General features: G+C 37.2%; 11 protein-coding genes across 24 annotated transcripts; 6 read left to right on the forward strand and 5 right to left on the reverse strand.

Annotated features, from left to right (window-relative positions):
• Positions 1-7,030: 7,030 nt before the first annotated feature.
• On the forward strand, positions 7,031-23,078 carry LOC121737294 (UDP-glucose 4-epimerase-like). Of its 2 annotated transcripts, none has more exons than XM_042128927.1 (8): positions 7,031-7,106; positions 14,576-14,821; positions 15,569-15,682; positions 16,624-16,800; positions 20,401-20,581; positions 21,044-21,132; positions 22,057-22,249; positions 22,958-23,078. In XM_042128927.1, exons 1-8 carry the CDS (start codon positions 7,089-7,091, stop codon positions 23,047-23,049), a joined length of 1,110 nt encoding a protein of 369 aa, XP_041984861.1. In that variant the 5' UTR covers positions 7,031-7,088; the 3' UTR covers positions 23,050-23,078. The 2 variants fall into 2 exon arrangements, with proteins under 2 accessions (XP_041984861.1, XP_041984862.1); XM_042128928.1 differs by having other exon boundaries at positions 7,054-7,114.
• Positions 23,079-23,226: 148 nt separating this feature from the next.
• Positions 23,227-26,947, reverse strand: LOC121737089 (N(6)-adenine-specific methyltransferase METTL4). Of its 2 annotated transcripts, XM_042128634.1 has the most exons (5): positions 26,681-26,947; positions 26,291-26,520; positions 25,676-25,804; positions 23,652-23,992; positions 23,227-23,365 (listed from the first exon to the last, which is right to left on the reverse strand). In XM_042128634.1, exons 1-5 carry the CDS (start codon positions 26,873-26,875, stop codon positions 23,229-23,231), a joined length of 1,032 nt encoding a protein of 343 aa, XP_041984568.1. In that variant the 5' UTR covers positions 26,876-26,947; the 3' UTR covers positions 23,227-23,228. The 2 variants fall into 2 exon arrangements, with proteins under 2 accessions (XP_041984568.1, XP_041984569.1); XM_042128635.1 differs by lacking the exon at positions 23,652-23,992.
• A 1,134-nt stretch (positions 26,948-28,081) lies between these two features.
• On the forward strand, positions 28,082-60,227 carry LOC121737152 (protein disabled). 7 transcript variants are annotated; one of them, XM_042128722.1, is made up of 19 exons: positions 28,082-28,287; positions 31,556-31,637; positions 37,957-38,192; positions 40,731-40,874; positions 43,533-43,676; positions 45,269-45,439; positions 46,058-46,201; positions 49,215-49,757; positions 50,471-50,641; positions 51,172-51,326; positions 52,355-52,448; positions 52,724-53,609; positions 53,910-54,041; positions 54,669-54,747; positions 55,231-55,587; positions 55,956-56,029; positions 56,594-56,672; positions 58,807-59,253; positions 59,567-60,227. In XM_042128722.1, exons 2-19 carry the CDS (start codon positions 31,568-31,570, stop codon positions 59,919-59,921), a joined length of 4,281 nt encoding a protein of 1,426 aa, XP_041984656.1. In that variant the 5' UTR covers positions 28,082-28,287; positions 31,556-31,567; the 3' UTR covers positions 59,922-60,227. The 7 variants fall into 7 exon arrangements, with proteins under 7 accessions (XP_041984656.1, XP_041984659.1, XP_041984655.1 ...); XM_042128724.1 differs by lacking the exon at positions 28,082-28,287 and adding an exon at positions 31,792-31,860 and having other exon boundaries at positions 31,570-31,637; positions 37,978-38,192; XM_042128725.1 differs by lacking the exon at positions 31,556-31,637 and having other exon boundaries at positions 28,083-28,287; positions 37,978-38,192.
• A 5,874-nt stretch (positions 60,228-66,101) lies between these two features.
• On the forward strand, positions 66,102-67,670 carry LOC121737014 (lysM and putative peptidoglycan-binding domain-containing protein 3). Of its 2 annotated transcripts, none has more exons than XM_042128525.1 (3): positions 66,102-66,210; positions 66,359-66,539; positions 66,993-67,670. In XM_042128525.1, exons 2-3 carry the CDS (start codon positions 66,399-66,401, stop codon positions 67,533-67,535), a joined length of 684 nt encoding a protein of 227 aa, XP_041984459.1. In that variant the 5' UTR covers positions 66,102-66,210; positions 66,359-66,398; the 3' UTR covers positions 67,536-67,670. The 2 variants fall into 2 exon arrangements, with proteins under 2 accessions (XP_041984459.1, XP_041984458.1); XM_042128524.1 differs by having other exon boundaries at positions 66,104-66,282.
• A 6,074-nt stretch (positions 67,671-73,744) lies between these two features.
• LOC121737012 (heterogeneous nuclear ribonucleoprotein K) lies at positions 73,745-133,070 on the reverse strand. 4 transcript variants are annotated; one of them, XM_042128523.1, is made up of 11 exons: positions 108,322-108,325; positions 104,640-104,646; positions 99,794-99,889; positions 95,428-95,484; positions 94,429-94,472; positions 94,057-94,132; positions 93,641-93,751; positions 78,284-78,412; positions 77,535-77,930; positions 76,960-77,129; positions 73,745-74,006 (listed from the first exon to the last, which is right to left on the reverse strand). In XM_042128523.1, the coding sequence occupies exons 3-11, from the start codon at positions 99,881-99,883 to the stop codon at positions 73,964-73,966; spliced, it is 1,116 nt and encodes a 371-aa protein (XP_041984457.1). In that variant the 5' UTR covers positions 99,884-99,889; positions 104,640-104,646; positions 108,322-108,325; the 3' UTR covers positions 73,745-73,963. The 4 variants fall into 4 exon arrangements, with proteins under 4 accessions (XP_041984457.1, XP_041984454.1, XP_041984456.1 ...); XM_042128520.1 differs by lacking the exons at positions 104,640-104,646; positions 108,322-108,325 and adding an exon at positions 133,004-133,069; XM_042128522.1 differs by lacking the exons at positions 104,640-104,646; positions 108,322-108,325 and adding an exon at positions 112,345-112,464.
• Positions 133,071-135,522: 2,452 nt separating this feature from the next.
• LOC121737090 (store-operated calcium entry regulator STIMATE-like) lies at positions 135,523-143,787 on the forward strand. Its single transcript, XM_042128637.1, has 6 exons — positions 135,523-135,782; positions 136,134-136,278; positions 137,045-137,166; positions 141,136-141,335; positions 142,835-142,909; positions 143,055-143,787. The coding sequence occupies exons 1-6, from the start codon at positions 135,659-135,661 to the stop codon at positions 143,142-143,144; spliced, it is 756 nt and encodes a 251-aa protein (XP_041984571.1). The 5' UTR covers positions 135,523-135,658; the 3' UTR covers positions 143,145-143,787.
• Positions 143,788-153,354: 9,567 nt separating this feature from the next.
• LOC121737149 (dynein axonemal heavy chain 12) lies at positions 153,355-165,671 on the forward strand. Its single transcript, XM_042128718.1, has 3 exons — positions 153,355-153,551; positions 153,706-165,369; positions 165,509-165,671. Exons 1-2 carry the CDS (start codon positions 153,417-153,419, stop codon positions 165,367-165,369), a joined length of 11,799 nt encoding a protein of 3,932 aa, XP_041984652.1. The 5' UTR covers positions 153,355-153,416; the 3' UTR covers positions 165,509-165,671.
• On the reverse strand, positions 165,632-167,985 carry LOC121737424. The gene is made up of 5 exons (XM_042129101.1): positions 167,982-167,985; positions 167,171-167,292; positions 166,963-167,104; positions 166,243-166,418; positions 165,632-165,766 (listed from the first exon to the last, which is right to left on the reverse strand). Exons 1-5 carry the CDS (start codon positions 167,983-167,985, stop codon positions 165,656-165,658), a joined length of 555 nt encoding a protein of 184 aa, XP_041985035.1. The 3' UTR covers positions 165,632-165,655.
• Positions 167,986-168,641: 656 nt separating this feature from the next.
• Positions 168,642-173,162, forward strand: LOC121736921 (probable splicing factor, arginine/serine-rich 7). Of its 2 annotated transcripts, none has more exons than XM_042128389.1 (4): positions 168,642-169,493; positions 169,705-169,865; positions 171,800-171,934; positions 172,205-173,162. In XM_042128389.1, exons 1-4 carry the CDS (start codon positions 168,777-168,779, stop codon positions 173,070-173,072), a joined length of 1,881 nt encoding a protein of 626 aa, XP_041984323.1. In that variant the 5' UTR covers positions 168,642-168,776; the 3' UTR covers positions 173,073-173,162. The 2 variants fall into 2 exon arrangements, with proteins under 2 accessions (XP_041984323.1, XP_041984324.1); XM_042128390.1 differs by having other exon boundaries at positions 172,208-173,162.
• Positions 173,163-175,394: 2,232 nt separating this feature from the next.
• LOC121736922 lies at positions 175,395-185,751 on the reverse strand. The gene is made up of 8 exons (XM_042128391.1): positions 185,571-185,751; positions 185,260-185,496; positions 184,786-185,041; positions 183,811-183,986; positions 183,046-183,168; positions 177,412-177,554; positions 176,636-176,807; positions 175,395-176,207 (listed from the first exon to the last, which is right to left on the reverse strand). The coding sequence occupies exons 1-8, from the start codon at positions 185,679-185,681 to the stop codon at positions 176,094-176,096; spliced, it is 1,332 nt and encodes a 443-aa protein (XP_041984325.1). The 5' UTR covers positions 185,682-185,751; the 3' UTR covers positions 175,395-176,093.
• A 9,905-nt stretch (positions 185,752-195,656) lies between these two features.
• Positions 195,657-201,318, reverse strand: LOC121736923 (polyadenylate-binding protein 2). The gene is made up of 7 exons (XM_042128392.1): positions 201,137-201,318; positions 200,891-201,050; positions 200,317-200,461; positions 199,487-199,619; positions 198,864-198,993; positions 197,932-198,068; positions 195,657-195,814 (listed from the first exon to the last, which is right to left on the reverse strand). Exons 2-7 carry the CDS (start codon positions 200,981-200,983, stop codon positions 195,778-195,780), a joined length of 675 nt encoding a protein of 224 aa, XP_041984326.1. The 5' UTR covers positions 200,984-201,050; positions 201,137-201,318; the 3' UTR covers positions 195,657-195,777.
• Between the last annotated feature and the right edge of the window lie 1,743 nt (positions 201,319-203,061).

Consider the following 203,061-nt stretch of genomic DNA (forward strand, 5'->3'; position numbering starts at 1 on the left):
AACCATTTCATACCACTCAAGGTATCCAGAGTGTCGTCGATTCGAGGTAATGGATAACTGTCCTTCTTGGTGACATCATTGAGACGTCTGTATTCCACACAAAATCTTGTGCTGCCATCTTTCTTCTTCACTAGCACACAACAGGTGAGCACCACGGACTTGCAGACGGTTCAATTATCTTATGCCGTCTCATGTCCTCCAAAAGGTCTTCAACTTCTTTCTCCTTTGCGATGGGTATCCGTCTTGCTCGTTGGCGAGTTGGGTTCTCGCTTCCGGTATCTATCCTGTGCTGAACCATCGACGTTCTTCCAAGGTCGCCTTCCTGACTGGAGAAGATATTCGCGTGGCGTTGTAAAAACTTCTTAGCCTTCATGCTCTGCGAATAACTCAGATTACTCTTGCAGTCATCGAGTAGCTCAGTCACTATTCCATAGTTGCTGTTTGCTGAGTCTGAGCCTGTGATCGAACTACACTTTCTCATCCAGACAACTTCCTCGCACTTTCCAATGACGTCACCTTTGTTCAAGCAGATCTCGCGATCACCAAGATTCAAAACTCTGACCACAGCGTTACTGCTTCCACTAACAAGCTAGGGTTCTCGCCGTCATCAGTTTTTGCGCTGATGTCTTGGTAGGTGTGTCTTCGATCAACACGCATCTGTTTGACTTCTTCTTTCCAGCTGGCGGTAGTTTCACCAGTGCCCGAGCTTCCGCACGTCCAGGTATTATGACTTTCTTTACACATTCAACTTTCCCGCAGGCGCCTCCAAGGATGAAAATTTCTTCTTCACCACACTTGAAAACTCCGTCAGCGACATTAATTCTGCAGTTGTGCTTCTTCATGAAATCCAAACCCAAGATGCAATCATCCATAATCTCAGCCACGATAACGTCATGAATGGAATCTCCAAATCCCACTTCTGACACCAGTTGTTACGTGCTAGGGTTCGATGATTTGGAGAGAAAGACCTGGTGACTCTCTTGAAGACTTTATTAACACTGCACTAAACACTAAGCCACAACACTTAGCACTAAGTCCAAGTACTAATCACTAGGTCCAATCACTAAGCACTATTACTGTCCTAGGTCGTAGCCAAGTCGCAGGTTTCACTGGTTCACTCACTATTGATCACTTGTTGTCATTCCGAAATCGCCATGATGATAGCTCGAACGGAACTGAATTCGCCGGGCCTGCCTGCGGCTTTTTATATGGCGAGACGAATTCCAGAAAGTTCCCGATTCACGTAAACAAGTAAACAACCGTGGGAACATTCTAGGAGGCTCGAGCATGTACCACAATAAAACTGCCGTCCGTACGATAAGTGCAGAAGGTTGAATTTTTGGCAAATTTAATTTAGACCTTATGAACTCAGTCATAAGGTCTAAATTAAAACACGTAAACACGCAAACAAATAAACAGTAAACACGTAAACAAACATTGGACCTTTCTAGAAGGTTCGAGTATGTACTTGCGCACCTCATGCCATCTAGTATTGAGTAGGGGATTTATGTTGCCTGTGCTCCCTCGGTAAGCTTCGCTGGTTTGTCGCTATATGGCACCACGTGTCCGTATACCATGTACCGTAGCACTATTATCTGTCCTTATCACGCTTCAGTAGTCGTCCGTATTTTCTATCCTTTTTTTAGTTTAATTTTTTGTATTGAATAATTTGTCGATAATTTTGGAAAATATCCAAATAAAAATTAATTACTAGATGTTTTCATGTACTTACTTGTGGTACGTAATTTTTTCATCCTTTTTTACATTATAAGTATAATTTTTGCATTTCCTAAAAACGCAGCTTGGCATTTTAAATCAAAAACTTGACACAATGGCCGTGTTCGTCGGCATAATTTTTAGCGCATTCGCTGCAAAACCTAGTTATTGCGCATGTCCAAATCATGTCATGCCATGGCAACGACAACTGTTTACGACTTGACATTTAACCCAATTGCAATTTGTTGGTGGCGTTGCAATGAACAAACCAGTGGGAGAGCCATGCTTCGGCACGAATGGGCCGGCTCGACCGGAGAAATACCACGCTCTCACAGAAAACCGGCGTGAAACAGCGCTTGCGCTGTGTTTCACCGAGTGAGTGAGTTTACCGGAGGCCCAATCCCCTACCCTATTCCCTTCCCTTCCCATCTCTACCCTCCCCTGTTACCCTATTCCCTCTTAAAAGGCCGGCAACGCACCTGCATCTCTTCTGATGCTACGAGCGTCCATGGGTGACGGAAGTTGCTTTCCATCAGGTGACTCGTTTGCTCGTTTGCCCTCTTATTTCATAAAAAAAAACAATTAAATTTTTAAACTTTTCCAAGTGATCCATATCCATATTTTCCAAAATAAAATAATCAAACACTATCATAGTGTTAAGTGGTATAAACAATTAAAACGTTGTTTACGACTTGACCAGCAACTTGTTATGGCGTTGCCATGACATCTTTTGGACATGCGCAATAAAAGGTTTGTCCAAAAATACGCCGACGAACACGGCCAATGATATTCTAACGTGACATCTCGTCGCTCACTCGCTGCCAACATGCAACTAATTCAAAAGAAGGGACTTAGCTTCATTTGGCCGTATCAGACTGTACGCGCTAGTGCGATATCTACCTTTTTTTTATAATAGAATATCATAGATATGGAAGGCGAAATTTTGCACGTAAGTTTTGAATACATTTATTTGATTTTTTGTAATTTCTATTAATTTCATTGGATTAATGGTCATGTTGTTTACACTAATTTATGTTTATTTATGATTTTTTATCCATTTTCCCTAACATATAAAGGGTGTCTACTATTAGTTCTTGAAAATGTTAAAAAACCTAATAGATGACATGGAACTCATATCATCATTTTGCAATACATACTAAAGTTAATTTGTAGTTTATTCTACTGCAAATATCATAAATATTCTCTGAAAATATAATTATACTAACAAGCTAACAAATTAGAACTACTGTACCTGAAAATTGACATATTAGACCAATGAGTTTCTAAAATACGTTAGTAACATAGAATATCATTGTATTAGACCTTGTCTGATCTAAAAATCGATTGCTTTAGTTTTTTAGCAGTAAAAAGAAAAAAAAGGAGAGCTGAGAAAATAAAGAAGAAAAAAGAAGAGGCAAGAGAAGCATGGAGACTAAAGACTGAAGAAAAAATTGCTAGGAAAAAATATATGAAAAATAAAAATATAAAAGGAAAGATAGTTTCAGCATGGAAGAAGAATGGATAGAATCTGAAGACAACGTGGATAATATTTCATATACATGTAGTTACTATGATGAAGTAAATGAAATCTTTTGAAAAAACGGCAAATAAAGACCTAATAATAGGCCTCTTGGATATCGTTGATAAGCTAAGGCAACGCCGCGGGTCGGTTGACGGCGGAAAGTCACGGGCGCTTTTCCCATATGATTCTCATACAAGTCACTGCACTTTTTTGGTAATTGTTTATATTTTTAGCTCAATAAAAAGTAATGAGCCAAATTATTATTGATTGTGGACTTCATAATATTTCCGCAGACTTTTTCCGCGGAAAATCAGTACTTATCGAAAGCTATATTTCTAATATTCTTTCAAATTCATTGAATATGATTTTTTACTTTGTATTTATTTATTCGTAAGATCATCTTCTTAGTTATTACTTATTACTAAAAACAGGTTGTTTACCTAATTAAAAATTATACTTAGAGCACAAACTAATTCCAAAGCAATCATGTTCATGAAGTCTTCGAAATCCATGATAATGGAGAACGAATCATCCGTGTAAAAGTAATACCCCGGATCTTATAGTTACGCCACTGTCTATGTCCTTTTTCGGGACTCTTAAGAATATATTATGCAGTTATCCATGCCAAATTTCAGCAAAATCTGTTCAGCAGTTTAGGCGTTAAGAGGTAACAGACACTTTCGCACTTATAATATTATTAGTAAATTAGTAATATCAGTAATTAGTATATTAGTATGATAATATTATAAATGCGAAAGTGAATATTGAAGGAATTAGTAATAAATATTAAACTGACAATAATTTTATTTATATCGTTTTTTCAATTACAATATATTATTATACATAAAACAATGATATTAAAAATAACTTGCACGTGATATTTTAGAAATATTCATGCGAGATTTAGATTTAAGCATGATTCATAATCGGCATGTTGATTTCGATACGTTTCCCAATTACGTCTCAGAAACGAATAAAACGTTAATTCACGAATCTAACATTGGGAATTTTTGCACCCTACAACACAACAGTACCTCGTACCGCCCATATTTTCCTTATTCAGAGCACTTTTTAACGTTTTCAACGTGTTTTCATTTTTAACTAGTAAACCGTATTTTACAGCTGATCGCACTCTGACACCCACGTGTTGCCTGAATCTGCCACTCGCCGCGCCACTAGAGATATCCAAGAGGCCTATAGGAAAAATGTTAAATGTAATGTAATGTTCTATGTCAACTATTAGTTCATTTGGTGTCTACTGATGTTCGTTTTCTGTGATGTCATCTATTAGTTGTTATGACTAAGTTTACAAAAAGACCAATAATTTATTTTTTAATTGATTTGTCAGTGAAAATCATAATAGTTTTATTTTGTAAGAGTTACTGAAGACATGGAAGAATTTATCAATCCTTTATTTTAATAAATATATATTTTACAACATTCAAATGTTCCATGTTTCCTTACCTAAAGCGTCTGCCATTAGTGCTTTTACCTTATATAGTAGAAGTAAACCTCCTGCACCGATTGACACCAAAAAATCAATACCTTACCGGCAAGTTATGTAAAATAATTCATTTTATAATTTCAATTTATTACTTATACGTAATTTTTGCCGGAAGTGTTACAATTTTTTTAGAATTCATCAGAATTGGGAACTTTGTATCAAAGATAAACGACTAAAAAGACTGCTTATCAATTTCTTTGTACGATTTGCGATTTTTTAAGCCCAAAAAAAAGTGGGTTCACCGGTAATTCTGAGGAAATATTTCAAATTGAAATTGATGAAAACTTTCCTTCGAAGGGTACGACAAAGCTATAAATGGATGTGAGCGAGGCGCTGCTGGTAAACAAGAGCTGTCAAAAATGTCGTTTTTGTATTATGACAGCGTTAGTTCCTTTTTTCACCACGTTTGTAAAGTTGTGTCTTGCTGTCTTGCAGAGCTCTAGGCCGCCATTTGCGGTAGTCAAATTACATCATTTTTTTCAATAATAATTAAATATCGAATAGTTCTTTAAAAATCTATTATAAAAAATCATTATAATTAATAATAAGTGGCTGGGTGTCCAATTTTTTACAGATTTAGTACTTTCGTAATTTCATTATTGGATGTACTACGGAATTTGACCTTATATATATTATGTCTATGCTTATATACATCCAAACTCTGTGATTGGTCCAAATTTTGACAGCCAACCAATCACAGAGCCTGAACCGTGTCTTGAGACCGAGATGCATCTTGAATAGGTACTGACTATTTATACCGGCCTGAGACAGTCAACGTAGAAGACGTTTACAGTCATAATTATATCATAATGGTAGTACCTATCGTTAGCAAAATAATTAAAACTTACTCATACTTTTAAGTTTTAACATTTCAGAAAGATAAATAATTGAAATCTATTAAGTAGGACATCTCGCCTACATTTTCCTTCTAAAACCCCTTTTTTTGTAATAAAACCCATATTATAATATTATAAATGCGAAAGTGTGTCTGTCTGTCTGCTACCTCTTCACGCTCAAACCGCTGAACCGATTTTGCTGGGTATGGAGATAGGTACTTTGAGTCCCTAGAAAGGACATAGGATACTTAGAATCCCGAAAAAATGTACGGTTCCCGCGCGATTAACTTATTTTGGCGCAACGGAGTTGCGGATGTCATATAGTAGGTAGGTAGTTTTATATATATAATAAATATTTTTAATGTTGATAGTTGATACCAACTCAAATTTTCGTACTCGTACAACATAATATTAATCTTGAGCACAGAACAGGGTCAAGTTGTCTTAACAAATGAATGGTTTTAAATGTGAGGCGATCGACGAAGTTACGGTACTCTGAGGTGGACCGCGGAGGTCACTGTCAAGAGTCTGCGTTCACTGGCAACCTGTTACACCGTGTTGTATGGCTAAATAACTTTAAAATATGAGCCCATTCCCATTCAAAAACAATAATGCCCTTTTGCGATACCGTTTTTTCTAGGGCCCAATTGCACAAATCTGGGTTTGAGTTAACCGTAGTTTAAATTTTAAATATTATTGCCAACGAGAATAAAAGATACATAACAATACTAAAGCTACCTACGTAAGGCTGACTTGAGATGAAATAAACATTTTTTTCGGAAATATAGTCTGGCAAAAAAGAGTAGATATTAAAAACTCGTGACACTCTCTTCGTTTAAATCTAGATTCTAAATAATTGATCTTGTCCTCATTTTACATCTATAGTCTGGCAAAAAAGAGTAGAAATTCAAAAGTGGCAACATCGTAGTGATATCGATATGAAAGGGATGACCCTTTCATATCGATCTAAGAAAAAGGGATGACACTACGAAGTTGCCACTTTAGAATTTCTACTCTTTTTTTGTCAGACTATAGATGTAAAAATGAGGACAAGATCAATTTAGAATCTAGATTTAAAACAAAGAGAATGTCACGACTCACGGCCCACGGGACTTCATAGAAAGAGTGAGCTAGTGACAATATGAAATTGGTGATTCGTTAGTTACGGTTGTGATTATTATTGGAGATTAAAATATATCAAAATAACAAAAATCACGCAATTAGTTAATGATATCATAACGGCACATTCCTTTCGTAATCGCATAGGAAAAAGCGCGTGCGTTACCCTTAGAGGCCTTAGATATTGTGAAATCACTAATCTCTAATTGCTTGGACACTGATTTTCGTGATAATGATAAGATATTAATTGAAATATCCGCTCGCATCGGTGTGATAGTTTTTTCCGATTGCAATGTGTACGACGACCGGATGACACGTCGCGAAGGCTGAACTTGTCAGATGCGCATTGCGCGCGCGCATCCGTCCGCGCTAGACGTGTGTTGTGCCGTGTATGGGAATTAGCCACCGGGTGAGTAGGTACACGTGAAATTTATTTTGTGTAGAAATTCTTAATTTAAATACTGCAACCATTAAGTTTTAAACCTAAACCTAAGTTTACGTAACTTTTTTTCTAAATTTGAATTTCCATCAGACTTGTTCTTTTTAATTTATTTTTATTGTGCCATAGATGGCTGTGAGTTATGGTTATTGCTTGAACTAAAAAGGATTTGAAGATAAACTTAGTCTTAGAATTTAGATGATAGGTTACAACCTATTCATGATTATTACCTATTCACATAAAAGATTATATAGCATATAACAATATATTGTTATGTGCTATATAATCTTTTATGTGGAAGATTTCTAAGAAATCCCTTTCAATGAACAGCTTAGGAATCATGAAGCCTGACAAGAAATATTTATAATAAGTTATAAGACGAATCAAATGTTGTAAAAAATATAATAAGGATCCTAAATTAATTTAATTTGTGCATAGCTAACAATAAAAATAATGTTATTGTTTGTTGGCTAAGTAAAAGAAATAAAAAATAAAATACCTTCGTAACGAAACGGGATTTTTATTTTTAATCTTTTGAAGACCAAAGCGGCAAAACTGGTAAGTAACGTTGCTAATACCAGGGTGAGTGACCTTAGATCCTCGCTCCTCAGTATTCCAGTAATTACCTATGTTTATATCCCTGTTGCTGCTTGGTCACTCATAAAACCTGATTGTTAACTTCGAACATACACAACAAATGCTTAGCAAAATTAGAAAATAAGTAAGTACCTACTTATGTGAAATTTTTAAGCCTAATACAATATCCAATTTCTGGCGAAAGACGAAACTCTGACATTTTTAGTTCTAAAGATCTACAAAGAATATACAGAACCTTAATGTTAAAATAAAGTCTCTAATTTATTTAACTAAGTATAGAAATAAGTTTATTTTTTATAATAAATATCAAAATTAGACTAAAATGATTGGTTTGTCACCTAGCGAGTCTTTTACTCTTCAGGTGACAAACCATATTTTGTAAATTTTAATAATATGATATTTTAAGTTTGAATTATTTTGCTACACTATAATCTGTTTGTCCATATATACTGTATACACTATACATGCATTTGAAGTTAGAAAATACCAGAAAATAAAATAATTATCTCATGTTGTAAATTTTAAATCATCACAACACCATTAAGTTAAACACAACTAAAGGGCACAGATTTAAAGTCAAAATGACAAATTACCTTCTAACTTAACATCGCTAAAAATTAACCAAGGTTAGTTTCATAATAAAACCTTCTCTAGGTTGTTTTGTGGTTACTACGTTTATGTTAACACCTTTATATTTCAAAGCAACCACTTTGAAATTTTGATTTCTTTTGAATAACTAAACATTTCACAAGTAATTATTAGGGAAAGCGTATTTCTCACGCATAAAATTCAAAGCTGAACTACATTGTCTCTAATTAAGTAATTACTAACTAGACGGAAACATCTGTCACTTTATTGCCAATCGCGGTTTGTAAAGAAAACAATGAAATATGGAAGGAAATATGACAAGTTTTTTGACAGGGTGAGGGGGTCAATGACCGTTACGGACAAAATTCGGCAATTTGAGAATAGTATGTATTTATGAAGTAGGGTAGTAACTAGTACCTAGGTATGCAATTTTTGCCGGAGTAAATTATGTAATATTTTTAAATATTGCTTATAAAAATAAACTACGTTGTTCAACTCAATTTAAGTGGCACCTCACACTATCTTAAGATTCCACTTTTGCCACTTATAGATAAAAAGTACGCTTTAATGTTTAGGCGGCAGGTTTGAGAATTGATTTCAATCCTTATCAGTATTAGTTATCAAGTCAAAAGTATGTATTTATTAGAAGACGAAAACTTACCGGTTAACTCCGTTAAAGTTACAGTTAGTAGTAAAACAGAGCTACCCAGCTCTGTTTTTTTATGCATTTTTTATGCGATTTATTTTCGTGATTATAAATCACGTGACTCGGGAAACGAATATTTTGCTGAAATAATAGAACAACCACCCAAATTTTGTCGTTCCCTTGTAAAACCGACACATTTACATGTAGGAAAGTAATTTATTTCTTTGCGGCTATATATTGCAAGGTAAAATGTCAACCGTCATTAGTCATCAGTCATCACTCATCAAGAATCTTACCTAAGAACTTACTTATATCACGTCTTATTATCATTTATTAAATTATAGTCAATAGGTAACATTAGAAAATAGAAATGGAAAAGACTGATTAATATTATGAGAGGTCATACGTTAACCGCCAACCGATGTTTTACAGTCGAAGGTGAAATTGGGCTTTTTAAATGCATTATGCAGTACGGGAATTAGTAATAAACGAAAATAAATTATAATAATTTGAAATATAAAAATCTAAATTAATCACTTGTATAATTTTAAAAGACATCATTCATCAAAAGTTTTTGTAAAAACACGTCATAAAAGTTAAACCAGTGGAAAGTACTAAACGAAAACATAGTGGTGACAAACTGAGTGTTCTAATGGATTTCGTTTCGATTAATTAATTAATCAATAGCCAAAAAAATACGCATACGGCATACCTAACGCATAAATCATATTGCTCATAAATCATGTTGCTAACTGCAATGCCAAAAATTAATTAAAAAAAATATTTATAAACTTCCTGTGGTCGTGCAGATGGGCCATGATCGCGTGCAGTCGTGAGATTCTTTTTCCTTGTTCTTGAGAAACATTTGTTATTAATGAGCAGAGGAAGTCAGGTGATATCATTCGCTGAATGTCCGCTTTAATGTTTTAAGGGAAAACCTTTTTATAAAAAAAATTAAGTGGCTGCATATAGTCTTGTTTAACATTTTAGCCTAATGGTTAATTAGGTCCAACACTTACATAGTAATAGTTTAGTAATTACGTCATTAGTCAGTACATCGATTTGTCGAAAACTTTATATCAGGTCTTAGTTTACGAGCTAACAGCAGAATGGTCTCCCTCACTTCCATAACCAAGTCACCTTTAAAAATAATTGGAGGTCAATTTTATGGTTTTGCAAAGCTACAAACGGCATTGTCAAAACCACAGACATAGATCATGATAGATACAGCATGTGTATGTACTTCCGCGCGTGCCATATCGCGCTCCCAAACGACGAGCAATGCTCGTCTTTCGAAAGACGTCAATCGGAATTTTAAAAATGCCTAAAAGTGCCGTATTGAGCTGTAGAAATTCAAATAGAAACGTTGGCCTAGATAATGGGCACTTTTCTTATCATCGGTACGTCACAGTAGCTTTAAAAAAGTGGCACGCTCGTTTTCATACAAATGGAGCGACATGCGGTATCTATCTTGATCTATATCTGCGGTCAAAACAAACGCACCAAGATGCGCCTAAAATACGAAGGCAGATTTTAAACGTTTCCTCTTCCATGTCGTAGACGTGACTAAAAAGCCGCAGTCACGGTCACGCAAACTCCTGCTTAGAATTTTATTGCACATTGTTTTCTTGCTCACCACATAAGCGGTTCCAAGTATTCGCTTCTTTGTTTTATAAGATCCTGGTAGTGCATACCGTCTGAAAGTATTACATTGCCGCGTCGCAGACCAGAAATTATACAGGGTGTCAAAAGACCGCTTCCGATAACTTCGTGGGGTTATTATAGGGCATGAGATATATCCATTGGTGCAAGAAATTTTCATGTAATCGCCAGTTTTTAAAATAGTCAAAATTTTCAACACGCAATGTATAATGCGTGCAGTTAATGCGCGATAATATCGCCCGCCGCCGATGAATGAAACCCCGGGCCGAGCCGGCCCCCCCGCGCCGCCCGCGCCGATTACCGCGCGCGCGGCTCTGCGCTAGTCATGAGTTAAGACAAAACAGCTGATCGTGGTGTGCCCTATACCCTAGCCCGTAGGTACCTAGTGAATAAACCACCAATATTGTAATGATAAATTACAATAGTTTACACGATTTAACAAAATGTTACAATTTATTAATTACCGTTTCTCAGGTTTTTACTCAAAAATACTCAGTTTTTACTTCCGGCCAAAAAGGAAAAGAAATCATAATTCACATCCGATCATCATACGATTTACACATCTGTAAAAATACATACACAGTTACCTACTGCACCTATCAATACCTATCAATGGAAAACATACGTGATAACATGTTCACTGACCTGTGATCAGCTGTCTGCTTTTATGAAATGCAGTTCGAACTGTGCTCCATGATCCATCTAACTCGATGTAGATTGCAGAGTTATTCAACACTTAACAAAAGTAATTACAGGAGACATTCCAATTCTTTAAACACTTTTTATTCCACTGTTTAAACCGCACTATCGTCTATCGACGACGATGTTCACCTGTTCCTTAAAGCATCGCACATTCATCGGACGTATCTTGTCACGGCCCGTTATTAATTACAAACATAAAAAAAAATAGTTAACAATACACAAAACAAGCAATAATATGACAACATCTAAACGTAAAATTACAAAACTTAAACAAAAACGTCACAGTACCTACACCAGCACGGCGCGTGTTAGACAGCCGACTGAACAAAATTGAAGAAAAAACTTTGTAAAATAATAGGGATGTATCCCTGTGCAATGTGAATATTTTGAGTAATCGATAATTTTTTTATCGATAAATCGTATTAATTGTTTTACATACGAGTACGTATTGATTACTGTCAAACTAAAAATAAACAAATACCTACTCAATATTAAGAAAAGCGACAATAATTAAAAGTTATTTAATTAATTAGGTATTAAAGTATTTTAGACGCGCATAACGCGTACCACGGTATAACAATCACTTTATCACGGTAATGTAGGTATCGAATTTAAAAAAATGAGATGAGATCTACTAAATAATAGTTATAATTTTTATTATTTAATGGTAATTTAAATATCGACTACATAGTATTGAATTTATAGGGTACAACACTTAGATTGTCCTTGAAATGGATTAGCGACACGTGCGTCGGGCACCTGCACAGCGGCGCGCTTTGTCGGCGCCGCGATCAAAGCAAGCCGCCGGTCGGTGTCCTTTGACTACTTCCGAAAGTCGATACACGACGAACATTATTTCAAAAATTAAAATAGATTTTTTAATTTAGTAGCCATTTGAGCATTGAGGTAATAGGTTGTTAGAGTTGTTAGGAGATAAGTTTGATTTTTTAACAATTACTTCAAGTATCAAAACGTGGTAGTATTGTGTAAAGTGTTAATAATTGATTATTATTTCAGTTGTAATAAAATACTTTGTGGTGTGATACATTTCGTTAACGAGAAGTTTTTTTGACGTTCTTGGTAGTGACTGGTCTTATTGCTTGGTGTTAAGGACTATTTTCAAAATGCATAAAGAAGTAAGAACACTTGAACTCAACATTTTTCACGTAAGTTAATTGCCAGTTTTATGTATGAGGTTTTTTCGTGTATCATCTGTTATTTCGATTGATAAGTAACGATTGCGGATAAACAGTTCATCCGCATAGGTTTCGTTACTTACGATGAACTTTTTAACTAGTCTAATAATCTTAGAAGTTTGCCATACTGTCGTAAGTTGTTACACATGCACAGACAGTTACTTACAGTTTTCTACATGAGCTACCATTAAACTCTTAACACTGCAAGTAGCTTAGATGAGAGGTCAGAGGTCAGAGTTCTAAGTTCCACGTCATGGTGACCTTCATGGCTTTGAAATTGAAAAGACATACATTAGGGTTTCTGTGTGTTCTGTCGTAAGTCGTAACTCGTAGTGTATCGTCATTCGTCGCATACGACCTTTCGACTTAGCGTGCGTAGGGCGGAGCTAACAGCTGATTAACGCGGTCAACGTTCTCGGGTATATAGATGCTGGCGGGAAAGATTCCGAATTATTCCCGTCGAATACTTCGGAAGTATTCCGAAATATTCCGAAACTTTGGGAATATTTCAACTGTCAAAAATAACGAGGAAAATTGCGCTTGGAAGTTGTAAACTATTTATCTTTAGTTGTGTATCTAAGAATATGTGATGCCGGTTACTAACATTATTAGCCAAGCGGCGAGAAACGGCTTTTTTGGCTTATTATCATTACTAGCGATAAATAGCGGCTGGTAACGGCTTGTTACTTTTCTTTGATAATACCTAATCATATAAGTTCGTTTATTGTTTATGGTTTTTATTCTGATTTACCTACTTACAATAGGATAAATTAGTATGGATACACGGACGTAAAAAAAATTTTGTGTATGGATATAAGTAAGTAATAAGGTGGTAATAAGTAGGTAAGTATAGATTAATCAATCCCATTGGCCATTACTAATTTATGATAAAACTAGATGACGCCCGCAACTCCGTTGCGCCAAAATTCGTTTATCGCGCCGGAACCGTACATTTATCCGGGATAAAAACTATTCTATGTCCTTTCACGGAACTCAAAGTATTTCCATGTCAATTTTCAGCCAAATCGGTTCAGCGGTTCGAGCGTGAAGAGGTAACAGACAGACAGGCAAACAGACGCACTTTCGCATTTATAATATTAAACCTAGAAGTAGGTATAGATAAACAATTTATATTTTAAATGTGCCACTGAACAAAATATAATTCACTCAACCACCACAAACCACAAACAAACACGTATATTTCCATTGAATTATTCCGGCGAAATATTCGACGGAAACATTCGAATGCGGGGTACGAATCTTTCCGCGGGGTGAGGGAAAACTTCTCCGGGGAGCATCTCCCTTCCGCGCCGCCGTCGCCCGCTCACACGACTCGCTCGCCCGTACGAGCGGGCGACGGCGGTGCGGAAGGGAGATGCTCCCCGGAGAAGTTTTCCCTCACCCCGCGGAAAGATTCGTACCCCGCAATCGAATGTTTCCGTCGAATATTTCGCCGTGGCAGTCGGCGCGTGCGAAGCGGTGATAGCGGCCGGCGGGCGACGCTCTATGCGCGGCGGCGATCGATGATTGATGCAAAATACGATTTTTCAGCATAAATAAAAATTCATATTTTTTTTTATTAAATTCATTTTGAATAATTCAAATTTAAAGAAACTTTCCCAGAAGTATTCCGGAATTATTCGGAATTTTTCAGAAGTTTTGCAACTATACTCGGGTATGTACTCGGAACACGAGAACGTTGACCGCGCGCTTGCAAATGCTTATTGGGGTAAAAATAATAAAATTTAAAAAAATATTTTAAAATATTTTTTTATGTGGTTTATTATCATGTTTAAAGGGTTTTAATTATAAAAAAATAAAGAATAAAAAATTAAAAAAATAAAAAAAAAAATTAAAAAAAAATACATATTCGTAATCAGAAAATGTAGTATAATCATACCCCAAAGTTATCGGAAGTGGTCTTATTACACCCTGTATTATACTCGTAGTCTATCGAACAGTTTAATACGTACGAGTATAAACAGAGGACGATCTTTGATTGGTCAATTTAAAGGGGATTTCTTACAACAGCAGTTATTTGTTCACAGATTAAAATGCCGAAGTTCAAGTCAGTGCTGGTAACTGGAGGCGCGGGGTACATCGGAAGCCACTGTGTGGTAGACCTCCTGAACGCGGGATATGACGTCATAGCGATAGATAACTTCGCCAACGCGGTCTGCGACGACGAAGGATCCCCAGCGCTGCGACGAGCGGAACAGATCACCGGCAAGAAGATCGCATTCTACAAAGCTGACTTACTCGACAAACCACAGATCAACGACATATTTGATAAGGTAAAGATTGATATTGTTATATAAAATATTGTGGTAGTTACTTTTTGGTGGCAGCGGTGGGATTTTATATTCTTATCTAAGTACCATCGAGGAAATTGATTCTATACGTGGGAGAGCCATGCTTCGGCACGAATGGGCCGGCTCGACCGGATAAATACCACGTTCTCACAGAAAACCGGCGTGAAACAGCGCTTGCGCTGTGTTTCGCCGAGTGAGTGAGTTTACCGGAGGCCCAATCCCCTACCCTATTCCCATTCCTACCCTCCCCTATTCCCTTCCCTTCCCTACCATCCCCTATTACCCTATTCCCTCTTAAAAGGCCGGCAACGCACATGCAGCTCTTCTGATGCTGCGAGTGTCCATGGGCGACGGAAGTTGCTTTCCATCAGGTGACCCGTTTGCTCGTTTGCCCCCTTATTTCATAAAAAAAAAAAAAGGCAGTTGACGGATCTACGTCATTACTCATTTGGTCGGATTATGTCAATTCAATGTAAGTAGCAAAGTGTCGGCTGGTTTTGACATAACCCGACCAAACTAGGTAGGTCCGCCATCTGCCTATGAATCAACTTCTCTGACAGTACAACACATAATTACTTTAATCCACAGTATTTCGACGTAATCTATAATGCTTATAATAGTAACTCTAAACTTGGAGTGGGCTCTTCCATCATTCCTACAATTTAAAACTCTAAAAACGTAAAAATATTATTTTTATCATAAAATAATTTCTTTATTTTCGATTTCCAGCACGATGTGGACTGCGTTATACATTTCGCCGCATTGAAGGCCGTTGGGGAGTCCATGCAACAACCATTACTTTACTACCAAAATAACCTACTGGGCATGCTCAATTTATTAGAGGTAAGTGGAGTTCTTCGTTGAATAGACGATAAAGAAACTTTGTGTGTAAATTCCAATTTTCTAAAATCAGGAAGAATTTTTAAGCCATACTTAGATAGCCAAGTTTGAAATTTAAACAAGACCAAGCTTCTGTTTTTTCTCAAAATCAAGGAAGTTTAAAATACCCACATCAATTCAATTAAGCTATCGACAAGTATGCAAATATTTAATTACCTGCATAATGAACCATGAAAAAATGGAACGACCGACCTTATAGAGCTCGTCAAATGTTAATTGGCTTATTAATTAGCAATCAATTTATAGACAATCATAAAGGTGATCTTGACATTGAGCCTCATTGAGGATCATCCTGCTAGCATGGGCGTAGCGAGGTACGTGGAGCGGGGATTGTGGGATGAGAGGGAAGGCATTCAAACCCAGTTCGCTCACATTCAATACTATTGTGAGATACTCATAATATGTTAAAAATCACGAATTCGAAATTTAGGATTATCTTAATTTGCCCCCCCCCCCTATGGCGCTATGGCCCCCTCCCCTACGATATCTCGATATCCTACTATACATCTAGAATCCTGGCTACGCCCATACCTGCTAGTCTAATATTTTTAATGCTAAGAGGCTACTTACGTCTAACAGCTAACCGAATACCTGACGAGCCTTTGGATGAATAAGACTTACCTATCGAAGATCACGAATACGTTATTGCACATAATATTCCACGAGCTGATATCATTTGCTATTACTTCCTATCAGATGTTAGAAAATCCCCCTTGTGTTATGGTATCTTGCGAATTGCTGTTCAAACATCTCTCACTGTTTCAAACTTTAGCAGCTTTTTGAACCTTCACTGCCATCTTCCATGGCTCTTTGATCTGAGGTGACCTTAGGCCTATTTGTTGCTAAACTTTCACACTGTCAATTCCATCAATCCCTTTTTTCAGGTAATGCGCTCCCATAACTGCTACCAAATGGTGTTCTCGTCATCGTGTACGGTGTACGGCGAACCAGAGAAACTCCCCATCACAGAAGCCCACCCTACTGGCAGCATCACCAATGTGTACGGCAGAACGAAGTACTTCATAGAGGAAATGCTGAAGGATCTGAGCGCTGCTGATGAGGTAAGGACGAGGGGAAGTCAGGAGTTAAAAGTATTTGATGTGAGATTTTGTGTCGGTGCGAAGCTATTGAGATGGCAAGTAAAGTCTCAGACCAAATAAAAAGTCGCATAAAAAGAGCCAAATTGAATACTTTGGGACCTTTTCCGTGCACCTTAAACTTTAGAGTATTATGGGCCTTCCGAATAAGGACTCAATTTTCGTTTGCAACGTTTACTGCAGTTGTCAGCAGAAGTTCTATCAAATAATTCGTTTGCAATAATTTTATTTTGTGGTATAGCAATAATTTTATTTTGTGATATTTTACAAAATCACTACGTCCATTTCTTTTATCCAATCTAAACTGGCTAGTTCAATCGCTAAATCCCTCGACACTTGCCAAAGGTCTCAGCTGCTGCAGCCGATTAACTGTCATCTATAAGTGGTCGACATAAAGGTACTGTCAGGGGTAAATTATTTCTGAACGGCCTGTAGAAAGTCGAGCCATACTCAACCGACGTGACCGATTAGAAAACCAGTTCTACACGTTATTGAAGAAGATCAAGGCCGTCGCACATTTTTTATTTCCTATTCGTAAGACACGTCATGGATGCTTCACATTCTCGCTGAAAGCCGCGAAAAACGCACGCAATACTCTCATTTTCGGATTGGGTGTTAATTCTATTATGTATAACGAGCTTTTGCCCGCGGCTTCGCTCGCGTTAAGGATTATTATATACAAACTTTCATCCCCTATTTTAACCCCTTGGAGTTGAAATTGATCAAAATCCTTTCTTAGCGGATGCCTACGTCATAACATCTACCTGCATGCCAAATTTCAGCCCGATCCGTCCAGTGGTTTGGGCTGTGCGTTGATAGATCACTATGTCAATCAGTCAGTCATATATATATATATATAAAGATTGCCCTAGAAAACTTTGGAATTCCATCAACAAAATTTCTCACCGCTGCTCAAACGACTTTTCCCGGTCTCAACCTGAATTAACAAAAATTAAAAATTCTGTAAGAGAATCCCTAAATGAATGCAACGCTTATTTTGCTTCAATAGGTCAGACACTTGCACACTCTATATCTACAAAAACAAGCAGAACATCAGCTATACCACAAAATAGAATATTTGCAACGACTAACTCGTTCTTTATCTCACCGACAAACCAAATTGAGGTTAAGAGCTTAATCCGAAATCTAAATAACTCTAGCTCCCATGGACTTGACGGCATAAATAACAGAGTATTAAAAAGTTTAGTGGACATCATAGCTCCACCAATCACATTAATTATTAATGAGAGCATAGAAACTGGAGTTTTTCCCAAATCTTGGAAAACCGCCGTTGTCACTCCTATCCACAAAAGCGGACCTAGGGATGACCCCAGTAACTACCGACCAATTTCTCTTTTAAGTACACTGTCCAAACTTCTTGAACGGATCATACACCGGAGATTAATTTCATTTCTAGACTCAAATCAGATAATTAACAGCCAACAGTTTGGATTTCAAAGGGAAAAATCCACGGAAGACGCTGTTTCTTCTCTCGTAAATAAAGTCGTTTCCCACCTCGACGAGGGTCGGTGCTGTGTTGGTGTATTTCTTGATCTGGCTAAGGCATTCGACACAGTTTCAATACCCATACTCTTGGGAAAACTAGAATCTTGTGGCGTTAGGGGTATTGCCTTAAAATGGTTTACCAGCTATTTATCAGACAGACTTCAACGAGTTAAACTAGGTAATGACTTAAGTGATGCTAAACCAATTACTTACGGTGTCCCTCAGGGCAGCATATTAGGCCCATCACTTTTCTTACTCTACATAAACGAAATTGCCTCCTTACCCTTAGCCTCTGCAGACATCTACTGCTACGCGGATGATACTGCTCTCATTTTCCACGCTAAAACTGTAAGTGATGTCCGTCGAATTGCTGAAGAAGGATTAGCGCTTGTCTCAAATTGGCTTATAACCAATTTGTTAACAATAAATACCTCGAAAACAAAATTTGTGTTTTTTCATAAAACAGCTGCATCAAATTGCAAACCTTTACTTTATTTGAGTATACATAGCTGTTCTACCAATGAGCGAGAGTCCTGTAACTGTCCCCAAATTCAAAGAGTACCAAACTTGAAATATCTTGGCATAATTTTAGATGAGAAGCTGTCCTTTAGGGAACATATTTGCCTACTAACCTCCCGTATTCGAAAACTAATACCAGTTCTGAGAAATCTACGCAACGCAGCGGACCCTCACTTACTAAGAACCATATACCTAGCACTCTGTCAGTCTATCATAAACTACTGCATACCAGTGTGGGGAGGTGCAGCGTCTACCACCCTTATCGCTGCCGAAAGAGCTCAGCGTGCTTTACTTAAAGTTGCTCTGAACAAGAGGAGAAGATATCCCACCTCTGCTCTGTATCAAGAATTTCGTGTATTAAGTGTTAGGAAACTCTACATACTAAGAGCAGGAATGGCTATGCACAAGCATATCCTTAGCTCCTCCCATTACATAACACTAATGAAACAACGGTCTTTTAGAGTTCCCGCAGTCGCTGTCAAAACTTCGTTCGCTCAAAATCTTGGAATTTCTTATGAGGAAGCTGAAAATATGATCAAAATTACCGAATAAAGTCATGCTCACATAAACACACACACACACACACACACACACACACACACACACACACACACACACACACACACACACACACACACACACACACAATCACGCTCACACACGCACGCACACGCGCACATACCCACGCACACACATACACACACACAACACACGCACACGCACTCGCGCATACACACACTCACACTAATAACATCAATAATATAACTTTTAATTTAGTGTAATTATATTAGTAATTATTTTAAAAACATAAAATTATGTAATTATCGTAACTTCGTCTCGTCCCCACAGGACAGGCATCGCCTAGTGTGGGGATCCATTATCGCATATTATGTTAATTTTTGTTTTTTGGCCAATAAATATTTGTATTTGTATATATATATATATATATATATATATATATATATATATATATATATATATATATATATATATATATATATATATATATATATATAATATATATATACAGGGTGTAACAAAAACAAGTGATAATACTTTAGGGTGTGTACGTGTTCCTTGTAGAGAGTTCACTGTGAAAGTAGCAGCGCTGAAAGACCAAAAAATTTTTTCACTTTTGTATGGGCAAGGGTCCGAGCGTCACGAGTTTCCCCATACAAAAGTGAAAAAAATTTTTGGTCTTTCAGCGCTGCTACTTTCACAGTGAACTCTCTACAAGGAACACGTACACACCCTAAAGTATTATCACTAGTTTTTGTTACACCCTGTATATATATATATATATATATATATATATATATATATATATATATATATATATATATATATATATATATATATATAGCATTTTGCTGAACACCTTATCACTATTTCTCGCAGATAATATGTGCAAATCCAAAAGTTAACATAACCAGATTAAATCATATCCGCCATCTTCCTATGAATTTCCCTGATAGAGCAAAGCAATGTATTATTTTCCTTTATGGAGCAAAGTCCCTAAGCAATCTTTCATATTTTCAGAAATGGAACATCATCTCCTTGCGATACTTCAACCCAGTGGGTGCTCATCCCTCGGGCCTGATCGGCGAAGACCCCACCAAGGAGTTCAGCAACCTCATGCCGTATATGTCCCAGGTCGCGCTCGGCAAGAAACCCGTGCTGACCATATTCGGAAACGATTATAACACACCCGATGGCACAGGTACGAGTTACGATACGTAATGTTTTTTTGACTTCTATTACTGATTTACATAGTCACAGTGGACACTGGATATTGGATGTTGAACTTGAAACATGGCAGAAATTCGGTCATTGACATATCGCTTGTCTCTTTCATTTACATGCGAAACTATCGCTATCGCGCTTCCGTCTCATATTGAAATGAGATAGCTTCATATTAATACGCGTATGAAAAAGACAAGTATTCAATTATATATAGACGAATTCAGTGATGGTGGTGAACCTGCATCGATGTAAATCAGCATTTATGTTTACGAGAATACATGTCTTTATTTTTTTTTAATATTGCTTATTAAAACAATTACTTAAACAAATTAAGGGAATGCAAATATTATAAAACGACTTTTACTTTTGATGGAAGGAAATTCCATAGTGGTGTATTAAGATTTAAGACGTAATGTTATTTTAATTGTTATTTGTTCAGGTATAAGAGACTACATTCACGTAATGGACCTAGCGAGCGGTCACGTCGCTGCACTGAAAGTGTTGAGCGACGCACACGGTAGACTAAAGGTAATAATGATGCACTTAGAAATCATTTTCAAGCCACTTTCCTATATAGAGCGACTAACGGGTCGATTTTAGTCACCCGGCAAGTCACCAGTCGAAAGTAGTATTCGCAGCAAGCGATCGCTTGCGACTGAGCGTTTGCACGGTCGATTTTAGTCACCAGCCGCATGCGGCCATTGGCCGCACGACTTTGGGGCATGCGACTTTAGCCGCATGCGGCGTAGCCATTTCGACGGTCGATTTTCGCCGTGAGGCGTAAATCGTGCGGCTTTAGTCACCCGTGTTAATCGGCCATAATGCTCACGAGTTTCATACCTAAACGTGGAGCGGAGAGAGTTGCGGGTGAGCTAGGGGAGGCATTCAATCCCAGTTCGCTCGCTCATATTTTGTTATTTTCGAAGTCTAGTATTTTCTAAATCTATAGAATCCTGGCTAAACCCATGACCCTTGCAAACAAGATATCTATACTGGTCATGTGTTTTTTGTTTGCAAAGGCATTGGGCTCGTTACTAGTACACTAAAGTAACCAACACTAGACGCCTCCGTGGTCTTATGGTACAGAGCGCGGCTCTTGACTCGGAGATCGTGGGTTCGATTCCCGCGTTGGAAACATGTTATTTCCAAGTTTGGTTAGGACAATGCAGGCTGATCACCTGATTGTCTGACAAGTAAGATGATCCATGCGTCGGATGGGCTTGTAAAAAGTCGGTCCTGCGCCTGATCTCTCGCCGGTCGTGTCGGTCTTCCGTCCCACTGGGTTATGAGAGTAAAGGAATAGAGAGTGCTCTTGTGTACTACGCACACACTTGGGCACTATAAAAGTACTCCTGCGTAGCTGGCCTGGTTTCAATGAAACCGGCCACCGTCACCGAAATCGGTGTGGGAGCTATTATTATTATTAAACTAACCAAAGCCATTTTTTTTCAGGTATACAACTTAGGAACGGGCCGAGGAGTGTCAGTAAAGGAGCTAGTAGACGTATTCCAAAGGGTCACCAACACCAACATTCCCATAAAATACGTGGAGAGGAGACTTGGGGATATCACGGCTATGTGGGCTGATGCAACACTGGCGAAGGAGGAGCTAGGGTGGACCGCTCAACACACTATTGAAGAGATGTGTAAGTATATTCAATTACTATGCTGATCTTTTGTTAGGGATATTGTGTCGATTAATTAATATTCGTTACTCCCTTTCAGACTGCGACAGCACCTAGTGGCGAAAAATGGAACTAAATTCTTACTGTACGATATTGTGAATGTTGCAAATTGTTGTTGTAAACAAAATATATTAATGCAGCTAATTCTACTTCATGCAAAATTACCAGTCAGTCACGTCGTGAAAGACTTAGAAATTCATACATTGACTCCGAATACTACATATTTTTTTATGAAATAGGGGGGCAAACGAGCAAACGGGTCACGTGATGGAAAGCAACTTCCGTCGCCCATGGACACTCGCAGCATCAGAAGAGCTGCAGGTGCGTTGCCGGCCTTTTAAGAGGGAATAGGGTAATGGGGGAGGATAGGGAAGGGAATAGGGGAGGGTAGGAAGGAAATAGGGGAGGATAGGGAAGGGAAAAGGATAGGGGATTGGGCCTCCGGTAAACTCACTCACTCGGCGAAACACAACACAGAAAACCGGCGCTCACGCCGGTTTTCTGTGAGCCCGTGGTATTTCTCCGGTCCAGCCGGCCCATTCGTGCCGAAGCATGGCTCTCCTACGTCACATGTCTTTTTTCTTCGCACATAAATATACTTAATGTTAAGTCATTTCACAGTAATTTCTTGTTGCAGAGGTGTAAATTACTTTTGATTTCCACTTTCAGGTACCGACTTTTGGAGATGGCAGACAATGAACCCAGACGGATATGCGAAAAAGCAGAAAACAACATTCATAGCTGTTAATGGAAAAAGTTAATTTAAATATTTATTAATATAAGTACTTTTTATAAATTTGATTTTTTATATTTCCTAGTTAGCTAAAAATATTTTTAATTTTACTTGAGCTACCTGCAAAATGATATGTATTAGAAAAATTCTTACCTATTTTCTGTCTTCATTATCGGTCTTAAAGTATATAAAATAAAACACAAAATGCTATAACTTCTCATATAATGAAATGTGTTGCCATTTCAAAGGTTCATATCCCACACTGGTAGTATTTGGCAGTAGATATCGGGCAAATAGTTCCAACACTGCAGGCTCCTTGTTGTCAGTAAACTTTTGCAGTAAGTCTAAAAAACATTTTTATATGAGACAAGATCTAGAAGTTTTTCCTGTTTTGCTCAGTAATCAGTAATAAGTAAGCAGTGACAATTTCATAATAAGCTATTTATCACTGTATGGAGTCTTTAGACTTTGGTAAAATCGTAAAGGTGGCAGAAGGCTAAATTTCATAGCAGACTTTTTATTTTGATGGTCCACATTGCATAAATACGCGTCAAAATGTGTTACTGCACACCAACAAATTTTTTGATGCTTAATATTAGAGCACAATCCATAAATAAATAAATAAATTACCAAGTAAAGGAGGCTTGTGTGAATGTAAAGCACTTGGTACGCTCGCAAACAAAATATTATCTGGTATCTCCTTCATTTCCCCTACACACCCAATGATGACTCTTTCATATGGCTGCTTCTTACAACCCGATCCAAAACTACATATCGGTTCCAAATCCACTGCTAATTTCAACCAGTACCAAGTAGCCATGTACTTCACACCCCATTGTGGAAAAATCAGGTTTTTCACTGCATCTATATTGCTTGCGGCATTAGTACACCATACTACTACAAGGCACTTGTCTGCAAAAAGCTCTTTCACAGGTATAGATGCTATGTCTTCATTGTACATCATTGAGTAACTGAAATAGAACAAAATTTATTTTTAACTAGCTGTTACCCGCGACTTCGTCCGTGTCAACATAATGTAAAATTCATAGGTAAAAAATAAAAAAGTAAAAAAATATCCTCCTCCTTTTTTTAAGTCGGTTAAAAAGTAGCCTAAGTTACTCCTTATTGCATCAGCTATCTGCCAATAAAAGTCCCGTCAAAATCGGTCCAGCCATTTCGGAGATTAGCCGGAACAAACAGACAGACGAGACGTGGGAGAGCCATGCTTCGGCACGAATGGGTCGGCTCGACCGGATAAATACCACGTCCTCACAGAAAACCGGCGTGAAACAGCGCTTGCGCTGTGTTTCGCCGAGTGAGTGAGTTTACCGGAGGCCCAATCCCCTACCCTATTCCCTTCCCTATCCTCCCTTATTCCGTTCCCTTTCCATCCCTACCTTCCCCAATTTCCCTATTCCCTCTTAAAAGGCCGGCAACGCACCTGCAGCTCTTCTGATGCTTCATAAAAAAAAAAAAATCTAAAAATTGTTATTTTGGTGTAAGTAACGTCTAAATATTCATAATATGCATGTAGTAAAAAACGGTTATTTTATTTTTATATTACAAACATACACTCCAATTTTATTTATATGTATGTAGTATGTATGTATGTATAGATGTACAGAAATAGATGGAAATGTTTGAAAAGAGTTAGGTAAGTATTTACAAAATATAATTTTCATCATGTACCTACATAATGGAAACCTAGACTTCAGAAATATTTTAATACTAAAATAATACTAAAAGTAGCCAAATCAGTTCAGTTCTCGAGTTTTAGTGGGACTAACAAATTTAAAATTTATTTTAATTTATACCTAATATTATATCTAAGATAGAAAACTAAACGGTGTAAAATCCTAGGGACACTGGCTCACTAACACACCCAGTACCACTGTGGAGCGCACGTCTATCCACTGTCACTGTCACTATGCAACTCTCACTCTAGACTCGTGGGATGTCTCTCATTTCCCCTGGGGGGAAGAAATGGGAAGTCGGTTTCGGGGCTAAGCGCCCTACCCGAGGGGTCTGCCGCACCTCATAGAGATGAGCCGGTATTTGGGGTGGGACGAGTCCCTAAGTTGGGTGAAAGATAGAGTCACCTCTACTACCAGTGTGGCCTCCCTTCTAAACCCACCTGAATCACCCCTGGCGGTCCACCCCACTAGGTGAGATCCCCGGTAACCCAGGGGAAGGCCTAGCGGAGGCTGCCAGCGACAAGAGGCGAGGTCACAGGCAGGTAGAGTCGGGGGTACACTATCTGGTTTTGATGCGTGTGGAATGCGATATCTCTCGGTGTTCCGGAGGCTGTGTTGTGGCGAAATTTGAATATTATTTTGGTATGTTTTGGGGGGAAATATTGGAAGAGTGAAAATGTTGAAAAAGTGGGGGAGAAGTTGAAATTCAAAATGGGGGAAAAATTTCAAAAGCTAGAGCCCTAATTGAAAGCAACTGAAACTCTAGACTACTTGACAATGACTTATATAGATTGCATCCCCACTACTGGTGTTTATGAGACAATGTTAAGTATCTACTATGTAGATACACTGCACAATGCACATATACACTACAAACGGTATCAGTGCTGATGAGGAAAACTTATTTTTTATTTATTTCCACAAGGGATAGGAGCTAATGTTTTTGTGAGAAGTTCATACCTCATCTTATTATTGGCACTCTTCAGTCTTCTGATGTATTTGTTCCACCAGGGTGGATCAGCAATCACAATGTCATATTTATTTCCAGCCAGCCCTTTAGATTGCTCCTTCACACACCCGCACAGAAACCTGAAAAATTTTGTCAAATATTTTTACCACAATAATTATGATTCAACTAGATTTATGTTGTAGACAAACTGCAGATACTTGTTATTTGTAGTTATTAACTCCCCATCCACTCCCAAGCTGTCGAATTCAACCACGATAACAATAGAATAACAATAAATTTCCAAGAATCTGCGATTGAGGGATTAAATACATAATAAACCTCTTCTTTTTAAATATCACATTGTAATAGCAAATCTGGTAATAGGTCTTACCTTTAAACTTTTTAATCGGGACTTAACGCGACTTATGTAGTAATGCTACTACGAGTGCATACTTTTTCTTGACGTTTCGGCCGTGTTGCAACGGCCGTGGTCACGAGGGGACTGCAGGAGCGCGACGTCTTCATTTGCACCGGGCGGTCTGTTCTACGACTACCCTTGAGTTGTCCAATATTAAGTCCCGATTAAGTTTAATTATAATGCAACGCGAAAGTTCAATAGGTCGTACCTTGATTTTGGTGGTATCAAAAAATATTCATCTTTAATGAGGCACTTAAGAGCATCATCAGAATTGTTGCCTCCCTTCAAGCCGTTATAATCAAATTGAGTAAGTTCAAAAAGCCTTTTAGAGTGTTCTCTTACTTCGGCTGTTTCATAATCATCTTGAAATATGTTTTCTCTCATACCCTCTGGTATCTTTGTGAGGAAAGTCTGGTACAGTTCTCTTATTATTCCAGTCTGTAAATGATGGTTAGTTTTAAATATCCATAATATAAGTATGAATACAGTCAATTCAGGGGTATTCTTTACCAATCTTTAAGTGTTAGTTACACTGCCATACTTAAGCATCTCTTTTTAGAATCTCGAAGGTAATCAATAAACCTCGAATCATACTTACTTCTTTTAATACTTCATCACATTTCCGTGGCCTTTTGTTATTTATTTCATGCATTTTATTTTTGATAGCAAATATTTTTGGTGATAACAAATAGTGATGAGATTCATTCTCTACTTTAACAGATTTAAATATTTGGGATATGTATTCACTGTGACTTATAAGAAAAGCACTACTGGTATTAAACAACAAAGTCATGATTCTCTTAGTTCAGATTTACACCCAAACTGAAAATTTACATTTTGTAGTTTGTACACTTTGATAATTTTGAAAGACTTGTGTAATATTATTAATAAATTTTTATGGCATATATTATTGCCAAATATTTTTTAAATTGAGCAATCTGCACTGGAACAAAAAATTATAATCAAAACGTTGAAAAATGAAAACAAAATTGTTTACCAAAGAGAATATAATCACTACCTACGTTTTAATTGTTTACCGTCGATCAGCTGATACACAAAATGAGTTAACTCCTTCTTCTTCTCGGACAGATACTTTTACTAAAGTGTTCGACAAGCTGTACTCTGTAGGCCTCAAGCCTGTGCTGTGCATAATTCGAATCTTCTGGGGTCTGGGAGTTTCTGTGGGGAGATTTGCCGGGAATGTGACAGAGTGATGTTGTGTTTTTGTATTTATTTTCCTAAAATTGTGTTAAAAATATGACTGTTATGAACTTATGAACTTATGACTTATGAGTTTTAAATGTATAATATAATTGGTGAGATAATAATATTAACCATTAGATATTCGTTATCGTGCACAAGTCTCCATTCCAAAACTCCATCGAAAGTTTCAGTAAAGCTTCTACCCATAGAGTATACATTATAGCAAGCTATAGAGTGCTTCTAACAAGGTATATATGAACTGTAAGCACGAGTGTGAACATATTTTCCTAAGCGTTCCCTAAGCGTCTTACGATGGCACATGGAATATCACTAGACTTGCGTTATACGTTTGACAAGTATCTATAGAACTTCTGCTTAAGATCGGCATAACGAGGAACGAGCGATGCGCGCGCTCTATAGCTTGCTAATGTATACTCTAAGCTTCTACCACTTTATTGAATCGACCAACTTGACTTCTTGACTGTATTGACTTTTACTTAGACTTTGATTAGACTTTAGACCTGACAATATAGAAAAAAGATGCTGAAAATTGTATTATCATAAATTTGTGTATTATAGAAATTAGAATATAGTTTTCCCGCCATAATGTTCTCGACACTAGCCATGGTTAAATAGCCGAAGTGTCACAATAAGAAGAAAAAACAATCAAAGCTGTCAATGTCAAAGTGACACTGGCTGGCAGAAATGAGAAATGATGGATTAGGTACGGAATTGAGGAATGAGGAATCCAATATTTACACTTTAATTTTTTGTTAAAATCAATGAGTAGAGAGATTTGAATCAATAAAATTATTAACTATATTATCAATGTCTTTAATAAATGACTGTTGATCAAAATATAAACAAATAAAAGAGTGTTTGTGTCATGTTTATTCGGGCAAACATGATCACATACAGCATACAATTTTGAATTAGTTCTTATTGCAAGTTAAAACTGATATCTGTTTACAAAAAAGTGTTGAATTATGGCTTCGAGTTCATGTAAGTATATTCATTAAACAGTTCATACTGTAAGCATTAATTATATCTTTAAACTTTCATACTTTGCAGCTTCCTTCTTATTGTCTTATATTTTCAGTAAGAAAATTATGTAAACATTCTATACCATGATTACTTATTGACTTACGCGTTACGTCTATGTCTATTTATTTTATTATATTATATTTATTTGTTATAACTTCTCATTATTGTGTTTTATTATTTAGATAAATTGAATATACCTTATGTCCATTTAACTTTATTAAAACACCATTCTAAACCATAATTTGGATGAAGTCTTTGAAAACAAGTTTTTATTCAGGTAAATTAAAAATCACCTTGAGTAAATCACTAAAGATTCATTTGAAAAAACATAACATTAGACTGCAGACATTTTAGTACATTCTGGCAGCAATGATACTTCTTGAAAATTGTAAGTAAAATGTTTTGTACCCATAACACCTTTGCTATTTTTATGGAAATATCAATATGTATTTAAGATTTTATTAATGTGTCTTTGTTAATTGTGTCTTATATTATTAGTTGCATCATTTGTCATTTCATTATTATTTAATTACATTATTTATTCATCTATCCTTTTTTCCTAGTTGTTCTATTATTCCATAGTTTGTTTTTAAAACAATTTAAATAACATTCAATTCAAGATTCAATGTTAAATAGCATTGAATCTCTTATTTGAATCTCCCACAGGTTGGGAAAGAAATTTAAATTAAATTATATATTTTTTAAATTAAAAGAATAATGTTTTTACTAGATGACACCCGTTGCGCCAAAATTAGGATATCGCGAGTAACTGTACAATTTTCTGGTTATAAAAACTATTCCATGTCCTTTCTTGGGACTTAAAGTATATCCATGCCAAATTTCAGCTAAATTCGTTCAGCGGTTTCAACGTGAAGAGGTAACAGACAGACAGACAGACTTTCGCATTTATAATATTAGTATGAATTAGTATGAATATGAAAGTATAGATTAGAGACTAGATAATATTGTGTTCCCTTCTACTTACTAATGTTCTTACCCGTGGTTTATGTCTGTATCAAATTTCATAAATATTAGTCCAGAAATTTCAAAGGTAAACAATCATACAAACAATATTTTCCCTTTGTAATTATACATATATTAATACTCTTTCTTATTATTATTATAAATCACAATACCTATCATCATTTAATTATTTTTTACGTTTATTTTTAAATCAACTTTTTTTATTTTTTATGTTGTAACATGCAGTAGCTTCTTATGCCATTATTAGCATAATATTTGAAATACTTGCATTTGTAATACTTGCATTTGCACAATGTTTCAAAATAGTTATTGTTCAATAAATTCTACTTTAAGGATGTATAGTTATATATATATTTTTTAAGCGTATTTGAAGTATCATAGGATAAGAATCTGGTATTAACTGTGAAGTCTGAATGATGATACATAATAATTATTATATTCTGCTATAATGTTGCTAAGCAATACTGGAGTGTTTAATATCATGAGTCTAGACCAGAGGTTCCCAAACTCCTTTTATTTCGTGGCCCACTTTACAGGTACGAACCCCCTGTAACAAAAACCCCCTACAATACTAATCCATGAAACTTGCTATTATTTGAAGTAACTGTCGCTGTGTTGTTTTTCAACAAAATTATCAGCCTATGCTGGCGAACCAAGGCGAACCAATTCCACGCGACATGAAATTTTGGGCATGTCAATGATCATAAAATTATTATAGTGATTATTCTACAAAAGTGCCAAGTTAGGGGCATAACATTTTTAAATATTCGCGTCAGGATTACAAAGAAATCGTTTCCACGTTTCCACGATATAGCTTTGAGTTCTAGCACGTAGTTCCCGCGTAGCTAGCAAGGCTAATAGGTGGAGTTCAGACACGATTTTAGGTAGGCGGGCGGGCAGCGCGGTATCGGCGAGTCTTGAAGTCAAGTCGGGTAATCAAATACATTTTATAGGCCCCCGTTAACGACTTGTGGACCCCCATTTTTTCCACGCAAGCGTAGACCCCTGTCGGGCTCCCGTGGACCCCTGGGGGTCCACCTGGGTCCTGAACCACTTTGGGAATCAATCGTCTAGACTCTAGACTTATGTAAGTAATTATCATTTAATCATATATTATATAGGCACAGTGGTGACTGGTGCTCCACTATTGAACCTCATTGTGAATGTAATAATGTTTCAAATGTGCTGGCCTGCTCTATATTGGTTCCTGACTGTACAAAATATAAATTTATTTATATTTTCAAAAATATCTTTTAGAATAATGATTACCTATATAATACTTATAAGTATTTAACTAAGCTAATATTCGCGTTTAGAACAGTGGTCCCCAACCTTTTTTCATACAGGGAACAACCATGTTTTGGTCTTTGAGTCGCGGCCGCATCAAAAAAAATTTAGGGTGAAAAAATAACGTTTTTCAAAATTAACGATTTAGGACGTTCGCTGCGTTAAGCGTACGCCCGCGGCGAGGCCACCCGCAACTCGCGAGGCGTGCTTGTTTCATATTGTCATCCCATATCCCATCGGTTCAGCCGTCGCACGCGGCGCGTGCAGCGGTGCCCGCGGCGCGTGCAGCGGTGCCCGCTCCGCAGGCGACGGGTCAACAATCTAGACGTGACAAATGGGCTGATTGGCTGACGCCTTTGTACACGTCGGCATCGTCGTCTGTTGGCTAGCTAATATATCAATAAAAAATCCATAGGTATCGACTGTTATACACCCGCGCTATCGAAATTATACTGACCGCTGCGAGAGACAGGTGACTGTCAGGCGGGCGCACGGCGAGGGCTCAACGCAGCGAACGCCCTTAGAAGTGAAAACAATTTACGACTTTCACGACGACTACATTATTTTGCCGGTGGGCGTTTATCAGACGTTGTGACGCGTTACGTCGCCACGTCTGACGCCGCATTAGGATTTAGGTGTTTATCCCAGGTGTGACCCAATTGCATTTACTGAAACTAATCAATAATATTGGCAAAGTCATTAAACATTTAACCCTAACGTGCTCGCTGCAAAAAATTGACCCCTTAAATATAAACATAGGGGTAACAGCGAAATCATAAAAGTTGTAGTATCAGGGTGTTATCGATCAGGGGTCGCGGGGCGCATGCGCCGCCGCGCGCAGGCCAGTGCGTGCCATGTGCCCGGCCCGGCAGCAGGACAAACAGACGGACGGGTCGACGAACCAAAATCGATAGACCCACCATGCAGCTGTAAAACCCTCGTGTTTACGTTTCAGTAACGCGAGGAGATGTTCAATCACAAGTTACCGAGTGACTTTCCAATGCAAACCCTCCGTAAGAAAAGCAGCCCTTGCAAATGTGAGTGCCACACGGCGGCCGTTAGCTAGCTAAATGTCACCAAACGCATCCTAGCTTGTATGTTTTGCATTTTTATTTTGTTTTATGCATGGTCCGAACCGTGCCACGCTAGAGCCCCTCGTAATCAGTGCTCCTTGTAACAGAGGTGTAACAGAGGCGTCCGGTGCCGTGAAGACTAGAATAATGCAGGTGTGTCACTTTCAGCACCTTCTGGGTCATTTCGGTAAGTTGCATCACGCTTTTTACGTAGGCGACGAAGGGTTAACAGACAACCATGATTCGCCGCTAGTGCTAACCTTTTTTGAAATGCTACTAACATTTTTATATCTTTGCGTAATCCCAATGTCAGCACGAGATGTACGTGATGATAAAAAAATATTTAAAAAAAACGCGACCTTGTGCACTAAGTGCTGACCTTTGACATTTCTTTATAAACTGTACTTTTGAAACTCTTTGTAAGCGGCCATTGGTCCACCATCTCAATTCTCAACTGCAATAATATTTTATTATTATTTTAAATAACTATCTTTAACTTGACTTAAAGGACATTGGCAAGTCGCCGTACATTCAATGCCTTGGCCCTTGCCACGGTCGCGCTACCTAAAAATACTACAAACTTTTTTGAAAGCCAAAGTTTAAGTTTAACAGTACAGTATCTGCAGCTGTTTAAAGTAATAGATGATTCGTTTATCCCGCGGGAATTTTTCTGGGACAAAAAGTATAATGTATCCTTTCCCAGGACTCAAAGTATCTCCATACCAAATTTCAGCAGAATCGGTTCAGTGGTTTGGGCGTAAAGAGGTAACAGACAGACAGATAGACAGACAGACACACTTTTGCATTCCATAAAATATATCTAAACACTTACATCCACATGTTAAGTATACAGTTTATTATAAGAACCTTTGACGCTCTTGACGGATAATAAGGTTAGAATTCGCCAACCTCCTTTATTACTAACAATATGGTAGTATATTAATTATTTAGGTGGTATCATAGTGTCTCTATTCCGATGGGCTAAATTGTCATAGCAACGAGCTTAGTTCTGCAGTCGAATGTGTCGAAATAAAGTGCCCAGTTGACCTAAATTCTCTTTATTGCTTTTAAATTTTTAACTTCCACATAATAATTATATGAAAATTAGTACACACATGATACGTATAACCAGAGACCAGCCATACACTTATTCCTCTATGGTAGAACATAATATTACAGTACTTATAGTATTTCTTGGTAGGAAACTGAATAGGAATCGGAAAATATCATAAATATAACATTATGTAGTTTTTAGGGTTCCGTACCCAAAAAGGGTAAAAACAAGACCCTATTACTGAGACTTCGATGTCTGTCCGTCAGTCTGTCTGTCTCCAGGCTGTATCGTAAAAACCGCGATAGCTAAACTTCTGAAATTTTCACAGATTGTGTATTTCTATTGCCGCTATAACAACAAATACTAAAAATAAAATAAATATTTAAGGCAATAATTGCAACTGCTAGGCACTTGTCACAGCATCCATAATTATATTTGTACTTTAATAATGAATAATAATATTAAAATAAAGTAAATATTTAAGGTCCCTTACAAAAACACAATTTTTGCTTACTTTCGCTCTATAACGGTACGGAACCCTTCGTGTGCGAGTCCGACTCGCGCTTGGCTGATTTTTAAATATATGCAAGGTTGAAACATTCCTAGGTCAAACAAAAAATTGAAGGCTGCTTTATGAAAACAACCTATAAATTCGTAAACTCTTGTACTAAACAGAGCGCAAACTCATTTAAATAGAAACCTCGCGTTATCGTTAATGTTTCTTTGTTATTTGTTCATATTATCACATCTCAAGGCTCGTCCCTACAACAAATAAACTGCAAAAATATCCGTACACGGAGTAAGAGAGTTGAATCATGTTTTTTTTCTATTTATACAATATGTTAATAATGTACAGTATGTACAATGTCTGGGCCAGTGAATTAAACACAGAAATAACGTACTCGTATAACTGAACACTAGTACTCTGGTGACGGCTGGTGTAGAAGTGATCATCAGACCGAAGTCGAGCGACCACTCCAAGCACCCCCACTACCTAAGTACCTAAGCGGCCATCTTTATTTATACACTACAAATAACATACATTTTTGTATAATATTTTATACAGCGGTAGAGGTATACGTGTATGTTTTTCGACCTAAATGTAAGCAAAACACATGTGGTCTCTTAAACGCGCAATAAACGAATATAATAGTGTGTTTAATTGGTCTAGTTACACTTAATTTTAACTATTAAAACTACTTAAATTTTAACTACTAAATAAATAAACGAACTACTTAAACAGAATAAAAGAGATGGACCCAACTCAATACAAGCTTGGGCCATAAGTCAAGAAACTGGCTAGCGAAAAATAATGCTTTACAAGCATTATTAATATGTAGTGCATATTAGAAATCTTCTCTCAGGTTCTGAATTAAAATGGAGTAAGAACTTGGTACCATCAATTATGAGAAAAATAGGAGTTCAAAGGCTCTCTGTGAAGCATGTTATAATGTTGTAAGTCCATATGTTACAATGATACCCAGTAAACGATATGAAACCACATAAGTTTGTAATTAGAGGGTTAACGAACGCATAATATACCATGTACGCCATTGTACGCATGTAAATAGTTCTATGAAACATATTAAACTGCTTTATCATGACTGCAAATTATGCTATAAGTTATAACGTAGCTCAATGAGTTTCTAAAATACTAGAGTAGCAATGTCTTACAAAAGATTCTCAGAAATGCGTAACCACTTTTTTGTTCAAAAGACAATGTCAAGTCATATATTCGTTATGTCATTATGTATGTGAGATATGCCTGCAGGCATCTTCGAAGTGGCAACGCGTTGCTACCGTAAACTTCCAATCTAGTTACGTTAGTAACATAGAATATCATTGACGTAGCTCGACATAGCCGTGATATTATATTTGGTACTAGATGACGCCGTTGCGCCAAAACTCGTTTATCGCGCGGGTACCGTACATTTTTCCGGGATAAAAAGTATCCTATGTCCTTTCTCGGGACTCAAAGTATCTCCATACCAAATTTCAGCGAAATCAGTTCAGCGGTTTGGCCGTGAAGAGGTAACAGACAGACAGACAGACCAATAGACAGACAGACACACTTTCGCATTTATAATATTAGTACGGATTCTCTGTGATACTGGTTTTTGCATGGCCGCGCAGAAATTCGTATTTAGCTAACAAACAGTACATTTTGAACTTCGCACAAAGATTTGTTTTTTTTTTATGAAATAAGCAAACGGGTCACCTGATGGAAAGCAACTTACGTCGCCCATGGACACTCGCAGCATCAGAAGAGCTGCAGGTGCGTTGCCGGCCTTTTAAGGGGTAATAGGGGAGGGTATTTTATTTAGACACTGTTATTTTATAATATATTTTTTGTAATTTTCCATCTTTTTAGAAAAAGATGGCCCCGTGCGAGTTTCTTCTCGCCGGTTTAGTTCCCGAACCGGTGGTAGGCATCTGTGTAGCCCCGACGTTCAGAGAATATTTGAAAAAAATTACTTCTGAATAAAAATTTTTGAGTTTGAGTGAGTTTGAGGTAGGAAAGGAATAGAGGAGGGTACGGAAGGGAATAGGGGAGGGTACGGAAGGAAATAGGGGAGGGTGGGGAAGGGAAAAGGGTAGGGGATTGGGCCTCCGGTAAACTCACTCATTCGGCGAAACACAGCAGGAGCGCTGTTTCACGCCGGTTTTCTGTGAAGACGTGGTATTTCTCCGGTCGAGCCGGCCCATTCGTGCCGAAGCATGGCTCTCCCACGTCAAAATTGTGTGGAAACCATTTTTTCTTTGATATGAACTATCCCATATTCCAGAGATTCGTGTATCTCCACACAAATTTTATATGAATTGGTTTAGCGTTGTAAGAGTGGAGAGGTATTTAGTACAGAAAGTATCGCTGGCTTTGAACATGAATGTTGATTCTATAACCAAAATCCAAAAAAAGAAATGTCCTTTCAAAAACTATCGCCTGATGTTAAGCGATTGATGCCACACATGGACATTGAAGCATGCTTTTGCTCACTTGATTTCTTTACTCGTACATCCTCAAACGCCTTGGTTGTTCGGTAACCCCACGCAAGCGCTACTTTACGTCATTTTTCTATGAGACCATGGCATTTATCATACCCATGCCAGGAATATTTCATGGGGCTCATCTTCCGGTAGCGTCAGGTCGGGGTCAGGCGTTCTAAATTTAAAAACAGGAAGTTCAATTGAACCGCTAGTGATGCAGTTAATAGACAGAAATACGCTCACTCTCATTTCGCACTCCATGGAAATGACGTTAAAAAAAGTGGACCTAAAATCCCTGTTGGCAAAAGGTGATTGTGTTGTGTTCGATTTGGTGGTATTATAATTTGGTAGAGTGTGTAGGACTCCTAATCTTGAGAATGTATTGAGGTAACTTTTCTCACTGCTATGCTAGGCTGAGCCTAAAATCAATAGCGCGCTCTAGATGTTTGTGTGAAAATTAAAAGTGCAAAGTCTACTTTGCACTTTTAATTTTCACACAAACATTTAAAAAAAAACGTTATTGTGTACTCTAGTACACAATAACGTTTTTTTTTAAATTACGTGTTCTAAAACTAACAGTATATTAAGCTTAATTCTTCAAAATTCCATATTGGGATGATACACATCAAACATTACAATCCCTCAAACTAGTTACTAGGCGCAGCCTGTGCTAGGGGGGTAAATATTGGTACTTCTCTTGTCACTATTTATAATGTAAGCAAGTACGTCTTACATGCAGTGTTAATTTAGTCTTCTACTATAAATTATAATACTTATCACATAATTTATGATATTTGTGAAATGATCAAGTTTTATTATCAATGGTTCAACAAACTCTTATTAAGAGATTCCCAAGCGTTCATTGCCAAATCACCACATAAATGTATTTCAATTGTAATACTGCCAAATATTAAGTTCTTCATATTTGCTCTTCTATATGGGGTGCTCTATAAAAATATTTTTGTTGTTTCCTCAATTCATGTGTTTATTCGGTACTAATGCAATGTTTTAACACGTGTAGTGATAAACAATATTCTTTTCTTGTGTTTTTGTTTATTTTAACTTTTACTTCAACTTTTGCTTCCTATTCATTACATTTTGTCATCATGTTTTTTCGCCCCATATCATACCTACTTTGTGTGGCTTCCTCTATGCTACTTTTATTATCTCTATGTAGTTATTTTTAGCATGTAAGATTGTCGTTAAAAAATTGTGAAATTTAGGCTTTTACTCCTCACAATTTTGATTAATGCCGCGGCCGCACATGCGTAGTTCTTCGATCTTGAAACGATACCATTGGACGATCTGCGTGTATCGTCCAATGATTTGGTATCGTCTCATAGCACGAAGCTTCGTACGATAGACGCATGTGCTGCCGCGGCATTAGAACATTAAATCATAATATTCGTTTAAAAATATATACAACAACAAATAGTCATATTACAAGTAAAACAAAATTTCATTTTCTCAAATTCAAAGTTTGGAATTGGAACGCTCTCTGTTTGTATACAGGGTGTTTCCGAACTCAATACAAGTGACAAAAGGTATGAGACACTTGAGATAAGTGTTGAGTTGACAACACTTGAGCATCCGTGTCGAGAGTCGATCTGTCCGAGTATTAAACGGTATTGTCGAAGTTAATAGTTGTAACTTGGAAATTCTTTTTCAATACTTAAGATATTGCCAGTAATTACAGTTAAACTGTTCTTGTTAGTTGTTAGATATTCGTATAATATTATATTCATAAAAAATCGACCATGTAAAATATTTTTTTCCTATTTATCAAATCTTTCCCCTTTTGTTTTTGAAGATTGTGTGTTGGTATATACTAGGAATTTTTACCATAAAAGCAATAAGCCATACCAACAGATAGTTCCACCTGATATTTTATAAATGTTTCACACCAATAACATTAAAATAAAGTGTGTTCAGATTTATCTAAATCTATTCGATTCTTGCTTATGGTTATAGTCCACTTGCTCCAATTTGAGAGTCCAAAGTCGACCCACAGGTTGAAAAACACTGAATTAAGGAATATACATAGGGTTAACTTCAACTTGGATTGACACAAAATGGACCAAAGGTCGTTGACGGGTCAGAAGTTAAACACTTGAACTCATGACCGTTCAAGAGCTTACATCTGACAGAATCTTTTCATAGAAAAGAAAGTAGAATAACTCTGGACACAATCCCATTAGGTAGTACCTGTCAATGTGTGAAAGGACATGCTCACCATGTGTATAGATGTGTACGAACCTCTCGCAGACAAGAACGAGCCGGGCAGGTTCCTCGGCGAAGGAGTGTCGTTCCGGGCCAAGCTGATAGGGGTTCTTGAGGTCCCGGAGGCCCGGGGCGACAGGATGTGTCAGGAGGCGCTCGCTGACCTCAAAATGGCGATCAGAGCGGCGGGGGAGCATAAGCAGAGGATCCAAGTGCATGTTGCCATCGATGGGCTGAGGCTACGGGATGATAAGACTGGGGTGAGTGGCTTTACAGGTGATTTAGATTCTCCTAAAGCAGATTAGTGCTGGCTGATATGAAAATTGTAGTCACAATCGACTATGCGGTGAATAGATTATCCAGAAGTTTTATCTCTCGCTCGTTATTTTAGTAAGTTTTAGTAAACATTTGACGAGCACAGATACTAAATTTCATTAAATTTAGTAGGACATTTCCCATTGGAATAAAGTTTTCATGTCAAATTAAGGCAGAATCGACAATTTCCATACAAAAAATACAGCTGCCATGCAATCAAGTCCATAACTGCTAAAAAATGTAAAACCAAATTTTGTGAAATGTGGTTTGGAATAATGTGGTTTCGGTTTTTGATGATATAAACACGAACTTTTATGACTTACCTCCTCATATTTTGGACAATCACAAAGTGTATTAACTAGTATCAGGAGCCGTACCACGAAACCGTTTTGAGACTCAAACAATCGTACGAGAATGCCGCGTCCTACTCTAAGTGTCTAAACACACTAGGCTGAATTACGCCGCGTTTTAAATGCATACAAAATAGTAAACACGGACGGAACGCGATGGATGACACACTATGCCGAAATTCCGTCGCGAGCCGAATTTTCGTCGAGCCGAGTCGAGCGTAAAGTTCGGCAGCGATTCGGCGGTAAATGGTAATGTTTTGTATAGCAACACACTATACGCGACGGAATTATCAAAACCGAACACGTATGTCTATACAGACGGACCGCATTTCAACTCCAAATCCAACCGCAAATTGCAGTTCAAGTGCAGTTTGATTGCAGTTGATAATGGTTTGCAGTTCTGTTGCAGTCGTGTCAACTGCATTCAAACTGCACTTGAACTGCAATTTGCGGTTGGATTGCAGTTCATCTGTATATACCCTAACTCCAAAGGGTCTATACAGACGGACCGCATTTCAACTGCAATCCAACTGCGAATTGCAGTTCAAGTGCAGTTTGAATGCAGTTGACAATGGTTTGCAGTTCTATTGCAGTCGTGTCAACTGCATTCAAACTGCACTTGAACTGCAGTTTGCGGTTGGATTGCAGTTCGTCTGTATAGACCCAAAGCGTTAACGCACACATTAGGGTCTATACAGACGATCTGCAATCCAACCGCAAATTGCAGTTCAAGTGCACTTTGAATGCAGTTGACCCGACTGCAATATGCAAACCAAACGCGCAGTCGGAATGCAGTTCTGTCTGTAAAGACCCTTAGTTCTAACGCGTATCTGTGAATTTTAAATACTTACGCGCGCGTTCCACAACGGAAATTACGCCGCGAAATTTCGGCTCTTCGCGTAATTTATAGTGTGTCGCATCCAGCGTTGCCAGATTTTTTTTGTACCAAGTCGGGACTTTGGAACTTTTTGAAAAAAAAAAGCGGGATTCTTCAGTCAAAAGCGGGACAATGTAAAAAAGGGTATAAAATCAAAAGTTTTTTTAATTTTTTTTTTTATTTGCATTAGAATAACGTTTACGTGGCAAAAGATAGCTAAAGTAGCCAAAGAAAATCCACCCCATCTACCTCCCGTACTTTTATCTTCATTACGCACCTTTCTTTCTCAGCGCGCTGCACGTACGTTCGGGCTTTACCCGAAAAGCAACAGAACTGCAAACCATTATCAACTGCATTCAAACTGCACTTGAACTGCAGTTTGCGGTTGGATTGCAGTTCGTCTGTATAGACCCAAAGCGTTAACGCACACATTAGGGTCTATACAGACGATCTGCAATCCAACCGCAAATTGCAGTTCAAGTGCACTTTGAATGCAGTTGACCCGACTGCAATATGCAAACCAAACGCGCAGTCGGAATGCAGTTCTGTCTGTAAAGACCCTTAGTTCTAACGCGTATCTGTGAATTTTAAATACTCACTTACGCGCGCGTTCCACAACGGAAATTACGCCGCGAAATTTCGGCTCTTCGCGTAATTTATAGTGTGTCGCATCCAGCGTTGCCAGATTTTTTTTGTACCAAGTCGGGACTTTGGAACTTTTTGAAAAAAAAAGCGGGATTCTTCAGTCAAAAGCGGGACAATGTAAAAAAGGGTATAAAATCAAAAGTTTTTTGAATTTTTTTTTTTATTTGCATTAGAATAACGTTTACGTGGAAAAAGATAGCTAAAGTAGCCAAAGAAAATCCACCCCATCTACCTCCCGCACTTTTATCTTCATTACGCACCTTTCTTTCTCAGCGCGCTGCACGTACGTTCGGGCTTTACCCGAAAAGCGGGACTGAGCCTGTCCCGCGCGGGACATTTAATTTTGATGAAAAAATCGGGACGTCCCGCCAAAATCGGGGTATCTGGCAACGCTGACTCGCATCAGACGTAAGCGGCTGAACGTAATTTCGGCCACGTAAATTACGCCGGCGTAATTCAGCCTAGTGTGTTTAGACCCTAACAAACGTTAAATGACGTTGTAGTAGGACGCGGCATTCTCATTCGATTGTTTGAGTCTCAAAACGGTTTCGTAGTAGGCCTACTGATTACACACCTTGTAGCCTTAAGTCATCATCATCACTCCCCCCCAGGACTCACTGTACCACCACCCGGTGCACAAGATATCGTTCATCGCGCAGGACATGACGGACTCGCGCGCGTTCGGCTACATATTCGGCGCGCCCGACACGGGACACCGCTTCTTCGGGATCAAGACTGATAAGGCTGCTAGTCAAGTAAGTAGAGACTTTTGTTAGAAGAGAATAGACAATAGAGTTTGATAGAAAGACAGTGAATCGAGGCCAATATAGTAGGTGGCAACTAATGAAGTCGCGAAGCTTCGATCAAAGTCCCGAAGCCCTATCCTTATTTTCTATCTTGAAATGAGCTCATTTTTATTTATTGTTTTATTTCATTTATATTATAAGTATATAAGCTGTTGGTTTTCACAATAAGTAAATAAAAATATTTTTTTTTTTTAATTGAAAGACAAAAAACTTTAAGCCTTTCAGTATTTATAATAAGAGCCCAAGATGATCTTCCGAAGATATCTTCAACTACTAGCCTTTTGCCAGTTTTCATTTGTTTGTCTGTTGCTTCCGAAAATTTACTTGTATTAAAGACAATTTATTTATGCAATAAAAACATGTAATTCCAGCTAGTACACTTAAAACTAACGGCGTCTTTTTTTATTAAATAAGGAGGCAAACGAGCAAACGGGTCATCTGATGGAAAGCAACTTCCGTCGCCCATGGACACTCGCAGCATCAGAAGAGCTGCAGGTGCGTTGCCGGCCTTTTAAGAGGGAATAGGTTAATAGGGAGGGAAGTGATGGGAAGGGAAGAGACTACGGGAGGTAGTGAAGGGAAAAGGGTAGGGGATTGGGCCTCCGGTAAACTCACTCACTCGGCGAAACACAGCGCAAGCGCTGTTTCACGCCGGTTTTCTGCGAGAACGTGGTATTTCCCTGGTCGAGCCGACCCATTCGTACCGAAGCATGGCTCGCCCACGTATAAAATTCTCTTCACCAATTATGTTATTATTAAGTAGAGAATAGAGAGTAAAGAAAGATGTTTTCAGTTTGGTTGAGAAAGGCGATATCTTTTAAAAACATGCTGTATTTAATTGGCATCATCAATGTGATTCATTGTTTCGTTTGATACGTCTACCAAATTGAAGATTTCCTTTTTAAGATCTTAAAAGATTTGATTAAATCTGGCCAGTGTTAAACGGTACAATGACCGAGTGTTAAGATCATTTCACTTACAGCTAAGATAAAATATATTTTATTGTAGCATAAATAAATACGGATATTTTAGTTACTAATGATCTACTGTGCATGTTATGAATCTACTGTGCAAGTTTAGGAGTCAAAAGTAACTCTTTTAGCGCTTCTTTCACAGTGAAATCTACAGGGTGTAACAGAACTAAGTGATAAATGATAATACTTTAGGGTGTGTATGGGTCCCCAATATAAATTTCGCTGTGAAAGTAGCAGCGCTCAAAGAGTAACTTTGTTTTTCACCTTTGTATGGAAAAAATCATGACGCAGGAGCGCTTGCCCATACAAATAACATTTCTTTTTAATTTTGCTATTTCAGCGCTGCGACTTTCACAGTGAAGTCTATGGAAGGAACACATCCTAAAGTATTATCACTTAGTTTTGTATAAAAGTGTTATTATTATTAGTTAACGTTGTATTTTGTGCGTTGAAATACATGTATACAAATTACTTCAAGAGCTCTGCGGATTTTGCAAGGCCGTAGCATCTTGATAGTGCATAATAATGCAATGCTAACGACCGACCATGGAAACGGGTAAAGGCACAACGAATAACGATCCTCGGCCTTCAGATAAAAATAATAATTGTTTAATCATTAGGTAACTGACCAACCATGACCCGTGGAATCTGATCGATCAAATATAGTTATAAACAGATGTATTAGCACGCAATGTATTGATTAAACCTTGTTGAATTGAACCTAGGACCTTTGATTCTTTTGTCGTGCATGCAATGGTAACTAAGTTGAGGAAATTTCTAAAACCTTGAACCTACAATGCGAACCAAACCGTTAATGGTCACAAAATTGTATAAGTAGGACATAATAAGAAGTTTTGATTGACTTGTTTTGCAGTATGGATTACAAAATAATATCTAAGACAAAATGTTTACATATTCAAGATTTAAAGGATAAGATGTGGATTCTGAAATGTCAAAGAAAACCTAATTAAAGCATTGTAAAAACATTAAACTCTTAGATTAAATTAAACTCTTGATATTCAGCTCTATTAAATCTATAATATAAAAATGAGTCGCTGAATGTGTTGCTAAGCGCAAAACTCGGGAACGGCTGAACGGATTGGGCTAATTTTAGTCTTAAAATATTCGTAGAAGTCCAGGGAAGGTTTTTAAGTGACACGAAGTTCACCGGGACAGCTAGTACTGTATATTAATAACCAAAATGTTTACATATTAAAGATTTAAAGGTTATAAGATGTGGATTCTGAAATGCCAAAGAAAACCTAAAGCATTGTAAAAACATTGGACTCTTTGATATTCAGCTGTATTATATACCGTATATTAATAACCGGAAATACACTTACAAAATATTTCTATTCCATTCACAAAAATGCCATTTGAAATATGAAATCTTCATTACTTGCTTGACATTGTATGTACTATTATAAAAATTGATTCATAGACGATAAGCGAACCTACGTAATTTAGTCGCGTTATGACAAGCCCAAATACACAAACCCAAAAACAAACAACAGTCAGTCCACAAAATATCACAACTAATATTGTCTTGACAAAATCCAACCAAATTACATAGGTTCATCAATTTCCTTGATGGTACCTTCATTTATCATTCAATATCTTTATGCTTTTGCAGGTAGTTATAGCAATGAGAGACTTATTTCAAGTTGTGTTCGAGCTGAAGAAGAAGGAGGTGGAGATGGCCAAACAGAACCTGGAGGGGAAGCCCACCACCAGCCTCGTCAGGCACACCACTACCTCCGCAGAGGCTAAAGCTAAGGTAACATCCATATTATCCATATTCCATACTAATATTACTATTTTTTTAAACGGGCTTTGCCCACCACACATTCCCACCACTGTATCTCCTGTGTCGCCAGGATCGACAGCGGTATCCAACCACGAAAACTCTTTGATATGATCTCAGGGAGCCCGAGGAACATGCTATAGCTGTCTTGGGACCCGCAACGAATTTAATCAGAAGAAGATAGGAGGAGTAGGAAGTAGATATTACTAGCTAAACGCCGAGCTTTGAGACGGCTCGCGTCGTTTTTCTGCGTGGTAATAATCTTTAAGGCAGTTTTTTTTATATTTTAATAGTAACTAAACCTTGACTGACCGATGATAACACATCTACATATTATAAATAAAAATTACTATGTTAAAGCACAAATCAATAGGCGTGATAGTTTTCCCGTAAAGTGTACCACAAAAGTGCTCGAGTTGTGAGATAGACTAGGGCTCGCTTCGCTCGTCCTGATGAATGCCAAAGTGTCTGTCTGTCTGTTTGTCTATTACCTCTTCACGCCCAAACCACTGTACCAATTTTCCTAGTTATGTGGATACTTTGAGTCCTGGGAAAGGGCACAGGATACTTTTATCCTGAAAAAATGCGCGGTTCTACCGCGATTCGCGAATAAATAAATTACTGAATGTGCTGTGAAATTTCATATTATGCAAAAAGTGTTAAATCTGTGATCTGTCTATTACCCCTTTACGCTCTTACCCTATTTGAAAGACTGAGTTTCGTGGAAGAGCCAACGGCTACCGTTGTTACTTATTTAGTTTAGTTGTTACTTGTTGAGATCTATCGGAAATTGGAAACAACGTAAAACTGTAGAAACTAAGGAAATGTTCTAAGATTGGCTCCCGCCTCCCGTCGAAAGCCATTAACAATATGAATAGAGTTTGCATAATAGATTTTTTTAATGAAATAAGGGGGCAAACGGGTCACCTGATGGAAAGCAACTTACGCCGCTCATGGACACTCGCAGCATCAGAAGAGCTGCAGGGTACGCAGGTGCGATGCCGGCCTTTTAAGAGGAAATAGGGTAATAGGGTAGGGTAGGAAAGGGAATAGGGGAGGGTAGGGAAGGAATTAGGGGAGAGAAGGGAAGGGAAAATGGTAGGGGATTGGGCCTCCGGTAAACTCACTCACTAGGCGAAACACAGCGCAAGCGCTGTTTCACGCAGGTTTTCTGTAAGACCGTGGTATTTCTCCAGTCGAGCCGGCCCATTCGTGCCGAAGCATGGCTCTCCCACGTCAATAATGTTGCTTGCATTGATTTGCCGGTATAAGCGTAAAGAGTTAACGAAAACACAGAAAGATAGAAACAATTTCACATTTACCATAGAAGTATGGTTACCATCTACAGATATTTAAGAATAAGAATATGTTTATTTTGTCACCACACAACACATGTAAATTAAACAATAATACAGCTGAAGTGCTTATTTCTACAATACCTACTACAATACATATATTATTGTGTGATGTCAAAATTGGCCCAGGCTCAGCTATACGCAGCAAGCTAGCTCGCTGCACTGGTATTCTGCCAGGGCCAATTTTCAACTTATATCCTTACCTTTCAGATACCAATAACGAGTGAAGCCAGTACCTCAAAGCCGCCAGAGTCAGAAGGTGTGGCTGAGCTGGTTGACCTTGAACAGGAGCTGAGTTCTCTGAGGAGGGGACTTACCCAGGTTGAGGGCCTCACACCCTCTACCGATCCCTTCGGCGACTCCTTCACTGTGTCCTCACAGGTGAGCTATGGATCTTTTGCAATCATTTAAGAGAAGTTATTCCTGCGCAAGTAAAACAGCAAACTGTACCTAATTTAGTTTTCCGTAAAGCAAGTAGATATTAGTAGATATATCTGTAAGTTAATATTGCTACGACTCGCCAAAATTTGTAACACAGATATGACTGGGGAGTCCCATATTATATTTGCAAAGGGAATTAGTCTAGGGCTGGTATAAATAGTATTTAAGATGCGACCCGGTCTCAAGACGCGATTCGGCTCTGTGATTGGTCCAAATTTTGACAGCCAACCAATCACAGAGCCTGAACCGTGTCTTGAGACCGAGATGCATCTTGAGTACTGACTATTTATACCAGCCTAAGTCTGCGAAATATTTTGTCGGTTGTGTAATATCGGTTTCATTTTATTTGGACTCAACTCTATAATTTGTATTTATAAGGAGTTGTTTGAATAAACTTTCACAAACATACAGTGAACATGATATATTACAAATCCGGCCAAAATTCGTTTTTCCGGGATAAAACTATTCTAGGATTTCATCGATCTCCCCTTACCGGTATTGGGTGAAAAGACAATAATCATAGGCACTCATAATTTTCGCCTTTATTACAATGCACAGAAGGGCCTCCTCCCACCGCCGCCGACCGCTCGCTCGCGGCCGACCCGCACGGCGAGCCCGCACAAGCCCGCGCTGTTCGACCTCGCCGCCGTCGCCGCGGACTTCGAGCCGCAGCCCGCTCCGCTCGATACGCTACCAGAACCGGTAAGATGCGGCTAAAACCGGTTTTTACTGCGTTCTGCGAACCGGTTATAACACACCGGTTATTAACGCTGTCTGAATAGACCGTCATCTTGTGGCATACTAATCATGTTAACAATACACAAAATTGATATCAAAATACATAATAATATTTATAACTAAATTATACAATATTTGTGAATACTTTGTGCTGTTGTAGTCAATCATCGATAGTATTTTCATGGTTGAAGTATATAGGCATGACGTCATAGTTCTGTATTCCATTACAGTGCTCCCAAAGTGATAATGCGTATAGAAATTTTCGTAATTTTTCGGCAACAGTCGTATTTCCCGAGCGTCAAAAGACGTCGCTGCAAGCGCTGTTTCAAACTTAACTTTAAGAAAAACAGCGCTTTGCAGCGACGTAGAGGCAGGCTGACGTTGCTTGGACGTTACCATGGTAACGCTGCGATGGCTTCCCGGCACAGAAATAAATCAAGATAGAACGGCTAAGCGGGTGGAGTACGCGTGTTTCAATCTTGCTCTGTCGTGCAAGATTCATTGAACGTTCATTCAGTCGCGCGCACGTCTCGACTTGATTACACCGGAGCGGTTGTGCAAAAATGCCTCATTGTGCAGTGTCTAATTGTAAAAACAGAAGTACGAAAGTGAATCGGTCAAAAAAAGGTATTTCTTGCCACGGGTAAGTTATATGTTTTAACTAAAAGCAAAGCAAAAATTGACACGAGCGATTCCTTAGCAACGCATGCGCGTCGCCGTTCTATTTTGATTTATTTCTGTGCTTCCCGGTGAGTTAGCGACAGCGGACAGCAACCGGCTATATGATATTTACTTCTATTCCCTTTGAATAAGGTGCAAAATGCAAGTTTCATAGATTCGGGTGTTTTCGTGATTACGACAATTAGCGAAGATTTCCATGCGCATTATTGATTTGGAAGTACTGTATACCTGTCTTATTTATAGCTTTCATAGTAAATCTGTACATTATTTTGTCTTTACTCAGAAAAGCGTATACCCAGCGTTTGATGGTTGACTACGGCGTGTGAATTTTTCTACAGCGCTTCAAGGATTTTTTCCACTTAGATGAAATGTATTGCATTCTGGAAGCTAACAATTGTCACTAAAATAACAACATTATAACAACAATTCTAATTATACTATAATTAGAATTGTTGTTATAATTTATAGTCGCATATAAAATGATACTTGGACGATATTGACAGAAAGGTGTGGCTAAAACTTTACTGTCAAAATACACTTTGCAAGGTGGCGTCGTCCATGGAAAAAATCCTTATAGCACTATATATATTTTGTTGTTTTTGTCTATTTTAGATTCCAATAACAGCACGAGAAGCGTGTGATTATGAAGATTTAGTTTTTCCGGTAGTCTGTTTATGGTTTCGTTCCCTTCTAGCTATGTTTACGCTGACTGAGGTAACTAACTTTAACTTTGAGCCCTGAATAGGTAAATGAACCCAAATTAAGAATCAATTTTGTCAATCGCCAACGTTACTTAAAATCCCTGATAAACCGATAAAAATTATCCCTCAAAATTCCTGATAACCTAAATTATTAGGTTTTCCTGTGCTGACCTCTCGTCCTGTATTTCGACTAAGTTCAACCTTTGGGTTGGGTGTGGTTGGGTTAAAGGGTGTGATCATGGGCGTACCGAGGGGAGGGCCCTGGATCATGTTGACGTCATCAATTAATATATACTATACGTAGTATATATTAATTCCATAGTTGACGTCCCTACTAAGTATTTTATCTATAAAAATTAAAAATTAAGAAAACGAATTTTTGCCATTTGTTTGCAATACAATATTTTTAAAACTAAAAATTATTAATTTTTTATTCTTTATAAACACCTAGCTTATGAAAAATCTGATTTGCCTCTCCCTGGCCCAGAACCTGGGTAATTTGCCCCCCCCCCTGGCACCAGAACCTGGGTAAATGTTCGTTCTTAACGTCTATATTCGTACTGACAGATATCGAACTGCTAATTTTAGGGCGGGAGCAGCTACCTTAAATCCAACATCGCACATTCCCCTTCCATCTATCCCAAAGATTAGCACACCTCCACCTCCATTTTATGTAATCCTAGTGGGACTTTAGTCTTTACCTAATTTATCTGAAATATTTTTCTTTCTACTTACCGAAGTAATACTCCTACTTTGAGAATATTTTTGTCTATTCAGGGCTGTATCATTTAGTTTTTCTCTTCTTCATTCATCATGCGCTCCTCATGCTATAATCATCTCTAAATATTAACATTTTCAAATTCCATTAACCATACTGTTTTTAGCTTTACAAAATTACTTATAATAATGATGCTTGGTATCTATCGTCGTCAAACAAACATTTATGAATCTAGATCTTTCTAAATACCATACAGACACAAAGTAGTAACCACTAACCAGTAACCATCTTAAGTTTTTGTATTCATCTTTTTGAGTTATTAACTGTATGTTAACTAAAAGCATTCACAAGGATAGACAATAGTATATGCTTGTAAATGCTTTTAGTTAAACTACTTTTAAAAGTTAGAGCTGATAATAAACCAATCTATTTTCGGAGTCCGGTTTCAATGTAGTGGGCATTCTAACTCTCTTCTGTTTCAAACGTCTTTGAACCGTCCAAAAACTTCTGCTCATTTTTCCATAGTACTCAATTCATTAATTTACATCCAAGCACGCGAATATAAACTTCATCCTGCTCAACTCACGGTTCAATTTTGTTTGAAATATTACCAGCCGATACCGGCTATACAATTACCACTCCACGATGGGCCATGATGGATAAAGGCTATGATTGCAAAGCTGTCTATAGCATACACAATCGACCTCGATTAGAAACTATCAAAGACAAATATTATGCCCCATATCTACAAAATTGCCACCGTTTGAGTCCACAATCCACATGGTCCAACGTGGCGCCATCATATTTCATCCTCTCAAATGTGGTTAAATTCTTTTGGGCTTTTCTTACCCTGGCTATAACCTGGTGGTGGTTGCAGGCGGGCGGCGGCGGCGCGGCGGGCGGCTACGACGTGTTCACCGAGCTAGACCCCCTCGGCACCGGCCGCAGTAGACCATACGTTGACAAAAAACTCTTCTTTCAGGAGCTCAAAAACCCACCCAAGAAGGTCCTGAAAGACCTCGTCCCGGCGACGCAAATGTTGACAGATCTCGCGCCGGAACCCAAGCCGGAGAGCTACGGTCCGACGACGATTATGACGTCATTATCTCGCCAGTCCGGAGGCACGGTATCCGTAGCGAAGCCGGCGTACGGCGGACTCTTTTCGTCTGATCCGTTCGCTGAGACGGATCCGTTCGATAACACGGATCCGTTTTCTGACACGTTCAAGGACGATCCGTTTACGAGTATGCAGGAGTTCCCGAAATTGAGCTCGCTGAGGACGGAGGAGTTTAAGAGTAAATTGACGAGTTTGAGCATGGAGCAGTCTAAACCTGAGAGTGGGGAGAATGTGTTTAACGGACCTCTGCAGGTGACACTGCCTCCGGAGCCCGTGCCAAAGTCGCCGAGACTACAGAGACAGGTATTTACATCCTTAAGGCACAACTTGGAAGCCGGCTACATGAAGTTGCAGCAGACGACGTGTCGTCGCGACAATACTGGTTTCTATGTATTTCTATGAATAAGGGTCTACACAGACGGACCGCATTTCAACTGCAATCCAACCGCAAATTGCAGTTCAAGTGCAGTTTGAATGCAGTTGACACGACTGCAATACGACTGCAATAGAACTGCAAACCAAACAGTTCACACGACTGCACGCCGACTGCAACTGAACTGCAATCCGACTGCGCGTTTGGTTTTCAGTTCTATTGCAGTCGTGTCAACTGCATTCAAACTGCACTTGAACTGAAATTTGCAGTTGGCCTGCAGTTGAAATGGGGTCCGTCTGTGTAGACCCTTAGTGTCAGTAGCTTCGTGTGGCTAGCTGTGCAGGGTATGTAATAGAAATACATAGAAACCAGTAGTGTCGCGACAGCACGTCGTCTGCGGTTGTTTCATGTCGCCCGCTGGCTACCAGCACTTTTTATGCACACATCTTATAAATAGGAAAGTGCGTCTATCTGCCCCTTTGTCTGTGAGCTCTCCACGCTAAGATGACTAAAGCGATTTAGATCATAGATGAATATAGTATTAACACACAATGATGGACGGGGAAGCCTATAAAGTTTTAGTCAAGTGCTAAATATATAAATAAACCTTTGCCGATCGGACTATAAAGATAATCCTCATCAGGCCACAGACACAAGCACCATCCGTCAGCGGCCGCAACCCAGCAACAAGGCGGATAACGCGTCGCCGCCGCCTCCGTTACCGCCCAAGAAGCCCGTGGAGCCACCCCCGCGCCCGCCCCACGACGATGACGCCCCGCCCCTTCCCAAACCCGTCAGGAAGAAGGAGCCCTACGTAAGTATTACGACCTGGCTGGCCGCCAGGTAGGTGTAGCGAAAAGGGCAGCCCTAGCCTCTAGGACGGTAGGAAGCCCCGCCCCTCCTCAAACCCGTCAGGAATATGGAGCCGTATGTGAGTATTTTGGCACGGGGTTCACTCTGCAAATGAACGATGAGACTGTTTTAACTTAGAATTCTTAGTTGTTTTTGTGTAGGTGAATATTGTTTTTAATGCACAATTATTAACTAGAATAAAATTATATTATGCTCTTAATAATGGCATAATGGCAGCTACATAATGTATAAAACTCGAGATTAGAACTGCCATTATGCAGATGAATTATCGGGTTCATATTGTGGGTGTAGGCTTTTTTAAGGCGGACCTTGCTGCGTTGCGCGTTTTTACTGAAAGTGTTGTGTTGCTTCGACGAGAACCATTCCTATCGTCAATTGGCAACTGCGTTTGGATATGGATTTGTTATAGTAGACATGACTGTGACGCGTTGGGGTAATGACCATTGTTATAACACCTACTATAAATTGCAGGCGGATCGCAGCATGAAACCTCGCGCCGCGTCTCTAGCGACGAGCAGCGAGGACGAGTACCTGGCGCCAGCGCCGCCGCCGCTGCCCGCCGCGCGCCGCCTCGACATCACGCTGAGCCAGCTGCTCACCGCATCCGTTGACGAGCTGGCCGCCAGGTAGGTGTAGCGAGGATAGCCCTAGCCTGTAGGACAGTAGGTGTAGTAGCAGCGAGGATGAGTACCTGGCGCCCGCGCCGCCGCCGCTGCCCGCCGCGCGCCGCCTCGACATCACGCTGAGCCAGCTGCTCACCGCATCCGTTGACGAGCTGGCCGCCAGGTAGGTGTAGCGAGGGTAGCCCTAGCCTGTAGGACAGTAGGTGTAGTAGCAGCGAGGATGAGTACCTGGCGCCCGCGCCGCCGCCGCTGCCCGCCGCGCGCCGCCTCGACATCACGCTGAGCCAGCTGCTCACCGCATCCGTTGACGAGCTGGCCGCCAGGTAGGTGTAGCGAGGGTAGCCCTAGCCTGTAGGACAGTAGGTGTAGTAGCAGCGAGGATGAGTACCTGGCGCCCGCGCCGCCGCCGCTGCCCGCCGCGCGCCGCCTCGAGATCACGCTGAGCCAGCTGCACACCGCGTCGGTTGACGAGCTGGCCGCCAGGTAGGTGTAGCGAGGGTAGCCCTAGCCTGTAGGACAGTAGGTGTAGTAGCAGCGAGGACGAGTACCTGGCGCCCGCGCCGCCGCCGCTGCCCGCCGCGCGCCGCGTCGACATCACGCTGAGCCAGCTGCTCACCGCGTCCGTTGACGAGCTGGCCGCCAGGTAGGTGTAGCGAAGGTAGCCCTAGCCTGTAGGACAGTAAGTGTAGTAGCAGCGAGGACGAGTACCTGGCGCCCGCGCCGCCGCCGCTGCTCGCCGCGCGCCGCCTCGACATCACGCGAAAAAAAAAAAAAAAAGTTAAGGGAACCCAACGCCGTTGATCTAAAGGAAAACAAAACGTTTAATAAATAACTAAACGATTTCAACAGTTTATAGTATACTAATTAAGACACAAAAACAATATAATATATACTTAAGTCATTACTTTATTATTGTATGTAAACTAAAAATATGCGTATGTATTGCGTACAGTACGCACGTGCGTACGTATTGCGTATACGTCAATCGGTATTCTATATTTTCTTCATCTTTTATTTCAAAATGTTAACAGACTGCGCGTACCGGCCGCAACACTGTCCAGCATGACGCTGCCGCAGCTTACCGAGTACCTGCGCTCGTATGTTGCTGCCGAGAACGAGAAAGCGGTATGTATTTGTCCCTTTTATCGCATGTTATTGTCATGTCAAGAAAGCGGCAAATTAAAATTATTGAGCATAATTATTATTGTGTTCAACATGTGTGTGTGAAATGAATGATGTGCAACGAAACACTTGGTTGTAAATATTTTTTTATGTTTAGATAATTAAAGTTAAATTCATTCTTATAAAGATGAAATTATAATTTGTGACTGGCACCACCCACTACTTGTATTTTTTAAATAAAATGGAAATGGATAGATTCTATTATAATATAATTTCAGCACATCCACGTCGAACAACCAGTGAGGCCGGAAAAGGAAAAAATCACGGCCGTGCCCATTACCGTGCCGGAAAAGCCGGCGCCGACAGTCCGACCAGCGGCCGACTTCAAGCCACAGTTCGAAGACAACTTCGCTCCGTCGGAAACAAACGACACATTCGTCGCTAACTTCGACGATTTCGACAAAAAAGTCAATCCCTCGTACGACAAGTATGCGGCCTTCAGAGAGATACAGGAGGAGCTGAAATCCATCACCATCATAGAACCCGATCCACCGGGAAAACAGGATAATGAGGATAACGAACTAGCCAGCATAGAGAGACTGATCCAAGCGGAGGAGAAAAAGATTGAGCAAAGAAAAGAAAACAAAAGTCCTCTTAAAACGCTCGACGAACTAACAATGGATACCTTCAACATGTTCCGAAATTCCATCAGCCCGAAACCGATAGACGAAAAGATAGAGGACATTAAAACGGTGATGAAGAATCTGCAGATAGAAAAAGAAAGAAGTAGCGTGTCGCCCCGAGACAACGGAGTTCTAGAACGGAAAGAGGAGAACGATAGATATGCAGCGTTACGGGAAATTACGATCACTGAACCGACCGATGAATTCGAGTCTATTCCTCCCGAAGCGCCGAAAGAACGGAAAAGATCTGACGAAAAATCCGACGGATTCGATAACTCCGATTTCTTCGACTGCATTGATAATAGTTCTTTGACTTTCTCGCATGTTGAGGACGCGTTCCGGAAGAGTCCTGTGGTGGTACCGGAAGAGAAGAAGGAGGAAAAGAAAAGCCCGGAAGTTCCGGTGAGGGAAACGCCCCCCGCGAGACTGTCTGCGGGCTCCGTCAGTGATGTTGTTAGCGGCTCCTCGCCTGATACTAAAGGTGAGCTAGAATATTATGTTGATCAAAATATAAAAATTGTTCAATTTAGAATAACGATATACGTAAAAAATAAGCCATATAGACTTCCCTTAATAAAACAAATATGTACTACGTTTTAGATTTCGTTAATGTTTTTAAATAAATAATTATTAAATTGAGGACATTACACAACATGTTTATTGTTAAAATAAATAATTATTATTTTCCAAGTGTAAATTAAGTAGTGTTACAGAATGTAATACCGAAGTTTGCTCATTGGCTACTGACTAGTCCATTTCATGAAACTCTTCTATATATCAGGCCCAGTGCTGGGGGTGGGAGTGGGCGTGGGCGTGGGTATGTCACGGCTGGGGTGGGCGGAGGGCTGGTCGTCCGATTCGCGGGACTCGGAACCGCGCGCGCGCCGTACACGCCCGCATCGCGGACATAATGGTACGTACAGTGTTTATACGCCTTAGGGCCAATTCTGGGCCCATACCACGAAACGGTTTTTAGACTCAAACAATCGTACGAGAATGTTGCGTCCTACTCTAACAAACGTGAAATGACGTTGATAGAGCAGGACGCGGCATTCCCTTCCGATTGTTTGAGTCTCAAAACGGCTTCGTAGTAGGCCTACAGACCGCAACGCGACGAGCAGATGCATTTCTAAATCACTATTAAATTGACAGACTTCAATTGCGTGAGACGTCACGCAAGTCTGTCATTTTAATACAAAAATACATCTACGCGTCTCGTTGCGGTGTGAATTGACCCCTATATGTATTATTAAGCATAAAGTTAATATACGTAGCGGAATTGAGCAACAATCTCGAGCTGTCAAACCAAAATGGATTTACATTTGTGCGTAAAAATATGTGTACGTACTACGTATACACGCAAGCACATTTCTATGAGATTAAATTGTCAACGTGCCGACTAGACGTAAAAAAAGCGTTCTGCTGTATCACACGTCCCTTTTTACCACGCAGTGTATATCTCGCTTGCTCAGACCTTTGTTTCTCTATTCCGCTAGGTAGTCGACTTAAATACTGATTATTATTTTATGTCTGTGTACAGTCCAAACATCGTCATCATCGCGCGACGTGTCACCGTGGGACGAGGAGCCCATGCCCCGCCCCGCGCACCACGCCTCCAGGTAAATGCGTTGTATAATTTGTCATTTAAGTCCTAAGTCCTAACACCACGTAAGTATGTAAATGAAACAAACAAAGGATATGGGTGGCTGGCCCATAGCGACCCTAATTATTATTGTAATAAAAAAAAACACCACGTAAGTAAGCCCACACTATGCAATTTCATCTTCAATTTCCGTCATCATCTTTTTATTCAACTTTCGTTTGGCATATTCAATAATCGAATGCGTCAAAATCCACCCGCGTTGGAAAGAAAAGTGTCATAGCGTCGCCGACATGCCTCACGTGCGATGTTGACTGCGCTATAACGCATGCCCTTAAACAAAAAAGGCACAGTGTGGACAAAGCTACTTTTGGCTATTTTGAAATTTTGATGCCATTCCTAAAATAATGAAATAGTAAACTAAGTACTACTACTAACTTGTCTATATCTTAAACCACAAATACACAGTCTTTTTGAAGTAATTAATAAACGTATATTTCAGACACAACTCTTCCGGTTCAAGAGAGTGTCTAGATTCCGGCAGTGGGAGGGAGAAGGAGAAGAAGAGAGACAAGAGTAGAGATATAAGTCGAGACGGAAGAGAGTCGGCGAGGGACAGACGAGATAGCGGCAGCGGACGTGATCGACGAGACAGCAAGGAGAGAGACATAAAGGACCATAGAGAAAGAGAGAGAAGGGACAGGAGAAGTAGAGAGAGGGACAAAGACACGTGGAGCACGGACAGAAATTACAGCAGAGACAGAGATTACAGGGATTCGAGGAGTAGAGAGAGACATACCAAAGACTATAGAGATATAGAGAGACATCGTGCGCCGCGACGATCTTATGACGAAGATGAGTAAGTTTAACGAGATAGAGCATTTATTTAAGACGTTATTGACTATTTAGAACGACAATTAGGTTCTTAGGAATATAGGTTTTGATATGATAATCGCTTTATTTATATTAATTGTTTTAAACAGATAGCTATAATAAAAAGTTTGAATTATGCTACAGCCCACAGCCCATAAAGTAAAAAGTATGGAGTTGTCTTTGTTTTATCTATTGGTTAAATTCAATCAAATTCAAATTCAATTTGAATTGAAAAAGTATGGAGATGTCTTTGTTTTATCTATGGTTAAAAGGTTTGAAATCCCTAATGCAATATAGTATGTGGTTAATCCATAGTTGACACCTTATATTACAATGTTCTGTGTATAATTTCAGCTATAGCGACGGTTGCGGTTCTGGTCGGTCATCACCTCGCGACCGCTGGCGGGACACGAGGTGGAGGAAAGAGGGTATGTGTACTGTTATTGGTGCATCATCATCTAAACTCTAAAGTAATTGGAGAACTTTCATGTGGATTGGATCCCCGGGATTTCTTGTAGTTGTCAGGGTTTTTAGTTTTTACATATTTTATACACACTAGTTTGTGTCGCCTGCACAAATGTAAATTAATGCTTAGTCAGATTGTACTTAACGATATGCATTTTTTTAAATGTCTTAATTGGCCCATAGGATAGAACAGGCTACGCCTAGTGTTGGGATTTGTCATCTGTTGTATGTATATAAATATCTGACTTAAGAATTTTATTTGTATCCTCGGCAACAACATTATGTTGTTTTCACGGACGTAAAAAAATACGGACGTAGCATTACACTATAAAGAGGTGAAGCATGCAAGGTACGACAATTTCGTTTATTGTACACGTGACCGACGGCACCAATGACACGCACAAATCCTACACGGGCGGCCATAACTATGCTTCACTCGTGATTAGACAAGGTTACGTCCATATTTTATTTACGTCCGTGGTTGTTTTAAAGTTTTGCTAAAGCTAGACTGTTGTCCATATTGCCAGACCGACACTACGGGTCGCTGGGCTGGCGGGACAGCCGGCGGAGACACGACATGAGACAGAGCGAAGACACCGAAAGGAGGTAAATAATGTTGCTAAATACTATTAAATATTACTAGCTATTTGACCGAGCTTTGCTCGGTATTCGATAAAACAGGAATAAAATGTCATTTTCTAAAAATGATTCCTAGCTAGATCGATTTATCGCCCCCGAAACCCCCTCTATACTAAATTTCATGAAAATCCGCTTCCGAGATTCCAATTATATATATAATATAAAAAATGATATTTATATTTTGTAAAAAATATTGACTATCATTTTTTTTTCAACTCTTGTCTCTGGGACTTAGCCGTGTAAGCATTGTCTAATAGTATCTTAGATTCAATAAAAAAACTATAATCCATTTTCAATTTCTCAACTTGTTGTCAACAGACTTCAACCATAAATAAAAGAGTATAATTCGTATGTATAGGCTTGTCACTCAAAAATCTGTCATTTCTCATGTGTGTGTTGTAGTGTGTGTAATGTTTTATTTGTTAAAAAAATGTATGATAAAAGCATAATTTCAAAATAATATTAGCTCGATGCACTCCTGCACCATATAAACTATAACTGTGCAAAATTTCATGCACCTACGTTTCCCCATTTTTCGTAAAAAGGGTTACAAAGTTTTTCGTTCGCGTATTAATATTATGATATAAGATATGACACTAGCTGTCCCGGCAAACCACTGATCTCCATTATACAAGACGTATGGAGGTCAGTGCGGCAAACTAAATAAATCTGTCACCATGGCAACCTCCATCGCTATTCCGTCACACAAACAATGGTCGCCGTTAGTCTCGAGTTTACTATTATTTATTCAACAAATGCACTTATCAATAAAAAAAGTAGATGTTGTACAATTCTCAACTCTAGCCGAAATGCTCGCTAAGATTCACGAAAATCGATCGAGACGTTTCAAAGGAGTTCAACAACGCAACCCGTGACACGAGAATTTTATACTTATATTAGAATTAGATTTTTTGTATGTCACGTTAGAATATCATTGTGTCACGTTTTTGATTTAAAATGCCAAGCTGCGTTTTTAGGAAATGCAAAAATTATACTTATAATGTAAAAAAGGATGAAAAAAATACGTACCACAAGTAAGTACATGAAAACATCTAGTAATTAATTTTTATTTGGATATTTTCCAAAATTATCGACAAATTATTCAATGCAAAAAGGATAGAAAATACGGACGACAACTGCAGCGTGATAAGGACAGATAATAGAATAATCAATTGAAATAATCAGAAGCGCTTGCGTAGGCACCAACACGTAGGCATCAACTAATTGCGTAATGTTGTAAACATCTTTTCGTTTTAATATTTTTTAATTTAAAACTACACACGCGTTTTCCCTTTTAACATTCAACCCAAACCATGTTAGATTAATTATTTTATAAATTAAAATATGGATAGGTAAGCTGTCTAGTACGCCATGCGCCGCTCGGTTTCCGGGGTGGGTCTATCGGTATTATATTATAAATCTATACATGTAGTATGGATTATAAAAGTATGGATTATAAAAGTACTTTAAGAGTTTAGCTCGGACGTATATCCGGACTAAACTCCTAAAGTAACTCTATATTATGTACCTATATACAGACAAAGAGAAAAAAAATTACACGTTAAACGCCCCATGTATTAGGATTTTTTAAAATATTATACATACATTGGGTACACTTTTGCTTTCCTACGAGTTACGGCCGACTTTATTATATTATAATATGTATAGAATAATAAAAAATTATCGAACAAACAATTTGTTTTATTAAATGTCTCTTCTGTTCAACAATAACAGTATTCTCTTGATCTATGTCGCGCATGCGCGCCGATGCGCCTGTCAAGTGCAACTCAAAATATATAGCAATCCTTTTCTATATCATTCGTTACGTATTATCCGTCGCATTCATTGTTGTAATTTATAGATATATACCAGAGGTAGGTATTTATGTCGTACAGGAACAAATTCTGAGGACCACTTTGTATGAGCATACGCCATCTTTATTAAAACATCATTGATTAAAAGTTAAAACTATAAAAAGCTATATCAACGATCAACTCAATCTCATAGCTCAACGTTATTACAATCTAAAATGAACCATACTGCTATAGATTTATGGCTTTTTATTACTGTGGACTTACACAAGTTTTCGTTGCAATTTCAGGTACGGCTCAACACTTGCGTGGCCGGGGCGACGTTCGACCGGCGGGTCGCGACGGGAGAGCGAGCGGGACCACCGGGATTCTCGGGACTCGGGCCGGGACTCACGGGACGCGCGGGATTCCGGCCGGGACTCAGGGCGGGACTCGCGCGGGCCGCGGGGCGAGCAGCGGGATTCGGGGCGGGAGTCGCGGGACGCGTCCGGCCGGGAATCGGGGCGGGACGCGAGGGATTCGGGCCGGGACTCCGGCCGGGATTCCCGGGATCGCGAGAGCCGGGACATGCGGCGCCGGCGCCGGGACGAGCGGCCGAGGCATCGTGATTACAGATTCTCGAATGATTTCTCGCCTCGCGAACGGGAACACGCCTCGCCCTTCGATAATGACTTCCAAGAGCCCCCGCCGCCTGTTACCAAAAAGAGGGCGCCCTACTCGAGCTTAGAAGGGACTAGGTAAGATTGTGTACTCTAGTCCTAGTGACTAGAATTACAAAACTTAAAAATATAATTTGAGCACGCAATACATGTCAGATTTTTGTTGGTAAAAATTAAAATGTAAGCCCAAAGACTATTTAATGGAGCGTGTCATGTTACGTATACGACGTAACACGCCCCATTGCGACAGTCCAACGCCATGCTATGCTGAATTTGTTTATTGCTTGCTCAATTGACATTATACTATTCATTTTTTTGCATGAACTTACTATGTAGAATGTTTACGTTACAATTGTTTTCAAATCACTTACTATATCTTCATAAATTACAGATTCGCGTTCGAAACGGAGGATACGGCGTCACCGGGGTCGGTGAACTCGCCCGCCGCGCGGTTCCGATTCGATTCTGACTCGCTCTCGCCTCGATCGATGTTCGAAGACGATTTCACTGTATCCACACCTCGCGCGAGAACCGCGTCCATAGCAGAGGAAGACGAGGACTTGCCTCCGTTACGCGCGAAGCCGCCGCAGCAACATAAGGACATCAAGAAGTCTGATTCGGTAAATATATTCACACGAGAATCCGACCCGTTCGAGGGAGATTCGTTCTTCGCGTGCACGGGGTCGGATCGAGTGGCGAGACGGGAGAATTGGCCGGGCGATTTCAAAGGTTTCGATAACGCGTGAGCCGTCCGATTCGTCACGCGAGTTGAGTGACTACTATAGACTATTGAGTGACCAGAATAACTTACAGAGATTGTATTTTGGAGTTAAACATAGATAATTATTATTATGTAGACTCATGCCAACTTACAGTTATTTTGCATCCAATTTTCATAGATCTTATGTAAACTCACACCTTCCCAACAAAGATATTGAGGCAGCGTATTTGAGTTGGCTATCATTGTCTTCATGTGACTTTTGTAATGTACCAGATAAGGATAGATCATAAAGTTAATGTACAGTTCGACAAGGCTTTATTTGAACGTGGCGAGAAAAGGAACTAAACGCTTCTATCATAGAAAAACGTCATTTTTGACATGTGTTTGACAGTTCTCCTTTACCAGCAGCGCTCCCGTCAATGTCACCCATGTTCAAATAAAGCCTTGTCGAACTGTATAATAACTTTATGAGACAGATAGACAATCTGTCATAGACTATTTGCTTTTTTATTAGGTTAGTCTTTGTAGGTTGTTGTGGTTGTCTCTGGTTATAATCAAAATCGTCAAACGTGGTTATTGCATAAAATTGGTTCTCAAAGTTCTATTTAGGATATTATAATAAGCAATATTTACAGCAATTGATATTAAATTGGATGAATATAGAAAGTAAATTTTCTATTTAAAATTCAGATAGGGTAAATGACTAGTGATTGGACAGTCATTGGACAAAGCACAAAAATACAAAATTTATTAAGGTTGCTTTAAAAACTGCCTGTTTTTAAAGTAAAAGAACGCCTGATTTTAAAGAAAAACAGGTAGTTTTTATAGCAACCTTTATAAATATAGTGTTTTTTTGCTCTGTCCAATGACTGGTATTGTCCAATCACTAGTCATGTTCACCCTATGTGCTCATAAACTTATTTAAATAGGTTTTAAAAAGAATTTAAAATGGTTCCATTCGTATAGTTTAAATTCTTTTTTATTCTTTTAAAATTAAAAAAACATAATATTGTATCGAAATATTCCTGGCGTCCTAAATTTGTTGTTGTCTGTAGAATGAACTGTTATTATATTATCCATTATAATATTATTATCATTCATTTGAAACTAGATATGCGGGTATTGCAAATCTTTTAAGTTGAAAGTAATTTGTGACATCTCCTATAAACAAACTAAGTATATTATAGTATTTGTGCCTTTCTGAAGTTTCACTATTTATTACGATTAGAGGTATCCGAAAATTGTTTTTTTTAATGTGCACAAATTAGGCTTGTCGGTAAAAATCAAAAGATTTTATAGAAAAAATAATTTCTAGTCAAAGCTACAAAAAAGAGTATAGCTTTTAGACCTGCTTTTTTAAAAGATGCAAGCAAAAACAGCTAACTTAGGGAGGCACATTTAGTGATATGTAAAATTGTTTATATGTAAAATTACCAGTTGAATCAAAGTCATTTTAGAAATACTCTTTATGTATTTTTTTTAATAATAATTGTATTATAAGGCACGTCTCCTACGCAACCGAATTATAATATGCAATCTCATTTTATATCCTTTTTTAGTATCGAAGATCTCATCAAATCATTAGTCATTAAAATAACTGCTGTTTATAAAGTGAGTTAACGGAATTTATGCCATATATTGTACTCATTTTAATATAGTTATAGGTTATTTACAGTATGTTTTGTGTGGATCCTGTAGTGAAATCACAATAGCGGCTATTAACAGCTAATAATGAATGATATGGATACCATTTTGTGTGATAAATTAGGCATCTTTAGTCGTATTACATCTTATTATTTAAAAAAATGGCCGTTCCTTATTGTTTTTACATCGACATGCGTCACTTTCGAGCATAGACATTTTTTTTTAATAAGCCTATAGGTTCTAGAGGCTTCATTTGATTAGATAGATATGTTTCTTAAATAATAAATCTAGTATGTATATGCATGTCATTGTAATTGTTCCATAAAACTTTGTAATTTTTTATTTATTGATTCTTTTAACTGAGTGCACTTAAAAATGCATTTAATATACGATTTCGTGTAGGTTTTTATACACTAGGTTTTACACCTAGGGTTAGTTTTCGAGGAAAGTTAAGCCAGAAAGCCTTATATATCGAGTATTGTTCATACTTAAATATACATTCAACTTTGAAGGGACTATTTTATACAACTTGGACTATTTAGGGAATGGTAGTAAATCAAAATGATCGTTAATCAAACCAAAGTGTATTTTAAACTTAATTGGAAAGTAGTCCAATTTAAGTAGTTATATGGTATATTACTTTTTTGTTGAGAGTCGTAATGTCTTCTTCTTACATAAAATCGAATCTATGAGTCTTGCCAATATAAAACTTTTTTGCGGTTAATATTATTTGATACCCTTGATTTTCCTTTAGTATCCTATAGTATGCCGATCAGATTAAAAAATATCTAAATAAGTGTAAATATTTGATTTAATTATCGCTTTGTAATTGATTTGTGATATATTTATTGTGATTTAATTGCTGAGTATGTTACCAGTTATTGTACATGATGTATGTCTGTGTTATATTTAGCGTTTGTGAATTATGTATAATTAGTCGTATTCGTTTCGAATTTTAATGCGCATGTGCAGCGCTTTGCGCATGCGCAATGGTAAAAATTAATGTCAGTGTCATGGGTTAAAAATTTAAATCTGACAGTAACTGATGTTAATTTCTACTGTTGCGCATGCGCGGAAGCTACATAAGCGCATTGAAAAACGAAAAGAATACGGCTAGAATTGTTGTTTACCATAGACAAAGAGAATGGTTTGGAGAAGAAAGTTAAAAGGAAAGAGACGATTCAGCAGAAAAAGCGACAAAGGATTGTTGTAAAGTTTGGGATCTTGTAAAAATAATGTTTTAATTCAATTCAAAATGAAATAATGAAGAGCCGCAGTATCGATAAAATTATTATTAGCTTGTAAAAAGCATCTGATTTACAAATTTTTACTCCATTTTCTTTGTCGATATTATGTATTTTGTAATTTTAACATGCGACAAAATAATACTCTGTAGGGAAACAGTTAAAAGGATAAAAAGGTGTTATAATTCTAATGTCCAATTCAGACCGCAACGCGACGCGTAGATGCATTTCTAACTTTGAATGGCTGGTTTTATCGCTAAGCGTTTCGGCAGCGCCGTTGGAGCGCGCGCGTTCGAAGACGTATGGGGGTAGTAGTAGCGTTTTACAGTCTAGCGCGCTGCTCAAGCACTGAGCAAAACAACTACAAAGGCGCTGCCGAAACGCTTAGCGATAAAACCAGCCTATGGATTTGATCATTTAACAAATTTCAATTGCTTAAGTCGTCGTGCAAATCTGTCAAATCGTAGATCAAATCCATACAAATTTAGAAATGCATCAACGCGTCTCGTTGTGGTTTCAATTGACCCTAAGATTGCTTAAATATAAAACTCTTACAGTACGTAATCGTTTATTGATCCAAAATTTAAATCTTTCTAATGTCCATACTGTGGTCCATACCAATTACTAGAATATAATGTTTCTCTATAATACCACTCTTTTAGAGTTGAGACACCGAAGAAAATTTGGATGTAGCGTAATATTTAATATTATATTGGACTATTCAATGCGTTGAGATTGTGATATATGTACGATGTATATCTGAATTAAGGAATTAAATTACCTTAACCCCAGTGTATTGTATAATTTTGTACATAGTGAATTATGTGCAATTATGTATATCTTGAATACCAGTATGTTTTCTGAATTTATGTTTTATTATGATCAATTTGACACCTACTTAATGTAACTGTTATTTTATTAAAATTTAATAATATCGTAAAAAAATTTTTACTCCCTTTTATGTAGGAATCCATAATAAAAGTTTAAGCTTATGTTATTGCCGATGACTACGCAGAAATACATTTTCCGACAGTGCAGCTAAAAAAAATCGGTCAAGTGCGAGTTGAACTCGCGCACGAAGGGTTCCGTACCATTATAGAGCAAAAATAGTAAAAAATTGTGATATTTTTATATGGGAGCCCCCCTAAATTTTATTAATAATCACTTAAGCATATATTATACAGCTGAGTATATTGTGAACATTTCAGGTGCCAATATGTTGTCATCATTGATACCGAGCAAAAAATGTTTGAAAAATCACGTTTGTTGTATGGGATCCTCCTTTAGATATTTAATTTATTTTGTTTTTAGTATTTGTTGTTATAGCGGCAACAGAAATACATAAGCTGTGAAAATTTCAACTCTCTAGATACGTAGTATCCCTAAGTAGTCTGTGCTCTCTAGCTATTACCGTTCTTGAGTTACAGCCTGGAGACATACAGTCAGACAGACAGACATCGAAGTCTTAGTAATAGGGTCCTGTTGTTACCCTTTGGGTACGGAACCCTAAAAAAATCACTTCACAGGAATGAGATAAAATCAAGTTTATATTTGGTCGCTGTTAAGCGTTTGTGTCCTAACCCACAAAATTGTTTGTTGTTAAATTTTGAGTGCAGTCCTGTTTTAAAATATCATCTAAAGAACATTATGCATTCATAAATTAACACGCAATTTTTTTGTGTGTCAGTACACGAATGCTTTACAGCGTCCATAGGCGGGGATTAATCTCAATCAAAAACGATAACCTTGCACACAACCAAAGACCAAGCGTATACGCATCGCAATAAGATTCATTTTAGCTTAGCATAAAACTATAGGTTCTCGGGCGAATCTTCTCTATTTTTCATGTTTTTTTAAAATATCTTTGGGAATAAATATTAAGAAACAAAATTGTTCGGTTAAAGAATTTTTAATATAGATTTACTAACAATTTATTCAAATAAAATGTACAATTATCCTAGTTAATACTTATATTTCGATGAAATAGAGTTTTTTCGGAGGTAAGTTTGTAAATTAATTACAGCCAAAGTATTACGTTTTATTAAAATGTTTATGGTTTAAGGTATTTTGAATATTGTGCTTTATATCTCATATTTTTTAACACTTCGTTATTATATTGGAACTAGGTAAACCGGGAGTCACGGAATAACAAATTGGGGTTTATCCTCGCCTTAATTATAAGGTAAATGACTATTGATTGGACAGTACCAGTCATTGGACAAAGCACAAAAACACAATACTTAAAATTTTAATGCAACCTTAATAAATATTGTGATTTTCTTTAAAAAAATTAAAATTTTAAAGAAAATCAGGTAGTTTATAAAGCAACCTTTAATAAATAGAGTGTTTTTATACTCTGTCCAATGACTAGTACTGTCCAATCACTAGTCATGTGCCCTGCCCTGCGGCCTGCCTGCCCTGCCCCGGGGGCGGGGCAGTTCTAGATTAAGACCATGCACGCACGGGCAACTTAGTTGCTCGGCGATTTATTTGTCTCTTTCGAAAAAATAATTGCCATGTCGCTGGGGTGCGCGCACGAGAGCGACAGCAACCCGACTTTTTTCAGTTTTTTTTTTTGACAGTCATCAACATGGATTTGGTAGAGACGGCTGTGGTCGTTGCACTATAAAAACCGAAGAAAGCGTCGAAAAATAGAATATTGGGTGCATCCACTATGGAGCGATCGGCTGACTCTCGGGAAATTTTATACTAGTTTTATGAAATTGAGATCATACCCAAAAAAAAATTTAGTTACTTTAGAATGAATGTCGAAAGTACTCTAGTATTTTAGAAACTCATTGCTGCAAGTACACACAAACTCACGCAGCGGCGGTCGAGTGGCAACTGGCCGGTCGGCAACTTTTTTGTTGCCTGTGCGCGCACTTGCATAGAAACCAATAGGGAAGGAGACAGTTGCGTCGCGGGCTCTGGGCAACGAAAACGTTCATTCTCTTCATTAAGAGACAAATAAATCGCCGAGCAACTAAGTTGCCCGTGCGCGCATACCCTAACTAGATTCGAAAACGCTACTGCTGCGGCCGCACATGCGTCTATCGTTATACGAAGCTTCGTGCTATGACTTATGAAACGACATCATTGGACGATAAACGCAGATCGTCCACGAAGCCATCACGAAGGCACAGTATAGCAATATTATAGGGATATGTCATATTGCTATACTGTGACGCAGGTGCGGCCCGCCGCCCGGGCATAAAATAAGAATAATATATTTAAAGACTACTATAATTTTTATCTGTGCTAAAATTCTTAACATTGGCAATGTGGCATCAAACGTCACTTTTCAATGTCCTGTCAAATAATTTCAGTGTCAAAGATGAGTCCTGTTGAATATTTCGACAGCTGTTTTAGAAATTATCCGTAAATAAATACTGTTTTAAACTGTTTATATTGAAGAAATACATCCAGGTATTAACATAATTATTCACATGGTCATGATAGCTGTTGCTATATTTAGTTTTTGTATAAAATGAAACAAAGGTAAGTTGTGTTGTTTTGACTGACTTTAGTTGACGATTGTTGTTTACGTAGTAAATATTCATAAATTTTTGCGTAGGAATCGACTTCTTCATAATGAGAATGATCTGATAACCAACATGAACGGCTATAGAGAAGACGGTAATGAGCTAAATCATAAGATACAGCTGTACAGGATAAAACCTAAGGAACATTTTATAGAGGCACAAATTCAGGATGGGGACACACTACAAGCTATCGCTCTCAGATTTCATTGTTCTGTAAGTATTTCGTATAATTATTTTGCTTCTGCACATTAACACTAAAACAAATACACTATACCTAATTCAAGGCAGTACATGGCATTGTTAAAATTATCCTCTCTTGAATGCTTATGAATTATAAGTTGTATGAGGAAAGTGTTAAAAATATTTTATAAACAGACTACATGTTGCTCTCAATACAAAACATACATTTTGCTGTGATCAAAAGTATCCTATGACTTTTCCCAGCACCTAGATCCATGTCAACTTTTCTAAATTGGTTAAGCTGTTTAGGTGTAACAGACAGACACACTATCCCATTTATAATATTTGTATCCAATAAATTTTCGGTCTCGGTTAAATAGAAACTAACATTACATGTGATAATGCTGATCATTGTAATGCAATAACAATATAATCATTTTAAAGTTAATATTTATTTGTTTTCTGATAAGACATTTTATCTTGTAGATTTCAGAATTGAAGAGGATAAATCAAATACATAAAGATAATGAAATTTTTGCAAAGAGAACCATAAAAGTTCCTGTCACTCCTTATTCAGTGCTGACAGAACTCATTCCTACACAGCCACCAGAACCTCAGCCGTCTACATCTAGTGACAATGCTACCAGCCTCAACATGCAAAGTCTTTTGCAGAACTCACAATCTATGCAAAATCAAAGCAACACACCAAAAGATGTGGATCTCGCTCTAGATTGTAATGCAATGATTTTAAATAGTACAATTGCTCCTTCTGTAATTCCGTTTACTGATTCAGAACAAACTGATTTTGTATCTGAGGACACTCAGCTTTTACCGAGTAAAGAGAAAGTCTCTGTTGAGACGGTCGTTGTGAAGGAGCTCACAGCCCATGGAGCAGATTTTGGATTGAAATGGTTCCATCTTCTATGTTTTGTGCTGCTACTAGGAGTTGTAGTGCCACTAGTGTATGTATTATTTTATTTAGACAAGCATGAGCATGCAGACCTGCCACCACTGTATGGAAGCCGGTGATTTTAGTATAAACTATGCGACGAAAAGCTTTAAGTTACGGAAGTTTTTATATAACATTTTATACTGTGAATATGTATTATACATGTAAAATTAAGGGAACATTATTGTGATTCAAAAATAAACATAATTAAGTTATTTGTTATTTTTATTGTCTTCAATATCTTTTGGTGCACCTTATCTTTGGTGAGAAAACATTTTGTAGTTTCATCTTTTTTTCTTTTCAGAATTTCAATATCTTATTCACACCATCTCACATGATAGAGCAGTCTTGTGAAATATTGTAAAATCTATAATAAACAATGCAATGTATCACAAAGATGTTAATATTAAGTAAAACATTCAGTAAGCTGATGAGTTGAGTTAGATAAGATTCAAACACTCCATTTAATATTTAATTATCTTTTAAATGTATATCATACTTTTTGTACGGGAGCCATAGAACATTTTTTATTATTATTATCAAGCTAACTTTTTGTTTTAAATATCAACCTATCAATATACAAAAAATCTGCTTGTTAGGGTTCCGTTTTAGGGTTCAGTAGTCAACCAAGTTTTGTTGATTACAGAACCCTATAACGGAACCCTAACGAACAGATTTTTTGTATATTGATAGATTAATATTTAATAGTCATATATATAGTTTAAAAGTAACATTGTCCTACAAATAGAACAATCCATATTTAAGGACCATCAATTAACAAAGTATGAAATCCTTTCTATCTCTGTTAGCTACCACTTTCAAGATTTTTCGCAGAAAAAAATGTTATTCGTCTTATCAAAATGAAGCTACTCACAAAAAATTAGCTTGATAGTAATAAAAAAAAAATTGTTTTTGCTCGCAACTTTGATCAGGTAAGTAGGGGGAGGACATTTTGCTAGGATTGAAAGTTGCCTGTCTTATTGTCTGTAATTGATAGTCCTGAATCCTCTAGAGCTGAGAGCAGCGGTACCCAACCTTTTTCTAATATGGGCCACATATACGTTGAAGTTTTGATGGCGCGGGCCACAACCAAAATTTAGGGTTTAAAAAATTACATACGTCTAAATTAGCGATTTTATAGTGGAAAACAAGTAGCTGCAGTGTTTTTATTAGTTTAGTTATTCTTTCATCATATTATAAGTAATGGATCGCATCGTTTAAATCATAGACTTAATATATACTGTCGTAAAGACCATCTGACAACCCGAAAATGCGTGACCATTTTCGATCTGTCAATGTGTGCGTGTGCTAGTGATGTATATTTTACTATCGATAGTATAGTATTTTGCTATCGATAGTATAGTCCGTTCGAGTTATTTTACCTGAGTTTCTATAAGAAATAAATAATATGCAACTTTGACAGATTTGTATTTCAAATTAGGTATCATAAATTTTAATTGGCAAAAAAAGGTGACGATTGAAAAGTAGATACACATTTTCTTTTCGAATGATTTTTCAATCGTCGGATATGTTATGACATGAGGTTCTTATAGGGGTAAATAACATACACATAACACATTATAAAGTTACTTATTTATTACTCAGGTAAAATCTATCTGGTAAATCAGTCCTTACATTGAAAGTAAACGTTGAAAGTAAACAACACACATAGTATAGTATATTTTATTCTTAAATTAAATACATATAATAAAATATCATAATATTTTTTATTATAATTATTTTTAACCGACTTCCAAACAGGAGGAGTCTAGACGTTCGGCTGTGGATATATTTTTTATGTATGTTCAACGATTACTCCGCCGTTTATGAACCGATTTTCAAATTTTTTCTTTTATTGTACATTGTATTGTTCCGAGTAGGTATCATGTTCACAAAAGTGGTGGTCTGGTGATGGAAACCATGAGAAATCGAGGTGACTCCTTGATATTCAAATGGGAACATATTATGGTCCCAGAAAACGTTCAAAATCTTTCGATTAATAAATTTAAAAAAGTAGTCAAAGAACGTTTTGTGCCAAAGCCTATTATAAGGTCAATGATTTCATAAGCGATGGCACATCTTGGGAATGCTGAATTACTGCTTGCAAGGCTACTTCTACATGACTTACAATTATTATGTATCTATCTATGTTTACATTGTATATTTTTTAGTTACAGCATTGTAAATTTTATTTTAAAAGATTATTTTTTTTTCTCACTTTTTTTGGTAAAAAGTGGGCCCCGTGCGAGTTTCTGGCGCCGGTTCTTCTCGTCGGCTTAGTTCCCGAACCGGTGGTAGGCTCCATGTATTCTGAAAATATATTTTATTTTAGATTTGTTCAGATATAAAGCAATTTTGATTTTGATTTTTTAAAACACCAACTGTAGGTATAGAAAACCTTAAGGACAGCTAAAAAGAGTAAAATTATCATTTTTTAAACAAAAAATTAAAACCGACTTCCAAGGTAATGGCAATTCTTATTCTGTACTCAGTATTAATTCTGTTCTGAATCTTCATTATTTTGCAATCGGTACCAGCTAACCTAATCGGCAGTTCTCTGACAGAATAGGTATAACTGCAACTTATATACTTAGGACTGGTACCGACTTCAAAATTATGAAGATTGAGTACAGAATAAGGATTATTTAATACTTTTTAGTTCATATAAGTATAATCTTAAATGAACTAAAAAGCAATAATTGCTTATAATTGCTTATTTTTAATAATTGCTTCAGTAACAAGTGCAACAGTATGTCAAACTTACTGGCACAAATAAAGTTGGGATAGCTCCTTTAACCAAAATAGTATTTATTCTACTTTTTCTTTAAAAATTTTCAATGAAATGTTTGCTACATATTGTTGAATTTTTCTTGGGATTCCAACCAACACGCCCAATTAATTTCAGCCATTTTCCTCTTATTAGAGGATCTTGAGGGAATCTGTAAAACAAATGATTATGATATATAAATATAAACCTTCCTCTAGTTTTAGAGTCACTCTTTATTATAGTAGTTATATTATATTAGCTATATTATAATATACTATTAGTTAAAATAAGATAATATGTCCTTTTTAGTCCGGCCGCACATTAGGTATCCGAATTTGTGATCACTAAAATTCGGACGCCTCGCCCCGCTCGTACATTTTGACACGTCAGAAATTCTTTTAGTATGATGGGTCTATAACAAAATGTATGAACAGAGTGCGTTCCGCCGGGCGTCCGAATTTTTCTGATCAGAAATTTCGGATAATGTGCGACCGGGCTTAAGGTGATAAATATAAAGGTAAATGATTTTTAATTTTAGTTTTATGTTATTGTAAAATATCGATAAGCATATCGATAAATTTGATTCAAGCACTAGCGTATATGTAAAAGATGTTGATGAAAAATTTTTCTTCAAAATTTGTGTAATATAAGAACAATAGTACCTTTAGTTACGCAAAATATGAAAGTAAAAGGGAGGATTCATAATATTTTATTTGAAATAGAGAACTAAAGACAGAATAGAGCGAAAATAAACACATCTTAGCAATTAGGACATGAAGATTAATTACCTGTGAAATGTATATTTTTCAGGATTATTCTTATGATTTACACTGCAAACAATTACAGCACAAGTCAACATTTTTAAATATAATAATATTTATTAAAAATAACAAACAAATTGAACAATATATTGGAAATACCGAAAGGGCATAAAAACGACTGACGACTTTTGACCAGGGTGTACAATCTTAGAATGTTTGACACGGTAACATAAGAATTTTAAACCTCCAAAATAAAGAAGACCAGCCAAGTACCTAATTATTGTATGAAATGCTTACTTTTTAATTTGGTAGGATAATAATAGTTAATAACTCCGTCGCAAAATAAGAGATGGCGCTTGTAAAGCTTTCGCATCAGATTTTATCATAAATTGTACTAGATGTCACTACTGAGTTATTTGCAACTAAAATACATAAGTAAATATACAAAATTTGAGAATCTTTTATGAAAATAGTATTTTAAACAAGTGTACGGTATACTACTTTTATAAAATGAGTCTGTTGAGAGAACCTAAAACAACACAAACATTTAGGGTTAGTAACTACTAACTAATTACAATTTTATTTTATTAGTATCAATAAATGTACATAACACTTTAATAAATGACGTATTTACAAAACATGACACAGATTTAAAATTGATAGGACGGGGAATGGTTGCGGGGAGAAGATCATATAGGGAACAATGGTTATTAGGACAAGAGAAAAATATATGATCGTGATGTACCTTCGTCTAGCCCACACTCACAAAGGGAACTATCCCTTACCCTAATTTTTGCAAGAAAGACAGGCGAGCAACAATGTCCGAGCCTGTAACTGTAACAACTCGACAAATTGTAGAGCACACTGTTAAGTTTATGGTTTTACATGCTTCGCACCACACTCGAAAGCAAAAAGTTTGATTGACTTTGACATCTTTGTTGGGATATTTTTATCGATGTTACCAGAAGGAAAAATAATATTATAGCTGTTATGTTACAAAAATACAACACAATACATACCTTTTATTGAAAATATTTTATTTTAAGCATTAGACCTTCTTCAGCACGGAGTCTTTGCCACTCACTCTGATATTGGCAAGTGGCAACTCACCAAGGAGCCATTATTAAAAAGAAGAAGAAGAAGAGTTTGGTGCTATCTGTCATAGATATGCGTCTACGCTTTTTTCTTGCGGCTTACGAATTACGGAGAAACATAGACTTAATATATAATGCAGAGAAATTTGTTTGTTTCTGTGCATATGTCCGTCGAGTAGAGCCTCCGTTCCTCCTGTTTGTGTGTTTGTAAATTGTAAGTGCTGTGAGATTGCTCCTGTGCAAGAACTGAGATAGGACTCTTTGTACTTTGTAGAAGTGTTGTGTTGCTTTAAAATGTTTTGAAATAAAATAATGTTCTTGTAATAAATAAAATGTATAAAATTCTGTTGTTTTATTTTAATTTTAAATGTACATCTAATATTCTATAAATATTTAGGTACATATAGTAATACTAGAATCTATAGTACCGCAATAAAGCGCCATCTGTAACTTTACGACGGTACTAGACCGTTGTAAAGTTACAGATGGCGCTTTATTGCGGTTTCCACAAAATAAAGGGAGTGAGGTCTCTATTCCAGTATATAATAAAGTACTCTGTGCTTTTGACGACCTGTCAAATAAAAGTGGTTACAATTTTCATTAGACTGCCTCTCTCTTTTTATCTTGTTATAATTCCATAAAGGATTTTCTTCTCTCTCGCACTCTTTGTTGGTCTTTAGCATTATAGGTTTATGGTTTAAATATTATTGTTTTGCTCGTAAGCGTGGTTGGTGAATTCGTGATACAAAATCGTGATTCGTTATACAATGCGGCCATGAATATTGATTGGAACACGAAAGTTTCACGGTTCTAATTCAATGACATAACTATTAAAGTTATATCATAACTCATAAGTTACAACTTACAACCCTCAGATTTAATTAAAGTATTTTTATTTGGTCTGAGGATATAACCATGGTGTGTAATAGCTTATTAGCTATTACTGCTATTTCACACCATGGTTATTACACACCAACGGAGTGCGTCGCCGCAGGGGTGTATGTCGCTTCATTTTTACATCCATACTTCCATACTAATATTATGAATGCGAAAGTGTGTCTATCTGTCTGTCTGTCTGTTACCTCTTCACGCCCAAACCGCTGAACCGATTTTGCTGAAATTTGGTATGGATTAAGTCCCGGGAAAGGACATAGGATACTTTTTATCCCAAAAAATGTACGGTTCCCGATAAACGATTTTTGATGCGTCTCAGACACAACGTTATTCTTGTGAAGCGACAAATTAATAGGGCTAGTTTTCATTTTTCCGATACGACGCCGCAACGCAGTGTTGTGGCCTGGCCCTTCTGTAGTATAATTGCATTGTACCATTTACGACACAACACGTCATAGTCACGTCACCTGATTTGTACCCGGAGCATATCGCAAATCTAGATGCTGCATTCAGTAGTTAGGGCTCTAAGGCGGAACAAGCAAACATACACAGTACATACAAAAAGAGAGCTGCCAAAATTTATATTAGCCTTATGGCTTTGGCTAAGAGCCATTATCGCACAAACTATGAATATTTTTAGGCGTATAGGCTCCAATAGGGAAACCAGATGGCGGGTGGACCTATATTAATATACCAAGACAACAGTCGGCTTAAGATATCACGACCTACTACTTTAAATTCATCCAATAGTAGGTAAATGAAACAATAAATAATACAAAATAAAACATTTATTTCGACTAATCACTTAAAATAGATCGATGTAACCATTATTAAATCATATTTGCGATTCCTTATTTATAAAATTAAACTTTATTAGGATAAATGCACTTCCACAATATCTTTAAAACTGAGGTTCGTTATCTCAATCTACATGCTTGTATATCATCAGGTAAGTGATAGCATCTTATATCTATACTATATCTCTATGTAAATCAGAAATTCCCGCGTCCCAAGTTTGGATTGCTCTCGTGCACACTGCAAATTAAAAAAATATCTGTTAGAAATGCAAAATACATACATAGAAAAAAAAACAACAATGTAACACACATAAATTATTGTTATTCGATTAGGTCATTAATTTAGTAATTACACACATTGTTATGGTGTCCACGTCAAACTTAATAAAAACTAAAAAGTAATAATAAATTATTTTTTTCATAGCAACTTTTTTCCCTTCAACTCATTCAAGTTAATTTTTAAGAAATCTAAAGTGGACACGATTACAAAACACAAAAAATGATTGAGCACAGATACGGTTAGTAAGTAGTCAGTCACAACGCGCCGCCGACGATAATGCAGTGCTTTGTAGGCAGATTAGTGATTTCTTGTTAGTTACACATAAAACAACAAAATCACTAGTCTTCCATACAACGCTCCTGCCGAGCCGCCCAGTTAGACACACCTAGATATGTTACCACACACAAGACAGATGAAAAACAATTAGTATTATCACAATATTATAATGATAGATTGTAGTATATTATTGGCGCTAAGAAGACAATCAAATATTGCGTATGTTCAACAAGACTTGTATTTCATAAGTTAATTTTGATTTTAGCTTTTCACTGTATTCTTAACGCTAATAAGAGTATTAACACAGTCCAAAATTAGTATACAGCACAAAATATTAGAAAGTACAACTAGTTTCTTAATATATCCAGATAATATCAAAATATGATGGAACCTTGATACAAGTCAGTGACCAACGATAGATATATTATCACATATAAAAAGATGTTGTAAACATAGTTGTACTGTACAGTATAGATAAGTTAGACACTATTAAGAAAGTAATATTATTTTTCAGAACTTTTCACAACAGCAGATAATAAAAGTTGTTAATTATAATATATCTTTTGACGACCGAAACTTATTTAGAACTCTATTTGAAGAAGCACCTAGTTATATGTAACCTGAAACTCTTGACTACGATAATGATATTATGATTTTGAATTCCTTTTACTTATCAAACTAGTCATTATTGTTTAATAATACAAATGAAAGGATGAACACAAATTTTAATGAAAACAACTAAATATATAGAAGATAAAGTATAAGAAATTGTATAATATGAATAGATATCTATTATCTACTACCCCTGCTACTAAATTCAACAACTAGGGCCTTGAGTCTAAACTCTAAAGGAATTCGATAATATCTAAAACAAGTTAATAAATTAATTAAAAAAATGTTTTGACTAAACACATCTATCTCTAAATGACATGGAGTTTGCAATGCGTTTCGTCCACAGACATAGATCGAGATAGATATCGCAATATGTCCCTCCATTTCTATGAAAACGAGCGTGCCACTTTTTCCTACCTACTGTGACGTACCGGTGATAAGAAACGTGTCCATTATCTAGGCCAACGTTTCTATTTGAATTTCTACAGTTCAATACGTCACAATTAGGAATTGAGGCATGTTTAAAATTCCGATTGACCACCGATTCCGATAGCAGACTAAAGAACAGACTTTCAAAAGACGAGCATTGCTCGTCGTTTGGAAACGCGATATGGCACGCGAAGTACATACACATGCGGTATCTATGGTTTAGTCAATACATTTTACTTTTACTTCACAGTTAAAATTATCGAATGCAGCTTGACTTAAGGCCCAGAATATATACTTTTCTAACAGCAGTCATAAATCAAGAAGAACTACTAGATTCAACTCAATAAGATAGATTCAAGGTGACCCAATAGAAATACTCAGTTATCATAATATTTTTTACCTGATATTTAAACTCTCAGTCATATGTGAGAGTTCTATTTATTTTTAGGGCTTTTTTTGAGCCATTTCGGGAAATTCTTCGAATACTCTAATACAAAACAATTAAAATTAGTTGTTGCATTTATATATAAATTTAAAACATTATGGCATACACTGTCTTTAAAATGTGTATAAATATAAAGTACTTTTTCTTCTTTTTCTTTTGTTTCTTAGGCGTGCGAGTGAGAGACAAGTAGCTATGTGTTCCGTTTCAATTCCATTAAATCAAATCGTAAACAAAGTATTAGTGGCGATGTCCTTTCCTTATCAATTAGGTAATAACATTTTCTAACGTTTCAAACAGGAATAAAACATTTAAGTAACAGTAAAGGAATATACGTTTTTTGTTTACATATTGACTGAAATGAAACATAGTATGTAAGCAAATTAGAAACGTACTATATAACAGGAGTTTATTAGTAATAGAGTATAATATAGAAGGTGTAACAAAACTAGGTGATAATACTTTAGGGCAGTGGTCCCTAACTATTTTTCATGCGGGCCACAAACATGTTTTGGTCTTATGGTGTCGCGTGACGCAACAAATCTTTTTTAGGGTTAAAAAATAACATTCTTCAAAATTAACGATTTAAAAGTGGAAAAATTTTTACGACTATCACGTAGACTACGTTATTTTGCCGGTGGGCGTGAATTTCAAAATGGTTTAACATCACGCGGGCCACAAATAAAGTCCCGGCGGGCCGCGGGTTGGGAATAGCGGCTTTAGGGTGTGTATGAGTTCCCTGCATTGGGTTCACTTTGAAGATTGAAAGTGACAACGCTGAAAGAGTAACTTTTTTTAACGTTTGTATGGGAAAAGTCCTGACTCTCGGGCCCTTGTCCATACAAATCACAATAAAAAATTTGGTCTTTAGGCGCTGCTACTTTCACAGTGAACTCAATATAAGAGACACTAAGACTGACAATAGACGGACAGCAAGTTGCAGTCGGGACCAACTGCTCTAGAGGTCCGTGTACTGCGAATATGAATTTAGTATGGAAACTGCAAATCGCCGTGCGGGAACCGCAACTTGCAGTCAGTCTCTCTCGACTGCAAGATTCGGTCCGTCTATGGCTAGCCTTACAATCCCTAAAGTATTATCACTTAGTTTTGTTAGACCTTATTTATCAAATTTATTAGTATGTAATATTGTACCTCTGCTGCAGCAGATACTGCGCCTTCTGTATGCGCTGCGGGCTGCCGGTGATGGTGATGATGCGGTCGTTGGCGCCGGGCAGCGGCTCCGCTATCTCTATGGACGCGCCGCTCTCCGCTCTGATCTTGCGGATGCGGGTACCCGCTTTGCCGATTATCGCGCCGGCCAGCTGAAAACGGCATAATGAAATATTGGTGTTACCGTAAAATTGTAATTAATGGCCCATTAGTTATTTTGTAAAAATTGTAAACACTTTTAGATTGCAATGTCACAACATTGATACAAATATTGTCATACATGCTAATGGCATTAAATACTAGATGTCGCTCGCAACATCGTTGCGCTGCAATTAATTTTGAATTAATATTGTTTAAGTAGTAACTTTATTTTGAGCAAGTACTCCACGCACATGTACAGAGGCTGAGGGAAGGTGCAGTGTATTCGACACTGACATAACCTCCTTTTTTGAAGTCGCTAAAAATACCCCGCACTCCCTTATATCGTAATATTCTTTATGATTCCTTGAAACTTGTACGTGGAGTAAAGATTTAAACATGGGAAACAATATACTAACATCTTTGGGTATAGTGACTTGCGTAGTGGTCTCGCCCTGGCCGCCCTGGTTGCCGTTGAAGCTGCCCCCGGGGCCGTTGCGGCCGAAGCCGCCTCCGCTGCCCCCACCACCGCTGTTACTGCCGAAGCTGCCGCGCGGGGGGCCGTTAAAGTTGCCCCCTCTGGGTCCGGGGCCCGGGAAGTCGTTGAAAGGTCTCGGCGGTGGGCCGTTCCGGCCTACGGGGGGCCGGGGGCCGCGGCTGGGCCCCATGGGCGGCATGCGGCCCGGAGGACCCCGGGACGGGCCCCCGCGCGAGCCCCGCCCGCCCTGGCCGTTGCCGAATCCGCCATACTCGTCGGAATAGTAGTCGTCGTAGTTATGAGGGTCGTACGCCTGGATCGCTCCTTTTATGGGCACCTGAAATTTACAGATAAAATACTATTATACACTGCTGAAAATTCTGGATAATATATTATTTTGTCATTATCATAATTCATATTTTTTAGAATTTTTAGCGGTCCTAAAAGTTTATATATGTATACGTGTACACGCATTGTGCGTACATACTCAACACACTCGCACGCCAGCTCGAGCGCGTATGTGATTTGTGAAATAGTAAAAGACATAGCTGTCACTGTTACAGCATTATCAACGCCAATGGGGTCTAACATATTATAGTCGGAGCATATCGGTGTGTAAGAAGCGCATTGCATCCGACTTGTAAGAGAGATAATTTTCAAATGTGTGTGTGAAAGAGACAGCAAGCTCACCTGTCGCACTAACTCCAGCACCTCTCTCACTCCCGCAGCGACCGCCTCGTCTCGGCCAACCAGCTGCACAACACGTTCGGTGCTCTGAGGCGCCGGGTTTGAGAAGATCTTAAGTCGCGCGCCAGTTTTCTGTCAATAGAGAATATACGGTGGTTAAATAACAATAATTTAGGAATAGAAAAGAAATGTTGTGATTGACAAAGGCAACGCAACTGACAAAAAGGTGGGTCTAATAAGGCATGACTGCGGCTGTGACCGGACCACAGACAATATTCTTTTTTTATTGTGTGCCGTGTCTCTTTTATGATCTGTATTATATTCATTAGTCGTGTTCGTTTCGTTTTTCAATCAGTGTCAGTGTGAGTGTCATGTTCTAAAATCTGACAGAAATTGATAATATTTTAGAACATGACACTCAATTATGAAGTTGATAGTCAGCTGCCAAACTGCGAAAAAAGCCGCGCATGCGTAGTTGAAAAATGAAACGAACACGGCTAATCTAGAGCACCGATTACTATCGAGTATAAACTCTGATACTGACTCCTAAAGTGTCACGATCATCCCTAAAGATACATCACAAGATTATCAACATTGTCCTTTCTAAATTATTTACACCGTAAACAAATTGAGTTTGACGTTAAATAATAAGGATGTAGGATCTATGTTTGCAGCATCTTAATTCTTATCCAAATAAGTTTGATTGTTATAGTGTTAAAAAGTTAGTTAAATCTTTTAGGTCTGAAACATAATATTAGATATAAATTCGCAAGTGTGTCCGTTTGTATGCCAGTCGGTTCATATTATGAACCGACTGGCATACAAACGGACACACTTGCGAATTTATATCTAATATTAGGTATGGACTATCATGGAGGTATGGTTAATAAATATAATTTATCTTGGACTGTCGTAAAAAAGGTATTACGGAAGCAAATATTTATGACAAATCAATACCCATCTAATATCAGTTATTAGCTTGAGGAAATAAAATATCATATCATTTCCTTCAGTCATAACTCCCATTTATTTTTGCGGAATTCATAATTAATATTATAAATGCGACAGTCTCTCTGCCTGTTACATATTAAGGCTTAAAGCGCTGGAGTGATTTAGATGAAAATTGGGTCCTGGGAAAGAACATAAAATAGTTTTCAAGAAAAAATGTAAGATTATCGTGGGATAAACTTGTATACAAATATTCTAATCTATATTTAAAGCTAAGTTACACTATCCTATTTTTAGCTTGATATAATGTAATTTATGACCCTGTCTGAAGTTGTTTCACTAATGTTTTGTCATTGCCCCACTAGAAAAGCGGCTTGACAGACAAGGATAAAACATTGACATTAGACATGGGAGAGCCATGCTTCGGCACGAATGGGCCGGCTCGACCGGAGAAATACCACGTTGATCACAGAAAACCGGCGTGAAACAGCGCTTGCGCTGTGTTTCGCCGAGTGAGTGAGTTTACCGGAGGCCCAATCCCCTACCCTATTCCCTTCCCTACCCTAATTCCCTACCCTACGCACCTGCAGCTCTTCTGATGCTGCAAGTGTCCATGGGCGTCGGAAGTGGCTTTCCATCAGGTGATCCGTTTGCTCGTTTGTCCCCTTTTTTTCATAAATAAAAAATTTAACTATAACATCTGTACACACAGTGCTTACAAAAAGCAAGAGTTTTTTTTTAAATATTCAAATACGGTACATACAAGCCAATTTCTGCCGTCAAACACATTACTTCCCTTATTGACTACTGTTCACGACAGAACGAGGGTAATTCGAGGTAAGGCTACCTAACCAGGTATATGAGTTATTCTACCTCTCCTTTGACCTTTATCTGTACGCCATAAGGCTCATTTTCCCAAACTCACAGGTAAAACACAGGTAAACCTGTCGGTACCCAACTCAACAGCTGTCATGTGACAACTGCTCAAACCAGCCGGCACATGCTAGAGGTTTTTGAACCTTACCGCTCAGGTAGTAAAGTCGAAAGTCACACCGGATATGTTCAAAGTAAAATCGTTCACTTTGTAGTCAAAAGCCAATATCCGCTGTATAAAGGAACGTCATTTATTATTGAATATAGCGACTTCGCATGTTTGAGACAAATTATAAGGCTATACGTTTAGCCAAGTTGAAAATCCATGATTGCTAAGCCATCTACAATCTACATCATGTGTAAGTGATGTATAACAGGGATGGCGAACCAAAGGCACGCGTGCCACCAGTGGCATATGACATAAAATTTGGAGCAGGCTGGTCACAAAACTAGTATCGAAATAATTATTCTACCAACAATGAAGATCTATAGATTCGCTTCTACATAAGTGTGTATCAAATTAGGCAAAATTTGAAATACGCATCACAAAAAAATATATTGAATGGCACGTTTATGACTTCTTTAGAAAGATTTCTTTAGTAAAGGGCACGTTGATACGAAAAGGTTCTCCATCCCTGTGTTAGTTCGCCATTCCTGTGTTAGTAGATCATATCGCGCGAACCTGGAGAGGCCGCATTATGTGAATTAAGAACCAAAATAATTATTATTATTAACAAGAAAGGTTAGTGACCTTTTGAAATAAGGTCATCCCTTGATTGTCACATTCGGAGTTTAATTTTTTGAAATTATTTTACAAATAGAAGGCTTTAGTAGTTTTTGAATGTCGTATTACGCTATAAATTTTAATATTAAACTATGAATTTTCAACGAATCACAAAGGCTTAAAAAATCCTAATTTTCCCTAAAGTTTTTATTATCTCTTCAGGAATATCATAACTTATGAAACTTGAAAATATAATAAAAAAGATCATAACAATATGATAAGACTCTACATTTGAAAAACGCTATCAAAATTCACTCAGCCCAAAATTTAATCGTGTAATTTCCTCCTAAGTTAATTCCATTAATGCATAAAAGTTCCACCGCGCCGGTAAAACCAACAAAAGCCTTTCGGTAACTCGTATTAAAACATCATTACCGCTTCGTGGAAAATAAAGTTATTATCGAAACTAGGTCGTGAAACACTAATCACAAGCGTAGATACTATTAATATATAAGTAAGGTAGAACCCCAATCGATACTATACAATCGAAACAATGCAACATTGTATTGTATTGTACTTACTGGGGTAGTATACAATAAAGTCAACCGTAATTTTGTTGCATCATTAAAAATTAATTATAATTGTAACAATCGTATTTGGCGGTTGACATTTGGCGAGCAGCGCGCACGCGCAAACCGATCGACCCGCGCACATGTGCCCAACGCACAAACACAGGACACTGACACCGATTAATACACTACTGGCTGGATACAAAAAAAAACGTTCACATAAAAAAACTAACCACTCAACACAAAGGATTCACCACTGTCGTAAACACGCGAGCTCAACGTGACGCGTCCGCGCGGCGCGGCGGTCTGCACAGAAGTGAGCTGAAGTGGCCAAGGTGGAGCGGTACACCTGACCGCCCCCTCCCCCGCGCTGCACTTGTACGGCCGCCCCGCGCCACGCCTACCCCCCCGAAACTTCCCAAAAAGCGATTCCGAAAACAAAAGTCGTCCGACAAATAGGCACCTCGGCGGAGGAATTTCCGCCCCGTTGTCAGCGGCGACTGCTGAACGCCGCTGAAATTGTTCGCGCGACTTCCGTCGTGTGAATACTCCTTTATAATACGTTTCCTAAAACTTCGTGCCACTTTCCGAAGTAATGAACTAATAATTACGGAGAGTTCAGACGTGTAGAGATTGAAAATGGCTTACCATTCCAGTATTAAATAGTGCGTAAGATAGACATAAATTGACAATAAAAAGATAACATTTAAGCTGCTTAATGTTAGCTACGTTTATAATACGTTTTACACTATTACGAGCTTACTGTCATTAAACGACTTAACAATATCAAAGCTTAGTGCTAACGTCCCCCTCAAGTTATCGTCCTCGCAATTACGGGGTTAAAGAAAAGCAAACAGCGTTTTAAATGCAGAAGCTATCGATTTTGCAATTATAAAGTTAAAAAGCGACGCTGACAGCAGCGGCAACTAATAAAAAGAAGCGTTTAAATATTGCTGGAGTTGAGACGCAAAAAAGAGCGTCCGTGGCCTAGTAAGTACACGTTTGATTCACTCTCAAGAGGGCGCTGGTTCGATCCGAGGTAGTAGAGAACGAATGCTCGTACAGCGAAGAAAATTATCATGAGGAAACTTACACGTGGTTTCTGCCAGACGTAATTGACTACCCTAGTCTAGTACAAACACACCAAGGTTTCGAATTCGGAGAAAATCTACGCTCGATGCGACATTTCAACCATAAAAAAATAATTTGAGCTACAAAAATTAGCGCCCTTTACATTTTACACGCATAACTCTAGACCAGAAAGTCAACAAATGAATACCAACTACGTTCTTTTTAATTCTGATTTGTGAACTTTAATATATCTATCATGCCCATCCCATATATTTTTCTAATCCTAACCCCCAAACACCGTCAACCCAGTAAACACTGGGTCTCGAATCTAGATCGATTGTGCGGCGAAGCCATACCGGCATGCGGTGTGATCGGAAACGGAAACAGCCCGTGTCACCGCGACTGTCATTACCGCATATGCTGCGTTCAAATTAGATCCATGAGGCCATGACATGACATGTGTACAGCCACGGAAGAGTGCCATGGCTCTTTTTACGTGCTTAAAACGTACACACATGATATTAATAAGGAGATACTTTATGACTCTCGATTTAACATAGATGTCTTTTGACTTCAGGCAGAAATTTCTGAAATGAAGAATAGTTATTTTGTTTTAAGATCTACCAGATGCATTTTTCATCTCTTGTTTTGGTTCGTCAAAAGTTATCTAAGCTCTGGTTTGACGAATTATGAGCAACAGTATAACTCTACATTTATAGAGCTAACTGTTTCGCAAATGTAACGCAAATGACACATAGTAACAAAATCATTTAGAATATTTACAAAATAACATAAAATTAGTAGGTATAATAGAGACCAGTCAGGCTACCTACAGACATAATATTAAGATGTTTCTAAAACAATGGAGGAACTTAGCAAGTCTAATATAACAGACTGCATTTGTTTAAGACATGTATTAACAAACACATTTCAAAATGCAGTCAGGCTACCTATGAACATAATAATTATAGCCCTGCATTTGTATCTATACTGTACTCGGCGAAACATGGCGGTAGCGGTCATTGACTCCCTGTCAAAAACTTGTCATTCTCTATATGTATAAACCGCGATTGACAATGAAGTGTCAGATGTTGTCAATCGCGGTTTTTATAGAAAATGACAAGTTTTTTGACAGGGAGTCAATGACCGCTACCGTCATGTTTCGCCGAGTACAGTATAGCTGATTCCACCAAAATCCAACCGTTCGGGTGCTTCATTACACATGACACATAGTAACAAATGACAGTATATTCGTGTCGCACGCCGATATTTCATCGTCTTATCGACGTACCACTTTTTGTTAATACTGGCATTTGTACACCGCGCTATTATAGTAATGGATCAGATAAAATACGTTCGACATACCGACATAATGGATGGAAAATACTGTCTGTGTTTGACGAGTTTTTCCGGTTATTTGCCGAAAAGAGCATTCCCTAAGCTTTCCGGGATCGATGGGACGTGTCGTCAGAGAAATGGTATCGGGAAATGTGAGTAAGAAATGAATAAAAATATACAGTTATACACCGTCTACGATGATACGACATTAAGGGTCTGTTTCACCACTTTCTGATAAAGTGCCTAATAGGCTATTCACAACTTTTTGTCAGATTCTCCATACTTGATCTCTCAAGTTATTATTAGTGGATAGCCTTATCAGAAAGTGGTGAAACAGGCTTAAAATTGTAATATTATAAACACGCGATAGTATGTTTGTCTGTCTTCTGTCTGTCTCTTACTTCAAGCTTGTGACGCTGAACCGATCTTGATGAAAATGGGCAAAGAATAGTTTGACCCTTAGGTTGGAAAATCTTAAAGCTTATTTGCGTACGGACGAACATAGTTGCAGTCAACATCTAGAGGTAGTGTTTTTATAGTTAGGTACCTATAAAGTCGAATTGTTAGCACTGTACGGAATTATTTAAACAAATACAACATTAAAATAGAGTGTACCAACATAATATTGAAAATGCCCACCCATAGCTTAGATTCGGCAAAAGTTATCGAATGAAATATCAAATAAACCTACAATTGTATAATTAAGACGAAACCTAGCGCAATTTACGAGCAATCGATGTTGGGGCCCAGAGGAATAGAACCCGAAATGTTTTGCCAACGCTCGCATTAAGTTCGAAATTAATTTCGGTAATGTGCTAATTGCATGCTTAAAATTCACCCCCAAATAAAAAGTAGGTCTTATTAAATTGAACCCTGCTATAGTACATTCAATTCTACAAATACATACTTACTATAATAAGGGCCTGTTTCACCACTTCCTGATAAGGGTAATAGGCTAGTCACAACTTTTTTGACAGATTCTCCATACTTCATCTGTCAAGTAATAAGTGGTGAATAGCCTATTCGGCACTTATCAGGAAGTGGTGACACAGGCCCTTAATAATATAAATGCGAAATTGTGTCCGTCTGTTATCTCTTCACACCCAATCCCAAACCGCTGAACCGTTTTTGGTAAAATTTGGTATGGAGATACTTTAGTCCCGGGAAAACTTTTATCACCTAAAATGTACAGTTCCCGCAAGATAATCGTTTTTTGGAGTTGCGGGTGTCATCTAGTAATGGTATAATTTTATTTGTGCCGTAACCAAGTGTTCAAGGGAACACATGAGCTTTTGTGCTCAAAAATGCACAGTTTTCGCTAGCCACATTTCAAATTGGGGTAGTAGCGTTTCATTCGAGGCAGCATCGCCTCATAAAAATTGGTCAATGGACAGTAAGACGTTTGCACTGATCACTATCGACGAATTAGGACGCCTTCACATTACTACTCACGCGCGGCAGCCGCGCGACTCTCTTTAGTATAGAAGTCGCGCGGCTGCCGCACTACTGGCGACTTAATGTGAAGGCGTCCTTAAGCGAAAGAACTATTGTAGAATGCAGAATGCAGGCTGCAAGTTTAGTGAAGCTAATAAAAGAACGACAGGTGTCAAACTCGGCGCGGGTTTTTATTCGACAGCTGCAAAGATTTCGTAGAGCAACCCAACAACTGATACCAGACTATATATAATCCGAAATAGAAATAGCAGTAATCATAATAAATTATGGATAACGTTATACTTTCGGACAGAAATGATCATTAGAAACTCAACTCAGTAAAACTAGTTTCTATAAGAAAATGGACCCAAAATAAGAAAGGCCTAAACGCCATGTGCGAACTTTCGGCAATTATACAGCTTCTTACTCTATAGTCTAGACTCTAGAGTTCTAGACTTTAGGACTATAATACCAAAGAAAGCAGATATTATTATAATAAAACATAGATTTGAGACGATACAAGTAGTTGTAGGGTTTTAAAACAAATCACAGGCCCCGCGACGGATTCTTTATTGAAAGCCAAGATGAGCAGCTAGGGTGGGTAAAGCTTTCGTTCGAAAAGCTTTTAGGGTTGTTTAGGGCAGTTTTGGCTCCACAAATTATATTGCTATCCCTATAACATTTACTAAGATGGTTTATTTTTTCTTGTGTCGCATAGCCCATCTTTACTTCGGAATCATCACGACATTTCTAGCACATAGACAGGTGCCGCGCTAGGCAGCTGCGTCGCCAACCTATGTACAGGATGTGCCGCCACGTGCGGTGTAACGTGAGCCCCGCCGCACAGTGGATCGAATCGACAATTTCGGGGACATAGGGACCAATTTTTGTTTTTCAAATTTTTTTTTGTGCCAATGGATAGAGCTAATTAATCTTAACAAATGTTATTCTTTGCAATTTTTTCTTAGGGTTATTATTTAAGTAGAAAAAAACATATTTTTAAATTTCTTGTATGGAAAAAAATATATAATCCCAAATTTTTGTCAAGTCCTGATAGATCCCGCGCTCAAACCTTTTTTTTTATATATTTTGGCTACATTGCTAGTATTATGTACCATAAATGTGTGCCTAAAGTTGCCACTCTGCCAGAAATAGCCGAAGAAAATTACAAAAGATTTAATTAGTAACTAATGACTTCTTAAAATTCCTTAAACTATTCTAGGCATATTTCATGCAAAATAATTATTATGCTAGTAAAACAATACTTATAATTACTTAAAATTAGAAAAAAAAAAACTAGAAATATCGATTCCCCATATGACCCTCAATTATTTCGACCTGAAGAATCTACATAACCTGGAAGAACAATTAATTCTACAGAACCCTGTCCAACTAAATCAAAATATATCTTCTTCACTGTACCATACAACGTTGCCCCTATACACGTTAGTATTTGGTATAGTTACAATTTCCCTTATTCTTATCATCCGACGTCGCCGCTTGCGTCGACAAAAGGACAGTGGTCTAAACGAGGGTGTCACTCCAACCAGCCAAGCTGATCAACCAGTCTACGCAGAAGATTTTTCAGGGACGCAGACACTGCAGCCCGTATTACTGGTATAAGCAAGGAATTAATAGAAAGGTTACATGTAATACTCCAGACTGTAGCATCTGGAGAGTGCGTCAACCTTTCTAAATTCTCCTTATTCTGTAGAGAGACTGCAGAACTCTACATAAATTTATATCCCTGGTATTATATGCCTTCTAGTTTACATAAGCTGCTTATACATGGCGCTGATATTATCCAGCATTTTGCTACCATACCTATCGGCAATCTGTCAGAAGAAGCAGCAGAAGCTCGTAACAAAGATTTCCGGAAATTCAGAGAGAGTTATTCCAGAAAATTAAGTAGAAAAGCCACAAATGAGGATATTTTACATAATCTTTTAATATAATCAGATCCAAATATCACAAGATTTAGACCAAGACTATCAAAGCATAACAAAATAGCTCTCTCTTCACGGGCTTAAGAGCTTCTGTTAAATTTGCCGACAGAATCTGAGATAGAGTTCATTGACGTTAATGAATTACAGGATAATCATTCTGATAGTGAGTAAGCTTTTTGAGTTTTGTAAATTAAATGCAATATTTATTTAGAAATAATTTTATTACTTTTATTATAGTATGTATGGTATCGTAATTTTTATGTATACTCACTATTTTTTATTTTTCAATTTTATTATTAATAGGGAATATGTATGTAACGCTTAAATGGAGAAAATATTATTATTTGTAATCTTTATTGTTAAAAAACCATATTAATGCTATTTTTTTATGTTTTTTTCGATACTTAATAATAAAATTTAAGTATCAAAAATTGGATTTTTTTTAAATTCCTTCGCAAATTTTTAAAACACTACGCTATTAGCAAAACAAAACGAGATAGTATTATATTCCATGCCACACTAATAATAGCTAATGAGGGTATAATTAAAAGCCCTTATGCAAGGCTACTTAAGCTATTTATTTTGAATGTTGTTCTGTTCATTGTCATTAAGCGATTGTTAGAAAATACACAATACAAAAGATTATTTACTATTGTCAAACGGATTAGTTACTTGAAGTTAATGACCGATCACAATATTTACATGGAATCGATTTTTCTTTTTTTTTTCTAATTTTAAGTAATTATAAGTATTGTTTTACTAGCATAATAATTATTTTGCATGAAATATGCCTAGAATAGTTTAAGGAATTTTAAGAAGTCATTAGTTACTAATTAAATCTTTTGTAATTTTCTTCGGCTATTTCTGGCAGAGTGGCAACTTTAGGCACACATTTATGGTACATAATACTAGCAATGTAGCCAAAATATATAAAAAAAAAGGTTTGAGCGCGGGATCTATCAGGACTTGACAAAAATTTGGGATTATATATTTTTTTCCATACAAGAAATTTAAAAATATGTTTTTTTCTACTTAAATAATAACCCTAAGAAAAAATTGCAAAGAATAACATTTGTTAAGATTAATTAGCTCTATCCATTGGCACAAAAAAAAATTTGAAAAACAAAAATTGGTCCCTATGTCCCCGAAATTGTCGATTCGATCCACTGTGCGCCGCCCGCTTCCGACGGAAGAAACCTCACGTTACCCCTTTGATAACGACCCCCTCGCCGCAATCGCGCACGAGTTTAAAGATTTAATGATTTAACGCATTAATAGGCTAGAGCAAATAAGGAATTACTCCGAAGAATGGAAGGTTCCATATCTTTAATACTATCCTAATCTGTTTCATTTTCAAGACCATTTCAAATGAACCTTTTATACAGACTAGGACTTCTCTCTGATGAAGTCAGAAGAACTACTACTCGCTTCAAGACATAAACAGTTTTGGTTTCCCTTAGAGACGATGGAAAGGCAATATTCCGTTGAAAACTCTCATCAATTTAGAAAGACATCCGACCGATGTTCATTACTCTAGAGTCTACTTTAGGAAGGATTCTTATTGATCTATTGATTGATGCTAATTTATTGGTCCGTCTTAGAAACCTTTAAAGTATGCCCGCAGTCCGCATCTAGTAATTTTATCGCTTCAGTCACAATCACTCTCAGAAACTCCAATAATAACATAGCATGCTCGCACACACGACGCAAAGGTGTCGGGCGAGCCCAGGTGCGCGTTTTTGTGCGGCCTTCCGGCGCGCCACCTGCGCACACATCTGCCGCCCGCGCAGCACGCGCCCGCCAATCGCGGGCGACATACGGCAGACGCCAGACCGCTGAGGGTTTTGCCCGGCTGGGGACGCCAAGACGCCAGATATAAACCGATCAAGTTATTTTCTGACAGGACTTAAACACTCAAAGCGAAGCAAAATAGATCGCTTCTGGCCGAATAACATTTGGTTGACGCAAACGCCAGACGCTTTGGAATGTTTTTGCGGCTACGTTAAAAGAAGCCTGATATGCCGCACAAAATATTATGATACTTAGGTCGGCTTAGGGCATGTACCAGATTGCTTTCAGGTGCATTGAGCTCTGCGTTAAAGTATACAAACGCGCAAATGCCAGATACCAAGCCGTCTTTTAGATTTTTTGGCAGTGAATGGAGGTATTTCACGAGTCTTTTCAAGAGCAATTTTTTAACTACATATTTTAGAGGCGTTTACGACAAATGTTATCTAGACTTCTGGTCTCTGGCGACCAATTCTGACTTAGTTTACGTGTCTAGACACAGAGTCCAACGATTCTGTAAGGATAAGTTTGGCTCTGACCTAGTAAACAAATACATTTTACATTTTACACATGGGCAGACGTCTGCTACTTATAATTTCGTTATAAGCATAATTGAAGACATGCCAAGCCTTCGAGCACGATACAAAGTTTAATTAACGTCCGACTTAAATTGTACAAATCCAAGTTGCGTGCCAAATACTGGATAACTCCTATGTCACAGAAAAATGGCACAAAAAAGTGAAAATTATAGAGCTCATTTTTGTAGGATGATTGGGTTATTACTTATTATAATTGTTAGTTTAGACTTTAGAAGATTTATCACAACTCAGTGGCTTTAAGAATAGAAAAACGTCAGTCGTATTATGGGATGTTACAAAAGTTACATGGTGTTTAAGAATATGTATGGGAATCGCTAGTGCTCTACAGACTACAACACAATAATATTCTTTATATAAAGCAGGTAGTGTGATTTCTTTGGAATTTGCGCAAAAACGTAATGTCTTTTAATACATCACGCTTCGACAAAGAACATTAACAATAGTGAAATGCATTGTAATAACACTACAGAATACAGATATACATAATATCACATTCTTTCCAGGTAAGAATTTTGTAAGATTTCGTGCCCTTTATTATGTTAAAGTTTGGAAGACTGCCTTACCCCTGAATATAAATATTACCATTTCAACTGCAAGCTGGCGTGATGGTTTTTTAGTCCGAGCATGGCCTATCCTAAGTTTTAAAAATATACCCAAAATCAGGAAATATCCCAATTGTCAGTCTGTTACTGCTTGGATACAAGAATAGCATATGAATTAAATGCTGCTTAAATATCGTCACTCGTCAGTATATGGTGTATGGCCTGATAATGTCCGTTTACAGTTACTTTGCCTATAGTTTCTCTGCGAATAATCTTTGTTGTTAGCGCTAGGAGAAGTGAACGCTACAGTGTAGTTAGTGAGGTCTAATCTCTAAGGCGAAACTGCACTAGGCTTAACTACACTGTAGCAGAGCAACGCAGCATGTCACGGTCTAAATATTATTCCGCACTTCTCGGCTTCGAAAAACGTCAGATTTATAAGTGGCTTTTGGTAAGAAAAACCACTTATAAATCTGACGAAAATTGAAATAACATGACATAGGCTACGGGTTTCGTTTGCTATCGACATTGGTTTAGCGACCCATGCCACCGCCGCTTGTGGCGTAAAAGCTAGTGACTTAGAGTAAAATAAAACCTATAGCTTTTGTCATAAAGTGGCATTTTATTCGATTTTTTTGTCGGTCGCGGTTACTCGCGGCAAAGATCAGAACGGTACCTTTCGAAAAGAAGTGTCGCGTCGCGGTCGCTCCGTTACAGCGTAGTTGCGCCTTGTGCGGCCTAACCTTTAGCTGGCAGACGTTATAAGTTGTAATTGATCGGCCGTCGGAGTTCACCCCTCGCGGTATTCGCTAATTGCCGGGGCTTTTAGCCGTGCTGTGGGAATTCTAAACTGTTTTCCGTTTTCCTCGGTTAGTTCTAGTTAGTCGAGTAAAATAAAGAATGTCAATATTTATTGGATAGCTTTTCAGTTCTGAATATAAAGAAGCTAGGCACTTGACGGGCTTAAAGTTGGCCATACACGAATCGGCCATTTGGAATGTTTGCATTATAAAACATTTCCATTCCATTCAGATTTTTGACTGCGAATAAGCCAGTATATTGTTGGCTAAGTTAACGCGTTGGTGCAGTCATCGCTCATTTGTTTACCTTATAACCTAACAGCCTGGAATCTCTAGCTCTATACTCAGAACTTAAATCATACGTTAGGAAACTCTACATCAGGGGTCACCAAATGGCGGACTGCGGTCCGTATCCGGACCGCGTCTAGCCATTGTATGGGGACCAAGTATTTTCGAAGATGAACTTCGTTAAAAATAAATTTCGGTCTCGACTTACTGATGAACATCTCCAAGTTTAATATCAATAGCTTGCACCAATTTCAATCCAGACAACAAAGAGATAATACCTTTGTAATTTGCGTAATTACCATATAAATATTTTTTATTTTTCATTTCTTAAAATGGACCCCGAGCGATATCAGTTTTGCTCGGGGTCCATTTTAAATTTGGAGACCCCTGCTCTACATTATACATTTGTGAAAGTGTTTTAATAGCAACTCCTTAGTAAGTAATCAAAAGTATTACGTATGAAGTATGATGACGGTGTTTACTAGCTCTGTGCTAGAAATTGTGACGGGATTTCCCGAGTCCCGTCATTCCCGTGGGAACGCCGGATACTCCCGCGCTACCTGACGACACGCACCACCCCGGTTTGTCGCCCTCATAGACTATACAGTATGTAACACCTATTTAAGGGTGTGTTCCTGTATTCTACCAGTATACTGGCTGGCGCAGTTTGAGGGTGTTTGATTGCCTACCGAAACGTCAGAAAGCACTGCCCAGCAGAATGTTTCAGGAACACATCTGATGCAGCAAATATAATCCCACCAAAACATGAAATGTAAAAGGAGCCAAGCAAAATACTGCAAAGCTATTCAATACTTCTGTCGTAAAAAGTTTTCAGATCACATTCAAGCCAAGCCTTCAACTTATTTTGTAATTTAAATCAACATTCAGTAAAGGTATCAATAGATTTCTTTATTTTATAATTATTATAGTGGCTTGGCAATGAGCACAAGTGAAAAAAATATAAGACTGCATATTTGGAGGAGTTCATTACGTCTTACACAGACGGCAAGCGTAAACTGTTTTAGTAATGTAACGACTAACGACGCATGTGGCCGATGGTACGAAATAAATCCAATTAGTCGCTGATTATTTCTTTAGTGCTCATTGCCAAGCCACTATAATAATTATAAAATGTACGCCAGTCCGACTCGCACTTGGCCGGTTTCATAATTTTTCCTTTCATTGTGAATAAAAACCTATCCAAGTACCAAATTTCAAGGTTCTCAGTCTGCTAGAAGTACCTTAGAATTTTGTTGATCTGTCAGTCAGTGAGTGACAAAACGTAGTAACTTTGACCATCCGTAACTTTTAAACTATTTATCGAAATTTCACGTAATTTGGAAGTTGAGCTAGTTTTAATACTTGCTTCTAGTGGCCAAAATTTTAAATCCCTAGCTTTGTTAACATCGAAGATAAAAGGGGTGTGAAATAGCCGCGAACCGCTTCGAGAAAAGTATGGTACGGCCGTGCCTTTGCTAAAAAGCTTGGCTGGGGCACGGCCGTGCCCCCAGATATTTTCATTGGGATTGGTGACTGTCAACAAGGAAAAATTTATCGTGTTCAAAACCAATAAAACCTCTTTTCGATAGGCAATAAAATATTGACCTCAATAAATTATAATTGTAAATGTCGATTAATTAAATGTCTAAATATAACGATAATTTAAAACTGAACTCAATGAATGTAATATCATACAAAACTTCAACAAAACCTTCAAATGCCCGACGGGGTAGTTTTTACCACGTCGCGCACAAAAACCCAAAAATCTTTTATATGGAGTAAAAAACTAGGTAAATTGTGTTGCATCCGTCGAATTGAGATAAGACGGGATGCGCGGCAGCTGTACTCGCATCTGCCCGGTAAAAACGCGACAGATGAACCCACCAGCTGTTCTATACCTGATCTTGGGCCCAAATTATACGTTTATTGCTTTATCAAATCGATTTCGATGTTTCGATTTTTAAATATTTTATAAAACATGTTGTTGTGATCATTAATTAATCTCCGTTTAGTATTTAAAAGAATTTTAGCTTTGAGTACGTGTCCCTTATCACTGTCATTTTTTAATCATTCACGTATTTTGACTTGACACAGTGACGAAGCCTAGGGTGTGCTAGGGTTCTCGATAGTATTTTACTAGTACTCTGATATAAAATTCCAATCAATGATTAACGCAATACAGTAAGTTAAAAAATTACTCTAACTTGTCTATAAAACATCTGAAAGACACCACATTTGAAATTATTTTACTAACCGATAATAATAAAAAGAGGATTCACACTGTGTCAACAAACGATATAATTATACGGAGTTATGTCCTTATCCGATACGTTGAAACAATGGTTTGACAGACAAGGACTATAACGATATTCACAGTAATGCACAGTGTGGATCTTTTTATTTGGAAGTATTTAAGGTAAGGGTTAATTTAAAAACTTACCTCTCTCAATTCCTTGATTTTGGCCCCAGCTTTTCCTATGACACAGCCGGCTCGACTCTGATGAATCAGTAGGCGGACGTCCAGATCTTCGTTACTGGATCTCGGCCCACCCTGTACAACACATTCGCTTCAATAACTCCAGGAAGAGTAATTACCGACCGGAAAACTGAAGACTGGTCGTCACAGGAAAAAGGTTCGTGTAGGATGTAGTATATTTCCGTAACTTCAGACCTATTTCAGGAAATTATGACATCAAAGAATTTCCACAAACATTTAAAAGGTTACTTCAATAAGTTTCAAATACTTTATCTCTACGTCCATTCTATAAATACCCTTAAATGGGAAAAACATCGCAACAGCCAACAGGAAAATTCGGGGGCTCGGGAGGTCGAAATATCATCTAAATATAGACTCACCTCAGCCAGGTTCGGGAGGATTTGCTTCACAATTTCCACCACGGTCTCCGTGTCCGGGGCGGTTATAGAGAGCACCCTGCAAACAGTCCCACCAGTCAAGCACACGCAAACACACGGACCGAAATCAAATAAAAATCACAGCACAACTGATAAGTTACATCATGATCAACGGTCAGGGATATGGAGGCTCAATGTTTCGTTATAGAGTGATAACAAAAAAGAAATAGTCGTAGAAGCAAACTTTAGCGGATCGTGACACTGAGGTCCAGAAATCGGAAAGCGTATCGTGCGTGGACTGGGTGAAGCGGCTACCGTGTACACCTGACTGTTGATTGCCGTGGGCTTAGAGAGTAGTTTGGTGGTATAGTTTACCGTTCGGGGCCTGGACAATCTGGGACTGTTATAGAGGCTTTGTACTGCGTGGCGGGGCGGCGGCGTCGGCGGCGGCGGGGCGGGACCGGCAACCAAAAACGTTGTAGCGGCGCACTGCGCGCCTCCGACGACCCTTAGGAGCTCCATCCACAATACACACGTCTAACTATCTGATGGGTATATCGTACCCCAATATTTTCAATGTCCAACGCCAACTTTTTTGGTTGGTCACATTTCTGACGTCAATTCTTCGCTGCGCTACTGCCTACTACGCTGAATTCTTTGTGATTTTATTGGCGTCTTTACACAAAAGACATTCCCAGTTTTCGTAAAGGTAAATTTATTTCTTTAGAATTCAATTATTATCAATTGCTCGATTTAATCGCAAACGGAATGTTCTTTTGTGAGTCGTCGAGCGTGGGGGATAATATTAAAAAACAAATACACAAATAGAACTGAAAAACAGACTGGCTTTAAAAAGCAAAAGTTAGTAGGTATATTACGTAAACCGCCCCAAAATAAAGCCTTAGCAATGAATACTCTTGGATTTAAAGGAAGGTTATTTTTTTATAGTGTGATCGTGGATGGTATTTGTGGTGTCGGAGGCGCGCGGTGCGTCCGCCTTTAGAGGCATCTCAGGGGCACTTTAGACCTGTAACTGGCTGCCGGGGGGTTATTGTCTATGGACTAGCCGCAACTGACCCAGAGGCATATTTACTTTTCTCTTCTAGCCGAGTGAGAACGAGACATGGGCCTTCTTAAACATAAGATTTGGTACCTGCTCTGAAAAATGTTAATCTATTAAATTGGACAAAATAAATTATACTTACAAACGATATCTGAAAACGGCTAATAATAAAATAAGAGTGTAGTGTCATAAAAAATACTGTCCTAGAAATTCGAAAGCGTTATTTTATTAGTCTCTTGGATGTTAAGTGTGTCCTTTAAATTTCTAGTTATTTTGCGGGTAGAAGGAGAAATGTTAGCTGTAATACTGACCTCACTCCTAAGCTTGGATATGTTAGAGCCGCCCTTCCCGATGATCGAGCCAGCCACCTGACAGACATCAAACTTTGTAAATAAGACATTCAAATTCAAATAAAACATTCATAAAAAACCTCTACTTGTTTTTCAGACGAAAAGTTTCATTGTTCAAAACTAACTCCTGAAAAGGAACACATTATAAAGGGGAGTAAGAATTTACTTTTTATAATTTCAAATTGGCCTCTAACAAGATCCGGTGCAGATCAAATTTCCGGCCCGATATTACGTCGAGCCCTTAGAAAATTAAAATTTTTGAACCTTTAAATGTATTTGAAGTTCCTCACAAAATAACTTTGAGAGGCAAGAGGCTTTTTGTAAATTGTATGGAACGTGGCATACTTAGTTTTAAGTACTTAGTTAAAATAGTATATTTTCGTGTACACCTATGAAACATACGTTAATCGACAGAGAAAATAATTACAAACAACAAATACTCTTTGACAAAATGTCGTAAATAAATAAAGGTATTTTCATAACATATCTAAAATGTTATTTATTTTACATTTTCAAACGGAAATAACTCAGAAAGTATATTTACGACATTTTGTCAAAAAGTATTTGTTGTTTATAAACATCTTCTCTATCGATTGGCGTATGTTTCATAGGTGTACACCAAAATACGACAGGTATGAGGTATGCCAACTAGGGGTCGCAATACCGGGTCATTTAAGCAAAACCGGTATTTTCGGTATTGGCTCCAGACCAATACCGGTATACCGGTATTTTCGATATTTCCGGGATTTAAGCTAAAATTGTTAAGATCTCACATATTATAGGTATCCAATAGGTAAAGCAAAGAACTAGAGTTTAATACTTGTTTATAATGTTATTTTATATATAATAATATATAATAATATCTATGGACGCTTCACACCACGTCAGTCTGGCCCCGTGGTAAGTACCTGAAGGACTTGTGTTACAGGTACCAGACATATTTAAGATTTTTTATTATATGATACACATATTTAATACACATCCATGACCCAGGAACTTTGAAAACTTTTTGTTCCGTCGGCGGGATTCGAACCCTTTTTATTTTATTTCTACAAATACATAATATTTCGATTTTTTATAGAACTTGGCACTCATTTAGGTCTCAATTCTTTTTGCAGCGAAGCCCACAGCCAGGCTTAATTTTTGTATTGAACTTGACTCCTTTTTAATTTTTTTTATATAAATTAAGGGGGCAAACGAGCAAACGGGTTACCTGGTAAAGCAACTACCGTCGCCCATGGACACTTGCAACATCAGAAGAGCTGAGGGTGCGTTGCCGACCGTTTAAGAGGGAATACGCTCTCTGCTTGAAGGTTTTTAAATCGTCTTGGCCCGGAAATACTGCTAGTGACCTTTCCCTTCAATAGCTTTGGCCAACGACCAGAATGCACGGGTTCCCGAGGGGAGGCACTCGAGTCTCTTACTAATTCTATTGACGTGCTGTTTCTTTGCCCGAGCGATCTCTCTCTTGAGAGATCTAGAGGCAAGGTTGTAATCCATTTTATATGTGCTGGTATTTAAATCCCGAGCAGACACTGCATTGGCCCAGGATTGGTAAGTCTCCTGCTCGGGGAGCTTTTTTAGGAGGATGAACCAAACCATGGACGGTATCTGCCACCGGTTGGCACTACAGAGGACGGAATGAAAAGCTCCATCATCATTGGCAACAGAATTGGCAGTGTTGTCGGGATCATTAGGATGCAAAAAATGACCGCATCCCATCCCAGTCTGCTAACTTGCACACACGACGGTAATTAACAGTACGCTGTCGCAATACCGCCGTAAGTGGCACAGAACTCCTAATAAGGCAATGATCCGATGAACCTAGTGGTGCGGTCACGGATACTAGCCATCAGGATTCGAAGTCAGCAGAAGGTCCAACAGGGAAGGATTCTGACCGTCTACATCTGGGATTCGCGTAGGCGTAGCAAGCAGTTGTGTTAAGTCGTTCGCAAGAGCAAAGTCACAGACAGATCTCCCAGCATGATCAGTTTTCAGGAACTGGATCATTTGAGTTTTTGGTCGAATATCATTGCTTTTTCGATAGGCGTTTTGAAAAATTGAATCTTTGAAGATAAGCGTTATAAAAATGTTGGCGCTCCTCATATGTATAATAATTGCAAGCATTTGAATTTTATGAGTTCAAGAGGTGTTTAATGAATCCGAAGTTATGAACATAACTCTTGAGGCCTTCGAGATAGACACGAGAAAATTTCAGCATTTGGGGACGTAAAATATGGTGTTTGAAGTAGCTGTGGCTGATAAAAGATCCACTTAATATGAATATTTTTGAAACGTACTTAAGTATTAAGTGGGTACTTATTTAATAATTATGGTTACCTATCACTAAATCACTTGTTTTTCATTTATTTTACTAAAACCGAAAATACCGAATATCCCGGTTTTCGTAACATGAATACCGGTATTAAGAAGACCTAAATTTGGCCCGGTATCCCGGTATTTTCGAAATTCGGGATCCCGGTTTGCGACCCCTAATGCCAACAAGGTTCGTTGCTCTTTAAAGCAGATTTTAGTCGATCAATTTATTACAAATCATGTTTTCGATACGCGTGAGGTTAACAGGGTTAAAACAAGCGAGACGTATAAGTAATTTGATCAAACAAGATAGATACAGTTTTGGCAAACAATTTACACAAAAAATTAATTAAGTGGCACGTGCCACGTAGACTTAAATCCAATTTTCTTATTGAATCAATAGTTTAATTGGATTTTGACATTTAATTATTATTTTAAACAACAACAGCTGGACCAATTTTGATGAAAGGCCTAGGACCATGCGAAAAAGACCATAAGCTACTCTTAAAACAACAATATTGTTCTGCGAACTCATATTGCCCCAGTAAACAAACTGCGCTTATCAAATCGGGGATTCCCTCGAATATGGTTCAAGCTACGATTAATAATAAATAGTATGGAATAGTAACCTATCGAACAATGGTTCCACTAAATGCACACCTAGTTAGCATTTCGTGGAACTTTCGTACTTCGGTTGGTCAACCTGGGCCGGTCATACAATAGGGAATATTACGCAAAGGTCGACTAATTACTAATTAGCGCTGTAATTTAAGGTAGAGGGCGCTACTAGCACATACAGTAAATAATCCGACCAAAATCCGACATGTTGCACACGTCGTATCAGAATATTGACAGAAACGTTGTCAATAGTCGGACAAAACTATTTGTTTACCGTCGATGCTGGTGCTGCCGTCTAGAAAACATTGGAGTAATATATCCTATTTTTGTTGCCTACGTATTGTACACGTAACTGAAGCCATATTCGAGCACCAAACGTGTAAAGAGTTACCGTTCTATGATGTATTGTATTTCGATGGTTCAAACCGACGTGTACGACATTCGGTAAACACATTATTGACGATGTCATGTACAATTATGGTAATGACGTTCACAAACAACCTGAATCAATACAAAACACATTAGACGGTGACACGTAACATAACGTTATCTTGATGTGAATTTCTGTTTCAATTCGAGCTATATTTTATGGAAATTAATGAATTTTTAAAACTCTTGTAGGTAATGAGTAGACAGAGTAGGACATAAGTAGGATAATATTTTAGAGGTGGTCATACAAAATGCGACATTACATGTTTAAGGAGTGAGCACACTGAGACGGGCCGTGCCGTGGCCATGAGCCATTGGTATGAGCCCCGGCACGCTGAGCCTCGGCACGGCCCGTCTCAGTGTGCTCACTCCTTTAAGGCATTTTGAAAAAGCGTGACATAGGTGGAAAGGGTTCAAAATCTGTTTTGTATCACGTATAATGTGAATGGCCCTCTACTCATCTTAGGGAACGTACCCATACTACATAACTTATTTAGGAGGGGAGGGGGAGAGGTCTTAAATATACCCTTAATGACAGCTAACACATTAGGGAGACGTAAGGTAGAGGTTGGTAAAAAGTGACAAAAAGTATGTTAGCAACACGTGTCGTAGCGGTTGCTGTAGCCAGTGATTTAGGGTTTTTTATAAAATAAGGGGGCAAACGAGTCACATAATGGAAAGCAACTACCGTCGCCCATGGACACTCGCAGCATCAGAAGGACGCTGCAGGTGCGTTACCGGCCTTTTAAGAGGAAATACGCTCTTTTCTTGAAGGTTTGCAGGCAGCTCTGGATTTATGTATAGGCAGTATAGGCCACGGCCTAGGGGCGGCAGCGTCCTATGGCGTCCGGGCGCGGCAGAGTTCGTGCATAGGGGCGGCAAAATTAAAGTGGCCTATACTCATAAAAAATATAAATCCGACCCTTCCCAGGTAGTAAATGGTGAAGTAGTTGCTGTAACTTACCTTGCTCGGTATGAGGAAGGTGACTTCGTCGTCGTTGTGTCGGTTGCGCTTCTGCATGGGGCCGTCGTCGCCGTACGCGTCTCGCTTCATTGTGATCTGCCAACAATGAAGCGTTATGAGTTGTGACGTCACGTCAACACAACCGTTTCGGAGAAGTGCGATAGGATACCGCTGGTTATAACGATTGCACACTGGCATTTTTACGGCGCGATATAATATGAGTCGCAAGCGTCTAGACAAGGCACATCCCTGGTTCAGACGCGCTTATTGTCGTTGCTGTAAGGCAAGTAGGAATATTCAATAGCCTCGACAGTCGACAGCTTAGTGGTCGACAGTATCCTTTTCGATTTAAATGTAATTTTGATAATTAAATCTGTAGGGTGATTCACTAAGCGTTTCCGCGCGGAATTTTTCCGATGTAGGAATCTATTTCACTTTCAAGCAAATGACAAGTGAATACTTTCCGATTTTGCTGTCATTTTGACAGTAGTGACATTTCTTTTGTATGAGTGAAATAGTTTCCGCCACGGATTCGAGAAGATCTCACCGCGGATGGGAGTTTGACAACCGACGTCGGAAAATTATCCGAGGATTAGAGCCGTTTTTACGGAATCTTCCCGGCACCTCAGAGACTCGTGAAATCTTTTCACTTCGAGAACCGTGTCATGGGCCATGGCGGATATTGTTAGATGGAATTATTTAAGTAATGATAAGAATAAAACAAAGCAATTATTAATACTTAAGTCGTGTCTTGTATACCTTTTTACCATTTTGAATAAATGTCGTACTGTAATAATTATTATGTGTTTTAACACATTTCCTAAAGATTTATCTTTAGGAAGTGTTTATTGAACAATATTTTTTTTTTATGAAACAAGGGGGCAAACGAGCAAACCGGTCACCTGATGGAAAGCAACTTCCGTCGCCCATGGACACTCGCAGCATCAGAAGAGCTGCAAGTGCGTTGCCGGCCTTTTAAGAGGGAATAGGGTAATAGGGGAGGGTAGGGAAGGGAAGGGAATAGTTGAGGGTAGGGAAGGGAATAGGGTAGGGGTTAGGGGATTGGGCCTCCGGTAAACTCACTCACTCGGCGAAACACAGCGCAAGCGCTGTTTCACGCCGGTTTTCTGTGAGAACGTGGTATTTATCCGGTTACTAGTTTTTGTTATTCGTAGTACCTATCTAGTATTGTTTTTGCTTCGCTGCTGCCGTGCCGCGGCGCCCGGCACTTGTCGTTTCATACTAACTGTCTGAATCTTTTTTCGCGCCGCGCCGCGGTGTTGTGTGGTAAATAGTAGGCATTGGATTAACGATTAACAGACTACTCAAATTACCGGATTACTCAAATTTCTCAAGATATATAGGTAATTTTCCGTAGCTCGACTTGAGCTTGACAATAATAATTAATATCTTTGACAAGTCACAACTTACAGATAAGACAGATTGTCATTGTCGGCACATAGACAATATTTTTTGTTTTAATTCCACTCAACTCCTAAACGGCAGCCGGCAGCCGCGCTATTATATTTGTAATTTGTACTTTTGTAGTTTGTACTGCGTGGTGCGCCATTCAACCAACCCCAAGCGGCAGCCGGGTTACCGCGCTCTTTTATTCAATTATAATAAACTGTAACGTATTTCTTTTGTAATTAAAAGAAGTTTCATTAGGTAAGATCTTTGATGTATTGGCTACATTCTGAATAGTAAATAGTGTTTTGTATTAATTTTTTTAATGAGTAGCAAATTTTTAATATTCAATTAAATACTCAAAATCATTCGTTGATTAAAACTCAGCTGAAATATATATTTTTTGTATGGTAAGACTAGTCTTAGTCTTAAAAATTTTGTTCATTAAATTAAGAGGTGCAGGAAAGTTTGGAGGTACAATAATTATTTTCCCATCTTTGATCTTGATACTGACAGCGATGAAATAACCAAGGCTATATAATGTTATACCGTAGCACTTATTGCCAAAAAAAAAAGTGTCAATTATTCTCTTTGGTTTCGGATTCATTTCGGCAACGGAAAGTTTGTGAATCGCTGTGATACTGACAGATGAAATCTTTTCACGTGAGATCTTTCCGACGATCGTGCATCGGGGGGCTGATGTCATTGCGATTATGTAGCTGTCAGTATTATATATTTCAACTTTTATCTCAGGTCAAAGTGGCGTCTTAGCGGGCCCCTAGAGTCTAGACGATAAAAGTTAATGTGCAATATTATTGACCGTCTAGGGCTGATATTTTTGCCTTTCAATCTTATTGTCAAATAAGTTGTTCTATATTATTGTAGGTCTAGGCCTTACTTTTCCGCTTACGCAATAAAACTAATGCGAAAACTTAAGTGTTCATAATTTTCATACGCCGTATGCTTACGCAAAATGATGGCTTGCGGCTACGAATAATATATAGTTTTTATTATTCGTAGCCCTGCGGTTTTGCCACTGTCGCTATTCGTTAGTGCGTAAGCTCCTTAATAATGTTCATTGTTTATAATTTAATGCTTAACTGTAAGTGACTGCGAAGGTAGAGTTACTTATGAGACTGCTGAAAGCAGTACCACAATTCTACCATTTTAATACAGCTTCGCTCCTCCTTGTTCGATAATGTTTTTTGGTTAAGCCGCAAAATAGTTTTCTCATAATGTGAAATAAACATCAAACTAGTGAGTTTCAGAGTTTTGAACAATAAGAACGCGTTTGAGACTGATTGAAGGTTTAAAGGTACTAAAAAAGTACGTAGTAGCGAACAACTTGAAGCTGCAGCAAACAACTTGTCGCAGCAAACGACTAGCCGCTGCAACACTATCAGAGCGCCTTCACATTACGTCGCAAGCAGTGCGGCAGCAGCGCTGCAGCCGCGCGACTTCTATACAAAAGAGGTTCGTGCGGCTGCCGCGCGACTCTCTTTTGTACGCAGTACGCACTGCTTGCGACGTAATGTGAAGGCAGCCTCAACATAGATGCAGCTTCGATTTAGTCTATTTGCCATCAAACTACAATTATATAGCAGATGTCGCTGCGACAAGTCTGTTGCCGCAGCTTAATCTGCTAATCGTGGAAGGCATGAAGCAACAGCAGACGAAGTGTCCCAGCGACACTACTGGTTTCTATTTTTTTGTATGAAATTACCTTGGTAGTAAGGGAACATCCATAAAGTACGTCACACGATTTTCAGACCTCCCCAACGGTCCCTGGTCACATTTGTGAGACGACCCCCACTCTCTACCTAGTGTGACGTCACAAATTTAAAATGTTACAAAAAATAAAACTAGGTACCTCAATATTATAAATGTTGCTATTCATATTAGTAAATTTAAAATGTGCGTCACTAAACTTAGGAGTTAGGACCCCTATCACCTTGGACCTTGTCACACTTCGTTGACCCCCCCTTAGGTGCGACATACTATATGGGTGGTCCCTAAGCGACATGAATACTCATACATTTATAGGAACCGTGCAACCGCGACAAAGTCGTTCGCTGCAGCTTCAAATCTTCCACAACCAATTTGCACCTCCAGTATCGGTCTCAAAGCCATTTCAGGGAATGGGTCATAAAAATTGTATGCAGGACGCGGCGCCCGTCCGCCGGGTATCGATCCCACTGCCCGCCGGACAACTACTCACAACTAACAATTATACAAACACTACAATATTCACAAGTCACCTCTGACTTAAACCTTTAAGTCAACGACGTAAGGGTTACTCCCATAGAAATACACAGAAAAAAATACTGAACGGAGTGTAATGTGTATACAGCGCCTTTGAAGAACTTATTAAAACATAGTTTGAGAAAATGAATGCCGAGAAAACCTCTCTACTCATTAAATAGAAAATATCAGTTATCAGTCACAACTTATGAATAACCGCTTTCAATATATTTGTGACTGTATAGAATTACTGACTAGTAAAAGCACAGCTGAGATGGTAGCCTGTCATTCTAAAAAAAATATTGAAAATACGCCTCTGCCTCAAAGACATGGGACATGGTGCCAAGCACATAAAATTTTCAATGTTTTGTCATTAGCAGCCAATTTGCCAACATCCTGTAGCACTCCGAACGGTATCTGTAGCACTTCGTACGGTATAAGATAAACGTGTACTATAATGTAGCGCCGCTACGGCGTAGCGCTGCTACGAAAATGTATGTTTAATATTTTTGATATAATATAACATTTGTAATTTTTTATTTTTTCAAAATTTTTTTTCCTAAAGTGCTATATTTTGCGTTCTATCGATGCCAGGGGCTCTTCATCAAACCATAATATTATGTAGTATTTAAAACTCATTTCTTAAATTGTTAAGTTTGTTAGCAGGCTTCTTTACTATTTAGTATTTAACCGAAAGCCGACTTTAAAACGTTATCAAGAATTAACAATTTTACGATCACTTCCGTGGTAAAAGTACATATTACTCAAGTTTTTGTTTCTCTTTTTAAATCTACTTTGCTTAGGTAACTCTTTAGTCCTAGTTTACGCAACTAGCCAGAATGACCAAGAAACTTCGTGTTCTCAGTATCATAAGATTGCTGAGGCTTCACACAAGTTTCTCAACACGCTACGAATTAGCACTCGAGTTGGTAAACTTGATAACATACTGAGTACTTAGACATAACTTCGTGTGCATGTTTTCGTTAACTTTGAGATTACGCCCACGTGAGATAATATTATGTATCGTTAATTTTCGTAGAATTTTACGTTAATTGTTACAAATAATGTTTATAAAACACAAGGGCTTTAAACGTTAATAATTAATATAGAAATCAAAAATGTATAGAATTTGACATCAGTATTTCCGGATCAACTCTCGAATGAACTGTCGCTGGCAGTATTTATAGACCATTACGACCTGCAAACTTTCACGAAGAGAGCATAATATTTCCTCTTAAAATGCCGGCAACGCACTTGCGACTCCTCTGATGTTGCGAGTGTCGATGGGCGGGTAGTCGCTTCCCATCAGGGGATCGTCGTCAAAAATGACATGTCAATGTAACATATTTTTTTAAACTTTTCACGGAATCAGACAAACATGGTATGAAGCGACCATTTATGTTTTAAAATCTTAGATGTTTCCAAAGCTAACAAACCACGTTGGAGGTATAAAAGTTTAACCATCTCGGGTTAATTCAGTTGAAAGTCGTAAAGGAATGAGTGGATGAAGGAATTAGGTGTTTGACTTCAAATTTTACCGGTGTATTTAATGGTCTACGTACTAGCTCCAGCTTGGTATATAATATGGTTGGTATATAGAGCTAGCAATAAAATAAGCACTAACACAGGATTGGTCAAAATTTCATTCTTTATAAGGGGCTAAAATAGAGATAAACTTGTAACTCTGTGTGTACTGTTGGTGAGCTAAATAATAAATAAGAATGTCAAGTGCTAGAAGCCCTAATTCACGCGAGAGAAGCCGCGTGCGATTTACAAATCAATATTCTTTACAACAAATATCTTAACAATAAAAACAACTTTTCCGACAAAACCTTATTAGTTATTAATTATTATGTAACCACTAAGACTTTTATATTAGTCGAAACCCCCTGTTATCCAGTTTATGTCAGTTGGTCTTTTCTGGGGCCAACAATCCATACTAATATTATAAATGCGAAAGTATCTCTGTCTGTCTGTCTGTCTGTCTGTCTGTCTGTCTGTCTTGCTTTCACGCCAAAACTACTGAACCGATTGCAATGAAATTTTGTATACAGTTATTCTAGAGTCTGAGAAAGGACATAGGCTACATTTTGATGTGGGAAAATATCTTATTTCCATGAAAATTTCGATGAAAATGAATTCGCATTGCGCGTGGCCAGCGCTCATCCCGGGGGTCCTGGGTTCGAGTCCCGCAGGCGGAACAAAAAGTTTTCAATTTTCCTGGGTCTTGGATGAGTATTAAAATAAAATTTCAAAAATCTTAAACATATTTTATGTATAATATTATAAAAAATCCAGAAATATATCGATGGAATGAACATTTTAGTTCTAATACGATTCAACAGATGGCGTTTTATTTTTTACTTTATTGTAACATAGAACTAATCATACTTATTAGTTAGTATGTTTTTGTTTATAGTTTTTAATACGTTAGAATATGATGTTTAATCCATACTAATATTATAAATGCGAAAGTATCTCTGTCTGTCTGTCTGTCTGTCTCGCTTTCACGCCAAAACTACTGAACCGATAGTAATGAAATTTTGTACACAGATAGTCTAAAGCCTGAGAAAGGACATAGGCTACTTTTTAACTGGAAAAAGGGGTTGTAAGGGGGTGAAAATGCGTAAATTTGGTCAAATTAACTTAGTTCCAAAAACTTAAAACAGATGGCGCCAAGAGTCCCCTAGATCGCGCTATTGCTTGCTCATACGTATTTCTATAAGAGGTGGTACCATATTGAGCTAGATTTTCGATTCTTTCGATTGTTATACACGTTATTAACTAATAACTCACCTACCAACTTAGACATCAAATTCAAAAACAACAGCGCCAAAACTACTGAACCGATTGTAATGAAATTTTGTACACAGATAGTCTAAAGCTTGAGAAAGGACATAGGCTACTTTTTAACTGGAAAAAGGGGTTGTAAGGGGGTGAAAATGCGTAAATTTGGTTAAATTAACTTAGTTCCAAAAAACTCAAAACAGATGGCGCCAAGAGTCCCCTAGATCGCGCTATTGCTTGCTCAAGCGTATTTCTATAAGAGTTGGTACCATGTTGAGGTAGGTTTTACGATTCTTTCGATTGTTAAAACACGTTAATATTAACTAACTAGCTGTTGCCCGCGACTTCGTCCGCGTGGTCTTTAGTTTATAGCGCGCGGTGTCAACAAAATTTGTGTCAAATTTAAAAACTTTTTAAAACCCTGGTAAGTGGTACCCCTCTTAGGGCCGCGTTACACCGGAATGGCAGCGCTGAAAGTGCTCGCCTCGCCGCTGCCATTCCGGTGTAGCGCGGCCCTTAATTAATCAAAATACCCAAAAACAGCTGTGCAGTGTGCACATAATCTATACTAATATTATAAATGCGAAAGTATCTTTGTCTGTCTGTCTGTCTGTCAGTCTCGCTTTCACGCCAAACGCCAAAAGTATCTCTGTCTGTCTGTCTGTCTGTCAGTCTCGCTTTCACGCCAAACGCCAAAACTACCGAACCGATGGTAATGAAATTTTGTATACAGATAGTCTAAAGCCTGAGAAAGGACATAGGCTACTTTTTTACTGGAAAAAAGGGTTGTAAGGGGGTGAAAATGCGTAAATTTGTTCAAATTAAGTTAGTTCCAACAATTCATAATAGATGGCGCCGTGCGTCTTCTACATCGCGCTGACGCTTGCTCAAAAGTCTTCCTATAAGACGTGGTATCATCTTACATTTAAGTTTCGATTTTTTTCGATTGTTATATCTATTCTACGGTATTAAATAACTCAGTACTTTATCAGTGCAGTGACGTAACCTTAAATCTATCAATGATAAATAGTTTATGGGTAAAGTTGTGTAATCGGAGGGCTAAATAAGCTTTAAAATTTGGCATAAAATATAAAGTTTAATATAAAAAAATGAAATACTTATTGTGTGCACACTGCACAGCTGTATTGATTTAAGGGGTACCAGGGTTTTTTTATAAAAGCTTTTGACACCAATTTTGTTGACATCGCGCGCTATAAAGTACTATAAACTGAAGTCCACGCGGACGAAGTCGCGGGCAACAGCTAGTACAAAATAATATGTACCGAGTCGCTACATAAATTCATCCTTTTAAAATCAAAGTAACGACCGCGTATATAGAGACCATTCATAAAAAGCGAGGACTGCGGTAACTTTGCGGAACAAATTTTTCTTTATGTGAAAGGGGGTGAAAGATCTTTACATTATGTCTTTGATTAATGGTTATATAAATTTGCTACTTGGGAAATGTATTTAAAAAAAGCGAAAATAGAAAATTAAGTAAGACCATCTTAAGTGATTTGTAAAACATTTAAGTAAGTAATTGACAAGCGATTTATATGCCAAGGCCCAAGACACAATCCCACGGATATACCTATTATACGTATTTACCTAGCCAAGGTATAGGCTAAACAAGTCTTATCCAAATACTTTCAAAAGTTTTTGCGCGATAAGGGCACAAATAGATATTATATATTTAAAACTTTCACATTATTGCAATATCATCGATATAATTTTCTTAATCCTATACTGACTATTATTACTACGAGTACGGAGTTCTATCACCGCAGCGTGTTTTACCTGTTCCTGTGCCCTTTCAGAACTCGTTTCGTACTAGTCCTTTGACTATTGTATTCTGAATAGCTGACGAGTTGCATTTGTGTGAAAATAAAATTGTATAGTCGGCGAAGCGTTGCGCAAATCCATGATAATGCAAATGCTATAAATGTCTTGCATCTTCTAGCATAAACAGCTGAAGTGATTTGGATGTTTCGTATTGAATTAAAACTTGGAGCACAGAGAAAGGACATAGGACAGTTTTTATCGCGAAAATTTTACGGTCAATAAACGAGTTTTTGCGTTTATAAAGTTACAACTTACAAGCAAGATTTATACCCTGTTTCCATGATTTTTGACAGGAGTTCGTGTATCCAAAAGCGTTGTTGATGATTAATTGGTGCTTTAAGAGCCCACGCAGACTGCAGACTTTTAGTCGGCCAATAGTTTGATCGAAAGCTTAATCAGTACGAAGATGTATGAAGGTGCGCACACTAAACGATTTGAATCGGCCGATAATAATGTACTGAAACCCCAATTTGGTCAAACTATCGGCCGACTAAAAGTCTGCAGTCTACGGGGGCTCTAACGCTAGCTAATCAAAAGCGGTATTGAAAAGATAAACTTCTGTCTAAAAACGCCAGAAACCAGGCAATAGTCTTAGTACTTTCTGAAATAGGTTTGATTTGAAGCCAAGTAAATAAATTAAAGATCATTCACATCAAAAATGTTGAACCAACAGCAGCAGCAGATAGCTTTTTGTGCTAATTATACTAGTACAAAAAGCTGTCGAGTACAATCGTTGATAAACATGGCTCAGATCAGATCTAAATATGCAAATGTGGCAAACGTGGCATGTGAGGCGGGGTCATTGACACGTACAGGTGCATCACGCTGTACACACCTTTGCCCATTAATCTCCAAGAATGTGCAACCACCTGACTGTACAGGGTGTTTGGTGAATACTCTACATTAAAAATTACGTGGAATACTCGAGAGCGATATTATGATACATTCTACAGTTTGAATTCTATTCGAGGGATTCGTAAATCAGTATATTAGAGCGTGGCTCTTAGCTCAGAGGTGGTGGGTTCATTTCCTTCGTTGGAAAAAATATTGTTTTCAAGTCATGTGTTGCAGTTTTACAATCTTTTGATTGCCTGACAGGTAAGATGAGCAGGGTGCTACATGCCTATTCGATACTGTCAGTCCTTCACCAGCTGATCTCTCGCCAGTCAGTCAGTCGTTATCAGTGAGTTATTCCAGTAAAGAACTTTTTTTTGCAATGAATTTCTCCAGCTTCAATAATAAATCATTATTATTGCAATTTACAGGACGTTGGACTTCTAAATACTCTACAAAATATGAAATGACTGGGTATCCTTAGAAAAACGTTTAGAAGAAATTAAATATGCAAAATATTCAGGCGCCCTTTTATTTGTACAATATGCATATTATGACATTTAAACATACTGTACCTATACGAGCTGTTCTTTAAAGTACTCTACATAATTATAAAATTACCTGGTATTCTCGCAATGTATTATGATAAAACTAAAATAGATAATATAAGCCTGACACAAAAATACGTATGTAACATAAGATAATGGCGCCCGTACGCCATGAATCATGATATTATATTCAAATAGTACTATCATATCAGTGAAATATATTTATCGGCAGTTAGCGGAGCTACGTAATTTCGTCAGGTTATGTCAAGTCCAGCAGACGGACTACGACCGATGTTGATTTGACATAGCCCCACCAATTCAGCTAGGCCCTCCATCTGTCAATTTCTTTGATAGTACCACAGTATAGCAATATGACATATCCCTACAGTAGTGAAACGAATGTACTTGCGCAGAGCAACGGAGGGGTACCCGCGGGGAAGCGGGCGGCGCGGGCCCGCGTATACTAACTCGCGGAGTTTGTGTACCTGCGCCCACAGGGGTGACGTTGGCGCGTTGTCTACGAATTTTGTGTTGTAAAACGATAACTTATCTTATAAACAATGGGATATTATAATAAATGTTCAGTGTACGGATGTAAATCTGATTCAAAAAACAAAAAGGATTTAAATTTTCATAAATATCGGCTCACAGTTTACACTAATATTGTGTTGGCCTTGGCGGCATGTATATTTTGCATCTTTGTTTTATTGTTTACGTTGTAAGAAGTGTAACAAAGAGAGAAACAATATAGAATAAATTAAAATTCCGTCAAATACCCTGTTACATACTAATTAGTACCTACCTACCCAGGTACACATATCAAGTGTAACATACCGCGCCCTTACCGCGCACGTAATAAGTGTTTTGAAGTGCTTCTGTTACACCTGACGTGTGATTTATTATTGGATATTTTATATATTCGAAATTTCGAATGCGTCTTCATTATTTTAATCCTTCGATCGTGATTCGTGGATCCTTGGAAATCTATTGTTATTCTATTGTGTCTCGCTCACCGGTGAGCTTATGGGGCTTGATGGGTTAATTAATTTTTTAAATAGAGAACTAAAATCATCTAAAAATAAAGTTTCACGTAAATATCTGGCAGTACGACATAATATGTACGATTCATCTACCGGCTCAAAAATTTCCTTTCCACTCCGGTCAAGACCTTGCTGGTCCAGTCCCTTATCTTTCCTATAATTAACTATGGTGACGTGTGCTGTTTAGATCTTAATGCCGACAAACTCGATAAACTCGACAGATTGTTTAATAATTGCCTCCGATTCATATTCAACCTTCGAAAATACGACCATGTTTCTTCGTATCGCTCCAAGCTACACTGGTTACCAGTACGTCAGCGCCGCTCTGTGCAGGCACTGTGTGTGCTATATTCACTGCTGCATCATCCCCATACTCCCGAATACCTCGCCCCTCACATTCAATACCGTTGCAGCAGGCACGATAAAAACCTCCGATCCACTTTAAATCAGCTTTTAAGTTGCCCTTCTTACAAGTCAAGCTCCGTCCACTCTTCTTTTAATATCCAGGCTATTCTCCTCTGGAACGCTCTTCCTCCGGAAATCAGGATGTCAAAAACCAGAGATACTTTTAAGCGCAGGGTACGTGAGTTTTTCTTGAAACAGTTGGCAGACTCTTAGTTTTCATAATTTATGGCATAAATTAATATTTATAATATTTTTAGTATCATCATTGATCAACTATATTATTATAATATAGTTATTATATAATAATATATAACGTATGGTTATTGGTTTTATTTATATATAATTTTATGTGTGATAATATGTATATTATAAGTATACTTAGTATAATATATATTTATATATATATATATATATATATATATATATATATATATATATATATATATATATATATATATATATATATATATATATATATATATATATATATATATATATATATATATATATATTTCTGTCTTTTCCTCTTTCAACTCGACTGGCACCTATACAACTATGTCCTTGTATCGCCCAAAGGTTGACTGGTAGATAATGCCATACGGCATTAACCTTTGTACCTATATGTGCATAAAGTTTTTAAAATAAATAAATATGTAAATATAACACGCTGATTAAACAGATTAAATGATAACATTTGCATTACAAGCACAATATTTTATTTTTATTTTATTTCCCGTTTCGTGGCAACCCTGGCATATCTGCTCGGTACCTGTCATCGGTGGCGGCATCGTGCGACGTCAAAGGCGTTTCGTTACTGTAGGGACTAATATTGCTATACTGTGATAGTACTCATACCTAAACATAATTTACATTTGAAAAAATTCCATCTTCGGAACGTATTCAAACAAATAAAGTAATTAAATTTAGATTATACCTATTGAAAATCTCTAGCCTCTAGGCCAGCGATTTGCCTATCTCAAGCAAAGCATCACCGATCGCGCCGTCTGAACTTTCGTCGAGTTCGCAAATATTGACTAATGTCTTTATACCTTGGCCGTTCAACATTGTTTGAAATCGGAAGCTTTTAATGTACTTAACTCCTAAATTAAGTTAAATAATAAAACGATCGCGATTGATTTTGCTGAACGCGGCAACTGTAGCATTCGAGTTTTTTTTCAGTTACATTACGAGACATAATAGTAATATAATCACAATAGTTTATAAAAGCCCGAAGGAATTCTATAGCAGAGGTAACGGGCTCAAAGTGGCCGGCAGGTGTTCCCCACACAAAGACGAGGCCTCACGTGCAAAAAACAGCGCTCCAAATGTCGCCACCATCTGTCCCTCGAGCTCGGTAATAATAACTATGTTATGCAAACCAAAAAAACCTAGGTAGTTTGTACATTGGTCGCGTGATAGCGTCGACAGAAAAAGAGGGTAGACTCACCTAATTACTCAGTACTTAGGAGACCTAAAACAGTGCAACTCCGGTCCGCTCCGCATGGGGTGACCACGCTTCAGGTGTAGTACGGACGGTGCGGTGGGCGCGCGTGTCGGGTCCATATCGACCGGGCGTCCGACGCGTCGAGCGCGAGCGAGCGGACTGGTGGAGTCGGGGCTCCGCGCCGTCGTTTGTAAAGGCCCGCGAGACTCTGAGGCGCCAGGCCGCGCAGGCGCGCAGCCCCGACTACACCCGTCTTTGTGCCCCGGAAACGGGGACTCGACCACCGCTACACCCTGTTATATCTCAAAACGTCTTAAACAACGTTTATGGGATTATACATAATTGGGACACCAATAAAACTCGCAATCTTGTAGCGTCTTACGACCCATTCCGATAACCTCACCGTAAAAGTAAAGACAACCGACGCTGATTAAAATGTATCAATCGCTTATTATGAGCTTTTCGTTTTTTCTGACGTCGAGAATTACATATTATGTACTCTCTTGAAACAGCAATGGGACGTAGAGACCTTAATTCAGTACTTAGAGATCCGTTCGGTATCATTGTTATTACCAAACTTGAAAATTATCAACGCGAGAACCAAACGCATAACCTCTGAGTCAAGACCCAAGCCCCAACCACTGGGCCACCAATGACGTATTTTCTCAGAATTTTTATTATTTTTCCTACCTATAGGGAAAAACATCGGGCAATAAAGACTAAACGTTATCGACGGCAAGAGAAGCAAACTGAAAACATTATACACGTTACTTCTGTTTAAAAAATTCGATGCCTATTTTTTAAACAGAAGTAACGTGTATAATGTTTCCAGTTTGCTTCTTAAAATACACCTAAAAACAACCAATTACGAGAAATACAAATCCAAAAATCCCCTAAGCAATCCAATGGATATTTACTCATTTTACCTGACTATTCAAGTAATAAAATAGAAAATTAATACTGTATAAAGGGTCTTAATTTAGCAAGATACTAATCACTCTAAGGATTATGACTCCTTTTGATTCTGTCTGAATTAATATGCAGGATACACTTAACAAAAGGATTAAACAAAGCTAGCGCGGGTCTTTTGACATTGTGCTCTAGAATACTGTTTACAATTAAAGCTGCAATGTCCCACTTTTATTATTTACATAACAATTTCGTTCCTTGTAGTAGAAAAACATTTTCAAAAAGTCCGAGTTAATGCAGCATCATGGTCACATTAGCTATTTTAAATTTAAAACATGAGAGTAGTGTTTAAACACGAAGCTTAAAAGTTAAAAAGTTAAAATAATACCTCTGCAATTTTTGCGAATTGGGCGTAAAAACTATTTTCTTTCTCGTTTGTAAATAATTTGTAATTTTTATTAGATAACAATAAATTATCATAAAATTGTGTCCTGCTAAATATGAAATTTAACCAACGTCGGCGAAGCCAAATTAGTGAATAAATCGATATAGCTATCAAATGATAGATTCTTATTACAATTAACTTTTAGGCTCTAAATTTAAAAAAAAATACGAAATTTAACACATTGGAACTCACTTTACGGAGTGTGGACATTACCAATTAAAAAGTTCCTGTAATTTTCAGGAAATCCGTCTAATGTGCGAGGTTGCGAGCGTCATATTATCTATACTAATATTATAAAGCGGAAGAGTTTGTTAGTTTATTTGTTTGTTTGAACGCGCTAATCTCAGGAACTACTGGTCTGATTTGAAAAATTCTTTAGATAGTCCATTTATCGAGGAAGGCTATAGGCTATATTTTATCATGCTAAGACTAATATGAGCGAAAAAATAGAGGAAAGTGTGGAAAAAACGGGTGGAAATTATTTGAAAGGGCTTATTTGAACGCGCTAATCTCAGGAACTACTGCGTAGCTAGCACGGGGTTTCCCAGTCGATTCTTCGGAAGAAAGTAATGGCAGTTTCTTTCCCATGTCTACATATCTTATTCCCGAGCATGGCACCACCCATCGACTTGAGTTTCAGTGGACAAAGACAAGAAACTCTTTCCATAGCAACCATTAAAGCAACGGCAATTATTTTTTTTTGACATTTAGTTTCTTGGTTCTTTTTTTTTAATTATAGCACCTCGGCTATAAAACCATGGCCAGTGTCGAGTAAATGGCGGCAAATTCAAAAAATCGACGTGTAGCAACCTTGTCTATAGCCAGAATTATAGTTTTGATCTACGAAATACGAATAATAAAAACTAAGGAACTTTATTATTCGTAGTTTGTAGATCAAAACTATAATTCCGGCTATAGACAGGGTTGCTATACATCGATTTTTTGAATTTGCCGCCATTTACTCGACACTGGCCATGGTTTTATAGCCAAGTGCCATAATAAAAATAAAAACAGAATCAAGAAACTAAATGTCAAAAGCGGATCGTCATGCTTGACTTATAGATTTTCAAAAGCGAAAGATATCGAGATAGGAAAGAAACTTTTACTCCAATGTTTTTCCGGTAAAACTGTCAAAATTTAGTTTCTTTCGTTTGTCTACGTGCTTGTGCTAGCTATGCAGGTCCGATTTGAAAACTTCTTTCAATGTTAGATAGCCCATTTATTGAGGAAGGCTATATGTTATATTTTATCACGCTAAATCTTACAGAAGCGAAGAAATAGAGGAAAGTGTGGAAAAAACAGTGGAAATTATTTGAAAGGGCTTATATGAACGCGCTAATCTCAGGAACTACTGGTCTAATTTGAAAAATTCTTTCAATGTTAGATAGCACATTTATCGACAAAGACTATAGGTTATATTTTATCATGCTAAGACAAATAAAAGCGAAGAAATAGAAGAAAGTGTGAAAAACGGGGGAAATTATTTGAAAGGGCTTATTTGAACGCGCTAATCTCAGGAACTACTGGTCCGATTTGAAATATTCTTTCAGTGTTAGATATTCCATTTATCGAGGAAGGCTATAAGCTATATTTTATTACGCTAAGACTAATAAGAGCGAAGAAATAGAGGAAAGTGTGAAAAAAACGGGGAAAATATTTGAAAGGGCTTATCTCACGAACTACTGGAGCAATGTTTCTGTTATTTGGCACAGATAAGAAGTAGACCACGTGAAGGATCAAAGGCTATTTTTTTTGGATTAATTTGTCTATGAAATATCTAATTTACGCGGGCGAAGCCGCGCGGAACGTTATATTTCGCGTGGTCACGACATCACGCGTAAACGGCTGGACCCATTTTGCTGAAATTTGGTATAAAGATACTTTAAGTCCCGAAAAAGAACATAGGATACATCTTGTCCCGGAAAAATGTACGGTTACTGCACAATATACTTTTATGATTTGCGCGTAAACTATTCAATCTATTTTGATGGAATTTGGTAAGTACGAGGGCTGCTATTTATGTATCCGGAACTGGCCACTTACAAGAACAATATTTAAAAAGTAATAACAACATTTGAAAATAGAACTCTTTGGTTGAAGAATACATTTTGTTTCATGTGACTGTCAATTATTTTTCCATTGTGGCGTCATTTTGAAAATTGCGTGTCTTCATTTGCCATGGATTTAACGCGTGAACATTTTCGTACAATGATTTACTACGATTTTCGGCGTGGGCTAAATCAACAACAGTGCTTTATTCAACTCACCGCAACTTTTGGAGATGAAGCACCATCAAAAACCACTGTTTATCACTGGTACAGTGAGTTTAATCGTGGGCGGTCTATGCTCACGGATGAAAATAAAGAAGGTCGCCCAAAAACAGCTGTTGTCCCACAAAATATAGATGCTGTGCGGGAACTAATAATGCGCGATCGTCATGTTACATATCGCGAGATAGAGGCGTCCTTAGGCATAAGTATGACGAGCATACATAAGATATTACACGAACATTTGGCTGTAAAAAAAATATGTTCGCGTTGGATTCCGCACAACTTGACAATCGATCAAAAACGGGCTCGTGTCGATTGGTGCAAAAAAATGATAAAAAAATACAACCGTGGTACGTCAAAAGCCGTTTATAATATCTACACAGGTGATGAATCTTGGATCTATGCATATGACCCCGAAACTAAACAACAGTCAACGGTGTGGGTGTTCCAAGATGAGCCGAAACCAACAAAAGTTACTCGTGCAAAAAGTACTTTGAAGCAAATGGTCGCCTGTTTTTTTGGAATTAATGGACATGTGGCTACAGTGCCATTAGAGAATCGTAAAACGGTTAATTCTGAATGGTATACGACCATTTGTTTACCAGAAGTCTTTGAAGAAATAAGAAAGGACAACCGACAACGCAGAATCATATTACATCACGACAATGCTAGCTGTCACACCTCAGCTGAAACAACTCAACGAATTGACTGGTCATCCGCCGTACAGCCCTGATTTGGCACCTAACGATTTCTTTTCCATACGCGAAGAACAAATTACGTGGTCAACGTTTTTCGAGCCGCGAAGAGGCTGTTGATGCGTTCAAAATGCACGTTTTGGAGATACCTCAATCAGAATGGAAAAAGTGCTATGAAAATTGGTTCCAGCGTATGCAAAAGTGTGTCGATCATCGCGGCGAATATTTTGAAAAGCAATAAAACCATTTTAAATGATATATGTTTGTTTCTTTTTTTAATTCCGGATACATAAATAGCAGCCCTCGTATGGAGATACTTTGAGTCTCGGGAAAGGACAAGGAATACTAATTTTGTCCCGGAAAATGTACGGTCCCGCACAATAAAATTTTATGATTATCGCCTAAACCAGGGCTTCCCAAACTTATTTGTACTGTGACGCCCTTGGGACTACCAAGGGCGTCACAGTACAAATAAGTTTGGGCCAACCACCAACCGACCAAGAATACTTTCTAATTTTAGAACTAGCCTACCCAACATAGGTTATCATAAAACACTATTTGGACATTTATATTTTTATGAGGAAATAATGAACAAATCAAAACACAACCATAAGCCAGCAAGGCTGGATAAAGTGAAGGATGCGCTTGCTTTTCTGAGCATAGCTTCTGAAACCGGGGATAAAGACTACCCGGGATATATGAAAGACATAATGGTCGAGGCGTTTACTCGATTTGGTTGTGTTGACATGTGAAGCCTTTGGGACAATGTTGCGACGCCCCGGGGCGTCGCGACGCACAGTTAGGGAACCCCTGGCTAAACTATTTAATCTATTTTGATGAAATTTGGCATGGAGATTGGAGATACTAATTTGAATCTGGGACAAGGAATGTTGTGTCCCGGAAAAATGTGCGGTTCCCACACAATATACTTTTCTGATTTGCGCGTAAACGATTCAATCGATGTACGGAAACAACTATAAACTAAAGTCCACGCGGACGAAGTTGCGGGCAACAGCTAGTAACTCATAAGACTTAACGACTATTAACATAACATGCCCGCTATGTTATTTCATAAACCGCGTATAAATAGGAGACCACTATTTGTCAATAGCTAATAGCTCCGATGAGTACGTCAAAGACAAAATATGTTGCCCGGGCAACGGAGACACCAACAAAATCAACCAAATGCACTAATTGAGGGGTATAGATTCAAAAGCGCCTCTGTCCAGTTTTTTACCCAACACGTTTTTAGATTAATGGCAACACATTGCATGTTTGTCTGTGACCTCGCATAATTACATACGTGCAAAGCCGACTCTATCTCATACTAAATTCAATTTGAAATTCTCGGTGAGGTGCAAAAACGCCTCTATTATTTAATGTAGTAACAAAAGCGCTTGTATCCCGCCGCGACCAATCACAGAGCCGGGCTGTGTTAGTTAGCCTAATGGCGTCCGCGTGTTGTTTCTTGAACATTTCGTCCCGTTATTTTATTGATTTTTAATAGTAAAAGAACGCAAAATGGAAGTTAATATTGCCTCAGTGCAGCATAATAAAGGAAGAAAACGGATCCGCAATGAAAAACAATGGAAACGTAACGTACAAAAGCGTGCAAGGTAAGTTTCCCTGACCATGTTTTGTATGAGAAGATGGTTAATGGACGGGTCAATACCGTGATGACCAAGCAACAATATCGCGGCGAACGCACCTCTTGCAATAAGATTTATTATGATGATTGTTTAACTTTACGGAAAAATTTACTCTAGCTATTTAAATTATTTTATAGATTTAAAAAAATTTCACTGGCAAAAGAACTAAAAAATATTTTACTGTAATGAGTTACTTTTATTTAAAATATTAATATTAAATTAATGTAAAAACTCTAGATTTAACCTCAGTGTCGTGAGTTTGATTCGCACTTGACCGGTTTTTTTTTTTATATTACAGGTATTCTGCTAAAAGACCACCGGATATAACTGATATAAAAAATTGTGTACATAAAAAATTAGGTAAACTTAAATGCAACGATTTAAATCCTCAAGACATAAGAAAATTTCACCAAGCATTTTTTGCTAAGGCGGATAAAGTGTATCAAGACAATTTCATATTAAAATTCATAAAAGTCAGTACACCACAGAGACGAAGACGTAAAGTAAAGAACCGTGCTGAAGCTGATTTTTTTACGAAATATTATATTCGTACATATACAAAACCGTACAAATTAGTGAGAGTTTGTCAAAACGCTTTTAAAAAAATATTAGGCGTTGGTACCCATAGACTCCGAAACATAGCTAAGAAATTTTTAGTATCAGGCCAAATTCCCCAAGAGCGTCGAGGTGGAGATAGAGTATCTAAGAAAACTTTAGCTAAAAAAGAAAATGTGATGAAATTCATTGAAACATTTCAATGTATTGAATCTCATTACTGCAGATCAGCCACGTCAACAAGAAAATATGTATCTTCAGACCTGAACATAAAAAAAATGTGGAGACTTTATCAAGAAAATCAGACAGATGAAAATCTTAAAGTGCGACATTGCTTTTTTAGAAGAATTTTTGTAGTACACTATAATATTGGTTTTAAAACACCTAGAGTTGATATTTGTTCAAAATGTAGTGAGTTGTCGGAGAAAATTAAAAATGAGAAGGTGGAAACTGAAAAAGTGGCTCTCATGACGGCATTACGAATTCATAAATTGAAAGCCAAATGCTTTTATATGTTTTTGCGGGAGCTTGATGACGAAACGCTTACAATTTCGTTTGATTGCCAAAAAAATCAGGTTTTGCCTAAAGTTGCAGACCAGATTGCTTACTACTCTCGGCAGTTGTACATTTATAACTTCACGATCGTGATAGGTACAAGTACAAATAAATTTCAAAAAGAAAACGTCCGCATATATACGTGGACAGAAAATGTCCACGCTAAATCTTCAAATGAAATTGCATCGGCAGTTTTTGATCTACTCTCAAAGGCAGATTTGACAGGGAAAAAAAAGATCCGAATGATGGCTGACGGATGTGGGTCACAAAATAAAAATAGCACAATGATAACAATGGTGGCTCATTGGTTATTAATGTATGCTCCAAGACATATTAAAACTATTGAACTCATTTTTCCTGTTCCCGGGCATTCGTTCATGCCGGCAGATCGAGTGTTCGGGTTCATTGAAAAGGAAGTAAAAAATAAGGAGGTCATACTCGATCCATCCGAATATCAAAATATTTATGAGAGATATGGGGTTGTTACAAAATTGGGTGAAGACTGTAAAGTGAAAGATTGGAAGACTTATGGTAGTGAAGTGATGAAGCCTCCAGCACAATATCATTTTAAATTTAACGAATGCAAGAGATATTATGTGACAAGAGTCAAGAATAAGCCGGGGCGGTTTTTATTAAGAGGCGAAGTAAATTATAAAATTGATATGGGTGTTTCCAAAAGTGTAATGAAACGAGGTGTAACCTCGATGTCTGAGTTTGAAGTTAGAGACGTACCACCGTTACAAGTGAATGTGTCTGCCTTAAAACTTATCGACGTGAATAAATTGTTATGCAAACACTTCGGTGATAATTGGAAAACAGAACTTGGTTCTAGCCAGCTAAAATTTTACAAAAATGTTTTGGACGAAACTACTCCTGGTGTAGGCGAAAATGAAGAACCCTGTGAATATATGGAAGAAATTGGAATTTCTGTTTAATTTTTAAGGAAGACAATGTTTTTATTTAAGGATAATTTTTTGAATATTTTATATTACTTAAATAATACTTTTATTAAAATTTTAGACTAATAAAAACATTTATAAAATGTTTTCTGATTTTACACCCGTTTGATTACTTTAACCATACTAGTACTGCTTGACAGTCTCGCATAAAACCGTCCACAAGGCGAGGTTATGTAAAACCAAAACCGCCTCTATCCATGGTAATGCAATGCAAAACCGCTTCTATCCAACGTTTAGACGCAAAACCTACTCTATCCAAATTAAAAATAAAAATAATAAAGAATAACGTTAACTATGCTTTCAGATAATGCAATTTTGTTAAAGTTTAGATTATTTAACATCAAATGAAATCTAATTATTAAATAAAGCCTTGCTGTAGTAGCCGCAACAGGTTTTTAGTATATTGTGAAAAAATTCAAAAACTGGACAGAGGCGCTTTTGAATCTATACTCCTCAATTTAAGACCTGCCATGACAAAAATTGTTACGAATGAAAAATAGATATTCTCTAATGTATGAAATATTAATTGACTTTAACAATATTTCAGCTAAGATTTAAATATCCATTTTCATAGGCTGATATCAATAACCGATCCAAGAATAAACAAAGGAGGAAGATGTATCGATCAACAATCAAACACAATAATAATCAAAGCTCCTTCTTCAATCCGACCCTTTCTAGAAACAAAGAAAATGCCGTTAACCCATTTGGATCCGCTGTCCTGTACAGGGACAGTTGTTCAAATACCAAAAATTTTTGTTGTGTTACACATATTTTTTAATTGCATTCACATTTCATAAGCTGAGAAGTGTGTCGTGTTTTTCTTATTTTAAATTTTGGTGAAATTGTAATAAAAAATGATATAAATGATGTACAAAACAACTGAAGTCAAAATGCAAATTATCGTCGCAAAGTAAGGTATTTTATTTTATGTTGCTATGAGAAATTTTAAGATTACTTTAGGAATATTGCTGTCTTATACTGTCTATTAAGTAATAAGTGATAATAAGTGTTTATATTTCAGTGTTGTATATGACAAGTCGTATTTTGTTCTAGTGTCCCTGTATAGGGACAGTGGGCACATTAGTGATAATCTATACTAATATTATAAATGCGAAAGTATCTCTGTCTGTCTGTCTGTCTCGCTTTCACGCCAAAACTACAGAACCGATTGTAATGAAATTTTGTATACAGATAGTCTAAAGCCTGAGAAAGGACATAGGCTACTTTTTTACTGAAAAAAACGTTGTAAGGGGGTGAAAATGCGTAAATTTGTTCAAATTAAGTTAGTTCCAAAAATTCATACTAGATGGCGCCGTGCGTCTCTTACATCGCGCTAACGCTTGCCCAACATCTTTCTATAAGACGTGGTATCATCATGTATTGGAGTTTCGTCTTTTTTCGATTGTTATTTCTTATTTATGTTATTTAATAAGTCAGTACTTTATATTATATAGTGACGTAACCTTAAACCTATCAATGATAGTTTATGGGTAAAGTTGTGTAATTGGGGGGCTAATTAAAATTTGACATAATATATAAAGTTTAATTTAAAAAAATGAAATATTATGTGCACACTGCACAGCTGTTTTGATTTAAGGGGTACCAGGGTTTTTTTTATAAAAGCTTTTGACACCAATTTTGTTGACATCGCGCGCTATAAACTGAAGTCCACGCGGACGAAGTCGCGGGCAACAGCTAGTTTTATAATAAAGTTGTAAGTATTTTGTATTATTTTTCAGAATCTTTATCGAATCTATAATGTCTAAAATAACATTTCATGCAATTTCTCACTACGAAGGGCTTGCAGAAGCACTAGAAAACATATTGAATGAAGATCTTCTTCATTCAATATGTTATATTACCTAGACACGAGCTATGAATTGGTAGCTATTCCTCCAGACCCAAGCATTCTAACGGACGAAGAAGAGTTTGACGAAGATGTCATACAACATAACAAACTGTCGCAAGATATACCTGGTAGATTAGAAGTTTTCGCTACTCAGAATAATGAGGATTGGGATAGCAGCGATGATGAGCATTTGTTCGTTAGTTGGCTTGATAACAGCGTATGCACTATGGGCAGCAATTTCGACACGGCTCATCCCTTGGGAAACGTTAAAAGATGGGATGCTGCACAAAAGAAAAAGTAGACATGGACATCCCACATCTCTTTCAAAATTATAAGTTTGGGTGGTGTAGATCAGGCGGATCAATCTACCGCAGTATATAATAATATGTAGATCGGCGATTAGGGACAATAAATGGTGGTGGGTGCTATTCACCCACATGCTTGACTTGTCCATTGCTAATGCCTGGCATCTGCATTTTTTGACACATGAAGAAAAATTTTATCAGCTGCAATTACGTCGAACAATTACACGATTTTACATAAAATGGAAGACGAAAATCATCATAGGCTGTTCCAGGAGTTGCAGCAGATGGAGTTGGACACTTTCGGCAGAGACTGCCAAACCAATTATAATGTGTCATTATTCATAAAAAAATACGACTACAGTGCAAAAATGCATAAATACATTGTGTATCGAATACAATAATTGTTTCGAAAACTACCACACATGTGCCCATTGTCCCTATACAAGGACAGTGTTTTTTTTAATACTTGCAAACTTATTAAAAAATATTTTTTTGATGTTTTCACTTTGTAAGAACCCTATCATTAGATTAATAAAGAAAAAATAATTATTTTCATTGTAGTCTGCTTTTGGGTCCAAATGGGTAAAACTACAATATTGGTACAATTTTATAAACACATACTCTACTATTATAAATTAAATATTTCAGTATGAGACATCGTCAGGTGTTAGGCAATGAAGCAAACGTGGGAACGACAGTCCTGCGACAATCATATAACCCATATAGGGTAATTTCAAACTTCTTCAGTCTTTAATTGCGCCTAAGGCGGTCTGTAATTTTCTGCTAGAATATTCTATGGCTATGAGAACTCGCCAGTCGAACCCATGTCGCTACCCACGCCACCTCCTGCTTAGAAACATGCTTCAAATTAGATTATTACGTAATGTGCAGAATTTTTCATCAGCCCTGTGAATTTTTAAAACTCGAAGGACCAAGTCATTTAGGAACAGCCTGCATTTTTAAGAATGGTTGGTCAGTAAATATTTAGTTATGCTTGTGCCCAATTAAAATCATATCGAAGTGGGTTTAACGAGTAACAAGAAATGATTATTCACGTACGCAGAAATTGTGTTCCAAGTCCCAACTCAGCTCACACCCCCAAATGCGTGAAAGCTAATTCTCATAATCCCTTATAAGTCGTATTCAATTTTGACGAGCTCTCCTAATGATGCTACATCACATCACAATGGAGATAAGAGTTTTTTAACCATGCCAGGACCATGTTTCCTTCCGAAATATTCGTATAGCATGTAATAGTAATTATTATAGTATGTATTTATTACTGTCGATAAAATTGTACTTTGCATCTACCTCATCTTGTCTCAACATCACCCAAAGGTTGGCTGGAAGTAAATGCCTAAAGGCATTAAGCCCGCCTCTGTACCATTATGTGTGCAAGAAGTATAATAAAAAAAATGATTACTTGGTACAATATTAGGCGCACTTTACGTATCCTTTGAGAATAATAATGTAGCTTTAAGAAAAATCTCAATTCACACCAACATTCATTGACACAAAGCAATCGTTTTACTTTTCGCTTCGGGACGCTCGCTGCTGCTTCGGTCAACGAGACGTGAAAACATAATCACCTCTCTAGGACTTCTTGGGACGTAATAGAGTGTGAACTGGTAGATACCAGATGGGCCACCTCATATGCAATTACCGCCAGCCAGGGCCCGATCCACCATATGGCTATTGGGCCCTAAGCCCAGGGCCCTATGAGTTCAAGGGTCTTCGCCGCCCAGCTAAGTCAAGTCAAAAATAGTCGATAATGCGAAAGAATTCATAATTTTATTAATTTGATGTTGGTATCCCTGCGGGGCTAAAATGGTCGCTTTGAAGAATCATGATAATTATGAATCATAATATGATTCATTTTTCTAAAATCGCAAAATGCAACTCTATTTGCAATTCATTTCTGTATTTTTGTACTGATTTGACATTTATCAGTTTGACAGTTTTGACAATTCATTTGCTGAATTGATTGAGAGGAATTGCTAAATGTGACCATTTTAGCCCCGCTGAGTATCCTACGATCAAGGTTTATTATACAATTTAGGTGTTGGTACGAAATGACAGTTAAAATGTTGTAGCCCTAAGTAGTTTTAGCCCAGGGCCCCGTAAGCTCACGGTCCCGCCCTGCCGCCAGCCGAGAACGCTAAACACGATGGCTGCAACCACTTATGAGTTCGTTGCTGGCGTTCCCATTCTTTATTCTGGCGGTTGACTACCAAACTGACGTCAATTTTAATTCAGCAACGTCGTTATCTGACGTCAATTTTAATTCAGCAACGATCGTGCTGCGTTTTCTCGATGAAATTGCGTTAAACAGACTCGATCCTGTTGAATTTAAAATTGAGTTACTGCAAAATAGTGCGCTAATGTCGGGGTACCAAAAACTGCTGAGATCGAATAGGTTCGCTTCTCGACCGTTTCGGGAGGGCAGGATACTAGTTTTTCACACCACTGAAGAAATCTATTCTCGATTTGATAGCGCATTAATGATATTATTATAATCAACAGCCGACTTCATCCCTTAAGAGCTGCAACCAACATTTAGAAGACGTAAATTCCAAAATTCGAATCGATAAGATCTTGATGATGGTTAAATACCATAGCAGTATGTGTGTAATGATGAGAATAATTATTTAACCATTATAGTAATTAAAATATCAAATAATACACAAATAAATAAATCAATAGAGCGGCACGAATGTAGCGACTCCCAAGTAACAGCCGTAGTCGAGTCAATATTTGATGCGGTATTGATTATTACTTCTTTACATTGTTTGGACGTTTTAACATAACATGTTACATATTATGTAATACCCTAGCTCCTAGTCAGTATTTGTCCTGAATGCTCATAAATAAATCCTGTTAAATAAGGTCTTTGAAAATTTGAAATCTTTAAGGTTAATTCCTTTTGGTTGATATTCTCTTCTCCCAAATAGAAGATTTTCTGTTTGTGTTGTAGTCCTGGAGAAATCAGAAAAATATTATTAACTCTCTAATTTTAAGCTAGAGAAAGTCTATAATCTTTTTTCGAGAAATCAACGTGTATCTATATATAGAATAACGAAGAGTGTGCTATAAATAGCAATAATCGGATTATAAAACAAGCGGGTTTGGCTCCAGCCCTTCACGCTGAAGCTCGTTGAAGGAGTTGCAAAATATATTTTCATTTTATTTAACTCACCAATAAACCTTAAGTTCGATGTTTATTTTTAAGATATTATATTGAGCAATATTATTTCTTTGTTTCTATTGTTTGGATTCTTGGAGTATTCGTCTTTAAACGAAAAGTGGACAGAGACAAGCTAGCTAGAGGTGACCTCTGAGAAAATAATCTAAATCGAATGACGAGATAGGATTCAGGTCATAATATGCCATAAAAGAAAAGGTAAAAAGAAAAGAAATGATCTACTTTATACTCGTTATGGACAACATGATGCCGTAGCTATCGAAGAAAATTGCCACGAAACTACCATAGCCTTAAATTGCGTCAGGACATTATAAATTCACTTTAGCGTGCAGGCATAACCGTTGAATTGGAAATGAAAATTCAACCGAACCGGCTGTCTTCATGACTTATGAAGACGAGGCGGGGAGGTGGTAAAAATAGCCGCAAACAGTAAGAAACCCATAGGACGTTTCGTGTGGGTAATTGAAGAATCGGTGGGCGTGCCGCACGCCATGCCCAGTCGGACGGGAGACATCTTTTACGTATTTGCTCCTCTAGTAATTTCCTCGGCCGTCCTTGTATATTTAAGTGGGGCGGCGGCGTCGTCCGCGCCGCTCTCATGCATATGTCATGAGCGGTTGCCGGGAGACGGTTTGTTGTCGGTCCGCCGCCGCCGCGGGAAACCGCACAGGCCCCCACGCCACCACTACCGATAATTATTGTTCCACTTTCGATTCTGGTGGGTATCGATGCCACCCCTTGGGCGGGGGGATGAGGTGAGGCGACAATTAGCCTCCCGTTTTTCTCCGCACGTAATGACCATGTAGTGTGTCTTGCATGTGCGCTCAAATTAAATGGCGGACCACCGTAAAACAACGCACGCACGCTAACTAATAAATAACGCGACGATATTTTACTACCCCTGATAGACGTATGATGACGGGTTATCTTCGACGATACATTATCCAACGTTTTAGTAGAAGTGACGTTGGGTGGTCCACTTTTCCGATTAATAATAATTATTATCAATTTAACTGCCGATTTCGATCCCTTAATTTGTCCATTGGGTCATAATTATTTCATGGGTGGGTCTCTATTTATCCAACTTTTATAAGCTTCAATATTTAGGGCCTGTTTCACCACTTCCTGATAAGCGACGAGTAGGCTATCCACCGATTAACTTGACAGATCAAGTATGGAGGTTCTTAAAGTTATGAATAGCCTATTCGGCACTATATCAGAAAGTGGTGAAACAGGCCCTTGATCTCATGATAATTAATAGTAAGTATTATCTACTTTGTTCTACATTATGTGGGACGTATTTCTATTACAATTCTTAAAATTCGACATGTAGATTAGATGGATAGCAGCAACTTCCCCATTCTGATTCCGGTGACGAGGGCCGATTTCGTTGAAACGAAATCAAGCATCTAACTGACAAGGCACCAGGTGGCAGGTACAGGAGCGTCCTATTGCATAGCAGAACGTCCGCGGCCTAGTGGGAAAACCGTTGGTTCGCACTCGTGAGGGTGCAGGTTCGATCCCGGGTGGAGGCGTGTACCAATGAGTTATGAGACATTTCAGATACAATCAAGATTCAGATACCCTCAAGTACATAATACGGATGCTCATACGGTGAAGGAAAACATCGTGAGGGAACCCGGACATTGGCTAGTCCTACACGTATAAATTGACCTGATCATTCCACTGGACCAGTCCCGACTATGTTGCGATTTGCAAGAATGCCGTATGGGCTTGGGCAACCATACGGACATTTATAATCTTGTCCCAGGCACTACAGAATTTGAAGAGTGATTACTTTGCTCTGAAAATACTCAATGCTGTATAAATCATCCACAATGGATGCAAAGGCCTGTTTTTTTTTTGCATAGCCATCCGGCGCAATGATCATCTTTCTTGTCAGAGAAGTGATGATGAAGATAAAGTATAGTGATGAAGATTTAGAACATTCTTTATTCTTCGAATGCCGGAGCCGAGAACTCGTGATTAGATATATAGATGGATATTACCTTGCTAGTGCTGTTCTCCTGTTGCACCTCAGAACTTGGCGATCATCATTTATCATACGTCATTAGAATGACGATAGCCGACACTATTGGCTTATAACGGCCGTTCCCAATATTTGATCTATCTCTGGTTTTGCCCTACTAGAGATAGGAATAACTCAAATTAGACATTAGATACATATTTTTTATGTCAATTGTGAGCTATTCCTATCTCTAGTAGGGCAAAACCAGAGATAGATCAAATATTGGGAACGGCCGTTAATCGTTCATTGCATGTGTTTGTTAAATTTTTACGTCTAATGGCGGCTCTCGACATAGGCGAACGCGTTGGCCAACGCGTCTGCAGACGCGTTGGCCCAATGTGTAGAACGGGCGTTCGCGCGTTGGCCGTAGGTATTTAGACGTTGGCCAACGCGCGAACGCCCGTTCTACACATTGGGCCAACGCGTCTGCAGACGCGTTGGCCAACGCGTTCGCCTATGTCGAGAGCCGCCATAATATATTATTATTTTCATGAAAATAAAGCTTCTTTTTTACCCGACTGCTAGGAGGGTTATGTGTTTGGCGCGTATCTTGTAGGCTTATGTACCCAGGGGGTAAAAACGGGACCCTACTACTGAGACTTCGATGTCTGTCAGTCTATCTCCAGGCTGTATCTCAAGAATCGCTTCAGCTAGAATTTTTTACATTTTTAGACGAGCTCTAACGGTCTTGCTATTTATCTGTACCTATATATCTATATCTGTATATCCAAACAGTTGAAGAATCGTAAGCAGTAGCCGATATCTTCTAGCTATTTGACCGAGCTTTGCTGGGTATTCGATAAAACACGAATAAAATGACATTTTCTAAAAATGATTCCTAGCTAGATCGATTTGTCGTCCCCGAAACCCCCTATATACTAAATTTCATGAAAATCGTTGGAGCTGATTCCTAAATTCCAATTATATTCCTCTTTTGTACAATTTTAGGTCTTAGATTTTTACATAATACAGCCTGTCAATTTTTTTTCGGCCTATATCATGTTTACTTATTATCGGAATCGGCTCCAACGATTTTCATTAAATTTTGTATATAGGGGGTTTCGGGGGCGATAAATCGATCTAGCTAGGAATCATTTTTAGAAAATGTCATTTTCAACGAATACCGAGCAAAGATCGGTCAAATAGCTAGTGTCTATTAACAAGTGATACATCTCTACATCGGTATATCAAAGTTTTCTAATTTTCAGCGCTATATTTAACTACTAGCGGCTTTTTTCTCGGCCAAGCTTACTGCCTCACAGGATTTCCTTAGGGGCTCCTACTCATATTCCAGAAAAAGGCAACAAAATCCGACTGCGAAAAGGAAGGACGATATTTCTTACTATTACTTAGATATTTCTTACGGCAAACGTCCGATTCGAAATTTCAAAAACAATCGATTTTTTAAAAAGATTTTCCGTAGAGTTTAATAGTTTTCAACATTTTATAGACATCTTTAATGCCGGCGACAACATAAAATATACGGCGTAATAAAGTTATTTGTCTATATCTATAACATCTTACACAATATCAAATGTATGAAGTGCTTTCATGTAAGTAATAAAGTTTATTGGCGTCGTCCCCAGCCTGCCAAAATAACAAAAACATACATATCCCAGTACAACTTTATACCTATTTGTTGGGACAAAATGATTTATGTAATTATCCGTAAAGCAACTTCATTCAACTACTGTAACAAATACAATAGGGATGATGACAAGGTCAAAGATTTGCGAATTTTGTTAATAAAATAAAGAAATAACGATAACAAATTAGTGTTTCCAAAATTTCAGCTTTTTTTTTTTTAATGAAATAAGGGGGCAAACGAGCAAACGGGAAAGCAACTTCCGTCGCCCATGGACACTCGCAGCATCAGAAGAGCTGCAGGTGCGTTGCCGGCCTTTTAAGGGGTAATAGGGGAGGGTAGGGAAGGGAATAGGGGAGGGTACGGAAGGGAATAGGGGGGGACGGAAGGAAATAGGGGAGGGTAGGGAAAGGAAAAGGGTAGGGGATTGGGCCTCCGGTAAACTCACTCACTCGGCGAAACACAGCGGAAGCGCTGTTTCACGCCGGTTTTCCGTGAGGACGTGGTATTTCTCCGGTCGAGCCGGCCCATTCGTGCCGAAGCATGGCTCTCCCACGTCCTATACTTGCTTGTTGATAGCTTGTTGATAGCGAGCTTGATAACTTTTGTATCTTTTTGTTATGCTCCTTCAAGGTTGGATATTCAAGTCGATTCTTTTTCAATTATATATATTTTTTAATATTTGTAAACGAGCTTTTGCCCGCGGCTTCGCTCGCGTTAAGAAGTATTATTATATACAAACTTTCATCCCCTATTTGAATCCCTTGGGGTTGGAATTGATCAAAATCCTTTCTTAGCGGATGCCTACGTCGTAACATCTACCTGCATGCTAAATTTCAGCCCGATCCGTCCAGTGGTTTGAGTTTTATATATTTAAGAAGTATATACCGTTCGGTAACTATAACCATTTGGTAATTTAAAGTAACTTTTGTTATGAAACCACTTTCATAAACGCAATACCTAATTAATATTGCTATCCAACAAAGTTCTCCCGCGATGCTGCAGGCCAGCGGTACGCGGTTACGCGGGTACAGCGGTTTGCGAACCGCGAAAGTTCGAATCTCGGACCGCGAAATATTGTAAATTGTAATGACCAAGTTTATACGACGACCTCTGTGGCTCAGTGGTGACTGGTGAGCACGTCGGTAGCTCAAGCCGGAGTTCGCGGGTTCGAATCCCGCCGACGGAACAAATAATAATAATAATAATATCTATGGACGCTTCACACCACGTCAGTCTGGCCCCGTGCTAAGTACCTAAAGGACTTGTGTTACAGGTAACAGACAACGGAAATATATTTAATACTTTTTATACTACTTTTTGTTCAACAAGGAGTTTTCAATGTTCCCGGGTCTGGATGTGTATTAAATATGTGTATGATATAATAAAAATCTTAAATATATGTATAGTATAAAAAGTATTAAATATGTTTCCGTTGTCTGGTACCTGTAACACAAGTCCTTTAGGTACTTAGCACGGGGCCAGACTGATGTGGTGGGAAGCGTCCATAGATATTATTATTGTTATTATTATACCAATTTTATACCAAGTTTCAATTAATACATAGATAAGATATACATTTACCTTTATTATTAAAAAAAAATCCCACATTATCCGGACCTCACCTAAAATTACTTGCCGACCCCTGCTGCACGCAATAGCTTGTAGGCAAGCTAATCTACAGTGTCGTCATAATCGATTAGCATTTTGTATTGAACATTTCTGGCAGGTCTATTTTATGAGATGTTTGAATTACTATCTTGGTAAACTTTTAAGCTATCAAAGTCATTCTTTCACTGATGTTTCTATTTTTGAGAGGTCTTTCAATTTCCAATAAGAAAAAAAATAGTCATCATGCCAATTATAGCTTGTCAAAACAGAGTACACGCTGAACACAATTTTGAAACATTAGTAAATCGGGAATCGGTATAAAAATTTGTCAAGGTGGATAATATTTAAAGTGTGTAAGCCTTCTCTATGGAAATATTATAAATGAAAAAATTTTGATCTGCGTCTATTCTTTTTTGGCAGACTTCCTTGACTGTCAAGCCACTTCTTTTATGTGTCTGACAAGGATAACACAAAGGAGCCATTAATAAAAAAGAAGAAGAAGAAGGATAAAACTTACAGAACTATACCATCCTTTTATGTACTGTCTTTTTTTTAAATGAAATAAGGGGGCAAACGAGCAAACGGGTCACCTGATGGAAAGCAACTTCTGTCGCCCATGGACACTCGCAGCATCAGAAGAGCTGCAGGTGCGTTGCCGGCCTTTTAAGTGGGAATAGGGTAATAGGGGAGGGTAGGCATGGGAAGGGAAGGGAATAGGGGAGGGTAGGCATGGGAAGGGAAGGGAATAGGGGAGGGTAGGAAAGGGAATAGGGTAGGGGATTAGGCCTCCGGTAAACTCACTCACTCGGCGAAACACAGCGCAAGCGCTGTTTCACGCCGGTTTTCTGTGAGAATGTGGTATTTGTACGGTCGAGCCAGCCCATTCGTGCCGAAGCATGTCTCTCCCATGTAAAATGTCTATGGACACAAATCTTATTAGTATGAGATTGGATACCAGAAAAAACCTCTTGGAAAGACGTATATCATACTTCTATGGGGACCATCCATAAAGTATGTCACACGATTTTCATGATTTTTCAAATATGCATGAAAAATGCTTGAAATATGCACGAAAATTGGCAGAACATGCAAAATTAAATAATAAATTTTAGGAGAAAAGTAAGTATTCATTTCTTTATTTTAAAATCCGCATGCAATTAGTAAATGATTTTTTCATAGGTAGTTGGTAAATCAATCAAAATATATTTCTCTAAATTTTCAGTGGTAAGATTACTATCATTATTTTTTATTTTAATTAAAGTATAATTTTAGAACTATCTCTTTTTTTCTTAAAGCTTTATTGCCGTGTAAACCAGATAAGTGCCACAGCTACGGCATCATACGCTATCATAGAATTCAACTCAGCTCCAACACACAAATTTGTCATAATATAAGGAAAATATCTTTCATAAATCTATTCAATAAGATGAATCATAGTTTAGGTTTACAATAGTATGGCAGATGTTGACTTTGTACATACAGACAAATAAGCATATCGTACAGTAACACTATATTATTTTGATTTGTGCCTTGACAACCCAAAATCTCATACCAAAAGGTTTTAATTGGTTAAATATGAACCGGTAACAGACATACCAGTCATACCACCTACCTATATAGTTAATTTTTTAAGGTTACCTATGATTTCATACATTTTGTCACAACTACAAAATCATACTTACTTCAATAGGGTTTAAAAGTTTACCATAATTTTAAGAACTTACTTTGTTGGTGGTTACAACTTTATATTGCAAGAACTACTGTAGTTGTGGTTTAGGTACACTATTTACTGTTCTGATTAGTGTGTCAAGTCATGGTTCAGTGCTCTACAGTGCACCCAAAATATTGCGTCACAAATCACAATACAATTATCATATCGCAATTAAAATACGCGTACTGTTACTAGTTTCTCGAAACAATATAATTATTTGAATTGATAAACATAATAAAACGGCCGGTAAAATATAATCAATAACGACGTGCAGTGGAGACCTACCAGTACTTACCAAGTACCAACAACAAAAGAAATAATTGTACTTACCAGCTAATTACAAGCAACGCCTGATATAAATAATTTTTAATGCACTATATTTAATAGTTTTTGAATTATTTTGTTTACAAATTATTTACGAAAAGTTAAAAAATAAGACAAATACAATAAAAATGGCGGCAATGCCAGCATTCACCAAAAAGACATAAGTTTGTCTTGTTTGTCTATACTCTATGCCAAATGTCAATTATTGTTTATGTCTAATCTGTTATGGTAGCGCTTCACTTTCACATGCCTATTTGTATTTGCGTATTTGATGTATTTCGTATTCGCCAAACAATCACCATGTGTAGACGGCATAGACTTAATATATACTGTCGTATAGACCACCTGACAACCCGAAAATGCGTGACCATTTTCGATCTGTTAATGTGTGCGTGTGCTAGTGATGTATATTTTACTATCGATAGTATAGTATTTTGTTATCGATAGTATAGTCCGTTCGAGTTATTTTACCTGAGTATCTATAAGAAATAAATAATATGCAACTTTGACAGATTTGTATTTCAAATTAGGTATCATAAATTTTAATTGGCAAAAAAAGGTGACGATTGAAAAGTAGATACACATTTTCTTTTGGAATGATTTTTCAATCGTCGAATATGTTATGACATGAGGTTCTTATAGGAGTAAATAATATACACATAACACATTATAAAGTTACTTATTTATTACTCAGGTAAAATCTATCTGGTAAATCAGCCCTTACATTGAAAGTAAACAACACACTATACTAGTATATTTTACATTAAAAAATCGGTAAAAATACTAACCCTCATTTTATTAATTGAACTTATTATAATTAATAATATACATTTTTTAAAGTTCTGAGTACGTCCCATAATATTCAAGAATATTCAAGAATTTTGACATCTAGTGTTAGATAGCTGAACTACGTAGTAACATCAACATCGACCTAAGCTAGTAGTTTTGCTTTTAGCCGATAGATGAAATATTGAAAAGTGGGCGGAGCTTGACACCCCCTCACCCCGCAAATTGTCACGCGTCGTTTCTTAAGGAAATTCAATTACGACACCTCCTCTCTATATTATAGTATTAGATCCGACCGTAAAATCCTGCAGGAATCGTTTTTTCCATCAAATATATTTTAAGATAATCTTTAGAACGTATAGAATGGATTAATGTTGGGTTGCCTTGTCAAAAGTAGCCGCAAGTACCTTTAATTAAGTTTAATGTTCATGAGATAAATGCATAAATTTGCATGTATCTTTTTTTTCAGTAAATTTTACATCATATGAAAGAAAATGACGTGACAAAATAAGGTATAAATGGTTGCCAGCTCTAAGTCAGCCGCAACCTAGGGTTGCCAGCCCGTAAACAGACATAGTTCTTCATCAAAATTGAAGCATCGATTTTTTTAATAATTTTGGTACAAAATTAAAGTTTTACGCATTTTGTACATGAATATCCATGGTTGCCAGTTGCACGATAGCCGCAAACTGGGGTTACCATCACTTTTGTATATGATAAATGTTCAGGCCTACAATTATTATGCCTAGCTGGATTTGAGGACGTCGAGAACCCGCAGGATTGCTATTTTTATTTAACAGGCGTTTTTATTTTTATGCGTAGTGTCCTGTCATTCCTCAATGTCATTCCTTCTTAGTTCTTACTTTTCTATTGAATTTCATTTTGCTCAATTAGAGGTACTTGCGGCTACTTTTAACAAGGCAACCCAACATTGATCTATTCTATATGTTCTAAAGATTATTTTAAAATATATTTGATCGAAAAAAACGATTCATGCAGGATTTTACGGTCGGATCTTAGGATATTAGCTTCATGGTACCAACTACCAACTATAGTTCTTGCAATCTACGAGCGCGTGTAGCCTTATTTGTAGTTGGATATACGAATAGACATTTTCGTTAGTGTGCGTACCAATGATATTCTACTTATACAGATCTGTTACGTTCATACTATTTTCCGGCTTAATTAAATCTCTTCCGAACGACATTGACAAATTTGACAGTTAAGTGAAACAAAAGATACGAAATGCCATTTACATAAAAGAGACAGACTAAATAAAAGACGTCCCAATTGGGTCGTATTTGAAGCTTCACAACGCGCGCGGTAGTAACATATCTGCTTTGAGTTTTTTATTATTATATCATTGGTGCGTACCTAACGGAGCAGTCAGTAGCGAGCGAGCCATGTACGCGTGTATAGATATGGTCACCAACACAACTAAGGGCGCCGCGCGCTCATAGATTGCAAGAACACACGATCAAAATATAGCCTATCTCCAACACAACACAACGTTAGCCGTGTGAACTGTGAAGTGTCAAGTGCCACATTACACTGTAATTTCTGACTTCTGATCTGTCGTCTGTAATTTGCCTGTACTCTGTAGTCTGCAGTTGGCCTTTGCTTATGACCATAGACATTAAAAAAAAAGCTGTCAAAATAGTTTCAATTGTTTTTTTCTGACTTTGACAGTTATTTTACAAAGTAATTTTTTGGAGTTTTTTAAAATTTATATATTTTATTTTATTTTATCGCAAATACTCAAAATGGAGCCAATTTATTGTTGAATGTATAGTGTAATTAAAAAATTGTGCTGTAGCTGACATAATTGTAAATACATAGTGTATTTTTAGAGTTCGTACCAATGAGATGTAAAAAATGAATAACAGTTCGGATTATATTTATTGGTCTGAATTGCATTGCTCCAAAGATGCCCTTACTGATAGATATGGCTGGTTTATGCAGTTTCTGTTGGCTGTCCTAGCATTTACATGCCTCATCGGTAAGTCACGTATTTAAAGTCAAAGGTCAGACGATAATGACTGTCGCAACCATCTGCTAAGATAAGGGTTCACCGCTTTTATTGTTTGGCAACAATCCATATCCCTACTTCCATACGTCTTTAATATTATAAATGCGAAAGTGTGTCTGTCTCTCTCTTCGATCTCAACCGATTTTGACGAAATTTTCTATGTCCCAGGCGCCTTAGTCCCAGGACAGGTACGTTATCCGTACTTTATCCGCGCTGTATTATAAAATTACTTGCAACAACTAGTGCTGGCACTGGCAGTATCTGAAAGTGTTTGTTCTTAGATTCTTTGACTTTTTCTTTAAATTACTTAGTGTGTTGCAGGTAAAAGATTTTGTGAGCCAAAATATGCAAGAAGACCATGGTTGATATGGTTCTACGATACCTCCAAACAGGGCCTTGGAGCTTTAATCATACATGCCGCCAATGTGTGGCTCTCACCACACCTTACTGGCAACCCCTGTACATGGTAAGCAGATATTTTAATCAATGAAACTTTCACTATTATAATATATCAGAGAACTGATTTTGATGATTATTATTATTATTAATAGCCGATAGTGTCCCACTGCTGGGCAAAGGACTCCCCTCTTTCCTTCCACATGTCTTTATCCTTTGCTGTATTTTGCCACTCTTTATCAGCAGCTTCTAGTTCATCGCCCCACCTTTTCTTACTGTTTCGCATTTGATTTTGATGATTGTTGGCATGAAAATATTTTGGGTCCCAGAGAAAGAATGGATAAGCAAATCCCAGAGAAAATGCATGATACTAGTAGAATAAACAAAGGTTTAACTTCAACATTTTTGTTAGAATATAGTGAAACATCTAATTCTCAATAAAGCACAATATTTTGTTAATATCGGTTATAAAAGTACCATGATAATATTATTATCAAGACTAATATTTTAAACACAACCAATAAGATAGTAAACACACTATCACAATCTAAATTAAGATTCACCTACTTTATCTAATTGTGGAGCTACTATGGCACAATATTTCCTGTAACTTACATTAAATGATAATAGAATAATGAAATGGAATTTAAGATGACCTCACATCTTTTACTTTTTTAAAACCTTTATTTTAAACAAGTCAATTTCTATAATAATAATTATATATTTTAAATTTATAACAAAATAGGCCTTTAAAATGGTTATAGAGCATAAGTACTTATTACTTTATTTAATTTTCTATTAAAAGAAATTGCAACATTTGAATTGTTATTTTTCAGGTACATAGTTAACTTTATGTTAGACTCCACTCTTGGCCTGCTCATCATATGGGCAGGAATCAGACTAGCTCAGCATTGCGCTAGAATATATGACATACCACTCATTAATTTTGGAGAGTATGGTAAGTATGTTATAACGAGAAAATGACTAGACCAGGGGTCACCAAATGGCGGACCGTTGTCCGCATCCGGACCGCCGAGCCATTTTGTGCGGACCGAGCATGTTCAGAAATGATCTTTATGCATCTTAGGACTTCAACATCTCCAGGATTTAATGTCAATATCTATAGCTTGCACCAATATTTCACGCCAAACTTCGAGAGATAATTAGCAACAAAAAAAATGGTTATATTTCTCATTGATATCTAAAAAATACCTTTGTAATTTCCATAATTATCTTTGTTTAACCGATTCAATGCGGCGCACCTTTTTGAAGACTTTCAGTCGTGGCGGCATACAATTTTCCCGTGACACGTGAGCCGTGTCATACGCCATAGAAGTAGATGACACGGCTACCGTGTCATCCGCCACGTTCAAAAAGCTTTATGTTTTTTTTTTGTTTTTACGCTTGTATTAACTTGACTTATTTATTTTGAGTTGATTTCGAGTAGTTTTACTAACGGCCATTCCCAATATTTGATCTATCTCTGGTTTTGCCCTACTAGAGATAGGAATAGCTCACATTAGACATTAGAGCCATATAATTTATGTCAATTGTGAGCTATTCCTATCTCTAGTAGGGCAAAACCAGAGATAGATCAAATATTGGGAACGGCCGTAAGTGTAAACCTGAAAATGGCAGGTAAGCGCTTTTTTTATTCAGATGTTGCAAACCTTTTGTAGGTTTCAAAGATAGAAAAATGAGTACCTACCTATTTTAAATAGATCTGGGTTTCCAAAGTAAATAATACGTTTGTAGATAAATTTAAAGAAGTTCGTTGTTAAGTTTTTTTAACCGACTTCCAAAAAAGAGGAGGTGTGTTCAACGATTACTCTGCCGTTTGTTAACTGATTTTCAAAAATTTTCTTTTGTTGTATGGGGTATTTGTTCCGATTGATCCGGTTCCGAGTTGGTACCATGTTCACAAAAGTGGTGATCTGATGATGGGGACCATGAGGAATCCAGGGGACTTCTTGAAAATCAAATGGGAACATATGGTTATTTTGGTTTTATGGGATGTGTTTTGATCATAAGTTTTATGTATACCAAAAAGTAAAATTTTGCACCATGGTATACCACGGTCCCGAAGGTGCTGAACAGAACTCCTGATTCCTTGTAGATACGTGTTTGGGAGTTTCGCTGTTGTTTAAAATACCAAAATCATAAGCTACTATGCTGATTACATTAATCATCATCATCAACACTTCAACATGCATCATCAAATTATGACCCTGTTATTAGTACTTTTCATAGTCTTATAGATCGAGACTGATGTTTATGATCATTATTCTGTAGTTTGTCTAATGATTAACCCCCGACAAAAAAGAGGGGTTTTATAAGTTTGACGTGTCTGTCTGTCTGTCTGTCTGTCTGTCTGTTTGTCTGTGTGTGTATCTGTCCGTGGCATCGTAGCATCCAAACGAATGGACCGATTTTGATCTAGTTTTTTTGTTTGAAAGCTGACATGATCGAGAGTGTTCTTAGCTATGATTCATCATCATCAGCCTGCTCAGTGCTGGACAATCAGGGTTTATCTGGTTCATGAAAGGCCGTTAGCAACTTGTATTCGTTTGATGGGTTTTATATTTCATTCTAGTTCGTGGCATTTGTGAATATGCAATATACGTATACACATATTAATGGAAAGTTGACCTGGTGCTGCAGCATCACCTGGTAATCAATAGGATCCAACTCCTCGCCAACTTAGAGCAGAGGTTTCGTGTTTGGGCAACCAGTAAGAAGTAGATAGACAGTAAATATTTACATGCTGCTGCTGCAGCATCACCTGGATTCTATAGGAACCGAGCTTAGTATGAGCCCAAAATGGAGGTTTCATGTTTGGGCTCATATTAAGGGCCTCATCGAAAAGGACATTGATATATTGTAATTACGTTGATAGGAATTATTCTGCACTATAACCAACACAAGTTTAAAATATATGAAATAAAATTAAATTAAGAAATTTAAATAAACCCCCGCCAAACAACTTTAAAAAGTAATGAAATAATATTTACTGCCTTTAAGTTCAAATAATTCCTAACTTGTGTAAAGTAATATTTTAGTCCATAATTGTTGTCAAGGTGTGTCGGGGGATCGCTAATGTAGATGTTTGATTTGAGATTTCACATAACATTATAATTTATAGTTTAAGGATCAGTTCACAGCGAACCGAATGGAGATAATCAGCGACTTGGCGGTTGTAGGTTGTAGTTAACTTGGCGGTCCCCCGACACACCGTGACAACAATTATGGACTAAAATATTACTTTACACAAGTTAGGAATTATTTGAACTTAAAGGCAGTAAATATTATTTCATTACTTTTTAAAGTTGTTTGGCGGGGGTTTTTTTAAATTTCTTAATTTAATTTTAATATTATTTTGTTATTTTAAAGCATAATACTATTATTCGAATTTGATGTTATGGCTACCAAGGTGTGTTGGTGACAATTATGTTAATAAAAAACGCCAAAACTGTGTAGAAAACCTTAAGAATAACTAAAAAGAGTAAAATTATTATTTTTAAACAAAAAAATTAAAACCGACTTCCAAGGTAAAAACAATAGTAATTTTCTAAACTGAACTAAAAAGTATTAAATAATAATAATTCTTATTCTGTACTCTGTATTTCTGTTCTCAATCTTCATAATTTTGAAGTCAGTACCAGTCCTATAACTGGCGATTAGGTTAGCTGGCGGGCGTCCGAATTTTTGTGATCAGAAATTTCGGATAATGTAGGGTGGGCTAAAAAAGGAGACAGCATTTACTTTTTTCAATTCACAATATTCAGAGAGGAAGCCTATAAGCTTGTTTTACGTAGAAAATTTAGACGGTTTTGTTCGGAGTAGAACCTTCTAAAGTGTAATTTGAGGGAGATACTTTCGCTTCTTAAATGACACGGCTCACGTGTCATACGCCACACGTTATAAACCCATAAGACGCGGCTGCCGTATAATCCGCAATGAATGCACCTTTTAAAAAAGGTTGACGGCCCCTACTTTTTTTCAAATCACAGAATATTCAGAGGCGAAGCCTATAGGCTTGTTCTACGTAGAAAATTAAGATGATTTTGTTCAGAGTAGAACCTTCTAAAGTGTAATTTGAGGGAGATAAAATCGTTTTTCAAATGACATGGCTCCCGTGTCATACGCCACACGTTAAAAACGCGTAGGACACGGCTCCCGTGTCATCCGCACTGAATCGGTTAATAATTTTTTTATATAAAATGTTTGGACCGCGATGGTTATTTCATGTCTTAAAACGGACCCCGATTGAAACTAATTGGTGACCCCTGGACTAGTCTGACTATAACAACTTTTTGTATGTTGTATGTTGTTTTTCATATTCCATACTAATATTAATGCGAAAGTGTGTCTGTCTCTCTGTTACCGTTTCACACCCAAATTTCTAAACCGATTTTGCTGAAATTTGGTAAGGAGCCTGGAGCCCAGGGAGGAACATAGGAATTACTTTATATCCCCGGCATCATCTAGTCATTGTATATACTTTAAAACTACTGGATCAGTTTTAATGGCCTAAATATAGATTTATGTGTCATTTGAGCATTATTCCACTGCAATATTATTAACTGTTTGCAGAAATTTATCATTCAATGTTGCAATATCTAGTTGTAAAGTTTTTGTGCCTGGTATTTTATCTATGTAGGCATAATTAGGAAGCATCATGCATATAAATCATCCTCAATAATTACATTATATTGTTAAACCTTAAAAAATAGTTAAGCGGTTAGATGAAAGTTTAGTTAGTATTTTATATTGATGCTTTAGAGTTTAGAACCAAGACCATCTATCTACACTTTAGGGTTTTTTTACTGCAGCTCTTTTTTTGGTTAATTTGTGCATGGTTTCCTTTGATTAGTAGCATTATGAAGACTTCTTTTGACTTCTAATTACCATTTAAAAACAATTCCAGGACGACCACCCATGTGTGCAGCATGGATATGTCAATGCGTACTGTATGCTGCTCTAGCTACGTTCGCTAAGTCCATACTGGCATTGGTCCTGCGGCTCCCGCCGGTGGTCGCTGTGCTGTCAACGCTGCGGTTATCACCAGTCTCCGACCCAAGGCTGGAGTTGGCCGTTGTGATGCTCATTATACCATTCTTTGTTAATGTGAGTGTTTTATAATTTTTAATTTTCATTACCTTTTTATGAGTGTACGAGGTTTTGCATACAAACTTTCATCCCCTATTTCGACCCCTTGGGGGTAGAATTGATTCAATTATATTTCTTATAATATTTGTAAACGAGCTTTTGCCCGCGGCTTCGCTCGCGTTAAGAAGTATTATTATATACAAACTTTCATCCCCTATTTGAATCCCTTGGGGTTGGAATTGATCAAAATCCTTTCTTAGCGGATGCCTACGTCATAACATCTACTATGTTCAAATAGGGGATGAAAGTTTGTATATAATAATACTTCTTAACGCGAGCGAAGCCGCGGGCAAAAGCTCGTTTACAATATATATATATATATATATATATATATATATATATATATATATATATATATATATATATATATATATATATATATATATATATATATATATATATATATATATAGATTAATTATTCGAAGCAACAGACAAGTCACGAAACTTTGTATTGAACTTTTACCTCTCTCTCCTCTCCTTATGGTTACTATTGACTAAAACCTCAATTTAATGTATTCCCTGTTGTCCCTACAAAAAAAATCACTTTGAATGTGCACAAAAATAAATGTACAATTTAATATACTTACTTAATTAACTTTTTGTGTGTTTGCAATAGTTAATTTTTATCTTACACAATTGACTTTGCATACAACAGCCGCTAATTTTTAAGTTCAAGAACAATGTAGATAGTAACAGATTACATAATCTCTTAGTGCACAAACAAGGTTAAAACAAACACTCTAGAACACCGTCTTCTAGAGTTGCAATTGTTCTGACGTCATATTATAATCTATGAAATCTATGAATGGTTTTGCAAAAAACATATGTTACGTAATCAGCAGAGGCCAGAGAGTGTTTTTACTTTTTATGTAAACCATGGCACGTCCACTCAAATATTATAACGAATGCTAAAGTTATTTGTCTGTCTTTTACCTTTTCACTCCGGTTCAATGAAATTAAATTTGGATCACAACCGGTTTCAATGAAATTAAATTTGGAAACACTAAGGCTTCTAACAGACGAACAGCACGTGTCGACAGCACGTGTTGGCGGCAGGCGACGGCAGCCGTCGACAGTTTATCACGTCGACGGCTGCCGTCGTTAGTCCGTACGCTGCCGATTCAGCGGACGTACTGTGAAAAAATTATACGCTCTAAACAGTTTGTATCATAATTTATAGAAAAGTATGTACCATCGAGGAAGTTGATTCCTATGCAATTGACAGACCAACGTTATTTGGTCGAATAATTATGTCAATTCAATGTTAATTCTACTTAGGTCCCCGATTTGCATAGGAATCAACTTCTCTGATAGTACATAGGATAGTTCATAATGTACGTTTCCTGTGAAATACGAAATTCTGCGCAAGTGAAGTTGCGGGAACCGTTTATAATATTATGATTTATAAAATTTATTCTCTTAAGTCATATACCTACATTTTTATTTATTTTTCAGATTTTAATATTTTGGGTGACAGACAACTTCCTTATGTACCATCCCAGAGGCGTCAACTCAAAAATAAAGGCCAAAGTAAGTGTAATTTTTTTGTAATAATAATAAATAAATGAAATAAATAATTTAAATTAAAAAAAATACTTTCCGACTGGTAAAAACTAGTCTCCCTTGACTAGGCTCACTAAAAGTTCAATATACAACGAGAAATATTCTATTATAGGTGCGCTATCAATCTATCAAAAAAGATAGATCAGGTTCAGAAGACGAAGAGCATTCGGCCGACGAGAAATTGCTTGGAGCAAGCGTATGACCATACCCAAAGCCCAAAATATTCCGGGCCTAATCTTATACTATATGTATATAATGTTATGACTTATGACGATGTATATTATGTAATATGATACTAATTTATATCTAAGACATTACACTAAATTGTATTCGTCATTTGTTTAACTTGTTTGTTTAACTTATAAGATTTTCTATTGATTCCTTTATTAAGTCGGTACTTTGCCTAAAAGTCATAGAACTGACTTTTAGGCAAAGTTAAAAATACTGAGGATTTTTTTTTTATATAATGATATTGATGTAAATTAGTGCCATCTACTGCTGACATTTCTTGAAAACAAAAAGCTCCCGATATAAAAATTCAATTCTCGGGCTCTGGGCAACCAAAGAATAATTATTGAGTTCGGGGCTCCTTGCTTTGTGTTCCTCTACTACAATCCGTTCACTGAACAGGAATAAATTTTTACACAGGCCTAACTCTACTTGTCTCTTTCACTCTTGCTTGACCTGTGCATAAGTGAATTCTGTTATTCCTCCCTGTTAAATGACCAGACTTTAATTTGCTAAAATCACATTAAAGTTTACAATTAGAAAAGATAATACATCTTTTCTTAAATGGCTATTATGTATACGAATATCTTATAATATATTTTTTGTCTATGGTATAATATTTTATTATTTATATGACGTGTATCTTAGATGAATGATTGGTCTCGCGCTCGCGCTACGACTAGATACCGTCGGAGTACTTGAAAAATGCGGCAACAAATAATACGCCTTATCGGGCGTAACCGCGCCAGTCGCGCCGCAAGCTTCGGGTGAGGTAGATGTGTCGATAATTTTCGAAATTTTAAGTTACATCCGTAGCAAAATGCCAATTTGCATAGTGAGACTATGCAATAATAACACTACAAGAAACAAGAAAGGTACTGGCATCACATACCATCAGTAAATTAAAATTCTTTATTAAGCATACAATAATATACAATAGCATAAAGCTAGGTAGCGTACATCACGTCGTCTAATCCCATGCTAAGTAAAAACTTGTGACTAAGTAAAAACAGTGTTATGGCAATCAGACAACGGATGCACGCCGAACAATTTTATCTTTATTAATTATATATATTATTTACACATTCACACACAATCACACTACACTTTATCACGTAAAGTCTCTTTCGGCGACGTGATGCGCGCTTCGTTCGGGAGCCTCCCCCGGAACCTCCGGTAAACTACACCGGCGGGCCAGAACTCCTCCACCTCGAAGATGGATAAAACTTGAATCGGCACTCTCACCACAAAGGAACTGAAATTACCTTGTGGCGAGAGTGCAGACGCTCCACCCTCAAGGTGTAGGTGGTCTTCTCACGGATGTAGTTTACGACGTCTTCAACCGTCATGGACCAGTGCAGGCGCGACACGTAGAGCGGCGTCGCGGGCACCTCGCTCCGCAGGCGCAGCTCGGGCACATAAGGTGCGGTGCCGCGGTGGTTGCGGACGGTGGGCTTCCTCTTCTTCCTCCTCTCCACCAGAACGAATCCCTCCTCGTCGCACCTCCTGCTCTCGTCCCTGTCGAGTCGAAGATTTTCAGCCTTGCGGCCCTCCTTTGCACCCCTCGCCTTTGCCCGCGGCGGCGGTGCGGGGCAAGCAGCGACGCTTGCATAATTTTTTGCTTGAGTCGATGGCCTCAATTTCGTGTCGACGTCACGCGGTGACGCGGACGGCGAGCTGACGGCGGCGGCTGTTGCTAACCCATTCGATTAGGCTGACGTGCAAAATGGCGAGTCACGCTGAACTCCGCGACGCATATTTATCGAGTCGATCGGATGCTCGGGTGACCTACATAATGAATTATTACTTTTTAATTGTAATAATTCACTACGCAACTCACTGATGGTGGATTCCGAGGCATCCAATCTACCTCGCATCTCATGATGTTGAACTTCTGGAGCAGGCTGGAGACGTTGACGTGGTCCGTCAATACCGCTGGCAGTTTGTGGAGCTGCTTGGCCACAAACACCGGCAATTCCGCAGGATTAGTCTGCTCGAGCAGGGAGATAATGTCCTGCAAGCTTCGTTCGCTTCCGTCTCTCCTCCGGGACGTCATCTGCGCTGTCTTGCCGAGCGCTTCGTACAGCACGAGCCTGCCCTTGCAGATCTCCTCGTTGGTGTAGGTGGATCTGCACAGCTGCACGATGTCATCTTCGTCCATGGTGTTGACGACGTGTTGTACGAACGCCAGCAGCTCGTTGGATACGAGCGCCATGGTGTCGGTGTAGCGGCTGTGAGCCGCGCGACTCGCGAAATATTAATTAATTTTATTAATATTTGCTACGTGTGTTGCTGAGGGGTGAGCGACCGTTCGCTACCGCGATCAAAACAACACCAATATTATATAAATCGTCATAAACACAGAAAAATAATATAAACCTGAAAATTCGGATCGGAGTACCGCTTGATGTTCAGTTTTGCCAATTACCATAAAGAGATTGTGATTTTTATTTATTTATTTATTATATCTTATTTTTATATATATACATAGTGGATGAGTGGATGAGCGCATTAAAATCTCTAGCTAGGGTAGCTGGTTCGAATCCCGCCAACGGAACAAAAAGTTTTCAAAGTTCCTGGATCATGAATGTGTATTAATAAATATGAATTATGAGTATCATATTATAATAAAAATCTTAAATACAGTTAATATTTTATGTAAGTACACAATACAGTAACAAATGAGAAAACAAATTTAACATTTGCTTTTTTATGACTCATTCTTAACTTTCGTTAAACTTCCTACCATATTTTTTGTATTGTTTTCTCATCAATATTGTACCCATTATATTTCGTTGACCTAAACAACGTTGTTATTTTATCGCATTCTTTTCGAATGGACTTTATTCCAATGGTAAAGTTTATCTGGTGATTGAAAAATCAGCACTTACAATACAATAATAATAAATTACAAGACCACAGCAACTAATTTTTCCCCATTGATTGGGCACCAGTGACGTATCTGGCAACCCGATTATCTACGCACACAACAATATTTGTGCATTGTTTTACACACACTACAATATTGAGGTGCCGCATTCGGGAATCTATGTTTTCTATACAGCGCGGTATCTAGTCGAGCGCGCGCGCGAGACCAATCATTTATCTAAGACGTGTATGTTTGTTATAAGTTAAAATGACGAATGCATTTTGGACATATTTTGACTGCAGTAAAACCAACAATTAATTCTTGTTTTAGTCTCTTATTGATAATCAAGTTATAATAATAGAAAGTCACAGATATAGTGATTTGACGATTTTTGGCTGATTATAAACTGTTAGATTTAAGATTACTTATATACCTACAGTTCGACAAGGCTTTAAATGAATATGTCAATGATGTCAAATGGGCGCTGCTGGTAAAGGAGAACTGTCAAAAATGACGTTTTTGTATGATAGAAGCGTTAGTACCTTTTTCGCCACGTTCATAATCAAATCAAATCATTTATTCACAGAATGCAGTACATTTACAACGGTGTTATCTTATTTATGTGATGCTTCCATTCTACCATTAAAATGGTGTGTGAAACTTATTAATTATACATTAATTTTATTTTATCAGCATCAATTCTCTTTTAAATTAGAATATTATTAATTATAAGTCAATAATAACATAATAAATAATTCGTCAAATAAAATAAAAAATAATCAATACAAAATATAAAATCTTACCAAATCGGCGCCTACTCATATGCTGAGTAGGCGCCGATTTGGTAAGACTCGTATTTGAAATGTTATTGATTATTTGTATTGTACATATTTTACTGTTTTACCAAATAAAGTTTCTTTCTTTCTTTCTTCTTTCTAAAATCTAACAAATAATAATAAATTAATTCATCTAAAATATAATTAAGCCCTACAATACATTACAATAATTCATCAACATTAAAATACAAGTCATACAAATAACAATTCATCGATTAAATTATATTCATAAAATTGATAATATAATAAAATAAAAAATAATAATAATAATAATTAAATAAGTCAAAGAATTCATTTAAATTATAATAACATTTACTAAGGAGCCACAATTTGAGTGTATATTTAAACTTGTTTAAAGGTAACTCTCTGATATTCTTTGGTACTTCTTTGGTACGCTATTATATATTTTTATGGCCATAAAATTACAATTTTTTTGAAACAAAGAACTGTTACAGATTGGTACCTTGAGTCTGGTTGGTCATCTCTAGACATGTATTTTCTATCCTCGTCATTTGCCGGAAAGAGGTCAATATGTTTTTTTACAAACACACAGCATTCTAATATGTATAGATCTATAACAGTCAGTATTTTATATTGTCCAAAATAAGGTCCGATTCCGATGATGGCTCTAATGTATTTCTTTTGAGCTATCAAGACTCGATTTATTTCTGTAGTGTTGCCCCATAGAATTATGCCATACCGTAACAGAGATGCTACGTATCCATGGTAGGCAGTTAGAGCCGCTTCCCGGCTAACTGTTTTCCTAGTATTTCTAAGAGCGTAAGCAAATTTGTTTATCCTTTTAGTTATGAAATCAGCATGCGCCTTCCAATTAAAATTGCTATCTAATATAATACCTAAAAATTTAATCTCATTTACTTGTTCAATAATCTCATTTTCATACTCTATCATTAAGTCGGGACGTCTGTTTTTATAGTTATAAAATTGTATTATTTTCGTTTTGTTTAAATTGAGTTTTAATTCATTTTTGTCAAGCCACTCTTTAACAATACGTAATATGTTTTTAAGTATATCCTCATAAATAGTGTTGTCGTCAGTATCAGGTATTACAATGGATATGTCATCAGCAAATAAATTATTAGTATATTTTATTATTCTCGGTAAATCGTTAATAAAAATGATGAATAGTAGTGGTCCCAATATGCTTCCCTAGGGAACTCCTCTATAATTATATTTAAATCTAGATCTAAACGTTTTTTGCTCATTTTCAATAAGACGTGTAATTTCGACACATTGCTTACGGTTTTTTTTTTTTTAATGAAATAAGGGGGCAAACGAGCAAACGGGTCACCTGATGGAAAGCAACTTCCGTCGCCCATGGACACTCGCAGCATCAGAAGAGCTGCATGTGCGTTGCCGGCCTTTTAAGAGGGAATAGGGTAATAGGGGAGGGTAGGGAAGGGAAGGGAATAGGGGAGGGTAGGAAAGGGAATAGGGTAGGGGATTGGGCCTCCGGTAAACTTACTCACTCGGCGAAACACAGCGCAAGCGCTGTTTCACGCCGGTTTTCTGTGAGAACGTGGTTTTTATCCGGTCGAGCCGGCCCATTCGTGCCGAAGCATGGCTCTCCCACGTATAAGAGCTCGTACGTTTAAGTAGCTAGCGATCCACTTGAGGGGTTTTCCTCTTATACCATAGCGTTCGCATTTTTTTAAAAGTATTTTGTGATTAACACAGTCGAACGTTTTTGTCAAATCAAATAAAATAGCTGCTACTCTTTTTTTATTATCAATACATCTTAGCACGTCACTAATTAAACGGTAGGAAGCTAGAGTCGTAGTTTTATTTTTCTGAAATCCACATTGTTCTTTGGCTATAATTTTAAATTTATCTAAAAATGAAGTAATTCTACTATTCATTACCTTTTCAAATATCTTTGAAAATATTGGGACTAAAGTAATTGGTCTATAATTATTTGGATCGGCTTTGTTTCCTTTTTTGTAGAGGGGTTTTACAATAGATATCTTAAGTAGCTCAGGAAATGTACCTTCTTCAAAAGAAATATTTACTAAGTAAGCAATAATACTGGAAATATTTTTTGCACACTTTTTTAATATGTGAGTTGAGATCATATCAAACCCTACAGCATTGGTATTATTCAGGCTAAATATAGTTTTGGTTATTTCCTCCGTTGTTGACGGACGTAAAAATAACGTGTTACATATATTATCTGTATTATATTTTAATTCATTTTTATTAGATATGTCAACTTGATCTTTTAGAAAATAGTCATTAAAATGTTCAGCAATTTTTAAAGCGTCAGTCACTTGTACTTCATCTATATCTATATATTCTATGTTTCTATGTGTTTTTGAGTTTTTGTTATTATTAATAATGTTCCATGTCGCCTTACATAATTTTCATGGAACTTTTGAAATGCATTGTTACATCCTAACTCTTCATATACTTTATTCCACGACAAATTAGATAGGCAGTCATTAAACTTAATTACGTTCTCTTCGCTATAATATCGTTTATAGGTGTACCAAAATTTTGATATTTTTTCATTTTGAGCATTTATACGGACGATTTGCGCCGTTTCGTGATCGGATAGATAAAGGTAGTGAACTTCTCCTTTAGCTTCTTGTATATTACTATAAATGTGAACAATGCATGAGTTTTGGCGTGTAGATAAATTTATGTGCGAGCGTATATTGTAATTATCCAATAAATCTAAAAGTTGTTTCCTATTCTTATCTTTGATTTGTAATAAATCTATATTAAAATCACCTAATATTATAATCTTTTTATTAAAATTAAATAGTAATTTATTAAGTAATATATCTAACTTTTCCATTAAAATTGACACATTCGAATTAGGAATTCTATAAATGCATAATATAATACAGCGCCACGAGGGCACATATATTCCACAACACTCAAAATGAAGTTCAATTGAAATGTCACTACAAAAATGTATTGGTTCACTAACGATATTTATATACTAACATATACAGCCTTGTCGAACTGTGTCATCCCTTTTTCTTAGATTGATTTGAAAGGGATGACACTACGATGTTGCCACTTTTTAATTTCTTCACTTTCTTGACAGACTGTAAAATATATAGTTCGAAAAAGTTGAAATGATGTCCGCGTCACCGCTCTTACCATATATAGTAGAAGAAGTGATTTTTTTTAAATAATTCTTTAAGAACTTTTACATATTGCACGGCGATGCGATGGGGTCTAAATAAATGCTGGTTTAAAACTGGATAAGTTAATTTAGCCCTTTCTCGTTGCCAATTCGACCTGTTAATTGTTATTAGGCTCCTCTCCACTACAGATTTCTTCCCAGTAGAGAGTCAAAATAGGTTCCTTGTGTTGTCAAAAAGCTTATAGAGTAAGGCGCAATTTATAGACAACAACGCCGCATAATGTATAAAGTCTCTCATCGCAATTGGATGTCCTATGTTTACAGAAAAAAATTAAATATAAATAAGATTTTATAGTGTTATACATTAGATATTAAATACTCAAGTCGAATATTAATCTCGTGATACGCTTGAAGTTTGGGCTTAATGTGATATTTTATTCCAAATTGCTAAAAGGTTTATTGTAAGGTGTTTTGCTCATTTGTTATTAAGTATAGGTCTATGATTGTAGTTTGAATCAGTAAACATATACTGTGACAGTGGTACATTAATATAAATTATTTACACTCTTAAACCAAATAAAAAATAAATATAGAGCTTCGTGATTGACAAAACTCTGCCTTCATATTTTTATTTGGTCTGGGTTGTTATTGGGATAATTATTATATTAGTGGTATTTGACACTATTTTTAATATATTTTATTGAAGAGATCAAGCAATTATTTTAATTCCTTTAACATATTGAGATAAGTTAATTTTGGGATCATTATTTATATCAATATTACACATATGACATGAGTCACATGACACATCATTACTAGAAAAAAGAATATCTGTCAATCTATGTATTTATGGTTCATGAAGAACCACTTGTTTTTTGCTAGAATGTGAAATAAGATTGTACCAGGATAAATAAGCAGAATTTTCCAATGAAAGATATATCATAGCGATTGAAACAAGCAATTTTAGATCGTGAACTGTACAAATGATGCCATTTTCGCTTAAATATATTAGAAATAAAAATAAATATTTTTGTATGTTTACTTTTACAATATATCAATGTTCCTAATATTAAGTACTTAGACCCTTTTAGTGCCATTCGTATTGAGAATTAAGATAAAGGCCGCACACATATTAATATTGCTCACCAAAAATGGAAGGGAAGGCGCAGTGTTCGATTTTTAGGTCTCTTTGGTGGGGTGTGAAGTGAGCGGGGCGGATACGCGCGCACGGAGACACCCTATTGGTAAATTAGCGATCAGACGTCTTATTATTGATAGATCGATCAGACGGTCATACGTCATTGGCTATTGAACGTTGTTGGTTGGTTGTTGGTTGGATATTGTACACATGTGCCTACTCCAGTTTCGCCGAGCAATATTAATCTTGTGCGCGGCCTTTACATGTTTAAACATCGAATAAAGACTGACAAGTCAAATTGTAGATTTTACCAGTCGTGATGTTTCTATCTGTCATGAATTAAAAATGGATTAACTTTCTTCCTGACCATACTTCCTATATTGTAGATTTGTTTCGTTGGTAAATACTCATGAACCAGTCTGTTAATGCACCCGATTCCACAGTGATAATAATAGTAAGCTAAATTGTAAAAAACCCTTTGACGGCTAATTTTATACTGCTTTCGTTCAGACTGGCCAGTGAGTATAGCTCTTTATTTAATTGTGTCTTGTCCGTCGGTATTAATTTTTAAATTGGCGCTGTTATTAGTAAATAGAAAATAGTACTTATGTATACTAAGATGTTTAAATTGCGGACACACTACTTTGTGAATGAAAATAATAAATATCGACTATAGTCTGGTCGTACAACAAAATTCGTTCATTGACTTTCTTGTCTCCTTCGCACACGAAAATATTATTGATATCTCTTTTTACGGTCACGTTTAGAGAGACGATTACTTAATTTTCGTGTTTGTGTGAAAGAGACAAGCTATATAGGTCATTAGCCAAATTTGTCTCGACGGGACTCTAGTCTCTACCTAGCAATACTATATTCGATAGCTGACTTTTGAAAGCAATATTATAATTTGCTTAAGTTACCAATAAATCTCCAAAACTTTGTAATAAAAAGGTATTTTTTCCGCTTTTAATAATAACAGTGTGTTAGTAGCAATAGGGAAGATGCGATATTTTTATTTTTGTGTCTATTATAAAGAACTCCATGTAAAATAGACCACAAGTACGGTATATAAAAAAATTAAAACACTGGAATTTACTGCAAAAATGCGGTTTAAAATTGTCAATTTAAATTTTGGCGCCATAACGGATCTATAGTCTGTATGATGTCACTACTGTCCTGCTCCACGTTCCATTTAGCGTTAAAAACTATCAAAACGCTCAAAATAGAAGGCATTTTCAGCGTTTTTAACGCTAAATGGAACACGGGGATAGCAGGTGTGACGTCACTGATCCGTTCCGTTTCACGTTACTTTTAATTCGTAATTTTTGTAAAAAATATTATAAAATATTAACCTTGCAGTGGCCAGTGGCCCTTCTTTTATATGTTTTTAACATTTTAATAGCAAAATTTTCATAAACATTATATTTGCATGTTCCCTATTCTACCAATCATAAAAATAGACAAAGTGTGGTATATTATTATAAATAAACAAAATACTTACTGATTATAATACCTATTTGTTTCTGTAAATAATCATATGTTTATAAGCAAAAATGTATATAATAATATTAAGACTATAATATTATGTTGTGCTATTTTATTTTATTTTATTTTGTGCGAATAAAATTCACATCACATGTTGAAGTTGGTTTGAATTTTGTACCTCAGTTTGTAAATAAATTTCGGACCCTTTTTTAATCTCCCCTCTTTCTGGTCGGGAGTAAAAAAATAATTTTGGTCGGCTTATGTAATTCCAATCCAGTTATCTAATCCAGCACTTGAGTGCTACTGGAACTATGTAAACGGGCACTGGGATGCAATTCAGTCCATTCCCGTAGTACCCGTTTAAATTATTCCAGGTAGCAATCCAGTGCTGGATTGCATTACAGTACAGTAAACTTTACTGCATTTGTACGTGATATTATAATGGCTTGCCACGGACGTTTATTTACGTCCGTGTGGCTTGCATCCAAATCTCCACACGCAGTGACACGTACGACAGTATATTATAAGTTTATGGCATAAACCTATAATACGACAGTATATATTAAGTCTATGGTTTATGGTGACACGCCTCACGTTGCGTCACGTAAGTTACCTTTATTTATATAATTAAGTTCATCACCATGGAAACATTAGAAACTGTCGTTTATTTACTTGCCAACCACATGCCAACCGATACATTGACTAGACAGCAGTTGACATACGTTTAATTTGTTTGGAGCCTTATTTTACTATTTTATTATGTTTGCAGATTTTTATCATAGTAATTAACTAAAACTTTTACAATGAACGAAAGTGAGTTACGAAGATTGTGCACTACGAAAAATGGATGCCGCATACCTCCCATGCTCCCGATACCGGATATTCATCAAATGGATAAACTACCTTTCATACCGTTGCCGCGGTATAATCGAGCCAAGGTAACTTATTCTATTAAGATACCTCTCCACAGTGGCCAAATGTAGGCGTACCTGTTGAGGCATATTCGTTTATAATTGCCCCATGATTCACAATCTGGCGCAATTATCGCTACATTTTTTCGTAAATTATAAATGCTACAAATTATCATTTCAGGAGAAACGAGCCAAATTTCAAAAGGTATTAGAAGAATCGGCTGTGCGGAAGAAAATTAAAATAGCTTGCCCGCCACTTGAAAGATGCGAAAGAGACCTCCTGGAAATATCTCAGGAGAGGCACATTGCGATTCTACGCCACAACGCTGAGAAAATCCAACCGCCGCCAATGCTGAAATCCTGGGAACGAAAAATCCAAAATCTTGTCCCGATCAAACTCAGGAGCGCCTTCCCATCTTTGACTGAAGAATTGATAAAGGAAAGTAAGAAGGAGTGGGATCATCATTTACACGATTTGGCGGTAAAATCGGTTATCCGCGAAACTCCTGGTGTTCCAAGAAAAAGGTATGTCGAACCACCATTTAAATTCAAGGGCATAACACCGAACCACCCAAAAATGATGCTATACCGCAGGAGACTCAAAGATCGTTCGTTGCTTCTGCATCCGTTCATTCGACTCATCCTTGAGTCTGCTGAAAAAACCTTTCCCTCGTTTATAATAAATTTGGCCGAACATAGAGCTAAGGGACCCATGAAGCTCGACGAGTTTCAGACGAAAGTACTGGAAGCGATCAAACGGGCTGACTACTTAGTTTCCAGTACTTGGTACTCCATACTCGTGAACTGGTTGAAGAATCCTAGATGTTTGAGGGGAATGCGCCCCAAACAAATACCTACCTTTGTTAAATGTGCCACTAAAGAAATATCTATGCAAGTGCAAGAATTGATGCGTAGATCTATCGACAGCATCGTAGATGCTCTAAAGGACCCTGAATCAGTGCCAATTTTATGTATTGAGCTAGATTTTGATAGTGAGTTTGTTTACGTTCCTTCGTTGGAACACATTTATGAGACGTATCATACTATAGTAAATGCTATAACTTATATATCGCAAAGACTCATGCCAATTGAACAATATCTGAAGATACCGTATACCAACGATACCTTGGTAATAAAATATAACGAATGGCTGTACAAAGATGGTCATGAAAGATTGCAAAAGCAACTTTACCTCGTATACTTACCGCTTCAGCAGTACACCGAAAGATTACGACTAGAATATGACATGCTGTATGGCGTAGCCGCCGAAGGTGCCGTACAACAATTTATTGAAAATGCTAAAGAATTTGAGGAATCACGAGAAAAAATTATATATTTCCAGCACATCGATTCAAACATAACAGCCGTCTTAGAAAAGGAGTATTTTAATTGTGCAGTTGTGAATCAGCTAAAAATGATTAATGGGCTTAAGACGCGAGCACAAGAATTCATAAACAACATAATCAATGGTCTAGTGAAAAATCATACGAATGAAAACGAAAGCATATGTTCAGAATTTGAAACGATTGCAGAGAAAGCTTTGAAAGCTCCTGCAAATGCGGCCGAGTTAATTGAACAAGGCGTTTATATTTTACACGCTAAAACTGTATTAGTAGAATCTTTAAAAGAAAGGATATTGAGGCAAATTAGTATTGTTTCGAATTTAATAGAACTAACATCACTTTCTCCGGAACACGTTGCACTAAACACAAGAACTGTTAATTGGATTACAGATATCAAACCTATTTTTAATAAAAACGCAGCAGCGTATGAAACTTTCAAAGCAGAAATGGAAGAATATTTACTAGCACAAATTGCACGTCTCAATAATGAAGTAAAAGAAATAACACCTTATTTAGAAATTTTAAATAACATGGATGACATCAACCATACTTTTGAATACTTGGAATATTTAAGAAAACTTGTACATCGCTTACAAGATTGTGACAATATAGTAATCTGGATCAACAACGAAGAAAAAACTTTCAAATTTCCTCTTTCCAGCTATTCAGATCTGGAGGAGTTAAAAGATTTTATATTGCCATTTCATTGTTTGGTGTATTTGGTACATAAATGGAGGAGAAGTTTTTACACATGGATGGATGGTCCCTTTGAATACTTAGATCATATAAAAATTGAACAAGATCACGATTACTACTATAAAGAATTCTTAAAAATATCTAAAGCATATCGAGCTAAAATTAAACAGCAAATAGCAGAGGGCATTGAAAAACGATTTCAGGGTTTAGTAGATGATCCAGATATTAATAATCTGCCAGCTCCTATGAAACTTTGCGCTCAAGCCATAGCTGAGATAAAAGATTGGAGACCTAATGTCCAAATGGCTCATATCATGTGCAATCCTGCTTTAGTGCAGCGTCATTGGGACGAAATGTCAAAAATTGCAGGATTCGACTTAACTCCTAATGCAGGAACTACTCTTCGAAAAATCATTAATATGGATCTTTGGAGTGATATCGATGAATATGAAATAATAAGCGTAGCTGCAACAAAAGAACTGGCCCTTATAACAAATTTGAATAAAATGATCGATGAATGGGCAGATATTTGTTTTAAAACAAGTATGTATAAAGATACCGGAATTTATATACTTTCGGGCCTTGATGATATTCAAACTGTTTTAGATGATCACATCATTAAAACGATTGGTATGCGAGGATCTGCGTTCGTGAAGCCTTTTTTAAAACAGGTGCGTTCATGGTATGAAAAAATCACAAGAATGAATGCAACCATAGATGAATGGGGGAAAGTTCAAAGTCAATGGTTATACCTTTTACCAATATTTTCTTCAAAAGATATCGTTGCTCAAATGCCTGAAGAAGGAGTAATGTTTGCTGAAGTTAATAATATTTATAGAAGATACATGGGAACAGTTGATAAAGACCCACACGTTATAACGATTGCTGGTGAATCTGGTGTTTTAGAACAATTTAAAATAGCTTCCGATCTTATGGAAAAAATAAACGATGGTGTTAACAGCTACTTAGAAAAAAAACGCTTGTATTTCCCAAGATTCTTTTTTCTATCTAATGATGAAATGTTAGAAATTTTGTCGGAAACAAAAAATCCACTCAAAGTACAGCCTCATTTGAAAAAATGTTTTGAAGGTATCAATAAATTAGTTTTTGACAATGACTATAATATATCGGCTATGATATCTGTCGAAGACGAACAAGTAGAGTTCCTAAACATAATTGATGTAGCTGCAGCAAGAGGATCAGTTGAGAAATGGCTAGTTCAGGTTGAAGACCAAATGCTTAAATCAGTGAAATCAGAGACGGAACTATCATACTATGAATATTCCAATTCAAACCGTGTGGATTGGATTTTATCATGGGAAGGCATGGTAGTACTGGCAATTTCTCAAATATATTGGGCTGTAGATGTACACGATTGCCTAAAGACTCATAAGGTTACCGCACTTGAAACTTTTCACAACAACTTAACAAAGCAATTGAATGAAACTGTAGCTATTATTCGAAGAGAAGACCTCACGAAGCTCAACAGTGTGACTGTAAAAGCCCTCATTGTGATAGACGTGCACGCTAAAGATGTTATCCAAGACCTCATAGAAAAGAATGTAACAGAGGTAACAGACTTTCAATGGTTGGCGCAATTACGCTATTATTGGGAAGAAAATAGGGTTGTTGTTAAAATTATTAATGCTGTAGTTAATTACGCTTATGAATATCTTGGTAACTCAGACCGATTGGTAATTACACCATTAACAGATCGGTGCTATCGTACCCTAATTGGTGCGTATTATTTACATTTAAATGGTGCTCCGGAGGGGCCGGCAGGCACAGGAAAAACTGAAACTACAAAAGACTTAGCGAAAGCTTTAGCAGTTCAATGTGTTGTTTTTAATTGTTCTGATGGCTTGGACTACAAAGCCATGGGCAAATTTTTTAAAGGTTTAGCTTCTTGTGGAGCATGGGCTTGTTTTGACGAATTTAACAGGATAGAAGTAGAAGTTTTATCTGTTGTAGCACAGCAAATTCTGTGTATTGTTCAAGCTATTCGCCAAAATTTAAAAACATTTGAATTTGAAGGTACTACACTCACTCTCAATCCGGCTTGTTACGTATGTATTACTATGAATCCCGGTTATGCCGGTCGGTCAGAGCTACCAGACAATCTTAAAGTACTGTTTAGGACAGTAGCAATGATGGTTCCCGATTATGCAATGATAGGTGAAATCTCACTGTACTCCTTCGGCTTTATTGATGCTCGTAGTTTGTCAGTTAAAATTGTTACTACTTATCGACTTTGTTCCGAACAGTTGTCGTCTCAAAATCATTATGACTACGGCATGAGAGCAGTTAAAACAGTATTGTCCGCTGCCGGTAATTTAAAAAGGAATTTCCCTAATGAGAACGAAAGCATATTAATATTAAGGTCCCTAACTGACGTAAATTTGCCAAAATTTTTATCTTTTGATGTGCCCCTATTTGAGGGAATAATTTCTGACCTGTTCCCAGGTATTATTTTACCAAAACCCGATTACGATCTTTTTATAAATGCTTGTAAAGAGTGTTGTAATAAAAATAACCTCCAGCCGGTGGATTGCTTTTTGCTTAAAATTATTCAAACATACGAAATGATGATAGTCAGACATGGCTTCATGTTAGTTGGAGATCCATTTTCTGGTAAGTCAATGACTTTAAAAACATTATCGGAAGCTTTAACGCTGATGAAATCAAAAGATGAACCTGGAGGCTGTGAATGCACTTACAAAGTTCTAAATCCAAAAGCAGTCACAATGGGCCAACTTTATGGTGCTTTTGATCCTATATCCTATGAATGGACCGATGGAATAGTTGCGACCATTTTTAGAGAATTTGCATCAGACACTTCGCCTACCAGAAAGTGGATTGTATTTGATGGGCCCGTAGATGCGGTTTGGATTGAAAACATGAACACTGTTTTAGATGATAATAAGAAATTGTGCCTAACGTCTGGAGAAGTAATCGCTATGACTAATGAAATGACCATGATATTTGAAGTGATGGACTTAGCGCAAGCATCTCCAGCTACTGTGTCGAGGTGCGGTATGATATACATGGAATCCAAATCGTTCGGATTTAGGCCATTTTATCAATCTTGGCTAAAAACGTTGAATCCATATTGGTTGGAAGAAAACGAGGAGCTTATTTTTCACATGTGTGAATGGCTTTTTGAACCTTTAATATATTTTGTTCAAAAGCAATGCACGCAGCTTATTACAGCTGGTGAAGTTAACTTAGTCACAAGTACACTACGTCTTGTTGAAATGTTAATGGACAGTGCAATAAAAGGCGAAGAAGATACTAAGTACACAAGGACTTGGATTTTCGCATCATTTATGATGGGTTTCGTATGGGGTGTTGGCGGGATACTAAAGACTGAGTCTCGCGAAAGATTTGATGATTTATTAAAAGAATACATACGTGGTGAAAAGGGTATTCCACCTGAAATTGATAAGATTGATATATCAATGCCAGATGGTATGATTTTCGATCATTTTTATTTGTATAAAGGTAAAGGCTGCTGGAAAACTTGGATGGATGCAGTGAAAACGGTTAAGTTCAAGGAGCAAATAAATTTACTTCAGACTGTTGTACCTACATTGGAGTCAGAAAAACTTGCTTACGTCTTAAATCTACATACGAAATATTTTAAACCGTTTATTGTTATTGGACCCACAGGAACTGGCAAAAGCTTTTATGTACAAAACTTTTTGATGAATAATATTGATATGGAAAAATATATCCCCGGATTCATTACTTTCACAACGACTACCTCAGCAAATCAAACACAGGATCTCGTTATTTCTAAGTTAGTTAAGATTCGAAAAAACTTTTATGGGCCAACTAAAGGCAAGAAGGCACTTATATTCATTGATGACATGAACATGCCTGCTAAAGAAAAATACGGCGCTCAACCAGCTATTGAGTTATTAAGATTATACTTGGATCAAAAGCATTGGTACGACCTTAAAACTACGGATAAAATTTATATAAAAGATACTCTGTTTTACGGTGCAATTGCTCCTGTTGGTGGTAGCCGACAACTCATTTACCCCAGAATGTTAAGGCATTTTAATATTTACTCTATTAACGAATTTCCCAAGGAGAGCATGACTAAAATATTTACGTCCCTTTTGCAAATAGGTTGGAAAAGAAATGGATTTAGCCAAGATGCCCAAGTCTTTATTTTGAATACTATATCAGCTACAATAGAAATATATGAGCTGGCTATGGAAGGATTGAGACCGACGCCAGCTAAATCTCATTACATATTTAATTTACGTGATATTTCGAGGGTTATTCAAGGCTGCTCTTTGTTAAGAAAAGAATCTACTGAAAACAAAAAAGTTTTTACTAGAATTTGGATCCACGAAGTAATGCGTGTTTTTGCCGATAGACTTGTAGACGAAGAAGATCGAACTTGGTTCTTTAATGTCCTTAAAAAATGTACACTAAATTTTATGAAAGAAACCTTCGAGTCAGTGCTAGACACGTATCAGGATGAAAATGGTGAAGTCTCTCAAGATTCCTTAAAACGGTTGATGTTTGGCAGTTATTTAGATTTAGACAGCTTAGAAGGTGAAAGAAAATATGAAGAAGTACCTTCTCGAGAAACTTTATCAAATATTGCTCTAGCAATGTTAGCAGAATATAATGCAATGCACAAAGCAAAAATGAATATAGTTCTATTTGATTACGCTTTAGAACATTTATCCAAAGTGTGTCGCATTTTGTCAATGCCATCCGGTAATGCATTATTAGTTGGAGTAGGAGGATCAGGAAGGCAGTCCTTAACAAGGTTAGCTGCAACAATTTTGGGCCAACAAGTTTATCAGCCTCAAATTACAAAATCGTATAGTGTCAAAGACTGGCATGATGATATTAAAGTAGTTTTACGTGAGTCGGGAGGCTTGAATAAAGATACAGCTTTTCTTTTTACTGAAACTCAAATAAAAGAGGAAGTATTTATACAAAATTTAGACAGTTTGTTAAATTCGGGAGAAGTGCCTAATTTATATGGGCTTGATGAGAAACAGGAAATTTTAGATTTAGTGCGATTGGCTGCTCAAGGTGGTAATCGCAATCTTGATATTAGCCCTTTGCAAATTCTTGCATTTTATGTAGCGAGGTGTAAGATGAAATTACATATCATTTTGTGCTTTAGTCCTATTGGGAGTTCTTTTAGAACTAGATTAAGGCTGTATCCGTCACTTGTAAATTGCTGTACCATTGACTGGTACGATAACTGGCCTGAAGATGCTCTAGAGATGGTAGCTAACAGTTACATGGTAAAGGTAAATGTTCCTGATAAAGTCAAGCAAGCAGCAGTTATTGCATGCAAACAATTTCATATCGACGCTCGTGTAGTTTGTACAGACTTCTATAATCGCTTCGGCAGAAAAACTTACATTACATCGGCTTCATATTTGGATCTCATAAAATTGTTTGCAAGTTTGACAAATAAAAAACAAAGAGAATTACGCGCAGCTAAACTAAGATACACAAATGGATTGGACAAATTAAATCACGCAGCCGAAGCAGTAGCTATCATGCAGCAAGATCTAAATGAACTGAAACCACAGCTTATAATAATGGCCACAAAATCAGCTAAAATGATGGAAGAAATCGAAATGGAAACTATAACGGCAGATAAAGCTGCAGCACAAGTAAGAGAAGATCAAAAAGTAGCTAATGTACAAGCAGCGGCAGCTCAAGATTTAAAGAAAGATTGTGAAGCAGATTTAGCTCTTGCTTTGCCAATTTTAGAAGATGCTATTGCAGCGTTAAACACCCTTAAACCAGCAGATATTACAATTGTTAAATCAATGAAGAATCCACCTGCAACAGTGAAATTAGTCATGGCGGCTGTTTGTGTAATGAAAGGCATTCCTCCTGACAAGATACCAGATCCAAATAATCCAGGTAAAAAAATGCTTGACTATTGGGGCCCAAGTAAAAGAATTTTAGGTGATATGGCATTTTTAGATTCACTTAGAAATTTTGATAAAGATAATATTCCTGTAGCGACTATGCAAAAAATACGAAAGGAGTATCTTTCTCATAAAGATTTTAAGCCTCATATTATTGCAAAAGCATCCACTGCGGCTGAAGGATTATGTAAATGGATTATCGCTATGGATATGTATGATGCAGTAGCTAAAGTAGTGGCTCCTAAGAAGGCTAAATTGGAAGCTGCCGAAAAAGAGTTTGCTGAAACGATGGCAATTTTAGAGGAAAAGAAAGCTACTGTTGCTAGACTTGAAGCAAAATTAGCTGAACTGAATGAAGCATTGGAAGAAGCAAATATGAAAAAGAAAGCCCTTGAAGATGAAGTTCAGCTTTGCATTGATAAATTATATCGAGCTGAAAAATTGATTGGTGGATTAGGTGGCGAAAAGGTGAGATGGATAGCTGCTGCTGATGATTTGCAACATTTATTTGATAATCTAGCCGGAGATACACTTGTTTCTTGTGGAATTATTGCATACATGGCGCCGTACACATTACCAGTTCGTACCCCTGTGATAGAAAAATGGAGAGATCTTATTATTGAACTTGATATGCCGCACTCTAACCAGTTTATTTTCAAAGACATTTTAGGTTCTGACATTAAAATACAAAATTGGTGCATTGCAGGACTTCCTCGAGATTCTTTTTCAATTGACAATGCAGTCATACTTAATAACTCAATGCGATGGTCACTACTTGTTGACCCTCAGACTCAAGCTAATAAATGGATTAAAACAATGGAAAAATCTAACGATCTTCAGGTAATTAAGTTTACCGATGGCAGTTATATGAAGATTATTGAAACGTGTTTAGAATATGGAAAACCAGCACTAATTGAAGGCATTTTAGAAGATTTAGAAGTACCTCTAGATCCAATTTTATTAAGGCACACATACTTTCAAGGCGGCAAAGAGTTTATAGCTCTGGGAGATAATGCAATTGAGTACCATCCAAATTTTAGATTGTACATGACCACAAAGCTACGAAATCCCCACTATTTACCTGAAGTATTTAACAAAGTAACTTTAATAAATTTCGCTCTCACGCACGAAGGATTAGAAGACCAATTACTAGGAATCGTCGTAGCAAAAGAAAGACCAGATTTGCAAGAGAAAAGAGAAAAACTTATTATTCAAGGTGCAAAGAATCGCGCTGCGCTTAAACAAGTAGAAGATGACATATTGCGTACACTTCAAGAATCTAAAGGAGATATATTAGAAGATGAAACTGCGATCGAAGTCTTAGATTCGTCGAAATTGTTAGCTATAGATATTACTAAAAAACAGGAAGCTAGTTTAGAAACGGAAGAAATAATTGAAAAGTTTAGACTAGGCTATCGTCCCATGGCATCACATTCGGCCGTTTTATATTACTGCGTAACTGAGCTGCCTAATGTAGATCCAATGTATCAATATTCATTGTCTTGGTTCATAAATTTGTACATTATGTCGATAGAGAATGCAAACAAATCAAAAGATTTAGAAAAGCGATTGAAATTTTTAAAGACTACGTTTACGTATAATCTATACAGTAATGTGTGTAGATCGCTCTTTGACAAACATAAATTGATGTTTTCATTTATAATGTGTTCTAAAATGATGTTGGCTGCAAATGAAATGAACTACGATGAATATATTTTTCTTATTACTGGTGGAATTGCGGTTGAAAATATATTTAAGAAACCAATAGACTGGTTATCCGACAAGTCATGGGATGAAATATGTAGATTAAACGATCTTCCCAACTTTAATGGCATCAAGGAAAATGTAGTAAAAGATGTGGTAAAATGGAAAGAATTTTATGATGACTTAGAACCACATAGTAAAAGCCTGCCAGAAGCTTGGGAAAGTAAGTTAAATAAATTTCAAAAGCTATTAATTATAAGGGTTATAAGACCCGACAAGTTAACAGTAGCTATTTCAAATTTTGTTGATCTAAGTATGGGTTCTAAATACGTTACTCCGCCTCAATTTGACATTGGCAAGTCCTTTAGCGATTCAAATTGTTTGGCTCCACTGATATTTATACTGTCTGCAGGATCAGACCCTATGAGCTCTTTGGAAAAGTTTTGTGAGAAAATGGGCTATTCTCATAGATTTAATTCTATGTCCTTAGGACAAGGTCAGGGTCCTATCGCCAGAGCTATGATCGAACGAGCGCAACTCGAAGGAGGATGGATATGTTTACAAAATTGTCACTTAGCAGCCTCGTGGTTACCGGATCTAGAAAAACTTGTTGAAAGTTTTGATTTAACTAATACCGACCTTAATTTCAGACTTTGGTTAACTAGCTATCCAACAGATAGCTTTCCGCAGTCTATACTTCAAATAGGAGTTAAAATGACCAATGAACCACCAACAGGATTACAACATAACTTAAACAGATCTTATTTATCTGAACCGGTAAAGGAAAAAGAATTTTTTGAAGGCTGTCCTGGGAAGGAAAAGATATTCAGTAAACTTCTATACGGAATCAGCTTTTTCCACGCTGTCGTTCAAGAAAGAAAGAAATTCGGCCCTTTAGGATGGAACATTCAATATGGTTTTAATGATTCTGATTTTCACATTTCTGTTATGCAATTACAACTATTTTTAAATCAGTATGAAGAAATTCAATTTGTAGCTATAAAATATTTAACAGGAGAATGTAACTATGGTGGTAGGGTAACAGATGACTGGGATAGAAGATTATTAAACACTATTTTAGATGACTACGTTAATACTGATGTAGTAAGTAATCAGAATTATTTATTCTGTGACATCGGGACACAGTATGGTCTTCCACGTCGATGTGAATATCAAGATTATTTGAAACATATTGAAATTGTACCGGTTAATCCACCTCCAGAAGTTTTTGGATTAAACACGAATGCGGGTATCACTAGAGATCTAGCAATATCGATGGATTTGACAAACGATTTAGTTCTAGTAGAGGGAACCGGGGGCGGAGGCGAGAGTGGTAATACTGAAACTATTATTATGAAAATGGCTACGGAAATTTTGTCCAAACTGCCGCAAAGCTTTGATATAGAGACTTCCCAAAAAAAATACCCTGTAGATTACAATGAATCCATGAACACTGTGCTCATTCAGGAAATGGAGCGGTTTAATAAATTGTTACATGAAATGAGGATGTCTCTGTTGGACCTACAAAAAGCTATCCAAGGTTTCATTGTCATGTCCCCGGCTTTAGATAGCCAATACTACTCAATGTTGGTGGGCAGAATTCCAGACAATTGGCAGAAAGTTTCTTATCCTAGCTTAAAGCCGCTACCGAGTTACGTCTCCGATTTCGTAGAAAGGTTAGCGATGCTAGAGAAATGGTACCAAAACGGAAAACCACCCACGTTTTGGCTCTCCGGTTTCTTCTTTACACAAGCTTTCCTTACTGGCTCTATGCAAAACTACGCAAGAGCTAATAAAATTCCAATTGATTGGTTAGTGTTCGACTTTGAAGTACTCAATGTAGATTACATGGGAATGCCGCCGGAGTGGGGTATATACGTTCATGGTCTGTTTATGGATGGCTCCAGATGGAACAGAGAGAAATCCGTCGTAGATGAGCAGCATCCTAAAATTTTAAACGATGTACTGCCCGCAATTTGGATGTTTCCCAAGTTGAAAAAAGATTTTCAAGAAGGTGAAAGATACAAATGCCCTCTTTACAAAACTTTGGAAAGGAAAGGTGTTCTGGCGACAACTGGTCACTCGTCCAATTTTGTTTTAGCATTTTATTTACCATCTGACAAACCCTCGACGCATTGGATAAAACGCAGTTCAGCTTTAATTTTACAATTAGATAATTAACCACCGTACTCACAGACATTAAATTATGATTAACCTTAAATTTAATGAGGAGTTTGACAGATAATGTATGGGGCTTATGTCAAAATTTTGAATTAATTACATTTAAGTAATTAATGTTCCACTCTGAGTGCGGCAGTAAATCTGCATAATTAGGCCCCAGCATTAAGTAGTTTAGCGTTTTTATATTATGATTTATGCCTTAACCCTTTTAAGTTGTTGATTAGATTTTAGTGAATAAAATACATTTAGTGAAATACTCGATTATTTAATAATTTACATTATTAAATTATTCCTCTACATTAGACTCTTGTTTCATTTGCTTTAGCAAAGCTCTTCTCGTGTTTTCAGACTCTATTAATCTTCTTCTTAGTTGCAACATTATGGCTCTGTTTCTCTTCTGCAACATATTTTATTTTAAATGGTGAAGTGTACTTTCTTACGGCCGTTCCTAATATTTTATCTATCTCTGGTTTTGCCCTACTAGAGATAGCAATAGCTCACATTAGACATTAGAGACATATATTTTATGTCAATTGTGAGGTATTCCCATGCTATTCCTATCTCTAGTAGGGCAAAACCAGAGATAGATCAAATATTGGGAACGGCCGTAAGCAAGGAAGTTCGTTGCTATTATAATAAATGCGGAAGTGCGTCTTTCTGTCTGTCTGTGAGATAATAGGTATGGAGATGCTTTGAGAAACGGGAAAGGATATAGGATAGTTTTTATTGCGGAAAAATGTACGCTTTTCGAGCGATAAACGAATTTTTACGCAACGGGTGTCATCTCGATAATTATACTTATCTATTCTTCTTCTAGTAGGTACTTGTAGTAACAAGTACTAGAAGAAGAATAGATTACAGCTAAAAGTCTACCGTCAAGACACCGCATTCCTTTTCTATTTCTTCGCACTCCTTTTCAATGCAGTCCGCCTCAATTTTAAATTGTTCATCAATTTCTAGAACTTGGGCATTTTTCTTTCGTTCATTCTCTTCCTCTTCTGCCTCTTTATTACGCTGTTCTTGATGTTGTGTTCTCAATATTTCTTTCTCTATAAACAGTTCTTATTTATTTAATACTAGACGTTCCGTGCGGCTTCGCCCGCGTAAATTAGATATTTCACAGACGAATTAGTCCACAAAAATAGCCTATGATCCTTCACGTCACACGTGGTCTACTTCTGATCTGTGCCAAATAACAGAAAAATTGCTCCAGTAGTTCGTGAGATAAGCCCTTTCAAATAATTTCTCCCGTTTTTCCACATTTTCCTCTATTTCTTCGCTCCTATTAGTATTAGCATGATAAAATATACCTAGCCTATAGCCTTCCTCGATAAATGGGCTATCTAACACTGTAAGAATTATTCAAATCGGACCAGTAGTTCCTGAGATTAGCGCGTTCAAACAAACAAACTAACAAACTCTTCCGCTTTATAATATTAGTATAGATTTTAGCCTTTTATTAAATTCAAAACTTAAAAAGTGATAAAATAATTCAGCACATTCGAAGTTTTAGACCGTAAAATATTTTGGCCTTCGAAATATTATAATATAATTAAGTAGTAGATATATTATTATTACATATATTTCATAAACCTTTAGCGAAATAATCGTCAAAGCCATTTTTGTGCTCTTTGAGACAGGCAATGTTATTTTGAATTTTAGTTTCCTCTGAAGCTTTACATATTTCTATCATTTCTACTTGATATTGCAGCTCTGAAGTTTGTTGCAGCAGCTCCTAAAAATTATTCAATATTAATAAAGCAATCTTAATTCGCTTGGTAACAAAAAACTAAATTCTGACCTCTACTAGCTCTGTCATAAAACCAGTTTCATTTTTAATTACTGCTAACTCCTCAATTAAATTGCGTTCAGTATTTCGTAAATTGAATTCATTTCTCAGGTGTTTTAATTTTTCTTTCGTTACTGTAAAATTAAAATACCAAAGTTGTAACAAGTATGAATCACAGGCCAGTGAAATCACCAAAAATGCTTACAAAATTTTAATTTTGATTTTAAAATATCAGTTTCTGGTTTCGACATTTTCTCAAAGGGGTTCACACAAGGTTTACTTTAATTTTAACGCTCAAAGAGGATATAAACTACGTAACATTAGATATTTTAAAGGTTTTGAAGGATTTAAAGGGCCGGTAAACAAAAATAAGTACTTAGGAGGTAAGTATTTTGTTACGATTCATAATATTTGTTCGTACAGGAAATTTGAATAATTGAGGCAAACTTTTTTTTTTACTTTTATATTTTTTTGGTCTTTCTTATGCTAAGTACTCACATTATAAAGATATAGGGTTTTGCTCGATAGTTTTTCTCCAAATCGAGTAATAATTACGGTGTGGACCGCAAAACTCACAGCTCGAAGGCTCGCATCGAGCCGGCTCGATGGAATTATATTTTAATAGTATTGTATATCGATTTAGATTTTAGAGTATAATTTACTATCGAGCAATGCTGAATGTGCACGGACGAAAGCCCGACTCCCGAGCCGTGGTTTTTACTCTACGTGGATGTTCGATCGAGCAAAACCGTATCTGACTACTGAGCATTAAGCTTTTATGATCCTGAGGTAATTTTTTAATTAACTAGTTGGTAGGTCGTACCCATAAAGTTAATATACCTAGCGGAATAGAGCAACAATCTCGAGCTGTCAAACGTAACCGAAATTGGTTTTTATCTGAGTGAAAAATCTGTGTACGTATACACTTACACAAGCATGATTGAACATGAATTCTATGAGATTAAATTGTCAACGTGCGGCATTTGCCGACTGGACGTCAAAAAAAGAGTGCTGCTGTCATGTATCACACGTCTCATTTTACCACGCCGTGTTACTGATAGTGACATCTCTCTTGCTCAGGCCTTTGTTTATCTATTCCGCCAGGTATATTAACTTTATGGTCGTACCTAGACCTATACTCTGTCAAGAAAGTAAAAAAATTAAAAAGTGGCAACATCGTAGTGTTGTCCCTTTCAAATTAATCCATAAGTCCTTCGATGTTGCTACTTTTTAATTTCTTCACTTTCTTGACAGACTATAGTTTATATTTTTATATGGCATCCTGCATCGCCAATAAATGCATAGGTATTTGGGATTTCAGTAAATTAAAATTGGCAAATTTTGGTGTAAAAAATAAACAAAAAAGAAGAAGTCTCTTGACTCTACTTTATGCCCAGCCACCAGTCGCCACTCGCCACCACAGATTACTAGTATATATTTGTAGACTCGCCACCATTAGTCAATGTCAATGTCAGAATGCGGCGCGACGCGATCTACTTTAGCGTGAAGAATAATTAATTTTTACAATGCTTATTTTATAATATTTCAATTGAAAATGTAAATATTAAAATAATGTTCAGTCGGACAGTTTCGAATTAACTTTTCGTTATCCGTATACATGTGTAAATTGACCAAAATGGTTTCCGGCGGCACAAGGGTGATCCAAGTCACCAATATCGCACCTCAAGCAACCAAAGATCAAATGCAAACCCTATTCGGGTACCTGGGTAAAATAGACGACATAAGACTGTATCCAACAATCAGAGACGTGTCTTGTCCCGTCCAATCCAGGATATGCTACGTTAAATATTACGATTCGGCGACAGTAAACGTCGCACAGCACATGACTAACACCGTGTTTATCGACCGAGCGCTCATCGTCATTCCCATGCAGTCAGGAGAGATTCCCGACGAGCATAAGGCGCTAGAAATGTCTAGCAACGGGACACTAGTGCCAGGTCTTAACACTGTGGAGCCCAGACTACCAGCTCACGTCATAAACTCGTTAGAAGGCGTTCCACCTAATCAAATCATTCAGACCTACGATCCAAAAATGGCTGCTGCGGGTCTGCCTGGCTATCCACCCTTGCCAGCGGCATATGATTCTAGGAAAATTGAGGAAATAAGAAGAACACTTTTGTTGGGCAATGTTGGTGAACTAACTCATCAACAACTCATAGACCACTTTGGCCAGGCTGGAGAAGTTAGCTACTTGCGTTTTTGTGAGCGTGATGTAGACAATTTGAAGTATGCCCTCATTGAAATGACTGAACAAGAGAGTGTTCTGAAGGCGTTACAGCTAAATGGGTCAACTGTTGAAGGTCAAACAATAATGGTAAGAATCTTAATAATCATTTTTATACTGTACTTTCAAAATAGTATTTAAAATAATATAATGTTGCGGTTTGGATGCTATGGAAAAAAGCCTTTTATTCTAAAGAGGTTTCACCCAAAAAAATTCAACAGATTACATCTAAAGTAGACACATACTTTTCATTTTAAAGCCACTGTGTCTTGTATAACAAAAACTTTCTACTATATTCTAGGTGCATCATGCAACTCAAGCTATCTCTAAACCTCAAACGAAGAGCAATGAAGCAGCCCAGCGAGAGATTGAAGAGGCCATGTGTAGGGTTAAGGAAGCTCAGAACCTGATTTCGGCTGCAATTGATCCTGTTATAGGACTCTTGTCCAAGGATAAAAGAAGGTAATGTTATTCTAGATTTATTTCACAATGTGTTGTAATGATTGAATTAGCTATTTATATTACTTATAAATATTTGTTGCACATATATTGTGTAATAATTATGTTTTTACATGATATGACTGTGATGATCAGTGCCTTAAATAGGGCGGTGCCATCGGTGCCCAGGCACAGGGCGTAGACTCTGGGGGGCGCAAGAATGGCTGGACCAGGCAGGACTCTTATTTTTTCGGTTTGCTCCCAATAAGTTCCTGCTGCGCCCCAGAGATGTTTCTCAATGTAATAAAAAAATATCCACAGCCGAACATAATATAACCTCCTCCTTTTTTGAAGTCGGTTAAAAGACAAGGGTGCAGTTATAGAAGCTCGCACAGGGCCCGAAAAAGGCTATTTACGGCACTGGTGATGATCATTTTTGAAATATCTATAAACTTTTAAAAATAAATCTAAGTCAAGCTAACTTTTAAAGTTGTATACAGCTACAAATCACAATAGCACATACAATCTTATTCATTCTGCCAATACACAAGCTGCTATGTCATGTAAAATAGATTTGTTATATTTTAATAATTTTTCAACTATTAAAGCTAATACTAGATGACGCCCGCAACTGTATCATGTGTTCTTTCCTAAGACTCTAAAGTATCTCCATACCAAATTTTAGCAAAATTGGTTGAGCTGTTTGACCGGGAGATGGTGACACAAAATTCTTGGTCAATTGTACCAGGATGACGGTTTTTCAGGGGTCTAATTACATATGGGGCAAAAAGGAAAATGATGGTCATAGCGCTTGCACTGGCGGCCCAAACGCGTGGGCGTTAATCGAACGCGTTGGTTAAATAACGAGTGTTGAACGATTTGTTCCACAAAAATGCTTGTATTTTCAGATAGTAAAAAAAAAATTGTAGGCGGTAGCGTAATGCAATACTTCTTGGGGTGGTACCAGTATGGCATTTGGATTTTTAGAAATTATACGATACAATGTGACCATTACATATTATATTTGCCATACTTCTAGTAGAGGGAAAAAGTGGCGCCATACTTGAAAAATCGTATGAAATACGAATAAAATCTTAGGATTTTGAAAAAATATTGTTCACATTTGCCACCTCCCACAGGTATGGCATTATCCGACTTCTATTTATGATCATACAGGGAACTGTTAAAAAAGTTTCATGGTGGTACAAATCGTTTGGGGAAAGAAAAAAAATCACTCCTTTGCAGTGGTATGGTGGCCATTGGGAACTGTCGGAAAAGTATGGCAAAGTGATTTTCGTGAATGGATACTCTACGATAATTAGCTATGCAAAAATTAGCCTGGTACAATTAATGGTTGAATTGTTTTATTCAAATTAATGTATTCGCGTCGGTATGGCGGGCTGTAGTCATACCCGAGAAGTATGGCATTACGCTACTGCCTACTTCTTTTTTTCGACTATCTGAAAATACAAGCATTTTTGTGGAACAAATCGTTCTACACTCGTTATTTAGAGCGCGAGGGCCCTTAGACCGCGAGGCCCACGCCTTACGCGGCCTATGTGGTCATGTATTAATAATAATAACTCCTACACCGGTTTCGGTGACGGTGCTGCGGTGGCCGGTTTCATTGAAACCAGGCCAGTTATGCAGGAGTAATTTTATAGTGCCCAAGTGTGTGCGCAGTACACAAGAGCACTCTCTTTTCCTTGACTCTCATAACCCAGTGGAACGGACGACCGACACGACTGGCAGGACCGACTTTTTACATGCCCATCCGACGGATGGATCATCTTACTTGTCAGACAATCAGGTGATGAGCCTGCATTGTCCTAACCAAACTTGGAAATAACATGTTTCCAACGCGGGAATCGAACCCACGACCTCCGAGTCAAGAGCCACTGGACCACGGAGGCGTATGTATATATCTGGTCATGTATTGTTAATTGTTATATTCCCAGGACGCGTTCCCGGTCACGGTCACGGCGGCGGTCACGGTCGCGGTCACGCCGCTCCCGCTCCCGTCGCAAGCGGTCCCGCTCGCGCTCGCGACACCGCTCTCGACGGTCGCGCTCGAGGCACCGACATCGCTCCAGGTATAGCTAACGCTAAAGCATCATAAAAGTGAAGTTTTTGTGACTCTTATTTACGATTAGATTTTATCCGCAACTTTGCATGTTTCGTTTATCAGGCGAGAATCGTAAATTTTTTCGAGATAGAAACTATTCTATGTCGATGCTCAAAGTATCTCTATCCTAAATTAACTACCAGACAGATTTTTTTATTTATAATATAAGAATTATTACAGTAGTCATAATAATATTTTGTTATATTTAAAAAAACTATATTTTATGTCTTTTCTCCAGTAGGTCTCGCTCCCGTCATCGCAGCTCGCGGCGTAGTCGCTCGCGGTCGCGACATCGCTCCTCCCGCTCCAAGCGCGACCGCTCGCGTGACAAAGACCGCGACCGCAAGGACAAGACCGACAAGGACAAAGATAAGAAGGACAAGGACAGGGAGAAGTCCAAGGAGAGAGAGAAATCCAAGGATAGGGAAAAGTCCAAGTCACCCGCCAAGGATGTTGAAAAGGAGACAAAATCAGATAAGGAATCTGCGGCGGCAGAAACTAACGGAAGCAGTTCCGAAAGCAAATCCAAAGCCTCCACCCCTGTGGACGATAAGGAAAAACCAAGCGAGCCCGATAAGGACGCTGATAAGGATACGAAAGTCAAGGAGAAGGAGAGAGAAAGATCCCCGAGGAAGAAGGATAGATCCAGATCGAGGGATAGGAAGCGCGATCGATCGAGGTCGAAGCGGAGGTCGCGGTCGCGATCGAAGAGGAAGCGTTCGCGATCCCGCCGTCGGTCTCGGTCGAGGGACAGAAAGCGGTCGCGATCTAGAGACAGGAAGCGCTCGAGGTCGCGAGACCGAAAGCGGTCCAGGTCAAGGGACAGAAAACGGTCCAGGTCCAGGGACAGGAAAAAGTCGAGGTCGAGGGACAGAAAGAGGTCCCGATCTCGCGACCGCAAGAGATCTCGGTCGCACAGCAGGCGATCAAAAAGCCGCTCCACTCGCGACTCCAAGACCCCCCACGATAGGAGGTCCAGGGAGAAGAGTCTGAACCCTCCTCCGCCCACCATCATAGAGGAGAACGAGTCCATGATCGAGAAGACTCCGGAGCTAGGCAACGAGAAACATTCTCCAGACAACATGGACATTTCCAATTCACCGTAAATGTTGGAACATGTTTGTCATGTTCATAGTGTGTATCATGCATTAATTAAGAATTGCTACCAATAAGTAAAAATAAATACAATAATAAATTGTCTTGTTTTATTTTATGAAAAAAAATTATGAAATCTTTGTATTCTGAGGCCATTTTACTATGAATTATGTTTCTATCACTAGGCAATAATATCTGCCTCCTACGATTTATTATTATATTAATTATTTTTAGTTGACATGCAATAGCCAATAGTTCATCTATTTAAGTTGGTATTGCTTTCGAATAAGCATTCAAACTTTTTAATTACCATTGCTAATAAGCGTGAAATATAATGAAAACTATGTATTTGGCTATTCAGAACATCAATGTAAGTGAAATACTGTTATTTTAAACCGTTTTTAATATCACTTAAAATTAATAATGATCATAATAATAAATAACTTTTTGTATCTTTAAAGATACAGGTTTTTTCACGTTTTTCTCAAAATCTGTAAAATATTATTTGCGTTCCGATCTACGCAGAACACACATAGAGCTTCCGCAGACTACAGCCTTTAGTCGGCCGATAGTTTGACCAAATCGGGCCTTGGGGTTACAGTACATTGTTATCGGCCGATAATTTTTTTAGTTCATATATCTCCGTACTGATTAAGCTTTAGATCAAACTATCGGCCGACTAAAAGTCTGCAGTCTGCCGGGCTCTCACAGTTTATTCTTTATTTTATTTTTCACATTAGCCTGAACGCCGGAAATATCAAACCTACCCAATAAATTAAGCAATCTTTAACTTAGTTTTTTTTTATTTGTTTACCAAATAAGACAATATACAATTATTCAACTTAAACACCATTAAAAACCAATGAGGTTTGTGTAATGCTGCAGATAGAGTCCTATTCACAAATATGGGTATAAATAATTATTAAAACTAAAATATATATCAGTTAGATCAGTGTTTCCCAATTAGTGGTACGCGTACCCCCAGGGGTACGTGAAATTGCATCAAGGGGTACGTGCGGCTATCAGTAAAAACAAGAACAATTTCCAGGTGTTAATCCAGGGTGTCAACTTACTACCTGTATTGGTAATTTCATCAAAATTGGTCCAGGCGTTTGAGAATGAAAAAGTAACGAACATACACACACTCACAAACTTTCGCATTTATAATATTATTAGTGTGATTGCTACAATAAGGGGTACGCAGGTTTGAGGTCTTTTTTGAAGTGGTACGCAGCAAAAACTAATTGGGAACCACTGAGTTAGATGATACTTGGTACTACAAAGTTACTTTATACGTTAATTAGGAACAAGATAGATAAAAATACTTAATTCTCTCGATTGCTTTCGATAAATTTTCAGGGCTACTACACGCTCTTTACATATCTACACTACTTCGTGCCTGGTAGACTTAGAATCCATACCAATGTCTATATGGTAAGGCTTTTTGAAGACAACCTTGACAAATCTACCAGACGTTGGCTACTAAAAGGCGAAAGACCTTATCCAGGCTACTGCAGAGCTCCAGGCGGTACAAAATGTCTACCACAACTGTGCAATTGTAAAAAGTTAGAGGAGTTTTGGATTGAATTCTGCAAGAAGAGTACATCCAAGGAGTGCATGCTGAACTTTGTCAAATAAATTCAGATATTTTAAGAATATAAGACGACCTCAAACGAAGTAAAATATTAAAAGTTAAAACAATAATAAATGAGTTTCATATTTTATTTTTACATTGTTTTGGCGTCTGCTACATATTATTATATTATTAAAGTAGTAAAATTGTTATTTACCCATATTTACCTCATCATAGCTGCTTCTTTTGTCTTATAGAGTAGGGTTGCCAGGTCACTAAACCGAAAAGCCGGACAAAGCAGCCGGCTTGGCCGGACATTTGAACAAAAAAGTCCTGCTATTGAATACTTAGAATCTGAACTCTTAGTGTAGGAATATGTTTGTAATTTTCTGTTTTATTAAAACAATTAAACCTACAATTTTACATTTTATTAGGTGTAAAACCTTCTAAAATTAGTAGATTTTCATATAAAATTATTGATTCAAAGCTCTACAAAAGCCGGGCTCCTCTTAATTTTGGCCAGACAGGCAATCAAAAAGCCTGACTGTGTCCGGCTTTATCTGGACGCCTGGCAACTCTAATAGTGAGAATTTATTTTATGAATATGCATTAAGCGTGTACAAAAACAAGAAAGCGATAATAATTGGTTAGTACAGAATAAATCTTTATTAAATTAAAAATATAAAATATGAGTGCAGTGTGTATTTATATGTACAAAATATTTATGAAATCTTATGACTACTTCAAAATTACAATTTTTATGAAGATGAATTTATGTTATAATTCATTGAACCATCACAATCTAAGATTCTAGGGCCACAAGACCAGCTGTCTTGAAATAACGGTATACATAATATTATTTAAATTTAAGTAAGTATATTTATGTTCATTTTCTCCCACCATAGCGCCTAAACTACTGATTTGGTTTAAAAAATAATGTGTCAATAGATTTCTATTAATTGTAGGGTAACATACGTCTTACAATTTACCTAATCCGGTCTTTTTGACTGACATTATTATAATTTATCTGGGTAAATAAAAAGCCAAGACACTTAGGCTAATATCATTATCAACATTACATTTAAAGCAATTTCGAAAGTAGACCTACTAGATACTTTGAAACGTGATAGGATTGATTAATCCTAATTCATTTTTAAATCTTAGCTTCGCTTTTGATTCAATACAATATGACCAAGTTACTTAGCTTTTGTAACAAGAGTTTATCATTTCAATAGTGTTGTTGATTGGTTAATGTCAATTTCTAACTACTTTATCGATAACATCCAAAACAGTACCCAGGGTAATAAAGGCCTTGGTTACTTTTAATTTGTCTATGTCTTTGCCGAATTAAAAAAAAAAACTAAACGTCACTCAGGCAGCCTAGTATTTGTTTGCCAGATTAAAAAAAATAAACGTCACTCGGGCCTATTTCTTTACCGGATTTTTATTAAAAAAAACTTCACTCGGGTAGTATGTCGTGCATGGCGTACCGCCACGTCCAACGACGCGCGAGCGTCTCAAAACGCGCGCGGTCGCGGACGTACATCTCGCCGACCGCTGGCTCCATACACACCTGTAATGGTTGGATCCATATTACATTTATTTATTACCTGATTAACAATCTAGATTCTAGCAAATTAACATTTCACAAATCACACTTTAAGTAACAATTGCAGCTGTACATTGCACTGTACTGTGTAACTATAAACCATTCACACAATATTATACCAAATCAATAAATTGTTTTACATTTATTTGAAATAATAATAAACACTAACCGCCGTAATTAGAGCCATTTAATTACGATTAACCTTCAATTTAATGAAGAGTTTGACAGATAATGTATGAGGCTTATGTCAAAATTTTGAATTAATTACATTTAAGTAATTAATGTTCCACTCTGAGTGCGGCAGTAATCCCCTTACAAACTGTCACACTGTGTGTGTGTGTGCGTGTGAGTGTGTGCGTGCGTGTGAGTGTGTGTGTGCGCGTGTAACTCACCTCAGTGTAGGGGTCAGTGAGCAGGCTCTGTATGGAGATGAGCACCTTGCTGAGTGTGAGCGCGAGCGACCAGTTGTGGTGCACGGAGTCGATGCCGACGTCGCCGTGCCGCGACACGTTAGGGTGTAACACGCGCGTTAGGAACCGTACCACAGGTGGACTCATGGGGTAGCTGCAATATAATGTTAAAGGTCAGCGCACGTCGAAAGGCAGCTCTGGATTTATGTATAGGCCATGGCCTTTGGGCGGCAGCGTCGTATGGCGTCCTAGGGGGGTCGGCAGGGTCCTAGGATGGCAGAAGTTGAGTCGAGCGTCTGCAGTCTCGCCACAAAATTAACTTTAGTTTCTTTGTGGTGAGAGTACCGACGAATCTTCTTTCGACCTTTAAGGCGCCGGAGTTCTGGCCGATGGATGTGGTCTACCGGAGGTTCCGGGGGAGACTCCGAAACGAAGCGCGTCACGTAGCCGTCAACACGTGACAAGGTGTAGTTTTAAGTATATAATAATATATTTGTATGTTAGTCCTTAAGGTATTTATTATAATATGAATATGTAGGTTGTCCATTTATTTCAGCCTAGATGCCTGAAATAAATGGACAAATAGAAGAGTTCGTACATAGGGGCGGAAAAATTAAAGTCGCCCATACTCATAACAATTAATATAAATCCAGCCCTGACAAAAAGAGATTATGATATTTAAGAAATAGACAAAAAAAAACTCTATATATATCAGCTATGAGGCACTTTAAAGCGAAAAGTAATGCTCAAATACTTACGAGTATGGCACCTGTATATACAGGAAGAATAAACCGCCTTCGTATGGCGAGCCAACTGGCCCCGTGACGCTGGCCTGCCAGTGACAGCACTTGGGGTCGAGCGGTGTAGCCGCTATACCCTCCGGTGGATCGTTGCGCAGCACCTAGGATTAACATTAAAGAAATCGCTAAGATATATGAATTTCAATAAGCTTTAATGATAACAATTTGAATGCCACGCAATGAAGAAATACATACTATCGGAGAAGTTGATTCATAGGCATACCTTTTGACGACCTCTGTGGCTCAGTTGGTGGCACTGACCTCTATTATAAGACTTGTATAATGGAGATCAGTGGTTGGTGGGCTATTGGTAGCTCAAGCCGGGGGTCGCGGGTTCGAATCCCGCCGACGGAACAAAAAAATTTTCCAAGTTCTTGGGTCATGGATGTACATGTATTAAATATGTGTATCATATAATAAAAATCTTACATATATGTATATTTATTTATTTATTTATAAATTCTTTATTTGCACATAAAGTAACATACAAAATGAAGAACACAACAAAAGATACATTAAACAATTACAATACAATTACAATAAAATTTACAAATTTATAAAAATGTGCAAATTGGCGGCCTTACCGCATTAAGCGGTTTCTACCAGGCAATCGTCAATATAAAATATTTGAAAAAACAATAGTATAAAACTATTACTTACAATACATAATATGAGATAAAATAAACTACTTATACTTTACATAGATATAATATTCTGCCCAAGGAACTGATTGGACTCTTTCAGTACTGGTACGGTCATCAGAAAAATAGTGTAAAATGGGCTGGAGTGTTTTCTGAGGTGTACGGGTTGGAGTGTGGGACGAGACAGGGGGGGATAAGCTCGCCCCGCCTCTTTAACCTGTACATGAATCGGCTGAAAGGTGACCTCAACAGCACCTACATAGGATGTCACGTTGACGGCGTCTGTATCAATAATATAAGTTATGCTTAGGCTTATAAGTAGGCTTCTCCGTGTCTGTGAAGAGTATGCGGTGGAACATGGGCTCAGGTATAACGATAATAAAAGCGAATTTATGGTTTTTAATGCAGGCGCTGACAGGAGTCGCAGAAGTGTACCTCCTGTGACTCTTGGCAGTGTGCAGCTGAGAATAGTCGACCGAGTTAAATATCTGGGTCACTGGGTCACCGCCTCTCTATCAGATACGGAGGACATAGAGAGGGAGCGTAGAGCGCTATGTGTGCGCGGTAATATGCTGGCACGTAGGTTCGCACGATGTAGCAGGGACACAAAAATAACGCTCTTTAAAGCGTGTTGTCAGTCGTTCTACACGTGTAGCCTATGGGTCAGATTTACGCAGCGCTTATATAGTACGCTGAAAGTCCAGTACAACAACATATTCAGGATGCTGTTAGGTCTGTCGCGTTATTGTAGCGATTCATATATGTTCGCTGAGGCACATACAGACTGTTTTCAGACAATTATTAGAAAGAGATGTGCCTCGCTCTGGTCGCGTGTGCAAAACAATCCAAACAGACTCCTGAATGTGTTGGGTAACAGGTGGGAATCCATGTTGTTGAAGCATTGGGTGCAGCTCCATGCTCCAATAGCCCGGTCCCCATATATTTAATTTTTAACAATATTATGTAATGTAATTCCAATTTCTTTTATATTTTACTAACACTAGAATAATGACATATTGTTGTAACTAACACTATGGATGAAAATCTGAAATAAATGAATTGAATTGAATAAGGCAAAAATATGAAAAAATTACAGAAGATAAGAATTTTATGATAAGTAATTAATATTAGTACTAACACCAAAATTTTCATATTGAAGGAAATAGGTCTAAGTAGTGTTTCTTGACACGTTTCTTAAAGATATTTATGGATTCAGAGCTTTGTATCGAATCAGGTAAAGAGTTCCAGAGACGAATAGCGGAGATGGTGAAAGAAGAATCATAGAATGAAGTTTTATGGGAAGGGAAGGCAAGCGTAAGTTTCTTTGCAGAGCGAAGAATAGGATTGCCATGACCTAGAAAATTGAAATTTGATTTTAGGTAGGCAGGAGTTGAGGGATTAAAAAGGATATTGTAAAGTAAATGCAGGACGTGAGAATTTCGACGCATCTTGATCGGAAGCCAGTTGAGCTGAGACCGGTATTCAGACACATGATCAAATTTGCGAAGGCCAAATATAAAACGGATGCACAAATTTTGAAGGCGTTGAAGGGAAGAGAGAAGATTTTCGTTTAGATCACAGTAGCAAACGTCAGCATAGTCAAGAATTGGGAAAATATAGTAGTGGCTAGTTTTATTTTGGTTGCAACTGGCAGGAAATTGCTCAATCGCCTAAGAGATGCAGTGGCAGCATTCAGCTTTTTGCGTAGTTCTTGGACCTGGAAATCCCATGAGAGGGTGCGCCCAAGTAGCACACTTCAGACGCCTTAAATCTATTTATACTTTAGGAGTACTAATCATGGTTTTTTTATAGACAAAATAGACATTGGCATTCTATACATGGTTTTGAATAAGAACTAAGTTTCTAATAGAAAAAAATATCTAGTGTTCCTTGTTTTAAAACATTTATTAGTTCATTACACTGAGTTAAGAGCAAATTGATTTGTTATGGACTATATTTGCTCTGTTACAAGCGCTGCTGTAGTTCAATTACTCTAGAGACTTATTATCACAAATACTTTTTAAGAATTGAAATTATTTGTAGAACAATTACTCTAAAAGTAATCAAAAGGGTTTTTAGATGCATTAGTTAGGCACTTTTTTAAGTCTATACTTAATAGAATCATTGACTAGATACTCAATAGTGTATACTCTAGTGAAAGTCCTGTTTCCTCCATCATTAGGAAACTTAGGCTTTAAACATTTTATTTTAAGAGTATTAAGTATATAAAGGACAGCGTTCTGCAAGCATGAGGAAAACAGGAGATATATAATATTAGAAAGACAGGAGGCTTCCGGAGAAAAATGGAAAAGTATAAAAATCGTCCAAGTGCAAGTCAGATTCTCGCACGAAGGGTTCCGTACCATTATACATAGAGAAAAAATTGGCCTAAAATTGTGTTTTTTCTTTTGTATCGGAGCACCCCTTTATTTTTATTTTATTTTAATTTTAGTAGAATTTTTGTATCAATTATTAATGTTGGTTAAGTAATATTTGAGGATTCTGTAAAAAATTTAAGTGCCTACGTGTTGCCATTATGGACTACGAGATTAATTTTATTTTGTTTTCAGTATTTGTTGTTATAGCGGCAACAGAAATACACAATCTGTCGAAATTTCAGAAGTCGACTAGCTATAGCGGCTCTTGAATTACAGCCTGGAGACAGACAGACGGACAGACAACGAAGTCTTAGTAATAGGGTCCCGTTTTTACCTCTTGGGTACGGAACCCTAAAAAGGTGCCGCTAGACGGTCACATCAACTTTCTTTGCCCTCAAAGTCATCAGTCATCTATTCAGCAACAAATCGACAATTATTTTCATCAAGCTGCGAAGAAGAATCACCATTCACCGTCTTAATAAAAATCGATTCTTGATGAAAACCATTATAAACTACAAGTGCAAGTTGACTTGCCATGCTCTTAAAATTACCTTTAGCTTAATTTTAGGAGTAAATCTTCTAATCAATACTTACTTATAGATAATTTAATCTAGAGGCCATTTTTATTAATAGAATACGACGGTAATCGCCATTTTGGTAAAAACCTAAAAAAATTAGTTACAATAAAATACGCGATTTATTAATTTGTAAACATAAATATACTTACTTAAATAAATGAAATTTTTATCAAAATACATTGTTTAGGTACTTATTTATTTTAACAAAATATATTTAAAAATGTGCACCAATAATATTTTTTATTAAACAAATATCATTTAAATTTACGAATATAAAAGGCCCATAAGTTTTTTAAAACTATTTCATCAACTTTTACGATAAAATAAATTCGGCACGGAATTTGAGCCCTCCGTTCGCGCGAAACATAAAAAATAAATTTTACATATTTGATTTCATTTCGCCATTAAATCTTTAACTTAAAATACTTTTAACTACGGTGTGCCATTAGAAAATAGGAAATGCTTTTTAAAAGAAAAACCTTGTTGATGTTTTTATTTAGTTGATTTTGATTATTACTGGTTTTAAAAATATTCACCACTAGAACGTCAGTAGAGTAATGGTGTTATCTTAATGTTGGCTACAAAACCTAATTCCTTTCTTATGTGCCTCTTATTATGTTCTTATAATAGTTTTGTAGATATTCCTATAGATAAATATAAATTGATCTTATAGTTATCTAATGATGAATTCTTATGCTGCTCTTGTCATTATAGTGTAGACAGGTGCCCATTTTTACTGAACTCGGTATAAAGGATATCTTAAGGATATCTTCAGGATATCTTCAGGGATTATTGACTCTTATGTGAGAATACTATTAGTTTAAGTCTATAAAATAACTAATAGTGCTTCACTAGATATACTTGTGCTGCTTGGGCGGTCAAAGTAAACTCCAAGATTACGCACGGAGGAGCTGTAGGGAATAACATTTCCATCAAGAAGAATGTCAGGTAAGGTCTTCCAGTCTACTTTCGCAATAAGCTGCCTGCTGCCAATTATGATGCATTGATTCAGCAATTTTCACCAGGGCTGTGGAAGTGCTATGTCCGAAACGAAATCCTGATTGTAGTGGATTTAGTAGATTGTGCATGTTAAGGAAAGATTGAAGTTGATGATGTACATAGCGTTCTAATATTTTTGAAAGAAATGGAAGGATAGAGATCGGACGATAATCAGAGTAACTATGAATCGGGAATCGGTTTTTTGGGTAGCGGTATTATGTTTGCATCTTTACAGGAAGAGGGAAAGACCCCGGTAGTAAGAGAATAGTTAAGGATGTGGACAATGATCGGAGCTAAAATATCTAACAATGTAACTATCATATTTCGACCAATACAGTCACTGCCCACAGCCCTTGATGAAATTGACATGATAGACTTCTTCACCTCGGTGACAGACAATTCCCTAAATGAAAAAGAAGTATTAGCACAAAGAAAAGCTCAAACTACTCATAACTTACCTGTAAGCTGGACAGATTATGGGTAGTTTGAGCTTTTCTTTGTGTGTCAATATGTATAGTATAACCCCCTTACGAATAAACGCTGTTTAAGCTTTAAATAGTTATACAGTGTTTTGTCTTCTTCAATCCAATTAAAAATGTCACTTGTGTGACAGGAACAAAACACTGTATAATTCAAAGCCTATAAAACGTTTATTAGTAAGGGGTTAAAGTATTAAATATATTTCCGTTATCTGGTACCCGTAACACAAGTCCTTCAGGTACTTACCACGAGGCCAGACTGACGTGGTGTGAAGCGTCCATAGATATTATTATACCTGCGTAATTTGGTAGCGTTAACCCAGCAGACAGATCACCGCTATCATTGAATTGACATAATCTGACCACATGTGACATGACGTAGGTCCGTCAACTGCCTATGAATCCATTTCTTCAATGGTACACGACAATTCTTCTGAGTTGACTCTTAGCACCGTTGAAGTCATCTATGTATAATATCCGCAGCCAAGTAACATAGTTACCATGAGTGATATCTTACCTTGAGCTCAATACGCAGTCTGTTGCGTCGCCAGGCGTTGTCTTCGCCTGCGGGTTGCGCCTGCACGCACATCTGCACCAGACAGTTGCGGCAGAAACATGACTCCACCAGGGACTGGTATTTCTAAACAAGGATTAAGATAAACACATTACTGATTAAGTTAATAAAAATAACAATAGTATGGGTTACCACTTACTGATAAAGTGCCGGATAGGCTATCCACGACTTTTTTTGACAGATTCTCCATACTCTATCTGTCAAGTTAAGTGGTGGATAGCCTATCCGGCAACCAACAATTAACTTGACACATTAACTTAGGGCCTGTTTCACCAGGAAGTGGTGAATCAGGCCCCAAGTTATGTTACTGTAACATATATCAGTCTTTCACAAAGTGGGCGATAACGCCACCTTGTGGGCGCTGAAGGTCTAAAGGGGGGCGCTGTGGGACCCAGAAAAAAAATGGGGGCGTTGTGTAGAGGCTATTGGGGGATGATTTATTTCATCTGGATGCATTTACTGAAACAATGGGGGCACTAAAACATAATTTCTTCTCCACTTTGAGAAGAATTAGACAAAATAAGTTTGGGAACCCCTGCATTATATTATACCCAGTATTAAATGTTTCCTGCATAGTTATTCTATGTCCTTCCTCTTTGAAGTACTTCCATACTTCGCAAGAAGATGTTCCATGTATGGAGGTATTTCAAAGCATTATGTTAGCAATGATGTCTCGGCTAATTAATTCAGTAACATAATATTGAATACCTTATGCCAGTCAATATTAGCCAGCAATGGTCTGTACAGTGGCCAGCGTCGCGCAGCGAACGCGGCCCAGCGCGGTGGGGGGACGCGCGCGCGCACCAGCCCTCGCCACCGCCCACAGACCCGCGCGCACGCGCACAGCGATAAGTCGTCCAGGTAGCGGAATATGCAGAGGAGCACTGTAATAATATACATTTAAATAGCATAATTTGTACTTGTATAAACCAATACTGAAGCAGGGGGACCTAAATTTTTGAAACTATAGGTGCCTACCTACAGTTTCAAAAATCACGTGTCGAGAAGAAAATAAGAGATTAGAATATATAGATTGCAGAAATAAGCCATAAGAGCCCACACATTATCTATATTTAATAAAAATTAATTTTAAATTTTATTAGTCTCGCCTGGTCTCGCTAAAACTCACTGTTGTCGGAAACTCTGAAGTCAAAAGTAAGTTTACATTAATATGATAGAAAGTTTACGAGTTAAGTGCATAAAGTTAATATACCTAGTGGGATAGAGCAATCTAGTGGAAAAAGCAATTGAACATGATTTCTATGAGATTAAATTGTCAACGTGCGGCACGTGCCGACTGGTTGTCAAAAAAAGAGTGCTGCTGTCATGTATCACATGTCTCTTTTTACCACGCAGTGTTACTGATAGTGACATCTCTCTTGCTCGGGCTTTTGTTTCTCTATTCCGCTAGGTATATTAACTTTATGGTTAAGTGATACAAAGTTTACAGGTCATCTAGTTTTGTAATAAAACACTCTTGTTGCTTACACCAGCAATCTAAAATATATCCAACACGGTTTTTTACTTTAATGCGGTGTCACCTTAAACTCAAAGTTTAAAAATTAAGTACCTTTACAAACTCTCCTAAACCATTAAAACAATTTAGATGTTATTTGATGTAAACTGTTTTAATGGTGTAATAAAGTGGCGCACTTTAACATTTTATTAATAAAACAAACAAACCTTCCGCTGGCAAGTGTTCAACCAGCCCAGGTGGGAGATTATCTGGCATGCGTGGAGTGGAGAGTATTTGCAGGGACAGGGCCAAGCTCGGTGGCTGTGGGGGAGGGCCATGGCCAGCCAGGTCCTCAGCCCCCTCCTGTGGAGCCAACGAGGTGGCTGAACAGCTCCCTCCACTACCACTACCACTGGCTCCGGGACCAGAGTTGCTGGCACGGCTCCCATCATCCTCTGGACTTGTTTCACTGTCCAATGAATTCTGTGAGAGAATGTGTAAAGTAGTTAAATAAGTGCATAATTTTCAAAAAATTAACACTAAGATGGGATGCCTCTTGTACATAAAGTAACACATTTTCTATGGAAAATAATAAGTACTAATGTGTAGAAATGGATAAACTAAATATTATGACAAGACATTATTGAGACATAGACAAGAAAACATGTAAAAGTTTGTAGATTATCGTAAACATTACTTACTCTGTAATACCACCAAGCAGGTAATGGGAAGGATTTGTTGACTCTGCGTTCGGAGCTGTAGTTTAAATCTGACGGCTCATCGTTTCCAGAGTCTCCGTCATCTGTCTTTTCGCTGCAGAAATATGAGCTTGGGAGGTAAGACGGAAAATCGGGGAAGAGAAACGCATGACAAGTTACACAGACCGGTTCGCCGAAACTAGGGCCGTAATAGCCATTGCAAAGGTAGCAGCTTGAATTCTGAAACAAGCAATCACAGATGTACAGAAATGAAGACACTTTGGTGCACTAATTGTGATGAATTGGTTAATTACATTGAACTCAAATTCCAGCGGTTCCTCAATTGGCGTACCGGGCGGTAGTTTATCGCCATTATCTTCCAATTTCTTTATAAACTGATAAAACTCAGGTCCTACGACCGACATGTTTTTTTATTTGCTGTCAATTATAAAATTTTTGTTAGGAATTGACGAAGAAAATGTTTTGTAAACACCATTTGCAACAAATTACAAAATGTCTTATGTCACTGTCATCGTGGTGTCAATGTCACACGAAATTTTTTTTTTTACTTCGGCTATAAAACCATGGCCAGTGTTAAGTAAATGTCGAAAAACAATATTTTAATCACAGATTTGTTCTAGTATATCTACTATCTAGTACAATTTTTAGCATCATTTTCATATTATATCGTCAGGACTCAGGGGCCTTACTCCCGAAACTGATATCGATTTCGATTTACGATTTCAACGGTTTTTGACACTTTAGACATGGTTTAGACATCCAAAATAGCGCACGATCGTGCTGCGGATCGATTTGAAACTAATTCAACCTCAATGGATTTTGCTATTCCTGACAGCTATGCTAGCGCACGATCGGGCTGTGGCTCAATTTGGAACTAATCAGCATCGAAACATTCGCCAAATCGAAATCTTAGGTGCTCGCGACAAACAAAATTGTCTGAGAATCGACTTTCAGATCGTTTACAAACGTCAAATTTCACGGTAGCAACCATAAACCTATAATGCTAAAGACCAACAAAGAGTGCGAGAGAGAAGAAAATCCTTTATGGAATTATAACAAGATGAAAAGAGAGAGGCAGTCTAATGAAAATTGTAACCACTTTTATTTGACAGGTCGTCAAAAGTCGTCAGTCGTTTTTATGCCATTTCGGTATTTCCAATATATTGTTCAATTTGTTTGTTATTTTTAATAAATATTATTATATTTAAAAATTTTGACTTGTGCTGTAATTGTTTGCAATGTAAATCATAAGAATAATCCTGAAAAATATACATTTCACAGGTAATTAATCTTCATGTCCTAATTGCTACGATGTGTTTATTTTCGCTCTATTCTGTCTTTAGTTCTCTATTTCAAACAAAATATTATGAATCCTCTCTTTTACTTTCATATTTTGCGTAACTAAAGGTACTATTGTTCTTATATTACACAAATTTTGAAGAAATATTTTTCATCAAAATTTTTTACATATACGCTAGTGCTTGAATCAAATTTATCGATATGCTTATCGATATTTTACAATAACATAAAACTAAAATTAAAAATCATTTACCCTTTATATTTATCACCTTAAGCCCGGTTGCACATTATCCGAAATTTCTGATCAGAAAAATTCGGACGCCCGGCGGAACGCACTCTGTTCATGCATTTTGTTGTAGACCCATCATACTAAAATAATTTCTGACGTGTCAAAATGTATGAGCGGGGCGGGGCGTCCGAATTTGAGTGAAAAAGTATTAAATAATCCTTATTCTGTACTCAATCTTCATAATTTTGAAGTCGGTACCAGTCCTAAGTATATAAGTTCCAGTTATACCTATTCTCTCAGAGAACTGGCGATTAGGTTAGCTGGTCCCGATTGCAAAATAATGAAGATTGAGAACAGAATTAATACTGAGTACAGAATAAGAATTATTTAATACTTTTTAGTTCATTTAAGTATAATATTACTATTGTCATTGCCTTGGAGGTCGGTTTTAATTTTTTGTTTAAAAATAATAATTTTACTCATTTTAGCTGTCCATAACGTTTTCTATACTTACAGTTGGTGTTTTAAAAAATCAAAATCAAAATTGCTTTATTTCTGAACAAATCTAAAATAAAATATATTTTCAGAATACATGGTGCCTACCACCGGTTCGGTAACTAAGCCGACGAGAAGAACCGGCGTAAGAAACTCACACGCCCACTTTTTACCAAAAAAGTGAGAAAAAATATAATCTTTTAAAACAAAATTTACAATGCTGTAACTAAAAATTATACAATGTAAACATAGATAGATACATAATAATTGTAAGTCATGTAGAAGTAGCTTTGCAAGCAGTAATTCAGCATTCCCAAGATGTGCCATTGTTTATGAAATCATTGACCTTCATTTCAAAGAACGCTTTGGCACAAAACGTTCTTTGACTACTTTTTTAAATTTATTAATCGAAAGATTTTGAACGTTTTCTGGGACCATAATATGTTCCCATTTGAATATCAAGTAGTCACCTCGATTTCTCATGGTTTCCATCACCAGACCACCACTTTTGTGAACATGATACCTACTCGGAACAATACAATGTACAACAAAAGAAAAAAATTGAAAATCGGTTCATAAACGGCGGAGTAATCGTTGAACATACATAAAAAATATATCCACAGCCGAACTTCTAGACTCCTCCTGTTTGGAAGTCGGTTAAAAATAATTATAATAAAAAATATTATGATATTTTATGATATGTATTTAATTTAAGAATAAAATATAATATACTATGTGTGTTGTTTACTTTCAACGTTTACTTTCAATGTAAGGACTGATTTACCAGATAGATTTTACTTGAGTAATAAATAAGTAACTTTATAATGTGTTATGTGTATATTATTTACCCCTATAAGAACCTCATGTCATAACATATCCGACGATTGAAAAATCATTCCAAAAGAAAATGTGTATCTACTTTTCAATCAGTCAGCTTTTTTTGCCAATTAAAATTTATGATACCTAATTTGAAATACAAATCTGTCAAAGTTGCATATTATTTATTTCTTATAGAAACTCAGGTAAAATAACTCGAACGGACTATACTATCGATAGTAACACATTGACAGATCGAAAATGGTCACGCATTTTCGGGTTGTCAGGTGGTCTTTACGACAGTATATATTAAGTCTATGGTAGCAACAGAGGCATCGACATCGATCACTGACCTCCATTATACAAGTACTAATGGAGATCAGTGACATCGATTGAGATCTATTGTTGCCGAGTTAGGTATTGTAAACGTTTTTAGGGTCACTATGGTATCGATTGGTATGGTGTCGTTTCATTTTTTGTTGATAATAAATATTAATTCATTATTATTTTACCATAATAATAAAGCTCGCCTGCAAGCTTTTTTAATGTGATTGGTGGCACATATAATGGAGTTAAGCTCTACAGCTATACGGTCCCATTAAAGTTTGGTATCGTGCTTAGCTTGGCTCGCCCGCATGTACCTTTTTGCGATTCCTGGATTTTCTTCCAGGAATCCCAACAACATTTGTAAGTGCGTCGGACGGACCATACTTTTCCAAATAAAAACTAAACTTGATGTCGGCATGCAGGGATACAAATTTTACAAATACTAGAATATGTATATGATCAACAATGGTGTAACCACGGTGTAACAACAAAAGAGAATTTACATATTTGTTTAATGTCAAGATGTTCCTTAACGAAAATAACCATTTTAAACCCACTAAAGTAGAAAATGGGCTCATCCGTCTAAAGTTTCTAAAGAAATGTATTTAGGTATGACGAAAAAACACAAACATTATGTCGGCTGTACACTCTCGCCGAGAGCTCTCGGGAGTCGGGCGAGAGTCTCGTGCGAGAGCCCCTTGCCCGAGTGCGATCATGTACTATCAGAGGAATTGATTCCTATGCAAATCGGGGACCTAAGTAGTTTGGTTGCGTTACGTCAAACCCAGCTGACAGATCACAATTAACATTGAATTGACATATTCGGCCAAATAACGTTGCAGTCTGTCAATTGCATAGGAATCAACTTCCTCGATGGAACATTCTTGCTTAGTTCAATCGCAGTTATGAACTCAGAGAAGCTGGACCATTATTTTTCTTTATGAGATGGACGAAAACACTTCTCTTGCAGCTGCCGTAGCTATCTGTGCTATGAGCTATTATAAATAATTAGTAATTACCAAATATTTACACAATAAAAATAAAAAGCATGGCGAAAACGTATCTATGATCATTGATCACCATTCACAATGCATCGAAAGATTTATGTAATCCAAAGATCTATAATAATATTTAATTTTATTTCTCACAGTCACAGAAATCGAAATCAGACTCGTATCAAGTTGATATCAGTTTCGGGAGTAAGGCACCAGGTCTAAGTCTAGTCAAAGTCCAAGTAAAAGTCAATACTAGGGATATTGCTATACTGTGGTCAATACGGTCAAGGAATGGTCAAGGAGTCAAGTCGGTCGATTCAGTTAGGGAGATCGCAGACGGCACACTTTTTGTGTGATCGAGTCTGCGATCTCCCTAAAGTGGTCTATAGACGCTTCACTGAAACTTTCGATGGAGTTTTGGAGAGAACACAAAATAGCAAGTTTCTGCATATTACATCACTTTTCTACACTTGTGCATGAAAACGAATATCTAATGGTTAATATCCTACTAGTATTAATGCTAGCCATAGAGTAAACCTATAGCTAGCCTAGTCGGCATGGCGCGGCCATGCCTACCGTATGGGCGCCGCAGACTCGATCGCACAAAAAGTCTGTCGTCTGTGATCTCCCTAACCTATAAAGTAAAGAGCATTCTTTTCTACCATAGTTTTAATTTGTATGTGGGGCTGGGGGGTCATTTGGGATGTTGGAATAAAACAATTGATGATACTTATTTTTATCTAATCAAACTTTTCACCTTAAAAGTTGTCTGATATTCTTCAACTGTTAGAGTATGCTACTTTTAATAATCATTGTAGATACTTTAGAAAAAAATCTTGCATTTTACCAATTATTTTACATTACAATATTACATTCCTCATTTACACGCTCGCTAATAAGTAAGATATATTATAGTGCGTCAAGAAAGTGAAGAAATTAAAAAGTGGCAACATCGTAGTGTATTCCCTTTTTTCATTAATTTGAAAGGTATGACCACTGATATTCTACCCCCGCGTTCCAGATGATGTTAGAAACGCTCACGCTCAAGACCGTAGTTTTTCCCGTTCCACTAGCTTGTGAGCGTCAGTGATACAAACCCAAGTGGAACGGATTATGGATCGTTTTGAGCGTTTTGAGAAAAGTTTAAAAAAAGAACATAATATAATATTTTTTTATACATACTTACATTGAACAGAACTTGGATATTACGATCCTTTTCTTGAAGTCGTAAATAAAAGTAGGTAATTGTTTAGTACGTACGTCTGCTTAATAGTTACATATTTTATTTTACAAATAAAATACATAATAATATATTTGTTTCGTTTTTAGTATTAATTTTTTTTTACATAAGTAAGTAATCACATTTTAATATACATAGTTAAACTTTTATTATATTTCAGTTTTCACACTGAATCATATTTCAATAACAAACCACATACTTTGCATATTGACTATTGTCACATAAAGTTTTTAAGTAACAATACGGTACCGCGTAATGCTAAGTCAACAGGTACGACTCAGGAGAGACGAAAATTAGTATTTATTATATTTTATAAGAAATCATATTTTGACCTTTCATTTAAAACAATTTTATTACTTAAATATTATTTAATATTATAATACCTATTTCAATTAAAATATTTTTAGTAATGAAATAATATGAAGTTTTTTTGTCTCTACTCTCTCATCAAAACTTTCCGAACATGGCTTTCGCGATATAGTTACGTTAAAATTAAAAAAAAAACTAGAACGACCACTTTGACCCATCTTCGTCGAGGGTCGTTTTGAGCGAAAATGATGACGTCACTCATGACGTCATAGCCACGATCAACACGACCGCGGTCGTCAAATGGAACGGCAGAAGGGGACGTTTTGAGCGTTTTGGTCAACATTAACGTCATCTGGAACGCAGCCTACATAAACAGATATGTTACTTCCATACTATTTTCCGGCTTAAATCTGTTCCGAACAATTTTCAAATTCAAAATTGCAAACATTGACAAATTTGACAGATAAGTGAAACAAAAGATACGAAAAACCATTTACATAAAAGAGACAGTTATATTTTTAAACATCGAATCGTATCGCTGTCTCTTTCTTCGCCTGAGCTATGACGATAATTCGACTTTTTCCAGATTGTTCCAAAAAGTAATGAAAATGTAAATAATCGAGGCATTTATTGCAATCAAGCCATGTGGTAAGAGATTCCATGTGTTTTGTTTACTTTCGAGTCATAATTGGTACATTTTCGTAACACGCAAGACGTCATTTTCAATTTATTTAGGTAAGACAAGACGCAGCACGTTCGTGACTGCGCTCGATGCAGACTAAACAACAGACGGCTAAACAACAACGCGCGCGGTAGTAACATAATATCTGCTTTGAGTTTTTCATCATTGGGGATGACACTACGATGTTGCCACTTTTTAATTTCTTCACTTTCTTGATGCACTATAGCTATCTAGTATTTCAATATTACCCCTTTACAAATAAAAATATTTACACAGCGAATAACTATACAAGGTCTAGACTCTAGTTGTCCTTGTCTGGTACATAAGAAAAGTCACATGACAGAGAGAGACCTTGAATATTATGCTGTGTAATTATTATCGTTATCAGTAAAGGGGACAAGTTTCGACCAAAAAAATATTATGTTTATAAAAATAGGCGTTTGATGCTTTGTTAAAACCAGCTAAAATCGATTCTAAGCTTTTTACCGAAGTTCACATAAATTCTACCGTAGTTCAAAGAATAGGAATTATTCATTAAAATTACATATTCTATTGGCAATAATTTAGCAATCAATTTATTAATACTAGCTTATTTATTATCTAATTAAAACCATAATACATAAATCATAATACAATAATTAAAACGTTTTAAAATTAATATTGATTCATTTTTATGTTAATTGTAGTGCAATTAAATAAATGAATATTCAGTGTAGGTAGTTAAAATGTATAAAAAACAAGTGCATAATGTAAACAAATTGGCATATTCATAAAAAGAATATAATAATAAACACTGAAGACTATTAGGGCTTCAGTCTCGAAATCAGCGGGCAGCGGGGCGGGGCGGCGTCAGCGCGGGAGCGGCGCGTTCCAATGTATAGATTTATATGATTATGGCCATATCGCTGCTTTCGAGGCCTGTCAATATAAATCAATACATTGGAGCGCGCTGCCGCCGCTCCCGCCCGCTGCCCGCTGATTTCGAGACTGAAGCCTTAGAGCGAAGCCACATTGCTTCGTTACGTTACGATGCGTCGCCGCAAGTGAGGCGTGAGGCTTCGCCTGTTCACAAAACCGCCTGTTTTTAATTATCACCAAATAAATAGTGTAATCAAACAAAATAATATTTCCTACTGACTAACAATCATACAGGGTGCAATTAAACCTTCCTGCCAAATTTTTTCCAGGGCTTAGGTATCATTAGGAGACTCCATTAAACCAAAAAAGTTGGGTGTTATTTTTTAATGACATATTTTATCCCATTTAAAATCGTTGCAGAACGGTCACTCGCGGCGGAGTGTATAAGCGGGGGTGACGCGGGGAGAGGCGCGCGGGCAAGGGCACGTCACGCGCGGGCAACGCGTCGTGTCCATTAATTGTAGTGATATTTAGGATAACTTTCGGAAACTATTTCTCAACATTTTAGTACTGAGTGATTATAAAAGAAAAAATACGTATATTTTTATTTTTAACAAGGATTAATGTATCAAAATTTGGCAGAAAGGTTTAATTGCACCCTGTATTTTAATTTACATTTGTAACCCAATCCCTTTGTTGAAATCAATCCACTTGCTGTAACATGTTTGTTACCATGTTACACCACATCAGAGGTGCTAAAACGCAGCACGCAGCAACTCGGCGAAATATGCACGCACCATCCATTTGTACGTACGTACGATATTCTTATTCGCCTATATTGAAATCTACAAATACAAGCAATTTCAATATAGGCCAATCGGTCCCATTGGACTATTATTACTACGTAGTAATAATAGTTCAATGATCGGTCCTAGGTTTAAGGAATTCTAGGAGTCAAGTCACTCGTATGTTATTCAAGTTCTCAAAAATCAGCGTGTAAAATTACCATACAGATATCACTTAAATCTAATTTTTACAGATAAAATTCTGCACAACATCTCTCTATAGTCATAGTAGCATTTAAACTGAACAACTTGCTGCAAAATGTATTTACAATTGAAAAATATTTTGCATAATAATATGATTAATACAATAATTCATTGAAATGTCATTTAGTTTTGTCAGCAAAACTTTTAGCTATACTAGTTTTACCTACTCTTTAGAGTGTACATCTATTTAGTTTTTACTTAATTATTATTAATAAAAAGGTGGGAAAGTACTCAAAGATTTTGCTCGAAGAGATTAGGTGCCCCTAAAATTCTGTTCAAGAATTTTGGTCATTAGAAAGATACGTCTTACTATATTAGTAAAATTGTTGGTTAATTTATATATGTAATAGAATCAGATATTAATTTTCAAATAAGGTCATCAGCTAATGAATAAGTGATATTCTTGCACATACCAGTCCTAATCTTTTGGTTGCAAAGTTCACCAGTAAGATGTTCTATGTATTTTAAAACATGGTACAGATAGATAGAAAATAGCGTGATTTTTTTTTGCTATTGTATCAATATGACAGTTGTTCTCTTACAGCAAATGACAAGAGCATGTGGCCAGTTAAGAATCTATTATCGCATCAAATCCTACCATCAAATACATAAAACTGTACAAATTATAGTCCGTTTTGAATTATTCTACTTCGGAGATTCATAAGTGGTGCCTTAGGGGGATATTAGATTATCATATATATTGGATCCAAGATCATTGAGTCAATGATATTGGATAATGTAATATATGATTCATTTCTTCCTTGATCATAGATTTTTGACATTTGCTGAGAGATTGGATCCAATACGGTCATAGAAATAGGTGTTGCCAGTTATTTAATATAAAAAAGAGTTTTTAATTTCTTAATAATATAAAAATAAAGAGTAATGTCATTATTTTTCTAATTATATACTTGGATAATCTTGCTGAAATAACAAAAAACAAGCCATATTAAAAATGACGATGTCTTTTGACAAATCGAATTCTCTGAGATCTAGTAACCCTGACGTCAATACCTGTCAGCGTTAGCGCTCTCCATTGGCTATTGAAACCACATATGACGTAAAATAGGATCAATGAAATATGATAATGTAATATGCACATATGATCAAATGATCATATATATTGGATCCTATATATGATCATAGAAATGATCATATATAAATGATAATGTAATACCCCCCTTAGAGCGAGCCTACAACGGTTGCAGTGCGCCGCAGCTTGTATGCCACGATATGTCAAATTGATGTGTTGCATAAAGCTAGAAACAAATTATCGGACGTTTTCATAAGTCGCGGCTGACGAGGATAACCACGGACGTCCGCAGATGCAAAAACATCCGGCTAGCCAGATTCTGCTCGGACGTCCGAACGCTCAAGGTCGCGTCCGCGACTTATACGTAAGACAATGTGCCCGAGCCGCATCCGTTAAAAACGTCCGATAATTATTTGTTTCCAGCTTAATGCGTTGTTGGACGTAGTAACGGAACGACGAACAAAAGATACAGGTCGACAGAGCTTTATTTGAACGTGGGTGACATTGACGGGAGCGCTGCTGGTAAAGGAGAACTGTCAAACGAATGTCAAAAATGACGTTTTTCTATGATAGAAGCGTTTAGTTCCTTTTCTCGCCACGTTCAAATAAAGCCTTGTCGAACTGTAAAGATGAATGACACGTTGCACTGTCATAAACGCATAATGTAATGTGTTGCCGTCCGTCGCCGCAACGCTGCCATGTGGCATATGGTATGCCACGTTGTTTCGTTTCGTCGACGCAACACATCACAACGGAGCATCACTCTAATTTATTGGCATACTACGCTGTGGAATTACTCAACACGGACAGTAAGGGTGAGGCCAAACGAGCGTAATTTCGTGAGTAGTGAGTCGCAGAATTTTGGTCGCATAAATATTTTTTCATACAAAGCATGTCTCACAAAATTACGCTCGTGTGATTGAAATAGAAATTTTCTATGAAACTGAATGCAGCAGAATATCTGCCAAACGAAATTCTGCGACTCACAATTCACAAATTACGCTCGTTAGGCTTCACCGTAAGGAGATATTTTAAATGCACATTGTGTTCATGACGACCCGAATACTTTACCGAACATCCACTGGAGTCACACTTATCCTAGTTCGCACTAACTTAACTACGCACTTCACTCAAGGCGAGAGCGGGGGTGCCGCCCCCTCTACCGCACTCAGTAAGGAGAGTAATACGAGCCGCGCCTGAACCCTCTGTGAACAAGGTACGCTGTGAGACACATACACTACTCGAGAAACGGTTTGAATATCCTAAAGTATAATTGCAGAACACAATGGATTTCGTACTATTAGATACTTTGATTTGATTCATAGGCACATGGCAGACCTACCGATTTTATTTTGTTCAGGTTATGTCGTGTCAATCATAGTCAGGGTCAATCGGTTGGGCAAATGACACAATATTACCCAACTCATTAAATATAGGTCCCTCATTTGCCTATTTTTATCAATATATTTGACAGTACATGGACATAACACTACTTTACTTGTCTTATTCACTCATGCACAAAAACCTCAAAACCAATAGCGCTTAAGTGCGATAGAAATATGTGAGTGAGTGAGTGATAGAGACAAGTAGCATAGGATTTTAAATTTTATGACCAAGCTTTAGTGGCTTGCGAACATCGAGGATAATACCTAGCCTGCTACTGTGCGAAGCAGAAATATGTAATAAGAGTTTAAGAAAATATATAGAAATGTATTCTTGTCAGCGCTCTTGTGCGTATATTTTTAACCATTTGGGGCCATGCATTCCATATACCTCAAACAATACCAAAGAGCAGCGTACCACTGATACGATCTACCATGCATCTAAAATAAAGGAAGGCATAAACATTAAAATACGTGTAGCTTCATTCATATGTTTTATTGAAAACGGTTGCACTTTATAAATTCTTTTTTGAACAAATCTTATTATCTTGACAATTTAATTGAAATATACAACTAACATTGTCTATGGACGCAATAACGAATCCATAGACAAAACAACATTGGCGACAATCGGGATCAACAATGTGTACAACATAAATAAATAATCCAAGTTGATCCAAAAAGAGCCAGTATTATGCAATAGTAAACTACATAATGTAGAAAAAAATACAACAGTCAACTAAAATATATCAGAGTAAGCTCAATCAAAGCCACTACCAACATAACAAACTTTGAAATCAACTAAATGCATCCATACCATATTATAAAACTATATGCACCCTTCAACTTCTATATACTGGTCGCAGGACAGGGTGAGATTTGTCCATTGATCTATTGCTTGTCTCTTTCATTTACACAAAATATTGGAACCTTGTTTCCACGCAGATAAGTGTGCTAGATATCAATATTTTCGTGAGCAAATGAGAGATAAGAAGCCATAGATCAATTGACGAATCTCTCGCTGTCCTGAGACAGGACTATAGGTTTTACAATATAAAATTAGATAAAATAGAGTAGGTAGCAATTTGAGCAAAGAAGGAGTGCAATATATAAATAGTATACATTTTGGTAAATCAGTCCTTGACTTCTGGTTGGATAGTGTTATGAAGTATGAGGTTTTAATAGTGATATTTACAGATTGGTTCATTAATGCTTATATGATGGTATAATATTATTGGCAATTTGACTTGAATTTATTTGTTTTGATAATAATAAATTAATAAATTTATCAAGCAATTACAAGTTTTGTTCTGAAAAATTTTATCTATAAATATATAAAGTTTTTGTCTTGGCTCAATGGCTTGAGAAGACCCAATAAAAAAAACTCAATCTGCCTTTGCATATTGTAGTTTACAGGGAAAAGGTACAAACTGTAAGTACTATGATATAACCTCATGCCTTGTGTTGATTAGACTCGGCCCACATGTTACCCATGACTGCAACTATATCGATATCATCTTAATGTTCATTTTATCAAGTAGCAAGCAGTAGATTGTGTATCCTATCATAGTCATTGGTAGCTTTAAACCGAGTCTGTAAGTCATATAACCTCATACACATAGTGCATTCACGTTTATACAGTGAATCATGTCTAATTTCTGTGTAAATAAACACTTTCCGACTGCATCACAGCAAAGTGGCATATTATACAATATGTGCGTAAAACGTTAAAATGTGACATATCTAAAATTGTATGTATGTAAAACGCAACAAAGCAATGTGGCATTATGGCATATAAAAAGTATGAATGTTACACACAACAAAGCAATGTGGCATATCATAAGATATGAATGTAAAACATAACGCTATTGACCAATATGGCTGTTATTCACATGATTCACTGTATAACGCGAACAGACTATTATTAATATGGGTTGTACCTGCCGCGGCGCATGGGCCCGTAGCCCGAGAAGTAGCCAGCGTAGCCGCCGCGCGGCGCCCGCCCGCGGCCACGCATGCCCCGCGGCGGCCGGTTCGTGGTGGACAGCCCCGGCTTGTTCGTACGCTTCGGCATCACCTGCAAGTGTAAAAATATAATTAGACTCTGTGTACACTGCCATCCTTAGGGCGCGTTCAGACATGCGCGTCTTCTGCGCTCATGGATTCAGCTCGCTTGTTTTCCCAAATGCTACAGCAGAAAACGCGCACGTCCTTACACATAATTAAACAATGTTACATAGACATAACAGACAAAGCGTTGTGACTTATTGTGTGTTAAAATGCCTTAGGGAGATTGCAGACGAAAGACTTTTTGCGATCGAGTCTGCGGCGCCCATACAGTCGGCATGGCGCGGCCATGACGACTGTATGGGCGCCGCAGACTCGATCGCACAAAAAGTCTGTCGTCTGCAATCTCCCTTACAGATCATCAATCTTATTCAGTAAGTAAGACTTGAATGAATTGACTTAGCTATCATTAATGAATAATATAAGCAATTAAAACTATCTAGCAGTCGCAGTTTATAGTACTTTATAGTGACAAACAATTGCAGTAGTCACAACCAATATTAATAATTGTTGAGCAAAGGACTTTTAGAAATTTGTAAGAAATCTATTAATATCTGTAAATGATTTTGATAATCAAATCAATTTTTTAACCTATCAACTCCTAAGCGGTCGAATTCGCCAGCGATAACAATAGAATATAGTTTTCCAAGAATCCGCGATCGAGGCATCAAATTCATAAATAACCAGTTTATGACCACATAAACTAACTAACTAACAACTTGCAACTAAGCAAGCTACATTGCTTGATTTATCGTAAGGTACCATGAACATTACACTATTTAAAATTTATGCACATAATTTTTACCTTTATCTGACGTCCTCTGAACAATGATTCGTCCATAGCCATAGCGGTCTGTACACTGTCCTTGTCACCAAACTCCACATAAGCAAACCCTTTGGGATGCCCATCAAACTTATTGCATAAGATTGTTACCCTGTAATTGACAAGTGTTTCATATGAATTCCTAGAGTAATAATAAAAGTGGAAAAGATTACACAAAAATCATTAATTAGTGGTTCAGGTGATTATAATAAATTAAAAATATTATCCCTTGGATGAAATACTCGTCTCTATCTATTACAGAAAACTTCAAGTACTTATTTTTTTTTTCTTTATTTATAGGCCTTACATCGTAAGATTAAGTCGGCCTTAAAACATATAAATAATTACAAAAAACTTAGATCTAAATCCCTTAAATACAATGAGTGGATTACATAACTTAAAAATTTATCACTGCATTCCGCTTTAAAAAAAAGAACAAATTGTTAACTTAATTTGTTAAATAGTTGAAAATATGACAACAAGAGATTTTAAGCTAAATACAGGATTAGTAGGAGAATACAAAAATTTATTCATTCTATCCATAATTACGTTCAAATTAAATGTTTTCAAATTCATGTAGGAAGCAATTGAAATAAAAAACCAACCTATTAATAGATCCACATCCATGGAAGTGTTGTTCTAATTCCTCGGCAGATGCTCCATAGTCCACATTGCCAACATAAACTGATCTGTTGTCCACTTCTATTTTCTCCTCCAATGACATGTTGAGTGGACTTGCTGTATTTATAAATAGATGTTAATATAGGGTTAATATATCTATCTATTAATATCTATCTATGGACGCTTCATACCACATCAGTCTGGCCCCATGCTAAGTCCTGATGGACTTGTGTTACGGGTACCAGACAACGGAAATATATTTAATACTTTTATACTATACATAAATTTAAGATTTTTATTATATCATACACATATTTAATACACATCCAGACCTGGGAACATTGAAAACTTTTTGTTCCGTCGGCGGGATTCGAACCCGCGACCCCCGGCTTGAGCTACCGACGCGCTCACCACTGAGCCACAGAGGGTTAACACAGAATCAAACTCTTCTCCTTTTAGCTAATCTACTGGCTGGCAGGATAGAGATAAGACCATTCATACTCAACAAGATGTGTTTTAAGAAACCACAGTATTTTCCCTGCTAGATAGCATGTAACAGTCAACTTGCACAATTGTAAAAAAATGCATACAATTTAAGTTCATTAATAATTTACATACAGAATACTTCTGCTAATCTGGCTTCTGACTAGTCTTATCACTGTTAAATATTGCAAAACTAAAATCTATGTCCAGAAACAGAAAAAGCTTAAGGTTTCTTTAGGAAAAGTGATTTGTATTTCAGATGAAACCATATCATTTTAGTCTAAACTCTAAAACTGCAGGATTTCATAAAAAAACAGCAGATTTTACTAACTCAGTCCAGGGGGGCTTCCTAAGCTCATTTGCTTGTCCACTTCAGTATGCATCTGTTTCAGCTTTTCAGCTTCCTCCTCCATCTCTCTTACTCTGGCCTTGATTGCGGCTAGCTCCGGCAACTCCATGCCAGAAGCCTCATTGCCCTACAAATGTTAATTAATAAGTTGTTCTTTTTAAGGCAAAAAACAATTGGCTGAAATTATTGTGTGGTTCAGCCTGAACTACATATTATAAATCATAACTTTTTTTCCGTCATAATCCATTTTGAATTTGCCAATATGTTGAATTACTTTATATCAATTTCATATAGGTAGTATACTATAATTATTCAAATAGTTATAAATATATTTAAAAAAAAACATGTTTAGGAACAGAACAGATTATCAATAACAACCACGTAACTTGCGAATATTTCATATAAATAACGGTAAATTGAAAGCGAATGTAAAAGCAGTAAAAACCTGCTGCTAATTTACGAGCAATAGTGGTTAAATTCTTGAAAATGATTGGCGGATGAGAGGAATTACTTGTAAGCTATACATTTACAATAATTATTTGCAATCTGTACTTACGCCCAAGCTATTATCGGTCATGTTTAGCGAGCCGTTAGTTTCGTCTGTATGATTATTGTCGATCGAGTCTAAATAATCGTCATTTTCTGCCATATCAACAAATCTTCTTCAACGTAAACAACAAAAGAAAAATAAAATAAAACAACACTGCACAGCTTATCTGTAAAGAAACATCTCATTTAATACGATCACTTAATTTTATAACACAAAAATAGCCGTTCTACAGAAGCTTTACGTCTGACGTACCGGTAACCAAATTAAAATGTATTCAAAGGACCTGCGATCGAAATACTTCTTTAAAGTATTTATGAGTTCCAGTAGGTCTTTTATTAAAAGATTTACTTCACAAACATCTTAGATTGCTAAAATAAATTACGATTTGTTTGTAAAAATATTTTTAACGCCAAACAAATTTCACAAATCTGTCAAAAAAATAGAAATGACAGATAAATTGACATTGACATAAAATATGACATTATTTTTTTATAAAAACCTCTTGTGCAGCAAATGAAATGCTAAATGAACCACGGACCAGCGCAGCGGGACCACTCACCAGTCAGCAGTCACGGTCACTACGGTCAATAATCACCGCGTTCCATTTAGCGTTAAAAACGATCAAAATGCTCAAAATACGAGGGATTTTGAGCGTTTTGATCGTTTTTAACGCTAAATAGAACGTGGGGAAAGTAATGAAAGTTTGAAACCATTTACAAATAACTAAAATCCGTGAACAAAAAAAGAGCAAATTTTTTAAGCGTACTAATAAACAAACCAATGTTGCATGTGGTGCCTGCAATTGCCGTGCTTTTGCTTAGCACGATATTTATTATTGAGCTTATGTCTTATGCCTCCCGCAGACAGGTGCGCCGTGCAATATCACAATTTATCGGTCGATAATAAAGTAAGGGATATTGCGATAATTGCGTCCCGACTCCCGATTCCTTGCACACGGGCTCTGTGATTTTATCGTCCAATATTTCTTACGAGTTACGAGAGAGCGCCGCGCCGCGAATTCATTGCCGCAAAAATTAGCAAGTCATAGTCAAATAACATTCAATATCAGCGCGCCTTGAACAGTTTCAGTTACGACTTACGACGCTCGCCGCGTTCTTGATAGGGCGAAAATGTATGAAGAAATTTGAGAGCGTTTCTTATTTTTCTTATAAGAGTAAGTCTCCAAGGCCCCTCAAAATGTGGTCACACGCTCTTTACTACTACCCTAATAAACATACAGCATTAGGACCAAACACACGTTATTCCTCATTTATTTAAGTTCGCGCTTACGGAAAGCTTTAATAACTTTTGTATTCTATTCATTAGCATAGAGTGTGATACATCAAAATAATCTAGATTAACTGGGCTACCTAATTCCTAAAACTAGAGATCGCCCAATCGTCGAAATTCGACCGACTACCTATATTTTGTAAAAAATATTGACTTCATAATAGTTTTTTTCAATTCTTGTCTCTGGGACTCAGCTGATCTCAGACTGGCCATTTAGGCATTGTCTAATAGTATCTAAAATTAAATAAAAAAAAAACAATAATCCATTTTCAATTTGTCAACTTTTTTTTTTTTTTTTTTTTTTTTTTTCTTCTATTTTGGCAACTTGACACAAAGGATGCGTATTGTGCCACAGACAGGGTAAAAAGGTAAGGAACGGCGGAAGGAATAAAAGGAAACGAAATTTGGAAGAAAGTTAATTAAAACAGTGTGGTAAATAATTAAATTCTACAATAAACTAAATGACATATAACTTATTCTAAATATTAATATTATTTAATGATAAGTAATTAGATATACAATTATATACATATTTATCATTGGAAGCAAGTAGTATATTTACAGAAGTAGGAAATGGAATAGGGATTAAAGACAGTTTATTATACAGTTGGGAATGATCATGGAGGGAACACGATAGGATAATGTGGTTTAAGTCACCTACTTCTCCACAGTCACATAAATCATCATCTTTAACGCCAATTCTCCTAAGATGCGTTGGAATGCACATATGACCCAGTCTCATCCGAATAATTGATGTTGTTATATTTTTAGAGAGGAATATTTTAGAAAACCAGGGCTTAGTAGGGATCTCTGGTTGAATTTTACGATACTGTATAGCTTTTGTTTGACTACTCAAGGCCCACGACTTATTCCAAGATTTCAATAGG

Source organism: Aricia agestis, chromosome 20, assembly GCF_905147365.1.
Source record: "Aricia agestis chromosome 20, ilAriAges1.1, whole genome shotgun sequence".
Lineage (NCBI taxonomy): Eukaryota > Metazoa > Arthropoda > Insecta > Lepidoptera > Lycaenidae > Aricia > Aricia agestis.

Bases quoted from the DNA above. Each gene is read 5' to 3' on its own strand.
- LOC121737294 (XM_042128927.1), top strand. The intron at 14,822-15,568 runs GTAAAGATTGAT...TTCGATTTCCAG, and splicing joins TCAACGACATATTTGATAAG to CACGATGTGGACTGCGTTAT. The intron at 15,683-16,623 runs GTAAGTGGAGTT...CCCTTTTTTCAG, and splicing joins GCATGCTCAATTTATTAGAG to GTAATGCGCTCCCATAACTG.
- LOC121737089 (XM_042128634.1), bottom strand. From the start codon at position 26,875: ATGACTTTGTTGTTTAATACCAGTAGTGCTTTTCTTATAAGTCACAGT. The intron at 26,521-26,680 runs GTAAGTATGATT...CATCATTTACAG, and splicing joins GTGATGAAGTATTAAAAGAA to ACTGGAATAATAAGAGAACT. The intron at 23,993-25,675 runs GTATGAACTTCT...GTTCTATTTCAG, and splicing joins AGTGCCAATAATAAGATGAG to TTACTCAATGATGTACAATG.
- LOC121737152 (XM_042128722.1), top strand. From the start codon at position 31,568: ATGTTCAATCACAAGTTACCGAGTGACTTTCCAATGCAAACCCTCCGT. The intron at 54,748-55,230 runs GTAAATGCGTTG...CGTATATTTCAG, and splicing joins CCCGCGCACCACGCCTCCAG to ACACAACTCTTCCGGTTCAA. The intron at 56,673-58,806 runs GTAAATAATGTT...TTGCAATTTCAG, and splicing joins AGCGAAGACACCGAAAGGAG to GTACGGCTCAACACTTGCGT.
- LOC121737014 (XM_042128524.1), top strand. The intron at 66,540-66,992 runs GTAAGTATTTCG...TTTATCTTGTAG, and splicing joins CTCTCAGATTTCATTGTTCT to ATTTCAGAATTGAAGAGGAT.
- LOC121737012 (XM_042128520.1), bottom strand. From the start codon at position 99,883: ATGAAGCGAGACGCGTACGGCGACGACGGCCCCATGCAGAAGCGCAAC. The intron at 94,473-95,427 runs GTCAGTATTACA...CCCGCCACGCAG, and splicing joins TATCCAAGCTTAGGAGTGAG to TACAAAGCCTCTATAACAGT. The intron at 93,752-94,056 runs GTGAGTCTATAT...TGTGTTGTACAG, and splicing joins TCCTCCCGAACCTGGCTGAG to GGTGGGCCGAGATCCAGTAA.
- LOC121737090 (XM_042128637.1), top strand. From the start codon at position 135,659: ATGAATAACAGTTCGGATTATATTTATTGGTCTGAATTGCATTGCTCC. The intron at 136,279-137,044 runs GTAAGCAGATAT...GTTATTTTTCAG, and splicing joins ACTGGCAACCCCTGTACATG to GTACATAGTTAACTTTATGT. The intron at 141,336-142,834 runs GTGAGTGTTTTA...TTTATTTTTCAG, and splicing joins TTATACCATTCTTTGTTAAT to ATTTTAATATTTTGGGTGAC.
- LOC121737149 (XM_042128718.1), top strand. From the start codon at position 153,417: ATGAACGAAAGTGAGTTACGAAGATTGTGCACTACGAAAAATGGATGC. The intron at 153,552-153,705 runs GTAACTTATTCT...TTATCATTTCAG, and splicing joins CGCGGTATAATCGAGCCAAG to GAGAAACGAGCCAAATTTCA.
- LOC121737424 (XM_042129101.1), bottom strand. The intron at 167,105-167,170 runs GTCAGAATTTAG...AATAATTTTTAG, and splicing joins TTATGACAGAGCTAGTAGAG to GAGCTGCTGCAACAAACTTC. The intron at 165,767-166,242 runs GTAGACTTTTAG...AATATGTTGCAG, and splicing joins AGGAATGCGGTGTCTTGACG to AAGAGAAACAGAGCCATAAT.
- LOC121736921 (XM_042128389.1), top strand. From the start codon at position 168,777: ATGTGTAAATTGACCAAAATGGTTTCCGGCGGCACAAGGGTGATCCAA. The intron at 169,866-171,799 runs GTAATGTTATTC...TTATATTCCCAG, and splicing joins TTGTCCAAGGATAAAAGAAG to GACGCGTTCCCGGTCACGGT. The intron at 171,935-172,204 runs GTATAGCTAACG...TCTTTTCTCCAG, and splicing joins AGGCACCGACATCGCTCCAG to TAGGTCTCGCTCCCGTCATC.
- LOC121736922 (XM_042128391.1), bottom strand. From the start codon at position 185,681: ATGTCGGTCGTAGGACCTGAGTTTTATCAGTTTATAAAGAAATTGGAA. The intron at 185,497-185,570 runs GTAATTAACCAA...TGCTTGTTTCAG, and splicing joins CGCTGGAATTTGAGTTCAAT to AATTCAAGCTGCTACCTTTG. The intron at 176,808-177,411 runs GTAAGTATTTGA...ATTATATTGCAG, and splicing joins TATATACAGGTGCCATACTC to CTACCCCATGAGTCCACCTG.
- LOC121736923 (XM_042128392.1), bottom strand. From the start codon at position 200,983: ATGGCAGAAAATGACGATTATTTAGACTCGATCGACAATAATCATACA. The intron at 200,462-200,890 runs GTAAGTACAGAT...TAACATTTGTAG, and splicing joins TGACCGATAATAGCTTGGGC to GGCAATGAGGCTTCTGGCAT. The intron at 199,620-200,316 runs GTTAGTAAAATC...TTATAAATACAG, and splicing joins AGGAAGCCCCCCTGGACTGA to CAAGTCCACTCAACATGTCA.